Below are 288358 nucleotides of genomic sequence, written 5' to 3' on the forward strand. Positions count from 1 at the left end.
CCCTGGCCTAGACATATGACATCATGCACTGCTCTCTCTCTCACTTCCGTGAGAGTTTGCCAGGAAGGGAGGGGGGATATGTCATAAGAAGGCTAATGAGAGCTGCAGAGCTGGAGGTGTGCCTCTGTGTGTCTGTGTAAATCCAGGAAGTGAACAGGCAGCAGCTTCAGCTGCCCACAGTTAAAATGGTTGCAGCCAGACTTAGTGGAGGGAGATTTCTGCAGCATTATATGGCAAGTACAGAATCACAGTATATATATAAAATAATATGCAAAGTGGTTGGAGGGAAGCTTCAGAATGGCAAAGATATTACAAATTATGTGAGCAGACTGCAGTTCCTCTTTAAATTATTGTTATTCACTTGCAATGTGCCTCTGCACAGAAAATTTGACTAAACTTTTCATTCAGAACAATACCTCTATGAAATGTACAAAGCCATTGGTTCAAGTTTCCACTTCATATTGAGGTGAGTCCTCCAAAATGTCAATGAAACACGTTTGGTGGTCCTCTCCCTTCATGAACCCCCAGCAAAGGAACGACTATGCCCACCCCTGCTGCTTACACTGAGCTGTAAGAAAACATAGCACACATGGTGCTATAGTCTTTGGTGGGCCCATCTGGAAAGGACCACACTAACACAATAAAGTAAGGCACAGTCCTGAAGAATACCAGTTGTTATTGTATGTGGTCTTAATCAAAATAAACTTCATAACACATAGAAAAGAGCAATGACTATCTAATAGCCATCCCATCGCTTGTGATATAGGTCATGCAAGATAATGGGTAACTGGTTGGCAAATCTTATCATACGAGATTATATTAGTAAGAAGTTATAATGAGATGCACCCATTACTGAAAACATCACAAACACTTATAATAGCTGTTAGGTCTGTGGCCAATTTAAAGGATTTTTTTCAACTGGGTTTTAAATTCAAAAGACTGATTTTTTTTTATTTTAATTCACACTACTGTTTTACAAGTTCCTTGCTGCATTTATTTTTTGCTTCTGTCTATACATTATACAGTATCAAAACAGTTGCATTAGTTACAGCAGCCTTTTTCAACCAGGGTGCCCAGGCACCCTGGGGTGACTTGGCAAAATGCTGAAAAATTGATCAAACATTGTATACAAGCCAGCAGGCGGATCAAGCCTGTCTTTTAATTACACAAAGCCCACAAAGCCATGGGATTTCATTATGCACCATTATGACTTTCTAGACACTGGCATCCTAACACCAATGATGTCATCAGTTGAAAGGAGGATGTCTGTCACCTCCACAGCATCCTTGTTTAACCCTCCTCTGCTCCTCTCCCTCAGCACTGGGGTCACATTAGCTGACTGATGGAGAGGATTGAGAGAGAAGAAAAACATGGGAATACTAGTCAGTACCAGTGTGCAAACGTGTATTTGCTTTGGAAGAATAAATCACCTATAACATTGGGTGTCCTACGTGTGGATGTTGCTGCATTATGCAAAACTATTAGAATTGTTTTTTACATTTTAGAATGGGGTGCCTTGAGACTGTCCATATTTTTAAAGGGTGCCTTGTTATTGTCTATAATTTTAAAGGATACCTTGACTGGAAAAAAGGTTGAGAAACAATAAGTTACAGGATAGAAAATACAGTATGGTCAACGCAAAGGTAACTCCACTCGGCACATGGCTCTACCCCAATGGTGACTCCGACATTCCAGTGTTTAAAAATGTGGACTGGGAAGGAATCAAAGAAATCAAACAAGAAAAAAATACAGTGAAACGTTTCAATGCAGTTAGCCATATGAACATTTTTGATGTCCTAGTTTAGGGTTAAGCAACCTTAGCACTTCAGCTGTGCTGAAACTTCAAATCCCACCATGGCTTGGCCTTGGGGAGCCACGCTTGTGGCTGTCAGAGGTATGCAATGCCTCATGGGATTTGGAGTTCTACAAAAGCTGGAGTGCTGAGGTTGCCTACCACTGTCCTATATGACATAACCTTTATTGCAGTACTTTAGACACAATAAAATATAATTAAGATTTCCATTTGTTCAGTACCATGGACAGAGAAACTACGCTAAATTTAAACCAAATATCCATTACCAGACAAATTCTGGTATACTATATTTATGTCAATTTGAGCTTTATTACCAGTGCTGATATATTTGTTTTATGGACTACAGAACACGCATACGGTATAATAATAGAGGTTTAATAGCAATTAATGCAATACAATTATAATGCAAGAAAAAATTACTTCTGTAAAAACTGAACATACTACTTTCATAAGCATAGCTGACTTCCAGGCATTAGTCACAAGAAAAAAACTGGCAACTTCTGTCATTTCACTTTTGGCTAATAACATTGAGCCATATTCTGCAAAAAAGGTCACATACAAGTCAGATATTTACATTGCAGTACAGTATTGGGTACTTTTACAATGCATATTTACTTAAGCAGTTCTTAAACATACTCCTTCTTTATAGATTCATTGCATATCTTCATGTCCTTTATTTTCACCCAATGATCTTGAAAGTACACATCTCTTGTCCTAGTATCACATTAACCATACTGTATGGATGGGGGAACAGTATTGTCAACCTAGGACAGGACTAAAGAACTTCTCTCCTCTATTTTTTCAGTAATACAGTGGGGAGGTGTTCTTTAGTTCAGAGAGAACTGGGCAGTGGGCACCATGCAAACAGATAACAGTCAGCATGGGCAAAGAATGCAGAAAGTTATTAGAACACAAGATTTCTGGCAGGACCAACAGGTTTTTTTTTTTGCTCTTATCAAACTAATATGACAAAACACTCTCAATTATATATTTAACAGAAGACAAAGGGAGTAGACAAGATCACTGTTGCTCAGGTTTACATATACTTTATGGTTTCTAAAAGTGATGATCAATCTGATAATTGGTTTGTTATAAAAAGCTGAAATGAAGTAAAACTCCAGTCAAATCTTTTAATCTTAGCGCTTGACAGAAAAGGGAAGGGTAAGAACCTTATTCAAAGTTTTTATTACTCTTTATGTCCCCATTAAAGAGATTCCATCACTTCCTGACCTGTGGCCCTCTAAACATTAGTATCTACACAGCAAACACACAAATAGAAATTAAACAAGCAGTGGTCTGAACTCTCCCCCACTCTACTAAAAGTGTTTCATTGTTCTCTGTGCTCCTGCTAAAAAGTGGTTATGCAGTGATAAAAAGTCTTACAAATGAAGGCACAAACAACAATAAAAACCTGACCGTGTCTAACCCGTCCCTACTTCAAGGCAGAAAATAAAAAAAAGAAGTTCCTCATCTAAATTTAAACAGATCTGGGAACACCAAATAACACATTTTTTACATTGCAAACTTTAGATTTGTGAGGCTGATAACATACCCCATACCCAGGGTTGGATTACAAGCATCATGGGGCACCTGGTGCTGAGGATTTTGGGGGCTCAGATTCCGCAGACACCCCCCTCATTACATCACAGCGAGAACGCTGGGAACTCTGATGTAAGGGGGGACTCTGGTGACCAGAGATCCCCTTACATCAGGGTCCCCCTTTCTATACACTGTAAGGGGAGCCTCTGATGTGAGGGGATCTCTGGTCACCACAGAGTCCACAGAAATCACACTTACTTCAGTGTCCCATTTTACCCCAGAGTCTGCAAAGTTCCCCTTTAAACCAGTGTGCCAGATGATGACAGAGTTGTTTACCCCAGGCTCTGCCTTATGTGCAATGTTTGTACTGCTTTTCAGGGAGAAAAAGATTTAAAAGAAAAAAAAGCTTAGGCTAAAACTCTACTCTAATGCCCCGTACACACGACTGGAAATTCTGCCAGAAAAAGTCCAATGAGAGCTTTTGGTCGGAAAATGCAATTGTGTGTATGCTCCATCGGACTTTTGCTGGCGGAAATTCCGATATGTCTGTACAAATTCCAACGCACAAAATTCCTACACATGCTCGGAAACAATTTGACGCATGCTCTGAAGCATTGAACTTCATTTTCTCGGCTTGTCGTAGTCTTGTACGTCACCGCATTCTTGGCGGTCAAAAGTTCAGAGAACTTTTGTGTGACCGTGTGTATGCATGCAAAGCTTGAGCAGAACTCCATCGGAAAAACCATCCATGTGTACGGGGCATAAGGAAAATAAACTAAGTGCAACATCAGAACTCAATACGGTGATATTGTTTTCTGGATAGCATTAATACTTTACTGAATTATTTTATTTAAAGTTATACTGTAACCCTTTCATAATTGTCAATTTTAAAGGCACACAACTCTTGGTTTGTGGGGGGGGGTCTTGGTTTGTTGGAATTGGCCAGCAGTTTCCCAAGATGATACAAAGACTTGGGAAACTAGGAAAGGCTATTCATTTTACATATATTTGGGTGTCATTAGATACATTCTGCTAGGGAGTGGAAATCCTGTGGGACTATTACGTCTAATTTCCACACAGATGTATACTATGCTTATGTGTTTTCCCTTTCATCTTTGGTAAAGTGTTCTACAAGTTAATCTAGATGCAGCATACTTCTCCATGTCTTCAAACAGCAGCATCTATTCAGAACAAGACTCAGCGTGGAATGGGAGAAGTCATGTGAGCGGAAATAGGAAACACAATATTGTAGAAGGAATTCTTTCACCTTATCAGTTCATCACATGCAAAGGGGGGTTTCAGCTTCAGAATATAACAAAGATAAAATGTAAAAACAAACATTAAAAATGAAAACTCTGGACGCACACTCAGAAACTGGATTCCAGGTAGTAGGTAATAATTTGATGCTCTAACCAAACATAGGTAGTAGGCATCATTATATGTAGAGATCAGCAAATTGGTCCCCATTATTTGCTTTGCTATTGTAGCTCTCTTTTGGGGGGGAAGGTGGGTTTATGACAAATGTCCCTCCCCAAACAGGATATTGTACTAAGCTTGTGAGTAAATAAGAGAACCAGAACCTTTGCTGAAGCCAGGTACACACTACTGCGTGTTGCACGAAAAAAAACCTGTCATCCGAGGTTAGTCCAGCAATCTCACCCGCTGAGCTGTTGTGTTCTGACAGTAAGACCGGCTTCTGTCATACAGACTGACATACACACGGGCAGAATTTCGCCCGTTAGTTTTTGAACCTGCAAATGTCTCCCGACGTTCTGCCCGTGTGTACGGGGCTTTAGTGGAAGAATGGGTTTGATAAGAAGTTGGCAGTACCTCCACCCAGGACAGAACTTCTGTGAACAGAGGGGATTCCCTTCCTGGGAAATTAACCAATAATCCAATCAAAGTATCTGGGAGCAGAGAAACTGAAAACAGCATATAACACTAACCATAAGTATATAGATACACACCAGTAGGAGATAATACTGTAATACTGTACAAGCTTTATATAAGACAAGATTAAATAATAATACATACAAAGTACAGATATTAACAGCAAAGGGCCCAACAAGAGTCCTGGTGGAATTATGCACATATACCCTGATATATACAGTTATTATTAGAGATAAAGCCATGGCTAAGCACTGTTTGCCTCCTCCCCAAAAAAATACCACCGGCTGCCACTGTTGGCTAAATTTGTTTTAATTTGTTAATTCGTTATTTCAAGAGATTACTTATGCACTCTGTTTGGGTTAGATGGAGGTGGATCCATCAGAATCATAACATAACGAATGGAAAAATGTTTATTTCGGATATATTCGTTATGTTATGATTTGGAGATTCTGAGGAATCCACCTCCATCCAAACCAAACACAATAAGTAAAAATCGTCATCTTATTTCACTTTTATTTATTACTGTATTTTTATTGCAATATGTTTCCATTTCATATCTAGTGCATTTTATACATTATATATATATATATATATATATATAAATGAATAATGTTATGCAACATAAAAATGAAATGGATCCAAATCAATTTGGATAATTCATTATGTTGTTACGTTATTTTGGATCTGAATGAAACAAATTAATTTGTTGTTAATAATAATAACAATGTAGTAAGCTCAGCCTCTACACATTTAACCTTTTGTTAGGACAGACAGTGTTCAAATCTAGTTACAATTGATAATGAAAATCTTTCTGCACATTATAGACAGGGTTAATTCTGGCAAACACAGCTGTCCAGCCACCAGATGAAAAAAAAAACCTAGGATTTTGAGTTAGGGTCCTCGAACGCACTCCATTGGCAGCTGACCAGGTAAAGGACCACAGAATCGATGGACAATCTCATAGATGGAAACAGGCTGGAGGTCAGGACAGGTGGGGAATATGCAGGTTAGGTACCAGGTGAAGGTTAATAACTAGAGAAACAGGAACTGGTACAGAGGAACATCAGGATGTACTGAGGTCACTGGGTGACACAGAGGTCCTTGGAGACACAAGGTATGCTGGAAACACAGAGTAATCTGGAGACAAAGGGCTGCATGGGTCACTAGGAGGCAGAGGAGTACTAGAGGTCACAGTCTCTAGAGGAACAGGAGTACATGGGAAGTCCACAGGGAGTCCTGGATTAGGAGCTGGAGCTAGGAACTACAAGAACTGGGGTCTGTGGCAAGGAATACAACTTAATGCTCAAGAGAAAAGTGCAAACAGATGGTTGTGCATAGGTCCATCAGTTTTCAACCTAAGACACAAAAGGTGCCTCTGATCCTGTGCATCTCTGCTCCTGACACATATTGGCCACTTCCATAGAACTTGAAATTGTTGTTTCATGCAAGTTTTCTCTGACCTTGACTAGTAGTACATCTACAAATTGTTCCTTCAGGATTCACCCTGGCCAGGCTGTCTTACTTGCCCTGTTTCCCTATGCATCTCTATTGCAATGTGTTGCAGTTCTAGTGAGGAATGAATTCTCCTGCCCTCTGCTTTAACGCAGGTTTCCGTTACATCCAAGGGGGTCGGTTGTCACCCACACGTCATTGGGGAAGCCAGGCTTTCCCACTTGCATCAGAGGGTGCGGGGTCAGGTGACGGGTGGCCCCGCCCTCCTCATATAAAGGCTGCAGGGATCCTGGCAGTGTCTCCGCCAGTGGAGACAGAGGATGGATGGACTGCACTGCGCTGGAGGGAGAGATCAGCCATCGCTGGACCCCGGAGAGATGATTATCCGTCGCTGGATAGGAAGAGTGGATTACCACCACTGAAATCTTTTTTACATTTTTTTTATTTTTAATAAAGGACTTTTTCAACGGTGTGTGTGTCTTTTTTAACATTCTTTTACACTTTCTTTGTGAAATGGTAGGGGTACTTTTATACCCCCTTAACATTTCAAACAGGGGGGGCGAGATCTGGGGGTCCCCTTGTTAAAGGGGGCTTCCAGATTCTGATAAGCCCCCCTCCCGCAAACCCCCACATCCACCGGCCAGGGTTGTGGGGATGAGGCCCTTGTCCTCAGCAACATGGGGACAAGGTGCTTTGAGGGGTCACAGACCTCCAAAGCATCCTCCCAATGTTGAGGGCATGTGGCCTGGTACAGTTCAGGAGGGGGCGCTCTCTCGTTCCCCCCTCTTTTTCTGCGGCCTGCCAGGTTGCGTGCTCGGATAAAGGGTCTGGTATAGATTTTTAGGGGGAACTCCATTATATTTTTTTAAATTTGGGGTGGAGTTCCCCTTAAAATCCATACCAGACCTGAACAGTCTGGTATGGATATTTAGGGGGAGCCCCACGTCATTTAAAAAAAATTGATGCAGGGTTCCTTTTAATATCCATACCAGACCTGAAGGGCCTGGTAATTGAATTTGGGGGAACCCCACGCTTTTTTTTTTATCAATGACTTTCAATGACTGTTCTCTGTATTACGGGGAGCCGACAATTCATTATAGCCGTGAGTGATTTTAAATGACTTTTTTTCCTGCAGAAATGACACTTTGTGCAGGGACAGTTCTAAGCATGGGAAACATGCGCCCCTTTACAGACACGCCCCAGGTACGAAATTTAAAGGAATATTACACTTTTATTGTTTCACTTTAAGCATTATTAAAATCCCTGCTCCCGAAAAGACGGCCATTTTTAAAACTTTGTTTTGCATTGATACATGTCCCCTGGGACAGCACCCAGGCCCCCAAACACTTTTTAGGACAATAACTTGCATATTAGCCTTTAAAATTAGCACTTTAGATTTTGAACATTCGAGTTCTATAGACTTTAATAGGTTTCTAAAGTTCACATGAAGTTTAGGTCTGTTCGCAGGTTCTGGTGCGAACCGGGGGTGTTCGGCTCATCCTTAACCAGGACATTCTGTCACTCATGATTCGAATCTCGCCTGGTCCCTGTTGCACTGGCAGACATTCGATCTGCTCATGGCTGGCTTTAGAGACTTCAATACCATATATTATTGCCACAATCGGTTATCATTGTACACAACTTTTTTATCACATTTTTAGGGCCAGATTTTATATTTCTACTAATGAATGTCAGTGAAGAAAAAGAGTGGTTTAGCCATCATAAAACAGGTATGAAAAAGGGATAAGCTGTAGGAGATCTATTCTTTCTAATGAATGATTAGTGCATAGAAACAGACTGGAATGTTACATCTTGTCTGTAGGTGGGGTTTAAAGAAAAAATGAATGTGTTCACCTATGTGCAGGACACACGAACACTTGACCTTTAACTTGACAACATGTATCAGCCATGCAGTCCCTTAATGCTGCTGGCCAGCATACTTAGCACATCACAAAGTTCACACAGTGTGATATACAGTTTACCATGGAGTCTTGTGCTTCATCATTGTCAGAGCTTATCTCAAATCTAATACTGTGTTTCCTCTATGTATTTATATGTTGGATAGTGTGGGCAAGAATTGGAACCCCTGTTTCTATGGCTGTCTGTGTCTCTTTTAGGGAGTCTAACCCTTGCCCTCTCTTTCTCGCTCTCTCTTTGTCCTGGTAACTACTTTCCAATATTTTATGGTTGTCAGGGGACCATGAGATTGGGGAAAATATAGTAGGGACACCCATTACAATGACATCTATCTAACTGTCCTCATCAACAGGATCTAGCAGAGTAAAAAAACAGCAGGAGCCGAATCAATTCTTTATTGAAAACTGAATAAGAAAACAAGTTGACTACAGATACATTTTAAGATTTGGCTTTTAAAGCAGAGCTCCACCCAAAAGGGGAAGTGCTGCTTGTTTGCACCCTTCCCCCCTTCACTGCCACATTTGGCCACTTCCTGGTCAGATCGCAGCACAATGATCTATGTCATGTCCAGCCCCTCCTCCTTCCCCCGTTACCTTCTGAGACCTGTGTGTGTCCCAGAAGGTGACAGGACCATTCAGAAAGCCCAGCGCAACTCAAGCATGTGCAGTGGGAAACCGGCTGTGAAGTCTGAAGGCTTCACTGTTGGTTTTCTTCACCTGCATGCTGGTGCCTGCACCCGAAACCGAGGGACTAATCAGCTTGGGGTGCCAACATCGCAGGATTCCTGGACAGTTAAGTGTCCTTAAGTCAGCAGCTACAGTATCTGTAGCTGCTGACTTTTAGTTATATTTTTTTTACAGGCTGGAACTCTGCTTTAAAGTGGAATAATGGTTAAAATAAAAATTACATATATGATGCAGTCTGTCAGTTTTTTTAGACCCTTGTAACATAGTTTTGTTACCTGTTGATCATAACAGTCAGCTTTTATATATTTTGTTTAAACCTTTTTTTCTGAAAAACTATTTCTATAACTGCTTGAACCCCTCCCTCCCTTCCCAGGCATACCTCTAAGCCCTTGTACACACGGTCGGACATTCCGACGGAAAATGTCCGATTGGACCGTGTTGTCAGATAATCCGACCGTGTGTGGGCTCCATCGGACTGTTTCCGTCGGAATATTCGACCGACAAAGTTTTAGAGCTGGGCTATAAAATTTTCCAACAACACAATCCAATTGGACTTTGTCCGATCGTTTGTATAGAATTCCGATCAGACAAAGTGCCACGCATGCTCAGATCAAATTCCTAGACCAAAGCTATTGGCTGCTAGCATGAACGTAGTCCTGACGTAACGAAATAACGTCATCACGTTACGAACGATCTGACTTTCCGACAACTTTGTCCTGCCATGTGTATGCAACACCAGTTTCGGCCAAAATCCTTTCCGACAAAATCTGACGGATTTTTTTGTTGGAATGTCGACCGTGTGTACAAGGGCTAAAAGGTACTGAACGCTGGGGTAAGATTGCCTATCATGGTGATCACATGATCGGGAGCCAGTCCCACCAGCTTCTTATCGTTAGTGGGGACTGAGAGTTGTCTTTGACAGCTTGGTCTCTGGGCTGGGAGCGCACTCTCAGCATAGAAACATGCCCCCCCCCCCCCCCAGTGATGCATATTTGCCACCACATACAGTATATGTGTTAATTTATAGCTTTTTTTGTTTGTCTCTTACATAAAGTCTTTTTTAAAACTACGTATCCACCCAAGGTGTGCGATTTCACTGCAGAACAAGCAGCATTACAGAAAGGAAAATAAACTCTACTCATCTAAACTAGGTTATGGGGGACTCAGTAAATCTGTTTAACGAGTCAGATTGCCCCAGTGTGAAAAAGAGTCATGCTTAACTTTAAAGAAAAAAAGAAAAAAAGAAAAAAATGATCTAATTTTAAGCAGTACTGTTTTTATTTTAGTAACTCTGCAGCTGATGGTTTCTTCTTACCAGCCACTGAAATCCTCAAATGCTAGGAGCAAAGCTTCCCATAAGTGTAATATTGGCTGAAGCATTATTACCTTTCTTCTGGAGATTTAGGTTTATATTGAACTTGAGGAAGATCAGGACAGAATACGAAACACGTTGGATTTTTCTGAGCGGTAGCATCCAGTGTTGAGAAATACACTTTGCAATTCTTGCTATCTGCATATGTAACATTGAATATAATTCATACCAGAGCTCATGTAGTTTTTAATTCATGTTCTGTATATATTTGTACGCAAAAAAGAAGATATATATATATATATATATATATATATATATATATATATATATATATATATATATAGTTAAAATAATTTTCAGCTGCCTATAGTCCCTTGGGAGCACTTTTTCAATTTCACTATATCTAACTTGATTTATCTCCTCTTCTCATTCTGTCACTTAAAATAATTTACAAGGTGCTGGTTATAAATAAATTGAAAGTATCAGTCTGTCACGATGCTGAATGCTATTCGGACAGGCATTTAGTTAGCTGTGTGTGACAGTGAGAATTTTATAATGTTAGGTGATAGTGACAACTGAGAAAACAAACAGTAAACACTGTAATAACAGGACTGCAGTCTAGAATAATATGTGAAAAGAAAGCCTACAGAATACAAAAATAGCCAAGAATGGCTAGGACCGTGGCACACACAGTAGCATTTGGTCATCGTACTCATGTGTCCCCCTCTTCTTGCTGACCCAGATGCAAAGCATAAAACTAGAGGGGGAAAATGTCACTTCTGGATCCCCCTTTGACTTGTACTGGCATACTGGCTGAGAAAGAATCAAATGCAGTTTGATCTGCACTACATAGAATTTATTGGAAGGCAGGTGAGACGTCTTTTAGACCTCGGATGTCTCAATAAAAAGAAACTGTCGCCAAAAAATCATTACACGAGGGACTTTTTGTCCCTTATGTTATGAAAAAGTTAAGTAAAAAAAAACTAAAGTTACACCCAAGCACTTAAAATCTCCCCCTAATTTTTTTCTAGGCTCTCACCCCCCATCTACATGCATGTGCGAACGTAAATGCATGCATAGGGGGCGTCTGCGCTTGAAAACATGCACAACACGTTACATATCACCGCACATGTTAGAGTAAGAGCAATAATTCTAGCACTAGAGCTCCTGGGTAAGACACGACCTGTATGGGGCTTTTATAGGGACGCCTATGGAAAATATAGGGTACGGAAGTTTGTCCCCATTTTAGGGGCACACGCAAATTTAAGGTTTGGCATGTTGGCAGTGGTGTTGGCATGGGGGGGAGCTGACAGTGGCTGAAGCCCTAAATGGGTCCCCAAAAAGCCCCGGGTCTCGGTTCTATTATTAGCCCCAAGCACCGCAGCCGAGTGGGAACCAATCTGATCCCGTACAGCCGAGTTTAATAGCAGGTCCTGCCTTCTGGAGCCTGCAGTACTGTTGGACGTCCCACTAGTCCAATGCTGGGACCGTGGGATATGTGATGTCCATCATAGGCGCTGCAGGCTCCAGAAGGTGGGAATTACAATGCGGCCACCACACCACTGTCAGAAGATCCTGACCTCACTCGGCGCTCGGGCAGGCGGCTTTCCTGTCCTCATCATGGCTCTGGCTGCTTGGAATCGACTCTACACTGTGTGAAGGGAACGCGGCTGAGCTGCAGGAGGACACTTGAAGTCTGGTCAGGTAGGTCAGTGTATGTCAGGTAGGTCAGTGTATGCCAGGTAAATCAGTGTATGTCAGTGTATGTCAGGAAGGTCAGTGTATGTTAGTGTATGTCAGGTAAGTCAGTGTATGTCAGGTAGGTCAGTGTATGTCAGGAAGGTCAGTGTATGTCAGGTAGTTCAGTGTATTTCAGTGTAGGTCAGGTAAGTCAGTGTGTGTCAGGTAGGTCAGTGTAGGTCAACATGCATTAGGTAGGTACTACCCCTGATTTCCATGGCCCCTGTTTTTTTTTTGCCACCTAGTAATGCTTCTGTATGTTGGGTATCTATTTACTCAGCACAGCCTCATCTTTTAGGCTGTATGTCCATTTTCACTGAAAATAAAATAAGCATTTGTTCAGCAGTTCAGGTGCGTTTTTTGATGTGGTTCTGATGTGAGGTTTATGACTGGATTTTTGTCAAAGCTGGGATTTCAGTGCTGGCCAACACAGACTAGATAAAGGGTGTCATCTCCTGTAGTAGGAGAGCAATCAGTGCTGAAATTCTGAACTGAATCCTGAACACAACTAAACACATATGGGATTCAGAAGCGTTCCTATAGAACTCAATGAGCCTGGAATTCGCACCTGACCCACACCGCAGTGCTCAAAAAAGGAATAAGGCAACCCTTTTTAAATGCACACTGCAGATGCATGTGAACAGCTTCAATGGAAATCAATGTTTTTTCACATGTCATGCGAATCAGATGCAGTTCAAAACGCATCCAATTGGCATGTATGTGAACCAAGCCTTATACTGTACCAAGATATTGGGTAATTTATTGCATTTGCGTGCCCCAAAAATTTGCTTCAATGTATTTGTTACTGAAATTTGCACTTCCTAAACCATTGCATTATATTATATTGTGTTACATAAAAAGTTGGAACGATCACCATTTTATTCTCTAGGGCATCTGCTTTCAGAAAATGTATAATGTTTTGGAGGTTTTATGTAATAGTCTCTGTTCCCCCAGTCAGTCCATCCCCCACACAGTTAGCAAGCACCTCCTATGGACACACTTAACCCTTTAGTCACCCCTGATGTTAGCTGCTTTCCAGCCAGTATCATTAGTACAATAACAGTGCATATTTTTATATCACTGATCACTGTAATAATGTCACTGACTCCCAAAAAAGTGTCAAAAGTGTCAGTTAGGTGTCCAATTTATCTGCAGCAATGTCGCAGTCCTGCTAAAAATCAAAATGCCATAAAAATATCCCATAGTTTGCAGGTGCTATAACTTTTGCGCAAACCAATCAATATATGCTTATTGGGATTTTTTACCAAAAATGTGTAGCAGAATACATATTCGCCTAAACTGATGAAGAAATTAGATTTTTTTATTTTTATTTTATTGGATAGGTTTTATAGCAGAAAGGAAAAAATATTGTTTTTTTTTCAAAATTGGCGCTCTTTTTTTTGATTATAGTGCAAAAAATAAAAACCACAGAGGTGATCACATACCACCAAAAGAAAGCTCTATTTAGGGCGCATGCGTGGAGGACTCCAAGATGGCCACTTAAGCCTGGAGCTCTGCACCACCCCGGCTGATCGGTTCACGTGTTAGCTGCCTGACACTCGCAGGATGGTAAACAGCCCCATATTCCTCTGGGGTAACCCCCCCCCGGGAGACTTTTGATGTCTAAGGGCACGGCCAGAAGGGGCCTGTGGCTCGGATCCAAGATGGCGGTCGTGGCACAAATATGAGATGGAGGAGGAAAGCACTAGGCCCGCAACCACGGACCCTCTACAGGCTTCTCCGGGACCTAATGTGAGTAATCTCCACACAGTGGCACCCTCCCCAGCCACAACAGTGTCGGTTATAGGGCACACTACGAAGGATTACATGCTTTCCGCCTTGGGATCTGCTAAGGCCTACTCGGCCTCCCCAAACCAGCCAGGACACACCAGCTCAGACACCCAGATAAATGCAACCGATTTGTTCTATAGACTGTCGGAGATGCATGATAGGGGACTAACTACCACAGCAGGCAGAATAACTGCAGACATTAAGGCAGAATTCCAGAATCTGGGAGCTAGAATGGAAGCGATCGAATATAAGCTGGACTCCACAGTTGCCAGGGCCAACCAGAACTCTGATCATATCCAAGTTTTGCAGGACCAGCTTGACACAGCCCTTTCCAGAATCAATGATCTCAAGAACAGATTGCAGAGGTACAACTTTAGATTAAGGGGTCTCCCAGAGTCTGTCACTGATGCTACAGCAGTCCAGAGCTTAATCAAGGTGCTCATCCCAGACATTCCACAGTTAGCATTGGATCGAGCTCATAGAGCACTGGGTCCCCCGGGCAGAGATGGTGCCCTCAAGGATGTAGTGGTCAAGCCACATTTTTATTCACTGAAAGAGGAGATCATGAAACGGTTACGCTCGCAAACACTAATCCTCAGTCAAAATCAACCTGTTCAGATCTTTGCAGACATTTCTCCATTGACTATACAAAGAAGACTGTCCCTGAAACCCTTGCTAACGGTCCTCTCTCAAAGGGACATTAAGTATTGGTGGGTGGTCTCCCTTTCGCTCTCAAGTTTACCTTTAAATCCAAGTCTTACTCATTCTCCAGTATATAGGAAGGAGAAAAATGTTTTCTGGGCCTGAGATTTATCACACATGGTCCCCCCCCCCACACCCCTCCAAACTCCCAAACGGGGGGCCACGAAACGGCAAACACCTGCTACTTCCATATCTCCAACATGGAACAAGTCCAACTTCAAGAAACCCAAGGAAGGCAGACCCCCTTGATTTGACAAGGATCAGTGCTCCTCCGAGAGGTTCATATTCATGCAAATATCACACTTCTTACACTCTCAATGGAAAAACAGAGCAGCACCCCCGAGGTTGACAGCCTACGAGCAATTGTGTGGTCAAGCCAAAGAGCAGAGGGTGGGCATATCCACAATATACCTGTCACTAGCATCAAACAGCTCCAAGCTATCATATATGCTGGCGTGGGAAGATGAGATCCATGATAGCTGGGATGTAGAGGCCTGGAACAGGAACTTCTTTAGATCCTACAAAGGTATACACAACATGATCCTTATAGAAGCAAACTTAAAAGTATTAATAAGGTGGTACCTTGTACCTACCAGGTTAGCCAAAATGTTCCCAGCCTCCTCTCCCCACTGGATCAGAGACTGTGACCTCTCAGGGTCCATGATTCATAAATGGTGGGACTGTCTGAGAATTAGGGGGTTCTGAAATAAAATATTCCATATAATACGCAAAGACCCCACAATAGCGCTTCTCAATGCCAGGGCTACTAAAACCAATACAGCTACCCAGAATCTAATTTTCTTTATTCTTTTGGGAGCAAAACTGACTGTAGCATGGGCTTGGAAACAACCAAACGTTTCTGTGGCCGCTGCCAAATGAAAAATCTCCTGGATAATGGCACAAGAAAAAATGGTTAGCTCCCTGATGGACTCTGCTGCAAAGTTTGAGGCACCCTGGGAACCTTGGGCATCCTATATGTGTATACATTGATTTATCATTACATGGTTGTAGTGTGGTGGGGGGGGGGTCCAGTGGGCTTGGCTGATCTAAGTATTTTCCTTATCTTTCCCTTCTCTATCTTTCTTTCTTCTGACTTCTCTTTCTTTGATATATAGTTGCTAACTACCTTCTAGTGCGTGTAGTTCTGCACATTTAACCACTTGCCGTCCAGCTGCCATCATTATACTATGGCAGGTCGGCACAATCCCATGAACCTTCGTAGCTGTACGTTGGCTCCTTTAAGTGAGATAGCAGGCGCGCGCGTGCCACTGGAGGCACGGGGTGCCGATGCTCATGACTGGCAGTCGCAATTACCGCCGGCCACATGCAATCGCAGGCACAAGAGGCAGAACAGGGACGTGTGTGTGTAAGCACACAAATCCCTGTTCTGTGAGGAGAGGAGATGCAGATCGTGAGTTCCTAATAGCTAGGAACCACAATCTATCATCTCCTAAAGTCCGTCCCCTCCCCCTACAGTTAGAACATACAATAGGGAACACAGTTAACCCCTTGATAGCCCCCTAGTGTTAACCCCTTCCCTGCCAGGGACATTTATACAGTAATCAGTGTATTTTTATAGCACTGATCGCTCTATAATTGTCAATCACCCCAAAAATGTCACAGTCTCAATAAAAATAGCAGGTCGCCGCTATTACTAGTAAAAAAAAAAAATAATAATAAAAATGCCATAAATCTATCACCTATTTTGTAGACGCTATAACTTTTGTGAAATATACACTTATTGTGACTTTTATTACCAAAAATATGTAGGAGAATACATATCGGCCTAAACTGAGAAAAAAATGTGCTTTTTTTTTTAAAAAATGGGGATATTTATTATAGCAAAAAGTACAAAATATAGTGTTTTTTCAAAATTGTCACTATTTTTTTGTTTATAGCGCAAAATATAAAAACCACAGAGATGATTAAATACCACCAAAAGAAAGCTCTATTTGTGGGAAAAAAAAGGACATCAATTTTGTTTGGGTACAGCGTCGCACGACCGCACACTTCTCAGTTAAATCGACGCAGTGCTGTATCGCAAAAAACGGCCTGGTCATCGAGCAGCCAAATCTTCTGGGCTGAAGTGGTTAATGTAGTTTTCACACAGGCATTGGGCAGGCAGGATCACTGCCTAAAGATAACACAAGCTCAGTCAATCTGCCATTGAATCAGACACACTACTACACCTTTTATTTGCCATATATAATGTCTACATTATACAGTGGTGTGAAAAAGTGTTTGCCCCCTTCCTCATTTCCTGTTCCTTTGCATGTTTGTCACACTTAAGTGTTTCGGAACATCAAACCAATTTAAACAATAGTCAAGGACAACACAAGTAAACACAAAATGCAATTTGTAAATGAAGGTGTTTATTATTAAAGGTGAAAAAAATCCAAACCATCATGGCCCTGTGTGAAAAACTGATTGCCCCCCTTGTTAAAACATACTATAACTGTGGTTGTCCACACCTGAGTTCAATTTCTCTAGCCACACCCAGGCCTGATTATTGCCACACCTGTTCACAATCAAGGCATCACTTAAATAGGAGCTGCTTGACACAGTAAGGTCCACCAGAAGATCCTTAAAAGCTACACATCATGCCGAGACCCAAATAAATTCAGGAACAATTGAGAAAGAAAGTAATTGAGATCTATCAGTCTGGAAAGGGTTATAAAGCCATTTCCAAAGCTTTGGGAATCCAGCGAACCACAGTGAGAGCCATTATCCACAAATGGCGAAGACATGGAACAGTGGTGAACCTTCCCAGGAGTGACCGGCCGCCCAAAATTACCCCAAGAGCGCAGCGACGACTCATCCAAGAGGTCACAAAAGACCCCACAACAACTTCCAAGGAACTGCAGGCCTCACTTGCCTCAGTTAAGGTCAGCGTTCATGCCTCCACCATCAGGAAAAGACTGGGCAAAAATGGCCTGCATGGCAGAGTTCCAAGGAGAAAACCACTGCTGAGCAAAAAGAACATCAAAGCTCGTCTCAATTTCTCCACAACACATCTTGATGATCCCCAAGACTTTTGGGACAACATTCTGTGGACCGATGAGACAAAAGTGGAACTCTTTGGAAGGTGTGTGTCCAAGTATATCTGGCGTAGAAGGAACACTGCATTTCATAAAAAGAACATTATACCAACAGTAAAATATGGTGGTGGTAGTGTGATGGTCTGGGGCTGTTTTGCTGCTTCAGGACCTGGAAGACTTGCCGTGATAAAAGGAACTATGAATTCTGCTGTCTACCAAGAGATCCTGAAGGAGAATGTCCGACCATCTGTTCGTGTACTCAAGCTGAAACGAACTTGGGTTCTGCAGCAGGACAATGATCCTAAACACACCAGCAAGTCCACCACCGAATGGCTGAAGAAAAACAAAATGAAGACTTTGGAGTGGCCTAGCCAAAGTCCTGACCTGAATCCTATTGAGATGTTGTGGTATGACCTTAAATAGGCCGTTCATGCTCAAAAACCCTCTAATGTAACTGAATTAGGACAATTCTGCAAAGATGAGTGGGCCAAAATTCCTCCAGGACGCTGTAAAAGCCTCATTGCACGTTATCGCAAACGCTTGGTTGCAGTTGTTGCTGCTAAGGGTGGCCCAACCAGTTATTAGGTTTAGGGGGCAATCACTTTTTCACACAGGGCCATGATGGTTTGGATTTTTTTTCACCTTTAATAATAAACACCTTCATTTACAAATTGCATTTTGTGTTTACTTGTGTTGTCCTTGACTATTGTTTAAATTGGTTTGATGTTCCGAAACGCTTAAGTGTGACAAACATGCAAAGGAACAGGAAATGAGGAAGGGGGCTAACACTTTTTCACACCACTGTAATCTTCAGTTAGATCGGTTCCTCTGCGAGTGTTAAAATTTACTGACTCTTTTAGGCATATGATCTCTTTGCATTATACAGGCCTCTGTTGACTGTTATGCCATTGTAAAATCCCTGTCTTGACTGTTCAAATTTCTGTTTATAATATTTTATCGCTTGTACAAAACAATAAAAACGTATTAAAAATTAAAAAATTAAAAAATAAATAAAAAAGAAAGATCTTTTTGTGGCGACCGCGCAATTGTCAGTTAAAGTTATGCAGTGCTGTATCGCAAACAATGGCCTGGTCATTAAGGGAGTAAAACATTCCAGGGCTTAATGTATAGGAATTATTTTTAAAACGTGCAAAAATTGAAAAATGGCTCTGGCAGTGAAAGGGAGGGTTCTATTGTTAAGTTTGTACTGAATTTAACCTTTTAAATTTTTTTTTGATGTATTAGGTTGATACTGATACTTTGGTTATTTTCCACTGATTTAAAGGGAAAGCACACCTATTATTTACAGTATATTTTTCTGTGTAGCCTGATTTCTTACTTGCCTAATGGTTTAGCCCAATATCCTGTTTGGGGAGGGCCATTTCTCAACACAACACCCCCCCCCCCCCCCAAAAAAAAAGAGGTCTATGACATTATAATTATGACATGTCAGGAATATATTATTATAGACTTTATTACTTTATTAATAGGTGTGCTTGAATTTCCAATTCTTAAACCTAACTGCAGCTAAAATTTCTATAAGTTTTTCTTGATTGTGAGTTTCCCCGTGATGCCTGTACAAGAAATGGTGGTGGTGATGTGTGTATGGGGGGGGGGGGGGGGGGGGGTTATCACTAGGACATGAAGGCATTAAAAACATTGCAGCAATACAAATAATGTTAAATGTTCTACACCTACAGTACCTGAACTAAAATGTGTCTACATCGGGTTAATGTAGGAACAAGTGAATCCATTGTTCCTGGCAGAAATTGAGGGGATATTCCCCCCCCCCCCAATAGGGATACCGGCAATAATATAAACCCAAAAGAAATTTGAACCCTTTGCCACTCTATGCAAAACAAAATTGCCTGGAGTTGGCCTTATATTACATTATCCCATAACAACCAAATAGAATTCATTCTGCTGAAGTCAAGCCAAAACCAAATGAATTTTATGGGGCACATTAATACATCAGTTAGTCCAACATTTAGCAAACAATCAATGCAAAGAAATAATCTTCAACACCAGCATGTTACCCCCCCACCCCCACCCCTTTTCTTTACAGGCAATTTTTCAGTGCTGTGATACCTCGACTAAATTACAGTGGTGTGAAAAAGTGTTTGCCCCTTCCTCATTTCCTGTCCCTTTGCATGTTTGTCACACTTAAGTGTTTCGGAACATCAAACCAATTTAAACAATAGTCAAGGACAACACAAGTAAACACAAAATGCAGTTTGTAAATGAAGGTGTTTATTATTAAAGGTGAAAAAAAATCCAAACCATCATGGCCCTGTGTGAAAAAGTGATTGCCCCCTAAACCTAATAACTGGTTGGGCCACCCTTAGCAGCAACAACTGCAACCAAGCGTTTGCGATAACGTGCAATGAGGCTTTTACAGCATCCTGGAGGAATTTTGGCCCACTCATCTTTGCAGAATTGTCCTAATTCAGTTACATTAGAGGGTTTTCAAGCATGAACGGCCTTTTTAAGGTCATACCACAACGTCTCAATAGGATTCAGGTCAGGACTTTGGCTAGGCCACTCCAAAGTCTTCATTTTGGTTTTCTTCAGCCATTCGGTGGTGGACTTTGGGTGTTTAGGATCATTGTCCTGCTGCAGAACCCAAGTTCGTTTCAGCTTAAGTACACGAACAGATGGTCGGACATTCTCCTTCAGGATCTCTTGGTAGACAGCAGAATTCATAGTTCCTTTTATCACGGCAAGTCTTCCAGGTCCTGAAGCAGCAAAACAGCCCCAGACCATCACACTACCACCACCATATTTTACTGTTGGTATAATGTTCTTTTTATGAAATGCAGTGTTCCTTCTACGCCAGATATACTTGGACACACACCTTCCAAAGAGTTCCACTTTTGTCTCATCGGTCCACAGAATGTTGTCCCAAAAGTCTTGGGGATCATCAAGATGTGTTGTGGAGAAATTGAGACGAGCTTTGATGTTCTTTTTGCTCAGCAGTGGTTTTCTCCTTGGAACTCTGCCATGCAGGCCATTTTTGCCCAGTCTTTTCCTGATGGTGGTGGCATGAACGCTGACCTTAACTGAGGCAAGTGAGTCCTGGAGTTCCTTGGACGTTGTTGTGGGGTCTTTTGTGACCTCTTGGATGAGTCGTCGCTGCGCTCTTTAGGTTATTTTGGGCGGCTGGCCACTCCTGGGAAGGTTCACCACTGTTCCATGTCTTCGCCATTTGTGGATAATGGCTCTCACTGTGGTTCGCTGGATTCCCAAAGCTTTGGAAATGGCTTTATAACCCTTTCCAGACTGATAGATCTCAATTACTTTCTTTCTCAATTGTTCCTGAATTTCTTTGGGTCTCGGCATGATGTGTAGCTTTTAAGGATCTTCTGGTGGACCTTACTGTGTCAAGCAGCTCCTATTTAAGTGATGCCTTGATTGTGAACAGGTGTGGCAATAATCAGGCCTGGGTGTGGCTAGAGAAATTGAACTCAGGTGTGGACAACCACAGTTATAGTATGTTTTAACAAGGGGGGCAATCACTTTTTCACACAGGGCCATGATGGTTTGGATTTTTTTTCACCTTTAATAATAAACACCTTCATTTACAAATTGCATTTTGTGTTTACTTGTGTTGTCCTTGACTATTGTTTAAATTGGTTTGATGTTCCGAAACACTTAAGTGTGACAAACATGCAAAGGAACAGGAAATGAGGAAGGGGGCAAACACTTTTTCACACCACTGTATCTATTCATTAGTGTACTCAATTTATTTTTATATAATTTTCAGAAACAGATAAAGCTACTCTTTTGGAAGTATTTAAAAGCCACAGTTGTTTTTGTTTTTTAATTATATAAAAGAAAAACAACGAAAAATGTTGAAAAAAACAGTCTCCCTTACTTTTTGTTCTAAAACATATTACATAAATAGTCTTTAGCTCTGTGGTTCCATCCCCACAACTTTGTTAATTGGGATTGGTGGAGGAACTGGTGTCCAGAGTGATAGAGAGATCTCCAATCAGTCTCCTTCCATTTTTTGCTCAGAAAATGATCACCTTGTGTTGGAAGAAGTGGGCCCCACCATCCCTTTCTCTTTGGACAACACATGTGAATAATGTGCTGCCCCTTTATAGAGATACATATCTACATAGAGACTGCCCAAAAAATATGGCAAAATGGTTAGCTGAACCTTCCACAGAGACAAATGTCTGAGGAGTCCACTGGGTATCTCTTATGCTCCCTTTAAGGCAGTGTTCATCAACCCTGTCCTCAGGGCCCACAAACAGCCAGGTTTTATGTATTACTTTGGGGAGACAGGGTTGATGACCACTGTTTTAAGGTATAAGTTTTAAGAATCCTCACAGTATTCCATCTCCTCAGAGAATTAGCATCTTGAGGGTTTATTTTTCAAGCAGGAGCCACATTAGTTTGCTGCAGCTCCTGTAGATTGATTAATGTCTCATTGCACTGTAATGCGATATTAGGACACCTGCGTGGGTCTAATGGGGGAGCTGTGTCGAGCTATTTTTGTGATGTTTTATGTTTGTGAATTTTGTATGTTTTATATAAATAAATAAAAGTTCAAAAAATAAATAAAATAAATAGTCTTAATTTAAAAATGTTAGTCAAATTGTATTCTGCTATGCACTATGGTACATATTTGTGACATTTAAGAACCCTGATGTTCTCATTTCTTGAAGACCCTAAAATGCCATGACAGTACTAGCACCCCCAAAATGATCCCTTTTTAGAAAGTAGACACCGCCAAGGTATTTGCTTAAGAGGCATGGTGAGTCTTTTGGAGATTTTATTTGTAATGCCACAATTTTTTGGAAAATGAAATAAAATATTTTTTTTTTAACAAAGTTGTCTTTTCAACAAGTTCACGGGCCTACATAAGTGGGCATACTTACAGTTACACCTCAAACACATTCTGTATCCTGAGTATAGGGATACTTCATATATGCATGTTTTTCTGCCTAGCCACATAGAGGGGCCCAAAATCCAAGAAGCACCTTCAGGCTTTCAAGGAGGATAAATGATTTCATGACTACTCCGATGATCCAGTTTTGGTAAGCAGGCATGCCATTGTTTTGTTAAGAGGCATAGTGTCTGTCTGTGTTCGGGGCTGCTCACCCATACCCACAGGCATGTCAAATTGGAAAGAGTGGCTATGTCTCAGTACACTTACATGGGCTTCCAGCACACAGCACCTAGCGTCTCGGCCATATAAACCTGTGGCCCATGTACAGACCATCTGCATGAGGCCTTAGACCCCACATTCTACTACTACTACTACGACTTTTTAATGTTTAGACTAAGTATGCACGACATTGTAAAGAAGAAAGAAATGGCTGCACATCCAGAACTTTCAATTGCCTTTTATTTTGTTTCACAAAGATAACACCAAAGACACAAAACTGGTCACGTAGATGCGTTTCACACATACATCTTGTCCTTAATCATTACCTGACATTGTATCTTGTGTATCATAAATATCAGACAAAATTGCATCAAAAACTGTGTACATTAAACATTGTCTCTGTGTGGTATAACAAGTACAACTACAAAAAACTATTACAGAGCAAGTGTTCATAAATGAGCAGCTCAAATGTGTATAATCAATAATATAACACTAAAAACACTGGCATTGGCTGTGATCAGAAACACTGATTATATATAGCGCTTTATCAGTCAGGCTCCAAGACCAATAGCAATAGCAATAGTAAGGTTCCCACCAACCAACAGGTCACCCTAGTGGTCTAAGCACTAACCAGTATTCACCAGAGCTCCTGATGGTGGAGATTGGTTTTGCTACATGTTAGTACCAGGGAGAGGTAGGGATCAAACAGAAGCATAGTCAGTAAAAAGTGGTTGTAGGTTTGGATCAAGTGGAAGCACAGTCTAGGAACAAGCCAAAGGTCGTAATGAATAGTAGTGGAGATAAGGACAGCTGCAGATATGCAAAGGAGCAAGATACCGGCTGGAGAGAGCACAATAATCTGCCAAACAGGAAGAGCAGAGACCTGGCTAAAATCAGGTAGTTCATGGGAGGAGCTATATGGGTGGCTATATCATTTTACAATTTACAGTACAGTGTGAAATCTAATATACTTAAAGGGGTTGTAAAGGTAAATGTTTTTTCACCTTAATGCATTCTATGCATTAAGGTGAAAAAACATCTCACACTGCCGGCGCCCCCAGTCCCCCCGTTTTACTTACCTGACCCCTCGAAAATCCCGCGCTCGCCCCCGCCGTCCTCTTCGCCGCTCAGCCTGGCCGCTGATTGGCTGGAGTGGATGGATTGAAAGCAGCGCAGCCATTGGCTTGCGCTGCTGTCAATCACATCCAATGACGCAGCGCGCCGGGGGGCGGGGCCTTGTGATACAGCGAGCGGCTATAGCCGCCGGCTGTATCACGGGAGCGCGCCCGCAGTGCTTCTCACCAATGCGAGGGAGCTCGCATTAACGTGAGAAGCACCTGCGGGAGGAAGCAGAGACAGCCGCCGAGGGACCCCAGAAGAGCAGGTTCGGGGCCACTCTGTGCAAAACGAGCTGCACAGTGGAGGTAAGTATGACATGTTTGTTATTTTAAAAAAATAAACATTTTTACTTTACAACCCCTTTAAGGCTAGTACCATAGTGAGGTATGGTTACAACGGAAGCAGTCCTTTATGCAGAAGCCAGGTTGTGAGCAGGAGAAATATGTGTCATGCCTTATTCCATAATTGCTGCATATACCACATATGTTGGTGGTGTCCTGTCTGCTTGGTTAAAAGGGATAACATTAGGGAATAATCTGCCCTTACTCAAGATGGTCACAGCCATAAATACTAGAGGGTGTTTTTCAAAGTGATTTCTCAAAGCATGGAGACATCTATGGATGGGTGAGTTTGCTTTGAATATTAAAAATGTATCAAATGTAATTTTTGGTTTGTGGAGCCTTTGTGATTTGGTTGCACTGTACTCTAGCTATATTTGGTTTGAAAAAAGATGCTTTAACATTGGTGCACTGGAACTGTGATTGTCCATATATAAGTTGTATCCCCAAAGAAATATGGGTGACATAAAGTCCCACAATATCCTTCTGTTGTGCCTCTTAAAAATTATTTTGGTAATATGACCATATTTGGTCAGTGATGTCAGCGCTATCCCTTCCCCTTTGTTTACATAGTTGGGGATTCCAGGCAGCAAATTAGTGGGATCAGGTGATGTCGCTAGTTGCTAAGGATGTGGCAAATGCCTGCACCCGCTGCTTCCTCAGGGTGGTTGTAAATGCTTAAGGTTTTTTACCTTAATGCAGTCTCTGCATTAGGGTATCAAAACCTTCTAATATCAGCTCCCCTCCAGCCCCCCCTCGCCATCCAAATACCTAACTGAGCCAAATCTCATCTGTGTCTTTATGGACGTTGCTTTCTGCACTGGTGCGCAGTCATGTTGGAACAGGAAAGGCCATCCCCAAACTGTTCCCACAAGGTTGGGAGCATGAAATTATCCAAAATGTCTTGGTATGCTGATGCTTTAAACTTCAACCCCTGAAAAAAACCCACACCATAATCCCCCCTACACCAAATGATTTGGAAAGGTGGCCCAATGCTTTTGCAAATATAGTGTGGATGAGTGAGTTTTGGGTAGAGGAACTTGACTGGCCTGCAAAGAGTCCTGACCTCAACCCAATAGAACATCTTTGGGATGAATTAGAGTGGAGACTGCAAACCAGGCCTTCTCATCCAACATCACTGCCTGACCTCACAAATGCGTTTCTGGAAGAATGGTCAAACATTCCTATAGACACACTCCTAAAGCTTGTGGACAGCCTTCCCAGAAGATTTTAAGCTATTATAGCTGTAAAGGGTGGGCCAACTCAATATTGAACCCTACGGACTAAGACTGGGATGCCAATAATGTTCATGTGTGTAAAAGCAGGCGTCCTAATAGTTTGGGCATTGTAGTGTATGAACAAGTAAAGCTTATAGGGGTAGGGTTAGTAGGGATTACACTTCCTCCATGTTTCCCTCCTTGTTGGGGTCAGGTGTGGGTCACATAGGAGGCCTACCCTGTGATAGGTCCTTTTGGGCTACACTAGGCACCTTGAACTGGGTCACTGCCTTACACATGGGTTACCTTTGTTTGAAGGGATGACTAGTTAATTCTTTTGATGTTAACATGCACCACCATGGTCACTGTTGCATTTAGGAGGCACATGCAGAGCTAAAGCGGTTTTGTACAGAAAAATGCAAGTTCATCTTATTCAAATGGCTTTGGAACATAGATGCAGATATGACCATTGAAATAAAATAATATGCAGTATTTACCTTTTATTTTTAATGTTTATGCCGACTTCCGGGCTCTCCTCCCGTGGGAGTAGGCGTGTTTATCGGCTTCGCAATGGTCCCTGGGAACTTTTTTAGCTATTTCCCAGGAATCAGTGGGGACACAGTCATGCCGAAATCTCGTGAGATTTCGGAAGGAGGACGCCGGTCATGTGACGAGGGCATGTTCGAAATTGCCATTTTGAAAGTGGGCAGGCAGCTCTATCTGCCATTACCACTATAGCACATGAGGCAAGAGGAAGGAAAACAAAGAGGACACTCAATGAGCATGTGCGAGATGGAGCGGTGGATGCTGGGAGCTCAGCGTCATCGCATCCAGGAAGTAAATGCCTGTGGGCTTCAAACGCCCACAGTGAAAATGGAAACCGCCGGACTGCTTTTTTAAAAGTTTTCCTTAGCAATGAAATCGTCATGCCGGGGGTTAAAAAGACGCCGATCGTGACTGCAAAGACACAGTAGGAATCGCCCACCAGTGACACAGGTGAAAAAAAAAAAAACGGCAGCGGAATCCCGCTTAATGCCCTCTCCACCTGTCCAGCATATCGCCGCCACCTCACTCCCAATAATGAAATGAAACACAGTTCTTCCTAACCTAAGCCATAACTCAGGCTTTGTAGCTGCCCCAGCATACCTACACAGTCCATAAAGGCAGGTCTCCAGAGCTGGTTTCTTTGGGCGAACTGCAGATCTCAGTGGTCCTATACAGGGTAGGGCTCTTTACTCTTTATCCTCAGGTGCTCTGGACTCAGCAGTAAATTGGATGGACATACTCTGGCAACTGCATCATGTCTTACGTTATGCACACCCCACTGAATCAGACCCAGTCTCTTTTTATACAGCACAGGACCAGGAGGTCGGACCCAAGAAAGCCCGCCAAGAAAGACCTGGGAAGCATGTTAACTTTAACCTTCCCAGCTTGGGCAGCATCAAACTTAATCTGCTTACAAGCTCATCCCTATCAATGATCAGCACTAGAAACACTGGCAATGACTGTGATCAGCAAACTGAAAAACAATGGCTGGGACCAGAAACACTGGCATTGGTTTAATGAGCAAACCAGGAACTGCCACTGGCTGTGATCAGCAAACTGGATACACTAGCACTGGCTGTCATCAACAAGTGTTTATACTTGTGATCAGTGTGGTCGTTCAGATGATCGGAGAGATTTTCATTGTCTCTCTTTCTTATGCCTGTGTTTTGTGCTGTTCAGTGATAGTGCATAGGATTGTTTTAAAACAGGAAGTCCCTCGACCAGCCATTTAATTACAACAGCTTGTTGTGGAGTTGTTAAATTACAGTGACTGATTCTCTACCAGTGAACATTTGGAGAAAGTTACATTCACCACTTCATACAAATATGCCCATATGTGTTTGCCATAGTTATTAAATTTAAGAATAAGAACTCTTTATTCAGTGACGTAATTATATGTCTTTTAACTTGATAAGAGATTTACAATCCAAATATGATGTGGTTGTTACATAAAAACCTGAACCTCTCTAAGTCGAACTGACATTAGCATCTTGGGTACACCATTACTTGACATTAAATATCCTCATAGAATTATCCATAGTTGTGCTCAAATTTTCTAACAAAAGACATGTTGTCTGGAACTTTCTAACTCCACTATTTTCCTTTCAATCTCTACAACACAGCTATAGTAAAAGATTATTTGACATTTATTCACTCCTTTTTATGAAATATATTGCAGCGGAAATTAAAAAATGTTGTAGGTCACTTGATTGGAAAATGACATAACCACAATGACATAACTGTTTGTTATAACACAATGGATTCACTGTGGGGCTGGTAGAGTTCTCTCATGTTCATTGGTGGAGGTAGACAATACAGTGAATTGTCCCAGCAATGGTGACCTGGTGATGGAATTATGGTGTGGGCACCATATGCTATGTTCCATTTACTCACACTGGTACTGGGATTTCTGTAGAGTTCAGTGTTTCAGAGGTGAAAGTAGACAACTGTTTTATTGGGCATGCTCTGCAATCTTACAGTAGAAAAGTGTAAGGATTAAAATGAAATATTCTTAGCATAATGACATGAGCATGGATCTAGGGATGGGTAAGACATGGGCAATAAAACATATCATGAGAAAAATGCAGGAATTGTCAATGCTAGTTCCCTTGCTTTTATGCTGGTCTATTGCAAGACACTGCAAGCATTCCTTATTTTCAGTCCCGGGAAGCCCTGAAGAAAGAAGGAGGAGAATAGTAGGGAATCCAAATCCCTGGACCGCCACAACAGCTCATCACCCTTGGAGGTAAGTACAGCAGAGATGGGGGGTAGGGCGGTGTCTGAGGATGTAGGATATTAGTTCACCTTTTTGTTTCTAAAAAGGTGAACTTCTACTTTAAGGGTACTTGTACACCTTAACCACTTCAGCTCCGGACCAATAAATACCTTAAGGACCAGAGGTCTTTTTGCAATTTCGCACTGCGCTGCTTTAACTGGTAATTGCGCGGTCATGCAATATTGCACCCAAACGAAATTTGCGTCCTTTTCTTCCCACAAATAGAGCTTTCTTTTGATGGTATTTGATTGCCTCTGCGATTTTTTTTTTTTGCGATATAAATGGAAAAAGAGCGAAAATTTTGAAAAAAAAAGATATTTTCTTCTTTTTGTTATAAGAAAAATCGAATAAACTAAATTTTAGTCATACATTTAGGCCAAAATTTATTCAGCCACATGTCTTTAGTAAAAAAAATGTCAATAAGCATATATTTTTTGGTTTGCGCAAAAGTTATAGCGTCTACAAACTAGAGTACATTTTCTGGAATTTACACAGCTTTTAATTTATGACTGCCGATCTCATTTCTTGAGGTGCTAAAATGGCAGGGCAGTACAAATCCCCCCCAAATGACCCCATTTTGGAAAGTAGACACCCCAAGGAAATTGCTGTTGAGCCCATTGAATATTTATTTTTTTTGTCCTAAGGGATTGAATAATGACAAAAAAAAAAAAAAAAAATTTTTTTTACAAAAAGTTGTCACTAAATGATATATTGCTCACACATGCCATGGTTATATGTGGAATTGCACCCCAAAATATATTCCGCTACTTCTCCCGAGTATGGCGATACCACGTGTGTGGGACTTTTTGGGAGTCTAGTCGCGCACGGCACCCCGAAAACCAATCACCACCTTCAGGATTTCTAAGGGTGCAAATTTTTGATTTAACTCCTCACTACCTATCACAGTTTCGAAGGCCATAAAATGCCAAAATAGCACAAAACCCCCCAAAATGACCCCATTTTGGAAAGTAGACACCCCAAGCTATTTTCTGAGAGGCATGTTGAGTCCATGGAATATTTTATATTTTGCCACAAGTTGCGGGAATATTACAAACTTTTTTTTTTTTGCACCAAGTTGTCACTAAATGATATATTGCTCACACATGCTATGGGCATATGTGAAATGACACCCCAAAATACATTCTGCTGCTTCTCCCGAGTACGGGGATACCACATGTGTGGGACTTTTTGGGAGTCTAGTCGCGCACGGCACCCCGAAAACCAATCACCACCTTCAGGATTTCTAAGGGTGCAAATTTTTGATTTAACTCCTCACTACCTATCACAGTTTCGAAGGCCATAAAATGCCAAAATAGCACAAAACCCCCCCAAATGACCCCATTTTGGAAAGTAGACACCCCAAGCTATTTACTGAGAGGCATGTTGAGTCCATGGAATATTTTATATTTTGCCAAAAGTTGCGGGAATATTACAAACTTTTTTTTTTTTTGCACAAAGTTGTCACTAAATGATATATTGCTCACACATGCTATGTGCAGAAGTCAAATTACACCCCAAAATAAATTCTGCTGCTTCTCCCGAGTACGGGGATACCACATGTGGGGGACTTTTTGGGAGCCTAGCCACGTACGGGACCCCGAAAACCAAGCACTGCCTTCCGGATTTGAATATAAAATGCTATAAAAAACAAACTAACCAGAGTCACCCGTAACACTTATACGGTGATCAGTGGTGAAAGGGTTAACTAGGGGCAATCAGGGGGTTCAAATTTTTATTAGGTAGTATATGGGGGTCCCTGGCGCTATATAAAAACCTGACGGGGAACCTAAATAACTAACTGGCTAACCAGCGTCACCAGTGACACTTATACTGTGATCGCTGGTGAAAGGGGGTGAAAGGGTTAACTAGCAGCAATCAGGGGGTTAAAACCATTATTGGGTAGTATATCGGGGTACCTAGCGCTATAAAAACCTGGCGGTGAACCTAAAAAAATAACTAGCTACCTAGCGACACTAGCGACACTGATGCAGCGTTCAGAAAAATGATCGCTTAGTGACACTGGCAAAAGGGGGTGAAAGGGTTAACTAGCGGAAATCAGGGGGTTAAAACCATTATTGGGTAGTATATCGGGGTACCTAGCGCTATAAAAACCTGGCGGTGAACCTAAAAAAATAACTAGCTACCTAGCGACTGTAGCGACACTAATGCAGCGATCAGAAAAACGATCGCTTAGTGACACTGGCAAAAGGGGGTGAAAGGGTTAACTAGCGGCAATCAGGGGGTTAAAACCATTATTGGGTAGTATATCGGGGTACCTAGCGATATAAAAACCTGGCGGTGAACCTAAAAAAATAACTAGCTACCTAGCGACACATGCAGCGATCAGAAAAATGATCGCTTAGTGACACTGGCAAAAGGGGGTGAAAGGGTTAACTAGCGGCAATCAGGGGGTTAAAAACATTATTGGGTAGTATATCGGGGTACCTAGCGCTATAAAAACCTGGCGGTGAACCTAAAAAAATAACTAGCTACCTAGCGACTGTAGCGACACTAATGCAGCGATCAGAAAAACGATCGCTTAGTGACACTGGCAAAAGGGGGTGAAAGGGTTAACTAGCGGCAATCAGGGGGTTAAAAACATTATTGGGTAGTATATCGGGGTACCTAGCGCTATAAAAACCTGGCGGTGAACCTAAAAAAATAACTAGCTACCTAGCGACACTAGCGACACATGCAGCGATCAGAAAAATGATCGCTTAGTGACACTGGCAAAAGGGGGTGAAAGGGTTAACTCTAGGGGCAATCAGGGGGTTAAATCTTTATTGGGGGGTGATAGGGGGCTACCCTGGACCTAACACTAACTGTCCTGACAGTTTTTACTGTCACAACTGACACTGAATGCATTGATCAGTAAAGAAATGATCAATGCAATCAGTGACACAGTGACTGGGGGGGGAGGGGGGGCGGGGGGGGGGATCGGGGGGCGATCGGGGGGGGGATCGGGGGGGGTTTGTGTGCCTATGTGTACCTACATGTCAGTGTAGTGTTGGTGCACACTTACTTTTACTGTTCTCCTCGTAGTCCGGTCAAAAAGACCGCCCCGAGGAGAATGACATCACTTCCTCCTTCCTGTGTAAACAATACACAGGGGAGGAAGCTTCTCATTGGCCAGGAGCGATCCAGAGGGGGTGGCCGAAAACCAACGGCCATCCCCTCATCACGGAGCGCTCCTGGACCGAATCGGACCGCCGTAACCAGCGGGAGGGGGTCCGATCGGACCCCCCACCCGCTGGAAGGCAATCACGTAGATCTACGTGATTATGCCTGCCTGTGCCATTGTGCTGACGTACAATGGCAATACGGCGGTCCTGAAGTGGTTAAAGCGGGTCAGCAACCTGTAGATTGCAATCTATCAGTAGATTGCAGCCAGGTGACCGTTAGATCGCAGTCTGGGCTTGCTGGCCCGCCATCCCAGAGCATCAAACAGTGCTATGCAGAGGGACTACTTGTAATAGGGAGCAAGAGCCACATAAGCCGATGCCTCCTCTGCAGTGCTGATGCGGAGTGATACCTACTGCACTCCACCTCTTATCCCGGCTAGCGTTCCCCAGATTGGTGCCAGCAGCAGGAAAGAAGAGATCTTCAGGTCAGTGTGAAGCAATACACTGAGCATAATAGTATCGGGCTGCTTTCACGCTGATGTGCTGCGGTTTACCCACACCGTGGGTTCAGTGTAGGGTACCTGCAGCTTTTCTGTGACTTTGCTGTGCGTAGCCATAGACTTCTATTATATACTGCAGTTTTGGCACACTTTCTGAAAGCGCACTACACCTGCAGGATATAATAGAAGTCTAAGACAAAGCTCAGCTAACCCAGGGAAGTTGAAGATGCACCCTGCTGCACCCGTGGTGCAGGTAAACCGCAGCATATCAGTGTGAAAGCAGCCTTATGGGGGCTCAAAATGGTAAGGGCAGTTTGGGGGATGGTAACACACCATAGTTAAGAAGCATTTTTTTTTACCCCCACCCGCCCCAACCGCACCCCCTTTACTGCAGGAGTTATATGTCCTGTCATAGTTGGTGGGTGTAGCACATTCAAGTGAATGCAAACCATCAGTCAGTACAGTGCTCTTAAGCTTGAGTGTTACATTGACCTACAGTGTCCACTCATGGAGACAATCTGTAGCACAGTACAAATTAATTAAAAGAGAATTAAAAAAATATATACTAACCCAGGTGGATGCAGCATTGGTCTGACGCTGCACCTGTCCCTCACCAGCTCTAAGCCCACGTACACACGGTCGGAGATTTTGCCAACCAAATCCGTCGGATTTTGCCCGTCGGATTTAGTCCGACGGATTGTGTCCGAAACTGTTGCATACACACGGTCGGGCCAAGTTGGCGAAAAATCTGATCTTTCAGAACGTGATGACGTAATTTCGTTAAGATGGGACTACATTCAGGCTAGTAGCCAATAGCTTTGATGTAGGAATTTGATCTGAGCACGCGTGGCACTTGGTCCGATGAAAATGATCTACACATGATCGGATTAGGTCCGTCCGGCCCAGTTGGTCGGGAAATAATTCCAACATGTTGGAAAATTGGGTCGGACGGAGATTCGGACAGAATCAGTCCGATGCATACCACACACAGTCGGATAATCTGACGACACGGTCCGATAAGACTCATTCCGACAGATTCTCCGACCGTGTGTACAAGGGCTAAGACTAAGAACTAAGCAATTAAACACCACTGATTGCTCAACAATCGGTCTTCAGCTTGTAGAGAACTGGCTGATCCAGCCGCTGGTCCAGGCATCTGGGTGGATTCTGACTATGTGGTCGGGATTTTTTCAGAGCATGGACTAGCTCTGTGATGTCAGCCGACATCACACTGCACTCCTGTGATCCGTAGGAGAAGTACAGCCAAAAAAAGCTTTGGCTATACGTCACCTTTAAGTTTGAATATAATGGGAATAGTTTAAAGCAGTGGTCCCCAAGCTTTTTGGTACCGGGGACCAGCATTGTGGATGAAAACCGTGCCAAGGCCAGAGGCGGGGGGGGGGGGGGGTTCTGGGTGACCATGTGTTTCTTCACAGCCAATTTGTCAGGAAATGGCTGGTGTTAGCACTTCAGTCATCACAGCACCATGGTTAATATGGTGTCAGGATGATTTTTATTATTATATTGTAATGTAAAATTAAATAGTTCAACTCACCATAATGCAGAATCTGCCACCAGATGCAGCTTGCCAACAGATGCAGATTGTCACATGCTGCCAGATGCAGATCGCCACAGTCACATGCCACCAGATGCAGATTGCCCCATGCTACAGTCACATGCCACCAGATGCAGATTGCCACATGCCACAGTCACATGCCACCAGATGCAGATTGCCACACGCCACCAGATGCAGATTGCCACATGTCACCAGATGCAGATTGCCACATGTCTCCAGATGCAGATAGTCATATGCCACCAGATGCAGACTGCCAGCAGATGCAGATTGCCACAGCCACATGCCAACAGATTGCCACAGTCACATGCCACCAGATGCAGATTGCCACATGCCACAGTCACATGTGACCAGATGCAGATTGCCACATGCCACAGTCACATGTGACCAGATGCAGATTGTCACATGCCATCACATGCAGATTGCTACATGCCACCAGATGCAGATAGTTACCAGATGCAGATTGCCACAGTCACTTGCCACATGCCACCAGATGCAGACTGCCACCAGATCCAGATTGCCACATGCCACAGTCACATGCCACCAGATGCAGATTACCACAGTCACATTCCACCAGATGCAGATTGCACATGCCACTTTCTCCTGCCACCCAGATGCAAATTGGCACTAAGTACAGAGGCAGTGCAGTCGAGTGGTGGGTTTCGTGTGAAGGAGAACAATGGTGATGTGAGGCAGGCGGTGAGAGATGATGCCATCTCTCTGCTCTCCCGCTTCACCTCCAACAGTATAAAGGCCATGGGCAGAACAGCGGTGATGCGGGCGGGCAGTGGGAGATGATGTTAACTCTCTGCTCACCTGCTTGACCCCCAACAGTGTAGCGGTGGGGCTGTGTGGGTGGAAGTGTGGTGATGCCGGTGATCAACCCGCCACTGCACCTCAGACTTTGCGGCCTGGCTGCAAACAGGCTGCAGCCCAGTAGTGGGCTGCAGCCCGGGAGTTTTGGACCTCTGCTATAAAGTCTCTATTAACTTTAACGTTTGTGCTGAGAAGATCAACCAGTGTTGGTAGTCATTAGCTTACTTATCCAGTGCCACCTTCCATTGGGAAGTATCTCACCATTTTCTGTTCTTTCTCTTGACACCCACAATTTGGACAGGGTGTAAGGATAAGAAAAATTTACTAGAATCAAGCCTAAATTTTTACTAAACCCAGAACCTACACTCGCTATATCTGGTCACCCACAGTGCACAGAACATGGAAATGCAATTATTTTAGTAAATATAAGCTGATAAATACGTTTTCTCATCAGCAGTATATAGCAGTCTTGTAACTTCTATAAGTTCCTAGTAAAGCTTGTAGGAGGAGTTTTCTTTCTCCCCTGATCCTCTGTCTGGACAGTGCTGATTGGCTCCACATGCACCCTCCCAAGAAAATAAAAAACCCTGTAGCAATACACACCAAACTGAGCATGTGCAGCCAGGGCCGTCTTTAATATTGATTGGACCCTGGGCAAAACTTTTCTTGGGGCCCCCCCCATACGGTTTTGCTCTCCACCTGCTCTGAGACATACAATAAATAACAGCTAGACTCAAAATCAGTTTACTGAATCAGATCGGGCGGCTATTGCGATTGGTTGCCAGAGGGTACAGTGTATCATTACCGCTCACTGACTGGTTGCTAGAGGTTACAGCACACATTACGGCTCACTGATTAGTTGCTAGAGGTTAGAGCACATGATTTCTGCTTGTTGATTGGTTGCTAGAGATTACTGTGGATATGACCTCAGGGGGCATGATATACATATCAATGCTGCCGGCCGCCGCTATTTACATATGAATGCTGGCAATTTACATGTAAACACAGAGTCTGCAGTTGAGTCATCTGTACACAACAATAGGGCAGAGCTGGGCAGCATTAATAGCAGCACTTCACACTGAGGTATTCAGACACAGCACAGGACTAAAACCTCAAGGGATGAGGGAATTTAAACCAGGATAGTTGGCAAGTATGAGGCAGCTGCTTTGGGCCCCTCAACATGGACAGGGCCCAGGGCAGCTGCCCCTTTTGCCCTGCCTTAAAAACGGCCCTGTGTGCACCCTGGCTCTATAAGTATAAAGTTATTTTTTGGAGACAGTGGAAGAAGAGGAGGATCAGAGAGGACAGGATCAAACAGCCTTTATACACAATGCAAAGGATTAACCCCTTAGGTTCCACAGTGAGTATAACAAGCATATTTTACTGCACATACACACTGATTCAGTAACATTTTAAATATAGCTTTCCACAGTATTATTTGCTAAATATATATTTTTATTGTTATGCATCAATGCACTTTATTTTCAACTATTTCATTATTTAAATCTGCATTCACAATCATTTCAATTATTCTTACCTCCAAGTTGATGTTTTGTCTGCATGACCACTGAACGGGGACAACAATCAGTGAAGTTGACACTCAGCTATTTGGTTCATGGGATTAGCACTGGGCAACACAGCACTTGTATTTGGAGGACACTTAATATATATATATATATATATATATATATATATATATATATATTAACATCAAGAACACGTGTTTGAAAAAATTGTAACTGACCAAGCTTGTCATAAATATTGCTTAAATATGACTGCTTGACCTTAATTAGCCCCTTTTCTGACAGAATCCATAGCGTGTAGATTTTCCGTGTTTTTTGGATACAGTACAAATATATTCAGTGGCAAGGAAATCTAGGTAACCAGATTAGGGAATTTTAACACTGGTGAGTGGCTGCTTTTGATGCTGGCAGGGAAAGCAAAACAATAGTGTGCATTCATTACTACATGCAGGAACTATCCAGTAACCTACATTTAGAAAAAGGGATACAAACATTTTAAAAAAGTTCTTTGTTCTTGTTCCTGTGTCACCAACAACCTGACTCCGAGTCTTAGATCAGTCAGCTCTTTCATACTCCTGTGTCAGTAAATTTGAGTAGGAGGATGTAGGTAGCTAACAAACAGGGCATACACTTCAAATAGCATTGAGATTCCAGCTAAAGAGCCAAGCACTGCCAGATCTCACTTTTTACCCCCAATACCACCATACTTATGTGCTTTGTGCAATAGTTTTGTTTGCCGAAACAATGGAGAATAAACTTTTTTTTTTAAATGTGCTGCTATTAGTTTTGGCCAGACAGGCTCCATAGATCAAGATTGGTTCTCTATAAACATCCCAGTCATCACCATATCCATTGAAAAGGTAACTCTGTATCATACAGAAGCAAAATAATATATTATTCCGCATGTAGCATTATATTTGTTATTATGAAGCAATATAATAACAACTCACCAGCAATATAATATACAACACCATTATGATATACATTATCTCCAGACAATAACATTGTAATATATAACAGCATAAAATATATTATTTAAATAGCAGCATCATAGTATCCAGCAAGATAAAAAAAAAATACATCCTCCAGCCAGTAACCTTGTAATTTATTGTGAGAAACGTAATATACCCCTACCAGCATAGTAATAAAAAATCACTAGCTTTTTGAAAGATCATCAAATATCTTGGGACACCGCTATCTTTTATTATTATTATTATTATTATTATTATTATTATTATACAGGCTTTATATAGCACCAACAGTTTACGCAGTGCTTTACAATATAAAAAGCAGACAATACAGTTATAATACAATAAAATATAAGAGGATTAAGAGGGCCCTGCTCAGAAGAGCTTACAATCTAATATGGTGGGGTAGGTGGTACAAAAGGTTGTAACTGTGGGGAATGAGCTGATGGAAGTGATAGAAGATTAGTTGGAGACATGATAGGCTTTCCTGAAGAGATGCATTTTCAGGTATTGCCTGAAGGTAGCAAGAGTAGGGGATAGCTGGACAGGTGGAGGTAGCGAGCCCCAGAGGATGGGAGAGGCTCTGGAGAAATCCTGGAGATGAGCATTTGAACAGGAGATGAGAGAGCTTGAGAGTAGGAGGTCTTGAGAAGATCTGAGAAGACAAGTTGGGTGATATTTGGAGATATTTATTATATCTAGAGGCACCAAATACTTTTGCAAAAAGAGGTTCCTCTGCTTATTCCTCTCTTGTGGTTTGAGAGCTATTTTACAGGCTCAGACTATTGCTTTGTTTATATTTATCCTGTCTATATTTTACACTGTTCAGTGTAGAGAGCAGGATGAGCTGCAAACCAGGACTGAAAACAACAGGAGAGGCATCTCATCCATACGCCTGTTTGTATCAATGCCTTCAACGCCGGAAGCCACTAATGTTGATTTCTACACCGCACTCATACAATCACTATAAGTTAGGTAATTTACAAGAAGCAAACCCTTACATACATTTACCTAATCCCCACCATCTTCTATCTCATGTTATTCCAGAATGCCAAATCTGGAAAAACAGAATGTTGAAGAATTATTGTAATTTCCTTGCACTCAGTCATTGTCTGCTGATATTTGCATTGTACCACTGACTAGTGTAGACTACAGGCAGGTTATAGGTAAAAAATGCAACATTTACACTATCCCAGGCCAGTGGTGGCAGCTGTCATACTGCAGAGAAAGTAGAAATTATATTTGTATAAATAAGAAAACATGTGTCATGTTAGCTATATTTTAATCGCACTCCTTGGTCTGGGCAGTACATTTTTCCCTGCAGAATCTACTAGCCTGTGTAAAAGGGTAATGGATCCTCTTTACTGGGGAACTAGTGACATGGTAACAGCTTTCCTGAAGCCACAGGGCACCGCCCCTATGTGATTGGTGGTTGGGGGCCAAATGGGAAGAGTTTTGGACTGCATCATGAGATGTTAGGATGCAGGGGTCAAGTCCTGGGGAAAAAAGTGTGGGAACTCCCACTCAAGATCCACTCCCCCACCAAAAAAAAAAAATATATATACTCTCATATGCACGAACACTTCAAAAGTGGTATTTTTCATCCAATTTTCCTATTGTGTGTATGAAGCTTAACTGTTAGTACATAAAAAAAACAATCCTCAATAAACATAAATACGGTAATTCTCTGAATAATCAGCATTCATTCAATTGTGCTTCCATGCAAATGTGAACATCATGTTCTGATATTTATTGGGGAATTTTATTTTGTATATAGAGTGTTTATGTGGTGAGTTTATACTTTTCATTGAACGAAGTTTGGATAACCCAGGGTTAAATGGAAAGGTCATAAATTAACTGCACATTATCTGGACAGAATGCTTGGGGAGATAGTGATGTGTTCCTGCTTAGGAGATGTATGTTAGCTTGGGGGGCTGCAAACTCTGCAGGGCTCCAACACACACTCACTGCTATTCCAACCCTTCACATATTTCCACATAAACTTCCCTCCTGGCATTAAACTTTGCCAGGTATTGTGCTCAGCTTACCACCCCAAACTGATGTTACTTCCTCAGCTCACCTCTCTCCCTGCATGTCCTGTGAGCAGAATATCTGTGCTCCTCCTCTGGGGTCTCTCATCATATGGCACTGAAGATAGAGGAGGGGGGGATTCAGCGGGACACACAGCAAGTATGCAGGAGACTGGGGGGGAGTATGAGGAGACAGAAAATCAGGAGGGGCCGGCGGAGAGGAGTCCATCAGGAGAGGCCTGACTAAATACAATCTCTTAGCAGCAGAGACCTGATCTACCCCTCAGCTAGCTGTGATTGACAGGTAGATTGAAGAGGAAGCTGTCATGGGGCCCCCTACTGGCAATGCCTGAATGGTCAGTCCTCCCCTGGTGTGCAGCGCTTACTATTGCGAGCTGTGTCAGCGGCTGCTGGTGTATCACCTGCCACACAGCTCACATACTTCAAAGTCTTGCAGGACTAATGGGAATGCTAATGGGAACTGAGTTCTTGTTGTGGAAAAAGTACAGGAACTCCGTTCCCATGCGTTCCCGCAGGACTTGAGCCCTGTTAGGATGTGAAGGGTAGAAGAAATCAAGATTACCAAGCATGTGGAGACATGCCTGACTGCTGAATTGGAAGAGAAAGTCACCTTCAGTACAATGTTCAGAAGAACTCTTTTAGGGCAACTAATGAGACCCATGTCCCTCCTCTCTTGTAGGCAGGTGCGCAAACTGCTTTTATAGTGCATTCTTCTGGGGCAGTGGTCTCCCACTGACACCAATGATGGGACAATGGTCCTTCCACTGACATCAATGATAGGGCATTATTCCTCCCACTGACACCAACGATAGTGTACCATTTAATCCACTGACATCAATGGTGGGGCACTATTCCTCCAACTGATACAATGGGTCACTATTCCTCCTATTAAAACCAATAATGGGGCATTTTCTACTCCATCTGGCCATAGTCTGCCTTCAGTAGGTCAGTAAACTGGCCCTTTGTTTAAAAATGTTGGAGACTCCGGTTCTAGAAGAATATATATATATATATATATATATATATATATATATATATATATAGGGCTCAAAATTCCAAGTCCTGAGCTACTAGCCAGGCCTCAAGGATTACTCGCCACCAGTTGCCCCACCCCCAATCCCTACCCTGCCCTGCCCCTCATAAACTATCTCATTAAATGACACTTAAATGTTTTATGCTGAATTAAGTTATAAAAATAAATATTAACAACAACTTTATCCATTCCCAACAATGCAGCCTGGCCGTGTCCACCAATGCAGCCTGTGCCACCAATGCAGCCTGTGTCCCCAATGCAGCTTGTGTCCCCAATGCAACCTACCTGTGCAGGGGAAGAGAAAGGAGAGCCACCGCCAGGATGATCAGAGCACCGGGAACATAACAGCTTAATACAGCCCCTCCCCCATGTCTGGGGAACTTTGATAGACAGATCACCCAGGATTGGATGGATAATCTGTCTATCAAAGTGCCTGAACAAAGAGGAGGGGCTGTATATGATGGTGCGTGGCAGGGAACACACAGCTATTGAAATGAAATGTTCCCGGTGTGCTGGCGGTGGCTCTCCTCTCCTCTGATTGCTGGGAGTACGGCTCCCACATACAACCTGCCTGCCAGCGGTGCTCGTCCCCCTGCTCCCAGGCAGCCATAGCTTGCCAGTCCTCAAAATCCACACGCAAAATGTGAGCTGGGAAGTGGAATTTTTGAAGGCTGTATATATATATATATATATATATATATGTATATATATAGATATATATATATATATATGTATATATATATATATATATATATATATATATATATATATATATATATATATATATATATATATATCCTTTGGTCAGGCACTACTTCCCTCAGTGTGTGTTTTTCTTCTAGTAACATGCGGAGGGTATCCACTGAAGGGCAGCTTTGTCTGCTGTGAGCAGCCTTATCTGAGCCAGTGGGCTCTCTGAATTTTTTGTGCTCTCAATACTTTTTATGAATTTGTATCAAGATCCCAGTCCATCTTGAATGCTTTTCTTTATCGGGGACTGTGCACAGGGTGATAGGACAATATAATAAAAAACAGGCTATCCTTGCTAATTAAAAAAAAAAGTTAAATTCCTGCTCAGATTCGATTTTTGAATGGCAACAACACCACCAAAGTTATATAAAACCAATGTTTATTAGAACATATTTAAAAATATGATCACTCACACAAGTGGTGATCTGTAAAATCACATAGAACAAAATTAAATTGCATAGTTATTGCAAATATCTCAAAGTACATAAATATACATATGTTGTCCAAATTCTCTCCAGTAATCCAAAAAGAATATTCGGTACCCAACGTGTTTCAGGTCGAAGCCCTTCGTCAGGGGTATTTATACAGGAGAATATACGTTCAACAACTTGTCTAATAAATAAAGAAATCAAAATGTTGTGATACAGACACAGAATAAAAAACATAATGAACAAGCACCCCTCCCATGCTCGAGAGTACCTGCCAACATAAAGATACAATGAAAGATACATTTCAGGGAGGTCCAGTAAAAGGGGGAGGCCATCTCTATATCTGCTGTGTGCTAATCCTGTCCGTGTGGCATTCTCCTTGGCAGTGCCTGCTGTGTACATTGACCCTCGGATCTAAATATAGCACCGGACACATGCACATGCGCACCAATTCACTGCCGTGCATGCGTGCGATGCGAACAATGGGACCAACAGTCTATGAAACCAAACAGTGGGGCATTGCCATGCACTCCACGGACACTGATGCTGGGAGGTCTATTGCATCACCAACCCTCTCCAGTAGGAAGGAGTCAATATGGACGCAGCCAATTACAGAAGGCCCTCCTCCAAGACAAAACGTTGGAGACAGGGCCCCCCAAGCACTGGGTGGAGATCAGTCGATGCAGGGACTGCTTAGCGCCCTCCATTGTTAGTCATCACGCCATCTAGTGCTCAAAATTAAGCATTGCATACATTCCTTATGTTATTTGAAATTCCACAAGGCTCCACATAAGGAGCCAATTAACAAAGAAGGAGACCAACTGATCACCGTCTGTGCAAGAAACAGTAAACATAGGAAGACAACAGGGAGGGAGAAGAGAAAGAGAGAGAGAAGTAGAGAAAGGGAGGGGGAGAAAGATATATATAGAGAGGGGATGGGACCACACCAGAAACAATCCATCCACCTGACGTGAAACCCTCCAAGAATGGACAATATCTCACTCAATCGTTCAACCCAGAGGGGAGGTGGCTCTTAAGGACACTATCCATCTAGTCCTAGCTACTTTAGGGCAGTTACCAGGTATGCCTTCATAATAAACAGTGTTTGTGTATTTAAGCTACTTTATAAAGAAACGCATACTGTTGCATCACCAAAATCAAGGTAATTTACAAATGGTATATTTGTTCTCAAACACTGAAAGGGCACAAAAGTCAATATGTGTTAGTTGGATGGCAAAAGTGCAAGAGAAAATAATTTCCACTGATGTATCCAAAAAATATAGGAAACCAGGGGAGAGTTAGACCATAAGGATTGATTTTCTAAATGAATAAAGACTGTTCATTTAGCACAGTGGATATTTAACTAGCTTAGGGTATAGAATACAGATGTGGTAATTTAACTCATAAAATAATGTACTAGATTCCCCTTGCACATAATTAGATATTTAGAGTGTATACAGCGTCACACTATTCACTTTATGTCAGCAGCCTCTACTCCTTTAGTAAATGAACCCCACAGAATATGCCCATATCTAAATTATATTAATTTGTATTTGTATTAAATATTATTAGTGGTTCATTATTAATATTAGTTCATATTAATTAATGATTAATTCATTATTGATAAATTAGTGATTCATGGTAATTAATGACTAATATTAATTATTATTATATTATTAATATTAATATTATATTACTTAATATACCCATATTTAAATTATAATTTTTGGGTGGGCAATCCTTTAAAAGAGAAACGTGTGCCAGGATTTATATTAAATTGGTAGCAAGTTATATCTAACCAGAGAAACTTAAATGTTTTTATTATGCAGTGTTGGAAAATAATTAATTAGACAATCATCCATATGCAGTTCTCAGTACTATATTGAATGCAGTGTTGTAACTGGAGGTATTGATTGTCGACAGAATTTATGTAGAATGATACAGTGTGTTAATGAGTAGGCCACAGTGTAGGGATGCCAAACACAAAATATTAAATAAAAAAATAAAAAACAGCCAACGTGTTTCAGGGCTTTTACTGAACGCCCATCCTCAAGACCTAAAAGTACGGCAACCTGCCCAGAAAGGCTCTTGACTGACAGCATGTGCAGACAATGAAGCCTTATATTATAATATGTTAATAACACTGGGCTAGCTGAGTGTGTGCAGCTTACCTGAGATCACACAAGTGCAGATTCACTGTCAGATACAAAAGTCACAGCTGCCGGTGAATGTCAGAGTTATCAGATTACCGGTTTGGCTTATGTAATCAATAACAAGATATAAAAACCAAGGCACCGAGAAATACAGTTATGTATTAAATAAAAATAATTAAATGCAAATTTAATGTTGAACTCTGGGAAAATGAAAATTCCTGTCTTGCAGCAAGGCTGCACCTGCACTAAAAGGTTTAGTTGCTTATTTGTGTCTAGGGGGACTGGGTACATTAGTTCTACTTACTGGGCCCTGCAGCCTCTTTTACCCTACACTCCAGCAGTATAAGGTCATCTGACATCACCAAGACCTATGCAGGGCCCATAGCTCATAGGGACAGTCCTCTGCTGGAGCCTAGGGGAGCAGTGCCTGCCAGGGGAGCAGTGGTAATTTAAAGTGCGTTTCCTGTCCCCTAGACAGAAACAAGCAGCTAACCCTTGGAGTGTGGGTGCAGTTTCACTTGCAAGGGAAGACTTTTATTACTTCTGGTTTTGGGCTTTAAATACAGTGTAAGCTTTTGTCTTGATTTCAACCTTCTGTAATTTCCTTTACAGGGCATTCAGACTAGGAGAGGAAGGAGCCAATCAGGCTCTGCTGTAATGCACATGTACTGACCATGCCAACAAGAAGGGAAGGCAGTTAGGCTGGCCATACATGTTCAATCCTCTTGCAATTTTCCTTTAGATTTACCTTAAACTATGTAGTGCAAAGATCTGCCTAATTGGATACAATTGAAAGTTGTTTAGTTTGTTTGACCTCATATTATATGGTTTTTGGTAAATGGTACATGGAAATTGAACATGTATGGCCAGCCTTCGCAGAGGGAGGACATCATTGCATTGCTGCTCCCTCAATGTCCAATCAACAGGCTTGGGTATGTTAAGCACTGTGCAGCTGCTACATTGTTTGGCAGGGTGATGGATTTATAAAACTGACTGCACAGTATTACAATTCATTTGGTACACACTGGAGCAGGGGTAGGCAGCCTGGGGCCCTCCAGCTGTTGTGTAACTACATTTCCCATGAGGCATTGCAAGGATGGCAGTTACAATTACTCCCAGAGAGGCATGATGGGACTTGTAGTTCTGCATCAGCTGGAGGGCACCAGGTTGCCTACCCCTGCACTAGAGAGTATCATGTATGTATTTCTAATGTGTATTTGGCTGCTTAGCTGGAGTTTGGCTTTTAGTAGCTATCTCTCCTCTAATTATTCATCAGTAATTACTTTTTATGTTGGAAAGAAAATTAGGATTTTTTCAGGCCTTTAAAAAAACTGTATTGCCCTTTAGTGTAATGATTGTGCAAACATAGCTGTGGTTCGTTCACTCTGGAGTCAAATGAGCACAGCGCTGCATTGTTGAAGCCACATTCCAGGAAGCAAGGACTGGGTTGCAGCTAGAGGGAAGTATCGTATGACATCATGCTGCATAAGTAACCAATGGGGCACCCCTCATGCCGGGTACCTACATAGATTCCCAGCGGTGATAGTACAGCTCTCATGGTATTCCAGTCATGAGACCTATCGGCTGTTTGATCCAGGTTTTTCTTTTTGCTTGTTGTGAGGCTCTAGAAATCTGCAGTTTCCATAATCCCCTATTACATCTATGTTGTAACTTTTTCTTTTTTTCTAGTACTGGTGAACTACTGATGACACTATTCATGTGATGTGCTGCTTCTGAGATGGCTCCTTACTGCATTGCACAAAACAGGAATCTCTTTGTGATGGCATTTATTAAATGGTCATTCTACCCAAAACGAATGTTTCAGTTACAGGTGGAAACTGATGAACTCAAAGGGAATTTCACTGGTCCAGATCAAACATAAGAAGGTGTCCAAATACATAATGGGATTGATTTACTAAAGGCAAATAGACTGTGTACTCTGCAAGTGCATTTGCTTCTGAGCTAAGTAAATGAGCAGACTTCCATCATCCAATCATGTGCAAGCAAAAATGCATTTTTTTTTATTTACCGTGCACATGATTGGTTATTCTTTGCAAAGTGAAGCTTTACCTCATTTACCAAGCTCTGGAGTAACTGCATTTTGCAGAGTGCACAGTCATTGGGGTTGATTTACTAAAGGTGAATAGGCAGTTGCACTATGCAGGAGTAGTTGAAGCAGAGCTTAGTAAATGAGCAGAAGCTCTGCTGACTTCCATCATCCAATCATGTGCAAGCAAAAAATGCTGTTTTATTTATTTTTCTTGAATGTGATTGGGTATTCTTTGCAAAGTGAAGCCTTTCCTCATTTACTAAGCTCTGGAGCAACTGCACAGTCTATTTGCCTTTAGTAAATCAACCCCTATATGTCTTTAGTAAATCAACCCCAGTATGTTCATGCACATTCCAGCTCTATGACACCCTTACAGTTTTCCCATTAAAAAAGTCAGAAATGTCAGCTCCTATATTTTTTATCTTGAATGATTCCTTTAGGACACCCATTGACTAAAATCTCCTTGGAATATATGGGGACATTTACTAATGCTGGAGCACTCAGCATCTGGTACAGTTGTGTATGGTAGCTAATCAGCTTCAAACTTCAACTTGTTAAGCTCTGGCAATAAAACCTGGAAGCCAATTGGTTTCTATGCAGAGCTGCACCAGGTGTTGCACTCTCCAGTTTTAGTAAATCTCCCCCACAGTAACAAGACCCTGGGTCTGTGTCCCCATAACACAAAGTTTGTAATGAATGTAACAGGTGGATTGACCTGGGTGTTCGTTTGCTACAATCTGCTATCTGAAGTTCCACAAGGTTTAGTGTTTTCAACCTGTGGCCCTCCAGCTGTTGTGGAACTACAAATTTCATCATGCCTCTGCCTTTGGGAGTCATGTTTGTAACTGTCAGTCTTGCAACACCTCATGGGACTTGTAGCTCCACAATAGCTGATGGGGCCACAGGTTGAGCACCCATGGTTGGGTGAGTCAACACACCAACATCTATCCAAATCTTTAATATCAGCTATGAGAGGAGTGAACCTTTAGGACCAAGACAGCCACAATATTATCCCTTGTGAGTGGCTGATCCTGTAGAACTATAATACCTCTGCAAATAACAGAGCACCCACATTATACTGAAACCAGATCCAGCCAAACTACCCCTTTTTTCACATCTTTAAATCCCCAAAGTAAATATGGCTTAAACAATCCAATGAACCAAGCAAAGCTGTGGGTGCTGTCAAAAGAGGTTAGCAGATGTAATAAAATGAGTGGGTGAGCAATTTGGCTAGAATCCATGAGAAGACTTGGCAGCACAATTATCCTCTAAATGAAGATGACAGCGATTGGCTAAAGAGCTCTCAGTATAATTGGTTCTCTCCAGTCACACCCATGAGACCAGTTTTATCCAATCAAACGCGGAAAGGAAATGAATCGCCACCGGCTCTATATGTCCCTTTAAGGATACCGAATATGCTAATTATCACTCACCTAGAACTCCACATTTGTAGGTGTCAGCTAATGTAAAATGATATTTTCAGGAGAAAAAAAAATGAATAAAAGAAAGGCAGAATCGTTGGGTGGAAAGACTTATACATAATGCTGTTACTTTTAACTGCAAAAATAACAATAGTACCTGAAACGAAGTCAAATAGAAATAATAAAAATAAAAACAAATTTTGTTTTAGGTAAATATTAATACACATTGGTGAACTGTTTGCCCAGGTTCAGTGTGATATTATAATAATATCGACCCTTCCACCCAGCTATCTATCACATGTTCGATCTGCAGACTAAATAAGTCCTTTAAAAGGACTGTAGGATTACTTCAATATTGTTGAAAGTATTAAGTCAGAATAGTAAGCTGCCAAGTAAATAAAAAGTGTTGTCTCATGGAACATCCAACTGGAACATAAAATGCCATCTCTCACCCTCCCTTACAGCACTTAGAGCCCAAAAGGGAAAAACATACAAACATAGATCCCATTCAGCAGGACCACCTGGCCAGTCCCAGCATCAGCTTGAAAACCAATTCCCAGCTTCAGCCTGCAATAGATAGAAAGCTCATTCATGACATTCTTGTGATCACACTGCAGGCATTTTCCGCACTCTATGTATAAAAATGCATGTTAAATGATGCTGAAATAAAGTACATACCTACACATAAAAGAAAAAAAAAGTTTATAGATGAGAGATGCATACTATGATAAATAGATTGAGAGATAGATAAATAGATAGATAGATAGATAGATAGATAGATAGATAGATAGATCGATAGATAGATAGATAGATAGATAGATAGATAGATAGATAGATAGATAGATAGATAGATAGATAGATAGATAGATAGATAGATAGAGAAAGAGAGAGGGAGAGAGAGAGAAAGATAGATAGATAGATAGATAGATAGATAGATAGATAGATAGATAGATAGATAGATAGATAGATAGATAGATAGATAGATAGATCGATAGATAGATAGAGAAAGAGAGAGGGAGAGAGAGAGAAAGATAGATAGATAGATAGATAGATAGATAGATAGATAGATAGATAGATAGATAGATAGATAGATAGATAGATATGGATGGATAGATAGAGAGAGAGGGAGATAGATAGATAGATAGATAGATAGATAGATAGATAGATAGATAGATAGATAGATAGATAGATAGATAGATAGATAGATATTAGATAGAGAGAGATAGAGAGATAGATAGAGTAGATAGATAGAGATATATAGATAGATAGATAGATAGATAGATAGATAGATAGATAGATAGATAGATAGATAGATATATTAGATATAGATAGATCGATAGATAGATAGATAGATAGATAGATAGATAGATAGATAGATAGATAGATAGATAGATGGATAGAGGGATAGATGGATAGCTATATTAGATAGATAGATAGATAGATAGATAGATAGATAGATAGATAGATAGATAGATAGATAGATAGATAGATAGATAGATAGATAGATGAAGGTGATAATTTGCTTATTTAAAGCTAGCATTTTGTTAATCCAGGTAGCAGATCTGTCAGCATAGGTACTCACTGATAGTTAAATGGATGAATAGATAAATGTAGATGAGACAGGAGAAATGTACACAGGGAAAGCTGAAGGAAATTCCATGAGCAGACACACATTGAGAGCCCTGAGCCTGACCAGGCTGTCCCATAGCAGCAGCCATCCATAAGGCTGCCAGCCACTCTCTAGAGCCGTATGAACCTAGGAGACCTCCCTAGACCAGAAAACTTTTCTCCTGCAGCACAACCTCTCCAGACAACTTTTCAGCAAACTCAGGATAGGAGATCTGCTTTAGCAAATTTAACTTTTTTTTTTTTATTCTCTGCCTTGCTTCTCTCTAAATGGTGGTACTTTTTTTTTTTTTCCTTGACAGAGGAATGAAAGAGTGTAGGTGATGGGGAGGCAGGAGAGGGGAGGGTGCAAGGGGACAGAGAGTGGCAGGCTTAGGAATAGGGACCCTTGAGCAGAAGGAGGGGTCTGGTGGGATGGGGAGAGGGCAGAGAGGAGTGGAGGGGGCTCAGATTTCAGCACTGCTGGGGGCAGGGGAGGACTAAGATGTGGGCATATACGTTGACTTCAAGGCACTCACGACTATAACTTCAGTACCTTGGCCCAGAGCAGTTAGTACCTAAGTTCTGCTGGGGCCTGGTACTGGATTCTCCCTCTTTTCCCAAGAAATCGGCTGCATGAAGACAAGATAACTTTTTTTTTTGGGGACAGCCAACCTCCTCTCCACCCCCTCCTCTTCTTCACTTTCTTCCCACAAAGATTCTGCATGTCTAACATTTAGACATGTTCAGATTTGTGGATTCAAGGACACTAGTGCTGTTCGCAGCCACCCAACTCATATTATTAGCGCTTGTAAGATGCCAAGACGAAGAGGATGTCCGTAAGTTCCAAAACTTCATTTTAACTATGGAAACTTTTTATTTATTTATTTTTGTTGTCTGTTACTTTGATCTGCAGTTTGCTAGAGGAATTGTGAGTTAGCTGTGGTTTTAGCGGTAGTTACTTTCCATCAGGGAATGGGTTAATGCTAGCGGGGCTTTACATGTTAATTCATTGCTATTCCCGATGTAGCTGGTAATTGATTTGTCATTAGGGTGCAAGTGCAGCAATGCAAGGTTATGGCATCCTCTGTGCTGACAGCATCCTGCAGCGCTGACTCGGCTTGGCAACTGCAGCGCAGATCGTGCTGCTGCTCCATCAGGACACCGAGCTGCTGCTGCTGCTGCTTTGTCTGGACTCTGAGCTAATGCTACTGCATCAGTGCATCCTAAGCTACTAGCTCAAGCTAGCAAAACACTAGGAGGGTGATTCATCAAAACGGGAACAACCTGAATAGAATGTGCAGTAGCAACCAACCCACTTCTATCATTGATTTTAAAAGTTTAACTTAGCAAGTAGAAGCTAAAAGCTGATTGGTTGCTATGCACAGCCAGTCTATATTCTGTCTTTTCCAATTTTGATAGCTCCCTCCTAAGGGGTCTAAAATAGGAACTCTGACACCCCACTGAAGTGTCTCTATCTTAGGATGTTTGTAGTTCACGTAAAGTGAATGGTGACTTACCTGCTACTCAAACAGTAATATATATATATATATATATATATATATATATATATATATATATATATACATTTGTTAACCTATTCTTAAAAACCTTACTTAAATGGTTTTCCAGTTAGACTAGTAGCAGCCCTCCACTGTGAAGGGCCTTATACTCAAACAGTATGGGGGTTATTTACTAAAGGAAAATCCACTTTGCACTGAAAGTGCACTTGGAAGTAAAATCGCTGTAGATCCGAGGGGGACATGCAAAGAAAATAAAAAACAGCATTTTAGCTTGCACATGATTGGCTGATAAAATCAGCAGAGCTTCCACTTATTTCAGATCTACCTCTTAGATTTAGAGCAACTGCACTTCCAAGTGCACTTTCAGTGCAAAGTGGAGTTGCCTTTCATAAATAACCCACATATATATATATATATATATATATATATATATATATATATATATATATATATATATATGTATATACACACATTTTTAACCTATTCTTAAAATCCTTAAATTGTTTTCCAGTTAGACTAGTAGCAGCCCTCCACTGTGAAGAAGTTTTAGAGTTATAAAAGAGACATTTAATGACACTTGGCAGCTGAAATTCCAATGTTTCCACTGAGACCTGCAAATTTCAGTTTTGATTGATAGTAAAAGCCTACAGCTATAAGCCACAGCACAGAGCCAACATAGGCATTCAGCATTCAAGTTGATGCTGATCACAGGTTAGGGGTAGTTAGTGTACGTGTGTGCAGGAGTCGCATTCTTTCAGAAACTGATCCCTTTACAGTTTGAAGGAAGGCAACAAAAACTTCTCTAGGAGTCCTTGTGAATGTTGAAAAGCATTCCTGGGACACCCATTAGATCCCAAAAGAATCTTAAAATAGCTTCACACTCACACTAAGCCATTGTGTAGTAATGGGAAGCAATGCAGCTGATCATTGAGTTCTAAAGGTGTAGGGGTGTGCAGTTACCCATAGCAACCAATCAGCTGTCAGCAGCCAGTGAGCTGGCTAATGAAAGGTGAATGCTTATTGGTTCTTAGGGGATACTGCAGCTTTTTTTTTGTACCCTGTTACTAAATTAATCAAATGGCATGAATATATTTTATTCAAGCAAATATTTCATTAATACATGACCAGGTGAACTGTTTAATGAAGATAAGTTAAACACAAAAAATTGTAAGAACTATTAATACTTATATAAAATATATTTATAATAGTTATATATGCTATTTATTTATCTCTATATAAAAATTACTCAAATATTTGTAAAACTGGCAAAAATTAGTGGAATATATGAGAAAACACCTGGCTAAGGAAATAGTCTGGGCAATCCTTCTAGATCAATGCTGGAAGCTTTATTTCTTAGCAGAAATGCTTTAACTTGCTTGGGCAGATCCCCAATGGTAAGAAAAAAATTCTTTTACGAGCCTTTTAAGTCTTTGCATACTACAGATTGTAAAACCATTGCAGAGAGAGTATGGAAAAGGCATGTTGTCTTGAGTATTTGCCACTTTTCGCTGGAAGCACTTTCTTCTTCCATAAAGAAAGGTCTTCTTTTTTTTTTTTTTTTTTTTTTAAGAAACTGACATCTGCAAAAAAAGAAATAAGTGTATAAAATCCTGCAGAAGCCAGCTACAAGGATTGTGAACTGGCTCCTCCAGGAATATCTGTATAAACATATATATAAAGAGACATTTTTGTTCTATAGAAGTCTAATTCTGTTGATGTAAACTGTCTACAGTCTTAAAATGTGTAGATGATGTCCAGGAATTGCAAAGGGAAAGGGGCCTTCCGGGGGAAGAGTAGCATTAGTTTAGTGTTCAGGTGAGCAAAGGCCCAATTGAGATGGTATGTAGGATTCTGGGAAATGAACCTGTAAATTGGAAAACAAGTCCTTTATGTCAGTAGCTATATTGATCAGGTCTGATTTGATAGGAGCCAACCCAGAATCCTGAGCATCTTAGGCATGTTTGAAGTGGGTTAGCCTTTAAGACATGTAAATATGGTTTAAAGCTGGGATGTGTGGACTTACTTGAAGACTCCAATTGACTATTGTGATGGTTTATTTGCACTACAGGGATTGGCAGCAATGGGTTCCAGATGGAGCTGAAATGCTGCCCATATTTATTTAAACTGGCCCCTGACAGTGAAATGTGAATTGAAACCTCTGTGTATTTTACAGAAAGGCCCATTCATTAAGGGTCCTCTGGGCTACCCAAGCCTAGGCATGGGACCTAAAGGGAGCTACACTGAATATAATCAAGAGCAATTCATGGGGAACAATGCTACCATCATAACCTTTGTCATTTTACAAATGTATATTATTGTTTTATTATGTTTTCCTTAATATCAAACTTACTTATGTAAGTATGCATCATATTGTGCCTTGTTTTAGTACACCTTCTTCTTACAGCCATTGCATATCTGTATTTAATGAACACATGATATTAAATTATTACTTTATTTGCAGCTTAAATTGGATTTTTATTTATTTCTAAGCAAATGTGAAAAAAAGGCCTCATGGATACTTTGAACACTTCTCTGAATGACCTTAAAGAAACTTGCTGTTATTAAGGATCTCCATAGTTCATGCTGTAATATTATATTACAACTTCCTATAGTTCAGGCCAACAAATATTGCGCTAGGGCATTCTCCTCCCTCTTACCCCAAGCAGCCCCTTTATAATCTGAACTCAGGTCATATTCCTCTGTCTGATACAACACTGCCCCTCTCTGGTAAATTACAGCATTAAACTTATTGTTAATTCACCTGCTGCTGCTATTGCAACTAATAAAATATTTTTAGCATTTTAAGACTAATTTATGAAGAATTCTGCATAGTTATGCAAATAATTTTTAGACAAATAATATGTCAATGCCATTCTCTAAATATGTCATATATGTATATATACATATGAACTTGTGTATATATACACACAAATAATTGCTGCAATATATGACAGTTTTATTTGACTATTGTATTATATTTTTCCTTTTTATTTTATTTCTGCCTCTGCTCTCCCTTCTGCTGCCTCTTCCTACACTTATAATCCCCTTCCCTTTACAACTTGGCATAGTGGATGCAGGGAGCTGCGTGCAGGATGGGCAGAGATATAGTGACAAAGATGTCTGGAAACCCGAACCCTGCCAAATCTGTGTATGTGACACTGGGACTATTCTATGCGATGAGATAATCTGCGAGGAAACTAAAGACTGCTCCAATGCTGAGATCCCCTTTGGAGAGTGTTGTCCCATCTGCCCAACTGAGCCGTCCACCACCAGTGATCGTAATTTATTTATTTGTCTTCCATAAATAAATTACATGTTCATGCCTATGGATGGAATACCTTTCTCTAACAGACTGGGCATCCATGGGTACCATCTGCAATTAAAAAGGACCCCTTGTGCTTAGCCTTCTGCCAAAGTTCCAAGATTCACTAACCTATTTATAACCTCACCACAAATGGAGAGGGTAAAATCTATACATACATATAAATTTATATATACACAACTCTGTACAAGAAAATCAAAGTTTTGATACTGTTTAATTAAAGATTTTACTAGAGTAGGAACAGTACTCTAGAATACCGTGTCCTTTTTTTGCCTTCTGTTGAAACCACAGGTCTGTACTTTTGCGGTTTATTTTGGCAGCCAATCTGGAAGCACACAGAGCAAAAAAACACGTGTAGCTATAAATATGAAAGGAGCTTTAACCTATTCTTGTCATTATGTTTAAAAGGCAGAAGACATATAATCAATGGGGATCCCTTTTTAATAGCTTACCTGCACAGCTAGCACTGTGATTGTAAACAGTAGTACCTGTGATTACAGGTTCTTGTGATTAATGAGCTGTATCCTTGTGCTCATGTAAGATGTATAACTAGCAGTGCTATGTGCAGGTTTAATTAACATCTGTGAGCATAATAACCATTGTTCGTATTTCTTTGTAACTAATAATTTCCCTCCTAACTCTAGATAACTGTTCATGTGAAAAAGTGCAACTAACAGCCAGATTAACTAACCCACTTTTATATTGTACCAAAACAAAAGCTCTTTTCATTGTTCTTTATAATCTTACACTGACCTGTGCCTCAGAGCTCTGCAAGCCGAAATGTATAGGCATGTAGCACATCCACTTGGGATGGAGGCATGTGCTGGAACACTGGTTTAGTAGCGGAAGTCCTGTGTCATGTGATATAACACTTACCTTCTTCAAGTGAAGAAGGCCTTCATTGTATCTGACTTTTGTCTATGTCCTGATCTCTCTGTTTAATTGTAGTTTATGGTGTTTTGTCTTGCCCCAATATAAATTACTTTGTACTGATTTTTTTTTTTTTACCTTTTTTCCAATGAACAGGGCAAGGTTTACTAAAGGTAAATTTATTTTTACTTTATACATTGATAGTGATGAGTTGTATAGTAATAAACATTATAGAGAACCCTCTTTACAGTATAGGAGTTGACAATTATCCAGTGACTCAACATTTTCAGAAAATATTTGGCATGTGTATCATATAATGTAATATTAGTACTATAGTTGTCAAGCAAATGCTGAACTAGAAAGGTTGTAATCCCCAACAAGAATTCATTATTTTCTACTGAGATATGACTTTGTTAGATATACTCGTTCATATGATTAGGTAACATAGAGATATTTTTGGTTACCCTATAGAAATATACCAACCCAACTGATATTGTGGTGCATTTTCATTTAATTAACATTTTTCCTGGTTGATCTTCTAGGGACAAAAAGGCGAACCTGGCGATATTAAGGATGTAAGTACTTTTTTTCTATAACAATATCACATGTCATACTAGTTTTATTTCTGAAGAAAACATACCAGGAAATTTTCCTTTAATAAATGTATCTTTTTTGGTACAGTTTGCTGCACCAAGAGGACCTCCAGGACCACAGGTATAATAAACCATTCCTAAAAGCCCAGATACAGAATTATAAGTATTCCTTTCCTAGCTCTCATTTTATAGTCATTATATTAATATATTTTATTATTGCTTATCAGGGTCCTGCTGGTGAACAAGGACCAAGAGGTGATCGTGGAGACAAGGGCGAAAAAGTAAGAAAATAGATGTGTAGGACCAAACTAAATAGATACCAATGACAAAGTGAAAAGAAGTGTGTTATTTTACCAAGAGGTTAGATGTGCAGAAGCCCAGCAAATAGGTAGAAATTAGGCCCAATATATATGTAATGCAGCTATTTTTATTGGTTAGTTGAGTCTTATCACATTTGTAATTATGACGCTTTTAGTGAATTTTAAGCATGCACCAGTCTTGTACCGTTTAAAAGTAACAAGTCTTTATGAATGGAAAAGTCTTATGCCCTTCCTTAAAATGATTGACATTATATCCATCCCATATGGTTAGCCATCTTTGATGGCTTAGATGTCTGTCTTGCTTCATAGCCAATGGAGTGTATTCATCTTATTTTAAGAGGGAGAAGTAGTCTTATTCCTTTAGGGTAGGGCAAGGTATTAGGGATTACTTTATAACTGTGTAAGTTACATACTTTAGACAGATAAAAATCATTTGTGATGGGTTAATAAGAGATACTTTAAATTGGCATCATACATACATTTGTTTTAATAGTCTTTCAATATCTGAAAATCATTATTCCTTGTCTGTAAATAATACATCCATCTAACATAACTGTAACACAAAGTGCCCATTATATATATTGGAAATTTTAAACTGCATATTTTCTATGACCTGAGAATAATGTGTCCATTTTATCTGCCACTAAGGGTGCTCCCGGACCCCGCGGAAGAGATGGCGAACCCGGTACTCCTGGAAACCCAGGACCCCATGGCCCACCTGGACCTCCCGGAACCCCTGGCCTTGGCGGAGTAAGTAGGCTCAGCTCTGACACCCAACCTTTCCCACAAAGCCACAAAGTTCACATCTCAGGGTTATATCAGCCTGGGACATTTGCTGTACATGGCTAAACCAACCTGACATTGCTGAAAGACCTCGCTGTTACAAAGTAGCTTGTAACAGTCACTCTTTGTAATCAGGCAGTTTGTTTGCATTCCTCTGACACAAAATATCTTCTCTGCCCAGAAAGTTTTTTTTTCTCCTCTGGCTGGACACTGTACAAGCAGATGATTGTCCAACTGCAGACAGAGAGACAGATGCCTCATCATTATCACCAATGTGAAAACCCTAATGTAGATCAAAGTCATGCACCTAGACTCCTACATTATTAGGATAGTTGGCTTTCATTAGCAACTACAATTACACATTTCTGTACAGTACTGCAAATTCATTTTCAACATTCATTTTCAGGTATTAAAAACTGGGTAACAGAAACCCTAAATTTATCCTTCAGTTTTTGTATCTTTGTCAAAGTCTTTTGATCAGTGTAGCTGGCTGCATTTGTAGTGTGCACATGCATTAAATAATATAAATGAAAAAGAAGACAGTATTTATAATATAAGTCATTCTAGAACTTACAGTACAGCTGGGAAAAGGTCTGTATTAAAAGTAAAAAGTCTTTCAGAGTTTCCTCCTACATAAACTGCACTGGTATACATTCACCAGCCAAGAAAAACTTGCACTCTGTTCACTTCAAGCTTCCAATGATGTCTTTAGTAATAATTTGGCAGTGGCACATCCCATGTTTTTACCCTCACAAGTTCCCTTCAAGGTGTTCTTAAATCACAAGATTTAAACATTATCTTACCAAAAACAGGCACATATGTGCATTCCTATACCCAGGACTGAATTCAACTTTAGACTCATTAGACCTGTGCTTGTAGGCACCAGAAGCAGAGGCAGTTCTGTAGAGTTACCGGGCAAACATCTTTTCACCATAACTCGAAGTACAGTAATCTGATATAAATTTATTTAGACACTGTCACAATAATGCAAACCTGTGTAGAACCACTAAAGAAAAAAACGTTCTGTGTATAGAGGTAAAAAAGTGGTCCCAGTACAGGGGTATGGTTTTGGAAGCCTAAGGTTGTGTGCCTACAAGTGATGGTGGCCAGTTGGCTATATCAAAAAAATATATGTCTTGCAGCCAATCATAACTTTCAGATGGTATAACAGGCAGGGTTGCCATACGACTAGTATTCCTTAACAAATATTACATGGCCCATTTTTCATGTTACCTCTTTATTTCATTGGCCACAGGTGTCATTTTTGCCCCCTTGCAAACAGCTGAATTAACATCTTAGTATTTATAATATTCATCCTGTGTAGGGGCCTCATTGCTTTAGATCACATTAAAGTAACCTATAGCCCTTCTAGTTGTCATAGAACTACAAGTTTTAGCCAATCATATTGGAAATCATAGTTTTTCACAATCAAAGGGCATCAGTTTGCTCAAATTAGTCCTAAATTGAATAAAAGATGTAAAAATGTAGTTGTACTGTAAATCACATTTAAAATATGCAGTGCACACACACTATAAAGATGCACATCATTTATTGTGTTTCACGCTAATTCAGAAATACCTGCCTAAAGCACTATTTCATCAATTAGGCCCAACATAGTTTAATGACAACAAGCAGAATTGTGTCATTCATTTTTAGATATGTTTATTAGGTCAAATATCTAATTTGTACATTTTAAGTCACTGTTCAGACACAACTTGATAAAGCCTTATTGGCTGTGTGAACTACAGGCAGTATAGAATGGGTAACAATTCACTACAGAACTACAGACCAACAAAGTTTGAGAGCTGGATATACAATTTTCCGACAATATGATCCGATTGGACTTTGTCCGATCGTTTGTAGAGAATTCCGATCAGACAAAGTGCCACACATGCTCAGATCAAATGACGGGACCAAAGCTATTGGCTACTAGCCTGAACGTAGTCCCATCGTAACGAACAAATGTCATCACGTTCTGAACGATTGGATTTTCCGACAACTTTGTCCAACCGTTTGTATGCAACACCAGTTTCGGACAAAATCCGTCGGAAAAAATCCGACGGATTTTGTGGTCGGAATGTCTGACCATGTGTACAAGGGCAATTGTCTTATACAAAATTCAGAAACCCAGAGCAACCAATGACAAATTGTATTTTACTGCTCAATATATTATTGGTTGCTGCACCACCCTGGAGCTACATTAAAAATCTCCTAGTACAGTAACTTTATGTAGAAAAAAATCAGAACACATTTTTAACTATACTGTAATCACTAGCTGCCATGATAGTGTAACATTTATCTGTAGACATTTTGGGAACTGGTTCTCCACCGCCCAACACACACACACACACACACACACACACACACACACACACACACAGTTAGTTTTATCCTAATAGAGCTGTGTAATAGAGTGTGAAAGTTCATTTGGTAGCCATGTAGTGTACACTAATTGCTATGGCTTATAGAGTACATTGTGGTCAATCTGTTTAGTTAACTTTTTTAACCATGAGCTGAAGTTCTGTCTTTATACTGAGTTGATTCACACCTGCTGTACATGGAAACTAGGCTTGCAATTGCAAGCCTGGATTCCATGTGGGCCTTCACCACTAGCATAAAGAGCAAACCCAATTCAGAACAGAGATACGATGTCAGGAGAATTTTAGGCTCATAGAGTGTTGTCACCATCCTTATGTCAGATAGTGGAGCCTAGATAGGCATTAAACAAAAACGAATGCATTCATTTACAAATCATTAGGGAATGATTTATGCAGGAAAAAAAAATGTGTTCAGGAGGGTTCTGACCTCCTTCATTTTTGGGTCCCTAGCAGCCAATCATTAGGCCTAAATACTATCACATGATAAAGGGGGTAATATAATATCAAACAACTGAATCTACTGGTGGCAGCAGAGAGAGGAATGGTGGTTGAGCACTGGAGAGATAAGTATAAGGTGCTTAAGGGTGAGCTTTGCATTGACACTGACACTTTGAGTTTGCCAGTGGAGATCTTCACCTTTATAGGCTGTCCCACAAACACAAGGAAACATGTACTGAACGAAATATGTAGGCTGCCATTGCTGACATCTTCTTCTGAAAATGCTGGTTACCTGGCTGTCATGCCGATTCATTGAAGCTGATTTACAGCAAATTCCTGTTTACTAAGAATACCTAATTATGCACAGATAAAATATATCACCAGGAATTTGCTTTTCACATGATTGGTTAACTGAATATTCACTTTATTTACGCTTTAGTAAGGGAAGATGCTTAAATTCTTAGTAAATCAGTCTTAATGTGTCCCAGATTATAAGTTCTGACTATAAGTTACATAGTTAGTTAGGTTGAATGAAAACACCAGTCCATACAGTTCAACCTGAGTGAGTGTCTGCAATTGTCCCTATCCCTGTACATCGCACACTCACATAGGGCCAATTTTGGACAGAAGCCAATTAACCTACCTGCATGTCTTTGGAGTGTGGGAGGAAGCTGGAGTGCCCAGAGGAAGCCCACACAGGCACAGGGAGAACATGCAAATGCCAGGCAGGTAGTGTTGTGGTTGGGAATTGAACCAGTGACCCTTTTTACTGCTAGGTGAGAATGCTAGCCACTACACCACTGTGCCCCCCTAACTTCACTTTCTGCATGCATGTTCCTTGATAATGGCTCAGAAAGTAATAAAGATTAGCATGGCAAGCAACTTCAGCCTCCAAATTTCTCCCAAATCATGATCCTTGAGTAGCTATCTAATGAGTTATTTAATAAAAAAGCATATGTTTTAAGAATTACAGCCCTCAAGATTTGAAGGCCTGTCTTAGAAAGTAGATGCTACAGAGAATTCTTGAAAAAAGTTTAACACATGACCTGACATCAGGATTTCTTATATAGCCATCTTGGATTTGTACTACTTATGTAAATTATACAGTTGGCAAACAACTTTTGTTTTAGATGTTGCAGTTAAAACAATGCAATGAATATTGATGATGTAAACTCTAACTGGGATGTTTGTTTGTTTCTGCAGAGCTTTGCTGCTCAGATGACAGGAGGCTTTGATGAGAAAGCTGGTGGTGCACAGATGGGTGTTATGCAAGGACCAATGGTAAGTATGTTGCCAGTACCTATTGCCAGTGCTCTGTAGCAAACTGTCTAGGGCACCAAAGCTGGTCATACAGATGGAATTTCATACAAACATTGGAACATTTGTATGATTTTATAACGATTAGTCAAATCAACGTTCGTTTTCGACGTTCATTAGTGATGAAAAAATTTGAAGGATGGAAAATCTTTCTCAAACAAACTAAATACTAACTGTGAATTTGGTTTTTGTTTGTGAAAAATCACACATATTGTATGAAACCTGTTTATTATATCTGAGATTACATTTAAATAGCAAGTCTGAATGACATTTTAAAGGCTTTCGGATTAAAAATAGTGATGGCAAGAATACAAAGTTTGAAGTGTTACTAAACCAAGGACCCTGCATTTACTATATCTGGTCTCCCACGGTACACAGAACATGGAAATGCAATTATTTTAGTAAATATAAACTGATAAATACCTTTTCTCATCGGCAGTATACAACAGTCTTATGTTTTCTATTAGTGTACAGCCAAGCACTGGTTAAAGCTTGTAGGAGGAGTTTTATGACTGTCTTATGTGACTGTAAGACCCCTGACCCTCTTTCTGGACAGTGCTGATTGGCCCTGTGCTGATCACATGCATCCTCCCAAGAAAGAAAAACTCTAGCAATACACACCAAACTGAGCATGTGTAGCTTGACTCCATAGACTGTGTATTATCAGGAAGCTATTAGGGGACAATGGAAGGAGGGGAGGATCAGAGAAGCCAGGATCAAACAGCCTTTTTACACAATGCAGAGGATTAGCCCCTTAGGCTACACAGTGAGTATAGCAAGCATGCTTTACTGCATATACAGTTTTATTTTACTGTTGTGGGTTTAGTAACACTTTAAGTAGGTTCTGATGTGAATTCTCATACAAATGTTGTTCTTACAATATTACAATATTATACTACTATATGACAAGCTTACGACTGGAGAGAAAGAAATGGACAATTAGACATTTTGTTTGAACTTCCATAGAATAAAAAGTGAAACCTGAATAGTTGCAAGTTCCAAGCATTTGGAAACAATCCTACCTTTGTGCTCATTTTATTTTTCCATTTTCAGTATATTATCATGTATATTATCATGTATAAAATCCCAGAAACACAGAGAGACTATTGATTATACCAAACTGGCAGCCCTCCAAATGTTGCAGAACTACAATTCCCATGAGGCATTGCAAGGCTGTCCATTACAAGCATGGCTTCCACCGGCAGAGGCATGATTGGACTTGTAGTCCCACACTAGAGGATGTAGAAAACACAAACACTGTTGATCTCTATTAAGTTGTAATAAGCAAATACAGGCTTAAAAAAGAGGATTTTTAAAAAATATTATTAAACATTATTTATAACAAAATGTTCACATTTCTAAGCATGTATATTAACAAATCTAATCTTTAATTATGTCCTGTTATATTAAAGACCTACCAAGAAGAATGTTATTAATATAGCATTGATATACTCTGTGGTGTTTTATAAAAACACAGCAAATAAATTGAACTTGTACTTTGCACTTTTAGGGCAAAGTATTGTATCCATTCGATATTTTGCACACCTTGCTGCAGATAGTTACCTTCTCCTACCATCCACTGAGGACCCATGCTTCACCATACATGGAAGTACTTTGTACTTCCGGATATGGTGGAACATGTGTCTAACTGACCTTCCTCACATGATACAGAGTTCAGCACCTGAGTGGTCAGTAGCCAGGCCAGGGCACTGCCATGGGGATGGGGAAAAGCCCTGTGTAAGGTCCTTTTCTTTGGTGGCCATGCAGTGGAGGTGGAGGAGAAGAACAGGAAAGATGCCAATAGCCAAGGCTAGGGGCATTTAAACAAACTCATACATAGCCCTGCTTTTAAGCATCTTTCATTAACACTTTTTATTTTTTCAGAACTGCAGTGGTTATTTCATAAGTATTGGCTAGACAAGCCATGACTCCCCAGTTACTTGAACGTATATTAACTCAGTAGCTGACATTGGTTGCTTACTCTTGTTTTAATTAATTACATTTTCATTTTCTTTGTATAGACAGGGGCAGCACTTTACATTTACCACAATGTCGGCGGTGCCCCAACAAACAACCAGACAAATTCATAACAACGCTACATCGAAACAAATTAGACACAATTACCTTAATTATTTCCTTTCCTAACTAAGTCGTGCATAAAAAAATCAATAAAGGAAACCACAGACCTGTAAACATAATGCGGGATTTGTTTGGAGCTCGACAGGGCTGCTCTTAAACATGCAGACATCGGCTGCTGCTTCATAGAATCCCCACTGAATTCCTCCAGGAAATGTCTACACTCTAGCCTTTCTTGGCAGGCAGTAAATGAAATCAAGAACTTGTAAACATGGCTGCTGTCCAGCCCAAAGCCTCTAAGAAGCTGTGCTAAATAAATATAGATGTGTTACTGAGTAAAAAACAAAAAGCATACAGTTACATACCAGCAGTGCGATACAGAAGGCCATTGATTCCCTTTTTTTAATAAGGCTTCACTATCTAGGTTATAATTAAATCATGTTTTTATTTATATCATAGGGCCCTATGGGACCTAGAGGACCTCCTGGACCACCAGGTTCTTCTGTAAGTATTTATATTATGTAAATGCTATAAAATTATGCTTTCATACCATATATCAGCTTGATAAGTTCTTATTAACTCAATTTTATTTCATTTTTAGGGACCTCAAGGTTTCCAAGGAAATCCCGGTGAGCCTGGCGAATCTGGTGCTTCTGTAAGTATTATATTTAATTCAAATTTTTGGTTCTTTACACACACACACACACACACAGTAACAGAGTCTTTCTAGACCCCAGCAATAAATTATAATAAATTGCAGCTTACCAGTCCTTAGATGTGGGGGATGCATTAGTTTTCTTTTTCAGGTGTTTTTTTTTACTTTATTTTTACCCGATGATCATGCCAGTACTACACTTCCTGTTTTACAGCCACATCACTCAACACACAACACTGCATCTATAGAAAAGCAGCAATGTTGACCTATGACAGAAAGTGTAGTAAGACTACAAAACACCTCCCCTCTCATTATTTCTATAAAGTAAGGGGAGGTGTTCTGTAGTTCACAGGTAACCTGAACAGGGAGATAACAGGGCATTTATATCCTTACCATATAGATAAAACAACACACTTTCAATGCTATAGTTCATAGACCGAAAGAGAGAAAATGGAAGAAGTTTATTGTTCGGGTTTGTGTATACATAAACACATCCATAGCTTCATACTATAATACTGCCATACTCAAGCAGCTATTGATCTATTTCTCATTGTACTGACATCCGGGCCACTGTTTTACAGTCTCAGCCATTTCAGGCTGTGGAGTGGTCTTCTACGCTATACCCCCCCCCCCCCCCCCCGCCAACACCCCCATATATACACATACCTTTATACCCAAAACACACACACAGTGCCTTTATAATAACACATATGTTGAGTATCAGGCTTTTAGGCAGTGGAGCAGATATATTTTATTACTCCATAATGACTAGGAACATGGTATAAAGATGTTCAGAAGTTGGGCCTTTTTGTTCAGATCATTCAACATGGATCATTAGGAGGTTCATAAAATTTATTTTACTGTCAAACAGACTTGACCCACATTCGATAAATTACACACTATTGTTTTGCATTTCTCTACAAAATCTTCACCCAACATTACCTTTTTGTGAACCATCAATTATAACTCGGTTAGGAAAGAACATCTGTTTGCCCAAAGTATATAACCATAAGCATATTGGCTCTTTAAATCCTATCATTATGTGTGCTATTGAAATCTTGTCACATCATAATGTAGCAATCATCAGTATAGTTATTTCAGCAACTGAACAAAGTGCTAATGGTGACACCTTGTTTGCGTTCGTGATTAGAAGTAAAACCCATTTGCATGGAACATTTAAGTTATGGCTTCAGCGTGACATCTGTATTGTATGGTCCGAATGGCAGACATATACAGTGGAATGATGTCTTTCGAATACTTTGAAGCATAATTATGGTATGTGGGAGTTTAAAGTGAGCCATGCACTGCCATATAACATGTTCCTTCTTGGAGTGAAGAGTGTAATATTTGGGAATTCTGCTAGCTATACTATCAAAGTTTGTGAACAACTTGTATAAATATAGTAGATAGACATATTTTGGGAATGGAGTAAAATTGTTCCAACTTGTGGTCAGAGGAGGGAGCACTTCTGCGCAACTTATCATGCCATTTAACGTGTTTGTTTTTCATATCATCTCACTCTCTTGTTTTGTTTATTGTTTAGGGCCCTATGGGTCCCCGTGGTCCTCCTGGCCCTGCTGGAAAGCCTGGTGATGATGTAAGTTTTGCAATTTTGTGTTTTTGTTTTTAATGAAGTCCAAAATATGTGTACTAGTAGTGCCATGACACCTAAACATAGCATGCATTTAGATGTGTTAGGCCTGATTCAGAAAAGTATGTTCATTTTACACATCCACTCATGTGAAGGAAAATGTGACTTGCCCTTGTCATAATTGGATGTTTAAAATAAAGATGGATTCAAGTCATTTCTGTTGGTAAATCTAATTAAGATTGCACAAATAGACTTGAAATTTTTTCAAACAGCCTGAGAAAGATCATGTTTTGAAAGATCTTTCACAGGTCTGATAAGCACTGTCAGCTGTCTATAACTAGTCATACAGATGTATGATAACCCTGCCTGTCTGTTTATCCATGAATTTTGCAAGCATTTATTTGGTCTTCTGTATGACCTAGAGTCTAGCATAGTTTGTCAAATGCTTGGTCTTCTGTATGGATCAATATGACAAAGCTAAATATGAATAATTTGGCAAAGCTGGATTGATTATTACCAAAATATAATAGTCATAGTAGGAATAATGTTAATGGTAAAGTAAGAACAGAATTAGCTGTAATATTATTTAACACCATTCTATGTTAGTGAGCTGGGGTATATTTTATAGAAACCATTTCTATTAGAAAACTATCTATGCCATTGTTTATCTAAACTAATGTTTCAATTACTCACATAGGGTGAAGCTGGAAAACCTGGCAAGTCTGGTGAACGTGGACCTCCAGGACCTCAGGTATAACAAATTGTACTAAATTGTGTGTCAAAGCTATTAAAAAATACGTTTATCTTTTTTTTTTTTCACCAACACATATCATAGTATATAAATCTCCTCCATAGTAGCTATATACTAATATAGAATTTCATGGCCCAAATCAGTTACAACACAGATGCAAGATAGCAGATTGATGTAACACATTTAACATAAATTTAAGATGAAGATGTCCAAAGGAAGAGCTGATAGAACTTGTTTGATCCTACTTTCGGAAGGCCCAGTGATGGACATTTCATAGGGAAGCATGCCCCAAATCCTAAGGTGAAAGATGACATCACATCTGGAATATTTGATGGTACACTGGAGGACTGGATACTGCTCTAATAAATAGTGGAGATAATTAATGGGAGTAACAGAATATTTGTGGAATGGGTCATGTCGCGCTGGATAAATAATGACACCGTTAATGAGAAATATTATTTATTCTACTGGAATAATGCTTCAAATAATGGAGACCATCATACTAGAATGTTGGAGCACTGACCCCATTAATGGAAAGCAGCATGTTACAGAGGCTTATCAGTGATCCTGCTGATAAGGAACATCATGTCCTCCTCTTGGAATATCAACTATAAGAAATTATATCTGACTGGTGGAAGACTGAAAGCATTTATGGGGGTACAACTAAATTAATATTAAATGAAGACTGTGCTATAACTGAAGGAACACTGATACAATGAAAGAGGGAGATATGTCCTACACATGGAGCATGAAATCCTTATTGGAAATGACTGTGTCCTGTGATGGGTCGGACTAATATTTTATGACCCAGGAGTGGAACATTCCAACTCTGACCTTAACTTAGGTGAAATGTATACATAAAATACCAAGTTACCTGTCCTATATATACATGGCTTTTAGAAATAAAACACCTAAAAACCAATGTGAAAATAAGTGATTTTAATATAAATGTATGATATTGAACATACCCTATTATTATTTATTTTCTAGGGTGCACGTGGATTCCCCGGAACTCCTGGACTTCCTGGAGTAAAAGGACACAGGGTTTGTATTAAAATACAAAAGAAATTGAATGTACAAGTGATTAAATAAGAACCTGTATGTAATCATATATTTCTAATTGCAGGGTTACCCAGGTCTGGATGGCGGAAAGGGTGAAGCTGGTGCTGCTGGTGCAAAGGTAATAATCTAAAACCTAATTATTTACTGTTATTTAGCAGTCTTAGTACAGTAGTATATATAATACAGGATCCCCTTCTAAATGGAAAGAGCTATTGTAACTTCATGATAACAAATCTTATTAAACTCTTCTAATGTTCTTTATATTCTTATAGGGTGAGGGTGGTGCTCCTGGTGAAGCTGGTTCTCCTGGTCCAATGGTAAGTTCATTATTTTGGTATATACCCCACACCCAACTATTGCTTTTTATCGCTCTTAAAATCTTTCATTATAAACATGCAATGTGATTCCTGGATACTTAAATGGGGTATTCCTTCCAACAACAAAGTGGAATACTTTTGAAAATGCATTCTGATTTTGACCAATAGTGGCTTCTGTGCTCAGAACCCCCATCAATTAGCTTTTACAGATTTATGAAAAATGGAAAGCTAGAGAACTTATTTATTAAACAGTGAAAGAGGGAACACTGAAAACCATTTCAACCATAGTTTACCATACTGAAGTCAGATCAGTAAAAAATTTATTTTGATTGATTGCTGTAAGTAGAGCTTTGCTCCTTGCACTATATTATTGAAAAAGCCAACTTTCATATATTCTATAACGACATCTTTACATTCTCTGTAGAATAAGATACAATTTTATCTCTATGTCCTAATGTTGTATATATATTTACCATTTCAAGTTTCTACTCTTTAGATAAAATAAAGACTTAAAAAAATTCTCTTATTTTCTAGGGTCCACGTGGTCTGCCTGGTGAGAGAGGACGTCCCGGATCTTCTGGTGCTGCTGTAAGTATTAATTAAGGAATTCAGAGTATATTGTATAATTATGTTCAGTAGGTTCTTGTTCGGACACAAAGCTGCTCCCCAAAATAAATATATTGGTGTGCCTATTAAGTCACTTATGTTAGCTAGGGTTAGGAATGAGTTAGAATTTAGAGAAATTGTTCACAAATAGCAATACAGAAACCATCTTGATTTGCTAAAATTCATAAGTGACTGAATAGATTTAACTAAGACACAAACAGAATCACTAAGATCGGAACAGGTGTCAAAGTTGGGGCAAATAAAAATATAAAATAGAGGAGGCTAAATTTGCAGGTTTATTCAGTAGGACAGTGGACAAAAATTCTACTACATATGCTAACCCAAGAATGTAAATCAGTTATTAAAGCGTGACACAAAAATGGTTTCTCATTAAGTCAATAAAATCCTTTTTTTTTTTTTAATCCCAAACCCTCTGAACTATGATTAACAAGATAGTTTGATAAGTTAAGGTAGTTAGTGCATAACTACCCAGCAGTCCTCTGAAACCTGCCCACAAAATGGCTGCTTCCAGTGTTTGCACAAAGACTAAAACAATTTTCTTTAGATGAGTGTAGTCAGACATCCAAGCCACAGTACATTGTTTTCATAGTACCATATCTAACTCTGACATATTTTTCAGAGAGCTAGTCTTAGATTACAAGTGGTTACATCTTTGAAGTTGTGTGAAAGAAAAACCTGACGTGACTTGTAAAAAGAAAACAATTAGGGTGTGAATAAGGATTATATTTTTCATTGAATGTGTCTCCTTCATGTACAGGCTAGCCACTGGCATGACAATATGTATTTATATTCGCAGTGTGAATATAAATGTAAACTCAGACATATCCAAACTGCAACAAATCATTGTACTGGTTTAAAACACATTTCCGAAACAACATGTATAAATAAAGGAGCTTTCCTGTGTAAATATACATTAAAGCATATATAGAAAATATAAGTGATCAGAACTAATCCCCTGCAGCTTATAGGTCAGAGCTGAACATTCTCTTATCCCATGCCTGTCTATGTGCGGATGGTTTCTGTTTAGGCTTGTTTCCAACATTCCAATCTTACCTGGATTCACATCTGACCTCCAAAAACCTTTAAATATAACATTAAATCTAAAAGCTACAATGTACTATGTACACAATATAAAAGCTGTTTTTTGCAGATAAAAATACTTTAAAGCAAGACTAAAGCCTTTTCTTAAAAGACAATTCTGTGCAGGCATCATAATTATTGCAGAAAAGACATGCAATGTCTCTTTTGCAATAAAATAAACCTACCTGCTACTGAATTGCACACTTTAGTATACATTCCAGCGCTGTGCCCATGTGCCAGGATGATAGAACTCCTTAGCACGGGCGTTACATCATCCCACACCAGCCAATCAAGATAGCTGAAGACCAGCACCTGAAAGAAGCCAGGGAGAAGATCCCTTTTCCAGTGAGGGAACTTATGGGTGTCAGACCATTTGAGCTAAGGTAAGTATTGCAGACTTTAGTTCCACTTTACCAGGAATAATGGATAGTGTCTAAATTTAATCCTTTAGAATTATTTTAGATCCCCTTGTTTAGAGCAGGCATGAGACTAAAGGAGTCCTTACAAGATACATTTATAGCAGGAAGTGGTTGGATGTTTTCCAGGCTTTTCAGGAGATGTATTAGCAAATCTTCAATCACTGACTCATTTGCATAATAAATGTAGTCATTGGGCTGACAGATTGTCCACCTCAGCCATTCATTGTAGAGCAGAAAACATTTGGCCATGATAGTCAGCTCTGAATTTACCTATGGCCTGGAAATAATAAATCTGCATATGCACATACAAAGATTTAATATCATTGAGAATAAACAATGCACATTTTGCATTGCAGAACCATCATTTCGTGCTTTTGCTAAAAGCAATTGCTAAAAAAAAAAAAAAAAGTTATTTTTTTACACTGTAAACCTGTTACTGTTTTTTCGGCCTTGCCCTAAAGCAATTTTATCTCCAAAAATGTGACCTTTACATTTTTCCAGAATGAATGCATGCCCCCCTGTGCTTGCATGTTTTGAAATTGGGGTAATGCTGCATTTCCCCCACTGAGTGGCACTATAGAGACAGCCTACCTCTGTAAGGTCTTTGTGTTTACAGGTTGCTGCATGCAGTGTTGCCTTTCTGCCACTGGGTGGCAGTGTAGAAGCATAAGCTTTATGTATCATTTTGGGGTGCAGATTTAGTCTTTTTTAGAACAACAAAACAAATACATTATCTCCACATAGGGTGCACTCATGCAAGAACAACATATATGTTTTCAAAAGTTAGAGTTTTTCATGACATAGGTAAAGTAAAAGGCACTGTATTTCATTTTAAAAGTCAGACAATGTAGGCAATGTACTAAATATTTATCTGAAGCCAGACAATCTAGTCCCATTTAGCATTTATTTAGCATACAGTCACTGAAAAACCAAACACTTTATACATAAATATGTCCTTACAAAGGAATGGAGTGTTTTCTTAATAGCCACTAATCAGATTCAAGCTTTCAGGACAGGTCAGATGCTGATTGGTGGCTGATGAGTAAGTATAAGTACCTCTGGAGGACTGGATCATGCAGGATCCAAATGCCAAATAACTTATTTGCCAACTAATCTGGCACAATCATGCACATTTGCATTAGGTGCCTAGCAGACATCCCCAGTATTAGCCTTGCTTAGGGGAAAACATTAACGATCAGCTGGTAGAAATTCCCTCCTGAAGGATGATTCTTCCTCTCTCTCCATCACAGAGTTTGTGCCATGATTGAGTAGTGTCTATAGGTATACAAATGGTTCCAATGGTGCTAGAATCAGATGAATGTTTTCTGTAGGTACCTTTAGAGGCTCAGCTTTTTCAAAGTGACCTTCACCCCTGACAATTAAGTTATCACCTTAAATATTGTTCATTCACATCAGTCTGTGCCCTCAAGGAACTTCCAATCTAAGATCCCTAACTCACATACCTTCTTACATGCACACACATACTGGGGCTCAATTTAGGCAGGAGTCAATTAAGCTATCAGCATATCTTTAGACTGTGGGTGGAAATCAGGTTTCCCAGAGGAAACCCACACAGGGAGAACATGCAAACCCCATACATACAGTGTCTAGACTGGGATTCAAACTAGGGACCCAAGCACTGCAAAACAGAAGTGTTAACCACTCTTTTTACAAATAGTGTTTAATTGTGATAGTGTGTACAACATTAAATATCATACAGCAGGTGTAACTTTACAAGCAATATAAATAAGGTATTTTAATGTATATGTTAAGAAAGCATGTTATCTGATAAGTATGATTTATTATCTAGCAGAATAAACCTAAGTTATGCCTTATATACAAGAATAACATATCTCTGTAGACCTCTAAATCACAGAATGTAAGGAATTTAGCTGTCTTCTTTGATTTATGATCCACAGATGTAAGACTGATCAAATTAATATACAGTAGCATATTGGTTCTTTTATATAAATCACCCTAATCTATCTTGCTCACATAATAATAGAAGTGAAATCTTATACTAAACAACAAACCTAGTTTAGATTCATATTACAGTTCAGGCTTTGCTTAATAATACAGTATATATCCAGTGATAAGGCATGCAACCCATGGAATAGCCTTTTGGAACATAAATGTTATAAATCTTAATGGAATATAGCAATATAACTGAAGAATTATGCTCTCCTTACAGGGTGCTCGTGGTAATGATGGTCTGCCAGGTCCCGCCGGTCCACCAGTAAGTAATGTTTTGTAATATTTTATTTAGATTCCATAATTATTTTAGACAGGGCTTTTTTTTCAGCATGAACGTGGGGGAACGCAGCTAGGACACCTCCAGCACTGAATGTATCTAATGGCAAGTGGTGCTGGGGTGTGCTGGAGGGTCCATTGATGCTGGCTGCTGGAGGATCTTATGTTGCTTGGTGGTCCATTGTTGCTGGGAGGGATCTACTGTTGAGAGAGGGGTCTATTTTTTGCTGGCTGCTGGAAGATCTATTAATGCTGGCTGTTGGGAGATCTATTGTTGCTGGTGGGTCTATTGTTCCAGGGGTTGATCTGTTTATGTTAGGATGTATTCTGTTGCAAGGGTCTGTTGTTTCTGGAGGGGGGGGGGCTCTATTGTTGTTGGAGGATCTATTATGGCTTGGGGTACTATTTTACTTCTTTTTAAATTATCCCTAACAAACTCCATACAAATTATTTAGCACCACAAAATGATACTTGGTTCTGTTTTCTCTAAAAGGAGCAGTACTGGGAGGTGGGTAGAGGGTGGAACCAAGGGACAGTGCTCAGAGGTGGGTAGGGGGTGGAGACAAGGGATGACTTGGAAGAGGGGAGTACCTGCATCTGTTCTCTTGAGGGAAAAAAAGCCCTGGTTTTAGATATTAATTTATTTAGCATATTTGTTTGTTTAGATTTTAGTATATTTTCTAACACTTTTTAGATAGGTACCTTCACATGTAGTAATATAAAGGGTCCCCAGTCCAAAGTTAACAACAGTGAAGCCCTACTCCAATTATAAAGACTGAAGACCATAACAATATGATTCTCATAAAAAATAATTAGGGTGGACCTACTAAAGAAATAGAGAATGTTCATGTGGTTTATTGAATCAAGTGAAGCTATGTTCAAGCCTATTATTAAACCATATGTAAGGAAAAATCCAGTTTTTTAAAATACCTGGCACATATTTGGGTATTCTTAATGAACATAGCTGAACATTATTCACTCTGCTAAGTGAACATTCCCTACTTCTTTAATAAGTCACCCACATGGAGTTATACCAGAGTTCACCAGCAGGTGGCGCTGTAGAGTGTTGAGAAATCCTAAACTGTATGGGAGAGCTTTACTGTGCTGCAAAACAGAGATATCCCAAACAGATTAGCAACAGATAATCCCTTTATGTGATTGACTGTAACAATTTAATATTTTTAGGCAATATTTTTATTGGTGTATGGCAACTAATAATACGCTTTACAAAATGAGTGAACATTTTTTCTTTGGCATCTCCCAGCATGCTGGAACATTTCTACCATCCAAATGCCAAAGTTGCCTAGCCAATTTTTTTTTTTTCATCTGATCAATAGAAAAACAAAATAGGGGTAGGATTCAGAGCCACTTTAGCAACAATGACAATGCATGCAATTGCTGAATTTTCCTTAACCGATTATTATGGCCAAATAATTATTGGTGTTTAAATCAGTAATAATTGAGAACTGTTTGAGGAAGGAGAAGCAGTGTTTAGAAGTGGCACATATTTGTCTGATTGGGTACAATGTATGTGAACTGTATTGCAGAAGTCTCATTTCCTCTCCAGCTGTAAAAATACTTAGGGCTAAACAGTTTTAAGATTTGTCTGCCGGCTCGAAATCACAGCTTGTCTTTGTTTACAGGGACCTGTTGGCCCAGCTGGAGCTCCCGGATTCCCAGGTGCCCCTGGCTCCAAGGTATGTGTTAAGTTACAGCAATTTGTCTGCAGCCGCTCAACAATGACATGTAGATGTGCAGAAAACCAGACAGACAATGAAGGAGACCAGACAGAATACATTCTTTACAAGTGGATACATTGAAACAATGGGAAATGTGCCATAGGCCTAAGCTGATTGGCTGTCATTATTGTATTGATGTTTTCCCAATATGTAAAATGGAACCGATAAGTGCTGTGAATGTCTGAGCTGTTATGTGACTGAATGCAGACAGTGAAGGTTTGGGCAAACACATGCATCAGAAACATACATAATACTATATAAATCATAAATACAATGGGGGGGATGTTCTCATTACCCCTCCCCCATTCTTTATACTTCATAAGAAAAATTATCATTACTCCCCTTTATATGTCATAAATGATAAATACCATTTATTATTATTATTATTATTATACAGGATTTATATAGCGCCAACAGTTAGCGCAGACATTACAGTTACATTACAATTTGGTACAAGAGGAATCAGAGGGCCCTGCTCATTAGAGCTTACAATTTAAAAAGGAAGGGTCAATTGATACAAAAGGGAATAGCTGTGGGGGGATGAGCTCATGGAGGAAATAAAACAGTGTTAATTAGAAGCAGGATAGGCTTCTTTAAAGAGAAGGGTTTTCAGGGATTGTCTAAAGATGGATAGATTAAAAGACAGTCGGACAGATTGGGGTAGGGAGTTCCAAAGGATGGGAGAAGCTCTGGAGAAATCCTGGACATAAGGAAATATTATCATTACCCTCTCCCCCTTTTTATACTTCATAAATGATATATTTCATATGGAAATATTATAATTACCACCTAACCTTCCCTTCTTTATACTCCATAAATGATACATTTGATAAGAAAATATTATCATTACTCCCTCCTCCCTTTATACTTTATACATGACAAATACCATAAGGAAATATTATCATTACCCTCTTCCCCCTTCATAATGATCAATTTAATATGGAAATAATATAATTACCATTCATCCCTCTCCCCTTTATAATTCATAAATTATAAATTTGATATGGAAATATTATAATTACCAACCAACTTACCCCACTTTATACTTCATAAATGATGCATTTGATAGGGAAATATTATCCTTCCCTATCCCTTATACTTCATAAATTTTAACTCAGATAGTGAAATATCATTAACCCCTCCCCCTTCCATTTTATAAATGTTACATTCAATAGGGAAAAATTATCATTGCCCCAGTTTATACTTCATAAATGATAAATACCCTAAGGAAATATTATTATTACCCTCTCCCCTTTTTATACTTCATAAAGTATAAATTTGATACAGAAATATTATAATTACCACACAACCTATCCCTCTTTATACTTCATAAATTATACATTTGATAGGAAAATATTATCATTACTCTCTCCTCCCTTTATACTCTATACCTGATAAGTTTCTTAAGCAAATATAATTCCCTCCTTCCCTCTTTGTACTTCATAGATGATCAATTTGATGTGGAAATATTATAATTATCAATCAACCTACCCTGCTTTATACTTCATAAATGATAAATTCAATGGAGTAATATTTTGATTACTCTCTCCTCCTTTTATGCTTCATAAATGATAAATTATAGGGAAATATTATCATTGTCTCCTCGACCCTTTGGACCCTTGTTTATTACAAAAATACATTTTCTAAAAGATGATGAACATTTACATAACATAGACCTTTTTCACACTCAGCCTAGTTAAAAAAATGCAAACTTTTATCCAGTGATATGTCTGAGCAGTATGTGTCTGATGTTAAATTTCTCCCCAAAGCTCGATGCATTTCTTGGACTTTGGTCCATTTCATCAGGAATTTATTAGCAGAACATATGTGTACTTCACTGGATAGGGCTGGGTCCAGGGATGTCCAAACCAGAACCCCACAGGGGGACAAAATAGGTGAACACTAGGATTGGAAAAATGCAGGGGGATCCACACGAAAATATAATATGTATAGGAAATGTATGAATTGTTTTTATGGTATGTGGTTTACATAAAGTATAATATCTGATGCATGATGGCGCATGCTAAAAGGGTTTACATTAATCCACTTAACGTCTCATTAAAAGGCCATTTAATCACCACAGGTTTTTAAAGAAGCATGTGTTTCTAGTATAGGAGTACAACCTGTGTGTATTCACCCAGCAGCATTTTTCTATTTGAAGATGCCAGCTAGTTAGCAATATCCAGTAATGGTAGGATATTACTAGAGGAAGCAGACATTGTCTAGCTTGGACAAGTATTATAAATTCAGATTGGAATGTAATTTAATTCACCAGTCATTGGTTTACCCAACAACATGGCTGCCCTTCAGTGCACGTCTATGATTTAAATATATGTAAAATGACAACTATGACATTGCACTAGCAGCATGCAAGAAGTCACCATATACAGAACAGTGCACATTCTCGCCACTGGAGGGCAGACTTGCAAAAGGTCATGTTCAGTGGATGTGGCTTGTTCAGTTAGTTTATAGCATTTCAGGGTAGTTTTAACATAGTTTATTACTTTTTTATAGAGTTATTACTTAATCCCACAGCAATAGAAGTCATTTAACAACACTTTATTCTATATTTAATTGTTTTGTTTACTGTTATGAATGCTTCAGTGCTGTCTGGGAATTTTCTTTAGTTGCGTTATGTGGTATTTAATGCATGTGAGACCAAAACACTTCCTTTAATGATTGTGCCTTGACCTTACACCTGGTCAGTTCATGGTGGACAAATTCTTCTCTAAGCACTTAAAGGGATTAGAGCAGAGCAATAGGGGGCCGAGAGGTTCAAACTAAGGACAAAAAAAGAGAGCACAATAAGGTTGGGGAACACATTGCCACAAGCTCCTCGAAGTGTTCAGAGAACTTCAATAGCAATCTCTGTTATTTTTGGTCTCAAGTTTGTATTCCCAGGAGTCTCGGTTCATGGGTAACCATAGTAACCAGACAGCAGAGGGGTCTGGCCTGGAATTCCTATAAACAAGGCTCTTTGTCTAAGGAGACAGGGAAGAAAGCATCAGGGCATGAATAAAACAATGATTCCAACAAACTAAGGTCACACAGCTTCAGGAGTCACGTAGACGTTTCACTAAAGGGATGCAAATATTTCCGCAGAAAGACTATTTCTATCGGTATTAGGGTATTTTTCTTAAAAATGTACAATGGTATACAATGATCACTGCAAGAAGCATGCAACTGAGAACAAACTAGGCAAAAATGTTCCATGTACCACCCATCCTAATTGCAATATACACTCTACCTGATTTTATGAATTATTAATATTCTGTACCTCTGTGGGCCTCATACATAAAAGTACCTTAAAGAATATTATTATTATTCAGGATTTATATAGTGCCAACAGTTTGCACAGCGCCTTACTAAATTAAGAGGGGGGAACAAAGGGCCTTGCTTGTAAGAGCTTGTAAAGGAAAAGTTCCAAATGAAGGGAAAGTAATATTTACTCACTCAGATTGAATGACGAAGCCCATGTATACTTCTCTAAAATTATTGACATAAATTGCAAGTAGATATTCCAGGGTAGGTCATCTACTCCATCTATTCCAGGAGTAGACATCTACTTTTTGGTCATCTGCTGTAGTAGTAATCTTGTTAGCCATTGATTCATGTGGAAAGTTTGGAGTTTAACCACTTCAATACAGGATACTTTCACCTCCCTTCCTGCCCAGGCCAATTTCAGCTTTCAGCCCTGTCACACTTTGAATGACAATACTCAGTCATGCAGTACTGTACCCAAAATTTTAATTTTTATCATTTTTTAAATGTGTTTTTGAGAGAGATAGAGATTTCTTTTGGTGGATTTTTATCACCACTGTTTTTTTTTTAATTATTTCCCTTATAAATGAAAAAAGACTGAAAATTTGGAGAAAAAAAAAACATGTTTTTCTTTATTTCTGCTTTAAAATTTTGCAAATAAATAATCTTTCTTCAAAAATGTAGGCCAAAATGTATTCTGCTACATTTTGTGTAATAAAAATAACCCAAATCACTGTATAATATTTAGTCTGTAGGAAAGTTATAGAGTCTAAAAACGATGGTATATACATATTTGAAAAATGATAATTCCTGACTGTACTCTAATTACTTAAGGCCCCAAAATGCCAAAACAGTACAAATACCCCTCCAAATTACCCCTTTTTGGAAAGTACACATGGTACAGCTGCACTGGCCATGTCTGTACCATGTAATCACTGTGACCAATTACAGAGTTCATCACAATAGTGTAGAATGAATAGCTACAAATGAAAGCAATTCTGTGTGTAAAACTGTCATGTGATCACTGTGATTGAATACTGACATTACAAAGTACCGGGGCCGGCTTGGTACAATGATCGGTGTTCCATTGTGTCCAGTGGACACAGTGGGTAACAGATCGTGCCACTGTGCGCCCCTCTAGGGCAAGCCCAAGGAGTATGACTGGCAGGACATCATGTGACATCTATCCGGAAAAGCAGTTAAGCGGTTAAGTAATGCCCTTTAGCTTTCAAAGTTTAGCTTTAAAGTTTTTTGTCCAGTCAAAGCTTTTTTTTGTGTTTTAGAGTTTTGGGATGGCGCTTTAATGAATTACTGTTTGGTTTTTAGTGCTATCTGTGCCTCCTTTCCAGATGTTCCCTTACTCCTGTCTGGTGAAACCATGGTCAACATGACAATAAGGGCCTGTGTCAGGGGGCTTTTGTTTGCTTCAAGCAGGTTTTGCATTTCCATACAAGTCAAGGGGAATGCAAGACCTACTTTAAGATGGTCAGATACAAGTCATAAGGAGGTCAACTGCAGGACAAATATACCTATCACTGAAATTTAATGATCTCAGAAGCATCTCAAACTCATGCCAAACCAATGCCTTTGACACAAGTCCAAAGTCTGTGAACGCATACCTTTAGTGTGGGGTAGTCTCTAAAATGGAACCCATATAAAGGTAAAAACCTAATAGGGATTATTATCCTTCCCTGCTCTATTCAAAAATAAAAATAAACTACGTTTTGGCTAGGCTTACACTATGAGTTATTAAAGATGCAAGCTTTCATAACTCATTAGGTACATCCTTAGGTCTTTACCACAAAAGTCCTGCACATATTTATGAAAGATTACATGAATCTTTAGACATAGAAAAATGTTCACATAAATATGCACAAATTTATGCATCATCGTCTGCACTTGCTGTGACCAAGATGTTGTTAACAACCATGGTCACAGTGATGTAGCTGCAAGCCCAGGACATTGACTTCCAGCAGTATCACTTTGGTACAAAGTTACCTAATACATTTAAAAAACAAGTCATAAATGGGCTAAAAGAACAATACAGATGTTTCATTTATAGAAGTCAAGGGAACTGGAAAATATACTATAATGGTAAACTGAAAGAGCATTATTCTAGCACTTTAAGGTGTAATACACCAAATGAGTCACTAGATGGAGAAGACATTCACTTTCCCACACTACTGAGCATATTAAACATAAGACTGTAAGCATAATAAACCTTAAGTGGTCAGCCACAAATCTCAACCACAAGATTAGTCTGGCTGTGTTAATATTTTTTTATTTCCAAATATTCGGATGTGAATGATATTCTTTTTCATTCAGCCTTTTAACAGGAGAAAACCTTTTATTCTGATGTAATGCATTACCTCAGATTTGATTCTTTTAGGAATGTAAATATAAATGAAGCCCATTTAAAACTTTTACAGCCTGGTGAAGCACATATTCTTCTAAAACAATCATAACACATTACAGCAGAGCTAGCATAGCTGTTTAATAAAAACTTGTCAATAAATAATCTATAACAAGCCTGAAAAATAATTGCATAATTATGATAGAGTCACTAGGCTTGGCATACTCTTGGTATGGAATTATTATTCTTGATTCATATATACTTTTAGGTTATTATTTTTTTAAACATTCATGTACAATAAAAGTACATATTTACTGATATCATAGGCCCAAGGTATTTTTACAAATATATACGTTTTTTTTATCATATTAATAATATTATCATCAGTCAACCAAATGCTACTGTCTGTATTTAGTCTTCTCCAAGTATTGAATCTCTTCACTATTATTTTAATATTCAGAGTATCAAAGTTATATTATGGATCGTATTAAATATTATTAATGATATCAATGAAGGATGTAATAAGATAATAACCAGTATTATCTATTTTTTTTCAGGGTGAAGCTGGTCCCACTGGCGCTCGTGGTCCTGAGGGTGCTCAGGGTTCTCGTGGAGAGTCTGGAACACCTGGATCACCTGGACCTTCTGGTGCATCTGTAAGTGTTCAGTTGTTCATACTTAGGTATAGATAATATTATTGGTCTGTCATATCCTACTGATTCCTAAAGGTCTTAGTATTAAACAGACTTATATACAGAGGTGTGCCTGAATGCATACTTCTGTTTCTTTATGCAAAACCTTGGGGGTCCTACAAAATTGGGGGTCCTACAAAATTTCCTAATTTTTAAAAGCAACTACTTTACATTAAACAATATAACAAAATGTCTTTTAACTAACAAGCATTATGGGAAAAAATGAATGTGAGAAACACGTTGGACCCAGTGCAGCGTTTAAGGGGCTGCTGTTCTGCTGATTGCTGGTTCCTCTGTTGTCTCTGTTTTTATACTTCTACATATGGGTATTACTCCTAGCACTGATATACCAGTTAGTAATCAGTTCATAAGGGGACATAAAGCGGGGTATGCCTGTATGTCATAATAAACATAGAATTTGATAGCCATAGAAACAAGGAGTCAAGAAATTCCCACGTCTAATTGTTATTACATATACTAAAGAAATAGGCCCCTGCCACTTGTGTGATAATACTCCAGAATGCACTTCAAAATAACTGAAATAGCAATACTGAGAAATATTCACCACACCGACATTCTATAAAGACGTGTTTCAAAAATGAGCTGATTAACAAACACTAGACATGTGTTGTTAATGTGGTATATACTACCAGAGCTAATATATTGATATTAAAACATATATACATATAATCAGAACCAGCCTCCACTTACACTTTTTTTCATTGGTTTTCAAGTAATTAATGTAAAATTATATTGATTAAACCACTGCGTTTCCTTTATAGGGCAACCCTGGTACTGATGGTATCCCTGGAGCTAAAGGTTCAACTGTAAGTATCTCCCACTATTTATGATGAGTAATGTGATTTATTTAGATAAAGAGTCGTTATTCAAGAGATGCTCTTTTTAAATGATTATTAGTTAGTCACTGTTTAATTCATTTTAGCATTTGTTTACAGTTATATAATATATTATAACTCTCTGTCCTGTAGGGTGCTCCTGGTATTGCTGGTGCTCCTGGTTTCCCCGGCCCACGTGGTCCTCCCGGGCCACAGGGTGCCACTGGCCCTCTTGGTCCCAAAGGTCAATCGGTAAGTCTATTATCTAATGTCTTGGGCTTCTGACATTAAATATGACTGCTACTTATGCATACTGTCCTTATTTCTAGACTGTTATTAACAATACTTGATAATTTGTAATCCATAGGTACATTATCTAACAACAAGTCAGTATTATGGATCATGTAATAACTAGTATTTTATTTCTGTTTATCTTAGGGTGACCCCGGTGTTGCAGGTTTTAAGGGTGAACAGGGTCCTAAGGGTGAACTTGTAAGTACCTAAATCTTAAATACTTTTTTAATTTTAAATGTCACATTTTTCCAAGTTTACTTTGTATCTCCTTTTATTTTTTGTGACACTCTCATAATAAAATAACTTAAATATCAGGTATATACAAAAACTCTGTATTGTAAAAACAGACTTTGTGTTAAAGTGAAATATGAGTTTGTATATATTTAAGGAAAGTATCTATCAATTACAAGCAAGCATTGCATGCCAACATTCCAGAGATAATTTGATGTATACGTTTATTAAGGCTTGCTATTGCTTACTAGTTCAAAGTAAAATTGTTAGCATTTAGTTCATTTCAAACTATTCATAATACTAATTGTACTTTAGCATTTACAATCTCAAAACTGTAAATATATAATTCTTATAAATATACTATTATTAACACATTTTTCTGTAATATTTTACAAGAGGGTATACAGTAAGCCTAGTATAGCCAAGTCACTTAATACAGTACAACAGTTTGCATTGCGCATTGCTGATGGGTCTATCTGTTTGATTTTAGGGACCTTCAGGTCCTCAGGGTGCTCCTGGTCCAGCTGGAGAAGAAGGTAAAAGAGGTCCCCGTGGTGAGCCTGGCGCAGCTGGTCCTATTGGTCCTAATGGTGAAAGAGTAAGTTTAACTTACAGTTAAAAATCATGAAGCTAAAAACTGTTCAAACTATACAGGTTCACACTATAAGCCGCATGTGAATCATACAGGAGTTGCACTGCATTCCTATGCAATTCACATGCAGTCCAATGAGGTGTGATTTGAGCTCATTCATTTTGAATGGGCTCAAATTGTACCGCATTGTACCAAAGAAGTGCAGGCACTTTTTTAGGAGCCGTACCGCAACTAGATTGCATGGTTATTTTTGTACCATAAAACCCAGTGAAGCCATACTGCACTGCATTTGCTATGCATTTGGGATGTCAATAACTTTGTATTGACACCTGTAGTGGATCGCAAACGTAGTGCGATTGCAATGCAGTGTGGGAAATGTGCAGGGATTGTTGTATTTCCTGCACCGCATATCTGTGAACCTAGGCTAAGGGCCCAAAATGGATAACATCACACATACATAAGGTCATGTAAAAAAATTAAGTACACTTCATGAAAATTAAAAATTGTTGACTTATTAGACAGATGGACTCACATTCTCATCAAGCACACTGTGATATGATACAGACTTCATGGTTGACTTGATGGGGCTGGTTTACTAAATGCATATAGGCTGTTCACTTTGCAAGGGAAATTTTCCCCAAAGCTTAGTAAATGCCGAAAGAATTCACTTTGCAAAAAATACCATATTACATGCATTGAAACAAACCTTTTTTTTTTGCTTGCACGTGATTGGATGATAGAAGTCAGCAGACCTTCACCTCATTCACTTAGCTCTGGGGAAAATTACCTTGCAAAGTGCAACTTAATTTGCAAAGGAAACTATCTATTTGCCTTTAGTAAATCAACCCTGCAAGCTGCCTATTCCCTTGGAGCAGCAAAACAATAACATTTCCCCCACCATGCTTTACTGTTAGTATGAGGTTCTCATCCTGAAATGCTGTCTATGGTTTACTGTTACTGTGACCAAACAACTCAGATGCAGTATCTGATTGTAGATGGATGCACTTTGACATGAACTGTTGCAAGAGATACCTGCATATGCTATGATAAAATGTTGGTCTTTCTGGACTTTTTTCACATCAAACATTCAGATCCTGGGCAAACCAGGCCTGGACAAATTAGCAGCCGCTGGAAATCTATGTTAATTGTAAATTATTTTCCTTAAGTTTCAATTGAAATAACTTGGCAACTTTTTTAAATAGTTTTTCAGACTAACAGGCATCTATAACCTTGATACTGAGGGCCTTAGAGAGTTCACTTGACCATAGTGATGCCACACATGTTAATAGCAAAGAGAACACCAAACCCTAGATGTGTGAGGGTAAAATAAGACAGATTATACCTGCATACTCTCTAAGGAGATTCTAATTATTGTCACCTAATTTTGAACATCTAATTCTACTGCTACGATAAGTGTTGGGATGTACTTGCAGTACTTTTTTCAATATGACAAATCTGCATTTATATTAATTCATAATGAGAATGAGTACGTCATTTTATGTCTCATTTATTCAAGTATATCACATTTATCTGTAGCCACTGTTTGAAAGAAGATCTAATGTTTGCCAGTTTAGATATGATGAAAAAGCCAACAATTTGCACCGGGTGTTCTTATTTTTTCACATGACTGTATATATGAAGAAATGCATGGTTGAAAGCCAAGAAAATTATTGGAAAAAATATATATGTGCATCCCTAAGATAAGGATATCCTGAAAACTAAAATGAGATTTAGATATTACAGTCAATTAGGTTGTCTCTTTACAGTCAATGGGGTTGGCCATTTACTTAGCAAGGGAATTTTCCCTTAACATAGTGAATGTGTGTGTTTTCAAAGACTTTTCAAATTCAAGTATTTTAAAATGTTTCTAAGAAATTTTAAAGTGATTTTTCTGCTCAACTGTCACCCAATTTCTCTCTGCACAGTAAAACATATCAAATGGGCAGTGGTGCTAAATAGAAACTTTTGCTTTTGTTTCTTTTTTTTCTATTTATTCAGTAAGTATGGCTGGCCCTACATACAGACATTCCCCAAATTATGACAGACAGGGAGAGAAAACATTTGGGCTCTGTGCCTCATTAAAAAAGAGGCACTTTAGTTGGCTTGGTGCTTCCAGAAGAGGACCAAAAAGAGAGCCAAAAGCACTTATCATTTGTTTTATTACACTTTATTTTGCGGTCAACAGGAAAAGCTGTTGAAAGGGCTGGTGTTTTGAGGGGAGGATTGTTTTTTAAGTCCAACTTTTAAAGCAACCTATGAATGAAGGTAACATATTTTTGCTGCAACATAGCAGGAACTCCCAAACTCAGACATCTTGCTGTGTCTCATGTGTTTTGGGCTGGTATTGTTTGTCATAAAGATATACTAAATATTAGAAAAAGGCATACATAGGTAAGCCCCCTCATCTGACTTGAAATTTCAACAATTGTTCTGCTTTATTTTTATTTCTAGGGTGCTCCTGGAAATCGTGGTTTCCCTGGTCAAGATGGGCTTGCTGGTCCCAAGGTGAGTGCAACGACAAAATAAGAAGACAAGAATAATATAGTTAGCTAGTATTAGATAGTTTAACTAAAGATATGACTTTTGTATTGAGATGCCACATAATCCTACAATGTTCAGTGGCATATTTTTGAACCAGAAGTAAAGTAGTAAAGTATTTATAATTCAGTTAAACAAGTATTGCTTTGGCTAAACTTCCTAACACAAGGTTATTTGTGCTAATTGACAAGTTTCTTCTGTTTTAGGGTGCTCCTGGTGATCGTGGTGTCCCTGGTCTTGGTGGTCCAAAAGGAGCTAATGGTGACCCTGGACGTCCAGGTGAACCTGGTCTCCCAGGTGCTAGAGTAAGTACAAATAAATTGGCAAGTTTGATATGGAATTAGGATAGTGGCCTCAGAAAACACTAGATAACATACAAATTTCAAGAGTGGATGTTTGTGCCCTATACTGATGTAGTGGGTACAGTGATTCCAGTTGTGACACATGTCAGATAATTGGAGTATTATGGGGAATAGGTAATAGAATATTCTGCTGCGAAAAATTTCACTACCTTAAAATGATCCTCACACATTTCTCTAGGGACTAGGCTGATTGAGCATTTTTAGTTGCACTACACTTATGATCAGATGCTAAAACAATCAAATAGTATGATGCATAGCCACAGACATCCACTTTTGCACCATGTATATGGAAGATAATGGCTATCATACACACCATAGTATCTTAGAGTATCAGGAAGTATTCCATTCTCCCTTATGACTTCTCCTGAACTGGACTCTTTTTTTTTATATAAAGCTCTTGGATAAATAAACAAAGAACTACAGTGTTCAGTTAGTCAATACTGTAAAACATAACCTTTCCAAACCAACTTTCAAATCTAGGACTGTCATTGCAAAATGAATTGTATATTGATGAGCATTTCATTTCCAATAGGGTCTTACTGGTCGCCCTGGTGATGCTGGTCCTCAAGGAAAAGTTGGTGCAACTGTAAGTATATTTCACATCCTAATTTGATATAAAATGTACTGAAATATCATTAATTAATATACACTTGTTTTATATTGAAGTTAATAAAAAACCCACCAGGTTGATGACTTGATGTTGTTGCTTCTAGGGTGCTGGTGGTGAGGATGGCCGTCCAGGACCTCCTGGTCCACAAGGTGCTCGTGGACAACCTGGTGTCATGGGTTTCCCCGGACCTAAGGGTGCTAATGTAAGACACATCTACATATTTTTTTCAAATATATATATATGAGTATACTTATGTGGCCAATTAGTGAAAATGAATATGGAGTGTAGGGGATTACAAGATCATGCAGCAATATGTAGAATGGGTTTCCCCTGCGATTATCATCTCGCTGCTTGACCATTGTTGCCACTAGCCTATTGTGTTTTGAGAAAGAGAAACATGAAGATACCCTTTCAAGATAATAAAAAAAACTGGCACAATGACAGTTATACAAACCAGTGCAAGTGCCAGTGAAACATTGAATTAGATGTGCTGCAGTTTTGTAAATGAAACGAGACAAAATTATATTCAATTGGAAACAGAGTAAATGCAACTTTAGCTAAAGAAAAATAAATTTGGAAGATATGATTTATTGCTTTTTACTAGGGTAAATACGTAATACTGCATATGAATGTAATGTATCCTTGATACCTTGATTCCAACAGGTAACATACTTAAAGCTTGAACTTCATATTTTATGCACAGCTATTTACTTGTATGCTGTGGATAGCCTTAGTAGCCTGCATTGTAAGTAGCAGGAGGTCAAATTACACATCACAACCAACTCAGTCAGAGAAAGGACACCCCTCTTTTTCTCAGCTAGTAGATATAGACTTAAATGGATGTTCATTTAGACAGGGGCTGTGAACAAGTGAAAAGGCAGTGCTGGGCTTCCTTATTAGAAAGCCCACCATGCCCTGCAAACTAAATCTCATGGGATCCCCGTTTTATTAAATGTTTAGTTGGAAAAAAAATAAGATTCATTACAAAAAATGTGTAAAGAATGCTTTATGTTCTATGTACCCAAAGATATCATCAATAATCTGGCACCTGCCAGGAAGTAGATGTGTCCATGATCATAATGAAATAATACTAAATAAAGGGACAATTCTCATGTTGTTGGCAGATGACATTTAAACTCACACATTTCATATTCTTATCATTGAAGACCATTGTTAATTGGCTAAATTTGCAGATTGTTTTTCAAATGATTGTTTTTGACTGTTTTACTATTTACTAACCTATATTATAAGGGATAATAATCATTAAACTTACCTATCTGATATTATTTTCAAACAGGGTGAAGCTGGCAAGCCTGGTGAAAAAGGATTGGTTGGTGCCCCTGGTCTAAGAGTAAGTACATATATGTCCTCAGGATATACCTTTTTATTTATGATCATTGAATCAGATTATTATTATTATTATACAGGATTTATATAGCACGGCGCTTTACAACATGAGGGCAGACAGTACAGTTACAATACAATTCCATACAAGAAGAATCAGAGGACCCTGCTCATTAGAGCTTACAATCTAGGAAAATAAACCTTTCCTAACATTCCATGTTGTAGCACAAGTGTTAAGATTTTAGGCCATGAAAGATATGGCTATTTCCAAATAGGCATGTTTGCCAGTATATAGGTTAATTAGGAATGAGGTTTGGTGCAATTGGGGTAGGTCGTTACAATTTGGAAGTATTGAAAAGTATAGTTTACCTATACTTTTGTAATATGGATTACAGTGATGTAAGGCGAATATACCCACATACAATAGGCACCCAGCTGCTTCTAGCTTCATTCCAAAAATGTGTACCTAAAATAAAACAGTATACCACACTGATATTAAGTTGACAGAACCATGATAGTGTTTTCACTAATTGTATAGTACTTTTATTTTATATATATATATATATATATATATATATATATATATATATATATATAAAAAACACAAAAAAAATATTTTATTTATTTTATGCATACTTTTTGGTACTTAATCTCCCCCATTTGTATGTTTAAGATTAAAAATTGTTATAGCAAAACTAACATGAAATTCTTTTCTTTTCAAGGGTCTGCCTGGAAAAGATGGTGAAACTGGTTCTCAAGGCCCATCTGGCCCAGCTGTAAGTTCCTCTATCAGTTGGTTAAAATAAAAAAATAAGAAAAATAATGATAAATTGCAATCTGCAATCTAAATAGCATGATATTTTCAGATCATAAAATAAATGGCCTCCTAATAAAGTCATATCATGATAGATTCTAATTTAGAACATTAGACACTTGTCTTAAAAGAAGTTCCAATAACGTATATTCAACCTGTTTACTATAGCAGAGCATGGTCTTAAAGTGCACTAGCACAGAAAAAACAGATAAACCAAAAAGGTGTTTTCTGGTTGATTAGCATTGTTTATTCTTCCTGATGTTTATGAAGAAAATCTTGTCTTAGAGCACTAATGTGCAGCAAGACATATTGAACTGAATAGCTAAAAAGCACTCTATACTACTGTGAGATATGCCATGCTAAATAGAAGGCATTGATTTTCCAGTACTATAGCATTAACTATATATTTTAATTCACAAACTAACGAAGTAAAAACCTTCAAGTCTAAGTACAGGCAGTTTCTAACAATGCTGGGAGTTTAGTGTATAGCATCACTGTATAGTTGTTCACTGAATGTTTTATTTTAATTAATATATTTCTATCTAAAATATTGCACATTTAATGCAAATGTCATGCTAATAGCTGTATCATCTTTAAGGGTCCTGCTGGAGAAAGAGGTGAACAAGGTGCTCCCGGTCCTTCTGGCTTCCAGGTAAGTCCATGTAGATGCTTATAGTTTGCATTATTGCTCAAAAAACTGTATTCATTTTCAGTTTCTGAGTTACATAAATGTAATTGATTTTGTTCTTTTACATTTTCTAGGGTCTTCCTGGACCTCCAGGTCCTCCCGGTGAGGGTGGCAAGCCAGGTGACCAGGTAAGCCATTTTCATTATGTAACAACAACTATCTGTGGTTAATGTACTATGGTTAAGAAAGTGAACCTTCAAGATTGACAAAGACAGACCATCATGGCTCCAACAGTTATCAGTGATTCACAATCCTAAAATAAAATGCTATATCATAAGTAATTTCCATTTATATTTTAGCATTTCAAATTTTGTCAAATATACAGAAAAGCATTAACTATAATCATGATAGCCAAACATAAGCTATATACTCTATAGAGCCATACATACAATAATTGCTGCTGTAGTTTCAGACAATTGGCAGGACATCATAATTTTCATGGTGTAAAATATACCATGATGTTTCATTAACAATTCCATTATTACCAAACGTACTGGATATGCTGCTATATGCAGTAAAAATGGCAGAAAATAACCATTTTTTGTGTGTAGTCATTTCCTGGCTGCACAAACAAACTTTTATCATAGCACAGCTGATCAATAACATAATGTAGTTCTGAACAATTTAATTTCATATTCTCCTCTTCTGTGGATGTTCAAGCAGAAGGATTTCAATATATAGTACTAATCTGACCATTTAATGCCTTCAATCAATATTTTTTTCCTTTATTCATGAATAAGCGTTTGATAAACCCTCTAGGTTCATTCATTTTAACACTGGGTAAATGCCTATAATAATACACTTTGAGACTTAATATACAAAGACTTCAACATTTAAACATTAATGAATCAGAATACCTTGTAATTATTGTAACCAAAAAGTATCTTATACACTAGTCATTTATTTGTGCATTATTATTTCTTTTCCAGTATATTGTCATTAATTTCTTTGCTTTTGCTTATCTATTTAGGGTGTCCCAGGAGAAGCTGGTGCTGCAGGTCTTGTAGGCCCAAGAGTAAGTAATATTTAAATTGATACTAATGATTTCAGTTTCCAAGATGAAATACATGCTTCTATGTGAAAAAGTGAAAACATAAAAACTGTAAAGAATTCCACAAACTTTAACACTTTTTGTTTCATAACCTACCTGTGTTTAAACAAATAGATACAATTCCTTGTTCTTAATCATAGTGTTACTTCTTTTCCATTTTTTTTAACTTTACTCTCTAAAATTAATAAAATATTATTAATATTGCTACCTTGTAGGGTGAACGTGGTTTCCCAGGTGAACGTGGCTCTTCTGGTCCTCAAGGTCTCCAAGGACCCCGTGGTCTCCCTGGTACTCCTGGTACTGATGGTCCTAAGGTAAGTTTAGGACATTTTATCTCTGTTCTTTACGTTCTGAACTGATATTGACTATGTACTGTAAGAGTTCTTGGAGTTAATGATTTGTGTATTAATGTTTGTTTAATAGGGTGCTACTGGTCCAAATGGTCCCAATGGTGCCCAAGGCCCACCTGGTCTCCAAGGTATGCCTGGTGAAAGAGGAGCTGGCGGTATCCCAGGACCTAAAGGTGACAGAGTAAGTAACCCAATTCCAGTTTTAGTATAATCTTTATGTCTTGCCAACACCATATGAAAGACACAAAGATGTTGCAATCTGTGTCCCCTCTGAAAACATTTCCCATCACTTGTCATGACAGTAATAAAGGTGAAATCTCCTCAATGTAGGGACAGACTACAATACAAACATGGCAAGGCGTCTATCATTTCCCACTCTATCCAAAACTCATAAAAAGAGAGATTTGGCTGGAGTTGGGCTTTAAATTATAATCAAAACATGTCATAACAGATGCTTTGCAAAAAGCTGAAGATTTTTTAGTCATCTAAGAAATCTGACAATAATTTAGTCGTCCGGATGACGTTCTGATCATTCAGTTATATTCTGGATTCAGACATAATGTCCTAATCTTGCAGACCTTTGACCAAGTAGACACAACCTGCAATATGAATATGAGGTGTTGATTTACTAAAGGAAAATTAGCTGTTCACTTTGCAAGGAAAGTGGAATTTTGCCAGGGAATTTTCCCCAGATCTTAGTGAATGGGGTTCTGGGGACTTCCATCATACAATCTTGTGCAACCAAATATGCTGTTTTAATATTTTTTTGCACGTGATTGGGTATTCTTTGCAAAGTGACATTTCACCACATTCACTAAGCTCTGAGAGAAATTTCCTTATAAAATGCAACTTCTATTGCAAAGGGAACAGCCTATTTGCCTTTTGTAAATAAACTGCATTGTCTCAAAAGACTGATGAAGGAATAACTACTGTTCACCTATGTGTGAAACTGTTTCATTCTCCAGAATTTCTGGTATTTTTTTGATTAAGTAGGGAAGGGTTAGAACCTCTATAATTGTTACTGCTGTCAGTTACCCAATTGGGAACATTCCCATCAATTCCTGTGTGGTAAGCAGAACAGGAAGTATTAGAAAATATCTCTGGTAGAGAGACATGTTATACGTTAAAACCTATCCAAAAAATAAATAACATATAAAAGAAATTCCGAATTTAGAGTGGTTGTAAAGGCAGATGGTTTTTTATATCTCAATGCATTCTATGCATTAAGATAAAAAGCCTTCTGTGTGCAGCAGCCCCCCTCAGCCCCCCCTAATACTTACCTGAGCCCCATCTTTATCCAGCGTTGTGCACGAGTGTCTTGGCCATCTGGAACTCTCCCTCCTGCTTGACTGAGACACAGCAGTGGTGCTATTGGCTCTGATGCTGTCAATTAAATTCAGTTAGCCCATCAGGAGAGAGAGAGGCAGGGCTGGACCACACGAAGCTGCAGCTCAGCTTGGTGTGCCCCCATAGCAAGCTGCTTGCTGTGGGGGCACACGACAGGAGGGAGGGGCCGCCAGGAACAGTGAAGAGGGACACAAGAAGAGGAGGATTCAGCCCACTCTGCAAATCCACTGCACAGAGCAGGTAAGTATAACATGTTTGTTTGTTTTTTAAACAAGATTTTACAATCACTTTAAGCTAATCAGCTATTTAGTCGACTGCTTTTGCCACCAGGTCCAGCCATCTAGATAGTGTGATCAGTTCAAAGCATGTCTTTTTCATTTAAGTTATATTTCCTTTGTTTAAATCAGTGTTACCTTTTGCTTGTGTGTTCATAATAGAAGGTCATGTATAGTTCTAAACAGAAACTTTGTTATGTCAGGTTTTGCTAATGTGAATTTGAACAACTATTTTAAGTCTGCAAGTTTAAAGTGTGTGCAAACAAACACTGCTATATCACCTTCTTCAAATGTATTGTCCTTGCACTACAAGTTCAGCTTTGCTGACTCTGAAAGTTATATGGGGACATTTGTGAATCACAAATTTGCCTTAGAATGGCTGAATTTTAAATTTACAAGTTACTAATTGCAGCTAGTTTACGTCTCTGATTATTGATTATATAATCATTGTTGTTTAATAATGGTTGTGAACATTTCTCTTTTTGTCCCTATTGAAGCAAATTAAACACACAAATTGACAATCTATATTTTTTGTTGTTTATATAGGGTGACTCTGGTGAAAAAGGCCCAGAAGGTGCTCCCGGAAAAGATGGCGCTAGAGTAAGTATTGAGATTTTAACTACATTTCTTAGAAGCAAAAGTAGCACACAAAAAATCAACTACAGTTCTGTTAAATGCATAGATAATTTTTGATAGGTTTACAGTTTGGCAAGATTCTTCCAGTAGAGAATACTAAATATTACTTGTGAGTGTTTTATTTACTTCACAAAATATGAATTTATTGTAAAGAGGAAGCATCCTGGGATGAGATTTATTTGTGCTCTTACAATGAATTCCTAAATTTAGTCCTAGAGTTTTCTTGGTTGTCAGGCCACATTATGAGTAGCAGAGTTCAGGGTCCTTATGTAGTCATATTTTCTGTATTATGGAAAGATCATGCCGTATTGTTATTAGGAACATGCACTTCAACAGGAATGTAAAAATGCTATTTGATCAAAATTTATCTATTTTATTAATAAGTATTTTTCTTTTGTAGGGTTTGACTGGTCCTATAGGTCCCTCTGGTCCATCAGGTCCTAATGGCGAGAAAGTACGTGAAATGTATTGTATAGTTTGTTTTCAAATGGAAATAGAATAGATATACTACAAACTTTATTAATATATATAGCGGGATCAGAGTGTCATCAACAATGATGGCAAAACAATCACATTACATAAGTAGACTATTCCACTAAAGTTTAGAAACCTACTAGTGTTTGATAGCATAGCACTATAGAACCTTCATAAACTCATGTACTTAGGAAGACAGTGTAAAAAAGTGAGATTAGCTCATGTCCCACTGTATATATTCAAATAATTGTAATATATTAGTTGTATTGACACTAACATTATATTACATATGTCCATTAGCTATGTGAAAAAATAGTTTTCACAGCCAGTTCTGAAAATGTGAAATGTGATTGGTTATAAAAGACAGCATTCCATCTTTCTTTTTTATAAATTAGCTGCAGTGTGCCAAAATAGCATGCAAATATAGTCTAACTAATAGAGGTACACCATGTTAATGCCAGACAGATTTACAGGCATAATTAATTCCACCTTAGTGCATAGAGTCTTAATAATCTGAATGTGGCTGAGGCTCCTGTAATGCCCACCACATAGATGGGCAATCTGTCAACCCCAAGATGAGGCAGAGCTGCAAAACCCATAGTATCGTTTTCTTCTTACCAATGAATAGTTGTAGGTTGCCCATAATTGGTGAACATCAATAGTTTTGTAGTCAGAGATATAAAGCTTTGCACTAATAGGCAAAGCTTTGTTATGCCAGTAGTTTATTTTTGTATAAAAAACATATCTTGAATATTTATGTTACGGCTACTGATTATTTGCAGCAATAAACTTAAACAGATTCATCTGCATATAAGTTTAATTTCATTTTAATATAGTTTAATAATAGGACATTACAGCTGAATGAAATGTAATTGACATTGAGAGGAGATTATCATATTATATTATTGATTATACTGTGATAACAATGGAAACTGAAATTATTTTTCAATATTTTAGGGAGAGTCTGGTCCCCCTGGTCCATCTGGTATGGTTGGCACTCGTGGTGCTCCTGTAAGTTTTTTTTCACTATATATATATATAAATTATACTGATATGATGTCTTGTTTGAGTAGCATTGGGGATAAGTTGCAGCATTGGAGGTACCAGTTGCATGTAATTTGTATTCAGTTTTTTCCACTACCCAAAAAAAACATACTGGTAGGTTTATCTATCCTGCTTAGAATTTCTGCATGTAAAAAAGGCCTAACCATCTACCCATCCAAAAATGTTTTCCTAAGCTTATATTGACTTGATTCTTTTTTGGTTCATGTCATGTTGCTTTTTCTATTTGTAAGCTATGAGGAGTCTTCAGTTTTACTAGTAAAAACTCTTTGGGTGTGGATAGTATGTTCCTGGTTATATGTTGCCAGGCTTTGCGTAGTGTACAATGGTTTATCATTAAAAAGAAAAAAAAACATTTTAGATTCAATTTTATCCTCAATTAAAAAAATTAACAATGTATTTGTTTCCCTTATAGGGTGATCGTGGTGAGACTGGCCCACCTGGTCCTGCTGGTTTTGCTGGCCCACCTGTAAGTAAAAAAAGCTATACAATAATTTACTCTTAACAATGTAATGCATTTTGCAATTAAATTGGACTAGTGGGTGAAATCCCCCACTGATTTTTTACATCTTCTGGGGACCCTATCTTCCAGGTCTTCGATCTGTTCAAAACTACCTTTGGGTCTTAGGTGTTCATGCACTGCATTTTCTATAATGTAAAAACTAAATAAAAAATCTGAGAAGAATAGCGGGAATTTCTCATAACATCCATGGCAAGTGTTCAGACCTGAGAAATCAAGAGCTTAGTTCAACAGAGTTTCTAAGAGATATAAAAATCCATCAGGTGATTCTGTCACTTTCCAGCATCTACCAAAACACGGATTATCAGTGTTGGATTAACTGACCCTTTGAAATTCACAGTTCACATGTGAATGGACAAGGACCAATGTTAACATTGTTGAGCCCTACGATTATCAAAATTTAAAAAATGTACCGCTTCTTGTTATATGTAGAAAATATGTTTTTTTCAAGTTCATGTGATAGGCTACATAACATGACCTCTGCTTTCCAGGGGAGTTAAGGATTTCTCATGTCATTAAACACTGTTTGCTGTTATTGGGCATTCTTTGCCAATATAATTTTTGCCACATTCACTAAGCTAAGAGGAAATATGCCTATTTGCCCAATCAACCCCATTGTGCTCAATTTATTTATTTTAGATTGGGCCATAGAAGTTTATTTTTAAATTTTGCAATATGGTAGTTTTGTTGGGGGCAAAAAATATCCATGATGACCACAAGAACAGGCATATGTCCCATCCATATGATTACTATCTCTCCAATTTTTAGACATTTATTAATGAGCCCCATATGTGGCTCAACTGTTGAGAAATGAGGTCATTAATAATAAGCCTGTCTATAGTAATCTGAACTAATATATATAATAAGATAAGGGCTATCTGCACATCAAATGTCATTCAATTAGAAATACACAAGCCTATTTCTATACAAGTTTAAGGAACTGTGCAATCAGTAATATCTTGCTGGCATACAAGAAACTGAGAGGGGACCTTTATTAAAATTCAGCCTTCTGCTAACATGTATGTGTGTTAAATTCCAGAATAGATGGCAAGACTGTCTACTCCTTTGACAGACATTTTCTAGTGACTACTTAAAGTTTCTCAGACTTGGAGATGTAGAGTTTTCTTGCTCAGAAAGGTAGAACCATATTTAGCTTAGATTTGTAACCACTCTGTACATTATAAACACATTTTATTGAAATGGCTTTTTAAAGAAAACTAAAGTATAGTCAGATCAATTGTATGAATTACCAGTCAACACGCTTAACTGCTGTTATAAAAATGTGGAAGAATTCACTTGTGCCCTTATCTAATATATATTGATATATTGTTTAATTTAGTTGTTCTGATTTGCTTTGTAGCAGGTGTCCTAATATGTCTATCCCTTGGTCTTACAGGGTGCTGATGGTCAGCCTGGTCTTAAAGGTGAACTGGGAGAGCCTGGCCAGAAGGGTGATGCTGGTGCCCCAGGTCCTCAAGGTCCATCTGGTGCTCATGGTCCTCAGGTTTGTTTAATTTTCCTACACCTAGATAGAAATTACAAATGCATTACAATTATAGAAATAATATAGAGAAAATTAGACACATAACTATTTTACTACTGCAAGATTCCACAATTATTATTACAACACTCTATGCCTATATTGGCAGCACAGGGGTGTAGTGGTTAGCACTCTCACCTAGCAGCTGGTTCAAATCCTGACCACGACATCATCTACCTGGAGTTTGCATGTTCTCCCTGTGCCTGCGTGGGTTTCCTCCAGGTACTTCGGTTTCCTCCCACACTCCAAAGACATGCTGGTAGGTTAATCAGATCCTGCCTCTAAATTGGCCTAGTATGTGTATGTGTTTGTAAGCACGTTGGGACCCTATAGGGTAAAGGACTGCGCTATATCAGGATGCAACTCAAATGTTTCCATTTTATATATTAGATGTTCCCTATTATACAGATATATAGGACCTCCTTCTAGACACTGCATACTAGTGCAATCAGAATTTTTCCATAACAAATATGTTTTCAACCAGTCTCATTGGACCCACAGATTTGTAAAAATAAGATGAGCAATAAACCATGATCATTGTGCTACACTACAAAGCAGAAAGTACACGTGATGAGGAAAATATAGCTGCTTCCACAAACATATATTTTACAAATCACAAATAGAACCAAGGTTTTTAAAACATTAACCCACATTATTTAAACTAATCAGATCACACTGAAGAAAAAAAAATAAAACAGACTAGAATTCCCTTTAACAAGTAATTGAATGTATTATCAATGTTATATGAGTAAACAGTATATAGTTGATACAATGTTGTATATGAACCACAAAGAGCAAGAAACTGTGATCACAATAAACAATACTGTATTTTCCTTCTAGGGTCCAACTGGTGTTACTGGTCCCAAAGGAGCTCGTGGTGCCCAAGGTCCAGCTGTAAGTATAACCATTTATTTTTATCTTCTAATTAGTAGAAGTCTTCTAGTCTTTAACATTATGTGGCATTTGGTAAATACATGCACATCATTAGAATGGTATGATACATTTGGTAAAACTAAACAGGTATTTTCAGGGCCAGCATCAAACTGAATTATTGTGTGAACAATTCAAGTTTTTTCTAAAAAAACCCTCCTACCTCCCTGATTTTTGTTCCTCCATCCCATGCTCTACTTCACTTCACCCACCCAGTGCACCATTTACTTTGATTTACTATCCCCTGCCACATACTATTCCCACTTGGCATCAAGAAATTTGGGCAAGTAAACTTGTCATGAGATAAATTCAGAAGGTGCAGTTAGTGACCTTCTGAAAATGCTTGTTGTCTGGTTATCTCTGACTGTAATTCAAGCACTGACCTTAAAATTATGCAGGGCCTAAAGATTTTAATCTTCTTCCCCTAAATTGCATGCTTGTCCTGGGTTACTGAATGGCAGTAATGGAAGCTCCTGTTTTTCTGGCAGCATACTTTAACCCATGGACAGTCACTTGGTGATATTGGAAGCTGTCTCTGTAGCAGTCTTTTGTTCTGAGGTTTCTGTGAGGAGGCCTTTGACTGCCATGGGAGGTTTTCTGGAAATTATTAGGCAGCATGATGGACTTAATATGTATTACTGGACAAGATAAGCCCTGCCTCATAATGGAAGAGAATGGTACTGGCCAACACTTCCTGTGCACTGTGGCATAAAGGAAAATGTAATGGAAAATCCTAAAGTTGTCACCTAAACAGGAATAGAGGGGGCGTCATCCAATGGGACACCTGTTCTAATTGCATCATCCTAAAGCTGGCCATAGATGGATTGAAATTAAGCCGGTTCAGCAGGGACAGATTGAATTTAGAACCATGGATAGCTACTATGGTTGAAAAGAAGTTGATCCACTAATGTACTGGTTTACTTCTGTTCAACAACCCTGTCAGATAAAACCCGCTCAATCAGCGCTGCAGTCTGTGGGCTGCAGCACTGATCTGTGTATTCTGATGGCGGAGGAGTCTCAGAATACAATAGCGCAGTGAATATGGGGGATTTGGGTCAGTTCCATGATCCATGTATTGCCAGCTTTAGAGAAGATTTCTGCTGACATTGTTGTGTATTCTGTCTCGGATACACAACAGAAAGTAAGAGAAAATCTCCCCAATAAGACAGGCAGTAATCATTCCTAAATCTAGTGAGAACCATTTATAAAAAGATTTAGTTTTCAATCCCCTTTAAACTATCTGACAAGAAGCCATTCACCTATTTTATTTTTACCTTTTATTGCTCACATTCAGTATATTTACCTAGAAGTTAAACTCTCTATTGGCATGACAGAGACAGAGTACAAATACAAGGCACAGTAAGGAAGCCCACATAGTAAAGTTACACCACTCACCTTCTGGTCACTGTCTGGAGCCCACTCTGGGTTATTTAGCATAATTTATAAGGCAAAAAGAGCATCAGATTTCAGGCCACTAAAGTTTTAAAATTCAAAAACAAAACAAAGGGAAAGTAAATACCAAGACACTTCAAATCTCATTATCAGAGAAAGGGATAATATTTTTTGAAAAATTTGCTTTTTTTAATTTCACACATACTGTTCATACATATTGTTCATACAGAAGACAGATTTTGCAAAAAATGTATCTATCTATATCTTTCTATGTATAGGGTGCTACCGGATTCCCTGGTGCTGCAGGCAGAGTTGGTCCACCCGGTTCCAATGTAAGTAACCTTGTTTATGAGCTTTAATTAGTGTATTCAATAATGTGCATTATTTTCATGGTGAACATCGCCTTTTCATGGACTTTCTTATGGCATCCTTAGCACCCTGAGGCCTTTCTGCTTCTTTGGCTGGTCCACCAAGATAAAGCGCTGTGATATATATAATAACATTATCTGACTGTGCTTCACTTTCTTCACTATGGCATGTCCAGCCCTGTACCATATTAGCTAATGTTAGTAGACTGCTTGATATATAGGTAAAGGTACTCGTTGTGGCTTTACACCAGCATTTACAAATATTGTTGTCTGTTAATTTTAGACTGCAGCTGCTCTTGACCTAGAACACTGGAAGCTCCTAGTATCATAGCCTATTAGGAGAAAATTGGAGCACTGTGTCTTTGGGCAAATTAAATCTTAATAGTCCTGTAACCCTAGGCCCAGGGTTTTGAAATTTTGTAACATTCATTTTTAAAACGAGCAATGAATCTAAATTATTTCATCTTGTAAAAAAAATTTTTTCATTAATTTGTAAAGCGGATTTTTCAGCAAGTGCTTTGAAGATCCCTGATGTGAATAATAAAATACCATTTTATTTAATTGCTAGAGAATATCCTATAATTTCTTAAAGTAGATCTTTTGTTGAAAATGATACTGCACATAACCCATTAGAGTACGTCAGCATTGCTGAATTACATTATTTTAAATAAAATGTTTCCTTGCTATTCGGATCCCCAGTTCCCTGCCCAGGAATTGTAGATCACATGTCTCCAGTCATTACTGCAGGTGGTCTATTGTATTTAGTCTGCAGTTAAAGGGTCAGGAAGACTGATAACAACAAAATACACATAAAAATAAGGCTTTCAATACCTTGGCCCCCTTTTCTTTTTTTATTGTTTACCTTAAGTTGATCCCTTTCACATGGCTATATCTAAATGTATTACAAAGTCTACAGTTTTCCTTTCCCACTAGGCAACTGTCTCTCAATTACATCCGTTTTGTCAGCCTGCCTTGCATGCCCCTTCACTTTGCTTCTGTGCATCCTATCTGGTTAAAAATGAATTTAAAGTTTGATGTAATGCATTTTACTTATCTTTTAATTCATGTCTTAGGGTAACCCCGGACCTCCTGGTCCTCCTGGAAGTGCTGGCAAAGATGGACCAAAGGGTGCTCGCGGTGATGGTGGTCCTCCTGGTCGTGCTGGTGATCCTGGTTTGCAAGGTCCTGCTGGTGCTCCTGGTGAAAAGGGAGAGCCTGGTGAAGATGGTCCTAATGTGAGTAAAGATATCATTACATCTTAAAAGCTGCCTTGGGCACATTGTGTATTAAATCAATATCGGGTTACTTGATCACACGAGTCACCAAGTATTACATATAAGTAACCTGCTTACACAGGTCTGTCTTGCTGCTGTCCCAGCTCTATAATTCTGGTGTTATTCCCATTCATTAGGGTCCCGATGGTCCCCCTGGTCCTCAAGGTTTGGCAGGACAGCGTGGTATTGTTGGTTTGCCTGGTCAGCGTGGTGAGAGAGGTTTCCCTGGTCTTCCTGGACCTTCTGTAAGTATGAAATTAAATGCAGTATTAATACATAAATAATGTCTTCTAGTCTGTAATAACTACAATGTAACCTTTGTTAACATCTAAGTCTAGGTGACTATAATGAGACAATGTGATTAGGTACACAGTCTAATAGTATAGGATGGTGATGGTGAACCTTGGCACTCCAGATGTTTTGGAACTACATTTCCCATGATGCTCATGCACTCTACAGTGTAGTTGAGCATCATGGGAAATGTAGTTCTAAAACATCTGGGGTGCCAAGGTTCGCCATCACTGGTATAGGCTGTGGAGCAGACAGTGACATAAAAACTTCCTAAACCACCCAGGAGTTTGTCAGGCAGGCTTTGAGAAAATTACTTTTTACAGTTTCAGAGTTCATTAGTGTGTTATTATGTAAAAACTTCCCACTATGTTTCAGAACATGTCCTATATGTTATGGATCTAATATAAGATGTTCTGTATTATTGAGTATGTTTTAAAATTCTGCCATGATTTTTTCTGAAGAGCCAAATAGCAGAAAATAGCTAATAGAAGGAAAACAGAAGCTGTTTAAAAATAATCTATCAGGGAAAAAAATTGCAGGTTTAAAGTGCAGGCACATACCCACACATGCCTGAATCAGCTTTCAAAATCTTGCAGTTATAGCCAAATGTTGGGCTGTTTTGACAGATAAAACCCAAGCACTTCTCTTTCTGCTAGTGAGACAATATATCACTATGATGGGCCAACAGAAATATTGGTGGGAAATTGTTTGAGCTTTCCCTATCAAAATGGTCTGGTGTTTGGCCATAACCTCTAGTTGTGGAGGAAGCTGCAGGTATGTGCAGGTACCTGTAAGGGCTTTTTTTATTTCCTTGAAAACATCTTTTTAAGAAAAAAAAGAGAACATCTTTAGAATCCTAAAATTATAGGAGCCTTTCTAAAACAACTAAGGATGATATAGATATTATGGATATTGGTGGTCATTATGGCTAGAGGTAATAGTTTTAATATTTTCAGAATAATTTTCATGATTGACATTGCTCCTTTAAAATATAACTAAAGGTACATTTTTTTTTGTGTGGATAGAGTGGAGAGGCATGAGAACACCTGTCAGGTTTTTATTGTTGGCTTTGCCCCTGTTAGAGTGATTTACCCTCTCTATCCAGTTTACTGTTATTACAGAGAGCGAACATTAAAGAAAATCACACATTTTGAGTTGCTACCAGAACAGGAATGAAGAGAAAATCTTTCAATGGGCACACTAGTTCTGTTGACCCTGGTGACCCTAGTGACAGCCAGAGATCCCCTCACACTACAGGAATTTCCTCTCACTTCCTGTTTTGGCTTTGGGGCAGAAAGTGAAAGGAAATTTCTCTGATGGGACACATATGGGAAAAACAAAAATTGACAGGGGTTATAACGCTCCTACATGCCAAATATAAAAAGTTTTGCCTTTAGTTCTTCTTTAAGGATAAAATAAAAATAGAAAAAAAGATTAAGGACATTTTTTTGCTATTGTCAGCTTATAATCATGTTACTTACTTAATTAGGTGATGGAAGTCATTATGGCTGGATACCCTAAATTAGCCAGAACTACTTTTCACACGTTTACTAGTTTTGTTCTTCATCATTTTAATAATTATTATTGCTTCTTTAGGGTGAGCCTGGTAAACAAGGAAGCCCTGGAGGTTCTGGGGACCGTGGACCTCCTGGCCCTGTTGGCCCACCTGGTTTGACTGGACCTTCTGGAGAGCCTGGACGTGAAGTAAGTTCTCTTTGTTATACCCAAGAAATGCTTAAAATGCAGTTCTGAGTTTGCAAAATGTATATTATATATATATATATATATATATATATATATATATATATATATATATATATATATATATATGGAACATTTTGTAACAGCAACATTCAATACTTTTCAAAAAATATAAACTGTTCTTAACTGGTGTCTATATTTCTTCATATTAAAAAATAAAATGATAGGCTTATGTACTGGCCAATAATACCTTCTTTAAAAAACATATCGAGTAGACATGTTTTTTTGAATCAGAATCATGGGGGATGCTTCAAAAATATTTACATACATCTAGTGGGTATTGATAGTAAATGCACAAGCCATAAAGGATAATTTTAATTAAACGCAGAATTACTTGATATTGCTAGTTGTAGTTGTAGATAGTTTTATTTAATTTTCAAGACATGTCACCACTCATCCCACTAGCTACCTCTGTCATTTTGTTATTATAAACAGGTACATAATTGTTAGGAATCACGTGCTAGTTCAGGGGATGTACCCTAAATACATAAACACAGTGCAAATACAATCATAATCTGTTTTTTCAATATGTAAATTGTTGAATCTTCCTTTAGGGAAACCCTGGATCTGATGGTCCTCCTGGCCGTGATGGTTCTACTGGCGTGAAGGTGAGATTGTGACTTTAGCTCTCATGGAAAACCTTCATGAAACTTATGAGAGTAAACCAATTAGTGGTGATTCTGAAATATTTATGTTTAATAAATCTCTGAGTTAGTGAATAGCCAGTGCCCTTTTAATCCATATGCACATAGATCTATATGTTTCAAGAGCTGTATACTTGGAAATATAGATGATTATGGTAAAGTTCTTCTCATGAGGAGGGATATTTGTATCCAGTTGTCTTCCTCTTATTAATCCAATACTGTAGACAGGCTCTCATGTGTCCTTCGTTCAGGGCTGCTATTAGATATCATGGGGCCCTGTACAGCCTACCTGACGAGTCCTTCTCCCTCTAAAAATATCAAATTATATTTTCGATAAAATGCCATAGCCACAATGCTACGCTTTGCAGCCGTGGCAGGAATGATACCCTCATCGATCAAGACCCATTCCATTGAATAGCGCTGCTTTGAAAACACCCAACAACCACTTGCAAAGCATGCAGTTGTGGTGTGCTAGTGTTTGATTAAAACAGGCAATGAGGAGGCAATATGTCAAATGTTTTGAAGAGCGATACAAATGCTGACTGCTCCTCAGAGCACATTTGAACAAGTTCTTAATTTTTATTAAACTATTTTTTATAATTTTACATTTTTTAACTGTATTTATTTATTTTTTACTTTTTTTAACTGCCTTGTTTGGAGCCTTTGGTGAAATATCAGGGATCGAAACAGACCCTTAATGTCTCATATTTGAGACAGAGAAAGGGACTGAGGACATAGATTCATTAGTCCCTTTCATTGCAGCCTCAGCTGCATGGGACAGTGAATGAATGGGAAGCACTCTGAGACTTTATATTCATTCACAAACTGAAGCATAGTAAACACAGTACTGATCGCTCACTGTATTCATTCAGGAAAAGAAGGGGCTGGTGAATATGACAGATTTACCACCTTTTCTCCATCTCCATCCTAAATCGACTAACCTGTGTGCCCACAACAGGAGGTGGGAGAGAAGAGGAGAGAAGCTGGCACTGCTGCATGCAGGGGGGCACACGGGGGGCATGACAGCAGGCTGAAGGGGGCTCAGAGCCTAGAACCGATCCCCCTGCAGAGCAGCCAGAGGGAGAAAGAGGAGATGAAAGCCAGAAGAAATGCAGGGGGATTCACAAGAGTCACTGGTCTCAGAAATAAGGTAGTACAGCCGACCCTCCTTTGGCAGGTGCCCAGGCCCCCTTTTGAACTGATGGGGACCAGGCCAGGTACAGGAGGGCCGGCTGTACTGCCTTATCAGTGGCCCTGCCTTCCATAGCCAAAAATGCCAGATGATTAAGAACAATAACTGCATTTAGCATAACAATGTAAAGACAGGGGCATTCAGCAGTGATGTCTTATTATAATTATATCTAATCTAATTATATACTGTATTTAGTGATTTTTTATGTATTTTGTGATTGTACATATATTTAAGAACTATCCTTTCAAAAAAATATATATATATATGGCTTGAAACAAATGCTAATTATATTATACCAATTATTGGTATTAGCAGAACTAGTACTCAAATCCTTATACTTGTACTTAACCATTTATTTTAATATTCAAGGGTGACCGAGGTGAGACTGGTCCTGTAGGTTCTCCTGGTGCTCCTGGTTCCCCTGGTGCTCCTGGTTCTGTTGGCCCAACTGGAAAACAAGGAGATAGAGGTGAAGCTGTAAGTATCTTTTTAGATTAAATAATATAAAACACATATTTAAACATATTTAATGTAAATAAATTTAACATGCAATTGTTTGCACCTTTTTTTTTTTTTTTTAGGGTCCACAAGGTCCTTTGGGTCCATCTGGTCCAGCTGGAGCTCGTGGTCTGCCAGTAAGTACTGTTTCTTTTTTTTTTTTTTGTAATTGTCCTTCAGAACCCAATTACTCATGCAGTGCAAGCATATAAAAACAGCACTGCATCTATGACATAACATAAATATGAATACATTTGTTCAATAAATTGTTAAATGTAGTCATGCTTATATTGTATTTATCTAGCTTAGTGTTCTAGTGTTCATAGTGTAACCTTATGTATTTTAGGGTCCTCAAGGCCCACGTGGTGATAAGGGTGAAGCTGGTGAGTCTGGAGAAAGAGGTCAGAAGGGTCACAGAGGTTTCACCGGTCTTCAGGGTCTGCCTGGACCTCCTGTAAGTATATTTGTAAAAGTATTCATTTTACAGAAAAGCATTTAGTACAGGACAAAGAATTCCCAGAGCACTACAGACAGCACAGCAGGTGCTTCTTACCTCCATACTCCCTTTGACTAATTAAAACCTCCTCTTCCAGTAATTTATAAGGGATGAGTTTTAGCTGTAATGGCTCATTGAGTTCTGTAAACAGCCAACTTCATTCAGCTTGTATTACCAAAAGTACAATGGTTATAACATATGCAAAGCAGAGTGTGCCACCCACCAGCCAACTGTAAAGAAGATTTTTTTTTTTAATCTTGAACATGATAAAGAAAGATCATATGTGGAAAACACTGTACATCAACTTTAAAGTAGCTAAACATACTGCTAAGTAGAAAAACACATTTTATGTAGAGACAATGCTTAAAGTAAGCTATAGACACCTTTAAAGTTTTAGCCTTTCCAGTCTTTGTTGTTAACAGTTTTAGTGGCAGGGTTTTATCCCAGTGAGCCCAAAGCAAATTTGCTAAATTTGAAAAAAATTGTCCTGTCAATAAATCCAGATATTTAAATTTTTACGCATAATAATATGCATCTTCCTTTTTCTGCACAAAAATCAACTGAACTGAACTGAACCTAACTTAGGACAGAGTTAAGAAGATAAACAATATTTTTAACCAGAACGTCATATTTACCATACAGTAAAAAAATCTGCCATATGTAAAAATGTACTAAATGTAATATTCAAATGAAAACTTTATTTTTATTTACCACCTAGGGTACTGCTGGTGATCAAGGTGCTACTGGTCCTGCTGGTCCTTCTGGTCCAAGAGTAAGTATGAATTTAACTCAAAATACATTAATATTAGCATTATCCCTGATATTTTTCATGCTGAGCATTATTAATTTGTGTATCTTGATTTGTTTAGGGCCCACCTGGTCCCACTGGTCCTTCTGGCAAAGATGGTTCCAACGGTCTGCCTGGTCCAATTGGTCCACCTGGTCCACGAGGTCGTAGTGGTGAAACTGGTCCTGCTGTAAGTACAAACAAAATGTTTTATGTTCTAGGTATGCAAATATAAATGCATGAGAGTTTTACCTTTCTTGATACTGTTATTTGAAAGGTAATAAAAGTGACTATTAAAGTGATTGTAAAGGTAAAATGATGTTTTTTAAAAAAAAAAAAAACATGGTACACTTACCTGTTCTGTGCAATGTTTTTGTACAGAGCAGCCCCCGGTCCTCCTCTTCTTGGGTCCTCCGCCGGTGCTGCTGGCTACTCCCCCCTGCTGAGTGCCTCATAGCAAGCTGCTTCATATGGGGTCACTAGTGCAGGCTTGCTTCCAAGCCACACTTTGTGTGTCCATTGACACACACAGTGATGCTTGGCCCTGCCCCCCCTCCTGTGATTGACAGCAGCAGGAATAAATTGTTCCCGCTGCTGCCTCTGAGCCAGTGAGGAGAGAGAGAGCAGCGATGCTCTCAGACACAGCACTGGATTGACATTGGACCTAGGTAAGTATAAGGGGGGCTGGAGGGGGAGCTGCACACAGAAGGTTTTTTAGTGGATCTTCGGTAATTTTTTTCAACTTTCCATCTATTAAATCTTCTGCCCTTGTTGTTTTAACTTTGGATAGTAAAACATTTTTTTTCTTCCAAATTTTTTTTTCTGTAAATATCTTATACAGCCCACTTCCTGTTTCTTGTCTGGTAAAAAGCTTAGGCATATGACATCATGCACAGTTCTCTCTCACACTCTCATGAGAGTTTTCCAGGAAAGGAGGGGGGGGATGAGTCATAAGAGGGCCAATGAGATCTGCAGGACTGCAGAGCTGTTGGTGTGCCTATGTGTGTCTGTGTAAACCCAAGACGTGAACAGGCAGCAGCTTCAGCTGCCCGCAGTTAAAATGGTTACAGCCAGACTTATTCGAGGGAGATTTCTGCAGCATATTTGGCAAGTACAGAATCACAGTATTTATAAAATAATATGCAAAGTGGTTGGAGGGAAGCTTCAGAATGGCAAAGATGTTTTTAATACAAATTATGTGAGCAGACTGCAATTCCTCTTTAATGCATAGAATGAATTAAGGTAAAACACCTTCTGCCTTTAGAACCACATTAAGTAATAATAGAATATAATTAATCTCACAATTATTATTTTTTACTTCCATAATTCATTAGGGTCCTCCTGGTACACCTGGGCCTCCCGGTCCTCCCGGTCCTCCTGGCCCTGGTATTGATATGTCTGCATTTGCTGGCCTGTCTCAGCCTGAGAAAGGACCCGATCCCCTCCGTTACATGCGTGCAGACCAAGCCTCCAGCAATCTCCGCCAACATGATGTTGAGGTTGATGCCACTCTGAAATCACTGAACAGCCAAATTGAAAGCATTCGCAGTCCAGATGGAACCAAGAAGAACCCAGTTCGTACCTGCCGTGACCTGAAACTGTGCCATCCTGAGTGGAAGAGCGGTATGTGCAAACCAACTACTAAAGTATATATTTAACACACTAGAGTACATCAGAGACAAGAATATTTATTTCATGTTAACATATTTATAGCTGTATTAGATATCCACCTTTAACTCTCTATAATGCCTACATGACATACTGTGTGGCTAAATCTTGTAAACCTGCATAATCAGCAACTGGGCTGTGAAATTGGATCAAACAGAGCAAAATAAAGCAGTTTTGTGATTTCCACTTTCCCGTTATAATCTGAACAAATTTTATTTAACTACAAGAGTAGATTTCCCCCCATACATTGTATGAATGTCAGGACTTTAGACCTACAGGCTTATTAAATACAACACCAGAGGTTTCAGTTTATCACATTAAAGCTTGGTAAGATTTCTATTTGATTGCTATGGATTCCTCCATTTTGCATATCACCATGGCTCTTTCAATTAAATAATGATGCTGTTATTTTGAAAGCATCATTTGTGTTTTTAATCTGGTTTGTAAAATTCTTCATCAGCCTATTTCATATCCTTTCATGTACTCTGTCTTCCTCAGTTCCTTTTCCTCTTTGCATAGTGTTCTCTGTTTGAAATCACTGTGTGTATGTAGTGCCCAGTGTTTCTAGTATATAGTTTGTGCAATTCCTATACTGAATCCTATAAGTCAGTGATGGCGAACCTTGGCAAACCAGATGTTTTGGAACTACATTTCCCATGATGCTCAACTACACTGCAGAGTGCATGAGCATCATCGGAAATGCAGTTCCAAAGCATCTGGGGTGCCAGGTTTGCGATCGCTGCTATAAGTCAACTAACCACTTAGTTTATTCTACCTTTCATGTGATTTGTAGAGCAGAAAAATATTTTCAGAAAATGATGGTTTCTTCCATTATTATATTTTATTGATTCTTTCCTTTTTATCTAGGTGAGTACTGGATTGATCCCAACCAGGGCTGCACAGTTGATGCTATCAAGGTCTTCTGTAACATGGAAACTGGAGAAACATGTGTAAACCCAACTCCAAGCAAGATCCCAAAGAAGAACTGGTGGACAAGCAAGACCAAGGACAAGAAGCACATCTGGTTCGGAGAAACAATCAATGGTGGCTTCCAAGTAAGTGCAGCTTCTTTTGTTGGTAATTATGATATTCATCTTTAAATCTCACTAAAACTATTGTCTCTTGAGCATTGTTTTGATACATTTCCCATTGACTGACATATGTTTTTTAACTTACCAACCAACTATTTTGTTGCGTTTATTATTACAGTTCAGTTATGGTGATGACAGCGCAGCACCCAACACTGCCAACATCCAGATGACCTTCCTACGCCTTCTGTCCATGGATGCATCACAGAACATCACCTACCACTGCAAGAACAGCATTGCTTTCATGGATGAGGCATCAGGCAACCTGAAAAAGGCTCTTCTCCTCCAGGGCTCTAATGATGTAGAGATCAGAGCTGAAGGCAGCAGCAGATTTACATACAATGCCTTGGAAGATGGTTGCAAGGTAAATGTAGAATAGAACATTTCACAAATCTGCAATAAATGTTGAAGCTGAATTCCTGGTATACATTTAAATACATTGATAAAATACACATATAGATGCTGCTTTACCTGTCATTTACCTGAATTTCTATACATCCAAACCATTTACATAGCTATTTTATACACCATAGCCAGGACACCACTTTTAATTGTACAGTTAAATTAAATTTAAATTTAATTGTACTGTGGTGTCTAGCACCTTGTACAGTCCTTTCCACATTCAGTGTGAATAGGGGATTTTAGGAGGGTAATGCTAAGTCAGATTCAGGTACTATCACCTACCTGGTAGCAGAGCCTGATATGATGAGGAAGGCATCTCTTACACCTCTGACTCGGGGCCTCTAATAGTGTAGACAGGAGGTGCAGAAATACAGAGTGACACAAGTGCCTGTAAGTTTGCTAGCAGCAGGACAGGTGTCCACGCTGGGCAGAAGTCATCAGATGGCTCCAGAAAGCAGGCGGGCAGCTGGTACTGGCAACAGCAAGATGAATCGGGTACAGGGCACAGGCTGGAGTGTGATCCAGAAACAAGCCAGGTCTGGAACTGGCAGGTAAAGCAGGAGCCATTGGAGCAGACAGAAGCAGAGGTCAGGGGACAAGCCGAGGTCAATGCAGGTGGAGTTGATTGGTCAAGACCAGCTAGGTCAGCAACAGGAATCAGGATACAGATTCACAGGATCACAGGTTACACAGGAGGCTGAAGACAAAGCAACACTGATCCAGAGCACTGGTCGAGTTTAAATAGCCCCTTTGGTCCCAGCATCTGTCACAGGTGCATGCAAGCACCAGCTCATGTGCGCTCAAGTGTGCGCAGATACATTAGCCAGTGCTCAATTCTTGCACGCATGAAAGGGAACATGTTTCAGCCTGTGCACAGAAGGCCTTTTCTTACAGGTACTTACACTAGTTGCATCTAAAACCTTCATATAATGATTTAATAATGACTACATAGCTACATTTATATGTTTATTTAATGTCTCCCTGGAGCTGAGCTTCAATGGTGCAGTCCCCATGTATATTAGGATACAGATAATATATGTAGAATACACCTAAAACATCCATATAATGATCTATTAATGAATACATAGAATGTTATAGAATTTATTTAATAAATTATGTATTTAATATCTCCCTGGAGTGCAGCTTTAATGGCACAGCCCCTATGTGCAGTAACATCTATGTAGATAATCTATGTGGAAAACATCTAGAATTTTTACAAAATTGTCTGAGCTGGAACAAGATCCATATATTGCTGCACAGTATTACTTTCTGGGTGACCAGAAATTTTATAGCATGATGGAAGGTCTTCTGTTCATGACACTTTTACAATACAATTATAAGTCAGTCAGAGCTGCAGCTATAATATTGTTAGCCCTTATAAAAATTAAACCATTGCCATTGATTAGACATATGGCTTCTCCATAAACGTTGCATGCTGAGGTTCTCAGAATGTTGCTGCTGTATGCAACTTTAAAGTTTAAAGAACATTTTTGATGCAAACCCTTTAAACTGGAAGGTTAGTGGTGCATCAAGTGGGAAATCAAGAGTGGAATAGTCCCCTGCACATGTTAAAGGTCATGATATGATGTGATATATGATATGATGAATGTCAATTTTGCAATTAATTAGCAATTAATATATTATGAGTATAACTGACCACTGTTTTTATATTTTTTTTTCTAGAAACACACTGGCAAATGGGGCAAGACAGTTATTGAATACAGGACACAGAAAACTTCCCGCCTGCCCATAGTAGACATTGCACCTATGGATATTGGTGGAGCTGATCAGGAATTTGGTGTTGACATTGGCCCAGTTTGCTTCTTGTAAAAACCAAAAAGTAAATAAAATAAATAAAAACCCTAAGGACCTGAGTACTTTCCAATCACTTTTAGGACTTCTGCACTGAATGGCTGAACCGACCCCAAATTTCCATTCATCCACGCGCTTACATTTTGGACACTTTTATTTTGTATTGCAAGGCCAGAACTGGGCAGACTGCGGAATAAAATCACGGTGTTATTTATTTATTGTCTTCTTGTAAGACCTATGGGTCAGGTGAAGGTGTGACACTAACTGGCATGATTGAAGGCTCCCCTAAACTGATGTACGAAGTGCAGTTTAAAGCATCCCTCCCCCCCTCACAGTGTATACCAGCAGAAGTACTGTGTGTCATTGAATGAAATGGTGCTATTGTTGTAAAAAAGTTTGTATTTTGTAACATCAACTGATATAAAAAATAACTTTTTTTGGAAAGTACAAGTTGATCTGAGCTTTGTTCTTTTTTATTTTTATTATACTGTAGATAGCAAAGAAAATTCCAGGATTTTGAGTTTGTCTGCCCTTTGTTTTTTATTTCCAGTACAAGATGAAGGAAGTTTAGGGCAAAATCTACAACTTCCCAGGCTTAAGCTACCTCACACTAAGTAAAAAAAAAACTAGAAAGACACAAGTGTAATTTTGAAGCTGAACTAAACATACAGTAGAAGCTACAGAATCATGGATGGAAAGATCATGAGTCGTTTTGCCAAGATAAGGTGCTTACCTTATGTTTCTGGGTTCTCCATTTAGTCAAAGACTAAAGAGATGGATCAAAGATCGAGGATCATGATGAATCAGTGGAATTGAGAATGGTAACCTTAAGGGTTGCTGTTTTGTGGTGGAACTTGGATAATGCCAAAGTTTAGCAGCTAGAGACAAAAAAAATCAGTATTGTAGTAGGCAAGTGGATGATTTATTTTATTCAGGTTAAAGCCATTCAAAAGTATTCCTTTGTTGTTTTATTCTTCCAAATTGTGTATGTGAATTACTGATCCCTGTATCCTTTCCCTAAAAAAATAAAACTAGTTTCTCTGCAAAAATGACAAGGGACAAACAGGTAGGCATTTTTGGCCCAGAGGGGGTGGGGGAAGCAAAACCAGAACGGATAAAGAAATATGTATTATTTTGTATATGTAAAATAGATTTTTTTTTCTTTTTTTTTTTGCAATACTGATTTTCAGCATGGTAGGCTAGCGAACATGCCCAACACCAACACTAATCTTTCTTGTGAAATAATTGTCTTACTGTATCTTATTTTCTCATTTTCCCACCCCTCCTACTCTTCCGCAATAAAGATAAAAAGCTTTTTCTATTAAAAAAAATAAAACACGTTTTGTTGGATTTTTTTTTTTATTTGTATTAAATTCCGTCCTATGATGTAATCTTTGTTGAATGATGTTAATCTTATCTGGGATATTTCATGACAGAACGAAACAACACAAATAAAAATTTTAATTAAAAAATAATCATCAGGCTTTTTATTTTAATGGAATTATATGTGATGTCTCACCTCTATACTTTAAAGATTTGAAGGATGAGAATCAATAATAACAAAACATTAATCTTAGAACCACAAAGCTAAGCCCCACACAAAGTCAATAATGTCAGTAAAGACCAAACAATTCTGGTCTTAGAGTGCCACCTATTCAGTTAGACTGCTCCAAGTAGTCAACCATTATAAAATGATTTGTTATATAAATAATAAACATTACAATTATTTAAGGAGAAAAAACTGTGTGATTTTGTTGTGTCTGTTACATTGGTACCATTTTGCAGCATATTGAGTATATTTAGATGATTTAAAAAAGGCAACTTAAGAAAGCTGTAATATATTAGAACTGCAATGCTCAATTCATATGGGTCTGATCTGTATGAATGTATAAACTGCCTTTCTGACATACTTTTTTATGTAAAGAAACCAATGCTGTAGGGTGAGGGAGTTATAGTTTTGCTTCAGTCAGGTCTTATAAATATAGGCCTTAAAAAACATGCAGAGCATGTAGCATAGTTTCATTTGATGTCTGTTTTTCCTCCAAGCATATCCGTATTGCCCTAAGGGCACTAACAGGTAATTTGGTGTTCTGGAAAAAGCCACACAGCCATGGGGAAGCAGGATTTTAGACATGTATAAATGTATTATATTGCATTGTACTGTCTTTGAGATGCATTTACCACTTACAATTAGCATTGCATTCCAATAGACTTGAGGAATAAAAGTTCTTGAATGCTGAATGTGAAAAATACTATGATGTATGTACATAACGTTAAGCTTCTTAAAGGTAAAACTGAAAACTAATTCTAAATTCATATACTGCATTCCTAATCTTGAAAAATACTACACAAATACATTTCACCAAATGCCCATGTATGCTACCTATAAGGATATTAGGGGGACATTAAGAACAGAACCCAGGACTGTAAAAGAAGAGTAACCAAAGGGCTAAATAAAAAGGATTGAGCAAGGCATGCAGAGGAGAAATGGTAGTGGACCAAGTCCAGTTGATTTTCATTGAAAGAACATGAACAGAGTAGGCCCTAAGTGTAGAATGAAAAAAATGGATCAGGTAAGACCATGTAGTTGATGAGAACCATACTCTGATGTAGAGCAAAGCTCTCACCAATAGTAATAATGGTAAAGGGAGGCAGTTAAATCTTCCATTTGCATGATCTCGTTGACTTGAGCAAACCATTGGTTCAGGATCTGTCTCCATAAGGTAGGATTAGTGGCCCTGGCAATATTAATCAGATGAATCAGTAGTGAGTTCCTGTATTTTTATTTATTTTTTAAGATAGAGGTGTCAAGTGGTACAGGAATGGGGGGGCGTGCATTTTATTTATTTGGACATCTGTAAGTTTGCAGCACAATGTTTGGACTGAGGACCAAAAGTGGATTAAGATGGGACATTCCCAAAATATATGTGGAAAGTTTGTACTGAGGACAAAAAGCGGATAAATATGTGACATTCCCAAAATATATGTAGAAGTGTACCCAGGCACCTACTCTTGGGAAAGATATAAGGGTAGATTTTGTTCAGTAAGTCTGGTGTCTAATACCATCTCAGAAGTAGTTTGTATCCTGCTTCTTGAGCTTTCTTAGAAATTGAAAATTTATGTGCCAAAAGGAAACAATCTTTGGTTTTGTGTAAATATATAATTGAGGTATTTTTTCCAGGCTTGAATGTAAAGTGGGGGAAAAGCTAGTTTCTACTTCTTGAAATTTAGTATAAGTAAAAGAGAGAATGTGCCTGTGTGGGGATGATCCTAAATCCTAGTTTGTCAAATGATGTGGTGTCATGAAATAGGTGGGAATCTAAAGGTAGAGAGCAGAAAAATGAGAGAGTTGGGGTGTTTGCAAATCTCCCAGGTGAGAATGTAACTGCATCTCAAGCTGATGGTGTGGGTAGAACTTACACTCTGCAGCAAAATGGGAAATGCAAAAGATGCCCAGACATACAAGATTGATGAACTTGATGTTAATGTATCCTGGTAAAAATGCAGAGAAACCCAGGATGGGAGATAGTGGAGTCTGTATTAAAGAAATCATAGTGGACAGATAGAGTTTACAGGGGACCATGCATGTAGGATTGTTTAGAAGGTGGTGATTAAGATCTGGTGTAATTTGAACCGGGATCGATGGAAGGCCATCAAAAGTGAGTAAAGCTTTATTTAATCTGAACCCATGATTTGGAAGAGTAGGAAGTGTTCCAATTTAAAACTTTTGCCAGATGAGAGGCATTGTAATATCGTATGGATTTAGGGAAACAAAATCCTCCACAGTGTTTAGAAGTGCTAAGAACATGGAATTTGATTCTTGTTTTTTGCTTGGCTCATAAAAAAACATATGAAAGTTGAATGCAAATCTTTGAGGAAACATGAGGGGAGAGAGATTGTCTGAAAAAGATATGTTTGTTTAATGTTAGTTGAGTTTATAGAGATGATGTAGATCCAGGGGGTAATGGTGCCTGGGTAATATAGATGTGAGGAAGTCCATTACATAAATTAGTTAGATTTAATCCTGTGGATGGTTTGTTGGGGGAGTAGGATCCCTAGAGCTTCCGATTTGTGGTAGTTTATCTTGTAGATATTTTACTAAAATGTTGTAGTTGTGCTATACGAGCTGATAGTGTGGTTTTGGGTTTAGTTAAGAAAAATAGAAGGTCATCTGCATAAGCAAACACTTTATGCTGACTGGATTGTGTGGAAAAACCCTGAATATCTGATGTGCAGATTGGTTCCATCATGAGGACAAAAAGGGAACATAGGACACCCATGTCATGTGTATGAAGGGAGTCACTTTGGGTGGGGGGCTTGTGGAACCCAGCTTGCCTTAGAGAGCTCTGGAAACTCCTTGTCCAGCTCCCCCGACCGCCCTTTGTGTAAGTGACCCTGTGTCTATTTGGGGAAAAGGGTGACCAAGAACCCCAGTCTGATCTGCACTAATCAGACTCACCGTACAACCACACCAGACTCAGCATTTCCTTTTACCCATTATCAAGGGTCTTATATGGTTTGTGTTGAAGGAATGAAGGGGCTCGTTCACTTGGGACATTAATATTTCTGAACAGTATCCCTCAAGAATATATGATAAAGTCCACCTTTCGTCAGAGACCATTGCTTGATGGTTTGAAGTGGGGTGGCGGTTGCTATGTGTTTGTTAAATGCCTGTATCCCCATTGTTCTAATGTTTGTGTCTGCCTTGGGAGCATCCTATTATGGGATGTATATGTCCATGTGGATTAGCTGTGAGAGGGGAGGGGGGATTCCTCCAGCAGCCCCTCCCAAAGACGGTATACTATTTGAAAGTTAAATACACCTATGTCATGCTACTGAAGGGGGTAAAGTTTACCCCGCCCTGTGTCATTATGCAAAGAAGAGGGATTTCCTCTGAGTGTATATTTCTGTACCTGTGTTCAAATAAAGAGTTATTATTGTGGTTTACTCCAAAACTGGTATTGCCTAGTTCTTGGGGTAACTATAGCAAGACTTGCAGGTCTCGTGTTCCATAATTTGGGAAGCAGCTTCTTGGCGAAGATACCCAACAGAGTGTCCGGAGTCCCTCACATTCGGTTGGCAGCAGTGGGGTGCCTCCTTGTGCCTGGAACATCCAAACCACCTAAGATCGGGATAGCAGACTTCACCCCAGTGGAGATATGGACCTGGCATCAGAGTTCCCGGGGCTGCTGTGGATTGTCCTTTCGGCATACATCAGGACTGTGTCTGCGGATGAATACCTGGAGCTCAGGCAGCAGATTTGGGTAGGGCTCTAGATTGCAGCCCTCCAGGTCACTGTTATACACCAGGACAAGTGCTTTCAATCCCAGAGCAACAGGCCAGTGACCAATGGGAGATGCGGATGGCATTCCTAAGAGAACGGCCCCATGAGCAATGGGTGACTGAGTTGGACAGTCTGGTCCAGCAGGAGATAGAGCTGGATAATCGATATCGGGCTCTGCAATCGCACGCAGAGCAGAAATATTTAGGGGAGACAACAGAATGCTCTCTGGAGGGAAATTAATTTTGGCAGACCTGGATTGCTGTGGGAGAGCCTTACAGATTGTTTTGTGTTTAGCGATGAAGGGTGAACCTACCCTTGAGGACATACGAGAATACAGAAAGGCTATGCTAAGTCTTGCAGGGGTCTCAGAGCTTAAACGTGATCTTGAATACTTGCCAAGGAAAGAACAGCGTCTGGAAAGGGCATACAGGGAACTTCTAGAACACGTTCAGCAGCATGCCCTAGAATTAGCCCAGCACCGATAACATTTTCTGGGTTCCACGGACAGGATATGGTGAACCTCTATCCCCAGACACCAGTTCCAGAGACTGGGGATTTAATAGACGTTTCTGCTGAAAAGGAACAACCTAGTAAGCCTTCAGCAGAAGCTGGCTTCAGAACATGGCGCTGCTGACTTCTGCCCACAAAAATCAACTCCGCAGGAGCTCCAGGAAGAGAATGCAATCAGCACCTCACAACTGCAGCTTGAGCTGATATCGGTGGATTGGACTGAGGTCTCCACTGACAGAAACCCAGCAGAAAAGCTTGCAACAGGGCAGAGTGCTGCTGGCCTTTGCCTTCAACTAACAGAAAATGGAATTTGTGTGGTAGTGGATGGGACTTCAGTCTCCACTGAACCAACCCCAGAAAAAGGTCTGCATTGGGACAGGAGGATGTCAGCCTTGCTCTGCAAACACTGAGGGATTTTCATCTAGTAACAGTGGAGGGGACTTCAGGCTAGGGATGCTGGGCCCAGATCCCTAACAGCATGATGGAGTGGGCCCAGTCACCCTGTCTTCTCTCCAGCGGCTGAAAGGACTCCAGGGGGGTGGACCAGTTTTTACTTTTCCCTAGCAGTGGGTATGTTCTATGAGAGAGGCAGAGGTTGGCTGGATAATGCTCTGTTTAGGACAATGTGTTTGGGGTACTGTATGGGTACGGGCAGTGGTGGGCTGGTATTATGGACTAACTTTGAAGTCAACCTGTTTGGGGTCTCCTTCTGTGTTAGTCTTCTGCTGAAAGGGGAGATGTGTGATGGGAGTCACTTTGGGCGGGAGGCTTGTGGAACCCAGCTTACCCTAGAGAGCTCTGGAAACGCCAGCTCCCGGACCCTCCTATGTATAAGTCAACCTATGTCTATTAGGGGCACAGGGTGACCAAGAACCCCAGTCTGATCTGCACTAATCAGACTCACCGTACAACCACATTGGACTTCCTTTCTTTTTACTTGTTATCCACGGTCTCATATGTGTGGTTTGTGTTGAAGGAATGAAGGGGATCTTTCACTTGGGGCATTAATATTTATGAACAATATCCCTCAAGGATATATGAAGAAAAAGTCCACCTTTAGTCAGAGACCATTGTTAAATGGCTTGAGGTGAGGTGGTATGTGTTTGTTAAGTGCCTGTATCCCATTGTTCTATTGTTTGTGTCTGCCTTGGGAGCAACCTATTATGGGATGTTAATGTCTATGTGGATTAGCTGTAAGAGGGAAGGGAGGATTTCTCCAGCAGCACTCCCCAAAGATGGTCTACTATTGGAAACTTGCTACTGGGGGAGGTAAAGTTTACCCCACCCTGAGTCATTATACAAAGAAGGGGGATTGTCCCCTGAGTGTATATCTCTTTACCTGTGTTCAAATAAAGAGTTATTAGTCTGGTTTACTACAAGACCCAACAGGGTCCCCGGAGTCCAAAGGAGTTAAACAGTACTCTGTTTGACTTGACTGGGGCTGCAGGGGAAGAATAAGTAGCCTCAATCCACTTTCGCATATTGGGACCAATGTAGGAGAGTGTTTCGGTATGCAATTTTTAAAGCTAGTTTGAATTTCCTTTCCTATTCTGACCCACTTCTGTTCATAATCACAGTAAAAAAAGCTTATCTCATAGTTTGTGTCCCAAATGTTAAAAAATACGAAGTGAAACAAAATATAGAATGTGGAAAACTTGCGGGGTAAGGAGGGCAAGTTCTAACCCATCCATCAGCCACTCATGATTGTACTGTATATAAAAGCCCACAAAAACAGGGTAAGAGAGCCTCGCTCAATGCTGCTCTACTGTTCAAAGCACTGTTCAAAACTTTCAACAGAATCGGGGACTTTTGCATATATTTTTGAGACCTGAAACATACCGTATTTATCGGCGTATAACACGCACTTTTTCCCCCTTAAAATTGGGGGAAAGTCGTGGGTGCGTGTTATACGCTGATCCCCACTGTCTGCGAGTCAAAAATACCGGGCGCCGCCGAAAAATACCGAGCCGATTGCTCGGCTCCGCTCGTAGTATGGGCGGGACTGAAAGCCGAGCCGAGCCGAGTACACAGTACAGTCGGCTCGGTCTTTTACGGCAGCGCTCGCTAGAGAAACAGCAGGGAGGCGGGACTACGAGCGGAGCCGAGCAAGTCGGCTCGGTCTTTTTCGGCGGCGCTCGCTCAGTCTGTCTCGGCGGCGGGAAATTTAAACATGGCCAAGCTGCAAATGACACTGCAAAGCTGCAAACAGCGTGGGGCAAGCTGCAAATGACACTGATCATTCTGCAATGATGGACAAGGCTGCAGATGCACACTGATAAGGCTGCATTGACTGGCATTTAAATGTAAGTTTTTTTTTCCTTAAACTTCCCTCCTAAAACTTTTTTCCTTAAAATGCCCTCCTAAACTTGGGGTGCGTGTTATACGCCGGTGCGTGTTATACCCCGATAAAACCCCGATAAATACGGTATATCTGATGACTTTTGGATGCCATTAATCCTACATTGCTTGCGGGGCATTCCACACATATGTGTTTTGAGGACCTCCTTTGTTTTCCCCTGTCTCCATGCTATTGGTGCTGCCAGATTAGAAAATTTTACAATACTTGTACGGTAAATCCATAAAGTTCATGCATCATGGTCCAAACTATTTTTCTGTATGTGAAAGCTGAAAAATATGAATTTGAAAAAGAGTCAATTAAATTCTTAGGACTTAAAGTGATACTAAACAGAGAAGTTATTTGCCGTGATTCATTCACATAAATCATATACTGTATATCATGCCACTGTATTTTTTTTTCCTTATTCCTGCAGTGCTAATGTGTGGTCACATGATCCTTCATTGTTCTTTGGCATCTGCAGTAAAGGGGCTTCTATTACTCTGCTGATGTATGCTCTCTACAGTATGACTCTGTCTGGCCAGGCCTGACCACTTTCAGAAGAGCAATTTAAATGAAATTAAAAATATCAAAAAACTGTTTTATATCTCCCTATAAAGTTTTATTGAACATGAGATGTGTATTTTTGTGTATTAACCACTTCAGCCCCAGACCATTTTGCTGGTCAAAGACCAGACCACTTTTTGCGATTCGGCACTGCGTCGCTTTAACTGACAATTGCACGGTCGTGCGACGTGGCTCCCAAACAAAATTGGCGTCCTTTTTTTCCCACAAATAGAGCTTTCTTTTGGTGGTATTTGATCACCCCTGCTGTTTTTATTTTTTGCGCTATAATCAAAAATAGAGCGACGATTTTGAAAAAAACCACATTATTTTTTACTTTTTGTTATAATAAATATCCCCCAAAAATATATAAAAAGACTTTTTTTCCCTCAGTTTAGGCCGATACGTATTCTTCTACATATTTTTGGTAAAAAACATCGCAATAAGCGATTATTAATTGGTTTGCGCAAAAGTTATAGTGTTTACAAAATAGGGGATAGTTTTATGGCATTTTTATTAATATTTTATTTTTCACTAGTAATGGCGGCGATCAGCGATTTTTATTGTGACTGTGACATTATGGTGGACACATCGGACGTTTGACACATTTTTGGCACCATTGTCATTTATACAGCAATCACTGCTATACAAATGCAGTGATTTCTGTGTAAATGACACTGGCAGTGAAGGGGTTAACCAGTGAGTGGCAGTGTAGGGGTAAGTGTTCCTAGGGGTGTGTTACTAACTGTGGGGGGCTGGGCTTTCATTTAGTGAACACTGATCTCTGCTCCAATCACATGGAGCAGAGATCAGGGTCACTAGTTGCTAGGCAGAATGGGGAAATGCTGTTTACAACACATGAGGCGATCGCGGGTATGCCCGCAGCGATCGAGTCCACGGGACCCGTGACCGGACTCACGGGTTTCCCGACCGGCACGTGAGCGCGCTGTCGGCGGTGCGCTCACGATTGCAGGGAGGCAATAAAGATTGGATGTACCTGTACGCCAATATGCCTGCCCATGCCATTCTGCCGACGCACATCGGCGTGCGCCGGTCGGGAACCGGTTAATATGGTGTCAGAGATAATTGACATTAACCACTTGAAGACCAGGCTTTTCTGGCACATTTAGTTTACATGCAACAAAGGGTATATTTTGCTAGAAAATTTCTTAGAACCCCCAAACATTATATATTTTTTTGAAGCAGTTTGCCTGTGTGCGGGACCGACACATGCATTCACTTTTGCACACAAGCACAGGGGGACAGGGGCACTTGAAATTTTTTTCTTTTTTACACTATTGCTTTACATTTTTTTTATCATTTTTATTGCTGTCACAAGGAACCTAAAGTGAGATGCAGCAGCAGTAGCATTGTGTCAACCACAACCAGGGAGGCGGGAGCAGGGGGCAGGGCTGAGCCCCGCGCTCTGTGTCTTATGGACACAGAGAGGCAGCTCAAGAGTGTGCATTGTCAACGTGATTAATTCCCCTCTCATTAACAATCAATGTTTGCCACTCTTCAGTCTTCACCAAATAACATGTGTACAAAACTACATGTCATCCAAATCATAAATGAGGAGTATATTATTCTCTTCTTCAGGGGAGCAGCATTAGAATAATTTTTAGGTTTTTAGATTTTATTTTATTTATTAGTGCAGAGTTTATTGCAATTTTTTACATCAAGAGTGAGCATGCCCGATTGCCCACATAGCACTCGTGCATAGCAAGCGGGTAGGGGCCCAGAGAGATACATTTCATAGTTTTTCATGCATTTCTGTTAAAGCCTGCTGATTCTGAACCATTTCCTGGGCACAATACTCTGGCACCTACAGTGATTGAAAACAATGAAGAATATGAAATTTAGACTATTTTGGACTGCAGAAAAGGAAGAGGCCACATTCCATATCTATCTAAATGGGAGGGCTATGGTCCAAAAGAAAACCCAAAATGAATGTTCAGGCGCAGAAACTGGTAAGAGCATTTTTTTATGCATCTGAAGGCAGCCCATTTGTGAATGGCAGGCTCAGGAAAGTCAGGTTCACGCCAGAATAAGGAAACCAGTGCAGCCTAATTTCTGTGTGCATGCTTCTGCGCAAGGCTTGGTACATAGGGTAACTGCTGGATGTGTATAAGCGAGTATGCATGGACGTTGGTGTGTTCAGCCATTAGAATGCATGCTGAGCACTGGTACTGCCACCTAACATCCTAAATAAACTGGAACATTGTAGATCCTCTTTATGACCAAATTGGAGAGCAATCAGTATAATTAAAAATTTACCATGACATATAATCAAAAGGCGATCAATTTTATTGATATTCAAAAATGCTGATGGTACAATAGGATCTTCTCTATTCAGAAAACCATCTGCTGGCAATACAATATTGCATGCAGCAAGTTCCCATCCTAGACCCCTAGTTCAAAGTATCCCGTACAGTCAATATCTTAGACTACAAAGTAATTGTAGTCGTGAGGAGGACTTTGAATTTGAGGCTGGGGCTCTACGGTCCTTCCTACTTGATAGGGGCTACAGCTGCTCTTGCTTTAAAAAGGCCTATCACAGAGCCAGATTAAGGAACAGGCTGGAACTGATACATGCCCAAAAAATCCCCAAAGAGGAACAAAGGGTACAATTAATCAAAAGATTTGCTGGTGAACACAAGAAGATTCGTCATATAATTCAAAAGTATTGGCATCTCTTGACCACTGATGATGTGATTGCAAAGCATGTCAATCCATATCCTCAGATTACATATAGGAAGTCAAGATCCTTAAAGGATCATTTGGTACATAGTCACTTGATGCCTAAACAGGGAGGATCTAGTTGGAGGGGAACTGCTTCATGTGACAGATGTGAATTCTGCCTATTTCTAATGAATTCACCCAAGTTGGCTCTGCCAAATGGAAGGATGTATAAACCCAATTTTTTTGCGAATTGTCAATTGATTGGTGTGGTTTACTACATGGTATGCGACTGTCAAGCATTCTATGTAGGAAAAACCAAAAGACCATTTTTCCAGAGAATCAGAGATCATGTTTCTCTTGTTCAAAAAAAAAGAGAATGGAGACTCCCATTAGCCGCCATATGGGACTCTATCATTCCTTTCAGGTCTCTAAAATCAATTTTTGCGCTTGAACATCTAATGACTTATGACAGAGGTGGTGACCTGGACAGGACTCTCCTTCAGTGTGAAACAAGATGGATTCAGACTTATGTGGTAGAACCTGTGGTAATTTCCTTCCTTGATCTATCCATTAGAATTGAAGAAGGTAAATTGGTAACTCAAACTTTCCGCAAACAGACTGCGGCCAATACTATGCTCCTGGCCAATAGCCACCACCCGCGTTCCTTGATTAAAGGGATTCCAATAGGCCAGTTCCTCCGAATTCTAAGGAACTGCTCTTCCCAGGAAGACTATCGTCATGAATCTGAATCGCTATACCAGCGATTCCGTGAACAGGGATACTCCCATTGCACTTTAAAATGAGCTAAAATGATCGCCAGTAAGAGACCTAGAGCTGACCTCTTGGGGACTACTAAGATTAGGAAAAGTAAGACCAATGAACCAGTACGATTCATTACCCCCTTTGGGATCCAATGGCCTAAGGTACGTGTCATTTTGACCAATCATTGGCACATCCTTACTAGATCCGACACCCTGAAAACTATAGTGGGAGAGAGACCTTATTTGACAGCCAAACGAGCTAGAAACCTTAAAGATGATCTAGTTGAGTCCGAGTATAAACATCCCATCAGTAGAAACTGGTCACGGAAATGCCGAGGATAAAAGGGCATGTTCCCCTGTGGACATTGCAGTACATGTAAATTTGTCGGCAAAACTGCTACTTTCTGTGATTCAGGATCTACTAATGAATATGAAATAAAAACTTTCATTAATTGTAGCACTACAAGGGTGCTCTACATTTTGGAGTGCCCCTGTCGTAAACTTTATGTTGGAAAAACTAAACGCCAACTGAGGATACGATTTGCGGAGCACTTAAAAATTATCCGTCTGGAAGAGGAAACTCCTATAGCACAACACTGCATCGATGTTCATCATGGTAACTCCCAGGGATTAACTGTAAAGGGCTTTTTTGCTCTTAACATATTCCAAAGTAGGGGGGATGTCAATACCATTTTATTGAGACATGAAAAGAGATGGATCTTCAGGCTCCAAACCCTGCAGCCACTAGGCCTTAATGCAGAGCTGAGCCTGAAGATCTTTCTGGAAGCATAAGTATGATAATCTGTACTCTTTGCATTCTTTATAGTCCCACAGTTATGAACACCTGTGTTGGTATGACATAAGATTTATAATATCTGGCAATATACTCTATTTCCTGTAGATCCTAATCCAGATACTTTCAGTGTAAATATTTGTCTATTTTGATCTTCTATTTTTTACCTCTGGTGGCCTAATATATAATGTATAAATATATATGAGCATAGATTTATCAGTTTGCATCCACTATTAGCTTAATTCCATATTTTGGCTGCAGTACTTTTATCCATCCACAAGATGGCGAAGAATCAGTTATTTGACCCTACAGTGCCTTGCGAAAGTATTCGGCCCCCTTGAACTTTTCAACCTTTTGCCACATTTCAGGCTTCAAACATAAAGATATAACATTTTTATTTTTTGTGAAGAATCACCAACAAGTGGGACACAATTGTGAAGTGGAACGAAATCTATTGGATTTTTGAAACTTTTTTAACTAATAAAAAAATGAAAAGTGGAGCGTGTAAAATTATTCGGCCCCCTTGCGTTAATACTTTGTAGAGCCACCTTTTGCTGCGATTACAGCTGCAAGTCGCTTGGGGTATGTCTCTATCAGTTTTGCACATCGAGAGACTGAAATTCTTGCCCATTCTTCCTTGCAAAACAGCTCGAGCTCAGTGAGGTTGGATGGAGAGCGTTTGTGAACAGCAGTTTTCAGCTCTTTCCACAGATTCTCGATTGGATTCAGGTCTGGACTTTGACTTGGCCATTCTAACACCTGGATACGTTTATTTGTGAACCATTCCTTTGTAGATTTTGCTGTATGTTTGCGATCATTGGCTTGTTGGAAGATAAATCTCCGTCCCAGTTTCAGGTCTTTTGCAGACTCCAACAGGTTTTCATCCAGAATGGTCCTGTATTTGGCTTCATCCATCTTCCCCTCAATTTTAACCATCTTCCCTATCCCTGCTGAAGAAAAGCAGGCCCAAACCATGATGCTGCCACCACCATGTTTGGCAGTGGGGATGGTGTGTTGTGGGTTATGAGCTGTGTTGCTTTTACGCCAAACATATCATTTGCATTGTGGGCAAAAAGTTGGATTTTGGTTTCATCTGACCAGGGCACCTTCTTCCACATGTTTGGTGTGTCTCCCAGGTGGCTTGTGGCAAACTTTAGACGAGACTTTTTATGGATATCTTTGAGAAATGGCTTTCTTCTTGCCACTCTTCCATAAAAGCCAGATTTGTGTAGTGTACGACTGATTGTTGTCCTATGGCTGCATCTCTGATCAGTCTTCTCCTTGTCTGAGCTGAAAGTTTAGAGGGACGGCCAGGTCTTGGTAGATTTGCAGTGGTCTGATACTCCTTCCATTTCAAAATGATCGCTTGCACAGTGCTCCTTGGGATGTTTATAGCTTGGGAAATCTTTTTTTATCCAAATCCGGATTTAAACTTCTCCACAACAGTTTTATGGACCTGCCTGGTGTGTTCCTTGGTCTTCATGATGCTCTCTGCGCTTTTAACAGAACCCTGAGACTATCACAGAGCAGGTGCATTTATACAGAGACTTGATTACACACAGGTGGATTCTATTTATCACCATCAGTCATTTAGGACAACATTGGATCATTCAGAGATCCTCGCTGAACTTTTGGAGTGAGTTTGCTGCACTGAAAGTAAAGGGGCCGAATAGTTTTGCACGCACCACTTTTCAGTTTTTTATTTGCTAAAAAAGTTTAAAATATCCAATAGATTTCGTTCCACTTCACAATTGTGTCACACTTGTTGGTGATTCTTCACAAAAAATAAAAATGTTATATCTTTATGTTTGAAGCCTGAAATGTGGCAAAAGGTTGAAAAGTTCAAGGGGGCCGAATACTTTCGCAAGGCACTGTATATTAAGTGAAGATTGCCCCTCTGTACCTTGTCCAGTTGAAGTGCCATTTTAGGACACGAAACTCATTGACCTAGTGTGGTCTAACGCTGCTGTCATCCCCTCCTGTGCTCCCCGCATGATCCCCCATCTTTACGGCTGTTTTGGGCATTTGCATAGAGACTTTCAGTCCTTACTAGACTGGTGCATTTTCTACTCAGAGCTCCCTCTGTTGGATACTAACGTAAACTCGCTCCTTCTGAGTTCACCTATGACCTGGATAGACTCAGGATGTGTGATCCATGAGACCCATGCTGCATAACGTTTGTGTGACCGGCAACTGCTCCGCCCCACTCGGAATCCGCTTGTTTGTCTCTGGATGGTGTCTGAGCTGATAGCGGTATCGTTCCGCCAGGACCTCCATTGAAGTCATACCAGTGAGCGTTGTATATTCGACCAAGAAGAGTATGACAATAGCGGCACACACTGGGTCTCTGTTATCCTATATGACTGCACCACCAGATGATGGTTGATACTTGCACTTTCAGGTAAATTTGTTACAGCTACGGACATATACCTGATCATTTGGATCCCTGACTTTATACATTATATGCTACAATCTGTGGAATTTATTCCTGATTGCATGTCCATTGAGCCTGATACGGCTTACATAAAGGACATTTTTGGATACCAGTGAGCGCTGTATATTCGACCAAGAAGAGCATGACACTAGTGGCACACACTGGGTCTCTGTTATCCTATATGATTGCACCACCAGATGACGGATGATACATGCACTTTCAGGTAAATTTGTTAAAGCTATGGACATATATCTGATCATTTGGATCCCTGACTTTATATATTATATGCCATAATCTGTGGAACTTATTCCTGACTGCACGTTCATTGAGCCTAATTTGGCTTACAAAAAGGACATTTTGGGATTGAACTCTGTGCATTTTTTGCCTGGCCCACATTCATCTATCAGCTTCAGCTGGGTACATAGGGAAGACAGGAGGAAACATAGGAGGGGATGACCCTACATCTGTAATAGCAGTGTTTAGCATTGTTTTTATACCAAATGTCTTGTTTTTTTGTTTTTGATCCTTTTTTACACATTTTTCTACAGCCATTTACTTCACCTGAGTATATTTGATATTGTCATAGAAAGGATCCCACAGGTTTTGATGGGCAATTCACCTGTGGAGTCTCTTGTTACTGTTTAACCACTTCCCGACCAGCGCACGGCGATGTACGTCGACAGAATGGCACGGGCAGGCATATTGGCGTACAGGTACGTCCAATATTCAATGCCGCCCTGCCACCGGTAGCGCGCCATCGGCGGCGCGCTCCCGTGCTGGTCGGGACCCCCGTGAGTCCAGTCGTGGGACCCCGTGAGTCCGGTCGCGGGACCCGCGGACTCGATCGCCGCGGGCATCCCCGCGATTGTCTCACGGAGCGGCCGAATGGAGGAAATGCCGTGTAAACAGCATTTCTCCATTCTGCCTAGCAACTAGTGACGCTGATCTCTGCTCCATGTGATTGGAGCAGAGATCAGTGTTCAATAAATGAAAGCCCAACCCCCCCACAGTTAGTAACACACCCCTAGGAACACTTAACCCCTACACTGCCACCCCCTGGTTAACCCCTTCACTGCCAGTGTCATTTACACAGGAATCACTGCATTTATATAGCAGTGATTACTGTATAAATGACAATGGTCCCAAAAATGTGTCAAAAATGTCTGATGGGTCCCCCACAATGTCGCAGTCACAATAAAAATCGCTGATCGCCGCCATTACTAGTAAAAAAATAAATAATAAAAAATTATTAATAAAAATTCTATAAAACTATCCCTATTTTGTAAACGCTATAACTTTTGCGCAAACCAATCAATCGCTTATTGCGATTTTTTTTACCAAAAATATGTAGAAGAATACGTATCGGCCTAAACTGATGGAAAAAAATGTTTTTTTATATATTTTTGGGGGATATTTATTATAACAAAAAGTAAAAAATAATGCGTTTTTTTCAAAATTGTCGCTCTATGTTTGTTTATAGCGCAAAAAATAAAAACCGCAGGGGTGATCAAATACCACCAAAAGAAAGCTCTATTTGTGGGAAAAAAAGGACGTCAATTTTGTTTGGGAGCCACGTCGCATGACCGCGCAATTGTCAGTTAAAGCGACGCAGTGCCGAATCGCAAAAAGTGGTCTGGTCTTTGACCAGCAAAATGGTCCGGTCTGCAAGTGGTTAAGATGTTTGCGCGACATCCCCTCCCGCTGCTTGTAATAACTTGTATATAACAACCGAGTGGCTGCTTAGCCGCATCGGTTGTTATTACAAGAAATCTGACCGTCCGCTCTAAAGAATGGTACTGGGGTGATGGCTGCAGCTGCATGTAAAACCCCGGTACAACCCCGTTGAAGCAATATCGATACGTTTCTGACCGATACTTGAATATTATATATGAATATTGGCCGCACCGATAATCAGTCTACCCCTAATCCTTACTAATGGCATACCCATCACACTCCTCCTGCAGAAACTTCCCATTCTACAGTCTTATCACTTCTCTCCTGTACATATTAAACTTTAATTTCTTCTCTAAAGGTTAAGTATTTTAAGGTTTAACGTGGTGCAAATAACCCGCCCCCCCCAACCTTGCGATGGCAGATGGGGATCTTCCTCTAGCTCTCTAACTGACACAAAATATATGCAGTGCCTACCAAATAAATGAATTTATTTAATACATCAATTTAATATAAAAGTAGTTAATAGAAATTTTTAAAAATCACGTCATAAATAAATATAGAAAAGTCTATAAATCAGTTCAATAAGGTGCAACAATATAGTAAGCCTGAAAAACAATGTGATATTCAAATCCTGGATCCGCAAAAGAGTGGAAATGGGGCATCACCCAGAAGTAAGTATTGCTTACCAGCGTATCAACCTCTCAAATAGAGGCGGACAACACAAGTGGGAGTAAATTCCCATCTCTGACTTTTATCTATAGGTAAGCCTAAAATAAGGCTTACCTATAGGTACTGTAAATATCTCCAAAACGTGCATCGTTTAGGAGATATTTACTGTACATGCAGCCAATGCCAGCACTGGCAGAGTCCTGTGCCATAAACGTCATGTCATCACGGCTCTGACTAGTCACACAGCCGGAGTCTGCAGACCTGGAAGGAAGACCAGTTGAACATGGGAGCACCTGCAGTGGTGACAGCTCGGCGCTGGAAGGCTTTGTTTTCAGGTAAGTTTAACATAATGTGCTATTATGCAATGCATAGCATATTATGTCATTACTTTTCAGGTTACAAAAAAAACAAAAACACCCAGTGGTTTACTACCGCTTTAAGTACACTGCAAAAATAGGATTTTTAAAACAGCTTACCTGTAAAATCCTTTTCTTTGATGTACATCAGAGGACACAGAGGTCCCTCCTTTCTTCTTATACACTTATATTGCTTTGCTACAAAACTGAGGACTCCCAGTAGTGGGAGGGGTTATATGGGGGAAGTTTACGCCTTAAGGGGCGTGCCAGTGTCCAGCACCCGATACGCTGATATAACCCATGCAGTATCGGGTGAACTTCCCCCATATAACCCCTCCCACTACTGGGAGTCCTCAGTTTTGTAGCCAAGCAATATAAGTGTATAAGAAGAAAGGAGGCACCTCTGTGTCCCCTGATGTACATCAAAGAAAAGGATTTTACAGGTAAGCCGTTTTAAAAATCCTATTTTCCTTTCTTACATCAGGGGACACAGAGCCGTAGTAATTACTACATGGGATGTCCCATAGCAATGGCAATTGAAGGGGGGAGATACAACAAAAAAGAAAAGAAAGCAAGTCAGAGGACTCATACTGCAGCCTGCAGTACACTGCGCCCGAAGGTAGTATCCTCATGACCCTTAACATCGATTTGATAAAATCTGGTAAACGTATGAACTGAAGACCATGTCGCAGCCTTACAGATCTGAGCCACAGAGGCCTGATGATGCACCGCCCAAGAGGTACTAATCTCCCTGGTTGAGTGTGCCTTAACATGAAAAGGAGGAATCTTCTTTTTTAAACCATAAGCCTGAATAATGACTTGACAAATCCACTTGGAAATAGTGGATCTAGACGCTGCCTGTCCTCTTCTTGGACCATCCGGCAGAATAAACAAAATGTCTGTCTTAAGAAACTGATCTTACTGCATCAAGGGAATGTAGCATCCTCTCTTCCCTAGATGGAGGCTGTGGGAAGAATGAAGGAAGAACAATATCTTGGTTTAAGTGAAAACCTGTCACCACCTTTGGCAGGAATTCAGGATGAGGGCGTAACACCACCTTATCCTTATGCATAATCAGATATGGCTCCTTACAAGATAGAGCCGCTAGTTCAGATACTCTTCTAGCAGAATAAATGGCAACCAGAAAGACTATCTTTCTAGTCAAAAGAACCAAGGGAATTTCCCATAAGGGTTCAAAAGGCTGCTTCTGCAAAGCCCGCAGGACCAAATTCAAATCCCAAGGATTTAGAGGTGCCTTGATAGAAGGGTTGATCCATGTTACCCCCTGAACAAAGCTACACACTAAGGAGTGAGAAGCTAAAGGCCGTTGACAGAATACTGACAAGGCCGAGATCTGGCCCTTGATAGTATTCAAGGCCAGATTCATCTAATTCCATCTGCAGGAAATCAAGGATTCTACCTATGACATATTTCCTGGATCTGCACCAGGAAACATATGCCCTCCAGACTCTATAGTAAATGATCCTGGAAGCCGGCTTCCTGGCATTAATCAAGGTAGATATAACTGAAGGAGACAACCCACGATCACTTATAATATGGGTCTCAATAGCCAAACCGTTAAATTTAGCATCTGTAAGGTAGGATGGAATACCGGACCCTGCGCTAGAAGGTCCGGCCCTAATGGCAGAGTCCAGGGAACTCCTACTGCCATCTTTATGATCTCTGTGAACCAATGCCTTCTGGGCCACGTTGGAGCCACTAGAATCACCTCCCTTTGTTCCTGCCTGATCCTGCAAAGAAGGCGCAGAAGAAGCCGAACTGGAGCAAATGCATAGTTCAGAGAAAACTGATCCCATGGGAAGACTAATGTGTCTGTTCTGCAAGCTAGCGGATCCCTTGTCCTTGACACAAAGTTGTCAACCTTTTTGTTGAATCTGGACGCGAACAGGTCCACGTCTGGAGTACCCCATCTCTGACATATCACAAGGAAGATGTCGGGGTGAAGAGACCATTCTCCTGGAAATAATTGTTGGCAGCTCAAGTAGTCCGCCTTCCAATTCTCTACCTTGGTAATGAATATTGCCCAAAAGGCAAGGAACGTTGTGTTCTGTCCAAGACAGAACGTGATTCACCTCTCTCTGGGCTGCACGACTCCTCGTGCCCCCCTGGTGATTGATGTAAGCCACAACCGTGGCGTTGTTAGACTGAATCCTGACAGCACAGCCCCTCAGTCTGACCCCTCCATGCTCTTAGAGCCAGACGGATTACCCCAAATTTCTAAAATGTTGATAGGTAAGGTCCTTTCCAACCTGGACCACTTCCCCTGGACAGAATCCTCTTCCTAGAAGACTGGCATCCATGCTTACTACTTTCCAGGTGGCTGGTAGAAACGACTTTCCTTTTTGAAGGTTTCTGGATATTACCCACCAATTTAGGCTCTGATGTATGTCTGGAGCCAGCTGAATTGGAAAATCTAAGGCCTGAACCTTCCTGTTCCAGGCTGACAGGATTGTGCTTTGTAGCAATCCTGAATGAAACTGTGCGTAAGGGATGGCCTCGAAGGAGGCCACCATCTTTCCCAAAAGTCTCATGCACAACCGAATGGAAGGCTTTTTCTTTGCCCTGATGAGATGGATTAGTTCTACAATGGAACTGATTCTCTTTTGAGGTAAAAATACCTTTCTCTGCCTGATATCTATGATTAGACCCAGGTACTGTACTCTCCTTGATGGTTTAAGGAGGATTTTTCTAGTTTGAGAACCCAGCCTAGAGATTCCAGGTAGCTTACCGTCGTCACCAGACTGTGGTTTAACCCTGAAACTGAATGATCTACTAAAAGTAGATGGTCTAAGTAGGCTAGGACCGTTATGCCCTGAGCCATTAATCTGGCTAAAGCAGGAGCCAGAATCTTTGAGAACACCCGTGAAGCTGTGGCTAGACCAAATGGCAGAGCCACAAACTGAAAATGATGATTTTCTACTTCGAAGTGCAGAAGCCTCTGGTGAGCAGGAAATATTGGCACATTAAGATTAGCATCCTTGATATTGATTGAAGCCAACAATTCCCCTCCTTGGAGGATGGCTACAACTGACCGGATTGACTCCACGCGAAAGGATCGGATGTTCAAGTGCTGATTGAGATCTCTGAGATCTAGAATAGTTCTTACTTCCCCATTTGGTTTCGGAACCGTAAAGAGGTTTGAATAAAAACCTGTGCCCTGTTCCTCTAAGGGAACTTCTGATTTGACAGCCTTGGATAGCAGATGACCCAGTGCTAGGAGAGCCGCCTTCTTCTCTGGATCGTTGGGAACACTTGATCTTAGAAACCGGGGAGACAGAAGAACTCAGAACTCTAGTTTGTAACCTAGAGAAACAGCAGAAACCACCCACATGTCTTGACATTGCTCCTGCCAGATCCCTGAAAATTGCAGGAGCCTTTCCCCCACCCGAGTGAGCAGGGGTGCCCCTTCATAAGGAGGCTTTAGCACTCTGCTTTGTGGGCTTCTTTCCCCAAGATCTCTTCTGACCTTGGTGGGGTTTTTCCCTTGAAGCGGACGGCTGAGGCCGTAGAGACTGCCTAGAGGATGATGCCCCTGGTACAGGAGAAGAGGCACGCTTAAATGAGAAATGTCTTAATTTCTTCTTTACTGGTAAAAGAGAGCTTTTGCCACTGGAAATCCTCTGTACGTATTTATCCAAATCTTCTCCCAACGGCTGTTCACCATGAAAAGGGAAACTGGCTAGGAGCTTCTTACATGGTGCTTCAGCTGACCAATTCTTCAGCCAAAGAATTCTGCGAGATGCACTAGTCTCAACATAAGACGTGAGATCTGAATGGACATCTCTCATAGCATCTACTGTGAAACACAGCGCGTCTGCTAAATCAGCGTACTGTTGGGCGTACTGTTGGGCCTGTAGCAATTTAAGCATCTCCTCAAACTGTTCCTTAATGGCCTGGGATACACCCATTGCGGCAAGAAGCGGCTGCGCTGCTGAACTTGCTAAAGCCATCTGGTTCTTAGAAAGGAGCTCCAACTTCTCATCTGCTGGATACCTTAACATGAGTGCATTATCTAATACTATGAGTAAGCGCTAATTTTAGCGTGAAATACGTCAGCATTTTTTGCTCTGCATTTTTCTTTTCCCTTTGCTGTTGTGACTTGTGTGATGTGAAGGTTTTTTAGTTGAAACAATAAAGGCACAAATTCACCTTATCGGATCGGGAGTGCGGCTATCCAGAGTTCTTCTGTTTCTTATCTATGAGTGCATTATCAACCGGACATGTGAGGTTCTTATCCACCAAGGTAATCGCAGCATCAACCGGTGGAACCCCCCATTTCTTATAGAAATGCTCTTCCATAGAAATACTCTTCCATAGTTTGCAGAATCTCTTATGAGGATAAAACTGCTTATCCGGATGTTCTGCATACATAAGCTTTCTTAGCCACGTATGAATAGGAAAGGCATCCCCAGGCGAAGGAGGTTTTAATGATCCTAACTTAGAGATGGGATCATCAAGAGCCTGCGCTGCAGGTAGCAAAAAAGTTGAACGAACCAACTTAGTGAGCACATGCACAAGAAAGCTCTCTTGTGGTGATACTCCTTCCGTATTAGGATCTTCAGAAAAGGATAAAACAGTATCTTCCAAATCCCTAGGAAGATCTACCTGATCCCCAGCATCCTGAACCCCCAAAGGAGGATCTTGAGCACTTGATGGGGATCTTCTAAATTTAACCCCGCTTTTCTTTTCCAAAAGAATAAGGCAGCTGGCTGGCATCAAATAAGAAATAAAACGCCACTCTGGGGGCCCAGCAAGTGATCAGACCCCCCTTTCACTTAGCTAAGGGTCTGAGCTGGCTAGAAGGAGAGGAGAGTGAAAGCTTCTGCTGTTTCCAACGTCAGAAGGGTGAGTGCTCTATACAGCCCCCAGTGGTGACACATAGACATGACATGACAACACAATACATAGAAGGAGAAATTCCTGAGAAAATCTCCCCTACCTTATCCTCGCAGCAGGGTTTTATCAGAGATTTAAAAAAAAAAAACAATCTTCACCCTTTATGGTAGGCTCCGAGACCTTAAAGGAAACGTTCAGGAATCTCTGAACACTCAGGTTGACCCACAATCCTGGACCTGCGACAGCACCCTGACAGTAAACCTTTTTTGGCCTCACAACCAAAAAGTACTGGATCCCAGGGCTCAGCTCTCAAAGAAAAGCATTCGCAAGCAAAACCTAATTTCTTCAGATTACGAAGGCATTCATTTAGCCCATTACAAAGACATCAGAACGTATCTGGTCAGGATGGCTGTCTCTCATCAAGGATTACTGTCCGAGGAGCTCAGTACAACACATACTTACTCGTGCCCAACACCTTAGACACTGGCAAAAAAACTGAGGACTCCCAGTAGTGGGAGGGGTTATATGGGGGAAGTTTACGCCTTAAGGGGCGTGCCAGTGTCCAGCACTTGATACACCAATATAACCCATGTAGTAATTACTACGGCTCTGTGTCCCCTGATGTAAGAAAAGAAAAGAAAAAGTTGAGCTGAATGAATACTGTGATGAATTAACCAATTAAATTGGATGAATTTCCAATTAACTCTGGTGAATTACTGAACAGATATTCCACAGAATGTTTAGCTCATAGTAAGTGTATAAACAATGATTCCTCAACCCTCTATTCCATAGTGACATAAAACCACGACACCCAAGAAGATGTGACAGAGTACAGCAAGAAAGATCCTCCACCACTGATAATACTGCCGCTTACCAGCTTGCTAGATCTCTTGTTTAAGGAGATCACATATGCCTGTGGCTTTTTCCCCAGCCCTGGGTCTCTGTGCTTAGATAGTTAGGTGTTTCCAGATACTCCACTCGAGATATCCACAGCATGAATGGTATTCGCTCATTCCCCATGTAAGAATAGAAAGGCTTCCATAACGTAATTCTTTAAAAACATTTATTAGGTAAAAACCTATATTGCGCTTGCCATTTAGTCGTGGGTATAAAAGCGTATTCGTATAATGCTCGAGCCGACCGGCTCTCGAACGCTGCCCGTTGCTTTCCCGGGACAAGCGTAGTTCGTGGTGACGTCAGCATGCCACTCCTCCCTACACCGTTTCGTCACAGATGACGTCTTCCAGGGGCACCAGTACAGTGGATCAGGCTTCCAGTACACGGCAGCCTGAACAAACACTTTCCACACAGCAGCCCTTCTGTGGCCCTGCCTTGCCGGGCAAATGCTGCTTAGTATCATCACAAGCATGCAGGGAAAGACAAAAAGATGCCTCTCATAGTGCCACATTAGAAGACTAAATTATGATATCAATCAATTAAGGTACAACATATCAGCCACCAGTATGAAGAGTGAAAAGCAATGAGACATCCAAATGATGGATCCACAAACAGTGAAAATAAGTCAGACAGGGCATGTATTATAATCCCTGGGGTGAATGAATCTCTCATTGAGTAAACTGCAGGCTGATCCATAACAATTCCAGCAGGGCAGCCCTTCACTCGTGTCCCCTTGCCTTGCTGGTTAAATGTCGATCTGTATCACCATAAACAATGCAGGACAAGATAAGCAGAGGACTGTCCTAATGTATCATCAAAAGACTTTATTGTAAAATCAATTACCATAAAACACACAATTTCAACTGAAAACATACAGAGCTGCCATTGTCTCCCTGGAAAGCAGTGAGTGATGCTAGGAAGCTCATACTCCACCCCATCCCCAAGTGACAGTCTGTATACAGAGGTACAAGCACTTGGGAGCTTGAGGAAGAGTTTGCTGGAGTTTGACTTTGCATCCACATCAACTGACTGCGGGTGCAATGCTTTGCAGGCTCCTGAAAAAATAATAATAATAAATGCACATTCCTGCAAAAAATGTGTATTCATTTTTTTTTAAAGCTGAACCTAGTAGCCTTTAGCTACAAAATTGCATACCATCCCTGCAATTCATAAAGACTGCCGCAGACAGATTTTGCATAAGTGATTCACATGTGTTCTAAAAGTGGTGCAGCGTGTCAAAATTCTACCTGTCTAGAACTTGTACATGAATTTGGGGCATGCCACTCCAAGCATTACGGCTTCACACCGGGTCCCTACTACGCATGCACGAGGCACCCGCTGAGCTCTCCTATTAGGCCAGTGGCAGGCGAAGGAGGAGGGAGCCGAGCGCTGACATAACGTGCCGTGGCTGAGACTCCCGGAAGTGGTGATAGGATACCGGTCAAAGACAGGTATCCGCTCCCCCCTCCCCTTTTGCAAAAGGTGCCAAATGTATCACCGGGAGGGGGAAGAGACAAATGAGCTGAAGTGCCACTTCACTTTAAGTCTTTATTAGCTCCACTTCATGTATACGGTCTGTATTTTATTTTGAATTTGGTACGGGTTTTGCATAACAATGTAGAAGTAAATAAGAACTACCTGCATGAGTTGATTTAAAGCGGGAGTAAACCCGCTGAAGTTTTTTTTTTTGACCTGCAAAGGAAAAGGCATAATGAGCTAGTATGCGCCGCATACTAGCTCATTATGAAATACCTTAGAACAAGGCCCTGTCATGTCGCCCGATCCACGCCGAGGGAGCTGACATGTTCCCTCGGTGTGTCTTCCGGGTATCGTGGCTCTGGCGCTGTGAGTGGCCAGAGCCACGATATCATCACTCCTGCGCTTACGCGCGGGAGATTTCTTTCCTGCAGGGTCCGACGTCTGCCGGACTTTCAGCCGAGAATCCCCTGTGCGCATGCGCCGCTGCAGTCAGCGGCGCATTGCTAGGGGAATATCTCCTAAACTGTTCAGATTTAGGAGATATTTTTTTTACCTACAGGCAAGCCTTATTATAGGCTTACCTGTAGGTAAAAGTTTAAAAAAATTACTATACAACCACTTTAAGAGCAGCATATTTGCTACTTCAAGACCAGACACTTTCAAACTATGGCATACAGTGTATATTTGAAGATCGATCATTCCTGGTGTAATGACGGCCAATCTCATTTCTTGAGTCCTGAAAATGACAGGACAGTACAAATACCCCCCCAGATTACCCCCTTCAAGGTATTTAACCTCTTGCTAACCAGCCCTTTTTCTGACATTTGTTGCTTACAAGTGAAAATCAGTATTATTTGCTAGAGAATTACATAGAACCCCCTGATTGAATTTTTTTTATGTCGCACAGTTTTTGCGCAGTGGTTTTTCAAACTTAATTTTTTGGGAAAACAATACACTTCAATGAATGAAAAAAAAAAAAAATACACACACAGTATCTTACAAAAATGAGTACACCTCTCTCATTTTTGTAAATATTTTATTATATCTTTTTATGTGACAACAAAGAAGAAAGTACACTTTGCTACTATGCAAAATAGTGAGTGTACAGGTTGTATAACAGTGTAAATCTGCTTTCCCCTCAAAATAACTCAACACACAGCCATTAATGTCTAAACCGCTGGCAACAAAAGTGAGTACACCCCTAAGTGAAAATGTATAAATTGGTCCCAAAGTATCAATATTTTGTGTGGCCACCATTATCAAGCACTGCCTTAACCCTCTTGGGCATGGAGTTTACCAGAGCTTCACAGCTTGCAACTGGAGTCCTCTTCCACTCCTCCATGATGACATCACTGAGCTGGTGAATGTTAGACACCTTGCGCTCCTCCTCCTTCTGTTTGAGGATGCCCCACAGATGTTTAATAGGGTTTAGGTCTGGAGACATGCTTGGCCAGTCAATCACCTTTACCCTCAGCATCTTTAGCAAGGCAGCGGTCATCTTGTAGGTGTGTTTGGGGTCGTTATCATGTTGGAGTACTGCCCTGCAGCCCAGGCTCCAAAGGGAGGGGATCATGGTCTGCTTCAGTATGTCACAGTACATGTTGGCATTCATGGTTCCCTCAATGAACTGTAGCACCCCAGTGCCGACAGCACTCATGCAGCCCCAGACCAGGACACTCCCACCACCATGGTTCACTGTAGACAAGACACACTTGTCTTTGTACTTCTCACCTGGTTGCGGCCACACACACTTGACACCATCTGAACCATATAAGTTTATCTTGATCTCATTAGACCACAGGACATAGTTTAAGTAATCCATGCCCTTAGTCTGCTTTTCTTCAGCAAACTGGTTGCAGGCTTTCTTGTGCATCATCTTTAGAAGAGGCTTCCTTCTGGGACAACAGCCATGCAGACCAATTTAATGCAGTATGTTCTGAGCACTGACCAGCTGACCCCCCCACCCCTTCAACCTCTGCAGCAGTCATACGTTTATTTCCCAAAGACAACCTCTGAATATTACACTGAGCACGTGCACTCAGCTTCTTTGGTCAACCATGGCAAGGCCTGGTCTGAATGGAACCTGTCCTGTTAAACTGCTGTATGGTCTTGGCCACCCTGCTGCAGCTCAGTTTTGGGGTCTTGGCAATCTTCTTATAGCCTATGCCATTTTTATGTAGAGCAACAATTATTTTTTTCAGATTCACAGAGAGTTCTTTGCCATGAGGTGCCATGTTACAGTGTAGTGGGTAGCACTTTTGCCTAGCAGGAAGAAGGGTCGCTGGTTCAAATCCCAACCACGACACTACCTGCCTGGAGTTTGCATGTTCTCCCTGTGCCTGCGTGGGTTTTCTCCGGGTACTCTGGTTTCCTCCCACACTCCAAAGACATGCTGGTAGGTTAATTGGATCCTGTCTAAATTGTCCCTAGTATGTATGAATGTGAGTTAGCTCCTTGAGGGTAGGGACTGATGTGAATGTACAATGTATATGTAAAGCGCTGCGTAAATTGATGGCGCTATATAATTAACTGAAATAATATTAATAATGTTGAACTTCCAGTGACCAGTATGTGAGAGTGATCACACCAAATTTAACAAACCTTCTCCCCATTCACACCTGAGACCTTGTAACACTAACGAGTCACATGACTTTGGGGAGGGAAAGTGGCTAATTGGGCCCAATTTGGACATTTCCACAGGGGTTTACTCACTTCTGCTGCCAGCTCTTTAAACATTAATGGCTGTGTGCGGATTTATTTTGAGGGGACAGCACATTTACATGGTTATACAAGCCGTACACTGACTATTTTACATTATAGCAAAGTATAATTTCTTCAGTGTTGTCACATGAAAAGATATAAAATATTTTCAAAAATGAGAGGGGTATACTCACTCACTTGTGATATAGATATATATATATATATATATATATATATATAAACACACACACACACACACATACACATATATACACACACACCGCTATTTTTTTTGTATAACATGAAAGTTGATGTTATGCCGAGTGAATAGCTACCCAACATGTCATGGTTTAAAATTGCATGCGCTTATGAAATGGCACCAAACTACGGTACTTACAAATCTCGATAGGCAAAGCTTTAAAACTTTTTTTACAGGTTACCCGTTCAGAGTTACAGAGGAGGTCTTAGAATTATGGTTCTTGCTCCAATCATCACGGCGATACCTCACATGTGCTACATATATGCCTTATATATTTTTTTCTCATTTATTTGACTTTTTATTTTTGCACTGTCCCTTTATTTTATTTTTTACTTTTATTCCTATTACAAGGAATATAAACGTCCCTTGTAATAGAAAGAAGCATGACAGATCTCTCATTTACTTTAAAAGCAAAAGTAAAAAATAAATAAATAAATAAAAAACACATTTTAACTTCAACCACTTGAGCTCTGGAAGGTTTTACCCCCTTCCTTACCAGGCCATTTTTTGCAATACAACACTCTGTTGATTTAGCTGACAATTGTGTAGTCGTGCGACACTACCCAAATAAAATTTTTGTCCTTTTTTTCCCCACGAATTCAGCTTTCTTTTGGTGGTATTTGATCACCTCTGTGGTATTACATTTTTTTTTTTTTTTATAGCATAAAAATTGGATTTCTTCATCAATTTAGGCCAATATGTATTCTGCTACATATTTTTGGTATAAAAAAATCCCAATAAGCATATATGGATTGCAGATGCTATAACTTTTGCGCAAACCAATCTATGGGATATTTGTATTTATTTTTTACTAGTAATGGCAGCGACTTATAGCGGGACTGTGATATTTTGGCAGACAAATCGGATCAATGCTAAAAAAAAAAATTGCACTGTCACTGTACTGAAACTGGCCAGGAAGGGGTTAACATCAGGGGCGATCAAAGGGTTGACTGTGTGCCTAGGTTGTGCTTACTCACTGTGGGGGAGGTGCTTTGACTAGGGGAAGGCAAAGACCTGTGTTCCTGCTTAGCAGACACACAGGATCAATGCCTTCCTTTCTGACAATCTGCATTATTTACAGAGGCAGCTTGTCATTCTACCTGTGTAATCTGCAGGTGATGGCCGACTGAGTCCGTGCTGGATTCTGGTGTGTGTGAACACAGCGGGAGCGGGTCACTAGCGGCATGTGCACACCAGACACCGAAGTGTCAGATCTTAGACTAGGTATGTGATCTGGTACAGAGCCACCACCCTGCCACAGTATATCTATGGTGGGCAGTCTGCAAGTGGTTAATAAAAAATAAAAAAAAATCTTTTGTTTATGCCCGAGAACCGGAAGTGACATCAGATGTTGCTCCGGTCGTCTATGGGCATAAAGCCAAGTAAGGGCCCTCTCTCAGCTTCCTGCTTCATCAGATGACTTCCGGACATTACTGATGGCTCCGGTAAGCCCAGAAACTACTGTGAAGTGGGGGGGGGGGGGGGGGGCCTCGGGGTGGCGGCACCCATCCCACCTCTTCTAAAAGTGATTCCGCAGTGAACACGCCACTGGGATCACTTTTAATCAGAAAGCCAGCCACTTAAGGAGAAAAAAAAAAAAAAGATACCGGGGTTATGGAATCTAGCTGCAGCCATAACCCTGGTATTTAATGTAAAAAATGAATGACGTACATTCCCCCTTAGGCAGTCAGCAAGTGGTTACAATTGTTCTACCTTTCATTTACACGTCTATATAAAATACTTTTAATATCTCCTATCTTGTCCTTTTTGGAATGGATACACTTTGCTGATAAAAAAAAAAAAAAAAAAAAACAGTATTTTTATTAATAGATGTTACCATATTTCTTGACAACTTTAAATTCCACCACAATTATAGGAACGAAATACTCTCCAGTGTACAGACGAAAAGTACATTGAAATACAGGGCTCTCTGGCATAATGATATTCATTAGCATTTGCTAAAAAAAAAAAAAAAAAAAAAAAAAAACACGTCCCTCACCAAGCCAAAAAGGTGGCTCTAAATGGCATGTGACTTACTTTCCTTTATGTTACTAAATGAAACAACGCTTCATTCAAAGATACACTCAACACTCTGGGCAATGTGTTTGAAATTAGGTCCCGAATACTGTCAAACTCAGCAGAACCAGACATTCCAGAAAAGACACAACCACTGAACATAAAAACCTTTATTTTTTTAAGAGAAAGAACAATGTAAAAAGGGAACACAATGAGAAAAACATCCTTTTACTGACTGGTCTATGCTGAACTGCTGGAATATTAAGTTTTAGTGAAACTATGGATCACCACACATTACTAAAATAAACCTGTCATGAGAAAAACACAAATACAATGCAAATGCAAATCTCCTTGGGAGAATGTAGGTGGCCTGGCTGCATGCTGATCCAATGGCTTCAATGTTTTTTAAGTCACTGACCCAGAACTATACAAATCAAAAGTTCTGACTTTTTAGACTTCACACAATAGCTCATGATTGAGGACGCTCAAAATACTAAAACCAGAGGATGAGTATGGCAAGATAAGTTTCCTTTAAAAAGAGGAAGCTGTACCTATTGGGCAGTGATGGCAAACCTTGGCATCCCAGATGTTTTGGAACTACATTTCCCATGATGCTCATACACTCAGTCACTGCAGTGTAGTTGAGCATCATGGGAAATGTAGTGCCAAAACATCTGGGATGCCAAGTTTCGCCATCACTGCTATAGGGAATCCTATAATAGGGCTTACCTATAGATTGTGCAGATATCTCCTAAACCTATACTAGTTTAGGAGATTTTTACATTCCATGCATCCAGCGCCATCACTGGCGCATGCGCTCTGAAGAAACAGCCCACTGGTGCTATTACTTCCGAATCCCGTGCCGTGAACGGCGACTCCCAGCGGGAGTGACGTCATCACAGCTCCAGGCCAATCACAGCGCCATGAAGCCAGAAGAAACTCCGGTGAAGATGTTCGACATGTCAGCGGTGTGCAGGGCCTGCTGCAAAAGCTTCATTCTAAGGTATTTCATAACGAGCTAGTATGCGATGCACACTAAAAAGGTATTTGGGGTTGGGGGGCAGGGCAACCTGCACAGCACTTCATTTTTCATTCACATTTAACTGAACTGCAACAAGCCAGGTAATCTTAGAAAATCAAATGCAGAGTGATGTGAATGGGCATGCTAAGTATTCCAAGTTTTCTCTCTCAGACAGATAAAGAGAGTGCAGTGGCAAAGCCCAGGATCCAATAATTAAAATTAAATTAATGTGTTACTAAACCCAAAACAGTAAAATCAGTCTGTATATGCAGTAAAGCAGGCTTGTTATATTCACCGTGGAACCTAAGGGGTTAATCCTCTGCATTGCTGTTTGATCCTGTATGCACAGGCCCTCCTCTTCTTGCATTGATGCCATAACATTTCGAAATATGATTCTGGAGTCAGGCTGCACATGCTCAGTTTGGTGTATACCAATAGAGTTTTTTTTTGTTTTCCTGGGAGAGTGCATGTAATGAGCACAGGGCCAATCAGCACTGTCCAGACAGGGAGGCACAGGGTCCTGTATCCCGATAGGACAGCCAGTGCAGTATGAAAACTTCTCCTACAAGCTTTAACCAGGCACTGATAGAAGTCACAAGACTGCTATATACCGCTGATGAGAAAAGGTATTTAGCAGTTTATATTTACTAAAATAATTGCATTACCATTTTCTGTGGGAGACCAGATATAGTGAATGCAGGGTACTGGGTTTAGTAACACTTTAAATTGTGGGCAGTCCTGATCAAAAACAAATGTAAGCAGCTTGCAGAATCTGGTTGCACTGGATTTTGCAAAACTCTAATTAGGGGATACTGGTCCCAAAAGGAATATATGGGGTGCTATAGCTTACCACCTTCTGAAAGTGCTAGTTGCCTGGCTGTCTCTGGTTTTAACAATGAGTTTGTAACTCAGTGCAAGCATACAGCTGGTGAAGTAAAAACGTATGTGCCTGAAATTTACAAAAGGTATTTGTATTTACAAAAAAGGACTAGGGGCAGCAATGGTTCTCATGGCAGGTTTAAGCCTGGTATATGGTTTGCTGCATAGCATTATCAGTTCACTAGTTATACTTTTTGCTGTAAAAAAAAAAAGTGCTTGTAAATTTATTGCAATATTTGAGTTTAGGTACACATACAATTGTCACTAATGTATAGTATTTGCAATGATACACAAATTAGACAGCTGACCAATTGCTATTTTCTCCTGTTTTTATAAAACACTCCTGCATATTCTATACCCCACTTTTATTATTGAAGAAAACAAACAATGTGAATTAAGCCTCTGAAAACCCAAGGCGATCTGAGATAACTGTGATAAATTATGGGAAAACAGATTAAAATGGTGAAAAGTCCTGGATTATCAGTGAGTCCAAAGTAGACTTTTAATGCACATATCCTTAATAAATAGTTGGAGAATCACACACTATGCCTTCTAGTCCCAGTAAAAATCTACAACATAATGTAGAAGTATCTTCAACTATAAGTTAGTTATGTACAGAAGTATTCCCCCTGTTAAGAGGAAGGGTGAAATGAGCTTTAAACTAGTGTGTATATTTTAACTTAAAATCCAAAAAAGCCTATAAAGTACAACTAAACATAATGCCATTTTGTGCTTTCCTGCATAAAAGTATTGCCAACATTCCTCTATAAATATGTACCAAGTTACAGAGTGGTTAAGCACAAGCTGTACAATTAAAAGAAACCGTCCCTGCACAGTGCAGTACTTTTTAATGTAAACATGCGCTCCAGCCTCCACAGTGGTATAAGGTTAATACTCTCTGCAGGGAAATCACAATGACAGGTAAGTGATGTGGATGATGTTAACACATTGTCCCATTAAAGTTTATAATGCATGGTGATCAACTAGTAGAGTTGAGTTTGCGCCACAGTCAATATACTGGTATGTCTCCAAAGAGCTCTGGGATGTGTGTCCAATGTAGGAAAATTTCACCGATGTTCTAGAAGGGAAAATAGAATGAGTAACAAACTTAAAAACAAGATTGCAAGATTTCCCAGTCTTTAAGCCCCACAACAATATCCAGGTTTTATATTATTTTGTCACTGCTGGGAATATCCAAGATTTTTTTTAATGAGAGTTTCTTGCATTTTTCTTAATCTGAACCCATGACTTGTATGGACAAAATAGGATTCGTATAATGGGTTACCTGTAAAATCCTTTTCTTGAAGTACATCACGGGATACAGCACCATAGTATTAACTATATGGGTTATAGCCACTTTCAGGTGCTGGACACTGGCATACCCAATAGAAGAAGTTCACTCCCTATTAGGGGTGCAACGGATCAAAAGACTCACGGATCAGATTGTTCCTCGGATCAGAGTCACGGATCGGATCATTTTTCGGATCAGCAAATAATAATTGAATTTGCAAAAACCTGTGCCACCACCATATAGTCCCCACTGCAATATACATCTCCCCCACTGTAATATACATGTCATCTCCCCCAATGTAATATTGGCTGAGCATAGATGGGTATGGCTGGGTATTGCAGGGTAAGTATTGCAGAGTATTGGCAGGGTATGTATTGCAGAGTAGTGGCAGGGTATTGCTGGGATGGCTGTGATCCGATTTCTCCCCTCCACTGTACAGATCAGTACAGAGAGGGAGAGAGGAACTGGCGTCATCGTGACGCCGGTTTGTTTACAGGTGATCACTCCGTCTTTTGACGGAGTGATCACATTGTAAACGCGACAGGTGTACCAAGATGGTCACCGCTCCAGAACTAGTCCGAAGCCGCAGCCTTTCCTAAGGCCGAGACCACGGAGCGCTCTGCGGATCGAGGAGTGTGCCGATCCGAGCGGGGTGACCTGTTCGGATCGCGGATCAGTGCCGATCCTTGCACCCCTACTCCCTACATAACCTTCTTCCAGGAGAACATCAGTTTTTGTAGAAAAGCAATATACTTAAATCCCAGAAAGAGGGGCGGGACCTCTGTGTCCCGTGATGTACTCCAAGGAAAGGATTTTACAGGTAAGCTGTTATAAAAATCCTATTTTCTTTATCGTACATCACAGGACACAGAGCCATAGTATTAACCATATGGGACGTCCCATAGCAATGCTATTAGAGGGGAGGGAGACACAACCCGTAGGGCACCCCCGGACTTGAGGGCCTATACTGCTGCCTGCAGCACACTGCGCCCAAAGGCGATATCCTCATGCCTTTTTACATTCACAGATAAAACATGGTGAATGTATGTACTGAAGACCAAGTTGCGGCCTTACAGATCTGAGCCATGGAGGCCTGGTGACGCACTGCCCAAGAAGCACTAACCGCTCTAGTAGAGTGCACTTTGACTTGAAAACCCCTTACCCCTTAAATCATAAGCTTGAATTTTAACTTGCCAAATCCAATCAGCGACTGTGAATTTGAACGCTGCTTGCCCTTTCTTAGGACCTTCTGGCAATATAAATAAGACATCAGTCTTCTGGATCTGAGCAGTTGTCTTTAAATAGACTTTGACCACTCTCACCACATCAAGACAATGTAGTGACTTCTCTTCCCTGGAACATGATTTTGGAATAAACAATGGCAGGACAATATCTTGGTTCAGGTGAAAACCTGAGACCACTTTTGGCAGAAAACCTGGACGAGGGCACAATACCACTCTCTGCTCGTGAATAACCAAGTATGGCTCTTTACAAGAAAGATCAGCCAATTCCAAAACCCTCCTTTCTGAGGATATAGCAATACCAAGAAAACCAACTTCCTTGTCAGTAGGACTAAGGGAATATGCTGTATCGGTTCAAATGGCTGTTTTTGTAACACTGATAAAAGTTCAAGTCCCAATGGTTCAATGGTGGTCTAACTGGCGGATTAGGCCGTATCACCCCTTGCATAGAACCCCAGACTAAAGAATGTGAAGCAATTGGTCTTTGAAAACAGATCGATAAAGCTGAGACTTGGCCCTTAATAGTACTCAAGGCCAAATTCATCTCTACCCCTAATTGTAGAAAGGCAAGGATTCTGGCTATGATATACCTCAGAGGGTAGCAACTCTTGTATTCACACCAGGAACCATAAGCCCTTCAGACTCTATAGTTCTGGAAGCTGGCTTCCTTGCATTAATCAAGGTAGAAATAACCGACCCGGAAAGTCCACGTTTCTTCAGAATGTGTGTTTCAATAGCCAAGCCGTTAAATTTAGAGTTTGTAAGGTAGGATGGAATATCGGCCCTTGTGAGAGTAGGTCTGGCCGTAGTGGAAGGGACCATGGACCCTCCACCACCATCTTTACGATTTCTGCATACCAGGACCTTCTGGGCCATGCTGGAGCTACCAGAATTACCAGCTTTCTTTCCAGCTTGATCCTGCAAAGAAGTCATGGCAGCAACTGAATAGGGGAAATGCACAAATCAGTGAGAACTGATTCCACGGGGTCACCAACGCATCTGTTCTGCATGCGAATGGATCCCTCATCCTGGACAAAAAGTTGAACAACTTCGTGTTGAATCTGGATGTCAGTAGATCTACGTCCGAAGTCCCCCATTTCTGGCAAACAACCCACAAAATGGGGTGAAGAGACCATTCCCCCAGGGGCAACTGCTGGTAGCTCAAGAATTCTGCCTGCCAATTTTCTACGCCTGGAATGAAAACTGCTGATAGGCATGGAACATTCCTTTCTGCCCCAGCTAGGATATGGTTCACCTCCTTCTGTGCTGCGAGACTCCTGGTGCCTCCCTTGGTGATTGACGTAAGCCACAGCTGTGGCATTGTCAGATTGGATCCTGACAGGGCAACCTTGTAACTTGAATGTCCAGGCCTTGCTGCCTGGATCTCTAGGATGTTGATGGGCAAGGTCCTTTCTGTCCTTGACCACTGTCCCTGGATGGTTGTCTTTTCTAGCACTGCTCCCCTGAAAGGCTGGCATCTGTTACCACCTTCCAGATAACTGGTCTGAAAGATTTTCCTTTCCACATACTCTGGGTTAGTAACCAACTGAGCCTTTGGGACATCCTTCGAGACAGCCGCATTGGCAAGTGTAAAGCTTGAATATTCTTGTTCCAAGCAGACAGGATACTGTTTTGCAACAGTCTTGAATGGAACTGGGCATAGGGAATGGCTTTGAATGAAGCCACCATCTTTCCTAACAACCTCATGCAAAGGCGAATGGAGGGATCTCTTTTCAACCTGACCATCTGCACCAGCTCTCTTATGGCGTAGACCTTTGCCTGAGGCAAGAACACCTTTTTCTGGGCTGTGTCTATGATCAGACCCAAGTACTAGCTTTTTTAGCGGTTTTAAGGTAGAACTCTCTAGGTTGAGAATACAACCTAGACTTTCCAGGTAACTGGTTGTAATGCGTATGCTTTGCTCCAAGTGAGCTACCGACTGGTCTATTAGCAATAGATTGTCTAGGTACGCCAAGACTAATGTCCTGTGCCCTTAACCTGGCTAGAGGTGGGGCCAGAACTTTTATAAACACCCGGGGTGCTGTCGCTAGCCTGAAGGGCAAGGCTACAAACTGGAAATGCTGCTGTTCTACCTCAAACTGCAGAAACCTTTGGTGAGCAGGAAATATAGGCACATGCAGATATGCATCCCTGATGTCGATAGATGTCAGAAGTTCTCCTTGTAGGAGAAAAACCACTGAACTGATCGACTCCATGCGAAAGGAGCGGATCTTGAGGAACAGAGTTCGATTTTTTTAGATCTAGAATGGGTCTGACATCCCCACTTGGTTTTGGTACCGTAAAGAGGTTTGAATAAAACCCCAAACCTTGCTCTTCTGTGGGGATTTGTATGAGCCATTAAATCGGTCTAGTGCCCGAAACAGAGATTGTCTTTTCCCTGGATCTTTGGGAACGTTTGACCTCAGAAAACGAGACGGTGGAAAGTCCTTTAATTCCAGTTTCCACCCTAGAGTTACCGTGGAGGTGACCCATCTGTCCTGAATTTCCTCTTGCCAGACTTCTGAGAACTGCGGAAGTCCCCCCCCCCCCCCCCCCCCCCCCCAGACGAGGGGTTGATGCCTCTTCATAATGAGGCTTTAGAATTCTGTTTTGCAGGTTTCTTACCCCAGGACTTATTTTGAGCCTGGGCCTGACCCTGAGGTTTTCCTCTAGAGTCGGCAGCAGAGGCCATCGCCACTACCTGGAAGCAGATGAAGGGCATTTACGATTTCTTTTGACTGGCAAAAAGAGTACTTTTCCCACTGGAAATTGTCCAAATTATCCCCAAATAGCCGATCCTCATGAAAAGGGAAACCAGTCAGGAGTTTTTTGCATGGTGCTTTGGCTGACCAATTTTTTAACCGCAGGATTCTATGCATGTTTACTAGCATAAGCGCAAGGCCTATCTAAATTGGTCCTTAAGGGATTGACAGATGCCTATTGCAGTGACTGCAGGCTGTGTAACGGCACCTGCCAAAGAAAAAGAGGATTTTAACAGGAGTTCCAACCTTTTATCGGTTGGATCCTTAAGCATTTGTGCATTATCTACTGGACAAGTTAGACTTTTATTCACACTGGAAATCACAGCGTCAACTTCTGGTACATTCAATTTTTTGGTGAATTTCTCCTCCATGGGGTAGAGAACTGAGAATCTCTTTGGAGGGAGAAAATGCTTATCCGGGTGATCCCATGCAGCATACATAAGCTTTTCAAGTAATGCATGGACAGGAAAGGCATGCAAAGGCTGTGAAGGTTTTAAGGAACCCAAGGAAGAAACCAAACTTTCAGCAGACTCCATTAGGGGTAGCATGAAAGTAAAACAACCATCTCCATAAGAGATTGTACCAGCAACTTCTCAGGCTGGCGAGGCTGAAAAGGGTTAATCTACCGTTGTTTCCTCTGCAGAGGAGTAATCGGTTTGTCTTTCCTCCTGATCCCCTGAGGGTAACACCTCATCCTGTACCCAGGGTCTAAGGTGGGGAGATCTATCAGGCTTCCTATCCCTTTGGATGGAGTCAGAGCTGCACAATTCTGGCCAAAATGAGAATCATGATTTTTTTTTGATTAGAATAAAAAGATGACAATTCTCGCAATGTAAAATCTTTCACATTATACAAAAAAAAAAAAAAAACATGGGCTAACTATATGGGTTAGTTGTTTTTATTTTTTTATTATTGAAGTAATTTTTTCCCAAAAAATTGCATTTGAAAGACCGCTGAGCAAATACAGTGTGACATAAAATATTGCAACAGCCACCATTTTATTCTCTAGGGTGCCTACTATAACTATATTATATATATATATATATATATATGGAGGTTCCAAGTAATTTTCTAGCAAAAAAAAAAAAAAATGATTTTATCTTGAAACCAACAAATGTCAGAAAAAGGTTTAAGTGGTTAAACTTTTTTTCACTTACACACAAAGTCTATTCCATTGGCAAATTGTTACAATGTTTATAGGAAGTTCAACTGATAAAGAATGTTTTGATTCTTGGCAGACTGCCCAGTTTTTCTCTTTCTTTTGATGGCTGTAGCTTCAGAAGAGCAGAGAGAATTCTTTGAATAGAAAGAATTGTGAAACACTTTAGTCAAGATCACCATAACGATTCTTGACAATTAATTGTGCAGCTCTAGATGGAGTATGCGATTAAAGGTGGAGGAAAATGCATCTTCAGTCACATATACAGGTTCCAAGATGTGAGAAGCAGCTGCACCAATTTGTTCCAATGACTCAACCTGGCTTCACATATCTGGTATTTCAGGAGAGGATGACAGTGTGGAGGCATGACTGGAGTTCCTAGCGCCTGGTAGTGAAATCTTTGTACCCCTTTGGTCTTTGTGGTGTCTTTTTTGGTACGCATAGTCCCAAGCACAAAAGCAGAGGCACTAATTAATGCACTAATCGCTGAACATAGTCTGACAGTGTAATGCCGCTACACAAGTTCAGCCTAGCGCTGGGAAAAACATGCTTTTCATATTAGGAATGCCCTTTGCAGCCCTTATGTGCCCCACCGCTCTGATGTCCCAAGATTAGCCAGGCTTGCCTCTCCTCGCTATCAGCCGAGCTCCAGTTGATCTTTTAAGCCTGCGCTTGCGCAGTGCGTTTTGCACACAGTGCCGTGCCTAGGCCCTGCCCCCTCCGTCAACTGGCCCCCTCCCTTTCCTTTGATTTTCAAAAAAAAAAACTTTTACATGCGTCACCACGGACGGCCTTCGGGTCCGCAGACCGAGACAAAAGGGGGAGAGAAGACAGAGCCTAATGATGCAAGCAGGAAGAGAAAAACCTACGGAGCCGAAACCCGGGAACTACGCAAGAGGGGGTAACAACAACTGCCGATTCCCTAACCCTCCTGGTCCCTTCAGGTGGGAGAAAAGCATGGCAGACCTTACCTCAAGAGGAATCCCCCTATGCAAGCTGCTGCGGCCACACACAGACTGACACTGAGCTGAAGTGAAGACAACAGATTAAGGTAAGTGCACAGACTCCCTCTAGTGGAGAGTTAAGGCATGACAACATTGTTCCCTAAAGAAGAAAAACATAGGTGGACTTTTATAGTTCCTAGGCTTCTTCCCTTACCTTATTCCCACTGCAGAATTCTGCTGAATTAACAGGACAGATCCGACCCTCACCCATAACGGTGGGCTGCGTTAGCAAAACTTCAAGGACCAGGTCACTTTTTATTGGGGGTTTCACTCCCTTGGACCTGTAATAGCACCTGCCAGGAAAAACTTTAGGTAATGTAAGCATGACCAAAGCCCTGGGTCACGGGGTCCAGCCCTGCAAAGAGAGGCGTTACAGGCAAAACCTTGTGCTTCGTATATGAGGCCCGAGTACCATCCACCTTGGCCTCAGTGGCACTTTGGATGGATCTTGTCTCTGGGGGCTATTTAAATCCAGCAAGGATCCCTCCTGCGGTTCTTCAGAGCACATCTTCACTCGTGACCAACACCTTAGACACTGGCGAAAAAAACTGAGGTACTCCTGGTAGGAGGAGGGGTTATATAGGGAGTGAACTTCCTGTATTGGGTATGCCAGTGTCCAGCACCTGAAGGTGGCTATAACCCATATAGTTAATACTATGGCTTTGTGTCCCGTAATGTACGATAAAGAAACAGAGCCCGGCCTTTCATAGCAGAAACAAGGTACAAAAGGCAGTACATATAGGTAAAATCAGTATTTAATTATTCACAGCTGTAAATCGTCTGATAATAGGAATATATGGAGCACAGATAGAATATGCAACAAATATATTAATGTAACAATTTCTATGAGGAAAGCAATCAAAAAAGGTTACAACTGCACAATAAAGTGGGACTGAACTCAAACTTTCAAGTCACGTTCCTCCACTCCAAACTTACTCATCCATATCTTTATGGATCTTGCTTTGTGCACTGGTCCAAATCATTTGGTGGACAGGGGGGGGGGGGGGGGGGGGGGGTATGGTGTGGGTTTTTTTTTTCAGGGGTTGGGCTTGGGCCCTTAGATCCAGTAAAAGGTAACTCTTAAGGCATCAGCATACCATGACATTTTGGACAATTTCATGCTCCCGTGCTTGTGAAAACAGTTTGGGGATGGCCCCTTCCTGTTCCAACATGACTGCGCACCAGTGCACAAAGCAAGGTCCATAAAGACATGGATGAGCTAGTTTGGGGTGGATAAACTTGACTGGCCTGTGCAGAGTCCTGACCTCAACCAGATAGGACACCTTTGGAACAAATTAGACCGGAGACAGTGAGCCAGGTCTTCCTGTCCACATCAGTGCCTGACCTCACAAATGCGCTTCTGGAAGAATGGTCAAACATTCCCATAGACCAGGCATGTCCAAAGTCCGGCCCGCGGTCCGGAATTGCTGGCAATGGTGGGGCTGCATTCCTGGCAATGGTGGGGCTGCATTCCTGGCAATGGTGGGGCTGCATTCCTGGCAATGGTGAGTGAATTTCTAGCAATGGTGGGCGCTGCATTCCTGGCAATGGTGGGGCTGCATTGCTGGCAATGGTGGGGCTGCATTGCTGGCAATGGTGGGGCTGCATTGCTGGCAATGGTGGGCGCTGCGTTCCTGGCAATGGTGGGCGCTGCGTTCCTGGCAATGGCGGGCGCTGCGTTCCTGGCAATGGCGGGCGCTGCGTTCCTGGCAATGGCGGGCGCTGCGTTCCTGGCAATGGCGGGCGCTGCGTTCCTGGCAATGGCGGGCGCTGCGTTCCTGGCAATGGCGGGCGCTGCGTTCCTGGCAATGGCGGGCGCTGCGTTCCTGGCAATGGCGGGCGCTGCGTTCCTGGCAATGGCGGGCTCTGCGTTCCTGGCAATGGTGGGCTCTGCGTTCCTGGCAATTGTGGGTCTGCAGATGGGCACTGGCCCTTATTTTTCTTCACAGTTCTTTAATTAAAAAATTTTTTTTCCTGATGCTTCCCTCTTAAAGTGAAGGTGCGTGTTATACGCCAATAAATACGGTGTATCCAAATAATACACTTGAGTTCATCTCTTCACCACACACAGCCACAAAGGCAAGAGAATTATTGTTGGGCAGTGTATTAGTGCTCGGACGAACAGACTTAGACCGAATTTTAATGATTCAAAGAATGTCAGGCAAAATGGTTGGCCCTCGCGCATGTTCAGTTCATCAAATCTGGCCCTCTTTGAAAAAAGTTTGGACATCCCTGCCATAGACACACTCCTAAGGCTGGGTTCACACTGGAGAATTAATCTTTGGCTGAATTCAGACCTGAAAATGGACCAAAAGAAGCACAGGACTCCTGTGCAATTCGCACCAGAGATGTGTGAGCCAGCTCCATAGAGAGCCAGTCACAATCTCCTGCTATGCGAATTGGATGTGGGAAAATGCACAGTTTGCAATAGTGTGAACCCAGCCTAAAACTTGTGGACAGCCTTCCGAGAGGAGCTGAAGCTGTTATAGCTGCAACGTGTGGACCAACTTATTGTTGAACACTACAGACTAAGACTGGGATGCCATTTAAATTCATGTGTGTGTAAAGGCAGGTGTTCCAATACTTTTGGTAATATAGCATATATCTGCAGTGAGATCATCTAAGGTACTGCTGCCTCTGACTGCTAATCTCAAGAGATTTGGAGTGATATTTAGTGATGTCACTACTGTGCTGTTCACTTTTCTTTTTGATGGAGGCTCTGACATTAGGAAGCAAAGTCCCGCCTTTATCAAGATGGTCACTTCCATTAAGAGGCAGAGAAGACTAAGGCACAGAAAGGGAGCAAATCAGCTGCAGGCAGAGCACAGACAAAACTGGTTTCTAGTACTGCTTTTTTTGGGGGCACAGCTTGTTGTCCCCCTTTAAAAATACACACACCTTGAAATGTGGATAGTTTGTGATGTTCAGCGCCAATGCCATTAACTATATAGCTAACTGAATCAAGTTCAACACATTCACTATTTAGCTATACAGTAAATGCACAACTTTATTATGTGCTATAGTAATGCATGTACAGAATTCAGTGGGCACCTTGGACATACAAGAATGTGATCAGTGGAATACAGGTCTCTTAATGTCTGTAGGCCAATAGAAGTTGTATACAAAAATAGACTCTTGAGATAGTACAGCAGCTTCCTGTTTCTATCTCAAGAGTCTATTTTTGCACACAACTTCTAGGTTAGAGGAGAAATACGGGAAGCTGAAAATAGAGGCTGTTCTCTTTCATGTATGTACCAAGTGTCAGCTGCTAAGCTACATACATCTTCAGACCTAAACGGACATCTTTGCACAAGTATCTATGGCAAGTGAGAAAAAAGGTCAAAGGCTCAAAAGAATTGTGCATGAAATATTTTGATTGGCTTTCTTTGCCCAGCATTCCAGTAGTAAGGATTACACTGCACAAGCTTGCACAAATGCCCACTACACAAAAAATGTATTTAAATGCACCTGTGTTCTTGGCAACTTAAAACAAGAAAAGTAAACCATCCGATTCTTAAAATGTGTGCACAGCCAATCCTGGAGCTGGATGCAATGCTCTGATAATGCATCATACAATGCATTTATTTTGTGGCATAAGGAGTATCCTTGTCCCTTGTGTAGTCTAAGCTTCAATCACACACACAGAAAACCTCATTGGTATAAATAGGCCCTGTATGTTTAATTTCACTAGTGCCCAAATAAACAATTTCTTAGCGTAGCGAACAAGAGAATATTCCAAAAATAATGTATTTTTAATCTAAGTTCGCATTTTTTAACAGAGCAGTGTGACTACATAAATTAAACACTTGTTGGATCTTGAATTTCATAAAACTGATTTATACAAATTTTTGAATGAATGCGTCTGGTTGATTATCCTAGTGATAAATAAAAATAAAAAGATAAAAGCAATACATACCGCACGAAAACAACAATATTGTGCACTTTCACTGTAGATAATGTGCAGAAGTTGCTGGTAGGAAAGAAAAAAAAAATGTATTAAAACTAACAGTCAGGAACAGTTTTTGCTCAAAATGTTTGAAATTGTTAAATTATTAATTGTCAAAATGTTAACTTTGTTATAATTCATTAAAAAAATATATATATAATAAAAAAATAAACTTGTTTCTGCAATTCTACAATAATTTATAACACACTATGATCATTTATATAGCACAAATGCTGAATGTCCTAACTTCCAGTCCTAGAGGCACTTAAAATCTATGTACTACCACAGTCATACAAATAAACCAAATGGTAAAAGAAACCATATGTGCAACCCAAAATACATCATCATAAAATGAAAACATCACAAGAGTAAAAAAAAAAAAAAAAAAAAAAAAAAAAAAAAAACATCCATAAAAAATTCTGTAGCGATTGCCCACATAGCAACTGTATATCAATATATGTAGATTCACTGTAACTATCAAAATCTGCGCTAATAGGTAGGGAGGTAACCCACAAAGAATCAATATATATGCAAAATCCTAAACAGATATAGAGTAAATACAGCGCCTAAATGTAAAATGAGAATAAAGAGATGGATAGTGCAAATGATGCAACTATATCAAAGAAACAATATGTGCAATCCCCAATACATCATCACAAAAAGAAATCATTAAACACATAAAAGAGTGGCAAAGACAAGTGTCACAGAAGTAAGAAAAAGCAGCCGTTAAAGGATCTCTATAGGAGATAGGAGTACAGCACTCACCACACTGAGGTAGATATTGCGCTTACGGAAAATTCATAGCCCCAATCAGAGACAAACAACATGTATGAGCTTGTCATTTCGTACACCACTAACTCCCCGCCAGTTGATAGGGGGGGAGGGGGTTGGAATTTGGAAATGAAACCTTTATATCGTGCAGTGGTCTGTCAACATACTCAGCCCCTAAAGACATCTCATTGGATAAAACACGTAGGGCCGGGTTGGTGCCTGTTGATGTCAGATGCTGCTACAGAGATGGGCAGTGGCCATGTGGTGGGACTGTGCTTGAATAGCCGCCCAACCCAGTCCCACGCAGCTGGAGTGAACCAGCCCTGAGAGCTTCGTTCCTTGTCCTGTTTGCTGTGGCACAGCAGTGCTTTATATTGGCAGTGCTGAGTCTCCTTTGGAAACAGATTGGCTGGTAGGGAGCTGTGCACGGATCCATTCAGCCTGGGACGATCTACACATGCTGTTTGCCTCTGATTGGAGCAATAAATTTCGACTGGCGGGGAGTAAGCAGTGCCCACAATGAGATCCGTCCAGCTTAGGATAGCTCGTGCTTGTGGTTTGCCTCTGATTGGAGCTATGAATTTCAGTAAGCACAATATTTACCTCCGGCTGGTGGGCGCTGTATTCCTATCTCATACATATTTGAGTTATAGAAGTTACAGTGAATCCTTCAATTAAATTGTTTTATCGGTGGATAAATCTGTATCATTGTGATGAACAATCTTTGATGGACACTTTTTTCTTACTTCTCTGATACCTGTCTTTGCCACTATTTTATGTGTTTCACAATGTATTTTGGGTTTCACGTAGTGCAAATAACGCTGCATTTTCCTTATTTCTGTTAGGAATTTGCATTGCATATATATCGACTCCTTGCAAGTTGCCTCACTGCCTATTAGTGCAGGCTTCAATAGTTACTTTGAGCCTATAAACATATAAAACATATGGGGAGATTCTGGGGAAAGCCTGTTATTGTGAGGAAGCCCAGTCAAACATGGGGACAATATATCCATGCAACTAGTGTAACAGTCAAGCATCAAAACCACACCTCAACAGGTACGGTAGGGGTGTTAACTGTTAAAGCAGAACTAAAGTTAACAAAATTAAAAATTGCAAGCCAGCAGGGTCTGGTCTTTATTGCAAGAAAACAACTTACCTGCCTGTTCACAATCTTCTTTAGACTATATCCGGCCTCAGCTTTGGGAAGTCCCCCCACAAAGCCCCCATGTAATGCTATACCCAAACTAAAATTTAGATCTTTTGTTTTCACATAAATAGAGCTTTCTTTTGATCGCCCCTGGGTTTTTTACTATACAAAACGTAAAAAGATCAACAATTTTGAAAAAAAAAAAAAACACACAATATTTTTAACTTTTTGTTATAGACCAAAATATATTCTGCTACATGTGTTTGGTAAAAAAAAAAAAAAACACACCTCAATAAATGTACATTGGTTTGTGTGAAAGTTATGGTGTCTAAAAACCATGGTATATATAAATTAAGAATTTAGATTAAAAAATAAAATAAAAAATATTACCAATGGTGGTAATCAGCAATGTATAACATGACTGAGATAGTGTGGCAGACAATCTTACACTAACTGGCACTAATACAGTGATCAGTGCTAATACTATAAACTGTTACTGTACTAATGACATTGGCTGGGAAGGGGTTAGCATCTCAGGTAATCAAGGGGTTATGTGTGCCTAACAATGTGTAATGTTTGCTGATCTTTTTTTTTTTTTTTTTTCTTTTTTGCCACATCAGTGTTTCTATAGCAGAGACTAGGTTCAGCTTAACGCTCACTCGTGTCTCATTCTCAATTCCACATCATCGTGGCATATTTAGTTATACAAATATTTGACTTAGTGTAAACACATGAAAGTTTTGTGTCATTTAATTTAAATACAAAGGTAATAAAAGATCCCCTAGTGTTTGTAGGCTACCCATTGTGACGATATCTATTGCCCTAATACCTCATATCTAGAACAGATTTCCCTCTCCCTACTCCCCTCCTCCACCCCCCCCCCCCTATCCCCCGCTCATAAGAAAATATACTAAGCAATTAAATACATACTAAGAATAGATAGTAGAATTGTACAAGCTGAAAAACGCTTGTTCCATCGCAGTTACTTATAGGGGGATCCCTAGTTTCCCCAATCCAGGGCCCCATATCTTTTTAAACTCCTTACCATTACCCTGCTTAACAAAAAAAACCCTCTCATTTCCAATATTTTTTCTTATGTTAGCCAACCATATTTCTGGTAGTGGGCTAGAGTGTGCTTGCCAATTCTGGGCAATTAATTTCCTTGCCTGGAAAAGGCATCTGGTAACTGGTGCAAATTTATTTTTAGAGATTTTATATCCCTCCGGTATAGCCAACAAGCAAGTCCTCACTGTTGCCTTTAATTTCAACCCGAAGATCTCATTCACATGGTCTATAACTTGTGTCCAATATCTGAAAAGTTTCGGGCACCTCCAGAACATATGAATAAAATCTCCAACCCGGCCGCATCTGGGGCACTGATCATTATCCCTCCATCCCATTCTAAACATTTTCCTAGGTGTATAATATACCCGGTGAAAAAAGAAGAGTTGAGAAGCTTTCTGTGCCGGGGAAATAGAAACCTTGGTTCCCTGTTCCATTATCCAATCCCAATCGGGTATGGACACTGGACCCACATCACTCTCCCATTTCATTTTACTTTTAATCATACCGCTTTGATCTAACACTTTGTCCCCCAGCCTGGCGTATATAAACGTAATCAAGCCTTTGAGCGTATCTCGAGACATGATTTGAGATATCACCGGGACTTGGATCAACTGTATCTCTTGCGATCTAAATTGGGCCTGAATTGCGTGTCTGATCTGGAGATATTTGTAAAATGAGCGGTTTGGTAAGGAGAATTCAGATCTTAGGTCAGAAAATGATCTAATAGATGAACCTTGGACAATTTGCTCTAACCTATGTATCCCTTGAGTTTCCCATTCCCTAGATCTTTCCACTTTAAATAGCTCGTCTAGGTTTTTATTATCCCATAAGGGAGCCAACACAGATGTCTTTTGATATCCTAGTAAGGCCTTAACTGTTTTCCATAGTTTCGCTGTCTGATTGATTGTTGGGCAGTGCATATTAAATGAGTTTGCCTCCAACGCCTCCACAAGCGTCTTATGCGGACAGCCTAGCATTAGCAGCCTATGGCAGGGGTTAGCTTCACTTATTGCCCTTGCTCCAGCTAAATGCTGTAGCTGGGCCGCTAAGTAATAGAGTCTAGGATATGGGATCGCCAACCCTCCTTGTTCCAACGGGAGCTGCAGGGTCCGTAAGCTAATCCTCGAGGGGCCCTTTTTCCATATAAGGAGTCTAAATAGGGATTCTATTTTCTTGAACCATCCTTCCCCTATCCATATTGGTGAGTTATGGAGGCAATACAGAATTTGAGGAAGCCATACCATTTTGACCAGATTGCAGCGGCCCGCCATCGAAAGGGGGAGGCGACTCCAGATATCAGCCTTTTGTTTTAATTTTACTAGGAGAGGAGATAAATTATCTTCCAGGTAAGAGTTTACCTCCCTAGTAATCCACACCCCTAAGTATTTAAACTTCTCGACCTGTTTCAGATTCTGAATTTCCTGGGGGGCGCAAATAAACCCCGGTTCCAGCGACAACAAAGCGGATTTATCCCAGTTAATAGTCAATCCTGATATCAGACCAAATTCTCTAATTATCTTCATTGCCGTTTTCACCGAGGCCTGAACATCCCCCAGGAAGAGCAGAATGTCGTCAGCAAATAGTGCAATTTTTTCCTCTACCTGTCCTCTCTTAAATCCCTGTATATCAGGATTGGCCCTAATAGCGATGGCTAATGGCTCCACTGCCAAAACAAACAATAAGGGGGAAAGAGGGCACCCCTGCCTTGTACCTCGTTCCAAAAAAAAGGTCTCAGAAAGCTCATTGTTAATTTTAACTTTCGCTCTTGGGTCTGTATAGAGGAGTTTTATCCATTTGAGAAAGTTTGGTCCAAACCCAAATCTAATAAGCACTTTAAATAAGTATTCCCATTCAAGGCTGTCGAATGCTTTGGCTGCATCCAGAGTCAAGACTGCTCTGGGGCCGCCATTATCTACTGGAATCTGGGCATTCAAAAACAGTCTACGGATATTGATACTAGTAGATCTATTCGGGATAAAACCCGATTGGTCGGGGTGGATAAGCTTGTGGACAATTCTTTTTAGGCGTGTTGCGAGCACTTTTGCTAATATTTTAACATCCGATCCCAAAAGCGAGATCGGACGATATGAGGCCGGGTCCATTGGGTCTTTATCCTCTTTAGGAATCACCACTATCGTGGCTTCCAACATCGAGGAAGGCAATTCTCCACACTGCAAGGACTGCTTCAGTGTCTCCAATAGTTGTGGGAGCAAAACCTCCCCATATCTCTTATAGACCTCGATTGGTAAACCATCGGGTCCTGGTGCTTTTAAGTTAGGCATCTCTGCCACCGCTCTTTGGAGTTCCTCGATAGTAATTGGGGCCTCCAAAACTACTAAGTCTTCTGCTATTATTGTTGGCATATTCAAATTCCCCAAAAAGCCCGCCATAGCTCCCCCTTCACTTCCTCCTTGGGACTTATATAGTGAACTATAGTAATGATAAAATATATTATTAATAATAGATGGTTCAGAAGTAATCTCTCCCTCTAAAGTTCTAATTGATATTATCGCTGACGGTGACGTATTTACTTTAACCAAAAATGACAGCATTCGCCCCACTCTTTCTCCCTCCCCAAAATTTGCTTGCTTCTGCAGTATACGTCTGTTGTCCATCTTATGCCTAATAGTTATCTTAAATTCTTGCTGTTTATCCAGCCAAGCCTTCTGTGTAGTAGGATTCGGATTCATAATGTACTGTCTTTCTGTCTCTAATACCGCCTTGGTAGCTTCCTCTTCCTGTTTTTTCATCTCGGCCCTACTTCTGGCGATTTGTTGAATAAAAAGACCTCTTAAAAAGGCCTTTAAAGAGTCCCAGATGGCCCCCACTGATGCTGTGCCCCTATTAACCTCAATGAACTCCTTTAACCTAGTTGTCACCCTATCCGTATCCTTCATTAATTCCAACCATACGGGGTCTAATTTCCATTGGCCAGAGTATTGTTTTTTAGCTACACAAAGTGTCACTATTAGGGGGGAGTGGTCCGAGACTCCTCTCGGGCCATATTCTACCTCGTCCACTCGTGGCATCGCACTGTTGTTAACCAAAGCCATGTCGAGTCTTGATAATGTAGAGAAAGTTGCGGAGTAACAAGAGTATTGTCGCTCCCCCGGGTGCCGAGTGCGCCATGCATCGCATAGGCCGGCTTCAAGTAGGAAACGAGCTAACCTCGTTTCCTCTTTCACCGTTGATGTTTTTCCAGTTGGAAATCTGTCCAAAGATTTGTCCAAGACCTCATTAAAGTCCCCTACTGCTATCACCGGAATATCAGGTTTATCTATTACAAAGGCTAATAGCTTGTATAGAATCTCCAATTTAGATGGAGGAGGAACATATATGTTTGCTATCACGTAGGGACTATTTTCAATTTGACAGTATAAAAAGATATACCTACCCTCTACATCTATACAGCTATTATAGCAAGAGAAACGAACCGCCCTGTCAACAAGGATGCTAACCCCTCTTGCATAGGTTGAGAACATGGAGTGAAACTGGGTCTGGAATTTCCGACCTTGTAGGCACCGAATCGTATCACCCGTTAAGTGGGTCTCCTGAAGGCATAGTAATCCGGGTCCTTTACCCTCTAAAGCTGACAAGACCACTTTTCTTTTGGTCGGATCTCCCAGGCCCCGCACATTCCATGATACTATCCTAATTCTCTTCCCCTGCATCACTACTTAATAACCTAACAATTGGGCAGTTTTGAGAATAACAGAAGAAACGGTGAAAAAAGTGTATAAGTATATCAGTACCAAGAGAGAGAAGAGAAGAAAGGGGAAAGCCTTCCCCTCCCCTTCCCTTCCCCTTAGTCTTACATACATAAACTCTAAATAGTGCATACCATTTTCTCCCATCCCCTCCTAGACCGTGCGTCTCCAAACTTGTGTATCTTTGTATTATTTTTATTATCATTCCCTTACCCAAATTTATATATCCTTGTATTACTTTTATTGTCATTCCCTTACCCCGCCCTCCCTTCCCAATTCTCCCACCCAAATATATGTGTCCTTGTGTTATTTTTATTGTTGTTCCCTTTCCCCTCCTTCCCACCTCAACTCTCCCCCCTCCCCTTTCCCCAACCTCCCTCTCCCGCCCCCCTCCTCCCTTTTTACCAAACTCCCTCTCCCCCCCCCCTCGCCCCATAGGGCTACCCCCTAGGGGTACAATTGTGACCTTCTTGCAACACTCCCACCACTCACACATACCAATCCTACTCAGTGCTCTCACTCCGATTCCCCGCCCACTCATGGGAACCCTTTCTTCCCCACTACAAGTACCCACTTGTACTCCACACGCCCTTACTGCTCAATCCCTGCCCCCCACTCATATTGTGCATAATACCAGTGTAACAATTTTCAGCAAACTTACCCCTTATTCCTATCCCCCCCCCAAAAAAATATACCCCCGAATCCCTTAGAAACCACCCAACTGCCCTGTAACATATATTTATAGATCTTTCTTACTTGCTTCTAACCATTGGGATGCTTCCTGTGGCGTATTGAAAAAAAGCGTTTTTCCTAATGCAATCACCCTTAAGCGGGCTGGATAGAGGAGTGCATATTCTAACTTGTATTTAACCATTTCCCTTTTAACTGGTATAAATTCAGCTCTTCTTTTCTGAAGGTCAGGAGAGAAATCGGGATACAAAGACACCCTAGCTCCCTTATACCTAATGTCTCCTCTCAATCTAGCCTCTCGCAGTAGAGACACTTTATCCTGGTAATTAAGAATTTTAAGCATTATAGGCCTAGGGCGCTCCCCCATATGACGGGTTTTTCCCGGGGTACGATGTGCCCGTTCTATTGCGAATATCGGGGTAAATGTTTCCGCCCCGAAAAGTTCTCGGAACCACCCCTCCAGAAAACCTGTTAGATTGGTCCCCTCGCAATGTTCAGGGAGGCCTAGCACCCTGATATTATTTCTTCGATTCCTATTCTCCATCTCGTCGAGTTTGTCCGCTTGTGCAGCAGCTGCTTTTTTAAATGAATCAATTTCCAGCCTCATAGGCCTCAATTCATCCTCCATTGCACCCATGCGTTCCTCAAGCTCGGTAGTTCTTAGTATAGTCCTATTCAACTCCTGTCTCATGGACAGTAGTTCCTCCTTTATATATTTTAGCTGTTCATCAAAATTGGATATCGAGTTTTTGCATTCCTTAATTGCGTTCAAAATGTCTCTTAATGTGGGTTCCTCATCTGCATTACTCGGCATCACTGTATGGGAGCTACTTAGCGTTGTTTCCGAATTTATTGTTGCTATTGATAATTTTCCTCCCCCCCCTCCCTTATTGCCCCCCAATTTAGCAGCTGGAAAGATGGGGTTGGCCAAAGACTGGCCTTGGCTCCTTCTATCAGCAGATGAGTTCTTAGTATCTTTATTATGTAGATCACCCCGCTGAGTACTTGAATTGCTGGGTGAGACTGGGCCTGAGTGGGCGTAGCGCTCCAATTTTGCCGCTGCTGATGCTGCCGCCATTTGATTAGTTTTATCCTTGGCGGCACGAGTAATTTGTTGACCCTCTGCGGGTATTTGTTCCTCGGGGATCTTTTTCTCGACATAATTGGATTAAGTAGCCACGTAGGAGCCCCCCTTACAGATTAGCGGCTTCTGCTTATCAACTAATCGAGATAATACAACAATAGTTAAATCCCACAGGGAAGAGAGGGGGGGAGAAAAAAAAAAAAAAATAAATAAAAAAAAAGGGGGGGGGGAGAAGGAGGAGGGCAACAGTAATGTGGTGTCTCTCCTAGTATAGATAACACTGCTTATCAAGGGGGACAATGCTGGCTAACTCCTAGCTCCAGCCTCAGCAAATGACTCAATAGCACGAGACTCGCCGCCCTATAATGGGTTATTTATATTTGTATACATATGCATGTATCCACAGTGTGTTCACCATGTATATTCAGAATAGGGCAAACCAGGTCAATAATTTACATCAATATTTGTTAGAGACCAGAAGAAGGAAAGACACTTATCTCAGTTGCTGGTGCATAGTCCATGAAACCATAGGAAGAGTATACAGGACATCCAGATCTTCCCCCTGAGGTTAAGCAGTTGGTGCAGTTACATTCAATTGTCGCTCATCTCAGCTTCCTTATTTGGCAGGTAAGTAGGAGGAGGATAGTAACCAGCGGGCAAGAGGGGGAGAGGGAGCTCTTTACAGGCATCCCCTCTCACTTGCCCAGCCCGCCGCACAGCTCCTGGGGCGCACAACACGCCGCACGAGTCCGCACGAGTCCGCGCCTAATTCAAACCGGCCGGCAGGCACAGCGGTACCACGAGAGCCCGGGAACCGCTCGAAGTCTCGCGAGATCTTCAGCGAGATTCTCGGCCCCTGCTCCACCAACCGCTCGTCAGCAACAGCGGCCCCGTACTCCGAGCTCGGGCGGCCGCGAGCACTTTAGTTCAGGTAGGCGATCTCCGCCCAAACACAGGAGCATGAAAGCCACAAAGAAATGCAGTGCACAGGGGAGCCTCCAAGCAACGCCAGGCAGCCCGGGGCGCACAGGATCAAAGCGGAGTGAAGAACTCACGATAGGCAGGGTGGGGAGCGGGAGAGCAGCTCCATGTTCTCACTCCTCACACGTCCTCACTCCCATTCACATCCAGCCACACCCCCCCAATGTTTGCTGATCTTTACTAAAGATATTTGTTTCTTATCCCTGATTGTCAACACAGCTCCGGGCTGTGAGTGGACACAGCCAACCAGCAGGTCCCGGCCATGAATCATTGGCCAGGATCTGCTGAGACTCCCGCGGCGCACGGGGGGGGGGGGGGGGGTAGCTCAGTGTAGATTCCCAAGACACCTCAGCATCAGAATGAATGTACTCCATATGCAGGGATTATGTAATTTCCCTGTTGGCCAATCAATGTGTCACAATGACCCAGACCCTGAAGAAATGGGAAGAAGATGTGGCACTGGCGAGGGACTTTGCAGACATCCCATTGCTAGAGCACAGCTATGTATTGTTAGGCGTTTAGCTTCACTTTAAAGTGGACCTGAATTCAAAAAGTCAAAATTAACTGATATAAGAGAACAATTTAGAAATTTTAATTTTGCTTAAAATGTACCCACTGTGTGCTCAGTGTTTTCCTTGCTGGAGTTGCTTACATGAGAAAGCCAACCCTGCCTCTACCAAGCTAGCCTCCTCCACACAGACAGCGCAGAACAAGGCATAGTTCTTCAGTAATGGGGAAAAATGGGCTGCAGGGAGACTACAGGTGACTAGTCCAGTTATAGGTGTGGGCAGTGGCCAATTTTTTGTTACTGTTTGTATATATAGTTTGGGGACACACTGGGCACCTTTGCTGCCATTGTGCTCTTGCTGGGTGTCCAGTGGGGTCCTGTTCCTTTAAGGGTGCTTGGGCGGTCTCCAGGCTCACCTGTCCCACATCTATCCATTCCATGCATGTGCTTCCACTGTGGAGACACTTATAAATTTGTAGTGTTAGGACTGCAAGCAACACAGGGTGCCGTGACGAGGCCTTGCAGCTTTCACATGCGTTTGCAAATGTGTGCTAACTAAACTCCTGCTTTTAACAGATGGTTAGACAGGTTAATTTGGTTGGTCAGCAGACTGGTTGGTGAGTTGAGCTATGGAATTGTCTTTGTTTTATGTGACTAGTCCTTTGCATGTCTTTTTTGGGGTACAGCTTACAAAGTTCAGTTTAGGCCACTAATGTCTGACCTGCAAAACTTTACATAGTTGTAAACTTTCCAATTTTTAGTAAAGTATAAAAGTTATCAGGATTTATAAATGTCCCCTACAACATTTATAATAATGTTTCTTGTTGCACACAATTAAAAACAAGAACATGAATATCAAACTTATGCTGATTAAGGTCTAAAAATAACAGACTAGAAGAAACCATCTGCATGACCAAGTGCCTTTATCTGAGACAGGAGATATAAAATGAAGCCAGAACTATCCAGCAATTCCTCTAAACATTAACCTGGAAACTAACAGGCAAGCCAAGAACATCAAAAATTCCTAATCCGCATATTTGTTGTAGGTCAGGACTCGAAGCCAAAAGCCACTGAATTATAAAATACAGCCAGGGAACTAGTATTTTAGGAAGATAAGGCAACCTCAGTATGTTTGGCAGGTGATTCTGGGAAAACACTCCTAGGTAACTAGACAACTTCCAACAGGAAATTTATTTCTGTACTCGCTTTGGGAACCACAAATGTATTTATGCCGATCTTCATTTCTAATAGAAAACTAACTGGATCAAGCAGATGAAGCCAACTGAACAATTCAAAAGACCAGAGAACAGAGTGTGTTGTATATATAGAAATGCAACACATGTTTTAGTGCATCTCTGTCTGCATCTAATGCTCTTTTGTGATGTATACAGAACACTGTGTTCGTCATTCAGATAAATATCTGATGGAGTAAGCCATCAGCCCTATCAATTTACAAAAGTTCTCTCCTGCCAAAGAGGGTAGATAATATAAAAAAATCTGGTATGAAGTCTAAAATATAATACAATACTTACTATAAATAAGAAAGGATTCCACCCAACTCAAGTTTCACTGTGAAATTTACCTGAGGGATACAGAAAATGATTCATATCACTGCTTTGCATACTGTGGTTTTCTTTGCATAATTACTTGCAATCCAGAATTAAACAGAAGATCAGGATGGTCACTGGAAGAAAGAAATATTGCACTTTTTTGCAGTCACTTTTTAACTGGAAACAGTGAATGGTATGTGTAGAACCAAAACGTGCAACTTCAAACTAGCACTATGTCCAATAAAAATATTTCTCCATATCATACGTGTGATAGGCTGCATACACACATTAAAGAATGGTCAGATGCACATGTTAGATCCAACTGATGTCTTTTGGACTAGCTTCTTCTCTGATTGAAAATGTTCTTCTGCATCATCATTCATGTTAAGGAAATGAAGAAGTGAAGAGACTGCAGACAGTTCCTGCAAGTAATAAAATGAGGGCATACAATAGCAAATGGACAAAAATTGTCATTTGCAGCCATTTGGAACTAACCAATAACATTACTTAGTAACCCAATTTGGGCATGTCGGGATGCGGTCATCTATTATTTTTTTTAAACACTTTTACATTGATCCACTGTTTTCATAAGGGTGATTAACACACACTGCAAATTCCAGCAGCAAGAATATGCAGATTTCTGTGGCAGAAATGATAGGTGAATGCAAAGAGCTGCATCAGCTCATCCCTTTCAAAGCAACGACAGGCTGACGGTAGCTGCAGCTACCCAGGACTGTCCCTGGCGGTTAGTAAAGCCAGAAATTACCTGCAGTTAGGGACAGATGATCATAACAGAAAGTAGCCTGTGTCCTAACTGCAGCTGATTGCTGGCCATGTGAACAGTCTTTGCTTTGTATGGGCTGAGCAGCCTCTGCTCGTTGCACACACTGGTCATTCCATTTGCAGTGTGTGCCAGTTGCCCATATGAATGCAGACTATATGCAGAGATAGAACTGCATGACAAATGTAACAAAAAGTAATGAAATACAATCAGATACAATATAAATTTACCGATTTATCGCTGCGTGGCTTAATGACAGACACATTGGTCTGCTGTTGAGTTCCAATGACTGTGTTCATGTACTGTACTTGGCTAATCAAGCTATCCACAGAGACTGAATAAAAATTGGAATTGGTGAATCCCAGTGTGCTCTGTAATACATAAAATAAAATCATATATAAATAAAAGAAAGCCGCTGCACAGTAGTGCACATAAAAAACTTACAAGAGAAGATACACATTTAACATTAGTACTGTATATTATATTAACATTATGTTTATGCGAATTTGTAAATTAGTCTTAAAAAGGAGAAGTCCAGCCTAAACTTGTTTGGCTGGACTTCTAAAGGTCACAGGAGAGCAATTTGTTCTGCACTCCTGTGACCCATTTTCAGCAGAGATCGGACTGAAGTCAGCAATCAGTCCAGGAACGTCATTGCGACAATGAAAGTCTGAAACCGCCAGGTGCATGGACTGATGCCAGTTTCAGCCTCTCAGCCGCTGAGAGGCTGAGATGGTTGCTCCCCACCTCTCCACAGCTCAGCGCTCCAGTGAGCATGGAGGAGCAGAGTGGAGAGATTCTGATTGACAGTCAGCAGCTCTCTGCTCAGGGAGCTGAGAGAACTGAGCCATTGGGTATGTTCGATTGCTCGGTTCTCAGTGAAGAGGCACCGGGGGACAGATGCAGCATTGGACCGATGCAGCATCCACCTAGGTACCGTATATACTCGAGTATAAGCCGAGATTTTCAGCCTCTTTTTTGAGGCTGAAAGTGCCCCCCTCGGCTTATACTCGAGTCATCGCCGTCTGACTGCTCGATCAGCGTATCGAGCAGACAGACGGCGGACATACTACAATTCGAAAGCCGCGCCTCCGCCTCCGCCTGTGATAGGCGGAACACTCAATTTCCCAGCAGTCAGTGTTCCGCCTATCACGGACATCCGCTCATCCTCGTACTATGAGACGATGTCCGTGATAGGCGGAACACAGGCTGCTGGGAAATTCAGTGTTCCGCCTATCACAGGCGAAGGCGGAGGCGCGGCTTTTGAATTTTAGAATGGCCGCCGAGGCGCCGACGAAGAGCGGCGATCCTGGCAAGGCACGGGACGGAGGCAAGGCAAGGCACGGCACGGGACGGGACGGAGGCAAGGCAAGGCACGACACGGGACGGAGGCAAGGAGGCAAGGCACGGCACGGGACGGAGGCAAGGCACGGCACGGGACGGAGGCAAGGAGGCAAGGCACGGGACGGAGGCTCGGGACACAGGTAGGCTGGACACACACACACACGGACACACACACACAGGGATGGATGGATGGAGACACACACACACACAGGGATGGATGGATACACACACACACAGGGATGGATGGATGGAGACACACACACACACAGGGATGGATGGATGGATGGACACACACACACACAGGGATGGATGGATGGATGGATGGACACACACACACACAGGGATGGATGGATGGATGGACACACACACACACAGGGATGGATGGATGGATGGACACACACACACACACAGGGATGGATGGATGGACACACACACACACACACAGGGATGGATGGATGGATGGACACACACACACACAGGGATGGATGGACGGACACACAGGGATGGACGGACACACAGGGATGGACGGACACACAGGGATGGACAGGCATGTCTCACCCTCGGCTTATACACGAGTCAATAAGTTTGCCAGTTTTTTTGGGGGTAAATTGGGGGCCTCGGCTTATATTCGGGTCGGCCTATACTCGAGTATATACGGTAAGTATAATGGAAAATCCCCAAACCCATACTTTTCTTAATATGCAAAAAAATAAATGTTGTTAGCGTCTTTTACACATGTGCCCCTTTTCTAACAGTGTGGCAAATTCCACTACATAAAATGTAACTCAGCAGACAAGAGGAAGTAGTGCATGTGTGGTCTACCACTTCCTTTCTTCTATGAATGAAGGATCAGCCCTGCTAGGTAAAGATTTTCTGGAAAACTGTTGGTAGCCCTAAATGTTCACAATGGGCAGCTATTCGGAAGCTGCATCAAGAGGTTTCTGACCAACTTTATAAAACAAAGTGTAGCTACTGTATAGCTGAAAACAGTTTTTTTTTTTTTTTTTACAAAATAGAGTAAGGAGGAGTTAAAACCACTGTGTTTTTATATTTTTGCCTATAGGGTATATTTTCTGTCCCAGAGACAAAAAGGAAGAGAGGAGATCTCTTCAAAGTGAGGGAAAACTATATTCGGGTAAAAGAGCATGTTATCTTAATTGAGGAAAAACCTACTCTTAAAAGTTACCACAAGAAACAGGGTTCTCTGTGCAAGATTTATTCTGTCCACTAGGACAAACATAGGCTCGATACCTAGGAAGGAAGCTAGAGGACCAATTAACATTTAGAGCAGAATAAAAAGGCAATTGGGCAGCCTGAAGAGCAAAGGTTATTATGAAAAAAAAAAAAAAGAAAAAAAGGTAATTACCGTCATAGCAATGTTGACAATAGCATTTTCCTTATCAAACCACACTTGTACCATTCGAATGCCGCCATCCTGCACCCCCATAGTACGTGGAAACACAAAGAACATCACCAGGCCACATGTTAGGAGGCAGAAAAATATCGACAGGAAAACATACTGTTTTCTGTTGAGAAAGCATACATAAAACACACGTTAAAGTAACATTAAAGGTTCCTATTTTTTTCTTTTAAAATGAACATTATACTTGCCTACCCTGAGCAATGGTTTTGTAGAGAGCAGCCCGGATCCTCCTTTTCTCGGGTCCCCTGCTAGCATTTTTGGCTCCTCCTATTCAGCAAGTGCCCTTAGGCTTGCTCCTGTGGCGCCTTGTCCGAGTCCATTAACAGACAGGGTGGCTCGGCTGCAGAATTTGATTCACAGCAGCTATCAATCTGTGCAGTGAGGAGGGACAGAGCCTGGAGAGCCACTGCGCTCATGCACATCGCTGGATGGGGATTGGGCTCAGGTAAGTATATAGAGGGCGAGGGGGAACAAGTGCAGTACATGTTTAAGTAAAAAAAAAAAAAAAAAAAGTGTTACTAAACCTACAACAGTAAAATCAGTATGTATATGCAATAAAGCATGTTTGTTATACACACTGTAGAACCTAAGGGGTTAAACCTGCACGCTGTGTAAAAAGGCTGAGTCAGGGGTCATGTAGCCTCATAGAGGAGAATGAAAACTCCCCCTACAAGCTTTAACCAGTGCTCAGCCAGACACTGATAGAAGTCACAAGACTGCTTTATACTGCTAATGAGAAAAGCTACTTGTCAGTTTATATTTACTAGGGTCCTGGGTTTAGTAGCACTTTAATGCATAAAATGCAATAAGGAGGAGCACCAGGCGGCTTAAGAAAAGATTAAGTCAACAGCTACAAATACTGTAGCTGCTGACTTTTAATATTAGGGCACTTACCTGTCCAGGCATTCAGTGGTGTCTTCACTCATGCCAATTCTTCAATCCACTATCAGGTGCTGGGGCTGCCATCTTGATTAAGGGGGAACCGGCAGCGAAGCTTTACAGACGGTTTACAGACGAGTACTGCGCTTTGTGAATGGGCCACAGTCTTCTGGAACCTGCGAAGTGTCCCAGAAGGCTGCGGGGGAAGGAGGGGGCAAACTGAGTAGGAAGTGGGAGCTTGTCAAAACCAGGGACCCGCTCCCCCCCCCCCCCCCCCCGCGCAAAAGGTGTCAAATGTGGCAGAGGAAGGAGAGAGGAGGCAGACAAGCAGGGCTTCCACCTTTGGTGGAGCTTCACTTTAAGGTTAAAAAAATAAAAACTTAAGGCTTTAAAACAACTTTAAGCTGTTGGTACAAATGTTTAGAGATTGGAATTGCATTCAAGCTGCACTCATACAATAGCATGGCTATAAATGAAACAGGGTGAAAACAGAAAAAATATATATAACTGTGCATATTGTATTTACACCTATTAATGCTTGTGAACAATCAACATATTATGGTTTCTTTTTACCCACTGACTCTTAATATAAGACAGAGATAAATCACATAACCTGTCCATGACACATACCCTGCCATCAAACATCTGTGATTGTCATTAAGGTATAGAGCAAAGTGTTACAATCTTTGGCACCTGGTATTCATGTTTCACTGATATGAATATGGTTAGATAACTGCCTTTACTGAATAAGCTGATTATCTGCAAATGACTACAGGTAATCATTAAAATGTCATAAATCTCAGTTGGTGACATGGATACTGCACAGTAGGCGGTATGTAGTGCAGTGAAGACCTCACTTACTGGGGAGTAAGGAGGTGCTTGGTGGGGTCCCTCATATCAGCAGGATCTCTGTCATAGCTTCTTCAATGCAAGTTAATGTAGCCAATGTTGTAACCAACCCCAGCAGTGTTGTGAAAGAGTGACAGTCAGGTTTGGCAAAAGAATCTGTACATTACAGCTCTAAAAATAATGCCCAAGGCCTCTACTTTGACTAACCTGCCTGACTGTTCTGTCTACACTGTTGAACCGGGTATAAATTACTGAGGTTCCTAAACATTGTCTGCGAGTAAAATAAAAATCAAGGATAATTAATCCAATTGAGGTAGAAAAAACAAACTGAAAATAAGGTAGTTATATAGCAAATGTCCTATCTAACGCACACCATTATGCGGCTAAACATCCAGCCTTAACCACTTGGGTACCGCGCTATTGCCGAATGACGGCATTAGCGCGGACCTAGATTTCCAGGACTACGTCTATTGACGTCGTCCTGGTTACGAGCGGCCTGCGCGCCCCCTGAGGGGCGCGCGCGGCGCGCTCTGTGATCGGCGAGTCCGTGAGACTCGCCTGATCACCGATCCGTGTAAGGGGTCGATCCCGACCCCTTATCACGTGATCAGCTGTCAGCCAATGACAGCTGATCATGTGATAGAACGGAGCCGGTAATCGGCTATTATTCCTCCTCGCGCTGACAGCGCGAGGAGAAAAAAAAAAAGCCGATCACCGGCGGCCGTGATCGGGACATCAGTCCCGATCACGGCCAGCAATGAAAGGCAGCACATGCCACCTGCCAGTGCCCACCTGCCTCCCGCAGTGCCATCCTGAAAAATAAAGTAAAAGTAAGTGCCCCCCGTCTGTGCCCATAATGCCCACAGTGCCACCCCACAGTGCCACCCACAGTGCCACCCCACAGTGCCACCCACAGTGCCACCCAATCTGCCTCAAAGGTGCTGCACCCCAGTGCCGCCCATCAGTGCCCAGCAGTGCCGCCCATCAGTGCCCAGCAGTGCCGCCCATCAGTGCCCAGCAGTGCCACCTATCAGAGCCACCTATCAGTGCCACCTATCAGTGCCCATCAGTCCCATCTATCTGTGGTACCTATCAGTGCCCATCCGTGCCACCCATCCGTGCCACCCATCCGTGCCATCTTATCTGTGCCCATCAGTGCCGCCTTATCTGTGCCCATCGGTGCCGCCTTATCTGTGCCCATCGGTGCCGCCTTAACTATGCCTATCAGTGCCCACAAGTGCAGCCTATCAGTGCCCACCAATGCAGCCCATCAGTGCCCACCAATGCAGCCCATCAGTGCCCACCAATGCAGCCCATCAGTGCCGCCTTATCAGCGCACTTCAATGAAGGAGAAAAATGACCCGTTTGCAAAATTTTATAACAAACTATTAAAACATGATTTTTTTTTTTTTTTGCATCTTTTTTTGTTTGTTTAGCAAAAAATAAAACTCCGAGCTGTAACTAAATACCACCAAAAGAAAGCTCTATTTGTGGGGAAAAAATGATAGAAATTTCATTTGGGTACAGTGTTGTATGCCCGCGCAATTGTCATTCAAAGTGCATCAGCGCTGAAAGCTGAAAATTGGTCTGGGACTGAGGGGGGTTTAAGTGCCCAGTAAGCAAGTGGTTAAAGGCATACATGGGAAAAAATACTTCCTCCCCAAAAGGGAATATAGAAGAAGAGAGGCTATAGGACAGTGATGGTGAACCTTGGCACCCCAGATGTTTTGGAACTACATTTCCCATAATGCTCAACTACACTGCAGAGTGCATGAGCATCATGGGAAATGTAGTTCCAAAACATCTGGGGTGCCAAGGTTCGCCAACACTGCTATGTGATGATTAACGAGTGTGGACTGCTGAGTCAAAAATGAAGGTCATTTTATTAAATCACAAAAGAATCATCTAAAATCATGGTGCTGGAGATATTTGGGTTTGGTCCCACTTTTGTTGGTTGGGTAAAAACACTTTAGAATGCTCCAAGTGCCAAGATCAAAATCAATAATGCATACTCTGAGTCGATTCAGCTTGAGAGAGGGACGAGACAGGGATTCCCCCTATTGCCCTTGCGAAGGAGCCATTAGCAATTCCGATTAGATCAGCGAAGGGTATACAGGGGTTCAAGAGGAAGTCGGGGGGAGGACAAGATTGCATTATATGCAGATGATGTCCTGTTTGTTCTTGGCAACATCAAGTCACCTTTAACTTCGGCAATGAATATAGTTGAGGAATTCGGATGGTTTTTGGGGCCTGGTAATAAACTGGGAAAAATCAGCACTTTTGCTGGTAGACCCATTTAGAAATTCTATGCCACTTGGACTCCCTCAATTAAAAGTGGTGGAGAGGATGAAGTATCTAGGGATATAGTTAATAAGGTACCCAAATCAATACATTAGTAACAACTTAGTCCCACTCTTGCTTAAATTTAAGCGCAAAAGCGACATCTGGAGTCGTATCCCCTGCCAGTGGCGGGACGAAGTAATTTGATCAAAATTATCTGGATCCTGCAATTATTGTATTTGCTGCATAACTCCCCAGTTTGGATAGGAAAGGAATGGTATAAGCAAATGCAACCCCTTTTTAGGGAATTAATCTGGAAGAAGGATCAGGCCAGGATTAGTTTGCAAACACTGCAGTTTCCAACTAATGAGGGGGGAATGGCTGTTCCACACCCTCTTAGCCATTTTTAGCTGCTTAATTGCAGCATTTGGGGGATGTATTATACTGGGAGTGGAGAATGCAAGTGATAGAATGATGCTACAGAGAGCCCCACATAACACTGTAATAGAAGCATTGGAAGCAGATTCTTTTCCCCTTGGGAGTCCTACATTAGAGTTGGTCATAAATGTATGGCAGTTAGTTAAGACAGTAATGGGGTAACAGAATATGCCCCCCTTTGGAATAATAAACATCTGCAAGAACTAGTCCCCATGGGAAAAATCAATGAATGGGAAGAGCAGGGTATAGGACGACTGGCCCAACTGTATGAGGGGAGTACGCTGAAAACATTTTCAGAATTAAGACGTGAGTATGGTATACCAAACCATTCATTTTATACAGCAGATACCTTCAAAATAGACATGCTTTGCAGGCTCGGTTTAAAACACAAGCAGTTAATTAAGCCAGGAATATCTAAAGGACTTATTTCAGAATTATATGCAGTAAAATGGGGGAAGGTCCGCTAAAAATAAGGGAAGATGGGAAGAGGACTTGGGGGTAATAACAATGGAACAGTGGATAAGGATATTAGAATTGTGTTTCTTGGTGTCAGTCTCTCCTTCGCATTTGTTCTGGAAAGATACACTCCCAAGAGGTTGTTTCTGTTTGGTCGTAAAACTGGCCTTTTCGTCAAATTGCAGAAAGAGAGATCATGCCGATAATGGCGCCGAAAATGGGGTGAGTGTCCCGCCCCTGGTGCAGCAATTTACGGGGGTGCAGTTCACCCGGCGCCACAGAGGTGGGGGCGCTGAAGTTCCAGAGTGCTCCCCTCCATTCTCCTCTCCTTGTCCGTGTCGAGAGGCGGCTCTCCCCGCTGGTCATCGCCGCCGCTGTTTCCCAAGTCCGTCCCCCCTCCCGTCAGAGGAGGAGAGCGAAGTAGCCAGAGATTGGAGTGGCTTTCTGTGTGGAGAGAGACTAGCCATGCAGTGACATCGCCGAGGGGGCAGTCCGTGCCTGCAGTGACATGTGTTCTCCTCCTCTCTGTCTTAACTCCTGCCTGCTGCGATCTGTTCTGCCATTTGTTTTTATGTACTGTAATGGAAGGGGGGGGGGTGTCTGTACTAATGGAGGGGGATTGGTTTGTCCTGGGGGGTCTGTACTAACTCCATTAATCTCCTGTACCATGTCCTCAGTCTCTGACCCTCTGCTGTATAAAAATATTTTTTTTAAAACAGTCATTTTCATTATTGGTCGGTTTCAGTTTTTGGCCTAGTGTATTTTTCATTTTCGGTATCGGTTTCGGCACCAAAAAAACCCATTCGGTGCACCCCTAGTCAAGAGACAGGGGATCTTATACAAATGGTGTGGAGATGCCCAAAACGGTTTAGGTATTGGGCAGAGATATGCAATATCATAAATAGAATCTTTGGGACCACATTGGATTTAGTAGATAGAATATGTGTGCTGGGATATATGGAGGAAGCTGGAGAGTCTGCAAGCACCATAGCGGTAATATTAAGGTGCCTATTTCAAGCGAGAAAATGAATCGTGCAAACCTGGCAATGAGACCCCTGACATGTGAAGAATGGGTCCAGGCGGTAAACACAACAGTGTGGAAGGAAAAAGGGAAAAAGTGGTGAGATGAGGCGAGGGAATTTTATTAAAATTTATAAAGATGTGGAAGCCCTGGCTGGATAATATGGGCTGACCCCCCCACCCCGAGGGACTGGAAGAGGAGTAGGGCTGCAACTAACGATTATTTTCATAATCGATTAGTTGGCCGATTGTTTCAATTAATCTGTTAATAACCTTAAATAAAAAAAAATTAAAAAAAAAAGTGGGTCAAATTGATGTTCATTTTCAACCACAGTGGCGGGACAATTTGGAAATAATAGAAAGCTTCTTAGTCAAAGGAATTTTCAGACAGTGTATGGGGTTTTCGTTCAGAAATGACATTCATTTTAAAAACAGAATGTTAAAAACAAGTAAAAATTTCAAACAAAATTTTTTCATTCAATGAATGTACAAAGATTTTTCGTCTGAATATTCTCATCTGAAAATTGATCTGTGTGGCCAGCATAAGGCTCGGTACACATCTATGCAGTTTGCCTTTGATCTATTTCTGCAGTGCTTTTTGCTGTACGTTTTGATTTTTGCGCACAAAATTTTACTGCAATTTGCATTTTTTTGGGCAGATTAAAAAACACAAATTGCTGCAAAAACGCGTTACATGCTTTTCTGCAGCTTCTCCATTGAAGTATATTGAACCAATAAAGCACCATTTTGCATTAAAAGTCCCTGACCCTTTCAGATGTGAACGTGTCCCATAGGAAACCATGTAAATGAACTGTAGTGCATTTCTGCAAAAAGCACCAGAAAACACATAGATGTGAACCAGATCTAAGACTAAGTTTAGTAACATAATGGGGTTAAAAAAAAAAAACTAAAATTAGGCCTTTATAGTACAAAAAAAAAAAAAAAAGCAGATAATCGTTACTGTAAAGGGTTAATATTTTTTACTGTAGAACAGTGAAAGTAATATTTATAGCGATTATTTGCTCTTTTTGTACTATAAAGGGCTCATTTTTTTTTTTTTTTAAACCCCATTATGTTACTGGCCGATTAATCGATTATGAAAATAGCATTCAATTAATTTCATAATCGATTAGTTGTTTCAGCCCTAAAGAGGAGGATAGAGTAGAACTATGTGGTTGGATTCGATAGTCTGCAACAATACATATATAGGATTTTTATTTTAAACACCAGCTTAGTGGTGGTTGGCCATTGGGAGGAGAGAGAAGGAAAGGGAGTTAAATGGAAAAAAAAAAAAAATGAAAAAAAAAAAACCCACTAAATATATTTCTCAATATAGTTAGATATGGTGCGATTATAAGAGTGCCAACGTATTTTCATAAGGAACTTTGGGACTGGGGAGGGGGTGATGGTTGGGGCCAAACTGAGGTGGTTTATAAGCTGAGATAAAGTTGATACATTGTACTAATATACCAGTGTAAGGGATGGCCCCCATCCCATGACACAGTTAGATCCCAGATGGGGTGTCTGTGTGGGGACAATATCCTTACCGCTTTGGCCAATAATATATTCACCGTTTAAGTTTAAATGTGACTTATGTTATGTTAATGTAACCACTTTATTATTATTCTTCACTTTATGATCTAATGCATATTGAGTTATATCACCTTTTTATCCTATTCTTTTGTATATGTGAAAACCTCAATAAAAATCACTGAAATTAAAAATAAATAAATAACGGTGCTGCATGCAGCCACTCAGTGGGAAATACTTAAAATCTAACAGGCAAAGCCAATTGGCTTTTTCCTGTTAGATTTTAAGTATTTCCCACTGGGTGGCTGCATGCAGCATCATGATTTTAGATGGTTCTTTTGTGATTTCATAAAATTACCTTCATTTTTGGCTCCACAATCCACACTTGTTAATCATCCTATAGCCTCTGTTCTTCTATCCCCCCTTTGGGGAGGAAGTATTTTTTCCCCTTAAGGAATCCAATTGGCCTCAGTAGATTCGATCCGATCTCTCTTTTATATGTATGTTAATATTATCTACTTTGAACCTCTGTTTATAAAAACTATGCAATGAGGCAAGTTCAATGTCTTCTAGGCAGTGCAATTTAGGATTGCAAAGATCTCAGTGTATAATTTTCCAAAGTGGCCAGTACTTTTATCTGGGAAACTAGAAGAAAATATAAGTTTGCAGTAATACTGCCAGGACTTGTACAAAAGTAGGGAAGAAGAAGGGAATAGCAGAAACCTAATAACACTTTTAGGTATGATATTATATGATTCTATTATGCATGTATGTTCAACCCAAAACTTTCAGCTCCGGTCAGAGCCGTTGTACTAACAATCCAACGTTAGTACAGCGATCCACCTGCTAAGCTGTTGTGTTCCGACAGGGGGACTGCCCCCCGCCAAAACACTGCGGTTAGTGCTCTCAGTCGTTGGCTGAGAGCGCTGATCAGGAACCAGTCAGCTGCTGGTTTTCCCGCATGCTCCTTTGGCTGGCTTCTGTCGGACAGGCTGCCATACACATGTGCCGAATGTCGGGTGGTTTTTATTGAACCAGCCAACGCCACTCGGCAATCGACCTGTGTGTACAGGGCTTTAGTGATTTCAAGCATATAGAGAGAATTTTTTTTTTTCTTTTTAGGACGTTTTTGAAATTTTAATATTTCCACAGCAAGAGTACACTTACGTTCTTTGGGGCTGTAGTCTCTGGTCACTGTATGGTATTAATGCAACCAACTCGTTCACTTGCTCTGTAGCAAAGCAAACACACAATACATTTTAAACATTATTCTTGTTATTGTACAGGATTTATATAGCAACAGTTTGCACAATACTTTACAAAATGAAGGTAGACAGTACAGTTACAATACAAGGGGAATCAGAGTGTTCCCGGTGTAGATCCAACATCAATCACGATGAAGCCAGAGAAGGAAGAGGGAGAGGGAGAGGGAGGAGAAGAAGAAAGAAGAAAGAAAGAAGAAAGAAAGGAGAAAGAAAGGAGAAAGAAAGGAGAAAGAAAGGAGAAAGAAAGGAGAAAGAAAGGAGAAAGAAAGGAGAAAGAAAGGAGAAAGAAAGGAGAAAGAAAGGAGAAAGAAAGGAGAAAGAAAGGAGAAGAAGGAGAAGAAGAAGGAGAAGAAGGAGAAGAAGGAGAAGAAGGAGATCCACCCCAGACATGGGTGCCAACAAATGACAGATATGTTTTTACATAAACAAAGGGGAGAGGCTACCCAATGATATCACCATTGAGATTGATGTTAGATCTACATCGGGTGGACAAAATATATATATTATATATTTTTTCTTAATAAAGGACTTGTCAAACACTGTTGTGTTTTTACTCACTTTTACTATTTTGCCACTATATGTCACCCGCTGTGTACAACGGACACAGAGGATGACTGATCATTGTACCAGCCACTGCCAGTACTATGTGATTGTTGTGACCAATCACAGCAGATCACATGCCAATTGTACACAATGGATGGCTTTCATTCATGCCATCCACTGTGTACTATTGTGTTGATCTTTGTGTGGTCACAGTGATCACATGGTACAGACAGGGCCAATCGGAGTCCTTCTGTACCATGCGATTAGCTTTGGCAAATCGCAGCTAACCATAATAGTAAAAACACTGAATGAATCGATTTCATTCAGTAAAAAAAAGGTTGCTTATAACAGTAAAGTTAACTGGTATAAGCAATCAATGTGGAAAAAAAAAAATTGTTTGATAAGATGCTTTCACAGGCTGGTAACGTTACTTTAAATTGGGACAGAGAAGTGAAAAAATACTCGTCCCTTCAATTTCTTAGACCATAGAGATGATCGGAGATGTTCTGGTCCTCGGCCACCTCTATGGTAAGCCGGCGCAACCGTCGGTTGTAGTCCCAGGCTCCCCCATGTGAAACGGGAGAACCCAGAAAGGCACTGGAAGGTGGTAGAAGTGAGGGAACACTCCTGCGGTATGTAGAAGCAATCCATCAGCTTTTTAGCTGCTAGGATTGCTTTCACATTTTACAGAATTGCTTGCAGAAAAAAAAAAAAACTATAGCAGTGTCATTACTGCAGCCACGGCCCCGGTAAAACTACTTCAACCAAAGGAAGTATGGATACGTACTTTTGAAGGAAGTGGTTAAAGCAGAACTTAACTATAGTCGAGTACCACCAATGCTATTTAATTCATTTTTAATACACAAAGAAAAATTTACCCGCCCATGCATGCCTCCATGTTTTACTTTGTTGGGGATAACTTTGAAAGACACCCCCTAGCATTTCTAGCAGCAGCCATCTTGGGCACGGAAAAAGGATTCATGTAGCATATGCTCTCTGCAGGAGGATGTGCCAAGGTGAGAAAGCCCCTCTTCCTGACAAAAGAAAATAAATGCCTATGTGCGACATCATTTTGGCCTAGGCCAAACACCAGGATGCAGCTGAAGTAAACAAGTACATATAATATACCTGCCTATCATCAATTTACTAGTGCTAAAAGCGTAAGGATTACATTTTTTTTAATGTTAACAGAGTTTTTTTTTAAGTTTATTTCTGCTTTAAAAAAAAAAAATGCATTATTTTTTTTCAAAGGAGTCTCTCAGGATAGCTGTCTGCCTGTACATCACACCTAACATATATAATGCATGAAGGTGAAAAACCTTGAGTCTCTAGAACCACTATAAGTAAACTCAAACCAAATTACAAAAAATCTTAAATAAAGTTTAACATGTCTTTGTAATTTTAAAGGTTGCCTATTTTTCTACATCTTCAAATTTAATTAAAAGAATCCTTTGTGATTGTTCCAAGAAGGTCCTTGTTTAGGCATTTCCTGTTACGAGGTGACAACTGTGTACTCGTGCATTGTTCCTAAACCCCCACCACCCCTGTTAGAAAGCAGTCATCCAAACATATACTGTATAGCCACTGTCCCTGTTGCCACTAGTAGGAAGCCGGTCCAAAGCAATTGTGCAGCCGACTCTAGGGTTTCTACATGTTGTCAGGAAATGGCTAAAAAAGGTTGAAGTAAACCAGTGGCATTGAGATACAAAAAAAAAAAAAGTTAAAAACAGTATGGGGAAAAGTATGGCGATGGCAGCACCCAAGAGCCGATGGAAAAAAATCGGCTGGGGTGCCGACATTGCAGGATCCCTGGACAAGCAAGTGGCTGGACCTTGATGTTGTTGTTCTCCTCTCTGTGTCTCTTTGAATCTAGTCTTAATTTGTTACTAGGAGCCTGGTTTCATTTACTTCGGGTTAAGCCAACTACAAATTTATAGTCCAGTTAAACTAACCTTACAGGACACTGGAAAGGCAACTGGTAATTGGAGGAGCCTACGCCTTAGGAGCTTAAATGGTTCATTTAGCAAGGGTTTCCCCATTACCAGACTTCTTGATGGTAAACCTAGATTGAAAGTAGGAACTGCAATTAACTTCACCTGTTGGAATGCATCCAGTTCCCTGGCAGGAAGGACAGGTAATGCTGTCCCGACCAGTAAACTCAACATAAGGAAATTGTGCAATATCTTCATCTAGGTCTCTTCCAACCAACAAATCATCCTCTTCCACATTTGTGTTGCTAGCCTGCTTCATGGTTGTCACACGACTGGTATAAGCAGATGCTACGGACCCCATTGTCTTTGTTCAGCATCTGTTTTGAAAATAAATACACATGAAATTAAAGTTTCAAAAGGACTGGCAGAGGTGGGTCAAAAATGTAAACACTGTTTTTGAAACTTACTAAATAGTGATATGGTGTAAAAGTAAAATAAGGCATTTATGGCGAGTACAAAAATCCTTTCTTGGTGTCCATTGACAGGAATTTTTTAACCTTCAGGCTATTCTTCCAACAGGAGGATTGGACACTGGCAAAAAAAAAAAAAAAAAAAAAAAACCTGTAGGCCAGCCCAGAATAACTACTCCTACTAGCACTATGCTTCAGTTTTGTAGCAAAGCAGTACTGAGACCATAATTATAAACACTGAGGGGTGGGACTGCCTATTAAGGGACACAGGAAATCTTTTAAATTTAGGGTGATGAAAAGCAGTCAAACTAAGGGGTGGGCATCAGAGCAATCAAACGCTAACAGGCACAAGAAAGCAACAGAGAATTGGGGACTGAATGCAGCTTGAGCCACCTGAAGGACCTTACATATGTAGCTTTTGAAGATGTGAACAAAAGACCACATGGCAGCCTTACAACTCTGAGAAACAGTAGCCTGATGCTGAAAAGACTAAGTAGCACTCGTAGATCTAGTTATCTATTGATAGAGAAGGGTGGAACCCAATCATCGAGACCATAAGCTTGGATTATTGGTCTGTTTAAAGCTGGGTACAAACTTTAAGTTTTTTTTTCCCATGCAATCCAAAGGGTCGCACAAAAACAAACCGACAGCTCCGGTCAGAGCCACTGTAGTAACCATGCAAAGTTAGTCCAGCTATCTCCCCCGCTGAGCTGTTGTGTTCTGACAGGGCAGCGGCTCCCCCACCAGAACACTCTGATCAGCGATCTCTGCCATTGACAGAGAGCTCTGATTGTTAGTAGGCCAGCTGCTGGTTTTCCAGTATGCACATCCAACAGAAGAAGGCCAAATGGCTGACTTCTGTCAGACAGACCGACATACACACAGGCAGAATGTTGGCTGTTTTTTTAATCAGCAAATGTCTCCCGACATTTTGCCCACATGTATGGGGCTTTAGCTACCAGGAAATGGTGGAATGAGAAACCGGATTCAGGCTCTGTCTGAAATTACAAAGAAGAATCAGTCGTCCTGAAAGAAGCAGTGGCTAAGAGATAGAACTCTCACAGCCCAAATCACATCCATATAATAAAGTGAAATTACCTTTCAGTGAACTAGAGCTAGACAAAATGATGGAAGAACAAAGTCCTGGTTGAGGTGGAAGGCAGAAACTACCATAAAGAGAATTATGGGCTTATGAAAAAAAAATAAGCCTACATACTCACCTGTTGCAGAATCACCTAGCAGCATTGCTAGTATCAGATTCCTGTACCTGAAGACAAGAAAAACCTATCCAGTTTGTTGCTGAACCTTAATGCCAGCAGGTCAACATCCAATGTCCCCTACCTGTGACAGAGGTTCTGGAACACCTTCAGGTGTAGGAGACCACTTCCCCAAGTCAGAGCAATTCCGGCTGAAGAAGTCTGCCTGCCATTTTTCCATGCCTGGAATGTAAAAGGCAGACAAGGTTGGAACATGAAGCTACAGAAAAATTTCTGGTTCCTTCCCGATGAACAACAATGTACACCATGGCAAATGGCACTGTGCGACTGAATCAGGATTGGATGACCAACCAACAGGATGGTACAGCACTGCAGACACAGTCAGATCACTCAAAGCTTCAGAATGTTGATCAGGAGATGAGGCTCCTCTGATGACCAACAGTTCAAACAAATGGCCACTGCCCCATATATAACTAGCTTTCGCAGCAAGGAGCATATGGAAGGGCAACGCATGTAAAACAAAACCAAAGAAAATTCCCAGCTCAACTCACCAGCCAGCTTGCTACCAACTGAACAGTTTGCTTTAAAAAGAGGGGTTTAGTTAGCACACATTTGGAAATTAATGTGAAGCCAGTTATAGGTGGGGGCAGTGGCTGTTTGTACTGTTGGAATACTGGTGAGGGGACGTACTGGACACCTTTGCTGCCATTGTGCTATATACTGGGTGTCCACTGTGCCCCTGTGCTTTTTAAGAAAGGGTGGGCTCCCTCCAGGCTCACCTGCTCTCTACCTATCCATTATAATGCAGGTATTTTTGCTATGAAGGCTCTAAAAAAAATAAAAAAAAACGTATAGAGTTAGGACTGTGGATAATAACGGGGTGTCTTGTTGCAGCCTCTGCAGCTTATGCATATTTGCAAATATGTGTTAACTAACCACCTGTTTTTAAGCAAACGGTTAGGTTATTTCGGCTGGTAGAAGGCTGGGAGTTGAGCTGGGAATTTTCTTTGGTTTTGTTTCTTCTGACAAACAAGTCTGCTGTATTGACACAGCGCCCAGGGCTCATCTCCAGCCTAAAAGGCTGACATCCTAAATGAGGATCTTCCAAATAATGGCAAGAAGGACTCCCAATTCCAGAGCCAGAATCCTGAGTCACCAAGCCTGGGACACTCTAGTCTTCATTGCAAAACTATTTGGTCTGTCAATGGAATGGACTGAATTTTTCCACAATGGCAAAATGCCATGTTGTAAAGGTTACGAAGAGAAATTGAGAAAATGGGACTCCCTCAAAAGGAGGCTGCCGTCAGACTTAAGACTCTCATGCAAAAGTGGCTAATGAGATTTCTGGGGGAGTAAACATTTTGTCAAGGGGTCTCTAAAGAAATAGTTGGAAAAGAGGATACAATGGGAGGGTCTTTGCAGCTTTAAAAAGGTCCCAAGAATGAGAACTATACTAGAGGAAGCCATAGGCCAATGGCCTAACTTCAGGGTGGTGGCTGGTGCACACCATATCAATAAGAGCCAAAATGATCTCTTAATTTTGAAGTTATAGCAGAAGCCCGAGAATTCACTAGGATAAGCTCCTCTGGAAAAAAGATTCAGAAATAGAGCCAATAATGCCAATAAGGCTTGTGGCTTCTGCGGTCAGACTGCAAAAATCTGGGTCATTTGGGACAAAGTCTTACATGACTAAAACGAAAAAAAAAAAAAAAAACACAACAACCTCAGCTGAAAGAGTAGGGGAACTAATCACACCTTCTAGGAGGGGCATTTGCTCCATCAGTGGGTGCACTGTAATCAGCATTGGAACCACTAGTATAGCATGAGCTGGGAGTGATTTTTACAGTGTGGCTGGGACACTGCCACGACTCCCACCTCACGCGACTCTTACGACATTTGCAAAAGACTTTTTGGGACAAGGCACTCAAGAAACCCAAACAGCTCATAGCAGATGAGGGTCAGGTCGCCAGTGGGGACCAACAAGGACAGACCAAAGATCGGAGTGCCATGTGGCTTTCTGTAAGCAAGAGTAGCAGCAGGGACATGCGATCTTGATGTTGTAGGATGGGGAGGAGAGCAAAGAGCTTTTATGCACACTACACTCAGCTAATGATGTCAGCACTCGGTCCCACAGGGCTAATGCTTTTCATGGTGGAAACTTGAAATTTTAAAAATGTGCAAATGAGTTAGCTTCCATATCTCTGTTTGACTGGCCTACTTACAGAGCGAGTCTCCAGGGACAGGGCAAGTGCTGCGGCAATGCCAATGGCTCTTGACCTGGAACCTCTTTTGTCATCTTGTTACCAAAACAGAATCTGGTAGGTGCCTTAAAGTGGATGCAAACCCAATTCATGAAATTTGAGCTGGGCACATATAGTGATAGCGTTTTCTTTTTTTTCTCCAAAGCAAAGTCCTGTGCGTTTTTGCTGTCCCATAGCTCTGTTATCAGCCTGATAAATTCTGACAAGTTCTCTGACACAGGAGATAAAAACAGCCTGAAGATTGTGTTATGGGAGGTTGCTATAGATTAGCAGAACACTGCACGATTCAGAGCAGAGCCCTGCACATTACTTCCTTCCTTTGCCAATGTGGCTTGGGGTGTGCGTGCCTTTCCTCCAATCAGCTGTCTTGGCTGTATGCCAATAACCCACTCCCAATGCGGAACAGGAAGAGAAAAATCTGTAACACCATGTGTACTTTCTAAACAATTTATAAATGTGAAGACAGAAGATATACATGTAAATCTTATGTAGGGATATTTGTTTCATCTATGTGTATCATCTGAAGCTGCTCACTTCACTGGGTATATGTTATTGTTTGCATCTACCTTAAGCGAAACACAGTAACCGAAAGTAAATTTCAGGCTATCCCTGCAGCCTGCAGTCCAGTAGGGTACAGAAGCAGCAACCCAGGCTCAGGACAGAACTGCCAGATAGAGAAGAGTGTTAATTGCAGAAAAATTCCAAAGAAAAAAAAAATGGTGCTAGAAGTATAGGTTAGTTTTTTTTTTTTTTTTTTTTTTAACACAGAAAACATGTCCATCCTCTACTTGGCCACTAGCAAAAATCTAATGCGTGAGGGATTATCCTTAGCTTTTAGCTTTTTTTTCCCAGTGTCCAATACTCCTGTAGGTTGGCAGTAGAACACATAAATGAAAAACTTCCTGTGTCCCCAAAGTGCTCATTTACATTTGCTTGAAAACATGGCATTTGACATGCTTTTTATGGCACTCTCAATGCCAAAGCACTTGTCATTAAATAAAATGGTTACCTTATAATCCTTTTCACACTGTTGCACTTGCTTTGCTTAAAAAATGATACCCTCTGTTGCTTTAATCTTGCTTCAGCACTTCTCCAAAGATACAAGTCTATCAGAACACTCCTTAACCGCATTTGCAGCAGTACAAGAGCTTAAAATAGAACTCCACCCTAAAACTAAAATTCCTGCATCTATAGGACATCCACAATCTAACACTAACCTATCTAGCCCTGTAAAGAAAAAAAAAATGTATCAGTACACATACCTTTTCTGAAGCCGCTCCGCCCTGATCCCACGTGGATCTATCGGTCATGGCTTCTATGTGGGTTCAGAGGAGACACCCGACAATGGAAGCCCCATAGTAACTCTATGGGTGACGTCACTCCCCATGAATTTCACAGCCGCTGTTAACCGTGTCTTCTGCAGAGCTTCTGCCGCTGGAGATTGGGTCAGATGGCCTGCAGAAAAGGTATGTATACTGATTTTTTTTCTTTTCAGGGCTAGATAGTTTAGTGTTATATTGTGGGTGTCTATATATGGATTTTAGTTTTAGGGTGGACTTCCTCCTTAACCACTTGAGGACCGCCGTATTGCCAATGTACGTCAGCACAATGGCACAGGCAGGCACAATCACGTACATCTACGTGATTGCCTTCCAGCGGGTGGGGGGTCCGATCGGACCCCCTCCCGCTGGTTACGGCGGTCCGATTCGGTCCAGGAGCGCTCCGTGATGAGGGGATGGCCGTTGGTTTTCGGCCACCCCCTCTGGATCGCTCCTGGCCAATGAGAAGCTTCCTCCCCTGTGTATTGTTTACACAGGAAGGAGGAAGTGATGTCATTCTCCTCGGGGCGGTCTTTTTGACCGGACTACGAGGAGAAAAGTAAAAGTAAGTGTGCACCAACACTACACTGACATGTAGGTACACACAGGCACACAAACCCCCCCCCCGATCGCCCCCCCGCCCCCCCTCCCCCCCCAGTCACAGTGTCACTGATTGCATTGATCATTTCTTTACTGATCAATGCATTCAGTGTCAGTTGTGACAGTAAAAACTGTCAGGACAGTTAGTGTTAGGTCCAGGGTAGCCCCCTATCACCCCCCAATAAAGATTTAACCCCTTGATTGCCCCTAGAGTTAACCCTTTCACCCCCTTTTGCCAGTGTCACTAAGCGATCATTTTTCTGATCGCTGCATGTGTCGCTAGGTAGCTAGTTATTTTTTTAGGTTCACCGCCAGGTTTTTATATCGCTAGGTACCCCGATATACTACCCAATAATGGTTTTAACCCCTTGATTGCTGCTAGTTAACCCTTTCACCCCCTTTTGCCAGTGTCACTAAGCGATCGTTTTTCTGATCGCTGCATTAGTGTCGCTACAGTCGCTAGGTAGCTAGTTATTTTTTTAGGTTCACCGCCAGGTTTTTATAGCGCTAGGTACCCCGATATACTACCCAATAATGGTTTTAACCCCCTGATTTCTGCTAGTTAACCCTTTCACCCCCTTTCACCAGCGATCACAGTATAAGTGTCACTGGTGACGCTGGTTAGCCAGTTAGTCATTTAGGTTCCCCGTCAGGTTTTTATATAGCGCCAGGGACCCCCATATACTACCTAATAAAAATTTGAACCCCCTGATTGCTCCTAGTTAACCCTTTCACCACTGATCACCGTATAAGTGTTACGGGTGACTCTGGTTAGTTTGTTTTTTATAGCATCAGGGCACCCACCATTTATTACCCAATTTAACCCCCTGATCACCCGGCGGGTGATATCAATTAGGTTTTAGGGTCAGGGTCTGCGTCGCCCCAGGCAGCGCTAGGTTAGTGCCAGTACCGCTAACACCCACACACAAAGCATACACCTCCCGTAGTGGTATAGAATCTGAACAGATCAATATCTGATCTGATCAGATCTATACTAGCGTCCCCAGCAGTTTAGGGTTCCAAAAAAACGCATTGTTAGCGGGATCAGCCCAAATACCTGCTGGCACCTGCGTTTTGCCCCTCTGCCCAGCCCACCCAAGTGCAGTATCGATCGATCACTGTCACTTACAAAACACTAAACACATAACTGCAGCGATCGCAGAGTCAGGCCTGATCCCTGCCATCGCTAACAGGTTTTTTGGTAGCATTTTATATTCAAATCCGGAAGGCAGTGCTTGGTTTTCGGGGTCCCGTACGTGGCTAGGCTCCCAAAAAGTCCCCCACATGTGGTATCCCCGTACTCGGGAGAAGCAGCAGAATTTATTTTGGGGTGTAATTTGACTTCTGCCCATAGCATGTGTGAGCAATATATCATTTAGTGACAACTTGGTGCAAAAAAAAAAGAAGTTTGTAATATTCCCGCAACTTGTGGCAAAATATAAAATATTCCATGGACTCAACATGCCTCTCAGTAAATAGCTTGGGGTGTCTACTTTCCAAAATGGGGTCATTTGGGGGGGTTTTGTGCTATTTTGGCATTTTATGGACTTCGAAACTGTGATAGGTAGTGAGGAGTTAAATCAAAAATTTGCACCCTTAGAAATCCTGAAGGTGGTGATTGGTTTTCGGGGTGCCATGCGCGACTAGACTCCCAAAAAGTCCCACATATGTGGTATCCCCGTACTCAGGAGAAGCAGCAGAATGTATTTTGGGGTGTCATTTCACATATGCCCATAGCATGTGTGAGCAATATATCATTTAGTGACAACTTGGTGCAAAAAAAAAAAAAGTTTGTAATATTCCCGCAACTTGTGGCAAAATATAAAATATTCCATGGACTCAACATGCCTCTCAGTAAATAGCTTGGGGTGTCTACTTTCCAAAATGGGGTCATTTTGGGGGGGTTTTGTGCTATTTTGGCATTTTATGGCCTTCGAAACTGTGATAGGTAGTGAGGAGTTAAATCAAAAATTTGCACCCTTAGAAATCCTGAAGGTGGTGATTGGTTTTCGGGGTGCCGTGCGCGACTAGACTCCCAAAAAGTCCCACACATGTGGTATCCCCATACTCGGGAGAAGTAGCGGAATATATTTTGGGGTGCAATTCCACATATAACCATGGCATGTGTGAGCAATATATCATTTAGTGACAACTTTTTGTAAAAAAAAATTTTTTTTTTTTTTTTGTCATTATTCAATCCCTTAGGACAAAAAAAATAAATATTCAATGGGCTCAACATACCCATCAGCAATTTCCTTGGGGTGTCTACTTTCCAAAATGGGGTCATTTGGGGGGGATTTGTACTGCCCTGCCATTTTAGCACCTCAAGAAATGAGATCGGCAGTCATAAATTAAAAGCTGTGTAAATTCCAGAAAATGTACTCTAGTTTGTAGACGCTATAACTTTTGCGCAAACCAAAAAATATACGCTTATTGACATTTTTTTTTACTAAAGACATGTGGCTGAATAAATTTTGCCCTCAATGTATGACTAAAATTTAGTTTATTCGATTTTTCTTATAACAAAAAGAAGAAAATATCTTTTTTTTTTCAAAATTTTCGCTCTTTTTCCATTTATATCGCAAAAAAAAAAAAAATCGCAGAGGCAATCAAATACCATCAAAAGAAAGCTCTATTTGTGGGAAGAAAAGGACGCAAATTTCGTTTGGGTGCAATATTGCATGACCGCGCAATTACCAGTTAAAGCAGCGCAGTGCGAAATTGCAAAAAGACCTCTGGTCCTTAAGGTATTTATTGGTCCGGAGCTGAAGTGGTTAAACTTAACATTACCTTTACTTTTAAATATCATTTGCCCTTTTGAAGATATAGAAAACCAAAAAACACACACAGGGAATTTACCAAGCTTCATTAAAGTTTCAAAAAAGCATCACAGGAAAAAATAAAAAATAAATAAACACACACACACAACATAAAAAAATATTTAAGAAGTAGGCACTTTAGTGTGTGCAAGGGCTGATTTACACCTATGCATTTTTAGTGCTTTTTGCATTTTGCACTACTTTCTTCTTTTTTTCAATTTAGGTCAATATGTATTCTGCTACATATATTTGGCAAAAAAAAAATTCCCAATAAGCGTATACTGATTGGTTTGCGCAAAAGTTTACTAGTAAGGGCGATGATCAGAAATTTTTTTAGTGGGACTGTGACATTGCAGCGGACGAATTGGATACCTGACAATTTCGGGGGACCAGTTACACAATTACAGTGATCAGTGTTAAAAAAATAAAAAGAAAAAAATATGCACGGTTACTGTATTAATGACACTGGCAGGGAAAGGGTTAACATCAGGGGGGATCAAAGGGTTAATAGCGTCCATAGGGGGTGCTGTCTAACTGTGGGGGGAAGGGCTTTGACTAAAGGAAAAACACACAAGCTCTTTATTTTCTCCTCTGGCAGAACGACGATCTGCCTTGTTTACATAGGCAGACCGCCGTTCTGCCGCTCCACAGAATGATCGGCGGCTCCCTGCGGACATCGTGCGCGCCCCAGGAGCCGAAGAAAAAAAAATAGGATTTTTATAACAGCTTACCTGTAAAATCCTTTTCTTTTGAAGTACATCACGGGGCACTGAGCGGGTTACAGTCCAACTTCAGGTGCTGGACACTGGCACACACTAAACAGGAAGTTGCCTCCCTATATAACCCCTCCCGCTACTGGGAGTATCTCAGTTTTGTAGCAAAGCAATACACGTGTATACTAGAAAGAGGGGCGGGACCGCTGTGTCCCGTGATGTACTTCAAAATAAAAGGATTTTACAGATAATCTGTTAAAAAAATCCTATTATCTTTAATCGTATATCACGGGACACAGAGCCATGGTAATTACTAGAGGTCGACATATATAATCGGCCGGCCGATATATCGGCCGATATTTGCCGTTTTTTAAATAATCGGCATCGGCCGATTTGTGCCGATAAAAAGCCGATTTAGAACTACAGCAGGACTTTGAAATGACTTCTGTAAGAAGTCAGTGTAAGTTGACTGAGTCGTCATAGCAACACTTTCCTCCTCTCTGGGCAGGCTGCCAAGAAAAGAACTAAATGATACAATGTTTACACTTGAATGAATTAAGTCATCTCAGTGTGTAGAAGTTCTCAGTTTAACCATTTAAAGACTAAATCTTTTCTGACACTTGTTGCTTACAAGTAAAAATCCTGTATTTTCTGCCAGAAAATCACTTAGACCCCCCAAAAATGATATATATTTTTTTAGCAGAGATCCTAGGGAATAAAATAGCGGTTGTTGCAATATTTTATGTCACACGGCATTTGCACAGAGGTCTTTCAAATGCATTTTTTTGGGAAAAAAATACACCATTTAAAAAATAAAAATAAAATAAAAACAGTAAAGTTAGCCCATTTTTTTTTTTTTGTCCAAAAGTTTTGACTACCTGTTTTTATTTTATATATATATATATATATATATATATATATATATATATATATATATATATATATATATATATATATATATATATATATATATATATATATATATATATATTTTTTTTTTTATCTAAATCATACATACAAGTAAACTGGAGGTTTGTTTTGTTTAATAAATGTTTAAGTGTAAGAAATTTTCTGTATCACTTATGAAGGCTGCCTTCACACTGGAGCAGGCAGGCGTTGATGGTAAAACGCAAGTTTTAGCGGCTCTTTACCATCATTTTAGCGGTGCTATTTGGCTGCTAGTGGGGCACATATAACCCAGCTAGCGGCCAAGGAAGAGGTTAAATGCGCCCATGAAGCACCGCTGCCAAATCGCATTGCATGCGCTTCGGCAGTGGTGCCCATTCATATCAATGGGCAGGAGTGGTGGAGGAGCGGTATACACCACTCCAAACGTGCTGCTTGCAGGACTTTTTTTTAAGATCCTGCCAGCGCATCGCCTCAGTGTGAAAGCACTCTGTCTTTCACACAGACTGCAGGGGAGCCATTTTACAGGTGCTATTTTTAGCCCAAAAGCGCCTTAAAACGCCCCAGTGGGAAAGGTGTGTTAGATCAAGGGGGATTAAAAATAAATAAATAAAATAAAATCGGCCTAACATATCGGCCCAAAAAAATCGGCATCATATATCGGCTATCGGCCGCCATGATTTCTAAATATCGGCATCGGCCAGAGAAAAACCCATATCGGTCGACCTCTAGTAATTACTATGTGGGATGTCCCAGAGCAATGCCAACTGAAGGGAGGGAGACACAACCAAAGTAGGGCACCATGAGATCAGAGGAATTATACTGCTGCCTGCAGTACACTGCGCCCAAAGGTGACATCCTCGTGTCTTTTTACATCCACCTGATTGAATCTGGTAACTGTATGGACTGAAGACCAAGTTGCGGCCTTGCAGGCTTTGTGATGCACTGCCCACGAAGAAAAAAACAGCCCTAGAGGAGTGCGCTTTGATTTGAGAGGGTAGAACTACCTCTTTAAACCATAAGCTTGAACGATTACTTGTCAAATCCATTTAGAAATAGTAGATTTAGATGCTGCCTGTCCTCCTTTAGGACCTCCAGGCAACACAAACAAAACATCACTTTTCTGAATCTGAGAAGTTGCCTTTAAAGTGGTGTTGCACAGAAAAAAAATTCATTGAAATTCCAAAAAAAAAAATAAAAAAAAAAATATTTGGAATTAATTTTTTTAACTCACCTCTAAATGCCTGGGGTGCAACTCCTGGTTTCACACCAGGAGACATGAGTTTCCCAGACTCCATAATATATGATTATGGAGGCCAGCTCCCTTGCATTAACCAAGGTAGAAATTACTGAAACGAACAGCCCAGGCTTCTTCAGAGTATGGGTCTCAATAACCAAACCGTTAAATTTAGCGTTTGTAAAGTAGGATGGAACACTGGACCTTGCGAGAGAAAGTCTGGTGGTTATGGTCGGGTCCATTGGTCCCCTACTGCCAGCTTTATGATCTGTGCATACCAAGATTTCCTGGGCCCCGCTATGGGCCACAAGAATCAACGACTTCCCTTCCTGCTTGATCTTGCGAAGAAGTTGTGGACGCAGACAAAATAAGAGGGAATGCATAAATCAGTGAGAACCGATTCCACGGGAATAACAAGGCACCTGTTCCACATGCTAGTGGATCCTTGACACAAAGTTGTTGATTTATTTGCTGAACCTTGACGCAAACAGATCTATGTCTGGGATCCCCCATTTTTGACATATTGACAGGAAGATATCGGGGTGAAGGAACCATTCTCCCGGGAACAACTGCTGGCAACTCAAGTAGTCCGCCTGCCAATTTTCTATTCCTAGAATGAAGATTGCCGATAGGCAAAGTACATTGTTTTCTGCCCAAGATAGGATAGGATTCACCTTTCTCTGGGCCGCACAACTTCTTGTGCCTCCTTGGTGATTAATATAGGCCTTTGCTGTGGCATTGTCGGATTGAATCCTGGCAGGACAATACCGTAAACTGAACGTTCAGGCCCTCAAGACCGAAGAGTGCTCTGCCTGAATTTCTAAAATGTTAATGGGCAAGGCCATTTCTGATCTGGGCCACATCTCTTGGACAGCTGTCTCCTCCAGGACTGTTCCCCAACCTAAACAAAAAAGGTTGGCATATGTTGTTACCACTTCCCAGATAAATGAAGGAAGGACTTTCCCCTTAGTAGATTTTTGGATATTAACCATAAACCAAGGCTCTGGCGCACCCAACCTACAGCACCTGATATTTCCAAGTGGTCTCATCTGGGTACTAACCAGGCCTTACCCTGCTTAGCCTTCAAGATCAGACAAGATCAGGCACTATTAGGGTGATGTGGCCATAGGCTTTGGAGTCAGGCACACTGGGAATGTAGAGCTTGAACCCTTTGTTCCAAGCCAATAGGATACTGTTTTGCAGCAGTCTCGAATGAAACTGAGCATAAGGAATGGCCTTGAATGAAGCCACCATCTTTGCCAACAACCTCATGCAAAGTTGAATAGAAGAAATTCATCTTGCTTCGACCACCTAAATCAGTTGCTTCATGGCGCTGATCTTTGACTGGGGTAAGAATACCCTTTTCTGGGTGTACCGATAATCGGACCCAAGTATTTTAGAATTCTTCAATGGTTTTAAAGAAGATTTATCCGAGGTTGATAATCCGACCTAGATATTCCAGGTAGTTAAATGTGGTGACCATACTTTGGTTTAAGCGGGGTACCGACTGGTCTATCAAGAACAGATCGACTAGGTAAACCATGCTCGTTATACCTTGGGCCATTAATCTGGCTAGAAGAGGGGCAAGAACCTTTGTAAACACTCAAAGCTGGACCGTAAAGCAGAGCTGCACACTGAAAATGAAGATTTTCCACCTTGAAAAGTAGATATTACTAGTGAGAGAGGAAATAGACATAGGAGGTATGCATCTTTGATGTCGATTGATGCCAGAAGTTCTCCTCCTTGCAGGATGGAGATAACTGAATTTAGATTTTTGAGTTCCATAATGTCCATTTGGATTTGGCACTGTGAAAAAAATAGGTTTGAGTCGAACCCAACCTCTGTTCTTACATGGGGACCCCCATGATCACTTTTTTCTTTTTCTCTGGATCCTTAGAAACATTTGATCTGAGAAAAATGGGAACTCTTAGAACTCCAGTTTGTACCCTGGAGCTATTGAGGAAGTCCCCCATTTGTCTCGACACGCTTCCTGCCAGATCCTTGAGAACTGCAGAATTCCCCCTATTCAATTGAACCTGACGGTGGAAGCCGCCGTGACTGCCTGGAGGCTGATGCCTCTGGCAACGGAGAAGGAGCTTTAAAACTAAAATACATTTACTCCTTTTCTTAAATGGCAAAAGGGGTGCTTTCCACTAGAATTTCTTTGGACGTATTATCCAAGACATCCTCAAATAGCTGTTTCACTGCAAAAATAAAGACTAGCCAGGAGCGAGGCCTACTAGCGCATTATGCTATTGTCTAGCAGGGATTTTTTTTTCGGAGGTTTACTACCACGTGAAGGATACCGGCAGGTTCCAGCTCCTTAACAACCACCCCCAGGCATCTTTAACAACCAATGAATAGCTGGAGCCAACACCCAACTATGTCCTTAACCTGTTATTCACTGCTTATGTGCTGCATACAACGCATTATAAACGCAAAAAGAGAAAAGAGGGCGCACCAGCCTTGTGCATTATCCTTTAGGTACGTATTTATCGAAGACATAAAAAGAAAACTACTCACAATCGTTAATCTTGCAGTAAGACAGTAAGAGTAGTCATCAAGTGACAGCATCTAGTACCAGACAAACGGGACTCTTCAGAGGCCACAAAGGATATACAGGGACTGCTGAAGGAGAGCCCACTACTGAGCTCTGAGGAAGAGGGGTCAGTCCCCTCAAAACGCGTTGGAAGGTAGTGAGTGGTGTGAGCTTTTTTGTGACCTCTGGAGAGTCCTGTTCGTCTGGTACTAGATGCTGCCACTTGATGATTACTCTTACTGTCTTACTGCAAGATTTTAATGATTATTTGTGAGTAGTTTTATTTTTATGTCTTCAATAAATACGTACCTAAAGGATAATGCACAAGGCTGGTGCACTCTCTTTTCTCTTTTTGACTTCTAGGGTTCCCCACGCTTGAGGGCAGCAAGGCAGTGTGTGCTTTTTCATAGCCGGTCTGGTGGTCCGGCTATGCACAGGAGTGCTTTCGCTTTGTTTTTGCATTATAAAAACGCACTATGCAGTTTTTTTTAAACGCATAGTACGTTTTAGAAGCACTGCAGTGTGAAAATAGATGAGCTACAGTGTGAAAGGGCAAAAACCTGGAATTCCAGGAACTTTCTGAATGTGTATACTTTACAACATCACCAGGGAGGGTGCCAAGTTTGTAATGCTTCCAAGGACATGCAGTTACAGCATAAATAACTGATTTTAGCTTATTAAACCACCATTTTATTTATTTATTTTTACCAGGAAGGTACACCTTGAAGTGTATGTAAAGGCAAACCTTTTTAATCTGGAATTTAGCTAGGGAGATTCACTCTTCTATTTGTCCTTGTGACTATCAACAGCAAGACAAAAGTAAGGAGAAATCTTCCATTTTAGAGCGGTCATGACAGCAAGACGAAAAGGGAAATATTTCAATGGGAAAAAAAATGTTCCATGCAAAAACTGTCTAAAATGGGAATTCCTCTCATTTCAAATTGAGTAGAAAACATTTTATATATTGTTCTATGAACAATTTCTCAGCATGTTGTGTGCTGTATTTTGTTTGTGTCACCATCCTTATATTCTGCATAGTCACTAATCAGGTGAGAACACTAATACATGCTTGCCAGGTGAGTCAATATGGGTGGGTATACAGGGAAAGAAACAGGTACAACCGCAATAATGTAAAGAAAAGCATTCAGAAACTTACTGGAACAAATGGAACTTATTATCGCCTTTTTGTTTTAATGTTTTACTCATTGGAGGGATCTTTGTGAAAAGAACACAGGTCAGACAAAAACCTACAAGTATCTATGGTATCAAACTATATATTCATTTCCACATCCATATGAATTTAAATTATTTCCAGCCTTCTCTTATTAATCTGAACATCTTGAAAACATACTATTGTGAAGCTCCTCACACATTAAGCCCGGATTCACTCTAGCACGATCTCAGAAATCGCATGTGATTCACACCCGCACTGCAGATGCCAATCACATGCGATGTCTGAGCAATGCGAGTTCAGCCATACAGTTGTATGGCTGAACTCGCATTAGATTCGCACAGAAAATAAAATCGGATTGCATGGGTATTCTCCCCTATGTGATCCAATTCCTGTGCGAGTTCACAGATCGCACTGCCATCTGTGAACTAACCTGGGGGGTGTTGTTAATGACACCTGCAGCGGTTCGTACAAGGCAGTGTGAACTGCCTTCGGAAGAGGAGCGATGCGGGAACCAGCACAGTTACATCAGTGTGAACCCAGGGTAAAGCGGAGTTCACACCATCACCGCATCCATCTCACAGAAGGGTTTCCGGTGCGTCCCCGTTCACCATTTCAGCCTAATTAGGACCTGAAACGGACCAAAAGACACAATGCATTTTTGTGCAAAATGCACTGGAGCCGCAGCGGAGATACGTGAACCGGCTCCATAGAGAGCCAGTCAAAATCTCCTGCTATTGCGAATTGAATTGAATTTGTGGGCGGCACAGTGGTGTAGTGGTTAGCACTCTCACCTAGCAGTAAAAAGGGGTTGCTGGTTCAAATCCCAACCACGACACTACCTGCCTGGAGTTTGCATGTTCTCCCTGTGCCTGCGTGGGTTTCCCCCGGGTACTGTGGTTTCCTCCCACACTCCAAAGACATGCAGGTAGGTTAATTGGCTTCTGTCCAAAATTGGCCTTAGTATATGAGTGGGGACCTTAGATTGTGGGCTCCTTGAGGGTAGGGACCAATGTGAGTGTGCAATGTACAGGAATAGGGGTAGACACTCACTCAGGTTGAACTGGATGGACTGGTGTCTTTATTCAACCTTACTAACTATGAATGCGAGGAATCTGCATCCAATTCACAATGGTGAAAACCTAGCCTTACTGCCATAAATTCTGTGACACAATAATAAGTTTAAGTCATAACTTTGTTAACCCCCCTGACGGTCTTCCCGAGTCTGGCTCGGGGTGGAATTGTTATGCCAAAAGCGGTAACCCCGAGCCAGACTCGGGACTGCATCGCTGGATCCAGGAGGAGGTTTACTTACCTTCTCCCTCGGATCCAGCGTTGTCTCCCCGCTGTACGAGCTCGCTCGATCTATCACATCGCCGATCTCCATTCCCTGCGAGCATTGCGACGCACGGGGACGGAGATTGGCGCCAAATTCAAAAAGCAAAACACACAGTATACATACAGTATACTGTAATCATACAGATTACATTGCTGTATGTAAATATTTCACATCCCCTTTGTCCCTAGTGGTCTGCCCAGTGTCCTGCATGCAGTTTTATATTATAAAAACTGTTCTTTATGCCTGGAAACTGGAGATTGTCCATAGCAACCAAAACTGTCCCTTTACATCAAAAATTATTCATCAGACCAGCTAGAAAACAGCGATAATAAATTGGAATCACTCGCAGAATTGAGGAATAGCGATTTGTGGGGAGATCCGTCATCAAATACTGAAAAGTAATGACAGTGACAATTCTGCAACTGAGCAAATTTCAGTGTTTTTGATTTGATTACATTATTGAATCATTTTTATTATTGTTATATTATTATTTGGTATAATTATTTATTATATTATAATTTATGATTTCATTTTTCAAACTTTATTATACCCGGGATGTCTGCTAGACTCTGGTTTGGGCAGATTTAAGAGATTTATTCCTAAGAATTACAGGACAATATAAAACGCCAAATTTTCATGCAAAATAATGGTACCGCTTTTAGCACCTAAAATCCGAAATAATCATACCGCCAGGGAGGGGAGAGAGAAACCATGGAAGGCAAAATATAAGCTAAATATACTAAAGCTTTAGGCTGGAATCTGATAAAAAAAAAAAAAAAAGCCTGGCTATTTCACATGCAGTCAGCACATAAAACACACAATGGAAGCATTAATCCTTTGTCAGCAAATGAGAAGCAAATAGCATTTGCACTGCAGCTGATCTTACTCACTTCTCAAACACTACAACTGTATATATAACAAGGATAAATCTGCCAACACGAGCATGTCATTTGAATAGGTTGATTATTTCACCACTTTCTAATATTATTAAGAATTGATGAAGACAGGGAAGTATGTGTTTACATTTCATCTGACATTATAAAGATAAGGTTTAGTATGTATTTTATGTATTTATTATTCTGAGGACAAAAAAGTGTAATTTTGTTTCTTCATTTAAGCAAGTATGGAGTATGCCATCCAGTTATGGGCACCAGTCCTCAGGAAGGACGTGCTGGAACTGGAGAGAGTCCAGAGAAGGGCAATAAAGCGAATAAAAGGATGCAGTGATGGTGAACCTTGGCACCCCAGATGTTTTGGAAATACATTTCCCATGATGCTCAACCACACTGCAGAGTGCATGAGCATCATGGGAAATGTAGTTCCAAAACATCTGGGGTGCCAAGGTTCACCATCACTGGCCTAGAGTATCTCAGCTATGGGAAAAGACTACTAGCATTGAACTTATTCTCTCTGGAGAAGACACGCCTGAGAGGGGATATAATAGCAATGTACAAATACCATACTGGTGACCCTAGCATAGGGGAAAAAAACTTTTCAGTGAAAGGGAATCTGTTATTTATAAATGATCCACAGCAGCAGCTGAATATAAATACATACAATAGACAGGCAGCTTGCAGTGGTGCTGGATGGTGCTCCTTTATCCTCTGCTCGTACCCAAATGCCAGAGCCTCCTGCACTAGGACCAAACTTCCAGAGTGCATGGGGCCTTACATCTTTGTTCCCGTCTGAGTCTCCTCATACAGCTGTGTCCACATCGGAGCCCCCCCCCCATGTGCCTATCAGAGCGTCCCTGCTTATTTGTGTCTCCTGTGGAGCCCTCCTGCACATTTGTGTCTTTCTCTGAGCCCTCCCACACTTTTTTGTTCCCTTCATAGACCCCCTTATACATATTTTTGTCCCCATCACAGCCCAATGCACATTTATGTTCCACACACACACACGCTTGTGTCCTTACAGCCCCCCCTAAAACGTACATTTGTGTCCCCCTCAGATTCCCCATGCACATTTTTTCCCCCTCAGAGCCCCCTGGTGCACATTTGTGCCCCCTCAGAGCCCCGATGCCCATTTGTGCCCCCCTCAAAGCCCCTTGATGCCCATTTGTGCCCCCCTCAAAGCCCCTGATGCCCATTTGTCTACCCTTCAGATTTCTCCATGCACATTTATATACCCCTCAGAGCCCTGATGCACATTTGTGCCCCCCTCAAGGCCCCCTGATGCACATTTGTGTACCCCTCAGAGCCCCAGCATCCACATTTGTGTACCCCTCAGAGCCCCTCTCTGCACATGTCCCCATCAAATCCCCCATACACCCCCCCCCCCCACACACACACTTATGTCTACCTCAGAGCCCCCACACACTTTATTCCACCTTAGAGCACCCACCCTTAATTGTTGTGTCCCCTCAAAGCTGCGCCCATTAACATTTGCCCCCCAATCAAAAAAAAAAAAAAATGTAAAAAAAAATCTGTGTACCTCTGAAACAACTAGCATCCAACCAACATCTTTAGTGCAGATCTGCTGCACCTTCCAGCTCCAGTCCTGTTGCAGGCATGCTGTGTAAAAGACACTTATGTTAACAGTGGGCAGGAACCGGAAGGTGCAGCAGGTCTCCAGTGAATTATTTCAGTGGCGGTCATAGTAACCAATAGTGGCGGGCTTTGACAGGTAACAGGAGGAAGAGTATGCAGCGGGAGACCCGCAACCCCAAAACGCCTGAGCAGAGACCGGTCACTGCAGTGAGTCTGAAGACTCAAGCTGCGGGCCAGAAAAAACAAACATTCTAGCGGGCTAGATGTGGCCAGTGGGCCATACTTTGGAGACCCCTGCTCTAGATGAAACAAGCATTTAAAGCAGAACTACATTTCCACTGTAACTTTGAGCAGGCAGGCTTTTATTATAGAAGAGATATGCAACATCTTTTCGGCAATAAAAAACCCTACCTGCCTGCTCACGGTCTTCCCGGCAATGAAAAAGCGAGCTGCGCCTATGCAACAGCCATTTATCTACATTGGCCACATGGAAAGTGAGTAATCAGGTTGCCTTCCAGTAGGTTAAGCCCTGTGCACACATGCACAGAAAGGCAGACATGGATGTGCAAATAAGCTGCCAGGTCCTCGGTCAGTGCCAATACCTGACAGAGCACAGAATCACAAGTGCCACACTTTTGGAATTTCGAGATGTTCAGGCTCTCTACTGGGCAAAATCTATCGCCACTGTCAGGCTCAGTGGGCAGTCCGCTCCCTGAATGTGGCCCATTCAATTGAATACGGCAGTGCAAAATACACAATTGGGGGATGGTGGTGTGAAAACACAACACTGAAGAAATGACACTTTGCTACAATGTAAAGTAGTGAGTGTACAGCTTGTATAACAGTGTAAATTTGCTGTCCCCTCAAAATAACTCAACACACAGCCATTAATGTCTAAACCACCGGCAACAAAAGTGTGTACACCCCTAAGTGAAAATGTCCAAATTGGGCCCAATTAGTAAAATTTTCCCTCCCCGATGTCATGTGACTCGTTTGTGTTACAAGGTCTCAGGTGTGAAGGGAGCAGGTATGTTAAATTTGTTGTTACCGCTCTCACTCTCTCATACTTGTCACTGGAAGTTCAACATGGCACCTCATGGCAAAGAACTCTGAATCTGAAAAAAATAATTGTTGCTCTACATAAAGATGGCCTAGGCTATAAGAAGATTGGCAAGACCCCAAAACTGAGCTGCAGCAGTTTAACAGAACAGGTTCCACCCAGAAAAGGCCTCGCCATGGTTAACCAAAGAAGCTGAGTGCACGTGCTCAGTGTAATATCCAGAGGTTGCCTTGTGGAAATAGATGTAGGAGTGCTGCAAGCATTGCTGCAGAGGTTGAAGGGGTGGGGTCAGCCTGTCAGTGCTTAGACCATACGCCACACACAGCATCAAATTGGTCTGCATGGCTGTCATCCCAGAAGGAAGCCTCTTCTAAAGATGATGCACAAGAATGCTCACAAACAGTTTGCTGAAGACAAGCAGACTAAGGACATGAATTACTGGAACCATGTCCTGTGGTCTGACGAGACCAAGATAAACTTATTTGGTTCAGATGGTGTCAAGTGTGTGTGGCAGCAACCAGGTGAGGAGTACAGACAAGTGTGTCTTGTCTCCAGTCAAGCATGGTGGTGGGAGTGTCATGGTCTGAGGCTGCATGAGTGCTGCCGGCACTGGGGTGCTACAGTTTATTGAGGGAACCATGAATGCCAACATGTACTGTGACATACTGAAGCAGAGCATGATCTCCCTTCGGAGACTGGGCCACAGGGCAGTATTCCAACATGATAACGACCCCAAACACATCTCCAAGATGACCACTGCCTTGCTAAAGAAGTTGAGGGTAAATCTGACTGACTGGCCAAGCATGTCTCCAGACCTAAACCCTATTGAGCATCTGTGGGGCATCCTCAAATGGAAGGTGGAGGAGCGCAAGGTCTCTAACATACACCAGCTCCGTGATGCCATCATGGAGGAGTGGAAGAGGACTCCAATGGCAACCTGTGAAGCTCTGGTGAACTCCATGCCCAAGAGGGTTAAGACAGTGCTGGAAAATAATGGCGGCCACACAAAATATTGACACTTTGGGCCCAAGTTGGACATTTTCACATACTCACTTTTGTTGCCAGCAGTTTAAACATTAATAGCCGTGTGTTGAGTTATTTTGAGGGGACAACTAACTGTTAGGCCCCTTTCACATGTGCAGATCTGTATTGAGCCATCCACTTGCTCAGCAGGGATCGCTCGGTTGATCCCCGCTGGGCCGGTGGATGACAAGTCCATCTCGGATGATTACAGACTGCCTCTATCCGTTTTCAACTGAACCGCCAGACGAATGGAAGATAGGGTTTCCATCCGTCTGGATTTTGCGGAGCAGATCAGATGTCAGCGGCCATGTCACCACTGACAGTTGTCGCTCCATAGAGATGTATAGAGCGACTGTTCATAAGGTGGATGGAAAGGTTTGCTTTTTGGATTTTTGGACGAGCGCCATTTTTGAAAACTGGAAGTATTCTGATTCATGCATTAGACAGATAGAAGCTGGCCCTAATTGGGGGATACCCTCTTATCTATATAAATGCAGTGAGCCAGCACCCCCAGAAGATGCCTGTTTAGGAGGAAACGCGTCGGGAAGAGCCTTTGCTGGTGCCACTGTGTTGCCAGCAATTTTATTACATGCTTTTATTGTCATCCATCCTGTGAGTGACCATTTTTATACTTTCAATAAATTGTTTTCTACTCAAACGGTATCACACTACGGGTCCTCTCTTTTCTCCTTTTACTTATGTTGGGATGAATAATAACATGTCAGTTCATGGTATGGTCGATATCCATATGCCTGTGTAAAGACAGATCCCTGCCAGTCAATACATGCCAGCAGCCTAAGCCATTGTCTATCCCCCAAGGTGTGTTTACAACCACAAGCCTGTCAGACTCACTTGGTATAAGCCCAGTTGAGTCAACGGTATCCGGTAAGCCTATTTCCGTATGGTGGTGGATACCTGCAGACAAGTCACACAGTCACTTCATCTAAATTTTGAGCACTTATGGACTTTGTCACTGATTGGTCATTATTTGTTTCACAATTGGTGTATCACCATTAGTTTGTGTATTTTAGTTATACCAATCTTCTGTTATATATATTATTTTGGTTCACATCATTATTTATTGCATTTCACAGCACACACTGCGTTTATTTTGGCAATAGTATTTATAGGTGTTTACTTTGGCAATAGTGTTTATATGCAATATTTGTGCCCATCATCTCAGCGATGCACACCATCCATTTTTTATTTTGTTTCACTATTTAAGTTTTTGTGCTGGCAGCTATTATTTACAGACAGCGCGGTTTGGTTCACTTAAATTAATTATTCGCGTTTTGGATTTCCAGTGCTTCTGGGATATCCAATACCTGCAATACTTCCAAAACAAAGCTAAGCGCTGGTTCAAACCAGTGCAACTTGTCATGCACTTAACAGTAGGGTTGCCACCTCATCCCTTTAACCACTTAAGGACCAGGCCTATTTTTGACATGTGTTGTTTACAAGTTAAAATTATTTTTCTTGGCTAGAAACTTACCTAGTACCCCCAAACTTTTTGTTTTCAGACACCCTAGAGAATAAAATGGCAGTTGATGCAATACTTTGTGTCACACCGGTTTTGCGCAGCGGTCCTACAATCGCTTTTTTTTTTTTTTAACAATTACACTCTTTTTTAAATTAAAAAAATAAGAACACAGCAAAGTTAGCCCAATTTTTTTCTATATTGTGAAACATGATGTTATGCTGAGTAAATAGATACCCAACATGTCACACTTCAAAATTGCACCCGTTTGTTGAATGGCAACAAACTTCGGCACTTAAAAATCTCAATAGGCAATGTTTAAAAAAATTCTACGTTACCCGTTTTGAGTTACAGAGGAGGTCTAGTACTAGAATCTGGGCAATCTTCGGGACCTGTGAAGTGTCCCAGAAGATTGTAGGGAGGGAGGGGGAGATGTGATCTTCCTTCCGGCGCCATGGAGGAAGGGTGAGCTGGGTGCCCATAAAAACAGGGTACCAGCTACACCCCCAAAAAAATGATTTGCCAAATGTGGCATGTCAGGGGGTCATCTGCACGTAAAGCAGAAGTTCCGTTTTTGGGAGCTTTAATGTGAGATCTGCCATCAAAAAGACCTCAGATCTCACATTTACACTTCAAAACAATAAAAAAAAAAATTGTCCCTTTATGGGCGTTGGGCGCAAGTGACACTTGATGTCACTGCTGTCATCCAATGGTATGGTGTCTAGTGGGGCCCTTCGTTCCCTCCCTCGACTACCTGCCCATCACGGGATAGGACCGGATCTTCTCTGCCCTTACTGCCGGATCCGGTAAAACATCTGGGGGGCCCACTGTTGAAAAAAATACCAGGGTTATGGCAGCTATTTCCTGCAATAACAACAGTATTTAACATCAAAGGACCAACGTATATCGGCGGTGGGCGGTCCAGAAGTGGTTAAACCCGAACACATCTGAAGGTTCTGAAGCTAATTTAATGCAGATAAGGCACCAAGCAAGTTTAATTACCATCTTAGTCAGCCACAGAACTTGTGTAATTAATGCGCGTTCAGTTTTAAAGGGATGAGGCGGCAACCCTAGTTGACAGTTCAAAGCCACGTGACAAGTCACACCCCATTTGCGACAATGGAACCGTTTACGGTAAATTGCTGCAACTCAAGATGCAACAACTTTCAAAAAAGTTCCTGCACTATTTCTGTGCGAGTTCAGTGTGACGTGCATTGACATCTATGAAATGAAGTAGAACAGATATCAGCACGCTGCACATGAAATCACACTGCGCTGAAGTAGCGCGACTTCAGAATCGCACTGGTGTGAACCAGGGCTTAAGCGTACTAAAAGCCTCTCAAAAGCTGCAGGTGCTGCAAGCAAGCTTTGTCATAGGCTTCGGAGATGCTTTGAAGAGCCAAGAAAGGGACATTGGGTATAACTATTGAACTTAAGCAAAGCAAAAGAAACGTGTGAACAGGACTGTAAGCTTACCATTTTATTTAGTAAACGGGGCTTTGATTGGCATTCAGAGCGTTTTAACCCGTTGAGGACCGCCCCACACAGATATATTGCGGCAGGACAGCCTTCCTGTGCAAAATCCAGTACCTATGCGTGATTTTGTGCACTAGAGCTGGGGCGTGCGTGCGCCGCCGGTGACCCACCAATCAGTGTGTCCGGCGAATGCCCCCAGACAAAGCATCCCACACACAGTTAGAAAGCACCCCCTAGGAGCACATTTAACCCTTTAACATTGAACCCCTTCCCTGACAGTGTCATTAATGCAGTGACGATGCATTTTTTTTTTTTTTTTTTTTAGCAGCACTGTATTAGTGTCACTGGTCCCAAAAAGTGGTGTCAGATTTGTCCGCCACAACATCGCAGGTCCTATTAAAAAAAATTGATGATAGCTGCCATTACCAGTAATAAAAATCAACAAAAACAAATATACGATTATTGAGAATTTTTTTTTAAACAAAAACATGTAGCAGAATACATATTGGCCTAGATCCATGAAGAAATTATATTGTTTACATTTTTTAATTGAGTATGTTTTATAGCAGACAGTAAAAAAAAAAAAATTCCCAAACTGTCGGTCTTTTTTTGTTTCTAGCACAAAAAATAAAAACGACAGAGGTGATCAAATACCACCAAATGAAATCTATTTGTGGGAAAAAAAAAAAAAAAAAAGGAGGATAAATTTTATTTGGGTACAGCATTGTGCAACTGTCAGTTAAAGTAACGCAGTGCCGTATCGCAAAAATAAGCTACCCATTTCTCCCTCTCTGTAACCACACACAGCGAGATGTCGCTCCCAATGGTAGCAATAGAGATACAGCAGCGTTCAGGTTGGCGACAGATCGATATCTTGCAGTGTGTGGTTACAGAAGGAGACATTCTATAGGGACAAACAGCCTTTTTAGCGATCCTGCTGTTGGTGATTTGTCCCTAGCGGAGAGTCACCCATGTGTCATCAGCCTTTGGGTCACCATTACAATCCATGGTCCTAAAGCTGGTGACTTTGATGAATTTTCAGCGACTTGATAGTTAGTGGCAGAGTCACCCATGTGAAAACAGAACAGTCAGAAGAGTTGCATGGTGTACGATCAGCTGCATGTATGACTTCCACAAGACACTAGCAGAACAAACACGACATAAAAAGAGGACAGTTGTCATGGCGGACGGACACTGACGTCACTCACCTGCCGGTCAGGGAGGGAGGCGGGGGCCGGGTGTCCCGCACAATGTTGATATCGGAGGCTGGAATGACGATCGTGCACGCTGCAAAATAAAAAACAAAAACACACACCGAGCCGGACAAACCCCTCCCCCCGGCTCTGTGCACACCTCGTGACCGGAACCGGAAGTGCCGTGTTTGTTTACGTGCGGCGCGTGAGTGGTAGTAGGTGTAGGGTGGGAGGTGAAGAGTTATCTCTATAATGGAGCGGAGCGGTTCTGATAGCAATTGTTGTCACGTCCTGCCAGCATGGCCCCTGGACCTTTCATTTCCTTCTGTTCTATAAATCCATCTCTAGGGAGCCTGAACTGCTGTTGTGTTATTAACCACTTCAATACCAGCCACTTGCACCCCCTTCCTGCCCAAGCCAATCTTCAGCACTGTCACTTTTTCAATGACATTTGCGCGGTCATACTACACTGTACCCAAACTGAACTTTTATAATTTTGTTCCCACAAATAGAAATTTCTTTTGGGGGTATTTGATCACCTCTGTGGTTTTCATTTAAACGAATATATTAGACTGAAAATTTTGAAAAAAAAAAAGTTTTTCTTTTGTTTCTGTTGTAAATTATGTAAATAAGTAAGTTTCCTCCACTGATGGGCACAGATGAGGTTGCACTGACGATGGGTACTGATAGGCAGCACTGGTGGGCATTGATATGCGCTTATAGGTGGCACTGATGGCTGGCACTAATAGACTGCACTGTTGACACTGACAGGCATTTTTAATTGCCACTGATTGGCATATCCCTGGTGGTCTAGGGTGACTTACCTGGTGGTCCAATGTGGTGGCCATCCCTAGTGGTCCTGGGCGGACATCCGAGGGGGGGGCGTGCTGATAAACAATCAGCACAGAACTCCCCTGTCAGGATCTCCTCTACTCGCGTCTGTCAGACGCAAGTAAGGAATAGCCAATCAACGGCTCTTCCTGTTTACATCGTGACTGGACACGGGTGATCACATGATAAAGAGCCTCCATTAGAGGCTCTTTACCAAGATTGGTGTAGTCTTGTGTCAGACTGACACACCGCACCACCAATCACCACAATGCGTGCCCCCGCGGTTTGTCATATGACGCCGAGTCAGGATAACTGAACCATCTCCCGGTCATCATTCTGCCATAGGCCGGGCAAGAAGTGGTTAATGTATCTGGCAGAGCCATTCCCGGATTATTGTGAGATAGGGAGGGCACTTCAATTTCTCTTTAGCTAAAGCTTTTTATATATGTTCTCTTTCGTTCATTGATGGACACAGCACCTTTAATCTTGACCGTAGGGTTATATCGCCACCTTCAGGAGAGGACTAGGCAGAACATGTAAAAACAGCAAAACTGCACAGTACCGCCCAGGGGGCGTTCCTACTGGCTATAAACCCTCACTCTTTTTCCAGCAGCTCAATTTTTTTCTGCCTAGTGTATTATTTTGTAGTTTTGCCTAAGCCTGCCTAATTTGATAAGGAAATATCCGGCTATTAATATGCAAGTTGAGAACAGGAACTAATTAAAACAGAAAGTATTTTACTCTGAATTGGTGTCAGCGTATTACTTCACAGCGTGCATGCTTTATATTCAATCTGATCAGGGGTAGACATAATAATATCAGACTTTTGTTCTGATCCAAAACAATTTGGTGCTGAAACGTGGGGCTATGGGCTCTGTACCGGAGGATAGCCGATTGAGAAGGGATGGGGACAAGCCAATACGGAGACTGATCACCTCTTAAAACGGTAAGACACTTTTGATACTTTGTATATCTAGTCTACTGTTTATCCTGTACCCATGATTGGCTAATCTCTGTCTGTATCGGCTCTCCACAGTCAGCAAAGAGACAGGTATATATCTTGCCCATGGCCTTTGAACCTGTAATAATTATATCTACCACCTGTTTTGTTCTGTTTTGTTTTGTTGATCGATCTTGTATTTTGTGGCGGCTGTTGGGAATGTGGGATTGATTATGCAGTCACGGATGAATTAGTTGACGTGGTTTAAATTTCTCCTGGGGGAATAATTGTGTGATAAAGCACGGGTGCGGTGAAGCACGGGTAACCAGGAGGGGCCGTCAGGAATACGCCCAGTAGTGGCAGGATCCCGTGAGATCTGAACAATCCTGTATTTCTCTAAGGTTGACACACATCTTGTTGTTGGTTGTTGGTCACATCTTGATGTTGGTGGTAATGTCATGTCCTAAGTGTGTTTGTGGTCTGCTGTTTGGGATACATGAAGAGGGCTGGGGGTTGATTGAAGTAGCAGAGCCAAGATATAGGACTGAGTCTCTTGGTTATAAACCCTTATTCCCGGAGACCACACATGTGTTGGTGTTCAGATTGAATGTGCATTACCCAGTTAAAATTGTTGCTGGCAAATCATTGAAAATCATAGAAGCTGAAAGTAGGATAGGAGGACAATAAGCCAAAAGGTGCCCCTTGCAACCTGAACAACCAGAAGGGCTTGAAGAGGTGGAAAAGGACAGGGTGAGAAATTTAGGTTTTGAGCTGGGACATGTAAAAGCTTTGAGCTGGGACTTGTAAATGAAAGTGGTGCATTGAATGTTAACTACTGTACTCCTTATTTGTCTGTTAAATGTCTTGTTGAAATTAATAAGTGGTCACTCCTCTCTCTCTCACTGTCTATCTGTCTTGTACTTGTTAACTTGAGACTTTGATATAATTTGAGCCGTTACCAGGTGACGGATAGAGGAATTGTCAGACCCTTGAGTCCAGGACAGCCTCGTGACCAATCTGAAAATCCTGAGCAGACACATAAATATCTTGGTCATCAAGACAGAAAGCAAGGTAGCGTTATATATTGGAAAGTGGTCCGAACGAGGCCAGGTGGCAGTCACAAGTTTTTCAGAACCCTTGAGTCCAAGACAGCTTCATAAAACCGCCATAAAAACCCTGAGCCCAGACACATAAATCCTTCAGTAGCTAACGATGGGGCAAAAGTTTGTGAGGTCCAAAGATGGCAGTTTGGCTTGTGACTTGGTATTAGAGCGGGAAGGAGAGGGTGCTGTAAAAAAAAAAAAAAAAGGAAGGAAATTGGCGTAATATTTTGAAATGTAAAAAAGGTCTGTTGTCAGATCACGGCTACTGCGAGCAGCAGACGCTTGGTTTAAAGTTGCAAAAGCTATTCATGAAGAAGGGTTTACAGAACATGAAATTAATCAAAATGGTTGTATTGTATATGTGTATAGAAAGCCAGAAAAGAGGAAGCTAAGTAGTCAGCCATCTCCCTATAATGGCGTCTGGTCCCCAGGAAGTAGACACTGCTCCCCCACGGTTCTAGGTGACACCTCCCCCGCCGTGCTATGTGCTCCGGGACATATTATAATCAATGTAGCATTTCAATTTATGTATAGGGTATCTTGATTATTTAAGCCAGAGTCTGACTTTAAGGACTGCTTTAGTTGTAGTTGCCTATCCTTGCATTATTGAAGTTAAAAGGTGCATCTTTGCTAATAACAGCAAATGTAGCAAATGTGCTATATTTGTGCAAATGGTTTTAATTGTGTTTAACCACTTCAGCCCCGGACCAGACCACTTTTTGCGATTCCGCACGGCATCACTTTAACTGACAATTGAGCGGTCATGCGACGTGGCTCCCAAACAAAATTGACGTCCTTTTTTTTCCCACAAATAGAGCTTTCTTTTGGTGGTATTTGATCAACCCTGCGGTTTTTAGTTTTTGCGCAATAAACAAAAATAGAGCGACAATTTTGAAAAAACGCATTATTTTTTACCTTTTGTTATAATAAATATCCCCCAAAAATATATAAAAAAAACTTTTTTTTCCCTCAGTTTAGGCCGATACGTATTCTTCTACATATTTTTGGTAAAAAAAATTGCGATTATTGATTGGTTTGTGCAAAAGTTATAGCGTTTACAAAGTAGGGGATAGTTTTATGGCATTTTTATTAATAATTTTTTTTTTACTAGTAATGTCAGCGATCAGCGATTTTTATTGTGACTGCGACATTATGGCGGACACATCGGACATTTTTGACACATTTTTGTGACCATTGTCATTTATACAGCAATCACTGCTATACAAATGCAGTGATTCCTGTGTAAATGACACTGGCAGTGAAGGGGTTAACCAGTGGGTGGCAGTGTAGGGGTTAAGTGTTCCTAGGGGTGTGTTACTATCTGTTGGGGGCTGGGCTTTCTTTTAGTGAACACTGATCTCTGCTCCAATCACATGGAGCAGAGATCAGCGTCACTTGTTGCTAGGCAGAACGGGGAGATGCTGTTTACAACGGCATCTCCCAGTTCAGCCGCCCGTGAGACGATCGCGGGTATGCCCACGGTGATCGAGTCCGCAGGACCCGCGACCGGACTCACGGGAGTCCCGACCGGCATGCTCGCGATGGCGGCCCGACATTTAAGATTGGACGTACCTGTACACCAATATGCCTGCCCGTGCCATTCTGCTGACGTACATCGGCGTGCGCTGGCCGGGAAGTGGTTAAGCTGTATTAACAATAATTGGGGATTTTAAAATGTTGATTTTTAACCAGATACAAGTTTTAGGAGTATTATAAATAATGAGGAAGTTATATATATTCTTGCATACAGAGCAGTTCACAGTTCATGTGTTGACAAACAGTATTATATCCAGTGACTGTCTCTGGAAGGAGAGATACTTGCTAAAGCCAAAGCTCACTCAGGTGTTACAGAAACAGGGCTCACTCCGCTCACTCCTTCCACCCATCTTGAGGGGGAAAACCCAGAGTTGTTGGGGTGGGGCCTGGGAATGGGGGGGGGGGGGTAAGGAAAGGACAGGAGGGGAAAGGGGGGCAGGGGGGGCAGAGAGAAAAAGAAAAGAGAAAAGTAAGGAAGACAGGAAGACATGGCGGTGACCAAGGTTAGCATCTTCTCAGAGAAGATGGGGAAGGGTTATGTCCTCATCAAACGTTGACCTTCATCTGAAAATATAAACATGCTCCATATATCCCAGGTCTTTTTAAAGGCCTCTTGTTTATGTTGTGTGGTGAGGATTAAATCCTCCATTTTCCTCACCTCTTCTACCTTCCGCAGCCAGTGTACAATGACTGGGGGGAGAGTGTTGTTTCCAGCGAAGGGGGATGCATGCCTTAGCTGCATTGAGAATGTGGCAAACAAGTGATCTCTTATATTTTTTAATGGGGATCGTAGAGTGATGCAGCAAAAAAAAATGCGGTATCATCTGGAATGACATAGTCCATGAACTTCTGGGTGATGCGACGGACCTCTCCCCAAAATTCCTGCAGTCTGGAACAGGACCAAAAGATATGGATCAAGGTTCCCTCATCCTCGGCACAGCGCCAGCACCGGCCTCGAGGATGAGGGAAAGCATCTCTGCAACCTGGAAGGTGTCAGGTAGCAGCGGGTGAGCAGTTTGAAGTTAGTTTCTTGTATTTTAGTTCAGGGAGAGGACTCAAGGGCCAGAGTGATAATACGCTGTGTTTGGATTACTGAAAACGTATAGTTCAGGTCTCTTTCCCATTTTACCAGGCAGGGTAAGTGTGGTGGTTCTTTTGGAGTGATTAATAATGCGTAAGTTTGGGATAGTATGTGAGCCAACGGGTCCGTTCCCGAGCATAGAACATCAAATAGAGTCTGCTGGCATGCAAAATCTTGGAGTCTCGGGAGGGAGTGAAGGAAATGGTGTAATTGTATTGCTTTCCAAAAGGGGAGTTGGTACATTCCTGTCGGGTCAGTAAGCTCTGAGATGGATGGCCACCCCCTGTCGTGAAAAATTTGGCTGTGTGATCGTGGTCAGAGTCTCTAAGAGATGTGTATTCCGCAGGGTGTAGACCCAGTTAAAATTTTGGGTGGCCTAGAATTGGGAGTAGAAGCAAAGTTTTGGATATTAGGGATGTGTAGACGGTAGCGTGGTAGCTATGTATTAAGGTATTACCTATTATGGGATGTGTCTTCAAGCCTGTAGGGAGATTCCCCGTAGCACCACAGTGCACTTTTTAAAGGTATGTGAAATTGGTACTGTTCAATTCGTACCCAAAGTTTGGAAGTCTTATTCCGTCTGCAGTCAAGTACCTGCCCAAGATGGGATGCTAGGTAATAATGGCATTCGTCAGGTAGTGCTAGGCATCGGTAGTGTTTGGGGAGTGTCAGTTGCAAATGGCGTAACCTAGGTTTCTTATGTGCCCAAACAAATCTGGTAAAGAGGGCCTGTACTTGTTTGAAAAAGAAGGGCGGTACATGAATGGGCAAGGCATGAATGAGGTAGATAAATTTGTGCAGAATACTCATTTTAAGGAGGTTGCACCCTTCAAACCAAGAATGGAAGCCCTTGTGCCACTTCTCCAGTAGTAATCGGTTCTTTGTCAATAGGAGTGGAAAGTTAAGGTCGAACGTCCGAGATATGTCAAAGGAGATCTTCGTACCCAGTTATGGCAAGGCAGTGTCGGTCCACTTGAAGCTAAACTTGGCTTGTAGGTCAGAAAGGGTATGGGGTGGGACTGCTACGCTCATGGCCTCAGATTTAGAAAAGTTTATCTTCAGGTGGGAGATCGCCCCGTATAGCCTAAATTCTCGGAGGAGGTTCGGTAGTGAGATTCTGGGGTTCGTCAGAGAAAATAGAAGGTCGTCCGCATACGCTAATATTTAACAGTAAGAATTACCTATTTGGAGCCCTGAAATATCTGGGTTAAGCCTGAGGGTGCAAAGGAACGGCTCTAGGGAGAGGGCGAAGAGAAGGGGGGGATAGGGGACAGCCCTGTCTCGTCCCATTCCCAATGGAGAATGAGCTTGAGAGGACTCTGTTCGCCTTCACCTAAGCGGAGGGGACTGAATAAATATTGGTAATTCATTTCAACATTTTTTCACCCAAACCTACATGCCGGAGGACAGAAAACATATAGGTCCAATTCACTCTGTCAAATACCTTCTCAATGTCAGTATTCCCAAATATGCAGGGGATTTTATTGGCATCTGCTACTTGAAGGAGATTCAGAACCTTAATAGTATTGTCCCTTGCTTCTCTGGCGGGTATTACCCCCAACCTGGTCAAAATGTACAAGGGACTGGAGATGTTGCGCCAGTCTAGATGCTATTATTTTAGAAAACAGTTTAAGGTCCAGATTTCGGAGGGATATCAGTCTGTAAATACCACATAGGCCTGGGTCCTTCCCTTTCTTAAGGATCAAGGAGATATGGGCTCTCAAAGTATCCCTCTGGAAGTTGGTTTCTGACCCCATTGCGTTAAAAAATTTCACCAAGCGCGGGCCCAATATTGGAAAGAGGGTCTTGTAGTATTGGGCAGTAAAACCGTCCGGTCCCGGGGCCTTATCCGCCTTCATAGAATTTACCGCCACTTGTAGTTCTTCTAAGGTTATCGGTTCTTCAAGTAATTCCTGGGTCTCTAACGGGAGTGAGGTGAGCAGGGAATCAGCGATATATTTGTCTATATGCCCCTGGCTGCAGGTGGAGCTTGGTAGGTTATATAAATCTGAGTAAAAGTCACCAAATGTTTTGGAGATTTGCTGCGGGGTTGAGACTCTCTAACCATGTGAGTTCACTATCTGTGGAATGTAGGACACTGATTTAATGGCTTTTACCAACCTGGCTAGGGTCTTCCCACATTTATCTCCCGATTCATAAGAGATCCTGCAACAGAATTGCAACACCGCTTTAGCTTTGTATTGTAAAGCCTCGGTTATTTGTGTGCGAAGGGTCCTCAACTCTGTCTTGAGATTCTGTGCGGGGGCATGTTTGTGTTTAGCTTCTACAGAGGCCAGTTTGGAGAGTAGATGAGCAATGTTTTAATTTCTTTTCTTTTTGATGGCAGTCCCATGTTTGATAAGGACCCCTTGGATAACAGTTTTGTGGGCCTCGCATAGTATTCCGGGGTCGCAGTTCTGCGTATTGTTCTCACGGAAATAGAGATTTAGCTCTCTGGTCACATCTGTGAGTACTTCAGGTATTTGTAAGAGACTCTCATTCAATCACCAGAAAAGGGATCTAGGAGAGGGCCTTTCGGTGAGAGTGTAAGTTAGGGAAATGGGGGCATGGTCTGACCCAGCGATCTGACCTAAGCGTTATGCCAGATGAATTGTGGTTAGTAAAAAAAGGGGAAGTGATTTAAGGTTGCTAATAATTCTATGCACTAGAATCACACAAGTGTTTGGTGATTTAGGGCCCATTCACATCTGAGTGTTTTGTAGCTTGAAGCTTGAAAAAAAACAACAATTATTCTCTATGGAGATGTTTCACATCTCCACTCCAAAACGCCTGAAGCCAATATGTGTAGAAGAGGTCACACAAGAAAAAGGCAAATCTGTTGAGAAATATCACAACAGAATAACACAAATATTTACTGATTTGGGTTTTAGTGTGCCGAACAAGGCACATAGACGCATGCTAGCTACCGCATTTGTCTCAGGTCTTAAAGAATCCATTCAAAAGGGTCTGATCCTGTCATGCCCTACACCTGGACTATTATGCCACAAGGTGCCCAGAACTCCTCCTCCCAATTTGCCAAGGCAATGGGCCTCATTCTGGACACCTGGATGAAGTTACACCCAGACATTGTACTCCTTCAGTATGTAGATGACCTCCTGCTTTGTGCAGATACCCTCCAACTTGGTGACATTTCAATCTTCTCTGAAATCCTCCTCCACTACCTGGCTGAGCAGGGATGCAGGGAGCGGCCTCTCGTAAGCCTCTGGCTCGAGAACCCCTGGTAGTGGAGCCAGGGACTCAAGAGTTCAGAGGGCACAAGTGCCTGATAGATGGCAGGTGTGGGACTGGTCCAGACCTCTGAAGTAGCAGGAGAAGGGTAGGCAGGAACAGCAAGCTGGAACTGGTGACTAGAACACTGCAGACAGCTGGGAGGAGTTCTGTAGTGCTGTAGGAGAACAGGATCTGCAGGCTGTGAAATGGTGCACAGGAACCTGACAGGAACACTGGAACAGTGGAAGTATGGAGGTGCCTGAGCTTGGCAGGAACTCTGAAACAGCTGACAGCGAGGAGGTGTCCTGTAGTACAGCAGGAGGGCTGGATCGGCAGGTTGCAGGAAGGTGCTCAGAGGTCAGGCAGTAACACAGGCAGAGCCAGACAGGCCGGATTAATACTAGCGGGCAGAGCAGATACCAAACGGAGGCAGAAGGGTAGTCGAGGTACAGGCCGGGTCGGTAACGGGCGGGCAGCAATCAATCTGAAGGAAGAGGCAGAAGGGTAGTCGGCCAGGCTGGGGTCGGAGGCAGGCAGCAAACAGACATCGTCAGGAACAGGCTGGGTAGACAGGAATCAAGTCAACTGGTAACAGGGTCAGAGGAAACGCTGTAGACTGGACAGCAAGGAGGCACAGTGACAGATTCCCTTAAATAACCCTCTGGGTGCCAAAAACAGTCACACGGCGCGTCTGCACGCACCTGCGCACACCCGTTCATGTCCGCGTGTGCCCGTTCGTCCTATCGCGCACCCGCGTGTGCCCGTTAGTGCTATCGCGCATCCTGCGTGCGCCCATTCGCGCTAACAAGGCACCCGTGTGCGCCGGTTAGCTCTTAGGATATGGATTCTGCGGGCAGGTCTACAATATACCGCCGGATTACCGTGATGTCCTTCTTGACATTGCCCCCCCCCAAGGGGCAGCCTCCGGATGCTCAACTGTGCCATCTTACTTGGATGGGACTTCTTAAAGGCAAGAATCAATCTCTTGGCATGGATGTTGGACTCCGGCTCCCAGGAGTTTTCCTCAGGCCCATGCCCCTTCCACTTCACCAGAAACTGAACTTGATTGCGTCTTTTCCTGCATTCCAAGATGGATTCTACCTCATATTCAACTTCTCCATCGATGACCACAGGTTCAGGGGGACCGACCTTCCGGTTGGCAAAGGGATCTGGAACAGCGGGTTTGAGTAGGGCCACGTGAAAGACCGGGTGAATCCGAAATGATTCCGGTAACTTCAGCTCATACTCCACATTATTAATCTTCTTTACAACTGGAAAGGGACCCACATATTTTGGACGGGCATGCCAATTTCAAGTTCAAGGTAGATAGCCAGATCTGATCCCTGGCTTTGAGATCAAGCCCCCCCCCCCCTCTATTCTTGTCAAACACCTCTTTATTGTAATTCTGAGTCCTTGTCGTATTCTCCTGCAGAAGCTTGTTGTTTGACTCAAAGAAGTTTAGGTTCTCTTGGACGGCTGGTACCGGACACTCTGGGAGGTTGTTGGACAGGAACAGAGGATGGAAACCGTAATTTGCAAAAAAACGGGGATTGTTTAGTGGCAGAATGAACAGAATTATTGTATGCAAATTCAGCAAGAGGTAGAAGAGGAGCCCAATCATCCTGGGAGAACGAGGAAAAGCAGCGCAGATACTGTTCCAGCGTCTGATTCGTTCTCTCCGTCTGGCCATTTGTTTGAGGGTGATAGGCAGAGGAGAAGGAGAGGTCAATCTTCAGAGCTCCACAAAGTGCCTTTCAAAACTTGGAAGTGAATTGCACTCCTCGATCTGATGTAATATTTGCAGGCATGCCATGGAGTCTCACTATCTCCTTGATGAATGTCTTGTCCATCTCCGCGGCAGAGGGTTTGCCCTTCATTGGAAAAAAGTGAGCCATTTTGGATAATCTATCCACCACCACAAAGATTGTAGTACAATTTTCTGAGGGTGGCAGCTCGACAATGAAATCCATGGAGATCAACCTCCATGGTCTCTCTGGGACAGGTAATGGCTTCAACAAGCCCCATGCCTTAGACTTGCTGCCCTTGTTCTGGATGCAGGTAGCACATGCCTCCACATAATCCTTAAGTCCTTCCGTAACTGTGGCCACCAGAACGTGCGCTGAAGCACTTCAGAGGTCTTGTGCACCCTGAAATGGCCGGCCAGTATGTGATGGTGACAGGAACTAAGGACCAAAACTCGCATTTCGTGGGGAATGAAAATCTTGTCCTTATACCATAGAAGGTCGTCTCTGGCCTGTAGAGTGGTGTCAGGCGGGGAAGCAGCGCCAATGGAAGCTTGTTTGATTTGAGAAAGTAAATCCCCTTGGAGCAGGAGGAAGTTTCCTGAAGACAGGGGACAAAGGAGCTTCAGGTTCATTGTACATTCGCGACAAGGCGTCAGGCTTGGTGTTCTTCAACCCGGGGCAATGGGTTATGTGAAACGAGAATCTGGTAAAGAAAAGTGCCCACCTGGCCTGTCGTGGGGTCAGTCTCTTGGCAGTCTTTAAATATTCCAGATTCTTATGATCTGTATAAACAAGGATCGGGTGAGCTGCTCCTTCCAGAAGATAGCGTCATTCTTCAAGCGCAGCCTCGATTGCTAATAATTCTTGATCGCCAACATCGTAGTTCTTCTCTGCTTCGGATAACTTAAGAGAGAAAAACACGACTGGGTGCAGAAGGGATTTAGATCCTTGTCTCTGGGAAAGCACTGCCTTCACCGCTATCTCCGAGGCATCTACTTCCAATATGTATGGCAGGGTCGAGTCAGGGTGCTTTAAAACTGAGGCTGAAATGAACAGATCTTTCAAAGTTGTAAAGGCTGCTTGAGCTTCAGGAGTCCACTGGAACTTTAGGCCCTGCTTGGTTAATCTTGTAATGGGGGAAATGATGGTGGAAAATTCCCTTATGAACTTCCTGTAGAAGTTTGCAAAGCCCACAAACCGTTGGCCAGTCCAGAATGGCAGAAACCTTCTGAGGGTCCATTTTAATGCCTTCCACCGAAATGATCAGGCCAAGGAACTGGATGCTCTGTTGTTTGAAGATGCATTTTTCAGGCTTGACATATAAACCGCGAAGACGGAGTCGTGTTAAAACGTTTCTAACGTGTTCTCGATGTTCAGCTAAGGAGGAGGAAAAAATCAGAATATCATCCAAGTAAATAATAACAAATAGGTCAAGATAGTCTCTGAAAATGTCATTCACAAAGTGTTGGAATGTGGCAGGGGCATTGCAAAGGCCGAAAGGCATAACTAAGTATTCAAAGTGCCCGAACCGTGTGCGGAAGGCGGTTTTCCACTCATCTCCACTCCGAATGCGGACTAGATTATAGGCACCCCGAAGATCCAGCTTGGAGAACACTACTTGCCGACCCCAGTCTTTGGAACAGTTCTGGCACTAAAGGATATCGCTTCTTAATTGTAATTTTGTTAATTGACCGATAATCTACGCATGGACATAGGGAGGGATCTTTTTTCTCCACAAAGAAAATCCCTGCACCCGCAGGGGAGGTGGAGGGTCGGATAAACCTTTTTCTAGGTTGTCATCAAGGTAAGTCTTCAATGTCCCTAATTCCAATTCTGACAACGGGAAAATTCTTCCAAAAGGGATCTCTGCTCCGGGAAGAAGTTCTATTGGGCAATTGTACGACCTATGTGGAGGGAGAGTTTCTGCACCCTTTTTACTGAAAACGTCCAGGAAGCTGTGGTAAACTTCGGGTACAGCTTGACGGGTCTCAGCATCCACTTCTAGGCATAGTAGAGAAGAAGGGGCATCGTTGACTTCCAGTAGACAATGTTGATGACAGTAGGGTGAGAGGAATTCAATCTTCCCGAGATCCAATCGATTTGTGGATTATGGGCTCTCAGCCAGGGCATGCCTAGTATGATGGGAAATAGTGGAGACTTGATGACATCTAAACACAGTAATGCCGCGTACACACGACCAGACTTTTAGAGGGACTAGGTCCGCTGGTCTTTCTGACGAACTTTCGGCGGAGTTCCGACGGACTTTCCGAATGAACGGGCTTGGCCACACACAATCACACCAAAGTCCGACGGATTCGAACGTGATGACGTACGACTGGACTAGAATAAGGAAGTTCATAGCCAGTAGCCAATAGCTGCCCTAGCGTCGGTTTTTGTCCGTCAGACTAGCATACACACGAACGGATTTCTCGGTCTGGCGGAGTTCCGGTGGAAAAATTTAAAACATGTTCTATTTCCTTGAACAGACACAAAAGTGTAAATATCCAAATTTCTCAAAAAATCTCTGAAGGGTTTAATTTTTCCCTTACAGCTTTCAGAATTTGTGAAAGACCCACATAACTATATATTTTCTGAAAGCATATGACCTCTAGAATAAAAAGAAGGTGCTGCTGATTTTTTAGACCCAGCGGTATTTGCGCAAATGTTTATCAAACCAATATATTCATAAAAAATACACTAAAACCATTATTAGCAGATAAAAACACAGCTAATCTTACAAAATTCCTGTTAAATATAAAAGCTTAACCTGCATGGAGTTAATAAATAACAAATATTTGTAAATTTTAAATTGCGCCTTTTTGCAAAATGGTGAAAATTTAACATACCCAAAAATTTGTCAAAAAATCTGGAGGTTTTCATTTTTCACTAAGGCCGCGTACACACGCGGGGACTGTTCGCCCAACTTTGTCCGCCAAACAGTTTCAGCGGACAGTCCGCTGAAAATTAGCATGGACGGACTTGCCCACACACGACGAACGAACAGTCCGCTGAAACCGTGCGCGATGACGTGAACGGCACGTACGACGGGACGAAAAATACGACGTCCTATACACTGCAATGCAAACTTCGGCGTGTAAATCCTTTCTGAGCATGCGCGGAACTTAGTTTGACGAACAAGCCTACACACGAGGGGACTCTTCGCTGAAACAGAGTTTCAGCAGACAGTTTTTCGGAATTTCCGAAAAACTTTGTTCAGCAGACTGTCCGCTGAAACTGTCCGCTGAAAGCCCACACACGAGCGGACTGTCCGCCGAAACACTGTTCAGCGGACAAAGTTGAGCGAACAGTCCCCGCGTGTGTACGCGGCCTTACAGCTTTCAGAGTTTGTAAAATACCCCCCAAACAATATATTTTCTGAAAGCATATAAACTCTGGAATAAAAAGAAGGCGCTACTGATTTTTTAGGCCCTGCGGTATTTGCACCAATGTTTATCAAAACAAAATGTCTGCTAAAAATACAATAAAGCCGTTATTAGCAGATAAAAACACAGCTAATTTTACAAAATTCCAACAAAATATAAAAGCCCTGCATGCAGTTTTATATTACATATACTATTCTTTCTGCCTGGAAACTGGAGATTGTCCATGGCAACCAAAAGTATTAACCTTTATGGGGTTAGTACACAACAAATATTTGTAATTTTTACATTGTGCCTTTTTGCTAAATAGTTAAAATCAAACGTACGCAAAAATGTAAATATACTGTACAAATTTCTCTAAGGGCCGGTTCACACTGCGGGCGATGCGAGGCGACACGACTTGCCTCGCCGCGATCTGACAAGTCGCCCCCGTTCTGTACAATGGAACCGTTCTGAGAGGAGCGACTCGAGTCGCTCCGACTCAGAAAAAAGGTTCCTGTACTACTTTTGGGCGACCTCGGGGCGACTTGCATTGACTTCTATACAGAAGTCATTTGCAAGTCGCCGCTGAGGTCGCGGCAGGTCGCGGCGAGGCAAGTCGGTGTCGCCTCGCATCGCCCGCAGTGTGAACCGGCCCTAAAGATCTGAAGGTTATCATTTTTCCCTTACAGTGTTCAGAATTTATGAACCCCCCACCCCAAACCATATATTTTCTGAAAGCATAGGACCGGTAGAATAAAAAGAAGGTGTTTTTGATTTTTAAGGCCGAATGATATTTGCTCAAATGTTTACCAAAACAATATTTACTCTAAAAATACACTAAAATCATTATTAGCAGATACACAGAAAAGTTCACAAAATTCCTGCAAAAATCTTACTAAATATAAAAGCTTATCCTGTTAAGTTACCGTATATACTCGAGTATAAGCCGAGATTTTCAGCCTCTTTTTTGAGGCTGAAAGTGCCCCCCTCGGCTTATACTCGAGTCATCGCTGTCTGCCTGCTCGATCAGCGTGTCGAGCAGACAGACAGCGGCCATTCTATAATTCAAAAGCCGCGCCTCCGGCTCCGCCTTCGCCTGTGATAGGCGGAACACTGAATTTCCCAGCAGCCTGTGTTCCGCCTATCACGGACATCGTCTCATCCTCGTACTACGGACGAGGATGAGACGATGTCCGTGATAGGCGGAACACAGGCTGCTGGGAAATTGTGTTCCGCCTATCACAGACAGGGAGGCGCGGCATTTGAACAGGGGAATGGGCGCCGACGAAGAGCGGTGATCCTGGGACGGGACCGGACGGAGGCTCGGCTCGGGACGGGACGGGACCGGACGGAGTCTCGGGACGGGACGGGACCGGACGGAGGCTCGGGACGGGACGGGACCGGACGGAGGCTTGGGACGGGACGGGACCGGACGGAGGCTCGGGACGGGACGGGACCGGACGGAGGCTCGGGACCGGACGGAGGCTTGGGACACAGGTAGGCTGGACACACAAGGCCACACACACACACACACACACACACACGGATGGACACACACACACACAGGGATGGATGGATGGATGGATGGACACACACACACACAGGGATGGATGGATGGACACACACAGGGATGGATGGATGGATGGATGGACACACACACACACAGGGATGGATGGACACACACACACACAGGGATGGATGGATGGATGGACACACACACAGAGATGGACAGGCATATCTCACCCTCGGCTTATACACGAGTCAATAGGTTTCCCAGTTTTTTGGGGGTAAATTGGGGGCCTCGGCTTATACTCGGGTCGGCCTATACTCGAGTATATACGGTAATAAATAACAAATATTTGTAAATTTTAAATTGCGCATTTTTGAGAAATAGTGAAAATCGGAGTTACGCAAAAGTTTCTTAGAAAATCTGGAGGTTTTCCTTTTCCACTTACAGCTTTTTAAGGCAGTGCGATATTTGCGCAAATGTTTATCATAACAATATTTTCACTAAAAATGCACTAAAATCATTAATAGTGCACATAAACATAACATAACTTACAAAATCCCTGCTAAATTACTACTAAAGCCTCGTTCACATGTGGCATACTAAAGTGTACGCCCATGGGGGGCCATGGTTACCCGCAGGGATGCACAGAATGCACAGGTGTTCCATGCATGCAATTGAACAATGTTGCACGACTACACAATTGTCAGTTTAATAAAATAATTTAGTAAAATAATGAAGTGCCGTATCGCAAAAAATGGGCTAGTCATTAACCACCCTGGCGGTATGATTATGTCAGATTTTCTCTTTTGTTCATTGACGGACATAGCTCCAGTAATCTTGACCGTAGGGTTATTATGCCACCTTCAGGAGAGGACTAGGCAGAACATGCAAAACATGTGAAACACACAGAACTGTACAATTCCGCCCAGGGGGTGGTCCCTCTGGTAGCAACCCCTCAGCCTGCTTCCTGCAGCTCAGTTTTTTTCTGCCTAGTGAAGGAGAAGGACCATCGGTCTTGGGGATTTTTTTCAGTTTTTTGCCTTTTGTGCAAGATTTTAAAATCCTGTAATCTGCTATCAACAGCCGGCTGGGTGACAGGCTGGATAATATAGATCCTTGTAGTCTCCCCAGCCTGGCCATCCAGCGTGTGCAGACCCTAGCTACGTGCTGTATCGGCCATGACATGCCCCTCAGGCTCCAGGTGCGGCCGGTGAGCGCAATGCTCCGGTGCACACATATGACCAGTCTACAGATGTCTTTATCATAGTGTGCCATGGCCCGCAGCCACCCTGTACTGCTCGGGTGAGGGTCTGTGATGGGATGTCCCCAGCTCGTGCAGATGTTAAGTACAGCTCTTCCTGCCTCGATGGGGCAGAGCAGCTGGGCAATCCCTGGGAGGTCAATTAGGGTGTCCCTCTCCTCCCTTTCTTCTCTCCCTGTCCCTATTTTACCTCTCCCCCCGTGAGGGATGTTGCATAACTGGGCTGCTGAGCAGTGTATGTGCCTGTGCCGGGGGTCTTCCGTGGGGCTCTGATCCTTGATTGGGGGCTGCGCTGGCTGTCCGTGCCCCTGAGCTGTCTGTGATCTCTCTGCTGGTGTCTGTGGGCTCTGTATGTGCTGCCGCCATATTGCTGTCTGCCGCCATTATCTCTGTTCATTCACTGTGTACAGTTACTTGTCGGCCATTTTCTGCAAGTCTCTGTGGGAAGCATGGTCGGCGGCCATTTTCCTGAAGTTTGACACCCATTTTCCCTGTGATTTTTCTCTATACAGGGCACCCAGCGGCCATTTTTTGTAGCCTCAGTGTGGTTTTCTTCCTCAGCGCTGGTTCCTGAACCTCAGAACAGCACATTTTTTTTGCTCTGGACACCTGGGAGCTGACACTGGACACAGGCACCTGTAACAGCACGGCGCAGCGCTTGGTCGGGGTGGCGAGTCCTGCGGTGGGGCCCCTCAGTCTGCAGCAGCTAGGAGGGTGGGATTGAGCGCCTTGTCCTAAGTCCCCAAGGGTGGCAGACAGGGTGGGTCAGCATGGCTTCAGAAACTGGTGTTTCTTCCGCAGACCTCCCTGCAATTGCAACCGACTCGGCTGCAAACAGTACCTTTGGACGCTTTGTCGGCGGTTCTTGAAACGTTCGTTGCCAAGGTGGAGGCAGTGTGCGGGCACAAAGGTGGTAAAAAATGGCCCCTGCCCCCCCATCCTCTAGGGAGAGTTCTGAATAAGACTCGGGCCCCTCAGTAACTGGCGTCCCCAGCTGTGATGTGTCAGACGACGCTGACCAGGACCGATTGGACAGTGAGGACGATTCTGCGTCCGTGTCCGCGCAAGACAACTCGCTAGTTGGAGCACTTATCACAGTTGTGCGTGTTATCCTGAAAATTCAGGTTACAGCAGGATCCTCTGCTGAAGTAGCGGTCTCTTTTGGGTCATGCAAGCCAGCCCGTACACCTAAGGTGTTTCCGTATCTGACTTATTTTGATAAGTTCATATACAAGGAATGGGGAAGCCCAAAACTGACCTTTTCGGTCCCAAAAAGAATGGCGGTGCGTTACCCCTTTGAGGAGAGCCTTCTCAAGAAATGGTGCATTACCCCTTTGAGGAGAGCCTTCTCAAGAAGTGGTGCATTACCCCTTTGAGGAGAGCCTTCTCAAGAAATGGTCGGCTCCCCTGGTCGTGGAACCCCCCAGTATACAGGTTAAATAAAGTAATCACGATCCCAGTAGAAGGGATTCCTGCATTTAAGGACCCTACCGTCAGGAAGGCCGAGGCAGTGGCCCGATCGCTGTTTACGGTAGTGGGGTCAGCGATACGACCAGTATGGCTACAGCATTAATGTCGCAGACACTCACTGAGTGGGCAAAAATATTGCACCATGAATTGGAGAGGCAGCAGGCCTCTCCTGTCTGTGTGGAACTAGCAGACCAGTTAGTCCCCTGCATTAAGTACGTTTGTGATGCGGCCCTGGATACGCTTCCCTTGCTCTCCAGAGCATCAGTTTCAGCAGTGGGGCTGCGGCGCCTGATTTGGCTGAAATGCTGGTCTACGGACCAGGCATCTAAAAAAACTTTGACGGATCTACCCTTCCTTGGTGATTTGGGCCTCGCTGGATGACATTATTAAGAATGTCACAGGTGGGAAGAGCACCTTGCTCCCACAGTCCAGGAAGAGTAAGGAGCCTCGCCGCAGGCAAGGGCCTTCATTTTCCGCTCAAAAGAGGCTTTTTCGTCCACCCGGGACTTCAGCAAAACGCTCCCAGTCCGACAGGGCGACTACGGAGGGACAGAAACATCCCTGGACTCGCAAGCCTAACAAGTCAGTGAGCAAAAGTGCTACTGCATGAAGGTTTGCCCCCTAACTGCCGGTGGACCTCTCAGCTGTTCCGACCAATGAGTCTGCAAACTGATTTCATCAGGCTACAAGATAGAGTTCCTCTCTTGGCCACCAAACAGATTTTCCCCCTCCAGCATACCCTTACTCCCGGCTTGCCGGGAAGCCCTATTTGGGGCAGTAAGGGACCTGCTAAGCCACGGGGTGATTGTGCCTGTTCCCAAAACGGAAAGGTTTCCGGGGTTCTATTCCAATCTGTTTGGACGTACCCCTTCCTTTTTGGGGACTACAATCTTGGACCCAAAAGCCCTCAATTGCTTTTTGAAAGTACAGAGGTTCAGAATGGAATCAGTTCACTCCGTAGTCGCTGCACTCCATCAGGGGGACTCCCTGGCGTCTTTTGACATCCAGGACACGTACTTGCATATACCCATATGCCTCAGGCATCAGAGGTTTCTGTGATTTGCAGTAGGGGAAGACCACTACTAGTTTGTGGCTATCCCCTTTGGCTTAGCTTCAGCACCCCGAGTCTTTACCAAGGTATTGGCTCCAATTTTGGTGTTGTTGTGACTACGTGGGATCACAGTCGTGGGTCACCTAGACAATCTCCTTCTGAGAGCAGCTTCTGCCTCGGAATTAAGGGAGGATGTGGCGATCACCATGCAAACCCTACAGGAATTTGGGTGGGTGTTGAACCTCAAAAAGTCAGTTCTTGTGCCAACTCAACGCCTGGAGTACCTAGGCTTACTGCTGGACTCTGTGCAAATGAGAGTGTTTCTCCCTTCAGACAACCTGCAGACGCTCAGAGGCGCAGTGAAGCTGTTGATGAACCACAAGTGGTCGTCGCTATGCTTCTGCATGCGAGTCCTGGGCCTCATGGTGGCCTCCTTCAAGGTGGTACCAATGGCCCAATTTCTTGCAGAAGGAGATATTGGCAAAATGGGACAAATCTCCGTTAACCCCCGTATCAACAGATTCAGGTGAGCCAGTTAGTCAGGGACTCTCTTCTGTGGTGGCTGAGATCTCCGGCCCTTCGGTCCGGGAAATCATTCCTACCTCCTCATTGGACAGTGATCACAACGCCAGCCTGACTGGCTGGGGTGGAGTACAGTTGACCCAGGGCCTCTGGTCGAGGGAGGAATCCCAGTTGCCCATCAATGTGCTTGAACTTCGAGCGATCAGGCCATGCCTCTCCACATTGTCGATGAGACTACAAGGTCGTCCGATCAGGATCCAGTCAGACAATACCATGGCAGTGGCAAATCTCAACCATCACGGGGAACAAGAAGCTTGGCTGCAGCATGGGAGGTTGCTCACATCCTTCGCTGGGCAGGGCGGGACGTACCGGCCCTGTCAGCCATATACATCCCGGGAGTAGAAAACTGGCAGGCGGACTATCTAAGTCGCCAGATGCTGGACCCAGGAGAGTGTTCATTGCATCCGGAGGTGTTCAGGCTTCTTTGCCTGAGTTGGGGAACAGCAGATGTGGATCTCCTGGCCTCTCGGCTTAAGCGAAAGGTGCAGAGGTTCGTGTCCAGGACAAGAGATCCTTGGGCGGATGCATTAGACGCGTTAGTGGCTCCATGGGAGCAGTACCGGCTGATTTACGCCTTTCCTCCTCTCAAATTGTTACCACGTCTGCTCCGCAGAGTGGAGGCTGAGGGGATTCCAGTGATACTGATTGCCCCAGATTGGCCTCGGCGTCTTTGGTACGCCAACCTAGTACACCTGGTGGCAGACGCTTCTTGGCGGTTACCGATGCAAGAAGACCTTCTGTCACAAGTAGGGATGAGCCAAACACCCCCGGTTCAGGTCGCACCAGAACTTTCGAACGGACCGAAAATTCATGCGAACTTTAGAACCCCATTGAAGTCTATGGGACTCGAAAGTTCAAAATGAAAAGTGCTAATTTTAATGGCTAATATGCAAGATATTGTCCTAAAAAGGGTTTTGGGACCAGGCTCCTTCCCCAGGGTACATGGGTCAATGCCTAAAATGTTTTTAAAAACAGTTTTTTTGGGAGCACTAATTTTAATGACGATTAAAGTGAAAAAAAAGTGAAATAGTCCTTTAAATATTGTGCCTGGGGGGTGTCTATAGTATGCCTGTGAAGTGCCACGTGTTTTCCGTGTTTAGAACAGTCCCTGCACAAAATGACATTTAACGGAAAAAAGTCATTTAAAACTGCTTGTGGTTTTAATGTAATATCTGGTTCTGGCAATATGGATGAAAATAAAAATGGCATGGGTAGCCCCCTTGGCCCATTACCAGCCCCTTTGGGTCTTGTACAGATATTAAGGGGAACCCCGTACCCAAATATAAAAAAGGAAAGGCGTGGGGCCCCCAGGCCCTATATACTCAGAGCAGCAGTATTCAGGCAGTGCAAACAAGACAGGGACTGTGTAGGTTTGTTGTGTTAAGTAGAATCTGTTTGTAATTTTGAACTGGTACATTTTTAAAGTGTAGTTCCAGTCAAAAACTTTTTTTAAGCTTTTTGGAAAACATAAAGAAGGGTTATCACCCCCGTATGATTTTTTTTGCCGTCCGTCCTTTTTCATCTCACTTCATGTTGTCTCCTTCCGTTTGTAAGTTGTTAAACAGGGACTGAAAAACTGGGCCTTAGGCACTGGTGCTGGTGCCACGACACTGAAACCTCTACCATATACTCTAGTTGGAGTGCAGAAATGAGCCCTGCGGCAAAGCATTGCATCAAAAATTTTAATTACACATCCCTGTTAAACAGGGGCTGAAAAATTGGACTGGTGCTGGTGCCATGACACTGCAACCTCTCCCATATACTCTATTTGGAGTGCAGGAATGAGCCCTGCTGCAAAGCATTGCATCAAAAATTGTAATTACATGCCCCTGTTAAACAGGGACAGAAAAATTGGGCTGGTGCTGGTGCCACGACACTGCAACCTCTCCCATATACTCTATTTGGAGTGGAGGAATGAGCCCTGCTGCAAAGCATTGCATCAAAAATTGTAATTACACGCCCCTGTTAAACAGGGGCTGAAAAATTGGGCTGGTGGAACTGGTGCTGGTGCCACGACACTGCAACCTCTCCCATATACCCTATTTGGAGTGCAGGAATGAGCCCTGCTGCAAAACATTGCATCAAAAATTGTAATTACACGCCCCTGTTAAACAGGGGCTGAAAAATTAGGCTGGTGCTGGTGCCACAACGCTGCAACCTCTCCCATATACTCTATTTGGAGAGCAGGGATGAGCCCTGCTGCAAAGCATTGCATCAAAAATCTTAATTACACACCCCTGTTAAACAGGGGCTGAAAAATTGGGCTGTTGGCATCACCCAGAACCAAAAATGTTTTTCCAAGATATCAGCGGGATCATTGAGTAGGAAGAGGATAGTCAGTCAACATAACAGGACAGTCACTCAGCATCAGCATAGGCAGTCTTGAAGGGATGTGACATTTCAAAAAACAATATTCGGTTACATCAGCTTCAGATGATTGGTAGCTGGTGGTGATCCAAGACTGATTCATCTTTATGAAGGTCAGTCGATCAACCGAGTCAGTGGACAGGCACACCCTGTGATCGGTTACAAAGCCACCAGCAGCAATGAAGGTGCGTTCCGAAAGAACGCTGGATGCAGGACAGGCCAGTAGCGCAATTGCATACTGTGCAAGCTCTGGCCAGTGATCCATCCTCAAGACCCAGTAAGCCAGAGGATTTTCGGTGGGAAAGGTGTCCAAGTCTGACCTTGCCCCTAGGTATTCCTGGCGATGGTTGCTGGAACCGATCATACTTTGGGGCTGCGGACTAAAAAATTGTCTGATGGCCACCTTCTCCACCACTCCTTCTGTGACTGACCGAAGCCTCAGCAACACGTTGTCCAGGACCAGGAGCTGGTAACCTCCCAACCTTCCAGTCTCTGGGAACGCGTTGCACAGACCTTTCTGCAAGGCCTCCCGGAGATGTCTCATCCTCTGCTCCCTCTGCGACGGCAAGATAAGGTCCACAACCTTACCCTTGTACCGTGGATCAAGGAGAGTGGCCAGCCAGTAATGGTCCTTCTCCTTGATCCGAAGAATACGAGGATCCTTCCACAGGCTTTGAAGGATCAGGGAGGCCATGCAGCGTAGGTTAGCTGAGGCATTTGGTCCGGAGTCCTCTGGGTCACTAAGGACAACATGATCCGCAGCCACCTCCTCCCAGCCACGTACAAGTCCACGTGTTTCTTGGGACTGTAAATCATCCCTAAAAGACTGCTGCTGCTGATGCTGAGTGCCAGGCTCCACCTCCATGCTGACATAAGCCTCCTCCTCGTCCTCTTCCTGTGTGATGGATGGGACAGCAGGAACACTGTCTGGATAAAGGGGGCCTTGAGAGGCAAGGAAGTCCTCCTCTTCCTGCCTCTGTTCTGCCTCAAGTGCCCTGTCCATTATTCCACACAGCGTATGCTCCAACAGGTGGACAAGAGGTACAGTGTCACTGATGCATGCACTGTCACTGCTCACCATCCTTGTGGCCTCCTCAAACGGTGACAGGACAGTGCATGCATCCCTGATCATGCCCCACTGGCGTGGTGAGAAAAAAACAAGCTCCCCTGACCCTGTCCTGATGCCGAAGTCGCACAGGTACTCATTGATGGCCCTCTGCTGCGTGTGCAGCCGCTGCAGCATGGCCAACGTTGAGTTTCACCTGGTGGGCATGTCACATATAAGGCGGTTCTTGGGCAGGTTCAACTCCTTTTGGAGCTCAGCCAGCCAAGCACTGGCATTAAATGATCGGCGGAAATGCACACAGACTTTCCTGGCCTGCCTCAGGACATCCTGTAAGCCCGGGTACCTGCCCAAGAACCGCTGCACCACCAGGTTAAGGACGTGAGCCACACAGGGCACATGGATCAGTTGTCCCTGTCGGAGGGCGGAGAGGAGGTTGGTGCCATTGTCGCAAACCACCATTCCTGGCTTAAGCTGCCGTGGCATCAACCACCTCTCGGCCTGCCCCTGCAGAGCTGACAAAATATCTGCCCCAGTGTGGCTCCTGTCCCCCAAACAAAGCAGCGCAAGCACGGCATGGCATCTTTTTGCCTGCGTACTTGCATAGCCCTTGAACGCCTATGGAGCACCGCTGGTTCTGAGGACAGAGCACTGGAAGAGGCCACGGAGGAAGAAGAAGAGGAGGGGGTGGAGGAGAGAGGTGTGTCACAACCAGTAGTAGCATTTCGGAGGCATGGTGGCGGAACAACCTCCAACACTACTGCACCTTGTCCTGCATCCTTCCCAGCTGCCAGAAGAGTGACCCAATGGGCCGTGAAAGATAGGTAACGTCCCTGTCCATGCCTGCTGGACCATGAGTCAGTGGTAATATGCACCTTACCGCTGACCGTCCTGTCCAGCGAGGCAAGGACATTGCCTTCCACATGCCGGTAGAGAGCCGAAATCGCCTTCCGTTTGGGGACCTAACACTGAGGAACCGCACATTGCACAAACTCACAGAAGGGGCCCGAGTCTACCAACTGAAAAGGCAGCAGTTGAAGTGCTAGCAATTTAGCCAAGCTAGCATTCAACCGCTGGGCATGTGGATGGCTGGGAGTGAACTGTTCAACTGCCTGGACACCACACGTGGAGATTGTTTGTTCCCCCAACAGCATAATACAAGACCTATGTGCGGGTTTGATGCGGGCCACCTATGGGTCCCTAGCACTTTCTGGCTGTGCATCTCCGTGGGGCGATCTATCAATAATTCTGGCAGATAACATCTTTAATATACATTTATATATATACTCACATACAACTATTTACTTTTGATATGAGATTTATTCTTAGTTGTTTTGTTCATTTACAAATAAATGACTACAGCCATTTGTTCTCCTTAGATATGCCTCTGAAGAAGGGAATGTTTTCCTGAAACATGTCAGGCGTTTTGGAGTTCACATGATAAAACCATATATGAAACCTTTGATGTTGTGCAAACTATATATTTATATGTATGATTCCACGCATTGATATATGTATGGATTTTTATACTGTTCTGTAAAACGATTTTGTGTATCATTTTTGTGAATAAATTTGTAATATATTTTTTACTCATATTTTGGTCTGCCTTAATAGTCCCGCTGTACCTGGGGGTACTGTGATCTCCTTCTTAGAGGATCTTTCTATTTGAACTTCTTTCGATGGTCCAGCAGCTGGGGCAGGGAAATTTTCCTACTACAATCGGACGTGGATGTACAGCTAGAAGAGTGCCCGCAAGTACTTGGCTGTGACACACCTAATTCTACACCTTCATTCCTCTCACCGCAGGTTTCAGAGAGGACTGAAGGTCTAGTGGGGTTGAAGATCCCAGCTGATGAGGAACATATGTCTGGTCAAGCATGTGGTGCCCAAGCGGCTGATGTTTTGGCCACGCGAGATACGCTTGAGACATATGTTGCAAATAGCAGCGGTGCGATCTGATGCACTCGTCTCAAAAAAGGCCCACACCAAAGAACTTTTGGAATAACGCGCAGAGGCAGCTCCCTGCACAGGCGGAGCTCTGCGGTGTGATTCAGTGTGCTGCCCCTAAGCTGGCCCCCGGAGGGCATCCTGCCTCGTTGGAGATGTGCCTCCTCCACCTCCTCCTCTCTCCTATCAGGCACCCACGTGGAGTCAGTGACCTCATCATCCCCTCCCTCTTCATCACTGGAGCAAACCTGGCAGTATGCTGCAGCTGGTGGTACATGACTGCCAGATTGCTAACCTTATTGAGCATCCCCTCTCTCTGCACTCACACTACTGCCTGCTCAAACAGTTCGGGGGACTCCTCAGGAGGACATGGTGGGTCTAGGGGAGGAGTGACTGATGATGACATTGAGACGAGGGAAGAGGACATGTTGGCAGCTGCTTTGCTAGTACCCTGAGCCTGGGTGAGAGAGGATGAGGAGGATGAAGAGGGCTTGGTCATCCACTCTACCAAGTCTTCGGCATGATGCGGCTCAACACATCCAACTGCCAAGAATAAGGACAAGTGTGTCCCATGGTCACGTGCTGATGACGATGCACTGTGTCCACGACCAGCACTGTTGTCTCTAGGCACAGAGCCTGCTTGCCCTCTTTTATTGGCTCGTGACTGTCTGCCTCTCCTTGTTGGCCTTCCAGACATAGTAATGGCCTGCAGGGAGATGGGAAAACCAGCAATTGGGTAGTGTATATTGTGCTGGAGGCACACAACACCCACTAACTACTGCAGATGCCTGTATGAGAGAACACCAGCAACAAAGAATAGATACAAGTCTATACTGTGATGTGCTGTAGGCACACAACACCCACTAACTACTGCAGATGCCTGTATGAGAGAACACCAGCAATAAAGGGTAGATACAGGTGTATACTGTGCTGTGCTGTAGGCACACAACACCCACTAACTACTGCAGATGCCTGTATGAGAGAACACTAGCAATAAAGGGTAGATACAGGTTTATACTGTGCTGGAGGCACACAGCACCCACTAACTCCTGCAGATGCCTGAAAAAAGAACACACTTTCCCTGTACGCCGAAACACACTACACAAGGACGCTGCGCTGGTGGCCTTATATAGTGTGGGGCATGTACTAAACCCCCCTGAGCTATAATTGGCCACAGGCATCTTGCCTGTGGCCAATTATTGCTCTCTTTTCTGCCAGAGCTGTGATTGGCCAAGAATGCAGGGTCACAGTGCATCCTTGGCCAATCATGAGCCAGCAATGCACTGCAATGGCGCAGTACATTGTGGGCCGTGAGCGCCACGCGAATTTGGCGCAAACGGCCATAACGTTCGGTATTCGCCGGAAGTGCGAACAGCCGATGTTCGAGTCAAACATATGTTTGGCTCGAACACCAAGCTCATCCCTAGTCACAAGGTCCAATTCTCCATCCTGCTTTACCGTCGTTGGTTTTAACAGCATGGCACATCCTAAGGAGGCGGCCCCCCATTCCCTGGACGTGGTCCGGGCTCTACGGGTATATCTGTCTGCCACAGCTCCCTTCTGGAGGTCAGGCTCTCTGTTCATTTCGGTAGCTGGTCCGAAAAAAGGATTGGTGGTCTCGTCATCCACCATTTCCAGGTGGATCAGACTGATCGTGGTCCAGGCTTACGCCTTGAAGGGACAGGCGCCCTCCTTTCCTGTCATGGCCCACTCCACCAGGGCAATTGTGAAGTGGAAGGAAAATGATAATTGGTTTTCAATTTTTTTACAAATAAATATGTGATAAGTGTGGCATCCACTTTTAGCTGCAATTACAGGTGCAAGTATTTTTTTGGGATGTCTCTATCAGCTTTGCACATCTAGAGAGTGAAATGTTTGCCCATTCTTCTTTGCAAAATAGCTCAAGCTCTGTCAGATTGGATGGAGAGCATCTGTGAACAGCAATTTTCAAGTCTTGCCACATATTCTAAATTGGATTTAGGTCTGGACTTTGACTGGGCCATTCTACCACATAAATAGGGACTGCAAATTGGACTTTATATGGCTTTCTTTCAACAATGGCTTTCTTCTTGCTACTCTTCCATAAAGGCCAGATTTGTGTAGCGTAGGACCAATTGTTGTCCTGTGGACAGATTCTCCCACCTGAGCTGTGGATCTCTGCAGCTCCTCCAGAGCTACCATGGGCCTCTTGGCTGCTTCTCTGATTAATGCTCTTCTTGCCCAGCCTATCAGTTTAGGTGGATGGCCATGTCTTGGTAGGTTTGCAGTTGTGCCATACTCTTTCCATTTTCAGATGACGGATTGAACAGTGCTCCGTGAGATGTTCAAAGCTTGGGATAATTTATTTTATTACAACTTTATCCCTGACCTGTCTGGTGTGTTCCTTGGCCTTCATGATGCTGTTTGTTCACTAAGGTTCTCTAACAAACCTCCAAGTGCTTCACAGAACAGCTGTATTTGTACTGAGATTAAATTACATACAGGTGAGCTCTATTTACTAATTAGATGACTTCTGAAGGCAATTGGTTCCACTTGATTTTAGTTAGAGGTATCAGCGTAAGGGGGGCTGAATATAAATGCATGCCACACTTTTGACATATTTATTTGTAAATAATTTTGAAAAACATTTATCGTTTTCCCTACACTTTACAATTATGTAACTTTGTGTTGGTCTATCACATAAAATCCCAATAAAATACATTTAAGTTTTTGGTTGTAACATGACAAAATGTGGAAAATTGCAAGGGGTATGAATATTTTTCAAGGCACTGTTTAAAAAAGGCATTAGAAATAAAAATGGTGTCTATAGTTTAACATAATGAAAAGGCAACAGTTTATTTTGGCGATAGTTGTACTTCTAAAGAATTCCTTCATGCCCAGAATTACTACATAAATGGTCTTTAAACGACCCTCTACCACCCCACAATGTTCTGGTTTAAACTTGGTGAAATCTCTCACTTTGCGGTTTCTCAAAAATAAGTTGTTCTCAGTCTAGATTTGTCGTGCGACATAAAGTGCATGTACGTCGTATCTTGATTGGTGGAGTGGGCGAACCCAAATTGGCATTAACATCTGCTGAACTGGTAAATTCTCATCTTTGACAATTTCAGGGCTTCACAGTGATCAGTGCTGCCGTTTGCTGTACTTTCTCTTGCCAGCTCTGTCCACCTGTACTGCAGCTCAGGCTGTGGGAGTCCCGATCCAGCTAGGCAAACTTTAACAGCAGTCAAAGCTGGGAGAGAGCGTCCTTCTCCTGTGTGGATATACTGCCATAGCTATAGAAGCAGAGAGGAGGCACATAATGTGCACGGGCACAACCTTAGCTCTTTGTGCTGGCTGTAGCAGAGTGTGGTAACAGAGTTCAGGACACATGGTTGTGTGACAGCCAGGCATCTTGGTGTAGAGTTTCAACTGCATGTAATGAGCAGCTTGCAGTCCGACGTCCCCCTTCCATCTCACAAGCTTGTGCCCAGGGCAGTTTCCCTGTCCGCCCACCCCTAGTCCTGGCTTTGACTGCAGTAATAAGGAACCACCCTGAAACAGGAAACCTGGGGCTGCAGTTATGACACCAGCTTAAACTGGAACATAGACAATGGTTAAAAAATAAAGAAGCTGCATGATCAGTAAGTGATTAAATCAGCCAATGAAGGTACTTAACTGATGGTTAACAATTACTTTATGGCACTAAAAATCAGCACACCATTGGGACAACTGAAAGCTAATGACATTACAACACACTGCAATATGCACATTACCCTGCATTGCAGTAACACATTGTAATTACTGTTGGGTGAACGGTTCGGGGTGAGCACGAGTTCGCTGAATGACCACAATACACTGCGCTGCCGCGCAGTGCATTGGAAGCCTTGATTGGCTGAAGCAATGACATTTTTGCCCAGTCAGGGCATATAGCACTGTCAGAGCTATGACTGGACACTGTCGTGATGATTCTATCCAATCATGGCTCATTGCTCTTAGTCCCAACCCACACTATAAAAATATGCTTCCCATAGTGCCCATTTGCAGTGTGATATTGGCATGGAGAGAGATAGAACAGGGCTCTGTTCAGTGCTACTAGCGAGTTAGTGTGCTATCGTGGACTATTGTGCTTCTATTGTGAGTGTAAAGTATCAGTTTAGTGTGACTTGAGTGATAGTGCAGTTTGAGTGTAGTGCAACTATTCATTTTTAATTGTGGGTGAATCTAGTGATAGTACAGTGTGAGTGTAGTGCGATCATTCATTTTTACTTTAGTGTAATTTTGTCAAGGCAGGTTTCCTGCAGCATATTTCAGTGCGTTACTGCATGTTTAACGCAGTATATTTCAATGCGTTGGTGCATGTTTACTACAGTATATTGCAGTGCGTTGGAGCAGATTTAACACAGTATATTTCAGTGCATTGGTGCATATTTACCGCAGTAGATTGCGGTGCGTGGTGCAAGTTTAACGCACTATATTTCAGTGCGTTATTGCACGTTTACCACAGTACATTGCATCGCGTTAGTGCGTGTTTAACACAGGATATTTCAGTGCACACTTACCACAGTATTTTGCAGTCTGTTAGTGCACGTTTATTGCAGTATATTTCAGTGCATCGATGCATGTTTACCACAATATATTGCAGTGCAATCCACTGCAGCTGCCAGAGAGACTTATACTGCCTTCTTGTCCACAGCTGCTCCTGCCATAGCCCCAGCATCAGGCATGGAGAAATCAGCTGAGTTATTTAAACACAGCGTCAGCTACTTGCTCTTTGACGATGCACAGCCAGTACTTGATTCAGATCTTGGTTCTGAGGTTTGAGGAATGTAGGAACATGAGCCTACAGAGAGGGGTGAACACTGGCAAACAACAAATTGACAGTCATGTTCCCCCAGCCACAGTGTATTGACAAGTTGGCTTCAATGATGATGGAGGGGATGATGATGATGAGGTCACTGACATGACTTAGGTGCCGGATAGAGCAGAGGAGGAAAGTAAGAGTGAGGCACAACCCCAACGAGGCATCCATTATGGAAGAGTAGAGAGCAGACACGCTATTGTGGAGCTGTTATCCCCTCGGCCCACTTCCCACAGCTCAGCTGTCTGGGCCTTTTGTAGCACATGTGCAGCTGATCACACTGTTGCAATTTGCAAACTTTGCCTCAAGCAGATCAGGTGGGGCAAAAACACCAGCCATTTGGGTACCACATGCTTGACAAGGAATTTAACCTCCCACCACTTAGCCCATTGGCAAGAGAACCAGAAAGCCATGCAACAGGAATGCAATTCTTCTCATTCTCACTCCTCACTTTTCCGGTCTACCCCTGCTATACCTCATGACCTCTCAGCAGCCTCCACTGATAGGGATGATGGTATAGCAAAGGGTGCCACAGGTCCTTGCATCAGTCTGCCTGTAGCACATTACCATCTGTAGACTGTAGTCCTTGCATCAGTCTGCCTGTAGCACATTACCATCTGTAGACTGTAGCAGACAAATTTCTCTGCCCCATCTGCTGTAGCAAAAAAGAAATAGTCACTGCCACCTACATGCCCAGTGTTTAAAATCAAGCTTGTCAAAGCTGTTGGCTTTACAACTCCTGCTTTTCTGTCTGGTGGATTCTGCTCCCTTTTGTGAATTTGCAGGATGTGCTGTACCACGATGGCAGGTTCCCAGTTGCTATTTCTTTTCACGTAAGGCCATTCCAGCTCTGTACCATCATGTGGAAGGCAATGTTGGGGCATTGTTGGGAAAGACAGTCAGCTTCAAGGTCCACGTTACTGCTGATACTTGAGCCAGCAATCATGGTCAGGGACAATATATTTGTTCATAGCACACTGGGTAACTCTGCTTGTAACTCAAAAGGATTGTCACGTACCTGGCCAGAGGCCGAGGTGCTTAGAGGACTTCCCCTTGGGTAGGTGTCCCTCAGATGTACCAGATGAGAATTGGCCGAAGGGAGAGCCAGGAGCAGGGTCAGGCCAGTAGTCATACACAGAGTCTCAGCCAGGGGTAAGGCAGCAAGCAAGGTCAGAGTAAGCCGGGGTCATAAACTGATAATCAGGCAGCAGAGGAGTCCAGAAGAGCAAGCCAGAGGTCATACACGGTTACAACAGACAGGTGCAGAGTCAATGGAACAAGCCGAGGGTCAAAGCTGGGAATGGAGACAAGACAGACCAAAGGCATGCCGCATCAGTAACAGGAAGTCCAATAGTATCAAGAACAGGAACACAAACATACGGGGGAGCTGAAGATCATGCAGAAACTAGTGGCTGATGCTGCTAGCTTTAAGTATACCACTAGGTGCCAGAATCTGTCACGCATTGCATGTGCCTTGGTGTACGCGCATGCGCACTGGCACATGAATCTTCCTGGCTGTTCTTGCCCATGTGTGTATTAGCATTAGCAAATTTGTATGTACCAATGGCGAATTTCTATGTGCCAATCTACAGTTCTGCTGGGCATTAGCAGATGTGCCAGTTCTTCTTCGGGCTGTTCTCTAACAAGGATGCAGGACAGAGCTCAGTGCTGCAGCTTGTTGAGCCGCCACATCTCCATGCAGCTACTGGTGATGATGCAAGATCTGTTAGCTCCACCCTCTCCTCCTCCTCCATGCCCTCCTCTGCTGAATTGTTCTACGAACCACCAGTACCTCCTAAGCGTTCAGGGGGTTATTCAATTAGTTAGGCTAAAATGTGCCATGCAGTGCTTCAGCTGGTCTGTGTAGGGGACAGGTGTCATACTAGAACAGAGATTCTTGCAGCTCTGCAGGGGCAGGCCCAGAGGTTGCACCACAACAGCTTGAACCAGGAATAGTGGTGTGCGATAATGGCACAAACCTCCTGTTCACCCTTAGACAGGGAATTTCCTGGCACATGTCCTCTATTTGGTGGTGCAGCATTTCTTAACCACTACAATACAGGGCACTTTCACCCCCTTCCTTCCCAGCCCAATTTTCAGCTTTCAGCGCTCTAGCGCTTTCAGTGACAATTGCGCGGTCATGCTACACTGTACCCAAATGAAATTGTTATCATTTTGTTCGCACAAATAGAGCTTTATTTTGGTGTTATTTATTCACGACTCCGTTTTTTTTTTGCGATATAAGCGCAAAAATAGCGGAAATTTGGAAAAAAAACAATATTTTATTTTTTCTATTTGAAAAGAAATCCAATAAAATCAAATTTTTTCATAAATTTAAGCCAAAATGTATTCTGCTACATGTTTTTGGTAAAAAAAATTCCGTTAAGTGTATAATAATTGGTTTGTGTGATCACGGACATATGTACGCAAATGATCATGTACATATGTGTGCAGGTGATCACGTACATATGTGTGCAGATAATCATTGGGACATGTGATTTTAGTGGGACATATGTGGGGGACATGTTTTTATTATTTGGGGACATGTATGTTTTGGGGACATGTGTGTTTTGGGGACATATGTGGGGACTGTGTTTGTACTGTGTGGTGTGTTGTGTGTTTACACTACACTGATGATCAGTGAGTAAAAAGCTGTAAAAAGCAGCCCATACTCACTGATCATCAGCCGGCTGCAGCGTTCTGCTCTCCTCTCCTCAGCGGTGACTTCCGTGTGAGGAGAGGAGAGCCGATTGCCTAGCAACCGGCTGTTTGTTTACATCACATGACGGCAGTGATTGGACACGGCCGTCATGTGATCAGGAGGGCCAATCACAGAGCCCTCCTGCCGATCTGAGATGTGCCGTGTCTGGGTGACACGAGCACATCGGGATCGCGCCGCTGCGTGGGCGCGCGCGCGATCCCGCTACTCCTGAAGGACGTTCCTGAACGTCCTATCAGGAGTAGACGGCTCCCACCCGGCCGTATATATGCATTGGCCGGGTGGGAAGTGGTTAAATAGGTTCCCAGGGCTGGAAGATCTGCTAAAACATGCCAGAAGAGTCTGTAGCCCATTTAGGTGGTCATACACAGCCAGTGCTCAGATGGCTGAAATTCAGCGGGAATTCCACCTGCCCGAAAACCGCCTGATTTGTAACATGCCTATCAGGTGGAACTCGACTTTGGCAATGATCCAGAGGGCCGTCAATGAGTACCTGTGTCAGTATGGCACAGTGACAGGCTCAGGCTGGCTCTGCTTTTTTCCCCCACCCTAATGGCTGCTGATAAAGAATTCATGCACTGTACTGTCACCATTTGAGTAGGCGACAAGGATGGTGAACCGTGACAATGCATGCATCAGGGACACAATCCCTGTTGTGTTCCTGCTGGAGCAGACTCTGTGTGGCATTATGGACAGGGAACTCGAGGCAGAGGAAGAGGAGGACTTCCTTTCCTCTCAAGGCCTCTTTATGCAGACAATATTCTTACGACACCACACAAGACATACGTAAGAGGAGAGGTAGGAGTAGGATTCTGGCACTGGGTCATAAAAATAGACCACTGGCCAAAACTTGAAATGGCTGAAGGGGAAGAGGATGTGTCTGGGGTGCTAAAAAACCTTGATCACCTGCTAGAGAAGCAGGTGAAGACATGGTGGGATGTGTTCACCTTTGAACACTACTTGAAAGAGGGATTAATCAATCAATTGGATTTTGTGCGACGGATTTTGTCCAAAACTGGTGTTGCATACACACGGTCAGACAAAGTTGTCGACGGGACTACGTTCAGGCTAGTAGCCAATAGCTTTGGTCTAGGAATTTGATCTGAGCATGCGTGGCACTTTGTCCGATCGGAATTCTCTACAAACGATCGGACAAAGTCCGATCGGATCATGTTGTCGGAAATTTTTTATATCCAGCTCTAAAACTTTGTTGGTCGGACATTCCGACGGAAAAAGTCAGATGAAGCCCACACACAGTCAGATTATCCAACAACACGGTCCGATCGGACATTTTCCGTCGGAATGTCCTACCATGTGTTCAAGGGCTAAGATGGGATGTGCCTCCCCAGGATGGCTTAACTGACCAGTGCTCTATGGATGAAGGATTATCCAAAAGTTGATTTGAATGGCTTCATCAGTAATTATCAATTTTTTTCACCTTGTATATAGATTGTGTATTAATTTCCTTTTCTAATACTATAATATTTTTATATATTCATATATATTTAAATTAGCAATTTTTTGGATTTAGTATAATTTATATTATTTATATTTGGGATTATATTTAAAGGATTATGTTTAATCATGGTGTAATTAATTTATCAATATTTTATATATATATATATATATATATATATATATATATATATATATATATATAATTAATTAGCTATGGGATGTGATTAATTGTCTATACACATATCGGCTGATATCATTCGCTGCAGTGTCAGGCTGCAGCGATGGTGTCACTCAGACTAATGTTAATAGGCTTTAAGGGGAATTTTTGAATGTATTATATTGAATTATTGTTTAAATTTGGTTATGGCACTTTGAAGCAATTCATTTTGGGTTATATGCTTATAATTTGATGTCTGCATGAGTATTGTTATATTTGTCCCTCTCTGTTTAATCATTCAGCTTTCTGATTACTATTAGCTGTGCTGATCAGCGTCTCTGCACTGTGTGATTAGCGGGGTCAAGCTGAGGCACAGGAGATGTGTGCTTGTGCACTGGTGTATCAAGCCTTTTAAAATATAACTTTTAAAATACCTTTTTAAGATATTATTTTAATTGGTTTAATATGCGGGATGATGGGATGTAATGTCCAAATCTCTGTATAATCAAACCTGTGGGAACTGTTTAAGGCAGGCGCTGTAGCTGTTTAATGTATGGGGACACTACTGCTTGTTATGCGCTGAGGGACTGTGTGGGAGTTTATAGCTTTAGTATGCTCCTATATTATGTATTGCTACATTGCTTATGCACTTATTAACACTGGATCTGCCAAGGGCTGGTGTATTGATGGGACGGGGACACAGGAAATGCGCTTCTGTGGGATGTTCTCCGCCCAGGGGGTGGGGTTATGGGATAAAGAGGGATTGCTCTGGTGGGTAGCCACTCCCATGATTAAGTAAATTCTATGATGAAACATGTCGGGGGCGTGGCTACAGATCGATCATTGAGGTACACTGACCAATATACACCAAGTGGCTACTGATGGGGGCTAGGACGAGGAGTGGTGAGCCTTACAGCTGTTATCTTGCTATATCGTAAGCCCTGGGTCTGCTGTGGCCATCCATTTTCCAGCTACTTTGGTCTTGGAGTGCTGTGCAATTTGTTTATGGTGTACCTTTGATATTCCACATGTGAGTGTAATGCAGTGACATTTTTTGAGATTAAAGTGTGTGAAGGTTTTACACTATCGGAGGCTGTGCTTTTTTCATTTACGTGTGCAGTGTGTAAAGGGGATTAATCGGGAGCTGTGTATTTGCCTCTGACTGACACCTGAAGATCTGTCACTCTTCATCCCTGTGAAAAGAGGATTTAAGGGTCTATAGCCAAACACAGTGTCAGGCATAAACAGCTGGTGAGTGTGTGCGCATAAGGGGATTGAAGTCACACGGTGTGGTGGAGGAGTGTTCCTGGAAGTCTTTATGAATTATATTTATAATTGATTCACTGGTCACCATCTAATGAACATTTGACTGTTTGTGTTTAAAAACCGGACACTTCATTTATTTATTCATTCATATAATTTGTTGCAATTATTCACTTCACAGGGTGTTGCTATTATAGTTTAAAGTGGTAACAATCAATGTTATTTATGTTATGTGTATACTTTATTGTATACATTTGAGTTCAGAGTCTGTACTGTTAGCTAGAGGTCGACCGATATGGGTTTTTCTCTGGCCGATGCCGATGCCGATATTTAGAAATCATGGCGGCCGATAGCCGATATATGATGCCGATTTTTTTGGGCCGATATGTTAGGCCGATTTTTATTTTATTTATTTATTTTTTTCCTTTTTTATTTATTATTATTATTTTTTTTAATCCCCCTTGATCTAACACACCTTTCCCATTGGGGCGTTTTTCAGGCGCTTTTGGGCTAAAAATAGCGCCTGTAAAGTGCCTGCAAAATGACTCCCCTGCAGTCTGTGTGAAAGACAGAGTGCTTTCACACTGAGGCGATGCGCTGGCAGGATCTTAAAAAAAAGTCCTGCAAGCAGCACGTTTGGAGTGGTGTATACCGCTCCTCCACCACTCCTGCCCATTGATATGAATGGGCACCACTGCCGAAGCTCATGCAATGCGATTTGGCAGCAGTGCTTCATGGGCGCATTTAACCTCTTCCTTGGCCGCTAGCTGGGTTATATGTGCCCCACTAGCAGCCAAATAGCACTGCTAAAATGATGGTAAAGAGCCGCTAAAACTTGCGTTTTACCATCAACGCTCCAGTGTGAAAGCAGCCTTCATAAGTGATACAGAAAATTTCTTACATTTAAACATTTATTAAACAAAACAAACCTCCAATCAGTTTACTTGTATGTATGATTTAGATTAAAAAAAAAAAAAAAAAAAACCTATGTATTAAATAAAAACAGGTAGTCAAAACTTTTGGACGAAAAAAAAAAATGGGCTAACTTTACTGTTTTATTTTATTTTTAAATAGTGTATTTTTTTCCCAAAAAAATGCATTTGAAAGACCTCTGTGCAAATGCCATGTGACATAAAATATTGCAACAACCGCTATTTTATTCCCTAGGATCTCTGCTAAAAAAATATATATAATGTTTGGGGGGTCTAAGTGATTTTCTGGCAGAAAATACAGGATTTTTACTTGTAAGCAACAAGTGTCAGAAAAGATTTAGTCTTTAAATGGTTAAACTGGGAACTTCTACACACAGAGATGACTTCATTCATTCAAGTGTAAACATTGTATCATTTAGTTCTTTTCTTGGCAGTCTGCCCAGAGAGGAGGAAAGTGTTGCTATGACGACTCAGGCAACTTACACTGACTTCTTACAGAAGTAATTTCAAAGTCCCGCTGCAGTTCTATATCGGCTTTTTATCAGCACAATCGGCCGATGCCGATTATTTAAAAAACGGCAAATATCGGCCGATATATCGGCCGACCTCTACTGTTAGCATATTCACTGAGTATTTAGCGCCGCTCATTCTACACTGCTTGTTAGGACTTTTGCACATTATTATTTATTTAGAGTGGCAGCAGGTTTTTTGTTTTGTTTTTTAGTGAAAGAGCAGTGGTGATACACAGGTGTGAGGGCGGAAGTGTGTATTATTGTTTTAGAGCTGCTTGGCTGCCCTGCATCCAGCGTGCTTTCCAAAAGGGCATTCAGTGCTGCTGTAGGTTTTGTGACAGATAAGAGAGGGCATCTGTCCACAGGCTCTGTGGACTGGCTGACATTTATCAAAATAAATCGGTCCTGGATTAGCAGCCGCTATCAAGCCTCTGATGCATATGTCACTGATTATGTGCTTTCTATATCTTAAATTTCTGAAAGACTGTCTAGGCTGCCTAGCTTTTTGGGTGTTGATTTCATCTGGAAGACATTTTTTGGTGTAGGTTTCATGGGAACAATTAACACCCATTGTAACAGGTACATATCATTTAAATTTTTTACAGCAAGGCCAATTCTTGCTTTCATCAAGAGTACCTCTATAGGGTTATGGTTTAGAAGGCACCACCGACACCCAAAGACCAATTTTTCTGCTACTATTTGGCTGGGGCATATAATATCATTTTTTGACAGCAAGACCAATTCTTGATTTCATCAAGTGTACCTCTATAAGGTTACAATGTGAAGGGACCACCAACACCCAAAGCCCAATTTTTTTGCACCTGTTACTTCTATCCAAAATCTGCAAAAGAGACAGAATTTATCCAAAAAATCTCTAATCTTGTTCCGAGTGCACTAACTTGTGGCCTCATCATACAGACTCATGTATAAAAGTCGATTAATGCCACCTACCTAAAATGTTATATGCTACAAATAAACTTTTCTGCGTTGAATTATTGTGACTTCTCAATTATTGTGACTTCTTGATTCATATATCATCCACCACTGTGCAAATCGTTTCTTCAGCAGATTATGTGCACACCTTCACCAGCTGTTATAAACAATTCTTTCTTTCAGCTATATTCTCATCTCTTCCACGTCTGACCATCTCAGTGTCTCACATCTTGTCACCTAGCATGTATCCTTAAACTGACACATCACCAGGTCCCAACCATGAGACACCAAGCAATGAGGTACCTCCTTTGACTATGCACTCATACTATTTCTAAAGTGTTTATGAGCACATATTAAATAAATCATATAAGGTATCCCTAATAAATTGCATTACTGCTAGAAAATATGTCGCACTAAGTATTCCTATTAACCATTATTGATGAAGCAGTTAAGGTCAAAGTCCACGTTGAGACGTTGAGACACCTTGGTGTTATGCACCCAGAATGACTCACACTGAATGAGGGTTCTTATGTAATTACCTCCTCTCCAGTGATGGTTGACCTTTTCCACCCCCCAAAATTTTAAACTTTTAGGGCTTCTGCCACGTACCTTCCTAAAATGTTTTGACACACTATGTTCTTTCATTCCCTTTTTAATATTGTTTATGTGCTCTCTTACCCTCACCAGTAGTGGCCTCAAAGTGCGACCCACATACTGGAGCTAGCTAGGATATTGAAGTAGCCCCAAAGCAGGTGCCTAAGGGACTGGAAAATGACTTGGAAAAATTGAAAAATTAGAAAAGGTAATGATCCACAATATATTAGAAAGGGCATGCAATCCCTAGAGAATCAGAAAGAGGTTATAGTCAGGCCTGCAGACAAAGGGGGATGGATTGTGCTGATACCCAAAGTTTATAAGTAGGAGATGGAGAAATTATTCGGAGATACTAACACATATATTTTACTTGGCTCCAATCCAGTATGACAATATAAAGACGATTTATCACAATTAATAAAGTAGGGAATTAAGAAAAATATTTTATGTATTTTATGTAAAAAAGAGGCAGAATATTTAAATCCCACATCATGCCGTACCCTAGTGATATATTTCCTTCCGAAAATACATAAGGATAGTAAAGGCTAGTATCTAGATATCTTTCTGCAGCCTCTGGTCATGTCAACCCCTGCGTTTCTGAAGGATACTAAGCATCTCTTGCAAATCCTTGAAAACATAAAAATAGGGGATTCTCCCTGGTTTTTGGTGACAGCTGACGTAGGGTCACTGTATACTATAATAGAACATGCAAGAGAATCAGTTAAATAGGCATTGAGAAATTCCTCCATAGAAAACAAGCATCATAGATATATACTAAAGTGCTTAGATTTTGGATTGCTCGGTAACTACTTCTGGTATGACAGTAATTACTATCTACAAAAAAACGTAGTAGCTATAGGAGCTCGCTTTGCTCCCAGTGTGGCCAAATTATTTTTGGCCCACTGGGAGTCACAAATGTTTTTTGGATATGCCTGAAGTGTTGGTTTGCTATAATAGATTTATAATTGACCTGTTCATGATATGGAGGGAAGATGAGACTCGTCTCCTCTCCTTCATTGACAGGTTGAATCAGATTGACAAAAAGTACTTTCCTGGAAATATGATAAATATAGTATGGTGTTCCTGGACATAGAAATGTATGTGCAGGAGGGAGAGATTTACACTGGGAATTATAGTAAGCCCACGGACATAAACGGCTATATAGCAATTGATAGCTGTCTTCATAAACCATAGTTATTGACTATCCCTAGGGGACAATTTGTAAGGCTGAGAAGAAATTGCACTAAGAAAGAGGAATTCATAACACAGGCAGCCCAATTTGGAGAGAAGTTTCTACAGAAGGGTTATGAAGAATCATTTATTAAGAAAGAATTAGAAGCTATAGATATGGGGAGAAAGGATTTGCTAGTGACAAAAAAATAAACCAATGGGTATAAATAAAGAAGGAGATGAATTTAGGATACTATTGGGATATAACATACAGAAGAATAAAACTGAGGATATAATTAAAAAGCATTGGGTGATTTTATTAAGAGATGAGATCCTTTGGGGGGGGGGGGGGGGGTGCTTCCCCCTCTCCCTGCATTTATATATAAAAAGGCCCCTAGTCTTAGGCATATATTAACCCCAGGCATACTTGACCCCCCCAGTGAGGGGAGTAGGAACCCTAACACATTTTCTTACAGGTTTTAATTCATGTGCTAGTTGTTTGGCATGTAGAACAACGAAAGGCAATAATATTAAGAAGCAGAAGGAATTTATTGCCACAGGGAGGACAAATAAGATTAAGGAGTTTATTACGTGCACTTCAGATGGGGTTGTTTATGTGCTGGAGTGCCCTTGCAAGCTCCAGTATGTGGGTCGCACTTCAAGGCCACTGCTGGAGAGGGTACGAGAGCACATAAACAATATTAAAATGGGAATGGAAGAACATAGTGCGTCCAAACATTGTAGGAAGGTACATGGCAGAAGCCCTAAAGGCTTAAAATGTTGGGGGGTGGAAAAGGTCAATCATCACTGGAGAGGAGGTAATTACATAAGAACCCTCATTCAGTGTGAGTCATTCTGGGTGTATGAGACCAAGGTCTTAACACCCAGGGGTCTCAACGTGGACTTTGACCTGAACTGCTTCATCAATAATGGTTAGTAGGAGTAATTAGTGAGACATATTTTCTAGTAGTAATGCAATTTATTAGGGATACCTTATATGTGTTCATAAACACTTTAGAAATAGTATGAGTGCATCGTCATTACTTGGTGGTTGGGACCTGGTGATGTGTCAGTTTAACCACTTGCCGACCGCCTCACGCCGATGTACGTCGGCAGAATGGCACGGGCAGGCATAAGCACGTACATGTACGTGATTTGCCTCCCGCGGGTCGGGGGCCCGATCGGGCCCCCGCCCGGTGCCTGCGGCGGTCGGTTTTCGTTCGGGAGCGATCCCGGACGAGGGGACGGCCATTCATTCATGGCCACCCCCTCGCGATCGCTCCCGACGAATGGAAATCCCCGGTGACATCACTTCCTCTCCTGTAATGTAAACACAGGAGAGGAAGTGATGTATTCTCTCCTCCGTGTCGGTATTTTTCGTTCCGACACGGAGGAGAGCGGATCAGTGAGTTGCACCAACACATCCCACACACAGTAGAACATGCCAGGCACACTCACACCCCCCCTTTACCCCCCGATCACCCCCCCAATTACCCCTGCCCCCCAGTCACAGTGACACCAATGTCATTTTTTTTTTTTTTTTTTTTTTTTTTGCATTGGTGTCATTTGTGACTGTAATAACTGTTAGGGCAGTTAGGGTTAGCCCCCTTTAGTTCTAATGTACCCCCCTAACCCCCCCAATAAAGGTTTAACCCCGTGATCACCCCCCGTCGCCAGTGTCACTAAGGCTGGGTTCACATTGCAGCGGTTTATGAGAACGAATGTGATTCGCACCGCACTGCAGTGCAAATCACATCCGATCTCTGTGCGATTCGAGTTCAGCCATTCGCCGCACCCGCCGCACCCGCCACACCCGCCGCACCCGCCGCAAATTCGCACGGGACCCTTTTTTTGGCCCGCAGCAGAATCGGATCGCATGGGTGTTCACACCATGCGATCCGAGTTTGCAGATCGCACTGCGATATGCGAACTGATCTGGGGGTGTCAGTAACATTTCACTGACACTCCCAGCAGTTCGCATAGGGCAGTGTGAACTGCCGCCGGGAGGCATGCGATGCGGGAACCCGCCGCGGATTCGCGGCGTTTCCGCATCGCTCCAGTGTGAACCCAGCCTAATAAGCGATCATTTTTCTGATCGCCGTATTAGTGTCACAGGTGACGCTAGTTAGGCAGGTAGGTATTTAGGTTCGCCGCAGCTTTTTATAGCGCTAGGGACCCCCATATACTACCGCATAAAGCCCCCTGATTGCCCCCTAGTTAACCCTTTCACCAGTGATCACCATATAACTGTTACAGGTGACGCTGGTTGGTTAGTTATTTTTTTATAGTTTCAGGGCACCCGCCATTTATTACCTAATAAAGGTTTAACCCCCTGATCACCCGGCAGGTGTCATTTGTGACTAATAACTGTTAGGGCAGTTAGGGTTAGCCCCCTTTAGTTCTAAGGTACCCCCCTAACCCCCCCAATAAAGGTTTAACCCCGTGATCACCCCCCGTCGCCAGTGTCACTAAGGCTGGGTTCACATTGCAGCGGTTTATGAGAACGGATGTGATTCGCACCGCACTGCAGTGCAAATCACATCCGATCTCTGTGCGATTCGAGTTCAGCTATACAGATAGTATGGCTGAATTCGTGTCGCACCCGCCGCACCCGCCGCAAACTCGCACGGGACCCTTTTTTTGGTCCGCAGCAGAATCGGATCGCATGGGTGTTCACACCATGCGATCCAAGTTTGCAGATCGCACTGCGATATGCGAACTGATCTGGGGGTGTCATTAACATTTCACTGACACTCCCAGCAGTTCGCATAGGGCAGTGTGAACTGCCGCCGGGAGGCATGCGATGCGGGAACCCGCCGCGCATTCGTGGCGTTCCCGCATCGCTCCAGTGTGAACCCAGCCTAATAAGCGATCGTTTTTCTGATCGCTGTATTAGTGTCACAGGTGACGCTAGTTAGGCAGGTAGGTATTTAGGTTCGCCGCAGCTTTTTATAGCGCCAGGGACCCCCATATACTACCGCATAAAGCCCCCTGATTGCCCCCTAGTTAACCCTTTCACCAGTGATCACCATATAACTGTTACAGGTGACGCTGGTTGGTTAGTTATTTTTTTATAGTTTCAGGGCACCCGCCATTTATTACCTAGTCTCACTAGTGTACCCCTAAATTTAGGGGTGTCTACTTTCTAAAATGGGGTCATTTGGGGGGGGGGGTTTGTGCCATCTTGGCATTTTATGGCCTTCAAAACTGTAACGCCCTTAGAAAGCCTGAAGGCGGTGCTTGGTTTTTGGGGCCCCGTACGCGGCTAGGCTCCCAAAAAGTCCCACATATGTGGTATCCCCGTACTCAGGAGAAGCAGCAGAATTTATTTTGGGGTGTCATTTCACATATGCCCATGGCATGCGTGAGCAATATATCATTTAGTGACAACTTTGTGAAAAAAAAAAAAAGTTTGTAATTTTCCCGCAACTTGTGGCAAAATATAAAATATTCCATGGACTCAACATGCCTCTCAGCAAATAGCTTGGGGTGTCTACTTTCTAAAATGGGGTCATTTGTGGGGGTTTTGTGCCATCTTGGCATTTTATGGCCTTCAAAACTGTAATAGGTAGTGAGAAGTGAACTCAAAAAATTACGCCCTTAGAAAGCCTGAAGGCGGTGCTTGGTTTTCGGGGCCCCGTACGCGGCTAGGCTCCCAAAAAGTCCCACATATGTGGTATCCCCGTACTCAGGAGAAGCAGCAGAATTTATTTTGGGGTGTCATTTCACATATGCCCATGGCATGCATGAGCAATATATCATTTAGTGACAACTTTGTGAAAAAAAAAAAAAAAAAAAAAAAGTTTGTAATTTTCCCGCAACTTGTGGCAAAATATAAAATATTCCATGGACTCAACATGCCTCTCAGCAAATAGCTTGGGGTGTCTACTTTCTAAAATGGGGTCATTTGTGGGGGTTTTGTGCCATCTTGGCATTTTATGGCCTTCAAAACTGTAATAGGTAGTGAGGCGTGAAATCAAAAATTTACGCCCTTAGAAAGCCTGAAGGCGGTGCTTGGTTTTCGGGGCCCTGTACGCGGCTAGGCTCCCAAAAAGTCCCACATATGTGGTATCCCCGTACTCAGGAGAAGCAGCAGAATTTATTTTGGGGTGTCATTTCACATACGCCCATAGCATGTGTGAGCAATATATCATTTAGTGACAACTTTGTGTAAAAAAAAAAAAAAAATTTTTTTTTTGTCATTATTCAATCGCTTGAGGCAAAAAAATAAAATATTCAATGGGCTCAACATGCCTCTTATCAATTTCCTTAGGGGGTCTACTTTCCAAAATGGGGTCATTTGGGGGGGTTTTGTACTGCCCTGTCATTTTAGCACCTCAAGAAATGAGATAGGCAGTCGTAAACTAAAAGCTGCGTAAATTCCAGAAAACGTACCTTAGTTTGTAGATGTGACAACTTTTGCGCAAACCAATAAATATACAATTATTGACTTTTTTTTTACCAAAGACATGTGGCTGAATACATTTTGTCCTAAATGTATGACTAAAATTGAGTTTATTGGATTTTTCTAATAACAAAAAGTAGAAAATATCATTTTTTTTCAAAATTTGCGGTCTTTTTACGTTTATATCGCAAAAAATAAAAATCGCAGAGGCAATCAAATACCATCAAAAGAAAGCTCTATTTGTGGGAAGAAAAGGACGCAAATTTTGTTTGGGTACAACATTGCATGACCGCGCAATTACCAGTTAAAGCAGCGCAGTGCCAAAGTGTAAAAAGACCTCTGGTCATTTACCAGCAAAATGGTCCGGTCTGAAAGTGGTTAAGGACACATGCTAGGTGACAACATGTGAGACACTTAGATTAGGAATATAAATATATATATATATATATATATATATATATATATATATATATATTGTGATGGAGCAAACCCAGTAGTATTAAAAATAAAAATATATATTTTATATATTTTTTTATCGTTATATATTTAGTTTGACTTTTAATATAATAATACATTTAATATTAATTTTAATATTAATTTTAGTTTAGGATTAGTGTATTGCACAAGGTTCAAATTATTAATAAAATGTTCTGTACCATAATATAGTTTGTCTATACAAAATAATCACCAATATATAAATGAAGTCGGTAGAAGTGGTATTTTTGTGTTATACTGTAATAAATTTTTGTTTAGGTTGTGAGTGGGAGGTTACCACGGTAGTCTGAATGAGTAGGGTGGGAAATATACTGCATAATAACAGAATATAAATGACAGTAAGAGCATAGGTAGTATCACCATGGCTCGTTTTGGATAAATTACACTTCCGTGGTCCACAGGAAGTGGGAGTGTCTGCACACACTCCAGACTGCTTGGGTGAAGCCCATAAGGTTGCTATAGTAATACAAACCTATTTAAGGGCTTGGGAGAGGCGACCCACCCATCTATTGAAAAAAAGCCCAATCGGAGGGCAATATGCGCGTAGAGGGGAGGAGTCAAGCCTGTGAGGTCACACAGCCACAGTGGTGAGTATGACTATACAGAGCTGGTTTTAACTGAATATCTTGTAAGTGTTTTTTAATTGGGGCATTTTAATAAATGTTGCAAACAGAGAGCACTATGTATACTCTATTTATTGTTGCATGAATGTGCAGCCATATTCTATCAGGAATACCGAGTAATAACGCTGGTGTGGAGGAAGGAGAAAAGCAGTGGGGTTGTATATATGAGAGATCTTTCTTATGATCCCACTGGGAGGCTACTGATTTGAAAGTGGATACAGAGTAGCTGGTCGGATGTGGAAGAGATGAGACCATAGCTAAAAGAAAGAAAGGAATTGTTTTGAGTCTTTCTGACTCATGTATGAGATGAGCAGGTATAACGGCTGGTGAAGGTGTGCACATAATCTGCTGAAGACACGATTTACACATTGGTAATATATGAATTGAGAAGTCACAATAATTGAGAAGTCACAATAATTCAACGCGGAAAAGTTTCAGCATATGAACTTTAATTGTACACATTATTATATAGATTTATTTATGTATTTATTTATTTGAATATAATTTGATATCACTGGATATTTCACATGATAGATTAACCACTTGCTTGCTGGGCACCTAAACCCCCTCCTGCCCAGACCAATTTTCAGCTTTTAGCGCTGCCACTCTTTGAACGACAATTGCGCGCTCATACAACACTGTACCCAAATGACATTTTTATAATTTTTTTTCCCACAAATAGAGCTTTCTTTTGGTGGTGTTTGATTACCTCTGGGTTTGTTTGTTTTTTTGTTAAAAAAAAGAAAAAAGACAGAAATTTAAAAAAAAAAGAAAAAAGACAGAAATTAAAAAAAAAAAAAGGAAAAAAACAACACCGTTTTTTATTTTAATAATAAATTTTGCAAACAAGTAATTTTCTCCTTCGTTGATGTACGCTGATGAGGCTGCACTGATGGGTACTGATAAGGTGGCACTGATGGACAATAATAGGTGGCACTGATGGGCACTAATAGGCAGCACTGGTGGGCACTGATGAGGTAGCACAGAGTTGGCACGGATGGTGGCACTGATAGGTGTTACGGAAGGGCATTGATAAGTGGCAGTGATGGGCACTGATAGGTGGCAGTGATTGGCACTGATGGGTGGCAGTGATTGGCATTGATCAGCGCTGGTAGGGGACACTGATAGGCAGCACTGCTGGGTGGCAATGATGAGGCACTGATTGGCACAACTGGTGGGCATTGATAGGTGGTACTGATTGCTAGCACTTAGGCACTGATTTGTGGCACTGTGTGGGCACTGGCAGGCGGTATTGGTGGGCACAGATCTTTGGGACCGATGTCCCTTGCACTGAAGCCGGTGATCGGCTTTTTTTTCTCCTCATGCTGCCGGTGTGAGGAGAAAAAAAAACGATTACTGATCTTCAGTTTACATCACATGATCAGCTGTCATTGGCTGACAGCTGATGACGTGGTAAGGGGCTGGGACCCGAGTCTAATTAACTCGGTTATCATAACATGCGCCCTTCAGGGGGCGTTGGGGTGTGCAAAGGGGAGGACGTCTATTGATGCCCCCCCCCCCCCCGGCAAAGTAGATCCACAATGTAGCCGTCATTTGGCTATAGCGTGAATCTGAAGTTAATAGCACTGCACTTATATTTTTAATTTCATCATACAGACTGGCTCCCCAAGCCGTTGTTTACAAAACAAAAAAAAACTGAGAAAATTAAATTTTTTTGGCTTAATAAATTTCATTAATGCTGCAGCAGGCTCTATACATGGTACAGATGTGCCACTTTATAGGAAGACTAAGGGGACCCCCCAGGCACTATATTTAAATGAATTTTTCATTTTTATTGTTATTTCTAATTTTTATGGTTTCACTTTATGCATCAGGAAATCACTACTCATTTAAAAATGATGTTTTTTTTACCAACTTTATTTTTTATTGATACATGGCCCTTATGGCAGTACCCAGGTCCCCATAACCAATTACTTGCATATAAACCTTCAAAATGGGCACTTTCGATTTTTCCAGTTCAGGTCTTGTAGACTTTAAAGCGGTTGTATTGTCCACTTGGTCATTTTTACTTACAGGTAAGCCTACAATAAGGCAATAATATCTCCTTAAATTGTACGGTTTAGGAGATATTCACCTTTCATGCCAGTGATGACAGTGGCGTATGCGCAGTGAAGGTCAGGCGTATTGTGACGGAACGGAGTACCCCCACCTTTGCCTTACAGTTTTTGTTTTTTTTGGGGCATACAACCACTTTAAAAGGGTTTGTTATTCAGTTACAAACTTTTGTGACGATGTTCGGACCAGGGGGGAGGGTTCGAACTTTTGCGATGTTCGTACCGGGGGTTGTTCAGCTCATGCCTAATTGTAATACATAGGGTTTATCACATGTTAACATAACACATAAATCTAAACGGTAGTTTACAAATCATAGTGAAGAACTGTGGGCACAGTACAGACAGAGTTAAGTATCTTAATAATTACACAGTCCCCTTCTAAACATTACAAATCAAGGAGAGCTTGTTTAGATTTTTTTGAAAGTAAAAAGCACTTAACTGCTTAAGGACCGCCTCCTGCACATATACGTCTGCAGAATGGCACGGCTGGGCACAAGCACGTACCGGTACGTTGCTCTTTAAGTGCCCAGCCGTGGGTCGGGAGCTCGCCGCTGGCAGCGTGCTCCCGACACGGTCCTGAGCTCCGTGACCGTGGCCACGGGACCAACGGACCCGATCGCTGCTGGTGTCCCGCGATCGGGTCACAGAGCTGAAAAACGAGGAGAGGTCTGTGTAAAGAAACCTCTCCCCGTGCTTCCTACTATGGCTGTCACCGATCGTCTGTTCCCTGTTATAGGGAAAGACGATCAGTGATGTCACATGCCAGGCCATGCCCCCTAAAATAAAATAAAAATAACATCATACATAACCCCTCCTCGCCCCCTAGTGGTTAACTCCTTCACTGCCAGTGTCATTTACACAGGAATCAGTGCATTTAATAGCACTGATTGCTGTATAAATGACAAAGGTCCCAAAAATGTGTCAAAAATGTCCGATGTGTCCGCCATAATGTCGCAGTCACAATAAAAATCGCTGATCGTCACCATTACTAGTAAAAAAAGAAAATGAATAAAAATACTATAAAACTATCCCCTATTTTGTAAACGCTATAACTTTTGCACAAACCAATTAATAATCGCTAATTGTGATTTTTTTTACTAAAAATATGTAGAAGAATATGTATCGGCCTAAACTGAGGAAAAAAAATGTTTTTTTTAGATATTTTTTGGTGATATTTATTATAGCAAAAAGTTAAAAATATTGAATTTTTTTCAAAATTGTCGCTCTATTTTTGTTTATAGCGCAAAAAAAAAAACGCAGAGGTGATCAAATATCACCAAAAGAAAGCTCTATTTGTGGGAAAAAAAGGACGCCAATTTTGTTTGGGAGCCACGTCGCACAACCGCACAATTGTCAGTTAAATCGACACAGTGCCGAACCGCAAAAAGGGGCTTGGTCCTTTGGCTGCAAATTGGTCCGGGACTTAAGTGGTTAAAAAGGGTAACCAGCAATTTTTACTTATTTTCTAAGCTTTGATATGTCAGCTGGAACATAAAACAAATATAAAGTAGATGTCAATCCAATTTGGCTGTAAAGGTGGAAATACACTTTAAGTACTCCTTATTTACTAAGTTGACCACCACTTCTCTACCATAATAGATCATTTTTGTATAACATTTGAAATGATTGATACATGCTAAAAAATCTGTTCCAAGCTGGTGGGGACTCTCTGTTCATTAGAGAATATATAGCAGAATATGGAAATGTGTGTGGTTTTAAATACTTCTGTTTTTAGTGTTTAGTGTTGATGCAATGTCTTTAGCATTAATGTTTTGTTCCACTAGATGGAGACAAATGGAAACTTTACTTACTTGAAATTTGTACAAGATGTAGAAACGTGCATGTACAAGTACATATACTTTGCTCTTTTTTTTTTACATAGACTTTATAACATCCACTGAATTGATATAAAAATAAAAACAGTACTTTATGCTTGTATTGCCCCAGCTATATTATCTGTGAAAGTATAGTTCTTAAAGGAGAAGTACAGCCAAAGCTCATTTGGTTGTACTTCTCCTGTGGATCACAGGAGTGCAGTTCCTTCTGCACTCCGGTGACCTGTTTTCAGCTGACAGCAGGCTGAAGTCCGCTGTCTGCTTATGTCACAGAGCAGGTCCAGGCTCGGGCAAGATCGTAACACTGTAGTCAGGATCTGCCCACATGCCTGGACCATCACCCAGCCCAGCCTTTCAGCGAGTCGCTAAGAGCTTGAGCTGGCCGCTCCCACCCCTTCAGAGCCCAGTGCTCCAGTGAGCGAGGAGGGGGTAGAGCAGAGAGCGGTAACTGACAGTCATCAGCTCTCTGTTCGGCAAGCTCTGAGAACCGAGCGATCGGCGGTGTTTGATCGCTCAGTTCGCAGTGTTGGAGCCGGTGGGGAAAAGATGCAGCATCGGACTGATGCTGTATCCACCTAGGTAAGTATAAATCTGCAAAAACCCCATACTATATAATTTTCTGTGAAAAACAAATGAATTTCCCTCTCTAAAGCCCCAATTATCTTGGAGTTGTGTAGGAGAGATTCGTCTACTCTCCAAGACCACTGTCAGGCCGGGACGTCCTTGAGCTTGAGGACCATATCAACCAGAGCGTGGTGTGAGAGAGTTATTGAGTTGATTTCTGTCTTCCATAGCCCATCTATCAATTGATGATCCAATAAAATATAGTCAATTCTAGAATATAATGACCGTATCGCGCAATAGTATGTAAAATCCTTATCTCTTGGGTGTAAGATTCTCCATACCTCAACCAACTGCAATTGATAACGTTTTGTGTTTGATAGCCCTTAAGTATTTTCCTTCTGACCTCAAAGATAGAGGCTGAGTATCCAGAGCTGGATCAAAGACAAAATTGAAATCTCCTACCACTATTAATCTTCCCTCCCTAAAACCTTTAAATGTATTTAGTACTTTTTTCAGGAAGATGGTAGGGCATATATTAGGGCAGTATATATTCACCAAGGTATAATACATATTAAATAAGGACCCCTTGATGAACCGATACTGCCCCTCTGAATCCGCCTCCATTGCCTTTAATGTAAATCGTATGTTCTTATCAAACACTATTGCTGTCCACCTAGATCTTTTGTTATAGGAATAACTATGCCTCCATGTGGGAACATTTTTAGATTTCAGACTAATTTTTGAAGACCATTTTAGATGGGTTTCTTGCAGGAATACTATATTAGCTGAAAATCCTTTCAGCTCTTGTGATATCTGATACCTTTTATTAGGGCGATTTAATCCTCTTACATTATATGTGATTATTTTCAAAGGTGCCATATTATGATGAAAAACTCCATACATCTTACACTAAGAGCACAGTGGAGGGCAAAAGACAAAGGAGGGACGCCTCCCTTTACTCCAGGAATGTGCCATTTAGACATCAAAAACAAACATCTTAGTACAAACATATTACATTGAAACAACCTAAAACCCTCCCCAACCTCCCCTCCCTCCCTCCACATTGTAAACCATTGTTATAGCTCCTCCAGCCTCTGCCCAGTAGGGCATCCAGCTGGATGAGCCATCCCTTGAGGGCTTTTATATGTCCAGCTAATCCCTCGGACCTCATCCCCAATAAATTAGGAGTGGTTCCGGAGGTGCAAGTGGGCATAGCCACACAATGTCCTTTCCCCCCCAGGTGTTTTTCCCACATACTTTCTACTTACTCCATAAGCTTAAACTGTCTTCTACTTCCCTAATTACCTCTTAAACATATTTCAAGACTCTATACTTTATTCCATTCTTGATCTTTCAATTTCTTCCAAGTTGGCGGCCTCTTCTCCCAGTTCTCCAACTTTATAAATGGTAGACCAAGTTTATTCCAAAACTCTTTTATATCTTCTGGGAAGCGTAAAGTTGCTGAGACCCCCTGATTCTTAGCGATCAAACAAGCCGTAAACCCCCATCTATAACTGATGTTATTTTCTTGTAGACGACTTATGAGGGGTTTCAGTGCCCTTCTACGGGCTAACGTTTCTGGGGATAGATCTGTAAAGATTAATAGCTTATTTCCCATATAATCCATCGATATGAAGTTTCCTGTACTTTGAGACACCTGTTCTTTCATATCATAATGATGAAATCTTGCTATAACATCCCTTGGGAGATCTCCAGCCAATTTGTTAATTTTCTGTGTTCTATGAATTCTTTCAAATCAGAGAGGCATAGATGCTTCTCTTTTCAAGGCTTTGTTGAATACTTCCCGCAAAACATCTTCTTATACTGCATCTTTGACTGTCTCTGGGCGCCTCTTACCCTTAAGTTTTTCCTTCTACTTTGGTTTTCTTGATCCTCTAGTTATTGAATATTGAATATTTCTTCATCCAAGTATGTTTCTATATCTTAAACTCTCTGTAGGACATTCTGAATGTTCCTTCTTGTTGCATTAATTTCAGCTTTGATCTTGAGTTTAAGATGGGACATCTGCCATGTCTTGTTTTGTTTGGAGCTCTTGTAAATCTTCAGACTCTATTGTCTGCTGTAGTTGTCCTCCTGAAGATAACTGATCTGTTACGTTACTCTTAGCTTGTGGGGGCTGGGCGTTTTTACTCTTTTGTGTTCCATCAATCATCGTTTTACCTCCCTCTACTTCCCCTTCCATGCTCCCATTGTTTTTTGCTGATTCTACTGACAGCGCTGATGCATGCTTATTTATATTTTCTACTGCCTGGTCTGTCCCATCTTGAACCAAACATGGTTTTATAGTATTGCGACTCCCTCCTTCCACCTAATTAGCCTTTGCACCCCTTCTGACCATTATTCTGCTTTTATAATGGCTATTGCTCACAGCACTTTCTATACTTTAACACAGGGCTTGACAAATTTGCTTGGAATCTAGGAGCCAGCTTAAAAAGTTAGGAGCCAGGTCGGTAACGGCGATCCGGACCTGTCCCTGGCCTGACATGGAGACGAGTGAGGGGAAGATAGCGCCGCAGCCCCCCCCCCCTTTTTTTTTCCTTAATTAAAATAATTTTTTATTTTTTACTTTTTACAAAAAAAAAAAAATATATATATATATTTATATATATTTATATATAATTAAATTAATAAATAAATAAATTAATAATATATATATAATATAATGAGAAGCCATTTACCAGCCACCACACTCACCGTTGGGCAAAAGGCGCCAGATGACGCCCGCAATCACTTCCTTCTCTTCACTTTGGGAAGGAAATGGGCGGGCAGTGAAAAACAGGCAGGGGAGCTTCACTCCATTAGGAATTAGCATTATTGGAATAGGGTGTAATTTCTACATCCACCACAAGATGGCGCCAGACTACCGAAAGATTTTAGAAGGCCGCAAAGCCGCGGCCTCAATTACTGGCCGGCGCGGCCCGATGCAATTGCGCGGCGGAGTTCGGGGTCCAAATGGAGACGGGATACCCCAGCAGCATTGCCCCAGTCGCCAGGACACGAATTCTAGGCGCAAATGCGACCAGGCGCCCGGGGTTTGTCGAGCCCTGCTTTAACATTTATTTTATTTACTGTAACTGTAGTTGCTGAAATTCCCCAACAAAGAGGAAATATCAATAAATAGCCACAGAGAATAACCCAAGGCGATAAGCTAGGAGAACTAGATCTATCAATAATCTAAACAGCCACTACACAAATTTGCACAAATATGCAAACATCCAATAAAATAATTGTAAGAATAAATGTGGCATTAGAGTAATCATTATAAACTTTTCAAATAAAATAAAAAATAATTTTTTTTTTAGTGTTCAATTATTATACAGGAGCATGGTCTATACATAGACAAAGTACGATCCTATAGTAAAAATGTTCTGCCTCCTAAAAACAATAGAATACTATAAACGGATAGTCCAGTTTTCCTAGTAAAGTATTTAGATAGCAATTTTTATAGTCCAGTTCCCTAGTAAATGTGTAAATAGATAAGCCAAAAAAAATACAACTCAAAAACCAAAGTAGCTAACAGGTATAACAATAAGTAGTTGTTATAGATCCAAATGGGGGTCAGGTATAATATCCACTATGCAGTTACTATATATTAAGACTGCCGTTACTAATAGCTGTGATATATCACTTATTCAGGTGCTGTGTTGATGGTGTCCAGATTTTATCATAAACATAGAGAAGGATGTGCAGATGGATTTAGAGGCTTGAGAATATCAATTCCAGTAACTTTACATTAAACATTTTTAAAAGTAGATCTATAGAGATGTAGGAATGTGCTGGTGGCCTGCTAATCGCACAATGGCTATGCAGGCTGATTTACTGATGGGGATTTTGCAGGTAGGTATGCAGTCAAAGTTGTATAAATCTATATGAATATTTATCTGATGTTAAGAGAATGTTTATTATATTGAATGATCAAATCTTGAAGAAATGTACTCAAGTAGTTGTGCATTAGCTATGGGGGGGGGGGATGCAGGTTAGTATGCTGAGTTTGCAAGCGGGTATGCGGGTGTTTAATTTCTATATAGTCCTATGCTGCAGTAAATAATGGTAAGCAAACAGACTTAAGATACAGCAGGTATGCTCATAAAAAGACAAGTGATTGCTAATGTATTTCCACCTGATGTAGGGTCTCCTTCCCTCCTTCCAGAAGCTTAACAAACACTCAATGGAATATCAGAGAGAAGAGAAAAGTAGCAGAACTGCCACTAGTTCATTATTGGTCCTGTTTATACTGGTCCTCTCTCAGTCTCTACGTCATACAAACTTATATACAGGCTTTTATACAGTCAGTGCCAGGTTACCATTCCTAGAGCCCTTCCAATCCAGTCCCGACTAATGCAGCACCATCATCTGCCAATGTTACTGTCTCTACTGCACCCCTACACCGCCTTCTTTACCTCTCCTGTAGACCTCCTGCGTCCTCAGGGAACTTCAATGGTCTACAGTTCTTTATCTTTTGCAAGAAGCTTCTCGCTCTGGCCCCCTCCTCCGTAGCTCCCCGCTCCCCGGCTGAACACACTGGACCTACTGTGGGGCACGGTGTGTGGAAGCTGACCCTCCCCTTGAGTGCACGCCACTCCATACTCGGCTCCACTCATCACTCGCCTCTCCAAGGCAATGATCCTCTCTGAAGGGGGCTGAACCGTTCCGACCTCCTCCACCGACAGGTCAGGTGACACTCGCGGAACTACAGCAGCCTTTCCCAACTCCAAACCTGAAGCTGCCACTCCGAGCACCCCTCTTTCTCTTGGGCTCCCAGCAAGCGATCTTTGGGGAACAAGCATCACCCGAACAGTAGCAGCCGAGGACAGATGGGTAGTGGCGGGCAGCAAACCCAGCCAGAGCAGCCCCTTTCTGGATAGTTGCATCAAACGCATTTGGATCCAGCCTCAGCCGATGCATCTGTCTAGCTATAGATCCAGCTAACAAGCAGGCCACAGAAAATAACGAGGAATCAGGAATTAAGTGTCAGGTGCTGCTTATGTGGGAGATCCCTCTCTCCTAATGATTCACCTGGGGAGACACATGGAGCTCATAGCTACACACTGCAGCACAGCACCATGTTGTTGCTCCACCCTCAGCTGCTGTTCACCCAGGCTTGTGATAGTTAAAGAAAATATTTTTTTTTCAGCATGTTGTCAAGGAGCCGGCGCCTGCTGGCATCCTTAACAACCAGGAAACAGCTGGTTGTTAAGGAACGACAACCATCTGTGTCATTAATAACCAGTGAATAGCTGAGTGTTAAGGAGTCGTCGTCCGCCATTTCCTTAACAACGATGACTCATCGGCTAGAATGTTGTCTGAATGTAAACAAAAGGAGAGACAGCAACAGCATAAAATCATTTTTTTTTTTAAACAGTAGATGAGTCATAGTTGTTAACCACTTCCAGCCCGGCCAATTCTGACATTTCTCTCCTACATGAAAAAAAAAACTTTTCTTTTTGCTAGAAAACTACTTGGAACCTCAAAACATTATATATATTTTTCAAGCAGAGGCTCTAGAGAATAAAATAGTGGGTGTTGCAAATATATATGTCGCTGGAAAATTGTGCAGTGGTTTTTCAAATGCAAATTTTTGGGAAAAAACATACTTTGATAAATGTTTTAATGCACAAAAACACAATATAATGCTCTTTTGTATTAAAGTAAGTAAATAGACACCAAACTTGTCGTGCTTTAAAATTGTGTATGCCCGTGGAATGGCACCAAATAACGATACCTAAAAATCTCCATAGGCAATTATTTAAAAGCATTTACAGGTTAACAGTTTTGAGTTACACAGGAGGTCTGAGACTAAAATTATTTCTCTAGCTCTAATGTTCATGGCAATACCTCACATGTGTAGTGCGATTTCCATTTACATGTGTCCAGGACTTATGTCCGCATTTGCATTTGCTCAGTGGGACAGTGGAGCTTTACATTTTTTATTTTTTTTATTTAAACATTTTTTAACACAGTATCTTTACTTCTTTTTAATCAGCTTTATTGCTATTACAAGGAATGAACAACATCCCTTGTAATAGCATGGGTCGTGACAGGTCATTTCTATGGAGAGATCTGGGGTCTATTAGAGCCGATCAGACACATTTTAGTCTCATCTGACCATAACACCTTTTTCCATGTGGCCTCAGAATCTTCAGGGTGCGTTTAAGGTGGTCAGATGAGACTAAAATGGAATTATTTGGCCTTAACACCAAACAATATGTCTGGCGGAAATCCAATACAGCTCACCATTCAAATAACACCATTACTACATTAAAGCATGGAGGTGGTAATATCCTGTTATGGGGGAGTTTCTCTGTAGCAGGAACTGAAGCACTTGTCAGGATAGAAGAAAAATTGATGTGGCAAACATCATCAAATTCTTGAGGAAAATCTGCTGCCCTCTACTGGAAAGTTGTCAATGGGAAGAAGGTTTACCTTCCAACATGACAATGACCCAAAGCACGCAGAAAAAATTACCACGCAGTGGTTAAAGGGTAAAAAAGGAGAATGTCCTTGCATGACCTAGTCAGAGGGCCGGATTAAGAACATCATAGGCCTGGTGCTGAGGATTATGGTGGGGGCTTTTTCTTAAAAAATAAAATAAATAATTAAAAATGCAAACAATTTTACTTATAACAAATTAAACTAAATAGAGAGAGGGAGGTTGAGAGAAAGATAAAGGAAATGAGAGAGGGGTAAGGAAAGGAGGATGAGAGAGAGAGAGAGAGGATGTGAATGAGCAACACAGCCTGGCCAAGGCAAGTGACAGAAGGCACAGAACCCAGAAGGAAGACAGGATGAAGATGGAACAAAAGTTTGCCCATTCTAGAGCTGGTAACATTGAGGATATTCAATACAATTTTAAAGAACTGTTTTTGTGTGTAAGAGGCATAGGGGAGGAGTATGGTTGGTATAAAAGTGGGAGGTATGTGCAGGTGAGGGAGAGGAATGTGGAGGGTATAACAGTGGGCACCATGTACAGGAGAAGAGTGTGGGGGGTATGATGGGGGCAGTATGTACAGGAGAGGAATGTGGAGAGAAAGATAGTTGGCAGTATGTATGGGAGAGGAGTGTGGAGGGTATGACAGTAGGCAGTATGTATAGGAGAGTAATGTGGAGGGTATGACAGTGAGCAGTATGCACAGGAGAGGAGTGTGGAGGGTATGAGCATGGGCAGTATATACAGGAGAGGAGTGTGGAGGGTATGACAGTAAGCAGCATATACAGGAGAGGAATGTGGAGGGTATGACAGTGAGCAGTATGTATAGGAGAGGAGTGTGGAGGGTATGACAGTGGGCACTATGTATAGAAAAGAAGTATGGAGCATATGACAGTGGGCTCTATGCACAGGTGAGGAGAATGAAGGAATCTGGGAAGGAAAAATGTAAAGGTTCTCCAGGACCATATCCCATATCTCCAGGACCATAGCTGATAGGATCCCCAAATATTACCAGTAGTGGGGTAGATCTTCAGCTACTTACCCCCTAAATTTAAGCTCTATGTGATCCCTGGTCGCCCTGGTGAGCCACGACTCTCAAAGTATTTTTTTTCCTAATGGGCCTAACTTAAGGTAAGGGGCCTGTGTAATAGCCCCTATGTTAATCTGGCCCTGGTCAGAGCCCAGACATAAACCCATTGAAAATCTGTGGAGTTAATTGAAGATTGCAGTCCGCAAATGGACACCATCAAATTTAACAGAACTCAAGCAGTTCTACAAAGAAGAGTGGGGAAATATTGCAAAGTCTAGATGTGCAAAGTTAGTAGAGCCATATCCCAACAGACTAAAGGCTTTAATTTAAGCACAATGTGTCCAACAAAATACTGTCATAAAAGGGGGGGGGGGGGGGGGGTGATCATTTTTCCAACTCAGTGATTCTGTTTTTTATTTTTATTTTTTGACATGTCTTTTAGGAAACCATCTGATTTCTGCATTTAGTGAGGTTATATCACTTTTCTTGCATTCCTGTACATATGGATTAAAACCTTATCAGGTTCAAACTAATCCCAGTCCAAAAAAAAGAAAAAAAAGCAGCTATTTAAATATGTATTGTATATTGTAAATGTACATACATATTATATAACAATCCTTATTACATAAAAGATGCAGCAATTCAAACATAATGTATGCTCCAACACTTACATAAACAACACTTACATAACAGCACTTACATAAACAAGCAGATGTACATTAAAGCTAGATTTTCCTATTGCCAGTGAAAGCATCATCCATAAGTTTCTTCCACAGGTCAACATATTAGGATATCACTAACATTAGTAATTTATACCTAAGATCAAGAGATACTTAAATAAATGTACCGTACATACAATTCCGAAAGAACATTTACTGTATATACTGATACTGTTTTCTTCATCTGATCACATAAAGACATTAAAGTCTATAAACAGAACTACACAAACTGAAATGCCAGCTATAAGAACAAATCAATGTTATTAAAGTGGCATCACTAACGCAGGGCACTCAAGGCATCCCCCTGCATTGCCTGACACTGCAGCAGCTGGCATCTCTCCTCACCAGCTGCCTGTCACAAAAGAAAAATAGTAAATGTCAGTTTAGAGGCAGGCTGTGCGTTACATACTCCTGACCCCTGCCCTTTGTGTGTTATGTTCTCCTAAACCCAGCACTGACTGCAGCACTCTTACATACTCCTGACTCTTGAACTCTTTGCAATACACACTCATTACATACTCTTTACCAAAATGTTCATTGTCCCAACAGTTTTTGTTTCAAATAACAGCGCTCCAACCATCAAAAAGTAAAAAAACATAAAACAAACACGGAGTTATTTATGAAAGGCAAATCCACTTTGCACTACAAGTGCACTTGGAAGTGCCGTCGATGTAGATGTGAGGGGAAGATCTGAAATGAGAGGAAGCTCTGCTGATTTTATCATCCAATCATGTGCAAGCTAAAATTATGTTTTTTATTTTCCTTGCATTTCCCCCTCAGATCTACAACGACCGCACTTCCAAGTAAACTTGTAGTGCAAAGTGGATTTGCCTTTAGTAAATAACCCCCACAGTGTTCTTCTAAATTAAGTGTCATTTAAAGTGCGACATTCATGTGAAAGTCCATCAATTCAGTAGCGTCCATCAATAGTACAACTTTCAATTTGCCTCTTTCTTATATAATAAACAATGCTACCTAAAGTGCTTCATGTAGGTTGTGCAAAAATATATCCTCTCCCAATCATAAAGTGCTTTGCCAAACAAAAAGTGCTCCTATGGTCCACCTCGATGCGCCACCACACTCAAGAACTCACCAGACAAAATTGACCCCCCACAATGCAGTAGGTCTATTTGCACTTTTTCTTCCAAGGGGTTAAACATCCAGGGTAATACCACTTTTTCCTCCCAATACCATCAGGGATATCATAAAGTCAGAGGAGAAAAATGATCCAATAGTAAGAAAACTTTTTTAATAAAGCAACCAATTCATACATCCATAAAAAAACATTAGCTATAATGTTCACATATACCTGTGCATTCTGCCCTGCATCTGGGTTAATTAGCGCGTTTGTGTAACAAACCGGCTCCTCTATAACAAGTGCGAGCTGCGCTCGTTCTCCTGATCACTCGGGCTTCTTATCACTTCTGGGTGTCCTCGGTGGAACAACGTCACTTCCTGTAGCTCCGCCTCAACGCACCTTTCCTGATGACATCATTACGGCAAAACGAGACGTTGAGGCAGATCTACAGGAGGTGACTTTGTTCCGCTGAGGACACCCGGCAGCCACCTTTGGGGGAAAGCACAAATAGACCTACTCCATTTGTGGGGGGTGTCAATTTTGTCTGGTGAGTTCTTGAGTGTGATGGTGGCTCTTCAAGGTGGAGTGGAGCATGGGAGCACTTTGTGTTTGGCAAAGCACTTTATGATTGGGAGAGTATATATTTTCGCACAACTTGCACAAAGCACTTTAATTAGCATTGATTATTATACAAGAAAGAGGAACATTTTAAATTGCGCTATTGATGGACATTACTGATTTAATGTACACTTTAAAGGACACTTAATTTAAAAGAACACTGTTTGTTTTATGTTTTTTGATATTTGGAGCGCTGTAATTTGAAACAAAATGTGATTTTAACAAGTTAGGTGTTGTACACAGCAGCTGATATTTTTAGTCACTGAGCCACTTTAGGTTAAAGTTGTCCAAATAGTTGCTGGTTGCTAAGCAGTCACTGATTATTTTAAATGGAAGTACGATTAAAGCTTTTTTGGCCATACCTTTTTTTCTGGGTCAAAGGAGTGCTTTTACTTTTACCCAGAATCAGCTGACAGCGGGCTGAAACCCGCTATTGGCTGATGTAACAGAGCCAGTCCAGGCTCTAAAAGGATCCCAACAATAATGTCGGGATAAACCCAAATGCCTAACCAACAGCTTGCTCAGCCTTTCAGTGCACCACTGAAAGCCTGAGCCTACCACTCTTGCCTCCTCCCCACCCTGGTGTTCCAGTGAATGCTGGAGGGGCATAGCAGAAAACGGTGACTGACAGCCACCACTCTTTGCTCAGAGCAGACCGAAAACTGAGCGATCAGCAATCATGTGATCGTTCCGTTCTCGGGCTTGGAGTTGGTGGGGAACAGCTCCAGCTTTACAGCAATGCTGCAGCATGGAGGGGAGTATAGATTTTTTTGTGAACCTCATACTTCTCATTTAATGAAGTTAAATGAAGTTCTTCTTTATGTTAAGCTGGCCATAGATGGTTTGAATCTCCATGTATGGGCAAGCTAAATATACCCATGTTGATCAATCAATTACTGTTATAGCCACTAGCAATAAGCACTTGTGGTTGCAGAAAATACATTTGCCTCATCTATGGCCGGTGTTCTGAAAAAAAGTGTCTGCCTATTGAATAGTGTCCGGCCCCTACTGTGCAGGCACAGCGCTTACGCAGTATGGAGATCAAGGAGACTCCGAAAGCCACTGAGCACTGAGTCCAGGTTGAAGCCCCACCATCCAAGTGGACATATGGTTGCTCATAGTAACAGGGCCCCTCATGAGCTCGCTTCGATCGCCACGCTTCGGGCACAGCCTCGCTTCGGGCACAGCCTCGCTTCGCTTGCCTCTTTTTTATTCTAACGCTATGTCCACTTGGATGGTGGGGCTTCAACCTGGACACAGTGCGCAGGCGCCGTTTATCTTCAGAGATGTTAAGCTTCTCCTTGTCCCCTGTACTGCGCAAGCGCAGTACAGGGCGGACACTATGTGATGGGGGACACTATCTGATCGGACACCGGCCTTAGGCAAGCAGAGGAAACCAGAGTTACTATATCAAACACAGAAATGAACAAGATACATTGGTCTACTTTCAACAAGGTGCAGCACCATATTGATAGCTTCTGGGTAGACAAAAGGAAAATCAACAAGTTATCCAAAGTAGGTAGGTGAATCTGCTTTGATGGACTTGTTTGTTTTTCAGTAGGTGGGTACAGGTGTGTAGATCTAAGAACACATATGCACAGTCAGATTTAGCAATGGCCCTTTGCAGGCAGGAACTTGAAGCCCCTTGTTATTTATCAGATTACAGTGATCAGCTTGCACTTCCCCTCCTGTGACTACTGGTCCCAGCACCACCTTTTCAGGCACTGCCAAACCACCTGGCTGCAGCTGCCCCTTTTACTTAGCCCTCCAGGCTAACTTTCCTCCATAGTTCTCCAGACAGACTCACACCAGCCCACCTGGCTGACTCTGCAGGTGATCTCCCAGGGAAAGGATGAAGATTTGGTACACTACGGTCTTCAGGGAGAACTCACTACATGTGGCAGTCTCCCCCCTTGTAAGTCCCTAGTAGTGCTGCTCTACTCACACTTAAGCCTCGTACACACGATCAGATTTTCTGACGACTGAATGTCCATTTTTTGTGGCATGCTAGTCACATGTCGAAAGTGAAGAGGTTACTCACAAAACGAAAATTCTCATACGACAGAATACAACGCCAGAAGTGATGTGTTGAATAGTTTTGTATGTATTCTTTCTTTTCTGAGCATGCATAGTCTTGTTCATACGATATTTTTTTTGTACGAAAACCATACTAATGAAATAAAAATCGTACGTTGAGTTCACATCCAACAAAAATTTTATAGTCTGTACATCCAGCTTTTGTCTGCCAAAAAAGCAAATACAGCTGTGGAAAGCACCGATCCAAAAGCTTGTCGTACAAATTTTTCCAACCGATTTTCGTATCTTGTGTACAGGCCTTTAGACATCTCGACAAATCAATTAATTCAGAAATATCCAAATTAACAAAAACTCGTTTAACAAATTTTTCAGAATATTCGAAAATTCGGTAATACAGAAATTTGAAAATAAGAAAGAAAATTCAAAAGAACGAAAATCTGAAAATTCATTAGCTAGTTATTATTATTTTGAATTTTCGGATTTTGTTCTTTCAAATTTTAGGATTTTCTTTCTTATTTCCAGATTTTAAAATGTTCATATTTTTTAATTTCTGAATTTTCAAATTTACAAATTTACGTATTTCAATCATAACGAATGACCCAAAAAAATAAAAAATGAATGAATGAAACCAACACATTTTTTGGCAGTGCACATACTCACACTGTTCCTTCACTTACTCTCATGCCTCCAGTAAGGGCCTCTTACACAGCTTTAGGCCTGGGCCCCCTGGGCCTGACCCCTTTACATCAGAGCTTACCTCTTTCATTAGGGTTCCCAAAGTTCCCCCCTTACATCCCCAGAGCCTCCGTCTCGTTTCATCAGTGTCCACAGAGTCACCTCCCCACACTTACATAATGGTCCCAAGAGTTCCCTCTCCTTAAATCAGTGTCTCCAAAGTCCACCCTTACATCAGGGCCCCCCAGAGTCCCCCTCCTTAAATCAAGGTCCCCCAGAGTCTCACCTTACATCAGGGTCCCCCTCCTTAAACCAAGGACCCCAGAGTTCTCCCTTACATCAGAGTCCCCTTTTCATTAGAACCCCCAAAGGGTCCCTAGAGCCCCCTTACATCAGGGTCCCTAAAACCCCCTTACATTAGGGTCCCTAAAACCCCCTTACATCATGGTCTCTAGAGCCCATTCCCTTTCAATAGTTTCCCCAAAGTTAAAAGTGAAGAGCAGAGGGAGTTAAGGAGAGTGGAAAGGTGTAAGAGAATAGTTTGGGTAGTGGAAGAGAAGGGAGTATTGTGATCCCACCTTTCATCATGATCCATTCCTTCACATTGTAGAAGTCGGCTACAGGACAGGTGGAAGCTGGAAGGCTGGGCACTGGGACCGGATAGGTTTTATGGAGGAACTTCCTCCTTCTTCTCTAAATGCCAGGGCCTGGGGTAGGGGCAAGAATATGATTAGTTGCTAGTACATGGGCGGTCCTAGCAACCAAACCCTAGACAAACAAAGATTTGGGGGGGTCACACCCTAAACAATGCATAAAAGATGGTGCAGCCATAAGACCATACAGACAGAAAAAAAAGATTACAGCGCACACATACAAAAATCATATTTAACTCCTGCGAGGCTATTTAAAAACACCTGAGCATATTCAGAAAATATGGGGATTTAGTTACACTATATGGCCATATAGTGCTAAGTCCTCTACTATGTCAAAGTACCCCAATATCAGTGTTTTTTTCTTCAGCAACCGAACCCAGACACTGTGAAAAGTGGGTGGCGATGGCGGATGCTGTCAGCAGCCATGCGGTACATTCAGGGACAGCTCTGATTGCTGCACAGCCTATGCTGTTGCTGTTGCTGAGCCGACTGTGGCAGCAGGGATGTTGACTGGGTACTTGGGCAAGATGCTCTGGGAAGTTTGGTCCCAGCAACAGCTGACCATGGCTGCGCCCTAGGCAGCAGTGCGCCCTAGGCGGCTGACTAGTTTGCCTAGTGGTAGCACCAGACCTGGTTGCCATCTTTTCAAGGATAATATACCAGCCTCATGATCCCGTTCCTCGTTCCCATTTTTACTAAAAAAACGTAACCACAAGTCAAGCAGCCCCCAGAATTAGAAAGGATTAGACCGCTGTAGAGTGCTATTTTTATATAGAGGGGGGTCTTTGAACCCAGTACTAATAAAACAAGAGTAATCGAAAACTTTAAAGTTCAATACCACTCTTCACTAATTTCACACTTTACAAGTTTCACAATTCTAGTAGTAGAAATCGAACCTGTTCATTTTGAATAGAACAAGAAAATGTATATAAACTACAATAATATAGATAATCATATATATATACATACATACATGATACAAGAATATTTAAAATGAAGGGCCATTTTCATTTTAAAATTTGAATATCCAGTTAATTAAACTGTGATGCAATATAATTATTTTATATTTAAGTATGAACATTTAGAATTGTGTTATTTCATTGAGTTAAAACTATATCTCAATTGAAGAAGCAACGGTTTGATCACACCAATAATGGTATGGTAAAAGGTATGATTCTAGCTAGGAAGAATGTGGTTAGTCAGATCTCAAACTTTACTCATCAAGATAGGCAAACCTCTTGCTCTTATATAAATTACTGAAAGCAGGATAAGTACATTACAGCACAGATCATGATATAACTACAGGATAGACCTTTGACTTGCATCTGGTACAAACAAGTGTTATTCTGATAACCTTGCCTGGCCTGTTGCTGAACTAGAGCTAATCATATTCCAGTATTCCATTCCCCAGACAGTACTTACTCATATCAGGCATTTATAAAAATATATAAATACAAATTTCCATGTATGTAATCAATCAAGAAAAAAATCAAGTAAAAAAAAAAAAAAATAATGAACACAGTGTCCACAATTAATAAAGTGCATCTGTGCCTTTTACAAGTTGAAGAAAAAAAAATGTCAGATGTGAAGTGAATCTAAAGTTCCAGTGGTTCCAGTCCCAAAGGTAGGCACAATGTTTAACAGACCCACACCCTCTTAAGCCCCATACACACTATCAGATTATCTGCTGAGTTTTTCCTTCAGATTTACCAAAACCATATAATATGAGGACAAACCTTAGGAGTTTCAATGTGTATGCAATCAGGCAGGCCCTTCTACTACATGGTTTTGGTAAATCTGAAGGAAAAACTCAGCAGATAATCTGATAGTGTGTATGGGGCTTTAAAAGAGGCTGATTGCATGTGGGTGACTGATCCCAGGATGGATCCTCTCAGCGCTTCAAATCCTCTAAGTGTCCATTCACACTTGTACTTCTCCAAATTAGCTTGACTTTGGCATGCAACTTTGGATGGGTATGACTTGGATGTGACTTTGGCCAAAGACAATGGACAACTGTTACATGTAAAACATTAAGGTACAACTTTCATGCAGGGTTAACATTGAAGTCTCTGGCCCTCGAGTTGCATGAAAGTTGGACCAATGTAGTGCATGAATTAATTTGAAGTTGCTGCAACTTCAAGTCATACATATATGAATGGTTATCATTGGCAAACATCGGGTATGAAATGTAAATAAGCCTTAGCGCTGATATTGTAAATATGTATAGACAAGATATAAAAATAAAATAAATTGAAAAATAGAAAAAAACTAAATGACTAGGCTGTGACCATGTCAGTGTTCTGTCACTTTAAAGTTAATATTGTGTCTAATGGTGCGATCAAATCAACTTTCTATTTCATTGACTGCTCAAAAATTATAAGTGCTTCACATTAGCCCACAATGGCTGGGGCTGCCTAACCAATATTTATCAAACTATATTGACCACTGTGCAAATATACAATATAATGTGCAGAAATTATGTAAACAAATATCCAAAGTGCAAGGTGCTGTGCAAATAACGCAATATTAAATATGTGCAAACACTAGTGTATACTAAAAATTCCACTAAATCATTTAAATAAATGCCAAAATCCAAATCTATTAAAGTGCAAGTGTGCTATTTCCCATAATCACACCTACTGATCAGTGCAAGGTACCAGATAAATCATATATAATCAAAAATTAATATATATATATATATATATATATATATATATATAAATAAATCTGTGCAAACAACTATGGCAGTGCACTATGCCCAAAATTACTTATAGTCAAATTTATGACCTCAAATCTGCATATATAATAGTCACTTAATCCATATCCATATGCAGCTTCAAATGCAGTTGGATCCCAATCAAAGAAGGTGCCACTTATATCTTCACAATAGCTCCAAGCAGTGTTACTCACGATCATATCATTCAAGAGTACGAACACTTTTCCAAACGATATTACTCATGATCGTATTATCCCAGGTAAGAGCACTAAATAAAGAAAGCTTTCATTGCGCAATGATTGCCATTCCTGCATGCTACACACACAACAATTTCACTCACATAACCATGACCGCCAAGTAGCGCATTCAAACAATCAGCTGGAAGCAGGCGTTCCCCACACAGACTTCCCTGATAGCTGTGTTCACGAAGGCTCCAAACAAGTAACGTCACTGGCTCCACCTGACGCGCTGCATCATATGTCACATATGACCCTTGATAAAGTGTGTTTTGAGTTTTTTTCACACGTCATTGATGTGTTTTTAATGCGTTATTGATGCGTTTTGCATTTTTGGGAGGTGTCTGCTGTCTTGTGTAAGAAACCAGCAGAAAGCATCAAAAACACTGCATTTTTGATGCATTCCGCTGCTTTTCCTTTGAAGTCTGTGGAACCAAAACCAAAATCACAACCTGCTGTGGGAAAAATGGTCACTGACCCTTTCCCAAAAACGTACTGGTGGGAAGCGTACAGATGTGAACATGACCCATAGGAAACCATGTTAAATGGACTGTAGTGCATTTCTACAAAACTGAAAATGCAGTGAAAACACATAAGTGTGAACCATGCATTAGAGGGATTGAAGCGCTGAGAGGATCCGTCCATCCTGGGATCAGACACACATGTGGTCACTCTCTTATTAAGAGGGTGTGGGTCTGGTAAGCATATTGCTTAGTTTTGGTGCTGGGCTCATTGGATCTGTGGATTCATTTACCTCTGCAACTTGCAAAAGGCTCTGAAGAACTTTATTGATTGTGGACACTGTATCTATCTATTTATTTATTCATTAATTAACGTTTGCGCTTGATTTATGAATGTTTCTTGATTGATTACAAACTTTTTAAAAAGTATTCATTAGTTTATACATATGTGCTCTGAATGTTTTCTCATAGTAAATTTCTTATCAGCGCCGACGGATTATTTGATTATGAATTGATATAATGAGTTTTTTTTTTTTGGGTGCTGCAATTTATTTACATACTTTTTGGGATTAGCATACATCAATTCTTTTTGTAAGATGCCTTACCATACCACTGAGCACAGACTTTTTGTATTTGATTTTTCAAAAAGACAAAACTTACAGAATATACCTTTTGGTTTATGTCTGGTACATACATATTCTGATAATGGGACTTGGGGCTTAACCTGAGCTGATATTATTCCAGTATTCCATTCAGCAAGTTTGCCCAGACAGTTCTCAAATCAGGCGGTTTTTAAAACTACTGTACACATTAAAGTGAACCTATATTCTATATATACAGTATTACTTATACACTCATATTAGAAGCTCTTGTTCATAAGATATGAAGCACTGGCACTGTAATTACTCTTGCATAATTACACAAAAATTATGTTGCAGCTTATGCTGCCAGAAAGTGTATTTCCACTTTTGCAGTCTAATTTGAAAAAACAAAATTATATATTTATTATGAGTTACTATCCACACAGCATGCCTAAGAATTTTATACTTTTCTAGGTAGATTTATTTGGAACAGGTCCCAGACAGACTGTAAGCTGTTTAATTTGTTTGCAAATTAAGGGTGGTCTTTGATATGCATATGATGTCGGTTAAAGCATTAAAGCAAGTTAACTTCCCTGGCGGTATGATTAGTTCTGGTTTTAGGTGCTGAAAGCGGTACAATTATTTTGCATGGAAATTTGGTGTTTTATATTGTAGTCCTGTAATTCTTAGGCCGCGTACACACGCGCGGACTGTTCGCCCAACCTTGTTCGGCAAACAGTTTGTCAAACAGTCCGCTCAAAATTTGCATGAGCGGACTTGCCCACACACGAGCGGACTGTTTGACGAACAAGGTTGGGCAAACAGTTCGCTCAACTTTTGAAATGAACGGACTCGCCCACGTAAGGAGGAGGCAAATCCGCCCATTTCGAGCGCGTGTACAGGTAGGCGGGGCCCGCGAAGGAGACGTCGCGGGCTCCGCCGCCTGGAATGGGCTTAAAGGGGAACCCCAACGCCGAAAAAAATCGGCGTGGGGGTTCCCCCCAAGTCCACACCAGACCCTTGTCCGAGCACGCTACCCGGCCGGCCAGGAAAGGGGGGCGAGCGAGCGCGCCCCCCCTCCTGAGCCGTACCAGGCCGCGTGCCCTCAACATGGGGGGTGCCTTGGGGAAGGGGGGGGCCGCGCGGCCCCCCCACCCCAAAGCACCTTGTCCCCATGTTGATGAGGACAAGGGCCTCTTCCCGACAACCCTGGCCGTTGGTTGTCGGGGTCTGCGGGCGGGGGGCTTATCGGAATCCGGGAGCCCCCTTTAAGAAGGGGGCCCCCGGATACCGGCCCCCCACCCTATGTGAATGAGTATGGGGTACAATGTACCCCTACCCATTCACCTGTGAAATAAAGTACAAATAAAAACACAACACAGGGGAAAAAATATTTTATTGCACAGCCGGGGGTCTTCCGTCTTCGGGGGTCTTCTCGCCGGACTCCTCCGCTATGTGTGTGTAGCTCTTTTGCCAGCGGAGGAGTCCGGCTTTCTTCCTCCCCGCCGCCGGCCTCTTCTCCCGACTTCGGGGGTCTTGTCCCCCTCTTCGGTTCTTCTGCCGGGCCACCGCGCCTGGTCCGGTGGTCCGGTCTTCTGTCGCCGTCTTCCGTTCTTCTGTCGCCGCCTTCGGTTCTTCTGCCGGGCCACCGCGCCTTCTTGTAGCTCTTTTACAGGCGGTGGCCCGGTCTTCTGTCGCCGCTGTCGTCGCCGCCGCCGCCGCCTTCCGTTCTTGTTCTTCTTCTTGTTCTTCTTCTTCTTCTCCTGGAGATGTTGACTCGACGAGCTCTCCGGCCGGAATGCCAGAGCCGCGCTGTGCGGTCACTTATATAGTGACAATGGGGCGGTGTCACATGGTATATGTCACATGGGTTGGTCACATGGGTTGATGTCACATGGGGACTATGACATCGTAAGGGGGCGGGGTCACCATGTGACCAACCCATGTGACATATACCATGTGACACCGCCCCATTGTCACTATATAAGTGGCAGCGGAGCGTGTCCCTGGCATTCCGGCCGGAGAGATCGTCGAGTCAACATCTCCAGGAGAAGAAGAAGAAGAACAAGAAGAAGAACAAGAACGGAAGGCGGCGGCGGCGGCGGCGGCGGCGACGACAGCGGCGACAGAAGACCGGGCCACCGCCTGTAAAAGAGCTACAAGAAGGCGCGGTGGCCCGGCAGAAGAACCGAAGGCGGCGACAGAAGAACGGAAGACGGCGACAGAAGACCGGGCCACCGGACCAGGCGCGGTGGCCCGGCAGAAGAACCGAAGAGGGGGACAAGACCCCCGAAGTCGGGAGAAGAGGCCGGCGGCGGGGAGGAAGAAAGCCGGACTCCTCCGCTGGCAAAAGAGCTACACACACATAGCGGAGGAGTCCGGCGAGAAGACCCCCGAAGACGGAAGACCCCCGGCTGTGCAATAAAATATTTTTTCCCCTGTGTTGTGTTTTTATTTGTACTTTATTTCACAGGTGAATGGGTAGGGGTACATTGTACCCCATACTCATTCACATAGGGTGGGGGGCCGGTATCCGGGGGCCCCCTTCTTAAAGGGGGCTCCCGGATTCCGATAAGCCCCCCGCCCGCAGACCCCGACAACCAACGGCCAGGGTTGTCGGGAAGAGGCCCTTGTCCTCATCAACATGGGGACAAGGTGCTTTGGGGTGGGGGGGCCGCGCGGCCCCCCCCTTCCCCAAGGCACCCCCCATGTTGAGGGCACGCGGCCTGGTACGGCTCAGGAGGGGGGGCGCGCTCGCTCGCCCCCCTTTCCTGGCCGGCCGGGTAGCGTGCTCGGACAAGGGCCTGGTGTGGACTTGGGGGGAACCCCCACGCCGATTTTTTTCGGCGTTGGGGTTCCCCTTTAAGCCCATTCCAGGCGGCGGAGCCCGCGACGTCTCCTTCGCGGGCCCCGCCTACCTGTACACGCGCTCGAAATGGGCGGACTTTCCGAGCGGGAACAGTCCGCTCATTTCGAAAGTACAGCGGACAGGCCCACACACGGGCGGACTGTTCGCTCAAACACAGTTTCAGCGGACAGTTTTTCGGAATTTCCGAAAGACATTGTCCGTCCAACTGTCCGCTGAAACTGTCCGCTGAAAGCCCACACACGAGCGGACTGTCCGCCCAAACACTGTTCAGCGGGCAAGGTTGGGCGAACAGTCCGCCCGTGTGTACGCAGCCTTAGGAATAACTCTCTTAAATCTGTTCAAACCAGAGTCTAGCAGACATCCCGGTTATGATAAAGTTTATAATATAATAATAACAATTATTCAATAATGTAATCAAATCCAAAAACAATGAAATTTGCTCATTTGCAGAATTGTCGCTGTCATTAGATTTAGTGTTTGATGACAAATTTCCCCACAAATCGCTATCGCTCAATTCTGAAAGTGATTATAATTTATTATCGCTGTTTTCTAGTTGGTCTAAAATCACTTTTGACATAAAAGGACATTTTTTGGTTGCTATGGACAATCTCCAAATTCCAGGCAGAAATTCCAGGCAGAAAAAAACAGTATTTATAATATAAAAGTGCATGCAGGGCACTGCACAGACCACTAGGGACAAAGGGGGTGTGTAATGTTTTTATACAGTACTGTAAGATTACAGTACTGTGTGTGTTTTGTGTGTTTTTACTTTTTTTAATTTGGCGCCGATCTCCGCTCCCGTGCGCCGTAACGTCGCAGGGAACGGAGATACATTATATTCTCCTATTATTATTTGTATTCTGGTTATTCTTAACATTTATTTCTTGTAGCTTATTAATTTTATTTGTACCTATTTTAGCATTATTAGCTGGATTAGGAAGTTGGCCTTAGGAGTCCTAAACACTGAGTAGGTTTGAGGTACATCATTATATATAGCCCCGCTTGTGTGGTTTTGGTCTCAGGTGGGAAGTGGTCCCCTGAGAGGCCCCATAGGCCCTCTGTGATTGTACATCGGCATGTGTGGCTGGGGGTGGATGTTAGGTCTGGCACCGTTTACATCCAGGGGTCTCGTTCAGCAGTTTTGTTTCAGCAGGGAGGTGTCAGGGCACTTGGGCAGTGTTCCCGCTGTCAGCGGCCAACACTGTGGCCATGGCTACAGGGACCAGTAGTGATGTAATTTCCAAATGGAAGTGACACCCTGGAGCGCACATACAGACGGAACTTCCGGGTTTGGGCAGCAGCGTGCGTTCCACATGCTGATCTGCCTTACTGACTCCATCCTGGAACTCTGTGCTGAGCCCACCATTTCCCATACACTAAACGAGATGCCAAAAAAGGAACCTAGGTGAGACACTTATAATATAATATGTCACTTTTCTGTAAAGGTTATGGGCTATAATCTTTACATGTTTCATGTACATTGTAGTTACACTGCATCCTGATTTCTTGCTTCTTTGTATTTTATAGTCTATATGCTGCAGTGATTTTTATGCCATGTTAACTTGGTAGTATCCAGACCGTTGATCTAACACGGTGAACCAACAATGTCCATTTAAAGCCTCCAGAGCTTCTTCAAGTCTGGGCAGTGTATACTGATCAGGTATCGTTCTCCAAATCAATGATTCCTTTTTTCATGAATTTTTGTAGTAGAATTTTCCCTTGATCTAAATGATATGCAAAAAGGGGTTATAGTTGTGAGAATGCTGTACCTTTTACCTGGGGGTAATATTGACAATCGAACAGAAAATAAACTCCGCCCAAGCCCAGCCTCTTTTAGTATCCAGTTTATCAGTTTCCCCTCCCAATCCTCTTTCGGGAACTCAATAAATAGCCACTTTCTCCTCCCTCTGTGTAAAATAAAAAGGTTATGGCGCTAAACCCTATCAGTGATGTGATGAGTTAACTTATCATCAAAACCTGGTGTTTATTTTTTGTATAAAAAGAAAAAACTGTTGGTGATAACGTGCAAAGATTTCCTAAAACAATTTTATCCAAAGAAAATTGTGTGTGATTAATGTGGAGTCAACATTCATGTTCCATTCTAATTAAAACCAAAATGGGTATTAAATTATCATATACGTATCAACCTACTATGGGTGGGTACTAAAAATATGTGAACATTCATTTAAGTGTGCAAAATGGTGGAAATATTGTTAGTATTCAACAATGTGCTAGTTCAGAACAGATTGTGCAAAAAATGTGCAAAAAAAACAACTAAAGGTCAGAACAACCAGGGATCAGAAATAATTCAACCAAAAAATCGCATGAAGACGCAAAATGTGCAAATAAACAACAACTAAGGATCAGAACAACCAGGGGTCTGAAATATTTTCAACCAATAATCGCATGGAGACGCATCTATGTCCAATGTAAGTCCAAAGTTAATATTTGGCTTAGTAATACTGCCTCTTCAGATTATTGTTGTAATTGGTACATAAAGTCAATAGGGAATATTTGATTCACTCGTGCAAATAGTGCGGGTTTTCAATTAGAGAACTTCATCCCCGGTGCGCCACTCAGTGCTATAGTATGTGAATGCTCTCACCAGAGTTAATGCCCCTGTGGGGCTGGATGGACCTTCACAATGTAAGCCACTGTGTCGCTCTCTGGCTGCTGCTGGTGCACTGGGTGAAGCTTCGTTATTCCGTCCGTATGGTATCCAACGTTAATTATATAAGGAAAGACATATCCATAGTGTAATACATTCTTAACCAAATCGTTCGTTTATTAATATTAAGATCTACTCACATTTTACATTAAAAGCATATGCGTGTGTAAAAAACTCAGCCGTTCGTCTCAAACGAGTGCACACAACGTGGCCACGCCCTACGCGTTTCGTCACTACGACGTCCTCTGGAGCGGCCATATTGGTGCACCTTACTGCTTAAATAGGGTGCAGTGCTCCACTACGCCTGCGCTGAACTGACAGCGCCATTTTGGGTGTGGGATGCCCTTACTCTGCTAGGGATGAACACAGTTACTCCCCCTATAGCGCCCTTAGGGAAGACAGATAGAATTAGCCTTGGAGCACTGCAGCCTACCCATAAACCATACCCAATTTAGATGACATTCCTTAGTATTTTCCCATTTAACCGAAATTTTATAAATACTTCTATCTGGGGAATATTGGATAAGTAAACAGAACATATGGAATAAAAATGACAATAAAAATACAATAAATAAATATATGTATAAAAATACATATATAAAATTCACATATATAAAAAATTCATACATATATAAAAATTCATAAAAATTCATACATAAAAAAGGGGGTACACATTAATACTGAAGAAAAACGCATGAAAATTCATAAAAATTATGTGACATCATTTAAGGGATTTTTTTATATATTTAAAAAAGGTTTTTTTATGCATGCTAATATATAAATATAGAAGAGGAAATTATTCCAGAGGAAAGTTTTTTCAAGAGGAAAGTTTTTCGGGAGAAATTAAAATTCTTAAAAAGATTTAAATATATGTGGAGGTACTGGGAAGGTCTATTTAGAATCGTCCTATAGGTGATTGTGATGTTTGTGACTGTGTGTTTGGTTCCAACAGGGGGACCTTTAGATTATTTAGATTATTATTACTTCCCAATTGGGGGTAAAACTATTTTTTGTTTAGTCGTACTGTAAAAATAAAAATTAAAATTAAAAAATATGTTCTAACCTACTGAGAATTAAATGTAAATGTAAAGTGTATAAAGGGACGTTCATATACCTAAAGTGTCTGGTAGTCAAGTCTTGTTGTAATTCCGACACATCTAATGTATTTTGAATGGATAACATTCGACCTGAACCCAAAGGTATAGGCCATGAAGTTCATGAGTTGTCTTGTGTTGGGGCAGATAGGCTACTTATATATGTGGTTAGGTCTTGTCGGAATCCTGCAACTTCATGTGTGTGTATGGATAACATTCGACTTTGACCACGGAATATTCGTCCAGCATTGTCCAATGCTGAGGCAAGCAGTTAACTATTAAAAGTTAGTTAAGAAGCAATTGAGGTCTAAGTCTATGTTCATTCCCCTTGGCTGGAGGGTATCTAAATTGAAAATCCATTTAGTTTCATTCCTGGATATTTTGATCGTTTTGTCTTCCCCTCTCCAGTGGCCTCTTATTTTGTCTATTCCGTAGAAAATCATTTGTCCAGGGTCCCGGTTGTGGAAATCCCTAAAGTGTTTGGAAACACTGTGTTTCTGGAAGCCTTTTTTGATATTTGCAATATGTTCCCTTATCCTGACTCTTAACTCCCTAGTGGTCCTTCCCACATATTGCTTGTGGCAAGGACATTCAATGACGTAAGTGACGTGGCAGCTATTACAAGTGATCAATTCTTTGATTTTATATTCTTTTCCATTAGAGGTGGATTTAAAAATGGTTTTCTTTTTTTCGGTCTTTTTACTATTTCTGCAAGGGAGGCAGTTTCCGCACTTATAGAATCCTTTTAGGGTCTCAGAGATTCTTATTTGTTTTGGTGGGTCCACCACATTTTTTACTAATTTGTTTCGGAGTGTTGGAGCCCTCCTGTAGATGAATCGTGGTTTGTTCGGCAACATGGCCTGGAGTGAGCTGTCTGCTTGTAAGATCGGCCAGTGTTTTTTGATGATACGCTCCACATCTTTGTGTTGCCTGTTATACCCTGTTAGGAACGCGATGTTATGGAGGTTTTGTTTTGGTTTTGCTTTCTTGCCTTCAAGTAATTTTTTCCTATCCATATGTTTTACTTCATTTTTTTAATTTACGGAGATTTTCTTCTTTATACCCTTTCTTCCTAAACCTTTCGATGACGATTTCCGCCTGCTTGTCAAAGTCGTCAATTTTGCTACAGTTCCTGTATAACCGTAGAAGCTGGCCCTTGGGTATGTTCCCTAGCCACCTGGAATGGTGGCAGCTATTTGTGGGAATGTACCCATTGCGATCTGTGGTCTTGAAGAAGGTACGGGTGCCAAGATTTCCTTCATGTTTGTAAATTTGGAGGTCCAGATAATCTACAGTCTGGGTGTTAAACTTTCCTGTGAATTTAATGTGATATATATTGTCATTGATTTCTCCGAAAAAGTCTTGCAGTTGTTCTACCGTGCCTCCCCATACCAATACAATATCGTCTATATATCGACGGTAAAATTTTAAATTTTGCCTATGCACTCCATAGATTTGTTCTTCCTCCCATCGGTTCAAAAACAAGTTCGCCACACTTGGAGCGTACTTTGCCCCCATTGCCACGCCTTTCGTCTGTGTATAGAAAGTTCCATTGTACCAGAAATAGTTCGAAGTCATTGCCATCCTTAGGCCTTCAATGATGTATTTTATTTGCTCCTGTTTTAAATCCGATAGTCGTTGCAATGCCCACTCGACACTGCTGATGCCATCCTCTTGTTTTATATTTGTGTATAACGATTCTACGTCTATCGTCACCAGTATGTCACTTTCACTGATGGGGATTCCATTCAAGTCCTCTAGTAATTGCTTACTGTCCCTTAAGTATGACCTTCCTTTTGTCACCAGGGGCTGTAGGAAACCATCCACATATGCCCCTAGCCTGGAAAACAAAGAATCAATTCCACTTATTATGGGTCTCCCGGGTGGGTGAGTTTGATTTTTGTGGATCTTAGGGACGTAATATATAACTGGGGTCTTTGCCGCCTTTGGGAGTAGGTATCTTGCCTCTTTTTTATTCAAAATGCCTAAATCTTTACCCCTTTTGATATATTTCTTAAGTTTAGTTTCATATTCTGATTTCGGGTTTTTCTTCAACTTCTTATATGTGTTAGGTATGTTCAACAAGTTCTCCATTTCTTTCTCATAGTCTTGTCTATCCAAAATGACAAGGCCGCCTCCCTTGTCTGCGGGTCTGATGATAATCCCCTTTCTCTTTTCTATTGATTTGATGGTGTCCCATATTCCTTTTCCTTTGGTTTTCCTCACCTCTATATTCCTTAGGTCGTGTTCAACCATCTTCTTGAAGACCTTAATGTTTTCATCCTGCTGAACTTTGGGATTGAAGGTTGAGTTATTTCTTAATTGCGAGTGTTGGTAAATTGTGTTAGTATCTTCCTTCGTGTGGGGATTCCTGGTTGCAAAAAATTTTTTGATGTTAAGTTTCCTCACGAATCTTTGGAGGTCTATATATGTTTCAAATTTATCTAATCCCTTATCTGGGGCAAACTTCAAGCCCATGTCCAGCACCCTGAGCTCTTCCTCCGTAAAGACCACGTTACTTAAATTATAAATGCCCTCCCCTATTGTTCCCTTCTTCTTTTTCTGGAGGCCTCCTCTCTTTCCTCGTATGCGTTTTCTGCTCTTCTGTCTTGTATCCAGTGTGTTTCTTCCCCTCTTTGGTTCCGATGACGGCCATTTCCCCCATAGTTCCTCCTCGTATTGTCTTCTCTGGTCCATCTCGGGTTCCACCCACCATTTCTTCTGGGGGGCCCGTACTGTTGATTCCTTATTGGATATCGGAAAGGTCTCCATTCTCTCTGGGGACCATGTCTCGTATCTCTCGGGCCTGGTGGTCTGTGTTCCTGTCCCCTGGGAAAAAAATCTCTTTCAAATCTCCGGTTTCTAAATGGGGTGTATTGTGGGTATTCCCTTAGAGGAGAGTATCTGTTGTGATGTCTCGGAATATTGGGTGTATAGGGAGTGTGATTCCCCCTGTATCTGTCTTGCTCATATTCCCCTACTGTCCTCCCTTCCTACTTCTCCTCCCTCTACCTTCTATGGTTTGACAAAGGAGTGATCTTGTGCTCTGAAACATTACCACCTACTGCCCTCTGACATCATCATGCCCCGATGTCCTTTCCAGTTCCAGTCCCAGCGCTGGCTTGTGTTCCAGCGTGGTTAAAGCTTCAGCATGTGGATTCCACCACCTGTCATGCTGAGCTCCTGCAGCATCTCCTAAGCCGCATTCCCATCTGTTTCACAGTGTGGCTTTTAAGAGACTCATCCATCTGCTCTCTCGTCTTCTGCTCACGAGGCCCGCCAGCAAGGACTCATGATATACCTGTTTCTTCTCATCCTTGTGCATGCATTCTAAGGGCCGGTTCACACAGCGAGGCGAGGCGAGGCGACACGGCTCGCCTCGCCTCGCTCCCTCAAGTCGCCCCCATTCAGTACTATGGAACCGTTCTGAGAGGAGCGACTCGAGTCGCTCCGACTCAGAAAAAAGGTTCCTGTACTACTTCGGGGCACCTTCGGGGGCGACTTGCATTGACTTCTATACAGAAGTCCTCTGCAAGTCGCCGCTGAGCTCCCCGCAGGTCGCGGCGAGGTAAGTCGGAGACGCCTCGCCGCGCCTCGCTGTGTGAACCGGCCCTAACCCTTTTGTTTACAAGTGATTTTAATAAATTGATACACTTAGATGGCAGCGCCTTTTTTTTTTTGTTTGTTGACCTGCTTCAGGAAACTTCTGGAATGCACTATGTACTGCTACACAATTGATTCACAGACAGCTCCAGTGATGCCATGTATTATCTGTGTCAAGACAGATATGAGCGATGCTCTCCATAGGAAGAACACCCTTGTTTTCTAAATCTGGAACAGTCATAATTGTATGTTTCCATAGACAGGATATATGTCAATATTCAGGCCCCACAATTCCAGTCTTCCAGTAGTCTGAAAGGGTATGCTGCTCAAGCACTTCTGGTGAAATGAAATGTAAATAAGGGTAACTTGGAAACCTGTGTCAGAGTTGGAGTTGTATGCTCATTGACAGTGACTCTAACTATAGGCTTAGAGCTTATTGGGGGGGGGGGGGGGGGGCTTTTGGCGTTGGCCTTAAACACCCACCTCTGCATCTTTTCTTCTCTACGATTCTATATAGGGAATTCCATAGTTAGCTCTGTTCCCCCAGAGTCCTCATGACACTGTTTTGCAGTACAGCCAGTGTGACTATACTTGAAAAACCTTCAAGAATCTCTCCCCCTCTGTGTAGCAATTGGTTGAGCAACCAAAGATTTGAGTCAGTAAAGGTGGGGAAAGTCAGAATAGTGATCCCTTTTGGAACACTTTTCACTTTCTTAGGAGTACAAAATTGAATGTCAGGCTCCTGTTTCTTCACTAACTTCATTAAATCATGGAGAGAAAGAATTCTGTCAGCTAGCATCATTTTGAGGAGCTGTGTAAGAGGATGAGGCAGCAAGCCTCTTACTTAACCGATTGGTCCTCATATTGTCCACGGCTCTTTCACATGCTCCGTCGATCCCCACTGAGCAGGACACTGTGCAGGGACGGACCTGTCAGAGTGGCGCTTTCCCCTATGGGAGATCAGATGACGACGGAACGCAGAGTCCATCGTCACCCGATCCGATGACAGATGGAAAAGTATGTTTTTCCTCTGTCACACTTTTTTGGATTGGAGTCGGTCGGATGTCAGCGGACATGTCACCGCTGACATCCGACGCTCCATAGACTTCTATGGAGCCTCCGTTCAGATCCGCCTAAAAAACTGACAGGCGGACCAGAATGGGTCGGTCATGTAAAAGAGGCCATACAGGCAGTTCCCAGGTTACAAACAAGATAGGGACTGTAAATTTGTTCTTAAGTTGAATCTGTTTGTAAGTCGGAACAGGTACATTTTTTAGGTGTCGCTCCAGCCAAAAAATCTATTTTTAAGCTTTTTGGATAGCATAGGGAAGGGTTATCACCCCTGTAACATTTGTTTTGCTGTCTGTGCCTCTGTTCAGAAGAGTTCACCTCATTTTCTGTCCCAATGACAATTGGATTTTGAAAATTTTGGGTTGTTAGGGAAACGTGGACTGGTGATAAAGCATCAGTGGAGACACCTTTTTTTACATATTAACTCATACAGGAGTGTAAGAGTTAAGGGAAGTTAAGAGTGAGAGGAAATCTCCTAGGGGGAGATTTCCTCTCACTTCTTGTTGTCTCCCTCCGTTTGTAAGTAGGAGTAGTTTGTAGGTAGGGGACCGCCTGTATAGCAGTGCAGGGCCGGATCTAGCCTGTCTGATCTGGGGGGGGTGGGGGGTGGGTGTGGGATGCAGTAAAAAAAAAGTCGGGGGGGGCATAATGTCAATTCACTATCATTTTATCCTCCCGTCTCTTGTGACTGCAACAAAAAGTAGTAGTATCAGGCCAGGGTTTTTCAACCGTTCATATATTATTTGTTAAAAGTATACAAAATCCGGAGACACCCCAGTCCTGAACTGTATATATTGGGCTGAAGAACACTGGCATCTGTACTGGATAATGATGTAACCCACTCTTTGGTGCCACATAGGAGAGTTCCTGTGATAAGAGTACCTGTAATTAGTTAATAAAAGTGGAACCATCTTTACCTTCTTTCTGACGAGACATACGGTAGTCAGCAACCATCTGTTCATGATTATAGTATGGCTCAAAGTTGGTCAGACAGTACTTGTATTTAGTCCATTGCACTTACGCCTTCATGAGTGTCTTGACACTGGGGAATTAATTCCTCAGCTGGGGACCGCGGAGCTTAAGTGGCACATCGTCACTTGCTGTCTTCTGAACAGGACCACTTCTTTAGACTTTGAAGGGTGTGCCATTTCCAAACTTCAAAACTTTGTGTAGCATAGTGACATTAGCAGAATGCACTTTAACTTCCTGTAATGTACTGCCTGTAAACACTGTGTTAAAATTTCAGTCAGATTGGCTTAAAAAACACTTGCACTGTCACTAGGTTGTTCACCATAATTATTCATTCTGTGAGAATAGCTAGCTGATGAGGGTTCTGTTTTTACATTGGGATTCCACCAAAAAAAAAAAATACTACAGCTGCTGACTTTTAATAAATGGACACTCACCTGTCCCAGGTTCCAGCGATGCCGGCAGCCGAGGCCGATCGATCGCTCGGCCCTCGGCTGCTGCCGCCACCATTCTAGGTGAGGGAATCAGGAAGTGAAGTGAATCGGCTTCACTTCCCGGTTCCCTACTGCGCATGAGCGAGTTGCGCCGCGCAATAGGAAATCTCCACGCTGTCACTGGGACCCGTGTGTGTCCCAGCAGACAGCGCGGCAGGGCAGGAAATGGCGTAGACTCCCACGGGAGTCTATGCCCGGAAGTGGGTGTAAATACCTGTCTTTGACAGGTATCTCCACCCCCCTCACCCCTGAAAGGTGTCAATTGTGACACCGGAGGGGGGGAGGGATCCGATCAGTGGAGGTCCCGCTTTAACCAGTAAGGAAGTACAGGGTAAGTCTTCCAATGCATCTAGAAACCTGGTGGAAATACCGCCAGATGAATGTTGAAGCAAAGTCCAGTTGCAGTGGCCCCTTACGATGATGTGACATCTGATTTTATGTCAGAGACCTGGAGACAAGATCATCAGTCACAGAGGTATCCTACACCTGTTGTCCAACCAGCCTGGAATGGGACTTCTCACTGGCAGGAACTGTGGTATGGCACTGGAACTCAGTCAGCCTCTGCTCTGCATTTTAGTACCTCCTTAGTCGTTTATAATAGTCTATTTTGGTTGGAGTGAAAATATAAGATAACAGCAATTTCATTGACAAGACATATGGCTTAGTCTCTGTCTACTTCCTGGAAAGTCCTCCAATCTGGGGTTTCTGACCCAGCCAGAAGGGGCAGGAAGTAATGTACTAGATAACTCTATGACAGTAAGAAAAATGGCGACTTATGTAGCACCCTCTGTGTGCTACTAGAAGTGAGAGTAGGAAAACTATAGTCTAGCCCAGGGATAAACCTGAGTTACTGAATCTGGGTTAGGGCTTTAGCCAATCCCCAGGTTGGGGGCCTGGCAGGGAACTAAAGAGGCCTTAAATAGACATGAGCCATGTTAGTAGGGGAGTCAGGGGGAAGATGGAGAAGCAGTGCTGAGGAGAAGCTGTCGGTGGCCCTTGAGAAACCCCCACTGGGAGGGGGATTGCCTTGGGCTGGAGCTCGGGAGACTTGCCTGGAAGGATCCTACCACAGGAGGCAGTTGGAGGGACCCTAACCAGAGAGGCAGCAGAGAGAGCAAGGAGAGACAGTGAGTAGATCAGCACGGTGCAGAGACAGACAAGGGGAGAGAGTGTCAGCTGTAGCAGTGTTCTCTTAAAGACAGTGATAAGCCAAGTCTTCATTCAACCTTGCCCTGGGGAATCTCCATGTGCATGTCAGTCAGGAGAACTGGGAAGAGAAAGCAGCCATGTGCGGCTGGTGGCAGCCAGGTGGGATAGCATTTTTGCAAGCAATGGAACTGGGATCAGTGGCCACAGGAAAGCAGAAGGTGACGTTGAATGATATTCACTCCACATGTGTTACTTTGCCATTGGGTTGATAATTCCTACCTGTAATTGGCTGTTGCTGAACTAACGATGGACTGTTAGTTCCCTCAGGAGTGAGTCAGCAGAAGCTGTACAAAAAAGGAACCAAGTTTGCGCTGGAGGAAGGAAGAAGAGGAACTTGTAATAGGGAAGAAGTTATCCCCGAATTACTGTTGTTGTCACACAACATTGTTTTCCATAATCCCTTACCCTATCCAAGTTATCATCGCCTAATAAAACAACAAAAAAACAAGGCAGAGACCGATTTCTGTGTCAGGATAGAAAAAAAAGGAAATGCTGTGAAGACTTGGCCCTTTGGCAGTGGGGAACCCTGACTTCAGCAAATCCTGAGGGGGTAGTGCTACACTTACAATTTCAGACAGTAAAGGGCAGCAGATCTCTACACCAGTTTAACCTCTTCATGACCACCCTGCGGCAGGGCCGCAGCTCTGCACCAGATCCCATACTAGGTACGGGACTTGGCACTTCCAGGTTTGGGTCACACACGCACACTGCCGACGACCCACTCCCACTGTGATTGAACTCAGCAGGTCTGGCGGACGAGATGTCCGACAGGACCCGCCAGTCGTTTGGGACACAGGCAGAATGGTGGTCTGCCTATGTAAACAAGGCAAACCGCCGTTCTGTGACAAGGGAAAGCAATGATCTTGTATTTCTGCTAAGCAGAAACATGGATCTTTGCCTTTTCACAATACAACCAACCCCTCCACAGTTAGAAAGCACTCCCAGGGAACACAGTTGACCCTTCAATTGCCCCGGATGTTTACTCCTTCCCAGCTAGTGTCAGTACAGTGACAGTGCATATTTTTTAGCACTGATTTCTGTATTAGTGTCACTGGTCCCCAAAAAGTGTCAGTTAGGTGTCTGTTTTGTCCGCCGCATTATCGCAGTCCTGCTATAAGTCACTGATCAACACCATTACTAGAAAAAATAAAAATATCCAACAGTTTGTAGACGCTATAACTTTAGCAACAACCGATCAATATACGCTTGTTTGAAAAATGTATTATCAAAATATAAAACGGTTTTGTATTTTTTATTTTTTTTAATTTCTGTTGTTTCACATTCTTTTTAAACAAAAAATAAAAAATCCAGAGGTGATCAAATACCACCAAAAGATATCTTTATTTATGGGGGAAAAAAATGATAAAAATTTCATTTGGGTACAGTGTTGTATGACCGCGCAATTGTCATTCAAAGAGTGACAGCGCTAAAAGCTGAAAATTGGTCTGGGCAGGAGGGGGGTTTAGGTGCGCAGCAAGCAAGTGGTAACAGGTGCTGACAAAATAGAAATTTCACCGGCAACCAGTTAAAATGGTGAAAAACTGACTCAACCTTTCTTTTGTGTGTCTCTGTGTGCCACACGAAGCATGGAGAAGAGAAAGAGCAGCAGAGAATTGTCTGAGGATTTAAGAACAAAAACTGGAAAAGCATGGACAATCTCAAGATCCACCTCCAGTAAATCAACTCCTATGTGAATATAAATATTCCCCAGCACAGGGAATCATTTAAGTGAAGACCCACTAATATATTCTCTAAATATTACTATTATATAATGTAATATTTTTTTTTAATCAATAGTTTTTATTAAAGTTTACATTTTTATCAAGACAAATGACAGAAATAATGTCTAAATAACAGATCAGTTACAGTAGTTAGATACATAGATAATAGTATCCAAAAATAATAAAAAATATAATATAAAGAAAACCATATTAATTATCTCAATTATAATCGGGATAATAAAGATAACGATCGGGAGGTTATTAATACATCCATTGTGGAGACAATACACAAAAGTAATATCAATATTATCTTCATATATTTATATACTGCCAATTTAAGTAATTCAAAGATGATGAACCTAAATATATTCCCGAACACCCCTATGGGTGCTAAACTGTGTTCGGGACAGTAATAGTAACCTGTCATTTAATAGATACAAAACAAAGATTAAAATATTAGAGCGGGGTAAGTAATTTTTTAATTCAAGTTATCTAGGAACAAAGAACTCGTGCAATGTTTTGGGGACTAGCCCATTTTAACCATGGCTGCCATATTTTATGAGTATGTTCTTTTTTGTGAGGCCGAAGAGCTAGAATTGATTCATAAATGCAATGAGTTTGAGTCGATTCTATCATTTCTTTTATGGAAGGAGGATCAGGATTTTTCCAGTTCCTCGTTATACTGATCCTGGCTGACAGCAAAATATGTGTAAACACATTTCTAAACTGGATAGGATATTGATCAAGATCAATGGATAATAGAGCCAGTGAGGGATTTGGAGGAATGACTGTTTTGGTAATTTCAGACATAACTTGAAAGATTTGTTCCCAATATTTCCCAAGTTTAGGGCATGTCCAAAATGTATGCATCACTTTTTTTGCCGCACAATCTCCAACATTTGTCGTCAAATGTGCCGTTGAATTTAGATATTTTCTCAGGAGTAAGATACCAGCGTTGAGTCAATTTAATGGATACTTCCCATAATGTAGAGCAGCATGTGGCTTTATATGTGGTGTTACAAGCTTTTTCCCATTGGTCAACTGTATAGGTGTATCCTAAGTCTTCTTCCCATCTAATTAAAGGGATAGTCTTTGTAAACACACTTTTTTGTTGAAGAAGATTATAGAAAAGAGAGATCCCTTTTTGTTGATGTATGGGGATCTTAAGGAAGGACCAAGCCGATTGGGGAACATTATAGGTCCATGATGGGAGGTTGGAAAGGCAATTCTTAGTTCGGATGTAGAGGAATAAATCTGAATTTGGCAATTTAAATTTCTTTTGAAGTGTAGGAAATGGTTTGATCACCTCATTATCAAGAAGATCAGATAGATATTTAATTCCCTTCTCTATCCATGGTGTAAATGAGGTTGTCTTCATGAAATTATGTAGAGTATTTAGCGGAATTTGGACTTTGGTAGGAAGAGGGTGTGAGGAAGTTAGATGCAGAAATATTGTTGGGGAGATGCGAGAAGGTATCTTGGCTCCAAGTGCCGTGGAAGGAATCCATATTGATAGATTATTTCCTGGGATCTTAGCAGTTTCCATCTTCCACCAAATTGT

General features: G+C 41.8%; 2 protein-coding genes across 4 annotated transcripts; one reads left to right on the forward strand and one right to left on the reverse strand.

The window, feature by feature from the left end:
* The first annotated feature begins 49023 nt into the window (after positions 1-49023).
* Positions 49024-110408, forward strand: COL2A1 (collagen type II alpha 1 chain). Of its 2 annotated transcripts, XM_077483746.1 has the most exons (54): positions 49024-49323; positions 53076-53285; positions 54356-54372; positions 54742-54774; positions 54881-54913; positions 55020-55073; positions 55761-55862; positions 59915-59992; positions 62564-62608; positions 62706-62759; positions 64303-64356; positions 65048-65101; positions 66092-66145; positions 66228-66281; positions 66436-66480; positions 67015-67068; positions 70798-70842; positions 72500-72553; positions 78767-78865; positions 79684-79728; positions 79891-79989; positions 80176-80229; positions 80753-80860; positions 83306-83359; positions 83599-83697; positions 84287-84340; positions 84468-84566; positions 85662-85715; positions 86431-86484; positions 87121-87174; positions 87285-87338; positions 88181-88225; positions 88477-88575; positions 88685-88792; positions 90780-90833; positions 91270-91323; positions 92301-92354; positions 92821-92874; positions 94322-94429; positions 95306-95359; positions 97066-97119; positions 98229-98390; positions 98567-98674; positions 100317-100424; positions 101036-101089; positions 102687-102794; positions 102899-102952; positions 103162-103269; positions 104030-104083; positions 104181-104288; positions 105433-105721; positions 106634-106821; positions 106976-107218; positions 108940-110408. In XM_077483746.1, the coding sequence occupies exons 1-54, from the start codon at positions 49227-49229 to the stop codon at positions 109084-109086; spliced, it is 4479 nt and encodes a 1492-aa protein (XP_077339872.1). In that variant the 5' UTR covers positions 49024-49226; the 3' UTR covers positions 109087-110408. The 2 variants fall into 2 exon arrangements, with proteins under 2 accessions (XP_077339872.1, XP_077339873.1); XM_077483747.1 differs by lacking the exon at positions 53076-53285.
* Positions 110409-141448: 31040 nt separating this feature from the next.
* On the reverse strand, positions 141449-204375 carry TMEM106C (transmembrane protein 106C). Of its 2 annotated transcripts, XM_077483749.1 has the most exons (9): positions 204208-204366; positions 184094-184286; positions 179049-179260; positions 176312-176375; positions 167636-167795; positions 165156-165296; positions 164127-164176; positions 152612-152665; positions 141449-142316 (listed from the first exon to the last, which is right to left on the reverse strand). In XM_077483749.1, exons 3-9 carry the CDS (start codon positions 179242-179244, stop codon positions 142202-142204), a joined length of 780 nt encoding a protein of 259 aa, XP_077339875.1. In that variant the 5' UTR covers positions 179245-179260; positions 184094-184286; positions 204208-204366; the 3' UTR covers positions 141449-142201. The 2 variants fall into 2 exon arrangements, with proteins under 2 accessions (XP_077339875.1, XP_077339874.1); XM_077483748.1 differs by lacking the exon at positions 184094-184286 and having other exon boundaries at positions 204208-204375.
* Positions 204376-288358: the final 83983 nt, after the last annotated feature.

The sequence above is a fragment of the Lithobates pipiens genome, unplaced genomic scaffold, assembly GCF_037356315.1.
Source record: "Lithobates pipiens isolate NorthernLeopardFrog02 unplaced genomic scaffold, aLitPip1_a1.2 Scaffold_16, whole genome shotgun sequence".
NCBI classification, from domain to species: Eukaryota; Metazoa; Chordata; class Amphibia; order Anura; family Ranidae; genus Lithobates; species Lithobates pipiens.

Bases quoted from the DNA above. Each gene is read 5' to 3' on its own strand.
- COL2A1 (XM_077483746.1), top strand. From the start codon at position 49,227: ATGTTCAGATTTGTGGATTCAAGGACACTAGTGCTGTTCGCAGCCACC. The intron at 55,074-55,760 runs GTAAGAAAATAG...TCTGCCACTAAG, and splicing joins GTGGAGACAAGGGCGAAAAA to GGTGCTCCCGGACCCCGCGG. The intron at 66,282-66,435 runs GTAATAATCTAA...ATATTCTTATAG, and splicing joins CTGGTGCTGCTGGTGCAAAG to GGTGAGGGTGGTGCTCCTGG.
- TMEM106C (XM_077483748.1), bottom strand. From the start codon at position 179,244: ATGGGGTCCGTAGCATCTGCTTATACCAGTCGTGTGACAACCATGAAG. The intron at 176,376-179,048 runs GTGAAGTTAATT...GCTTTGCTACAG, and splicing joins AACTGGATGCATTCCAACAG to AGCAAGTGAACGAGTTGGTT. The intron at 167,796-176,311 runs GTAAGTGTACTC...CTTTCTCAACAG, and splicing joins AGACTACAGCCCCAAAGAAC to AAAACAGTATGTTTTCCTGT.